At 41.1% G+C, this 235000-nt stretch overlaps 5 protein-coding genes and 1 long non-coding RNA gene across 13 annotated transcripts; 4 read left to right on the forward strand and 2 right to left on the reverse strand.

Moving 5' to 3' along the window:
• Nucleotides 1-6602: 6602 nt before the first annotated feature.
• On the forward strand, nucleotides 6603-8535 carry LOC117475820. Its single transcript, XR_004555209.1, has 3 exons — nucleotides 6603-6709; nucleotides 7134-7221; nucleotides 8336-8535. It is a non-coding gene; the product is annotated as an uncharacterized LOC117475820 (long non-coding RNA).
• A 9973-nt stretch (nucleotides 8536-18508) lies between these two features.
• Nucleotides 18509-22546, forward strand: gins3 (GINS complex subunit 3). Its single transcript, XM_034122178.1, has 3 exons — nucleotides 18509-18933; nucleotides 19748-19981; nucleotides 22034-22546. Exons 1-3 carry the CDS (start codon nucleotides 18763-18765, stop codon nucleotides 22262-22264), a joined length of 636 nt encoding a protein of 211 aa, XP_033978069.1. The 5' UTR covers nucleotides 18509-18762; the 3' UTR covers nucleotides 22265-22546.
• Nucleotides 22547-46738: 24192 nt separating this feature from the next.
• On the forward strand, nucleotides 46739-141802 carry ndrg4 (NDRG family member 4). 8 transcript variants are annotated; one of them, XM_034122180.1, is made up of 19 exons: nucleotides 46827-46933; nucleotides 50764-50837; nucleotides 80630-80720; nucleotides 84597-84749; nucleotides 90035-90073; nucleotides 103541-103646; nucleotides 107889-108009; nucleotides 108680-108742; nucleotides 109342-109402; nucleotides 109529-109615; nucleotides 109715-109771; nucleotides 112235-112338; nucleotides 112539-112595; nucleotides 113634-113685; nucleotides 131942-131989; nucleotides 132852-132887; nucleotides 133097-133148; nucleotides 134397-134435; nucleotides 138574-141802. In XM_034122180.1, the coding sequence occupies exons 2-19, from the start codon at nucleotides 50764-50766 to the stop codon at nucleotides 138726-138728; spliced, it is 1395 nt and encodes a 464-aa protein (XP_033978071.1). In that variant the 5' UTR covers nucleotides 46827-46933; the 3' UTR covers nucleotides 138729-141802. The 8 variants fall into 8 exon arrangements, with proteins under 8 accessions (XP_033978073.1, XP_033978074.1, XP_033978076.1 ...); XM_034122182.1 differs by lacking the exon at nucleotides 50764-50837 and having other exon boundaries at nucleotides 46739-46933; XM_034122183.1 differs by lacking the exon at nucleotides 50764-50837 and having other exon boundaries at nucleotides 46739-46933; nucleotides 84600-84749.
• A 238-nt stretch (nucleotides 141803-142040) lies between these two features.
• Nucleotides 142041-157420, reverse strand: LOC117475826 (olfactomedin-4-like). Its single transcript, XM_034122189.1, has 7 exons — nucleotides 157281-157420; nucleotides 157079-157201; nucleotides 156058-156276; nucleotides 151520-151667; nucleotides 146001-146228; nucleotides 142932-143100; nucleotides 142041-142807 (listed from the first exon to the last, which is right to left on the reverse strand). The coding sequence occupies exons 1-7, from the start codon at nucleotides 157332-157334 to the stop codon at nucleotides 142363-142365; spliced, it is 1386 nt and encodes a 461-aa protein (XP_033978080.1). The 5' UTR covers nucleotides 157335-157420; the 3' UTR covers nucleotides 142041-142362.
• LOC117475827 lies at nucleotides 152352-154755 on the reverse strand. Its single transcript, XM_034122190.1, has 4 exons — nucleotides 154119-154755; nucleotides 153797-154012; nucleotides 153493-153706; nucleotides 152352-153176 (listed from the first exon to the last, which is right to left on the reverse strand). Exons 1-4 carry the CDS (start codon nucleotides 154298-154300, stop codon nucleotides 153006-153008), a joined length of 783 nt encoding a protein of 260 aa, XP_033978081.1. The 5' UTR covers nucleotides 154301-154755; the 3' UTR covers nucleotides 152352-153005.
• Nucleotides 157421-162664: 5244 nt separating the features above from the next.
• On the forward strand, nucleotides 162665-166011 carry LOC117475834 (olfactomedin-like). The gene is made up of 5 exons (XM_034122207.1): nucleotides 162665-162780; nucleotides 162892-163053; nucleotides 163547-163759; nucleotides 164091-164223; nucleotides 164978-166011. Exons 1-5 carry the CDS (start codon nucleotides 162748-162750, stop codon nucleotides 165853-165855), a joined length of 1419 nt encoding a protein of 472 aa, XP_033978098.1. The 5' UTR covers nucleotides 162665-162747; the 3' UTR covers nucleotides 165856-166011.
• The last annotated feature ends 68989 nt before the right edge of the window (nucleotides 166012-235000 follow it).

Below are 235000 nucleotides of genomic sequence, written 5' to 3' on the forward strand. Positions count from 1 at the left end.
TCTATCTATCTATCTATCTATCTATCCATATATCTATCTATCAATCTATCTATCTATCTCTCTATCTATCTCTCTATCTATCTATCTATCTATCTATCTCTATCTATCATCTATCTCTATCTATCTATCTATCTATCTATCTATCTATCTATCTATCTATCTATCTATCTATCAATCTATCTATCTATCAATCTATCTATCAATCTATCAATCTATCTATCTATCTATCTATCTATCTATCTATCTATCTATCTATCAATCTATCTATCTATCTATCTATCTATCTATCTATCTATCAATCTATCTATCTATCTATATATCTATATATCTATCTATATATCTATCTATCTCTATCTATCTATCCATCTATCTCTCTATCTATCTATCTATCTCTATCTATCTATCTATCTATCCATCTCTATCTATCTATCTATCTATCTATCAATCTATCAATCTATCTATCAATCTATCAATCTATCAATCTATCAATCTATCTATCTATCTATATATCTATCTATCTATCTATCTATCTATCTATCCATCTATCTATCTATCTTTCTATCTATCTCTATCTATCTATCTATCCATCTATCTCTCTATATATCTATCTATCTATCTATCTATCTATCTATCTATCTATCTCTATCTATCTATCTATCTATCTATCTATCTATCTATCTATCTATCTATCTATCTATCTATCTATCTATCTCTATCTATCTATCTATCTATCTCATTTACAACTGGGTTTCTTTTAAGCAGTGGTGGAAAGTAACTGAGTATATTAACTCAAGTATTATACTTAAGTACATGTGCTTTACTTGAGTATTTCCATTTGATGCTACTTCATACTTACTTCACTACAATTTGGAAGAAACTCGTACTTTTTACACACTACATTTATTTCACAAGATTAGTTACTTTGTTGGTTGAGATTACAAGCAAATATAAAACATAAATCAAACTAATAGAGAAAAAACTATATCAATCTATCTATCTATCTATCTATCTATCTATCTATCTATCTATCTATCTATCTATCTATCTATCTATCTATCTATCTATCTATCTATCTATCTATCTATCTATCTATCTATCTATCTACCTATCTTAATATAGGTTAAGATATTCCGGAAGCAGTAAATACAGTTATTCAAATTAGCTCTACCTTTACCAGCTGTGATGAACATGTTAATGCATCCATATTTATTAAAATAAATGACTCCGAGATAGGCCATATATATATGTTCATCAAGTAAAGGTGTGTTCATTTATGCAGGTGCTGTACCCACATTCTCAAATTATTTTTCGTGAGACGTCATACGGTAACATATTTCAGTTAGGAAGCACTTTACAAACAACTCCTTACATATAATGATGATATAGTTGACGTAGCAATTTTAGCCAAAGCTGCAGGCCTGACAGTGTTGGCAGGTCTTGTCACGTCTTTTTATGGGTTAACATTTTTTTTAAACGATTGGATGGACGGTCATTCAGTGTCCCCAGAGGATGGATCCTGACTGAGTATCCATTGATCTCCCTCATCTTTAAAATGTGTTCAATACTTGCGTACTTAATTGTTAAACTAAACTGGGGAACAATAATGTGAACGTTGTCAGAGGAAATCATGATATAAATGATTAGATATTCCTGAAATGTAGCACATATCACTTTGGATTTGATATTCGTACTATATCATTGTAACAAATACTTTAAAGTAACTCATAATTGTCTCCTGACTTTCAGTACAAAAATGAGCTTTGGAAGGAGCATCTTGTGCAAGAGTATTTAAAAAAATATTAAATATTACTTGTTAGTGTGAAAATGAAATTCCAATATCTAATTTAGTGATATTGCATATTACTGCCTACCATAGCAAACGCCTCAATGCTGCGCATGAGACTGTCAAGGTTCAAGGTTCTTTATTTGTCAAACGAACATAGCTACAGTGTAGTTATGTCGATGAAAATCTTGTGTCACAGGCTTCTCCAACAGTGCAACACAATAACACAGATAAACAGAAAAATATAGTGCAAGTAAATAGTAAATAGTAAATACAAGAAGAAAAATAGTTTAAAAAAGTGAAATAGTGCAATAAGAGTCTATATGCAAGTAATTGAAATATGATATATTAGGTAAATAGATAAATCATTTTTAAGTAGCAGATTAATATTATGGATGTTGTTAAAGCAGTTCAGGTGTTTAACAGTCTTATCGCCTGTGGTATGAAACCGTCTCTGAATCTGGTGGTTTTAGTCCGGATGCTGCTGTAACACCTGCCAGACGGCAGCAGACTGAACAGTATGTGGCTGGGGTGATGGGGGTCTTTTATAATCCGGAGGGATTTCTTCCTGAGCCGCTGGGAGCAAAGATGGCCATGGATGGCAGCTCCGTCCTGGTGATGATCTGTGCAGTTTTCACCACCCTCTGTAAAGCCTTACGATTGAGGGCGTTGCAGCTGCCGTACCAGGCCGTGATGCAGCCAGTCAGGATGCTCTCTATGGTGCACCTGTAGAAGGTCAGGATGCTCTCCATGGTGCACCTGTAGAAGGTCAGGATACTCTCTATGGTGCACCTGTAGAAGGTCAGGATACTCTCTATGGTGCACCTGTAGAAGGTCAGGATGCTCTCCATGGTGCACCTGTAGAAGGTCAGGATACTCTCTATGGTGCACCTGTAGAAGGTCAGGATCCTCTCTATGGTGCACCTGTAGAAGGTCAGGATACTCTCTATGGTGCACCTGTAGAAGTTGCAGAGTATCCTGGAGTCCATGTTGAACCTCCTCAGCCTGCGGAGGAAGAAGAGCCGCTGTCAAGCTTTTTTGGTGATGGTGGTGGTGTGAAGAGTCCATGGGTGTTTCTCAATCTTGAGTACGCTTGCTTGGTAGCACATGTCTTCCGAGTCACTTGCTTCAGAAGCGAGGCAAGAATACTTCCTGCCATTCGGAAAACGAAGAGTGGAACAGGCTAGCAAGTGTGCAGGTGTGCGTCATATGAGAGGCCCCGCCTTACATTTTCCGCCACAGATTTGGGGAAATTGGTCCGTGCGCAAAGCATTGTGGGGATTTTAAGACCGCTGAGTCTACACATGTGCAGCCTCGAAATTTCTCGCTACGAAGTACACCGGGCACGGTAGAATTCCAAGTATGCTGGACATTGGAACAGTCCTTCGGCGGCACTCGATGACGTAGTATGCTTGAAATAGTGGCTCTGGAGCAGCTTTACTCGACATTGAGAAACAACCCATGTCAGGTCCTCAGTGATGTGGACACCGAGGAACCTGAAGTTGCTGACTGTCTCCACTGTAGTCCCGTTGATGGCGATGGGGGCGTGTCCCTCTCCCTGCTGCTTCCTGTGATCCACAATCAGCTCCTTTGTTTTGCTGACGTTGAGATGGAGGTTGTTATCCTGGCACCAAGATGTCAGGTTTGCGACCTCCTCTCTGTACGCCGTCTCGTCGCCGTCGGTGATCTGGCCGATGACGGTCGTGTCGTCAGCAAACTTCACGATGGTGTTGGAGCTGTGTGTGGCCACGCAGTCGTGTGTGAACAGGGAGTAGAGGAGAGGGCTGAGCACGCAGCCTTGAGGGGCTCCGGTGTTGAGGATCAGGGTGGAGGATGTGATGTTTCCCACCCGCACTGCCTGGGGTCTGCCCGTCAGGAAGTTCAGGATCCAGTCACAGAGGGCGCTGTTGAGCCCGAGGTCTCTGAGCTTGATGACCAGCTTGGAGGGCACAATGGTATTGAATGCTGAACTGTAGTCAATGAACAGCATTCTCACATATGTGTTCCTCTGGTCCAGGTGTGAGAGGGCAGTGTGGATGGTGTGGGCTATGGCGTCTTCTGTGGACCTGTTTGCTCTGTAGGCAAACTGCAGGGGGTCCAGAGAGTCAGGGAGGGAGGAGGTGATGAAGGTTTTGACTAACCGCTCAAAGCACTTCATTATGATGGAAGTGAGTGCGGACCTGTTGAAGATATCTGTGAACACCTCTGCCAGCTGAACTGCACACACCCTGAGAACACGGCCAGGGATGCCATCAGGTCCAGGAGCCTTGTGTGGGTTAACCCTTTTAAAGGATTTGCACACATCTGCCCTGTTTAAAACAAAAGGGCCGGGCTCCTGATCCTTCTGTGCCTCCACAGCCTGGCTGCTCTCAAAACGTGCAAAAAAGCTGTTCAGCTCATCTGGGAGAGATGCGCACGCAGACACTCCCGCAGCACCCCCCGCTGCTCCTTTGTAGTCTGTCATTGTTCTTAGTCCCGCCCACATGTTCCAGGTGTTACAGCCTTTGAAGTCAGACTCCACCTTGTCTTTGTACTGTCTCTTTGCATTGTTAATTGCTCTCCGGAGTTCATACCTAGATTTCCTGAACTCCTCCAAATCTCCAGCTCTGTGCGCGATATTGCGCGCTTTCAACTTGCCACACACCTCGCCGTTTATCCAGGGCTTTTGATTCGGGAATGTCCGTACTGAAACCTTCGGTACCACGTCATCGATGCATTTCCCAATGTAGCAGATGACAGTGTCCGTGTGTGTGTTGATGTTGTTGTCCTCAAACACACTCCACTCCGTAGATGCAAAGCAATCCTGCAGAGCTGAGTCTGACTCCTCACTCCATCGTTGTAGTGTCTTTGTTACCGGTCTGTCCCTTTTAAGTTTCTGCTTGTAAGCAGGCAGCAGCAGCAGTGAGATGTGGTCTGATTTGCCGAAGGGAGGGCGAGGGAGAGCCTTATATCCATGTCGAAAAGGGGAATAAACATGGTCCAGTATGTTTTCCCCGCGCGTCGGGCAGCTGATGTGTTGGTAGTACTTCGGCAGGACCTTCTTCATGTTAGCGGTGTTAAAATCCCCAGCCATAATGAACGCCGCCTCTGGCCGTGAAGTCTCCGTACTGTCGATTATCCCAAACAGCTGATCGAGTGCCGTGTTGTTGTCGGATAGCGGCGGAATATACACTGCTGTTATCACAACAGATGTGAATTCCCTCGGCAGATAAAAGGCCCGGCATGAGATCATGAGGTGCTCTAAATGAGCAGAACAGTCCGAAGAAATAATCCTCACATCTGTGCACCAGTCATTACACACACACCGCCTCCTTTACTTTTCCCCGAGTTAGCAGTCCGGTCCTGACGAAAAATAGTGAATCCGTCAGGAACAATGGCGGAGTCCGGGATTGCGGGGTTTAGCCAAGTCTCAGTGAGAATGAACACGTTACAGTTCTTAATGTCCCGTTGAAAAGCAATCCGACTTCTGAGTTCATCTAGCTTATTTTCAATGGATTGAACATTAGCCAGAAGAATACTCGGAAGAGGGGGTCGGTTTCCTCGTTTCCTCAGTCTGACCAGCAGCCCGGCGCGAGACCCCCGCTTGGTCTTCTTCTTGCGTCTCTCAGGTAGGACAGCAACAGGTAGCCATGGCGGATCTCCATTGTGTGTCGGTGGGTTATTGTCCACAAGGTTTCTGATGTGAAGAAGTTCCTCTTTGCTATATTGTATAGCAGAGTTGGTGCGGTCGGCTTGCATGTTGCGAACCATGTTAAAAGCAAAACGGCAAAAAGTAAATAAACACTGAAAAACTATGAAGAAGGGCAAAGTTGGAGAGGAGCCAAAAGACAATGCGGCCATCTTCACCGGCGCATTTATTATAGGTCTTATTTAAATAAGATTGTATTCATCTATATACTTAACTTGACATATTTCTTCATTTATTTATTTTCTTTCCTCCCAGGTAGCCTTGAATAAATCTGCCAGAATGTCAAATATCTCTTATGAATAAATAAACTTTATAAACCATATTTAAGGTCATATGAATCATATGAAACTCTTAAAATGCCTGCCTTTACAACATTAAGTATTTAACGTAATATTGCCTAACCCTGCGATTTATCCGTATATGCTTCAAAATTAGCACCATATCTGTATATAATTATACAAACTTGTCTGTAACTTTCCTCACATGTGCAACAACTTTAATAAGATAAGATTGACTTTATTGATCCCAATTTGGGATTTCTTTTCATCACAGCATTCTAAAACAAGGCATTGCACATAATGTGAAAACAAATAAACATCTGAAAATAGAAAATAAAATTATGTTGACAGAAATCTGTAGATTATCCGTCTGTACTGTCACCTAACATGTGAATATACTTTGACCTCAACTCTTTGCACTTCCTGGTTGGATGCTAACTGCATTTCATGTGCAATGACAATGAAGTTGAATCTAATCTAATCTAATGCAGCGACATAAACATATCCAGTAGTGAATTCCCATATGATGGATGTTTTCCTAAAGTGAAAATAGATACAAGGGACCTCATTTATCCTGAATCTCCTCCATGTGCATTCTCATTGGTACAAGCAGAAAGTAATCACCACTGTGTAATGCACCAACCCTACTGCTCTGTTAATATCACTGTCTTTGGTGCATACTGATACATGTTCTGCTCTGGTGAGTGTGTGTGTGATGAATGTGTGTGTGTGTTGTGCCTGGGGGTGTGTGTGTGTGTGTGTGTGTGTGTGTGTGTGTGTGTGTGTGTGTGTGTGTGTGTGTGTGTGTGTGTGTGTGTGTGTGTGTGTGTGTGTGTGTGTGTGTGTCTCTTTAGACGATGTGTTGGCCAGGGATGCCGGGGAGTGTGTGATCTGTCTAGAGGAACTGCAGCAAGGGGACACCATAGCCAGACTGCCTTGCCTCTGCATCTACCACAAAAGGTGACACACACACACGTACACACACACACAAATTTGAATTGCTGCCGAATATATAATTTTGCACTTCTTCTAATTAAATCCACTCACTGCACTCCAATAAAGACGTTCCTAAAAGATGACCAGTAGTGGTTGCATTTGATATAGAGGTTATTAATATTATACGGTTGGACAGTAGATTGGTGCAGTGATGACGTATTTTCGTAGGCCGAGCCGGAGGTTAGCAATACAAGGGCTCCGTCCACTAAAATAAATGACATTTCTCCATTGGAATTTTTACATATTGCAGAAAATAAGATCTGTGGAAAACACATTTTAAGGATTTGTTCACTTTTTGTTTAGCAGGATAATCTCCACATATTAACACATGTTGTTTGACATGTGTGTGTGGGTGTGTGTGTGTGTGTCTGTGTGTGTTTGTGTGCAGCTGTATAGACTCGTGGTTTGAGATCAATCGGTCCTGCCCTGAACATCCCTCTGACTGACCTGCAGGCCCATTATGAATACTGTTCAAGGTGAGACACACACACACACACACACACACACACACACACACACACACACACACACACACACACACACACACACACAATTCATATATAATTTCCTAAATTGGGATTATTAAAGTATATATCTATCTATCTATTTGGCTTTTGGCTTTGTATTCAAATTCCAGTGTGGCCCATCTACTGTCTTCTTCCATTGATATGATGTTAGCAATGGCTGTTTTTATGACACCTAAAAGCTTCAGACATAAAACGTAGTTCTTGAATTATTGTATTCCATTTATATTTGTCATTAAATACATTTCAAAAGAATTGTTCTCTGTGATGGTCCAAGACTTTATTTTCCATGAACCAGTCTTTAAACACTGCCAGATCCCATACCGTGTTCCCTTTACTGTTTACTTCCTGTCTGTCTTCCTCTGCTGTTCCCTTTAGTGTTTACTTCCTGTATGTCTTCCTCTGCTGTTCCCTTTACTGTTTACTTCCTGTATGTCTTCTTCTGCTGTTCCTGTTAGTATTTACTTCCTGTCTGTCTTCCTCTGCTGTTCCCTTTACTGTTTACTTCCTGTATGTCTTCTTCTGCTGTTCCTGTTAGTATTTACTTCCTGTCTGTCTTCCTCTGCTGTTCCCTTTACTGTTTACTTCCTGTATGTCTTCTTTTGCTGTTCCCTTTAGTGTTTACTTCCTGTCTGTCTTCTGCTGCTGTTCCCTTTAGTGTTTACTTCCTGTCTGTCTTCTTCTACTGTTCCTGTTAGTATTTACTTCCTGTCTGTCTTCCTCTGCTGTTCCCTTTACTGTTTACTTCCTGTATGTCTTCTTCTGCTGTTCCCTTTAGTGTTTACTTCCTGTCTGTCTTCTTCTGCTGTTCCCTTTAGTGTTTACTTCCTGTCAGTCTTCTTCTGCAATTCCCTTTAGCAGCGGTGGGTTATCGAGTATTATCAACCTCTAAAATGTCCAAATTGACCAATCAGAATCGAGTATTCAACTAGGCTGTGTAATATGTATTAATATGTTGCTTGAAGATAATATACTGTATATATAATATAAACCATATACTCTATAACTTCAACTACAGTATCATTTCATTTTCTAAATATCTGTGTGTCTCTGTCTCTGTCTCCAGGACATCTCGTGGTTGTGCCATGGATATCTGGACACAGACACAACCAAATCTGATGAACCAATCTTCACTTCCTTACCCTGACAGAATCCATCACCTTAACCAAGATACTTACTCCTTGTCAATGAACCCAACAAACGTGAACCATCGTACATGAAAGGGCCCTTCCTGTCGTCGGCTGAAGAGAATGCTCCCCCCCCCCCCCCCCCCCCCCTGTCCTCCTTTCACTCTTCTCCATACGAGCGCTCCCTCAAAGGGCTTCATCTGCCTCACCCCCCCTCCAGCTCCAGCCCCCTCCCTGACATGCTCAGGTCCTCGCAGGCCTCCAGCGGCCAGCCTTCCATCTTGTATCTGGATGCAGGCCTGTCAGTCACTAGTCAAGCCCCCCATGGCCTTAACTGGGGAGGAGAGGAAGCAGATCGGGGGGGAGGACGAGGAAGAAGAAAACCAACCAATGGAGGATTGTTGTGCTGCTTCCTTTGAGATCAAACTTTTACATGACTTGGTGGGCCTCATTTCAAAACAGACCAACCGTGCTTATAGTTCCTCTGCCCCCTCCTCGCCAATTCGAGTCATATTAAATCAAAAAGTCTCAAAAATGCTTCTTAGGTCTGGTCTGTGCACAACTGCACTGAAAAAACTGATCATTGACTTGAATTAAATGTTTTATGTTAACAGGCTTCACATAACTGTATTAGGTTAGCTAAAGCAATAATATCCAGCTTAAATAAAATATATTGGGTTCAACTTCATATGATTGCTTTAAACTAACCTAATACAGTTATGTGAAATCTGTTGACATAAGACATTTAATTAAAGTCAATGTTTCAGTTTTTGGAGGATGAGGGATAAGACCCAAACAAACTGGGATGTCAGAAAGCTGGATGAGGGGGGGTCTAAAGATGGACTGGGGGGTGAAGAGGAGCAATCTGAGCACTTCAGATCGGGGTGGAGGAAAGGGGCCAGCAGTGTAGATAAAGATCCTACTGTGTTACATGTGTGTTTGGGATGCTCCAGTGTCAGGCTTCACATGGTATGTGTATGTACACTATGTGTGTGTGTGTGTGTGTGTGTGTGTGTGTGTGTGTGTGTGTGTGTGTGTGTGTGTGTGTGTGTGTGTGTGTGTGTGTGTGTGTGTGTGTGTGTGTGTGTGTGTGTGTGTGTGTGTGTGTGTGTGTGTGTGTGTGTGTGTGTGTGTGCGCGCGCGTGCGTGCGTGTGTGAGAGTGAGAAAGCGTGACAGCTCAGTGTAGAGGGCTGACTGAGACACTGCTATGTGTGTGTATGTGTGTGTTGAAATGTTTACAGTCTAGATGTTCCCTGTGTGTGCGACTGGCAGTCCTCCCTTTACTTTGCTGATGTTTACAGCTACAGAGAAGCGACATGACATATTGTAAATTACGCGCCTAACCTCTCGGTTCTTTCTTTTTACATCTGCCAGGTTTTTCATGTGATCATGATTGGTCATTTTCTCATGAGAGTTTGAGAGTGTGTGTGTGTCTCTGTGCATAATGATTGTTGTGCATGTGTGTGTGTGTGTGTGTGTGTGTGTGTGTGTGTGTGTGTGTGTGTGTATGTGTGTGTGTGTGTGTGTGTGTGTGTGTGTGTGTGTGTGTGTGTGTGTGTGTGTGATTCTAAAGGCGCCTTTTGGTCTCTGCTACTGTCGGTTCCCCACGTTGTGTTTCTGCTAGAGTCGGTCTGGCTGACAGCGCCTGGAGACGCCTCTCAGACCCCCAAGAGGATTTTGTAGTCCCGCTGTGGATCCACTGGACTGGGCTTATTTATTCATTTGTTATTTAACAATATTTGTTTAATATTCCAATCATGTGAGGTGTTACCCACTCTTCAGAATGCCAAGAGCTGATGTATGAAGACTTCTACAAATGAACATACAAACAAACTGCATTTACAAAGCTACTGTAAACAAATGGTGGAATAAATTGTGCTAGATGAGAGACTCCATTTTTATTCATGTTCCCTCTGTGACCCAGATACACTTCATACAAAGTGAGCAGCAATGGGCTTTCCACCAAGCGCAGGGGTGGAAGAAGTATTCAGATGCTTTACTTGAATAAAAGTACCAATATGTTATTGTCAAAATACTTATTACAACTAAAAGTGCTGCACTCAAAATCTTACTTAAGTACAGTACTTGAGTAATTGTACTTAGTTACTTCCCACCTCTTCTCAAGCATAGTGTGGGCCTACAGTATAGAGACAATATTTGAGTATACCTGTAAATAATGGGACATAGTCTTGCCCCTGAATCATGTGCCACTCTTACACCACTCAGAAATGTCCAACACAATGCAGCAGTTATTCTGGGATTGAATGTGATGTCTCTTCTTTCTGTAACCAGGCTGTGTAATACAATCTCATTGGATTCTTTAACGACATTTCCCAGAATAGCTGTCCTCTTCAAACAGTATAGTGGTGCAGCAATAAGTTCTAAAATCCGTAAAAGAGTTAGAAATGTACAACTTCCAGGTTCCCTTTTCTCTACGTTTTTGAAAATGTTTGGTTAGATGCCTGAAACGTTCACTTTTCAAAAAGAAGATATTCAACATTCCAAAGAATACAATATTTTCAACTTGAATTGAATCAATTTATTTGAAATGTGGGCTTATTAACACATGAATACTGTGTAATATATTGTTACATATATATTTAAGAAGTACAATATAAGACAAGCACAAGTTTCATGTGTGGGCCATATTCCATTATACTTTTAAAATGTGCTGCAGGCCAATTAAAAATGGACCACAGGCTGCAGTTGGCCCCTGGGCCGTAGTTTGGACACCCCTGGCTTAGGTGCTGTTTACACGAGAACGCAAACGGGTGTATCCGCCACTTTTCTCTTTCGTATAGCCCGTTCGTTCACACGAGGCCGTAACGGAACCGCGGAAACGGACCCCGCAAACGAGTCCCAAGGTGGATAGATCTGCAAACGGAACGCTCTGGGGGGGCAAAGGGCTCCGTGTGTACGTCCTATACGATCATTTCCTGATAACGATGAAGCCATAGCCCCGCCTCTCCCCACTTCTGCTGCTCACTGCTGTAGCATGGTCAGTAGCTCCTGTCAGCAGCTACTGCTAGTGCTACTGCTACTGACCATGCTACAGATGTTAGTGCAAAATCTACAGCTCCTCTACCACAACCATCAGCAACAAGTGGACATGGAGAATTACATGAACTACATGAACTACATGTTGCTAAATCCACCGCGGGGCATAAACAGAAGGGCAACCATGCTCGGGGGTCTTCTTTGCAGCTTTTGGTGTATTTTGTGGCGCCACTTACAGGCCCGGCATATGTACTACAGCGTCTCCAGCGCTTTCGAGCGGTCTCGTGTGAACGGAATACTTTTTTCATATCGTATTCGGTTCGTTTGCGTTTCGTATGCGTTTGCGTTTCAGACCAATTCTTAAATGTTGACAGGAAATCACCGATCAGATCGGAGATCTCCCTCACAGCTCCATAGCAGTTAGGACTATTCCTCATTGATATCAACAGCCACATGACACATTTTATTGGCAGTACAATATGAGGAATCCAGACTTGGCTACCCTTGGAAGAGTGTGTATGTATGTACCCGTGTGGAAAAAGGTTTGTCTGGCAGCCATCTGCCTTATATTCCGTTTTTATAAATCCATCTATCATTGTGATTCATGAGGAATACCTTTGCACTTAAACGGTTATGTGTGCTGAAGGCATCACCCCGTACTTATATCCCTTTGTTTCATTACTCTATAGTGACTTTCATAGAGGTTATTAATACCAGGAAATGAAATGTAACACCATTGAATGCAGTCATTCCCCCAAGGGGCCTCTGTGCTGCTCTGAAGCTGACAGGAAAGCTGCCTTAGATGTGATAGGGTAACCATTACTCAAAACGGCTGCTCTGCATTCAAAATATACTACACTGAAAAATACAGAAACGTTGATTTAATTTGATGTATTATGTCAACAGATAAAATATTTAATATTCAATATTCAACTTAATAATATTGCTTTCAACTAACCTAATAGAGTTATGTGAAATGCATTGACATACTGTAATACATTTAATTAAAGTCAACGTTTCAGTTTTTTCATTGTAATAAGGATTTTAAATTCATGTAAAAGATGGATGACAAAGTTAAAGCAGTCCATTGTTGGGACCTCTACCACGAGAGCCTTCGTTGAGGAGTAATAGTGGTGCAGGATTGAGTCTTAAAACCAGGAAATGAGTCAGCATTTTACCACATCTGTTCCCTGGTCTCAAAGTCAATCTTTTTTTGTGTGTGCTTTTGGTTAGATGCCTGTATAGCTAACAAAAGCTTAAGACCTACAAAATTATGTTATCACTGCACTACTTTATTATGCGGCATTTTAGGGTCCGTTTTGCACCACTCCATACTAATTGTCTCACAGATAGCATCATGCAAATAAAGGGACATATATTTTAGTGGAGATATTCAAAACTGAGGGAGACTCCCATAAAGCACAGAGTGATGCTAACGATGCTCTTAGTCTGATGAATGTCTCATGAAACTGTTTGCTAACAAGTTAGTGATAAAAATGTCAATGAAATGTCAATGTGATGGTCTGTAGCTCATTCGGCCATTACAGTTGATGAATGCAGTTGAAATACTTTCATTCAGAAAACATTAGAAAGTATTATGAAGTACTTCAAAGCTGCATCATACACTGTTAATAAAGTTTTTGTGTCAGGGCATTGTCTTACACACAGTGTGGTGAATTGGTGTCATCTCCTATCAGTTCTTCATGGAGTATTTCTGGTTTAGTAAACATGGACCTCCTCTGTGATTTAACCGTATAGAAAATGTTAGGGAATTGAACCTCCTGTTTTGTTAAATAGCTGTCCCTTCTGCTATTTGAAGCTGCCATCATGTGATAGAGCTTTAGTGGCATTTCAATGTGCTGTGAAATAGTTTGAGGTGGAAAGTGTAATCCCTTATTACATCACATCTTATATTAAAACACTACAAGTCTGTTAGTGCTGAGACCATTTATGTTCAAAAGTGAAAATCAAGTCAAAGTGAAAATCAAGTCTTGCTAAGGCCAGAGAGAGGGTGGTGTTCATTTCAGCAAGGATTGCGATAAACCATTATATAATGGTGCATAACATTAGGCCGTAAGAAGCTAAATAATAATGGTAACTGCGCACCTCATTTCCTATTTGTGTAACTCACAGGTTGCTGTGCATCATGCCCCACAGCTAATGGAGGGGGATGATCTGTTTGAGAAATGATGTGTTCTTTAGTCTGTTTAGTTTGCGAAGTGAAAATATCGAATGAGTCTCTCAGTTTGCTGCTGCAGGCGACAGTCGGCTCACTGTGCTGTCTGCCAGCTCACTCAGCTCACATACAGCCAACAACACAGTACCTTCATTTATGATTTTACTTAATTAGACTTGTTTTACCTTCCAAGGTCGTAAATGGTCGCCTGCTTGGGGGCCCCGACTAATATGTCTGCTGACTATGATGTACAATCTGTGGGACTGAGTAATAATAATGACATAAATATTAATCGCAAATATTAAAAGTGACACGGAAAAGATGACTGGCCTGTTCTCGCTCTAGTCTAAACTTTTAAAGTTATAGTAGCTTAACAGATTGAGAAAATACAAAATGGTATTATGGGCTGGCTGTCATTTTTCATTCATCAACTGTAAAATATGACCGGGACAGAGAACTAGAGCACATTCCTTTTACATTGTAAATGAATGGACATAATGGTGGACTTTCTAGAGCTTTTTTGAAGTCCTCCTCATTTCTATCATATATCCTATGTGTGAAGGAAGAGGGCTTTAGATTTTAAGTGGTAATGATATGACCTCTTATGGCTGAATTCGTAATTGCACCTGACTTTTTTTACTTTTTTACTTTTTAAGATTATAAATTTGAATTCACAACCTAACCTAGCACTTTTTTTATTATAAGGACTATTTTTCCTTGTTTGATTTATTTCACTGTTGGAAACAATTGTAGGGGTGTCATTTGTATTTAATGCAATATATTTACAGTCAAAACCGCTATAATAAAATGTATATGAAAAGAAAACACTCTTAGAATAAGAAGCAAAAAATACTTAATATAGGAATTGACTAAATATATTTTAACTCAGTTCGAGTCAGATTGAATCGATTAGAAATAAAGCATTCAGGCAACTCAAACAAATCCATTCTCAGGAAGCTTTGAATCAGTATAAAAGGGCCCAGGCTATAGTAAGGAGAACAATAAGAACGCAAAAACACACTTTTTGGAGGCAATATTGCAATAGTATTGGAAGAGAAGTACAGCTTGCAGATGTTTGGGGCATGATTAGGAGAATGGGGGGAATTCAAAGGAATTATGAGTTGCCAGTTTTGAGCAGAGGGGACAAAATGGCTGTCACAAACTTAGGAAAGGCAGAACTCCTCGCTCAAACATTTAGGAAAGTTCATAGTTCAGATAACCTTACAGAGGAAGCCAGGCAGTGCAGAAATAATACACTAATGGAAAACCCGAGAATATTGGATAGAGTAGAAGTGTTAGGGGATCAGTTGGACCTGCATTTTAGTATGTTTGAGTTGAGAAGAGCAATTATTAGTGCTCGTCAAACCACTCCTGGGAAAGATGGTGTTTGTTACAAAATGTTGGAACACATGACAGATAACTCTCTAATCATTGTGTTAAGATTGTTTAACGGTGTGGGAACTTCCTTCAGTGTTCCTTCACTGCTGGACTTCGAATCAGGGGGTAGCAAGTTCGAGTCCCACTGCAGTCAATGTCGTTGTGTCCCTGGGCAAGACACTTCACCCCAAATTGCTCCTGTGGGGATTGTCCACAGTACTGAATGTATGTAAGTCGCTTTGGATAAAAGCATCTAACAAATGACATGTAATGTGTGGAAACAAGCGATAATAGTGCTCATCCTAAAGCCAGGGAAAGACCCTTCAGATCCATCCAGCTACAGACCTATTGCCCTGACATCTCATTTATGCAAAATCATGGAAAGAATGGTTACAGAAAGGTTAACGTATATCTTAGAAAGTAAAGCTTTGATATTGAAAAGGCTTATGACATGCTCAGGAAGGAAGGACTACTAATCAAGTTAAAATCATTGGGAATTGGTGGTAAAGCATATAATTGGGTTATGAATTTTTTACTGGACAGGAAAATACAAGTAAGAGTAGGTGCAGAATATTCAAGTGTTTATGCTGTGGAAAATGGTACTCCGCAAGGTAGTATATGTAGTCCGTTGCTATTCAATATAATGATACATGACATTTTTACTCAAGTTCATCCAAGTGTGGGAAAATCTTTGTATGCAGGTGATGGGGCTTTGTGGGCAAAAGGCCGCAATGTAGCACATGGTGGAAAGAAAATACAAGCTGCAATAGTTGAAGTGGAAAAATTGACAAATAAATGGGGATTCAAACTGTCAGTAGCTAAGACGCAAGTCATTTGTTTTACAAAACGGCATAACATTGCTCCTATATCGTTAAAATTGTATGAGCAACCTCTTGAACAGGCAAATACAATAAGATTTCTTGGTGTTTGGTTTGACGGAAAGCTAACATGGAGCAATCATATAGGAAAAGTTCAAAATAAATGTAAAAAGGTCAACAATGTACTTCGGTGTTTGGCGGGACAGGAGCGAGGAGCGAGTAGGTCATCACTACAGAACATATATTGGGCACTCATGAGGCCTGTATTAGATTATGGGCAGAGCCGGCCCGACCCATTAAGCGACATAAGCGGCCACTTAGGGCCCCGCAGCCACTAGGGGCCCCCTAGCAAAAATAAACAATTTGTCATACAATCTAAATGTAATGTTTTTTAGCGTTACCTGGTGATTTCAAAGAAAGCTCTCTGGGAAATGTTGACTTACTGTTCGACATGAAGCTAGAAGCTACCTTACAGTACACAGTTGATCCTGAGTCCTGTCAGTTAAAGTGTTTCATAGTTAGTTTAGCTAAGCATCAACCTAGCACTGAAATATATGGATGTTATGTGACAGTATTTCTGAGAAAAAGTCAGCTGAAATGGTGGCATAGTTGCCACTGCTTTACGTGTCGACAGCATGTTTGAACATATTTGCAGCAGTAAATGTGGCTGTTTGGCCACTGTTGTTGCCATAACAACACCTGAATGTAAATGTGCAACCTCTTTTTGTGACAGATTTTTGCATGAAATTATAATTCTTCTGAATGATATTCCTATTGACAGCTAGTTTCTATGTGAACATTATGAGATGGACAGCCAGAGAGAATAAATGAAAAACAGTTATGAAATACTATATGACAAAACAAGAATACAGTTTAAAAGGGGAGTGATTTGTAAAATATCCATAAAGAAACATCTGTTTACAGTTCTGTTTCATATGGGTGTTGAGAGATGTATCCATAGATCTCTTAATTTTGCTCTCAAAGTGCACCAGATTGATGCTTTTAACTTCAATATTTAAAAAAAAATCTTCCCGGGGGAGCATGCGGCCGGACCCCCCTAGAGGAGGTTAGGTCCCTCCTAGAGGAGGTTAGGTCCACGGTGTTTACACGCTTATTTATACAATATGTGTGCTTATGCTAACATCATAAGACAAAAGTTGGTTCCGTGTTGTGTGTAGTGAGAACGCGCTAGAGTGAGGGGGGCCCCCAAGCCAAAGCTTGCTTAGGGCCCCCAAAAGTCTAGGGCCGGCCCTGATTATGGGTGTATAGCGTTCATGGCAGAAGCAGAATCAAACCTTAAAAAGCTGGATGTCCTACAAGCTCAGGCCCTGAGAATATGTAGTGGAGCTTTTAAAACATCTCCAGTATCAGCAATACAGGTGGAAATGGGAGAAATGCCTTTAAGAATAAGAAGAGTGAAGTTAATGTTGGCATACTGCGTAACCCTTCAGGGGCATTGTGATAATCATCCTGCGAAAAGTATTTTGAAAGACTGCTGGGAGCACAATGAGTCACATTTAACAAGTTTTGGATGGATTGGTGATGTTAAAGCATGCAAGTATAGGTTTGAATCAAATACAGTATTGCCCCACAGTTCCAATCTCGTCCATTCCACCCTGGTTATTCCCATTGCCAAGGGTAGACCTCAATACACAAAAAGAGTTGAAGGAAAAGAAAGAACTACTACCAGTATGGCGTATAGTCCAGAATTATTTTTGCAAGATATCACTCAGACTCAACAATCATATTTACAGATGGCTCCAAAGATCCAGAGACAGGGCGTGCAGGGGCAGCAGTTTATATCCCAGTGAGTAATACACATATAAAGACAAGGGTAACAGACCATGTGTCAGTATACACCACAGAGTTGTTGGCATTGGTATTGTCATTGAAATGGATAGAGGAGAAAGAAATACGTAACAGTATAATTGCATCTGACAGCTTTTCAGCATTATCGAGTATATGATCAGGCAGATCTTCATTTAGAATGGATATAATAAATGAAATATTTCTTATGTTATATAAAATGCAAATCAAAGGCATAGCAACTCGTTTCATCTGGGTTCCTGCTCATGTAGGTGTGGAGGGTAATGAACAGGTGGATATTCTGGCCAAACAAACACTCAGAATTAGGAACACAGACATAGAAGTTCCACTAGGCAAATCGGAGGTTAAAACATTCATACAGAAATATGCACAAACAACATGGCAAGAACATTGGGACATTAATGATACAGGAAGACATCTTTATAAAATGCTAAGGTATGTGGGGGACTGAAGGAAGGTGGGGTTTAAAAGAAGGGAAGAAAATGTAATTTCTCTGATGAGAATGGGTCATACAGGTCTCAATCATACGTATAATAGGAAAGCATCCAACTGGAAAGTGTATACACTGTAGCCAGCCAGAAACTGTTGAACATGTTTTACTGCATTGCAGGAAATATAGTACTCAGAGAAATGGGCTTTTCCAGACACTCAAGAAAGCAAAATACCATGACTTTTCGCTATCAGGGCTGTTAGGGAAAACATCAGGCAATATGTATTGTGAGATTATTACGTTTCTAAGATAAATTGATACATTTAAAATAATTTAGACTAGAGTTTTGGTTCTTTTATTTTATTTAATTTTATTTATTTTGTTTATTGTTTTCTGCATAGTCTCTTGTCCACACTCCAGTCCAGTTGGTGGCGGTAATGCACCTGCAAGTTGGTTTGCCAACCGCCAATAAACACCGAAGAAGAAGAAGAAGAAGAAGAAGAAGAAGAAGAAGAAGAAGAAGAAGAAGAAGAAGAAGAAGAAGAAGAAGAAGAAGAAGAAGAAGATTGAATCGATTGCTCTCGTCTGGCTGTCACAGCGTCGTTCTCTGATTGGTCAACATTCCATGGCGCCAAAACAGCGAAGAGGAAGAGTTGAAAACACAACAGGAAAGACCTCTGCTCAATATTTTGATTATATCATTTGGCATAAAGATACTTTTGGCCTAATTTGAGCACAAAATGGACACGCAGTCATATTTACCAGTAAAACCTGGGGTGGGGATGGAGGAGAACTTTTTGTCTCTCGACGATATTTTGCTCTCACATGAGAGACTTCCTATCCGGACAGAGTGCAGCTTCCCCCGGCTGGGATTCCTGGAGAAGTCGAGTGACTCGCACGACATACCGGAGGTGAGTAAAGCTCTGAGGAAAATGTCGCCCTGATCGTTTTAATGTTCATTGTATTCAAGGTATAATACTTTTAATACTTTTTTAATACTACTTGTACTTAAGTACAAGATCTGAGTACTTCTTCCACCTCTGTAAATAATGTAATGCCTTTAAAGCAGGCATGACTGTCATTACACACGTCCCATGGTTACACTGACAATAAACAACAACAATCAATAGCGAGGACACAAATCAGGAAACTAAGATAGAAAAAGCTAAAACTTGAAATGAAAACTAATAACGCTTCACGTCATTGTCATTACAACTTTAGTGGTTACATCACAGTTCATCGAGGATACTGCAACTTCCTAATACTGAGCATCCAGCGGTGACATTACAAATAATTGAGCATAATGAAATGTGTTTGGTGGTCCTTATCTGTTGGCTGAACTGATTCAGAACACTTTACACTACAGAGGAGGCCCCCTTCATAAGGCTGGTCATTATATATATATTATATTGGTACCAGGATATGAGATTAGATATCGTTAAGTGTCTTTTCCTGGTTTTAAAGTCGGCATCACAACAAAGTGATGGTCTTTAATATTGCTTGCTTGCCACTCATTCTAATATTTACATTTCTTTATCGCCCAGCCCTTTTCACATATTATGGAAGTTTAATTCTACTAACTTTGAGTTAATGAGAAATACTTTATGTAATTATACAACCGTTAGCCTAACCTAATGAAACAAACGTAACCTATGCAGCTGGACCCCAGGGAGAAGGGGTCTTCACAATGACTCCCCCCTCTGAGGACTCTTTCTGATGTCTCAGGGTACAAAGATGGAGCTTCCTCTGTGGCTGTCGAAGGGTCTGTACGAGAAGAAGAGGAGGGTGCTGTCCGTGGAGCTGCCCAAGGTGTACAGAGAGGGCTGGAGGACCGTGTTCAACGCTGACCCCAACGTGGTGGATCTGCACAAGATGGGGCCCTACTACTACGGCCTGGGCTCCCAGATGCTGCACTTTGACAGCCCAGAGAATCCTGAGATCGCACAGACGCTGCTGCAGGTGAAACACACACACACACACGCACACGCACACACACACATTATGCACGCTTTAACAGCTCCCAACATCTCTTAGGCCCTTTGTCCACAGTGTGTTTTTTAGTTTCCCCCCAGTGTTTTACCAACACTATGGACTGTAGGTAGGTAGGTAGGTACTTACTTACTTACTTTTTTATTGTACTGCGTACCACATGACAACAACTTGAGCACTATTTGTAAATGTAAACAAATCCCCCCGTCCCTGAAACTGCAGAATGCACATTTAAAGACTTTTCTTGTTTTATTGACCTTCAAACAAAGGTTCACACAGAATAAAGAAAATAAAGTGCAACATAATATAAACCTTGCTTCAAGCCAAGGTACACAAAGTATTCATACTAATAAAAGTGTACAACTTGCATTATTACTAACCTTTGTTACCTAAACAGAAGTCAAACAAATATAAAAGGTGTGATACTTGCATTAAATGAACCCGTGCTTCAAGCCAAGGTACACTACACAGACGATATGCAAGTATCGAAACAAATAAAACAAGTGCAACTTGTAGCTAAAAGCTCGATTGCCCTTTGCCACGTCAACCATTTTCTCACCCGTTTTGTATATGTCAAATTCATATAATAGGGTAAAGAAAAACCCTGTATTCGGTATGAAGCGGTATACCGCCCAGCACTACTACTTAATATTATTTTGTTATGCTTTGTATGAATGAGCTTCATTGCTCAGTCTGACAGCCGTAGAGAAAGGAGGACAATGCGCTTACAGAGATAAGTCACTCACTCACCGGCAGAAACATCCAGGGTCCGTCCGGCCAATCCGCTTAAAGCAATTCACTTCTCTGTGTTTGTTATTATAGAAACGGCCAAAACAAGCTTCTTATCCAATTTCCACAGGAACTTCACCAGCTCTTTTCTGAAAAGTAAGTAAGTGAAACTTGAATGAAAGGCAGGGACATTATTTGGTAATGGTGGAACACTGGCCGATATCATGTTCATGCATCGATAAACAAACGATATGCTGTAGGCAGACGGACAGACCTACTGTTTAATTGTGTTTTATTACACATGAAGTCAATTGAAACAAGAAAGTGGTCACAGCTGCATCAACAGGAACAATGTGCTACATAGAAAGTGAGAGCACATTTGGTTAATCTTCCTTTCTTTTTTTTCCTGAGAGATAACATGCTTTACAAACTTGCAACACCCAACACCCTTTTTTCAGTTTCTCATTCACTTTATGATAACATGTCATATAAATAAATATTGCATTGTACAGCAGGGAAGATGTTTTGCAAAAGAATATCATATATTAAAAGACACAAGTCAGATTCCTAACTGAACAGCCAGTGTCATTTCAAACATCACAGCTAGAGGGAGCAATCGGATCAGAAACATGGCGGACTGCTGGGTGTCTGCTGCAGCTGTTACAGGCAGATGTTCTCTAATCTCACACACACTATAAGACTTCTCCCAACAAGGTTATTACACACTTAAAGTGGAAAAGGTGTCTGCCTGGTGTTAAAAAAACAACCATTAAAGTAACCAGCTGGATATCGGATCCCCATTTCCATGTGATTTATTATGAACAAGAACCAAATCAGTAGAAACTGCAGAAACTTCTAAAACATCCAAAAAGTAATCATTCCAATCATTTGCTGGTGCAAACTATGATTTCCATTTGAATGCAGGTTTATCGACTATATGCCAGCTGTACTTGTCAAATGTTAGAACTAGCTGAACACAACTTTGATGTTTTAATATGTGAAGGAATATTTTGAGAGATGGTTTTCCCTGAAGGCGAGTAACCTGAAGTTATACCTATCTGAAGTTTTACATATCAAAGGTTTTCCAAACTAGGTCAGTCAGAAAAGCGCCAGCAGGCCTCATGTACCTTCATTAACTCATCGCGATCACTTTCACTGGTACTGCAACTTGCATTGGAGACATTGATCATCTTTGCATCATTACTTTCATGAAATCTAATACTCCCTCAGTACCCTGTATGTGTGTGTGTGTTTCCTCCCTCTAACTTGTGTGTGTCCTTGCCTTTGGTCCAGACGTTCATCGGGCGCTTCAGGCGGAACATGGACTCGTCTCAGAACGCGTACAACGAGGACACGTCGGCGCTGGTGGAGCGTCTGGACTGCCTGGAGAAGGCTCTGTTCTCGTCGGGGCAGAGTGGCCTCAACAGCTTCCAGAGCTGGGAGAAGGGCCGGGCCTCGCAGCTCACCGCCTCCAGCCTGGTGCTCAACTACCGCAAGAGGAAGATCAACGACCTGCAGCCCTGACCCGTTTCAGTCCTCTCTGGCGGCTCCTGTCATTTCCTCTCCCACAGACAATCCCCCTCCCCCATCTGACCCCTGCTCTCCAGGGTGCGACGCCCCCCCCCTGTGTAGAGTATACATTTTATTTATTTTGTCACATTGTACACATCATCTTGACCATGGCTGCACCACTTGGAAAAACTGCGATTATGACTCATCGCAAATCCTGATTTAATTAACAATATTTTTAGAGATTTAACTATTTTGCATCGTTACTCTCAATGTTATTAAAACATATTAAAATGATCAAGGTGTGATTATTTTTGTGTAGAATACTTTTTATAGGGCAGGAAATCTCTGCAGCTCCTCAATACCTCATACTACTACTAATAATACTACTAAAAATAGAATTCTAGAACATCCTGAGCCAGTGTTTCCCCTACCATTGTCTGGGGGCGCATTATTGATCATACATGGATTTAAGTGGAAAAAGCCTAACAAACATGATGAAGGGGTGACGGGGGGGTAGCTGCCTGCTGAAGTGTTCAATGTGGGTCAGAGGGTAGACAGCGAGAATACAGAGGTCACTGCTGATGTAAATATTGACCACGTCTCTGGGCTGTGTATTGATCCTGATATGGGTTTTCATGACACACAGAGGCATACACGTGTTTACTTTTAGAAACAACAATGAATATTTACCCTTGTAAGTACTGGGGATAGGTTATTGGCTTTCTTGACAGTTGCTACATTTTCAATTGAAATGAATAAAAGGTAAACAAAAAAATACAAATACTTTCAAAAGCATTAGATGTTAAAGTAAAAATGTGCAGATTATGAGTATTAAGAGTTCAACCTTGAATCATTTTGACATACATTTATACCAAACATGTGTTAACAGTTGACCTCTGAGCGAGTGCAGAGCTCCCTGCTGCTTCTGGTGGCCGACAGGTGCAAACGCACTACAACAACCCAAAGCTTCAGAAAACGATGCAAATATAAAAACACATGCAATTACCGAACATCTAAACCAACTTGATAACACATTCGCAGTGTTTACAAACAAATTAAAAAGGGATTCAAACGGCTGGGGCCGAGACCGGAGCGCTGTCCCTGTTTCCTTTTCCTGGAGAATATTGGCTTGGAAATCACTCAAATTAGAAGCGTGGCTGCTTCTGGAACGTCCACTAGTATGAGAGCATGGAGGGAAACTTGAAGCCGACCTGCTGCAGTGTTTCCTCTTACAATGTGAACCATGAGAGCCTTGGGATCTTGATGCTGCCTTCTGCTGTGGTATTTCAAAACCATAGTAATTGGGGGGCCGTCTATGTCTTTTGGTTCCAGCCACTAAGTCAGGGGTACTCAAACTTTTTTATTAAAGGTCCATTTGTGAACTTTATACAAGGTCGGGCTCAATGCCAGTAAAGTCGTCGTTCCCCCCCCCCCCCCGGAGCGGAGCAACGAAACTGAAATTAAGAAGCAGTTTCTTACGGCGCGCTATGCATGGGGCCCCTTGAGGGGGTTTCCCGACATGTCGTTGCAGTAAATTAAAGGGTGTTTCACACACACATTCAATACATACATACAGTATGATGGCTTGAACTAGTGGGAGAAATGGCACTGTTTGTCTGTAGTCAATGCCTTGAACCTCGGCAAAAAAGGTATTAGAAGCATTAGAAAGTCAAGGTAAACTTGCGGTTAACTTGCGGTCTGCAATACGTGTCACGCTCGCGCACACAAGTAAATATATATGCACGTTCATTCTCACAACGCGTCAGACACAAGAAAATATACATTAATTTACATCAGAATCAGAATTTTTTAATTTTGTATAATTTACATTTTTTTATAATGGGACACAGGGTTCGGTCCGGATTGATTTGCAGTTCGGTCCAGATCCAGACCTTGGTCCGAAGTTTTAGAAGCCCTGTCCTAAGTCATAACTAATTGGCTTTGGGGGTTTGGCTAATACTTCCAGAGATAATAGGCGCGTTCACACCGGAGTACTTTTCCCACAATAGTTCATCAGAACTACGATATATTTGCGTTCACACCAAAAAGCCCCAGGAACTAAAGTAGTTCAAATTAGTTCATCTGACCCGCTTTTCAGTCCCTGCTAGAGAGCAGGGACTGTTGTGGGAGAAAATAGTTCATACGTCTGATTGGCTGTGCGGAATGCAAACAACGCCCGTTTGACTCTGAATTTTTTTTTGTAAGCGGCCATTGTATTTGCTCGCTTCAGCCAGCGCACCTGAAGAGATTACTTTTGTGAAAGCAGTTATTATAGCAACACTAAATAAATCATTGGAGCGGTGGAGTGATGAGGATGTGTCGGCGCTTCTGGCGATTTACTCGGAGGACGCGAAGCGCCACATTCAGAAGCTTTCTACTGAATGCAGTTTCCGTGGCTCAGCAAAGTTAGCAGACCTGGCAAAGTCATGTCGGGACGACTACGAAGGTAAAATAAAATACAGGCACTGCACTGTTTTAATCTGCACAATACTGGTCTTAGATGTACTTTTATTTGCTCAGTAGATTGAGCTAGCCATGCTAGAACTTGCTATCATAGCTCCAAGCTGGCTAACAACATCTAGCTAGCTAGCTATTCTCAGCCGTGCCCGCTATGAACATGTTTTGACTTGTGGAGAAGTGTGCAATGTTCTGTAATTTGCTTCACTAACTCATGGCACTAATCGTGTGTTTCAGGCGAGGTGTTTCTCTCTGGATTAGAAACTAGTTTTCCCCTCCGGGATAAAACGATAATATAACGTTAGCAATTAGCATGCTAGCTGGACATAATGCTACCTCTAACAATACATTGTAGTTGCTATAATTTCAAGTCATTTGCAACATTCATTCTACATGTTAATGGTAAAAGCTTAAACAGTTGATTACCTGCATGCCACAAAGACTGATGTTCTAATATTTTTGCACATTTAAGTAGAAATGTAATTGAAATTCTATTTATTTTTCCTTTTTTTTATTGATTGTTATAATTGTACTCAGCCATGTTATGTTAGATGTCAATCCACTTACACTGTAACTACTCTGGCCTTGAAAGAAGGTTACACATCTAACTGATGTCCACTAATCCCTATAAAACAAAGTTCAAGCATACATTAAGCACAAAACAATAAATAAGGGCACTTTGATATTTATTTTTTATTTGATATTATTTGATCCTATCTTATCTTCTACTTTACACCTGCATTTTGTACACTGTCCCTGCCTGCACCATGTCCAATGTTGGACAATGTTGTCTCGTCATTGCGATTAAACTGATCTTGTATCTTGCTTATATCACCTTAGGAAAGCAGGCACGGGATGACAGCTTCCTTGACACCATCATGGCGATGGACCGCCGTGCCATGGTCAGCAAGGAGAATGAGGACCTGCGTGCCAAGGAGATGCACGACGAACGGCTGCTACATTCACACAAGGCCCAGGAATCGGACGACCAGCTGCTCATGGTGATGCAGCGCCATGCTGACTCGGCGGCGCGCCAGGTGGAGGTGTCGGCGCGCCAGGTGGAGCAACAAAATACCTTTCAGGCTGGGCTTCTGGCAGTGCAAAGCGAGTTGATTAAATCCAACAGGCCTTCAATAAAAAAATATGTAGTGAGTTTCAGAGCAGTGTAATAATTATTTGACCTAAAACTAAATGTTTTTATGAACATGACATCGGGATTTGCTAACTTTTGATTTCCCCCATTTTACACGACACAAATGGAGGCCACTATGGGCCAAAACTAACACGTAGGTTTCTGTAGGGTTCATGGCAGACGGATGCAGTTGCTCTCAGGAGGATATATAATAAAGGTGTGTTAACTGCTGAGCCTATTTACTGTGCATACGACACACCTGGCACAGTTTATTAATTTCACACGTAGCATAGCGCGTGCATGTCGTCGTCCAATCCTTTTGTCAATCCTTCTTAACCGCCTTCGCTTCCGAATCAGCATTGCTATTGCATTTGACTGGTCGACGATCTGTATTTGTGTTTGCTTAAATAACTCAGACGAAGCTCATGTCTGAGGTCGGAAGGTAAACAGACGCCTCATTTACAGCAAGTGGGTGCGGGAGGTTTTTCTTCTTCTTTTTCTCTCGGTTTTTTGGCGGATTGCAACTTTAAGGTGCATACCGCCAGCTACTGTACTCGCCCTGAAGTTGTTTGCGGCCTGCCAGTAAACCCAAAGCAGAAGAAGAAGAAGTGACGTCAGCGGCTTCATTTGCCTAATCCACCCCCAGGAACTCATTTTGGTGTGAACGCGATCTGCTTTAGTTCATCAGAACTAAAAGAGCTCTCATGAACTTAAGTTCTCATGAACTATTGTGGGAAAAGTACTTGGTGTGAACGCGCCTAATGATGACAGAATGTAGTGCTCTCGATGAGAATTGGCAATATAGGTTCAGGTGAAATGCTAGGCTCTGTTTGAGGAGGTGTGGATGGCCTAGGGGATGTTGGAGACAATCCCTGGTTAGCCTCGTCTAAGTAGAGCTGGGTTTAGTCAGTAACTAAAAAAATAAAAATAAATAAACATTGATAACTCCTTGGGAGTCATCCAGGTTCTCAGTAAAAGGAACCTGACCTCCATTGTTGGGTCTGCACGCCATCAGTCGCTGAATCAGCCATAGTGTGGCTCAGTCTCCGGCTCGAAGGACCATTTTGTTGGGGATGAAGTGTTCAAACTGGAGCCACAGACCACCAGGAGACAAGAGTTGCAATTTTCCTTGCGTAATTTTTCCGGATAATTCAGTTGTCAAGATGGTTGCTTTTGCCAACGGTTCTAGTAAAAAGTTGAAAACAAACTAATTACAGCATTTGCACATTTAAATAATACTTATATTCAGGGTTCGAGTTATGTGGGAGCCAATGGGAGCTGAGCTCCCATAAGGAGGGGACTGAGCTCCCACGGACGCAGTGAAATCATACATCTGTGGGGGTCGCTAATACATTACCAACAACCATTATTTTAATCACAAATAATGCATGTGTCAATGTAATGAGTATTATTTACGTTAACGAGGTAAATAGGCTAAAAGAAAAACATGTTTTCCAAAAGAACAACGCATCTCTTGAATGACAATATGCCTGCACTGCAATACATTATTGCGCAATCTGTGCCTGTGAGCGTGCTGCGCGAGCCGAGATGATGTGTGTGTGCGTAGTCGAACCTTTTCATATTTAAGTTTGTAGCAAGTAGAGGCCTGCTTCTGCTTCTGCTGTGTGTGTGTGTGTGTGTGTGTGTGTGTGTGCGCGTTAGTTTTAAAGACCCCCATAGAGCTCAGTTTATAACTCGAACCCTGCTTATATTATATGCCATAACTGCAGCACGTTTCTCCCAATGGAAATGTTTTGGACCGTTGCAAGTTAGCACTTCTCAGCCACCGTACAACAGGATGAATGGGGCCAACTGCACTACTGGATCAGAATTGATTATTCTACGGCTTAACCTGGGTCATCACAGCAACACTCCTCAGGATTATATGAACATTTATAAAATAGAGTATGCATTCACAATGAATACATCCTCCTCATTGAAGTTCTACCTCAGTCTGCAGTCCCACCCACAGTTAGGGTTTTATGGTGAGACATCTAAACTGTGAATTACGTGGATGTAACCATTACTGTCTTGTTGCATGTCTCTGCAGGCAGATCTATGGCAGGCCTTTCATTATTTCTGTCTGTGTGTCCCGGTGGGCATTCTCAGCCAAAGCAAAGCAAAGGGCAGACTGAGGGCGAGCGGCCAGGAAGCTGACACACAGGACACTAATGCTGCCTCTGGCTTCTGTCCACTGTAAGAGCCTCTGACATTTGGTATTTGTTGGGAAACCATTTGATAAAATGCTTGAGAGGAGCCCAAGGCTGAGTTTTTTCCTTACTCTAACCCTCTCATTGTCTCTCATTTAAAATATATAGGTACCTGTAATGACATTTCTATTCATTTCATTCACATTCAAGCCCTGTATCTCTGTATCTAATTTCCTCCCTCTTCCTCACTGTAAATCTTTGTGCAGACAGCGTTTGTATTCTGAGCTAATATAATTACTGTATATTGAATTTATATACAAGGTCGACATACTTTTCATCACCTTATCCAATTAGTTTTAAATTCATAAGAACCAAGCTTATGTATTTAATATACATAAACCCTATGCATTGAAACTCTTAACAACCAGGTTTATGTTTTAAAATGAATAAAGCCCATTTGTTAGAATTGTATTTCCAAGGTTTGGGTGTTGAATATTAAAGGGACCCTAGTGATCATTTTTGGGTTATTTATTTTACCCTTCCCATTTGTAAATTTAAATGGTTTGCAAAGGCTGAAATCCCTGTGTTCCCTCCAGAGGGAGTTTCTCTCCCACACCATAGACTGTATATATAAATGGACGTAGGGTCCGTGACGTCACCCATAGGATTCTGCAGAGTTGCCGAGAAGCCCTTAGTAGGCGGAGTCGGCCACTAACGGCTCGACAGTGGCGTCAGAGTTCCACTCCCGCCTGCTCCAGCCTGCTCCAAATAAGGGCAAAGAGGCGGAGCCGAGGCGGGACCTCCTGCCTCCGGGCTGGAAGTTCCAGAGCTAGCTCAAGCTACCAAGCTAAGCTAACATGCTCCCCATCTGCACACTGCCGTCGCATTGTACGTTTCTAAGGTAAGCGGACATGAGACTATTCAGCAAAACTATAAATAATAATCTAAGTTGAGTTTTTAGCATAATACTTCAGAATCTTAAAATCCCTTAACGTTTTGTATGCAATGTGCTAAATGCAACACTGGAATCAAGCAAATATTTGCATGACATTAGTTATTTATATTTTGCCATCACTTAATTATACGTTTAATACATTTAAGTTAAGCTAAGGTGCATGTGATGATAGCTAGTTAGTGCTCTTACCTGTGAGGCCTCCTCCAAACAGCATTATAACCAGACTGTATCATTAAAACTATAAGTACCAGTTCTAGATCCTTGACTTTAGACAAACAATTCAAAAGACAAAATGTATTTAAAGACCAATCTTTATTTGAAGGTGCCTCTTAACCTGGGATATTAGTTATACAGTAATAGTATTGACAATCTAAAAAAACTGAGCAACTCAACGGTTCACTTTTATATTTCTTATTGTCTAAAGCATTTATTATTTTCATTTTTCCCCTCTCATATTCAGTGTGGACGGATTGAGACAGCGTGGTGTCCAGAGAGCTGCAGAGACTTCAGGGAGAAACCTCCGTGTGATGGACGTCCAGTCTGTTGGTTTGGAGAGGACTGAGGGTCTTTCCTCTGTGAGGAGGATCAGACCTGATGGAGCAGAGAGACAAGAAGCTAACAGCAGCAGTCACTTGACAGAGCTGTCACTCAATGTGACCACGCCCTAATTTATGCAAAAACTTTAAGACCTAATATAAATAAAAGTGTCATGTTAGAAAACAATTCACTCACAGATCCATAATCATGAAGGTGGAATCTAACTATATACATAATAAAATGTATTGCAGCCAGGGCTAGAAACGTTTTTTTTCTGCTGTGAAATTGGGCTTTTTAACATGGGGGTCTATGGAAATTGCTCCTTTCTGCAGTCATCGCCTATCGGCCAATATATGAACTGCAGTTTGTGGCACAGTATTGGCGTCCCGGCTCTTCCCCAGAGTTTGCCGCTTGTCCCACACACTCCTTTTGTTTACTTCTGTGACATACTGACATCACTATGTAACACATGCACTTCTATTGGCTAGCGCTCCGACACATTGTACGTGATAGGCTAATGGTGCGTTCACACCAGACGCTAATTGCTCGAGTTTCACTGCGGCTTTCAGCTGTGTTTACTCGCGTCATTCAAACAGGATGCGCTGGCGAGGGGGCGGGGCTTATATCCATGTCAATACTATGGTACATACCAACTACAACAAAATGAACATATTTTATCGTGATTTAATTGTTAATACACATTTCAAAATGATGCCAAAGTAACAACATACTGATATCGGTTTGTAAATACCATTAATTAATGTGTGTGTGCACAAGATGGCAGGAGAAACCGTTTTAAATGTGTGTTTCCTGTATGGAGATCGGATCGATCAGGCTAAACTAACCTGTATATGCTCCGTCCACACTTACAACGTCACAAAGACATAAATACAACAGCGACTGTATTCGCCATGACACAGACAGTCTGTGGTTTGTACTTGTTTAACTTTTGTCCAGTTTCTGAACAGATATGAGGAGCTGTGTGCTCTGTGTGCTAACAGCTAATGGCTGATGTATTGGTTATCAGATTCAACGTCAGTGGCGGCAGGCTGAGATCCTGAATGCTGATTGGCTACCGCGAGAACGCGTCACGCAAATTTGATGCTCGAGTTAAACAAATTGAACTTTCACGATTGACGCGGCCCCCTTCAATCGCCTCATTCACGCCGTGTCATTCGCTTCACTCGCGCCGCCTGAGCGAAATTCGTGTCTATTAGCGTCTTTGCATTGACTTTACATTTAATCGTGCCGCGCCCAGAAATCGATGTGTGAACGCACCATAAGAAATCTATAAGCGGTTGACCAATCACAACAGAGCTGGCCAGCTAACCAATCAGAGCAGACTGGGCTCTGGTTTCAGACAGAGGGTGAAAAGAGGTGCTGCAGCACAGGCAGTATGAGAAAAATAAAGAGCTTTTTGAACATTAAAGCATGGAGACATGTCACAGTAGAGGCATAACATCTTTTATTTCCCAGGTTTATATATGTATCTATAATCTTCCTTAATCCAATTTGTTCAACTGTCTGATCACCTGGTTTATTGCATTATTCCAAATAACTTAAAGGGGACCTATCATGCAAAATGCACTTTTGTACGTCTTTTATACATGAATATGTGTCCCCGGTGTTCCAGGGAACTCACCAAGTGTCAGAAAACACAACCCTCTCTATTTTCCTCCATACCCAAATCTCTAAAAAAGGGGCTGCAACGGATCTGATAAAAACTGATCCAGATTTGAACATTTCTATGACGTCAGGACGGAGGAGCTGACCTATCAGGGGAATGAGAGGTTGCCGTGGCATGGTAACAGCATGGTAACACGACGGCCCCCTCCTTTGCAGGGGGGCGTGGTCAGCTGCAGCGCATGCAAAGACAGGGTGGAGGAAAGCAAAATAGAGCGAAATGAGGCATGGCTAAAATGCATGATCTGTTTGGTATTTTGAAAAAGAAAACTTATAAATATACCTTATATAGGTATGGCCCTACAATATATTATTCAAATATAGCATGATAGGTCCACTTTAAAAGGCATCAATGTATTTGAAATGTTTTACCACATTTTTTCCCATTCTGTTGATTCATGTTTCCCGCTGTGAAGAGCTTCAAAGACTCCAAACACAGCTCAGTGAGATCCCATGTTTTATGTTCCTGGCTTGTTAAGGAGTGAGTTTGAGTGTGTCTGTTACTCAAATGAGTTTTTGCCAAAAATAAAGTGACAGCTCACTGCACTCGACTTAAAAACACCAAGCTGGTAGAATCTTGAGAAACAGTATCAACCATCATTTGTGACCGGTAGCGACCGTGTTTATGGGAGAAAGTGTTCAGACTGCAGCTGTACCAACCCAAATATATTACATTTACTATAATAGAAGGGACATCATGTTTTTATCTCGTGCTGTGCTTTATTCTCCTCTCCTCTTTTTAATCCACTTCCCTTATCTTATCTTTTAAATCCTCTATTATCTTCTCCTTTCTAAGAAGTGCCCCACCCTTTCGCCTGTTGCGCTCATGTTCCAAAAGAAAGGGGATAAGTGCAGGAGGAGAGGAGAAGAGGGCTTAGAGATGAGAGGGACTGAATGTCAAGAAAGAGCAGAAAGAACAGAAAGAGGAAGCACTGCAGCATCCAATCACATCTTGGCGATGAGGTGTTAGGATTAGCTGTATCTGAAGCAACACCCCCGCTATGCTATCCAAATGAGTATACCCCCCCCCCCCCCCCCCCCCCCCCCGCGCTGGCACAAGAACAACAGCTTGTACAATGCCATGTTGTCAGGGCAGGGGGAGGAGAGGGTCCGACACGCTGGGGGCCAGCTCCATTATCTGTGGCAGGTGGCAGGAAAAAATAGTCAGCTATTTGGTCGATGTGAGATCTGAGTCTGACTATGCAGCAGAGTTTGGACCGGGCTGTGTGACTGCTGCTGACTGACCATTACAATCTGTTTGTGTTCTGGTGATCATTCTTAAGGGCAATTAAAACATCCCTTGATTTCACATTTACCTGGAGAAGACTGACCAGACAGACAAGATCTCTGTGGCCAGGATACGTTTTGACTCTAGACTGCATTTAATAAATGGTCACATGCAGATAAAGGGTGCAGAGTTAGGTTTTCATTATTGTCAATATGTTTTCCTGATATGTGATGCATTTTCCCCATTCATAAGAGTGGGGACAGATCAGACCCTACTAACCACCGTGGCCCCTGTGTCAGCAGTGGTTCTAGTACCCCATTTCTATCAAGAAAATCATGCAATAAATCACGATTCAAAATGGTAAATGTTGCCCAGCACTATAAAAAAACATGTAATTGAACATGAGCTCTCTTTGTACAACGCCAACAACATCAGGACATTTCAAATGGCAGTATATGGGACTAAAAGAAAGATGTGTAGACATCAAGTGTGAGATAATCTCCATATTCCAATTCAATCTGTCATAACATATTTCATAAAGTCATCCAGCCCAAAGTATGGAGTCCCCTCAGTCATCAGATCATGGACATGGTCAGCTGGACAAACCTCCAGCAGAATCTCTACATGCAGAACTCTGCAGAAACATTTGACGCATTCCCAGATAAACACAAACAACTGCATGCAGAGCAGAATCAGGCACTACTGGTAATTAGCATTCATTAGAGCACTCACATCCTTTAACCGCTTTAAACTGCCCCCCCCCCCAGACTCACAACAACACTGCTGTACCAGCCACAGAAAAACTCATTATAACACAATGTAAAGAAAACTATTAATAAACAAAGGCTTAAGTAGGTTAGAATGTTTTCTGACCCTAGAGATCATGAATTTAGTGTTTAGTGCCTCAGTGGTTTAGTTTTAAAGCTCACAATTTTACTCTTTTGGTTTCAAGCTGCAGTTGGCAGATATTTTAATGAAAAGGATTTTCTAAGCGCTTAATGGCGCGTTTCCACTACAGCGCGGAGCACGGTTTAAGAGGGCTGTGACGTCAGCGGCCCGTTTTTGCTTGCGTTTCCACTTGGCCTAGTACCGGCCGGCGGGTCCTAATTCACAGTTTTTCTGGCCTCATAAAATCGTGGGTCTAGGGCCAGAGACAACGAGGCTGAGTCGGGCTGAGTATGCTAAACTAGAGAGAGAATCGCTGGCAAGGGGGCTACAACTACAACAAGATGGACATATTTGACCGTGATTTAATTGTAATACACGTTTCAAAATGATGCCGAAGTAACAACATACTGATACCGGTTAGTAAAAACCATGAATTAATGCTTTGTCAAGTCTGCAGACAGACGGCAGGCGAAAAACCTTTTAAAATGCGTGTTTTCTAAATGGAGATTGGCTAAGCTAACGCAGTATATGCTCCGACCGTCCACACTCACAACAACGGCCTATACAGACATAAATAAAGCAGCGACTGTATTCGCCATGACACAGGCAGTCTGTGGTTTGTACTTGTTTAACTTTTGTCTAGTTTCTGAACATATATGAGGAGCTGTGAGCTCTGAGTGCTAACAGCTAATGGCTGTGTTGTTTTTCTGGGGTTCTCATTGAAGATGACGTCACGGCTCCGCCTACACTGCGTTACTACAGATACTACCCCAGTTCCTAAACTGTAATGGAAATGCGCCATAAAGTGAGCCAGTCCTAACGAGGCCTAGCCATACCGAGCGAGGCCGAGCGAGGCCGTGTAGTGGAAATGCGCCATTAGTTACCTGCTTTACCAGACAGACAGGCCGTCGTTGCCCCTCGGTCTGGCCGTCATGCCCCGAAAATAATTGTACGTCCTACGGCCACCACGTTTCAAAATGATGCCGAAGTAACAACATACTGATAACGGTTAGTAAAAAACGTGAATTAATGCTTGGACAAGTGTGCGAAAAACCTTATAAAATGCGTGTTTTTCTGAATGGAGATCGGATCGATCAGGCTAAGCTAACGTTGTATCTGCTCCGTCCAAACTCACAACAACATGTTACAGACACAGATACAACAGCGACTGTATTCGCCATTATACAGACAGTCTGTGTTTTGTTCATGTATAACTTGTATCCAGTTTCTGAACAGATATGAGGAGCTGTGTGCTCTGTGTGCTAACAGCTAATGGCTGATGTTTTGGTTTTCTGATTCAACGTCAGTGACGGTAGGCTGAGATCCTGGTGGATGTCAACAATCCTCTGGCTGCCATCAAAGAAGTAGTAAAGTGAGCGTCAGGCAGAACCACAGCAACAGGGACAGCCACAACTCAAGATGCAGGCGACGCCTCAATGCTGACAACTGCCAAGTGACAGACAGAAAAAACATATTTATATTTAATATATTTGGGACATGAGAGTATACAGGTACAGAGAAAGAAAAGAAAGAAGTAAGATTACGAATACGATACCCTCTGTCCTTGCAACCTGACATCAGAGAAGAAAAAACTTCCAACAGAACCCCACAGTTGATGGGGGAAAACGGACAGTCCTCAGGGAGAGCCAGAGAGGAGGGATCCCTCTCCTAGGACGGACAGACACGCAATAGATGTTGTCTGTAAATGAAATAGATAATACATTTACAACATAGGTAGAAGATAGGAGAAGATGGTAGAAGGTAGAACATGAAGATCGATCCAGGTGGATGTCAACAATCCTCTAACTGCCATCAAAGAAGCAGTAACGTATCGTACGTCGCATTGAAGCTTGCCGGTGGGCGTGTCTGGCGGGCGACCAACCACCAATCACATTAATCTCCCGCCCCGGACACACAAGCACACGGTTTGATTAGCTAGCGCTTGTACTGGCATATGATTTGATTGGCTGGTGCTTCCGTCGACACTTGAAAAGTTGAACTTTTCTCAACTTTCAGCGGCAAAGAAGAAGAAGATGGACCATTATTCAGTTTCCGCTCTGTCATACACACACATGCGTTTTTATACAGGTACACACAGTACACACTTTATACAACATGCACATACATATACAAATACACACAGTTATATGCACACAGTGCCGATTCTAGAGTCTGTGGGGGCCCTAGGCAAACATTCACTGGGGGCCCCTCGAACCAGCTTTCCATCACCCTCCCCCCCCCGGAGCGGAGCAAGGCAACGAAACTTAAGATAAGAAGCAGCATTTTACGGCGCGCTATACATGGGGCCACCTTGAGGGGGTTTCCCGACATGTCGTTGCAGTTAATTAAAGGGTGCTTCATGTTGTCGTTGCTGTGGACCTTCTTAATTTACCTTCTTTGGGGGCCCCCTTCTGGTCCGGGGCCCCAAGCAGTTGCCTGCCTTGCCTGTCCGCAAGCGGCGGCCCTGAATGCACACATGCAGTTGAGAGGTCAGAGCGGAGGCAGCCAGTCTAGCCAGCGCCAGTGAGCAGTTGGGGGTTAGGTGCCTTGCTCAAGGGCACTTCGGCAGTGGCCCAGGAGGAGAACTGGCTCCTCTCCAGTACCAGTCCACCGTCCGTATTCTTTGGTCCGATCGGGACGTGAACCGGCGACCCTTCGGACCAAATTCCAATCCCCTACAGACTGAACCACTGCCGCACCAGTGCATTTGACCCATCCTATTATTAGGAGCAGTGGGTAGAGCACACAGTGAGTGCTTTTCAGACTGGATCGATGGAAATACACTTTGGAGACAGACAAGCCGGGAGGCTGGTTTTAATTCCCTGCCTCTGTGCTCATTGTTCATACTGTATTTCTGTGTCTGACGGGTTTTATTTAAAGATATTCATGCATAAAGTCATGATGTGTTGGTGGGCAGATTTTTAGTCCAGGGAGACTGTGGTGGATCTTTGGAAAACATAACAGTACACAAGCAAGAATCCAAATATACTATTATATATGCTTCGCCTGCTGAAGTGCTACACATTATAGTAAGAGATGGAATAGTACTGTCAATATGGAATGAGAAAAATTGAGGTGGGAGAGAAACTCCCTCTGGAGAGAACGCAGGGATTTCAGCCCTTGCAGACCACAAAAACCTATTTAAACCTGATGGTCTCAAACACATTAAGAGGGCAAGTAATTCCACAAATGGACTCTTGACAAGGCACACGTGTTAATTGAAAACCATTCCATGTGACAACCTCATGAAGCTGACTGAGAGAAGCCAAGAGTGTGCAAAGCTGTCATCAAGGCAAAAGGGGGCTACTTTGATGAAATAAAATATAAATCATATTCTGGTTTGTTCAACACTTTTTAGTTTACTACATAATTACATGTTTGTTCTTTCAACGTTTTGATGTCTTCAGTATTAATCTAAAATGTAGAAAAGAATTCAAATAAATAAAAACCTTCGAATGAGAAGGTGTGTCCAAACTTTTTTTTTTGACTGATACACACATACATGTTACAACACACAGATTACACTGTAAATAATCAGGTTCCTTTAACAACCTCTCAAAGAACATGATCAGTGCAGATCTCTACACATATGATATGAGCTTATCTCTTTGGATGAGTAATATCTCCTTCAGTATTGGGATGTAATATTTGTCAGTGTGTTATTGATGTTTTCATACACATTACATAACTGTCACATTATACAGTATCACTGTGGATGACTGTGACTACAGTAGTGGACTAGTCTCAGTTAGTTGTGGGGTTGAAGTTGTTTATGAGAAAAGGACCATGTCTTATTTACCAGGCAGTGAACAAGTGTGGGCTTTGATCTAAACACCTGTGACAAGTGTCAACAGATATCAAATGTCAGGAGAATCTGCTGCGCCTCTCGTCCTTTAGACCTCCACTTTTCTCACAGGAAAGTAGCGTATAACGTACATGTCGTTACCATTTCGTAGTCACCATAAATATGGAAGCCATACTTTTACAATTGTATTTCATAATGTATGCATTTTGCTGTAGTCTAGAGCAGTTTGCAGTAGTGGTGGTTCAGTGCTCTGCTGTACAGTGTGGAGGATCATGTCTGTTGACAGACACTTTGGGAGATGCAGAGATGGAGCCTGGGGCTGTAATAACAGAACAGTCCCAGTCTGCAGCCTCACTGACGGCCTGACTAATGGCTAAATATTGCTACAGTTTAATACGAAGAGGAGCAATGACCAAGTGGAGAAGAACTTTTCTGAATTCAGCTTTATAACATTTAAAAAGTGGATTAAGTACACATTTTATAGCCATACTAAATTAAAGTACAGCAAAACAATAAAAAGTATTCACACCAAACAGCTTCAAACAATACAAAACTACAAATTATAAAAAATGTTATTATAATAAAGTAAATAAGTCTAAACGAAATGACTAGGTTAGCTAGCTAGTTTACAGCAGATCTGCAGTAACATCAGAATGAGGTATGTGATCACATTGTTAAAATAAGACAATAAAACATTTTAGTTAAGTCACTGTCACTGGTAATGTAAGTAGCAAACAGCACTACAAAGTGGTTACCAGGTTGTTCTGGTCTTAACCTGAGAAAGTTGTAGATCACGTGACATGGACGCCAGCCATTGGAAATGAATGGTGAAAAAAAACGTAGGTATCCTACAATTTCAGAGGCGTTTTTGTAGAAATACTACGTCCCACGTTGTGGACCAACGTAGTGGACCAACGTAGTTATTACACATCCCTGTTTTTCAGGTCTCAGGCTCGAAAATGACATTTCCAGAACAAATGACCATAACTACACTTCTAAAAGAGGAAAATTAATAATATTTGTTCTCAAAAGCAATGATAAACCTTTGAGTTGGATGTAGAAAAGTCAGAATCAATATAGATGTTTTTTATTTTAAAGAAAATTCAGATTGAACATAGTAAAAAAACTGTAAATTATAGTGTCCGTCCAAAAATAATTTTTTACTTATAGTGAAAACCACCCTTGAATGATGGGATGGTAGACTAAAAGCTTTAGGAATCTAAAGTACAACATATAATAAGTACCCTGTATCAAGATTGATGCAAAACAAGTGACATTTGACCTTTTTAGAGAGGTTTAGCAAAAAAAAAACACTTCTGGGGTCATTTGGGTGGATTTTCCATATCTCTGGCCCCCCTTGGTCGATTTTGCTGATTGACATCTCTTTTTAACCGCTAGAGCCAATGGAATCGAGGGGAAGTTCCACATACACACACAGGTTACCAAATAAGGAGTGAGAGTGACGCGTAGCCAAAACCGGAGTTGTGACACACTCTGGTGGCTACCATTAGCAGCTAATTTTTATTCTCCGATTTTTGCATACAAATTGAATTATGGATTATCAATAATTGTTTCAAAGTGACAGACACATTGGATTAACCTATGGATTAACATTCAGCCGCATTTTTTCTCGTTTTAATTCCATTGAACACGACATTTGATCAGAATAACAGCTAAGGTGAGCATATCTCCGTGTTTTGCTACCTAAAGCTACGTCGTGTGTTGTCTGTATTTGCTTCCCCTGTCACGAGTTCTGATCGCTCAGTGATGATCCTTATATTTCTATAATCTGTGGACTCTCAGGATGTTATCTAAGCTTGTTTGTGCAGATCCAATAAGTATATTGATCGGTATAGCTAGAGTTCTGTGCTAACGGCCTTAAGATCTTTTCGCTCGTGGCTAATTCAGAGGCTCAGCGTTAGCTTTGTGGGGTTTTTTTGCAAAAAAAAAACAAACAAAAAAAAAGATCAGTTAGCTGTGTTAGATGTGTAGGCTATCTGCTGTCCTGATGTCAATGGGGAGCTCATTCCACCATTTTGGAGCCAGGATAGCAAACCGACGTGTTTTAGCTGATGGGAACTTGGGTACCCCTCGCAGTGCGGGTGCAGCGAGCCGTTTGGCTGATGCAGAGCGGAGTGCACGTGCTGGGGTGTATGGTTTAACCATGTCCTGGATGTAGGAAGGGCCAGATCCATTCGCAGCATGGTACGCAAGTACCATTGTCTTGAAGTGGATTCTAGCAGTTACTGGAAGCCAGTGAAGTGAGCAGAGGAGTGGCGTGGTGTGGGAAAATGTTGGAAGGTTGAAGACCAGACGAGCCGCTGCATTCTGGATGAGCTGCAGAGGTCGGATGGCACATGCAGGTAGACCAGCCAGGAGGGAGTTGCAGTAGTCTAGGCGTGAGATGACGAGAGCCTGGACCAGAAGTTGTGTCGCTTTCTGGGTCAGAAGGGGACGTATCCTCCTGATGTTGTAAAGAGTGTATCTGCAGCAGCGGGTTGTAGCAGCGATGTTTGCAGTGAAGGACAGGTTGTTATCTAGGGTCACACCCAGATTCCTTGCAGTCTGAGTCGGGGAAACAACAGAGGGGCCGATGTTGATTGTTAGGTTAAGAGTGGGACAATCTTTTCCCGGAAGGAAAAGCAGTTCAGTCTTGTCAAGGTTGAGCTTGAGGTGGTGAGCAGACATCCACTGAGAGATGTCTGCTAGAGAAGCAGAGATGCGTGCGACGACCTGGGTCTCTGAGCGGGGAAAAGACAGAATTAATTGGGTGTCGTCAGCGTAGCAATGGTATGAAAAACCATGCGGGCTAATGACCGATCCGAGCGAGTTTGTGTACAGAGAGAAGAGGAGGGGACCAAGAACAGAGCCCTGAGGGACCCCTGTAGTTAATTGACAAGGGTCGGACTCGGACCCTCTCCAAGTTACCCTGTAGGTGCGGTCTTTGAGGTATGAGGTGAGGAGGGAAAGTGCAGAGCCTGAAACTCCAAATTCTTGGAGAGTGCGAAGGAGGATCTGATGGTTCACCGTGTCGAATGCAGCAGACAGGTCCAACAGGATGATGACAGAGGAGAGGGAGGCTGCTTTAGCAGTGTGCAGTTCCTCAGAGACAGCGAGGAGGGCAGTTTCTGTGGAGTGACCTGCCTTGAAACCAGACTGGTGCGGATCCAGAAGGTTGTTCTGATGGAGATAACAGGAGAGTTGTTTAAAGACAGTGCGTTCAAGTGTTCTAGACAGGAACGGGAGGAGAGAGACAGGCCTGTAGTTTATAACATCAGACGGGTTGAGAGTGGGTTTCTTTAGGAGAGGGTTTACTCTTGCCTCCTTGAGACTGTTTGGAAAGTGACCAGAAGTTAGAAGTGTTGATGAAATGCGTGAGAAACGGTAGAATATCAGGAGCGATAGTCTGAAGGAGGTTTGAGGGGATAGAGTCCAGAGGACAAGTGGTAGGACGGGCAGAGGTAATGAGGGTAAGAACCTCACTTGGAGAGAGAGAGGGGAAAGGAGGTTAGTGTGTGGGTGAACGCTGGGTCTGGTGACCCAGCGGTGAGTAAAGGTGAGTCAGAAAAAGAAGAACGAATGTCATAAACCTTTTTTTCAAAGTAGTTAACAAAGTTGCTTGGCAGAAGGGAGGAGGGGGAAGGGGCTTTGGGGGCTTCGAGGAGGGTGGAGAAGATAGAAAATAGTTTTTTGGGATTGGAATAGGAAGAATGGATCTTATCTTGAAAGAAAGTGCTTTTTGCCTGAGAGATTGAAGCAGAGAAAGAGGAGAGGAGAGACTGATAGGTTAGGAGGTTATCAGAGTGTTTGGATTTCCACCATTTCCGCTCAGCTGCCCGAAGGATGCTTCTATTAGCACGCAGTGCATAATTTAGCCAGCGAGCAGGAGGGGACTGATGAGGCTGCCGAGATGTGAGAGGACAGAGAGAGTCCAGAGAGGATGAAAGAGTCCAGAGGAGAGTTTCTGCAGCAGAGTTTGAAGGCAGGAGTTGGAACGAGTCAGAGGAAGGGAGGGCTGAGAGCACCGATGAGGCAAAAGGGGGAGAGGGAACAAAGGTTACGGCGGACAGGTGCAGAATTAGAAGAGATTAGTTTGTTATGTTTGGAAAGGGGTAGAGAGAATGATATGAAAAAGTGATTGGATGTGTGAAGCGGGTTTACAGAGAGGTTAGAAGTAGTGCAGTTCCTTGAGAATATGAGATCAAGGACATTGCCAGCTTCATGAGTTGGTGGGGATGGAGACAGTGAGAAAGCAAAGGCGGTTAAAAGAGATGTTAGTTCCGATATCTTCCCTGTATGGAGGTAGAAGTCTCCGAGAAGTACAGTGGGAGGGCCAGTTTCAGGGATGTGTGAGAGGAAATTATCTAATTCCTCCAAGAAGTCTCCCAAGGCGCTTGGTGGACGGTAGAGAACAACAATGGTTAATTGTATAGGATGGGTTACTGTGACGGTATGGAATTCAAAGGTGGAAGGAGAGAAGTTTGGTAGCTTGAAGAGGGAAAAGCTCCATTTGGGAGAGAGCAGGAGACCAGTGCCACCTCCTCTGCCAGTGGGTCTGGGTGTATGGGTGAAGGAATATGCTGTGGAGAGAGCTGCTGGGGTGGATGTGTTGGATGGAGTAATCCAGGTCTCAGTGAGAGCAAGAAAATCTAGAGACTGCAGGGAAGCGTAGCCGGAGATGAAGTCAGCCTTAGGAACAGCTGACTGGCAGTTCCACAGGCCACCTGTAACTAGATGTTGGATCGCAGTGGAGCACGTGGGATAGACGAGAGCAGGCCGGTTATATCGATTAGGAGATACACGGGGCCAGTGATAATTGCGAGAAGACACATGAACAGGAATGGAGAAAATACACATGATTATAGCATGAGGGGCTAAAAAACACCAGCGATACTTAGCTCAATCAAAGTAGGATTTGCCTCCCGCAGGACTCTAATGTGTTTGTCTGTCTTTGTCAGTCTGACGCTCCAGGAAAGAGCTGCCTAAAATGGAAGCTTGTCCTGAATGCTGAGTTGTCACAGCTGTGGGCCTACTCCCCTTTAATTAGTTAACTCTCTGCAGCTGATGGGCGACAGCCGTGTCTTCCAGTCTATTGTAATGCACAATTTGAGACAAGTATCCCACTGAGCCCTGCGTAACAGGTTATTTTAGCTGATCTGAGATTTCAAAAGCACAATTTTAGCTAGAAAAACTACAGAACAATTATACAGAGTAGAATAAATGAAACAGAGAGGTCTATTTAAACAAAAATATAACTTACAGAGATTACTGAGTCAGCAGGAGCGTCCTTACCTGGTCAGAGTAGCACACAGTATATGATATATATCAGGATACAGCCGTTGTGTATTTTATTATGTGAAGCACTAAATGGTTTTAGAAAAATATCGACTCTTTCTTTGTAGATATACTAAACTAAAGCATACAAATAAAGAGAGTAATGTAGGCCTGTTATACTGAGTGATATATATTATACACACTGCTCTGCTTTCTGCACGGACCTCACAGCTGTTCTCACTGTAAACATCGCGTTGCGATGAAAGCAGTTAATAAAATAATATCCAGGGGATGCATGCAGAGCTGTCATTGGCTGAGATCAGTCCGGCCGTGCGTCACGACTCTTTTAAACGTCACTGTTGCCGGCAATGCATCCGTGGAGGACCGTGGAGGAACCATCAGTGTATCCTCGGTTATAGCTCCTCCAGAGAGCCTCCTCGATGCTCGATCCTCGGTCCTCAAAGTGCATTTAGAGAAATTAGATGTCCTTCAACATGGCGCGCTGAAATTCATTTCCGGGTCACTACCGGAGGACCGAGGATTCGAGGAGTCGAGGAGGGGAAATTAGTGAAATGAGAAAGGGCCCCGCCGGTGTATCACTCCACTCACGCATGCGCAGTGCGTACGTGCTACTTGGCCGTCGGCTGAAGTCTTTGCGGTGTGTTCCAGTGCGACGTGAGGCGACACAACAGTCGGGTCCATCGGGACGTGTTCTTTGGTGTCAGTTTGGTGTGTCTGGGCCTTTACAAAGCGTTAACTGCACGGTTTACTTACAACTCTAAACCTCAGGCCATAGCATGCATCATAGCTCTGATAAGCAACATGTATCTTGCGAAGGAGATTGGACATTTAATGGCTATTTTTTCTTGGAATTGTGATAAGCAAAGCAAAGCAAAAGTGTATGTGATCTTGGAGAGCTCCAGAGAAAATAATCTCATGCTAACACGAAGTTCTGAAATGCTAATGTGGGCACCAGTTTGCTAAAATGTTAAATACAACCACTTTATCAATATGTGACCAGCACTTTAAAAAAAATATATTGTTTCTTATTTATGCACACACAGCATAGAATATTAGTGTTGCACTGATTAACTCAAATGAACACTAGAATAGACATAGATCAGCGGGTGTGATGATTATTAAAAACTCTCTTACCCATAGTCTTATAGATCTTATCACTGGTTTCTGAAACAGCTGTGGCAATCACAGTTAAACGTTACAATAACGGCTCAGTGAACAGAAAGCTTGACTTCAAAAATATTCACAACATAAATTAACTTCACCCCAAAGACATATCAAGTATGATACAGATAGAAAAATATATACATTTTGTTAAACCACTAACAGTATATGATTATCAGACCAATTCTGTTTTATAAATAATAATGATGTATCTCAGCTCGTACATGGTCACATAGTAATAATAAAGAATAGTAGCAAACGTTACCCAACACATTCGCACTGCGACACCAGTGAGGCACACACAAGGACTCTGGAACTATCACAATGCATTTTTAATGTTAAAATGTGCATTTCCTTTTAAAATACCTGCATTGTTGTGCCGTCTCGACAGACCAGAGTGAGAGGAGAGGCTGTGAGCCAATGACTGCATCATTTAGAGCTGCGTCACACAGACACAGGCTGTGGTGCTGACATCCTCGTCCTCTCTTCAAAGTTACTCATGCCTCATAAACAGCAGAGTCTGATGTGCACGCTTGGGGAGTAACAGATTACATGTACAGTAATGGGATTACGTAATCAGGGTACAAAAACATGTAATACAGTTACATTACAGATTACTGTCACATGTCTACAAATTGGGGGTCACTAGCAGGATTACAGTGCAGTGTTTCCCCTAGGTTTACTGCTTTGGGGGGTGCTGCCTGAGCGGGGGGGGGGGGGGGGATCCTCTGGAGCAGAGAGAGGAGCTGTGGATTCTAGTTATTGATTAGTGCATCAGTGTTTCTTAGGGTCAAAAACACTAAACTCACAATTTAAAATGAAAGCGTTTAGTTTATTTAATAAAAGAGCACATGTTCAATGTGAAAAGTGACAGTATATATAGATTGGTTGCAATTTGGTGCTATATAAATATATATATATAAAAAAAAAAATGTATTTTTAAACACCTTGAATTTCAGGGGGGGCGCAGGGCTCCGTTGGCGGGGCGCAGCGCCCCTCCAAGACAATGGTAGGGGAAACACTGCAGTGTTACTAAAAACTAAAAGAGATATAGTGTTTGTTGTAAAGGATCAGATGTTATCTCTTCTCTTAGAGCTGTACTGTTCTGTAGGATAATACTTTGAGTGTGAATCTATACGCCTACTGCCCGAATCTGCTTTATGGTTTTCACTTTCTTTGGTTCATTTGTTCCTTTTTATTTCAGCAGGTGAACCTATATGTTCATAAAATAGTGTTTTACAGGTAACTATTCATTGTAACAGATTACATTTTTAAAGTAAACCTCCCAACCCTGCTTATTTGGCATTTTTCACAGTATGTGTCTTTGATGAAAAAGACTGTTTTTGATGAAAGATAATCTCTTATAGAACCAGCCGTGACTTATTGAATAGAGTGATTACTTATACTGTAGTAAAGTAGTTCATAAACCCTTGAATTAACTTGAGAGAGAAAGAAAAGATACACAATAAAAAAGACTATGTGATATGACTCGCCTTAAACAGTTCTATGTGGATCATATTTGTCTGATAACATTACAGCATATGTTTCTCCAATGACGGGTTACCTCCATTTAATCTAGTACATTTCAACTGGATTAGTGTGCAGAGGGGAGGGTACATGCTGTTTGATGAAGACGTGTTGGACAGCAGAGAGCTTTTTGGAAAGCTCTCCTTCAGTTTAAAGCCGCTGTCTGCTCCGTCAGACTGTGGTGGGATAAGTAGGTCACACTGTCCAAGAGAGAAAAGAAAACAAGTACGGGCCGAGGAAGAGAAGGAGGGGATGGTGGATGGATGGATGGATGGATGATGGAGGATGGATGGATGGATGATGGATGGATGGATGGAGGATGGATGGATGGATGGATGGATGGATGGATGGATGGATGATGGATGGATGGATGGATGGATGGATGGATGGATGGATGGATGGATGGATGGATGATGGAGGATGGATGGATGATGATGGATGGATGGATGGATGGATGATGGAGGATGGATGGATGGATGGATGGATGATGGATGGATGGATGGATGGATGGATGGATGGAGGATGGATGATGGATGGATGGATGATGGATGGATGGATGGATGGATGGATGGATAGATGGATGGTGGATGGATGGATGGTTTGATGGATTGATGGATGACGATTAATGGATGGATGGATGGCTGGATGAAGGATGATGGATGGATGGATGGATGATGGATGGATGGATGGATGATAGATGGATGGGTGGATGGATGATGGATGATGGATGATAGATGGATGGTTGGATGGATGGATGGATGGTGGATGATGGATGGATGGAGGATGACGGATGGATGGATGGATGATGGATGGTAGATGGATGGTTGATGGATGGATGATGGATGATGGTTGATGGATGGATGGATGATGGTTGATGGATGGATGATGGATGGATGGTGGATAATGGATGGATGATAGATGGATGGATGATGATGGATGATAGATGGATGGGTGGATGGATGGACACTGACATTAACAAAATGTAATATGCCAACAAATTAACTGCATTAGGTTAGTTGAAAGCAATAATATTAAGTTGAACCTATTTAAACCTAATAGTTTTGCTTTCAACTACTAACCTAATACAGTTATGTGAACATTTGTTGACATAATACATTTAATTAAAGTCAACGTTTCTGTGCAAATAATGATTAGTGATTTCAACCCTGCTGATCTCACATACTGCCAATTGATTGGTTGGTTGTGTTCCCATCACTGCATGCCCCAGTTGCCCAAATATGGTCATATCCTTTCCTTAACCAGACATCATAACTCTTCTGGTTTCCTGCAGGCTGTGTTGGTGTGTTGGTGTGTGTGTGTGTGTGTGTGTGTGTGTGTGTGTGTGTGTGTGTGTGTGTGTGTGTGTGAGGTTGTCTGCAAGCTGTGATTGAGTCATGCTTTGTCAGATTTGGATCCTTTGAGGATATTTTCTTTCCATTTTGAACACATTTGTTGCTATTTTGATTTAAAAAGCATGAGTTATTTCAACTGCTGTGCTGCTTTAAAAAAAACACGATAACAGGACACACACACACATCTTCTCAGCCAGACTCAACTTTTCTGTTCTTGTCTCCTCTCTTCCACCTCTTCCCTTCGTCTCCTCCCTTTGTCCCTGTTTCCTCACCTCTCCTCAGTGTGCTGCATCACTGGTGGAGCCACGTGCTCTCTGTTTATCATCAGCGAGGGGAGGGAGATAGAGAGATAGAGGGAGGCAAACTCTCCCCCTCTCTCTCATTTGGCTTAGTGCACCCACAGACACACACACACACACACTCAGAGACTCAGTACATTATTCCATCGTGAGCAGCCTGAGGGACGCAGGAAACAGCCGACTGTATCCACTGGACCTGAACTACACCACAGGTACTGCAGCTTTATCTGTCTCCAGCATGATTCACAAGCACTTTTTGTTTGTGTGTGTGTTTTGTACCCAATTCAAGGCTATTAAGTGATGTGCTAAATATAAAACTGACTAGTAAACAGAATTAATCTTCTTAAGCTGAAGCTGATGTTGTGTTTAAGGACAACAGGAGGGTGATGTTAAAATGAGGACAAGAGTTGCTGCTGCTGATCGAGGCTTTATACACACACTTCCAAACACACACATATACACACACACACACACACACACACACACACACACACACACACACACACACACACACACACACACACACACACACACACACACACACACACACACACACACACACACACACACACACACACACACACACACACACACACACACTGTCACCAGCCTCTGCATTGGTGTGATGTGGACAGGTGGATTTTATTGCCCCTGGCAGGAAATTAAATGTGCCATTGAGAACAGCCCAACTAAATACATGAGTATGTGTTGGAGCTGAAAGACAAGTGGAATTACAACGTTGCATTGATGTGTTTGAAGATGCTGCTTTAAGAAAAAAACGGTTGCACTTTGAACAAACACCATTGCCCTAAATCTAAAGGAGCCCTAAAGAAAATAATGTGTGATTATCTGCAGACCGTGTGCAGTGAACGATGAGCCTGCAGTAGGTTAAAGTCATAAAAGTTGATTGAGTTTGGTTCGGGCTTTTGTTAGCCGTGCCACAAATCTGCCTGCTGTTTCTGAACGCTACTGGCAACAGCTGAAAGACTAATGCATGATGGCATAAAGGTAAAAATAGTCGGACATTCTTTCTAAAAGTAAAGATAGTTATGCACTTAAATATGTTCAAAAGCCTGCATTCTACCTGGAATACCTCTGTTACAAGTTACAGTTGTGCTTTTAAAATCGTACTTAAGTGAAAGTACAAAAGTAAAAGTATCAAAAATAAAAGTAGTCGTTATGGCCTAATTTAGAATCATATAAATGAAATGACTGGATTATGATCAGACCCAGCGCCGTGGGAGGGCCAGGCCCTCCCATTTGACATTCCTGCCCTCCCCCAATAAACACGTTTTTTATTATTTATAAAAATAAAAAAAATTAAAAAGATATTTTTTTTAAATGATAAATAAACTGTGAACTTTAATGCTACGATGTATGTAAAAACAGGTATGAAATACTACATGACAGTAAAACATTTCATATGGGTGTTGAGAGATGTATCCATAGATCTCTTCATTTTGCCCTCAAAGTGCACCATGCTTTTAACTTCAATATTAAAAATAAATCTTCCCGGGGGAGCTTGCCCCCGGACCCCCCTATGTGAGGTCCACACACCACTTGTAAAAATAGCACTTTGCCCCTGCTTACACCTATATGCCGTGAGCTGATTATCGAGCCTTCATTGTAACAGTCGCGGGTGTACTGTGTATGTGCGTGGGGAGTGTTGCAGTAGAAAATTCAACTGTAGCGCCCGGTACCTTCATGGGAAACCCTACATGTTTGAGCACCCTCTATGAAACGTCAAGCTACCCCACAGCACCCCCAAAAGACAATCTTGGGCCGCGGCATATGACGGTTTTGTGTGCCCTCCCATGAAAATCATATGCCCTCTCTCTGTAGATTTGTTCTGGCGCTGGGTCTGATTATGATTATTGATGCATTAATGTTAATCATTCTGTATGAGCTAATAATCTGTAGCTTTAAAGTAAGTAACGCTGACGAATGAAAGTAAAAAGTAAATCTTTGGGTATGAAGTAGCATAAAAATTAAAGTACTCAAGTAGAATATGAGTAACTCAACACTGAAAAAACTGAAAGGATTACTTAAATGAAAGGTGTCAACAGATTTAAATATATAACAGTATCAGGTTAATTGAAATGCAATAATATTAAGTTGAACCTAATATTTTGTATTCAAACTTAATATTATCACTTTCAACTAACCTAATACAGTTGTGTGAAATCTGTTGACATAATACATTTAATTAAAGTCAACATTACAGTTTTCTTCAGTGAATATTGATTCTTTAGTAAATGTATTTAGTTACATTCTGCCTCTGATTTGAAATATGACCTCACAATTATTGTATTTATTTTAAAGGTTGTTGTTTGGCTCGGACTACAACCAGCTCTTTTTGGAATAGCGATACTGTCAATGCATCTTTAGTTTGGTCCTCTTCCATAAATTCTCTGAAGGAACCAGCACTCCTGATTGTTTCCTTACAGGAAGTGTTTTCACCTTCTTTTTAAAACTATAAAACATATTGCCTTTGTTTCCACTTCAGATCAAACAGCCAGAGAGCGAGCCTGTCTTCCCATTGGGAGCGGCTCTGATTCTCAGTCAGAGTTTATAAATAGATTTACAAAGAGCAATACTCGTTTTATTTCAACATGATTCATCACTGCTGCAGCAAGCCCATATTTAGAACTGTGATTTTGTTTTAGACAGCAATGGTTAACTATTTACTAGAATCTTTCATGAGTATGAGTGTGGAAGAAACTAGAATTACAGCGCTTCAGATGTACCTGCATCCTCACATCAGTTGATTATAATCAGCGGGTCACATCAGGAGCAGCGAGGTTAGTCTGGTTATTAACCATAACTGGACCTATGGAGGAGATAACTAGCTTGACCCGCTTCCTTTCTGTAGGGCAGGGTAAACACAGCAGGTGACTCAGCAGCTGTTAGAATGACATGACGAAATGAACATTAGCTCTCACTTTCAGAGTGGAATATAAGCTTAACACCTGTTTTTTCTTAAAGGTAAAAATAGATTTGTCACTAACAGTTGATAGCCAATAGTATTCAGGCTTGTTGAAAAGAAGATACATATGTTATTTGGATATTTCTGTTTCAGTTTGTATTGGGTATAGTAGCTGAAGAGGTGAAAGAAAGAGTTCCACAAAGTCAAAATACTCTGTTACAAGTGAAATTCCTGCATCGAAAATGTTACTTGAGTAAAAGTATGTCAGAATAATTATCAAAGAAAAAGTTGAAAAAGAGTTGATCCAATATCTCATTATGAAAAATCTAAAATGTTTCTGAAAATAACACCCAACAATCTCAAAACCATTTCAAACAAATTAGAAAATGACCTAAATGTTCATAAATGACAATTAAATTATATCAAACTCTAACTTCTGGCTAGTTAAAGTCATAACAAAACATAATTAAAATGTTCTTTAGATGAAAACGACCCTAATGTTTTTAATCGTTCATACAGCTGCTTGAGAGTTATTGATTCCGAGGTTTCTGTGATTCTGGCTGTTTCTTCTTCTCTCTGTTTTGAACAACACTTCTTGCTCATTGGAGTCCCCAAACCCTCCCTGCATACCGCCCCCGCCCCACCCCCACCCCTCCTCCCCCCACCCACCCACTGGCATTTTCAACAATAGAGTTTGGCAGTGCTTGGAGCCAGTGGAGAAGCAGTGTTGCTGTTACTGTGTTTTGCATGCTGATGTGTTTCCTCTGTTGTTTCTGTGAGAGCTGTCCTTTAATTAGCTTCTTTATGTCTGTTCGGAAACGGGACTGCGTTGTTATTTATGTAAATTACTGTGTGGTTGCACTCCTTTCTGTCTACCGGAGTAGTAACAGTTATACAGTCTTCTTCTATTCATTGTTAAACTTGTCTTTTATGGCCATTTCCACAGGACTCTATTAATCCCTGTTTCCTATATTGATACCTGCTTTCTGCTCTGTGGAGTTTTATGCATGTGGTCTCATCTATAATTCTGTGGATCTTATAACTGCCTTTGCACCTGCAATGCACCAGCAACAGTACAGTAGATCTTGTCTCTTGTATTTTTATACCCGCTGCTAGATGGGGCCTGGATTGTTTTGGAACTTCCCTCCCAAGGCTGGCTGCACGGTTCCACAGAGCCTCCTGCAGACCATGTACGTAGGATGGTGAAGTCACTGTGCCGACATAAATACCGCACCATACCGTGCCGCACATTCCCGTCCATCCGCTCCATTCTGTCAACCGTCAGTCCAGTGTCACATATTCATTCTGCAGCAGTGGGAAACACATACAATAATTCATTATCCAATTACAAACATGCACCAGGACAAGTATTCATCTGTCATACGAAAAGTATTTTTTTAGCAATCATCTAGGCTTGGATTTAGAATTAGGGAATTAGGCTTGGAGAAAACATTAAAATAATAATTCCCACATTCGGTGCCAGCATATTACAGGTGAACATTCTGTCAGCAGAATTCCAGCACGAGTGGTTTGCCTTTCAAATGTTATCTATAAACACTAGGGGTGTAACGGTATTCGTCCCGAACCGTCACGGTTTGGACGTCACGGTTTGTACGTCACGGTTTGTACGTCACGGTTTGTACGTCACGGTTTGGACGTCACGGTTCGGACGTCACGGTTCGGACGTCACGGTTCGGCACATGCAGTCACACGACGAATATGCCTTTTTTTATGAGAGGGAAAAAAGTCTGTCACTCAGGGCAGTATCCATTACACTATATATAATCCAGGGGGCGATATTGCGCCTAAAAGCTGTTTGCCAGCCGCCCTTAAACAACAAATGAAGAACAAGAAGAAAACACCACAAAACTAACAAAATACAAGAAGAAGAAAAGTTAGTATGGCGGTTCAGATAACACACAGGAGCAGGGCTGCTTCTCAGGTCGATTAAATGGAATCCTTGCGTCCCTCACTTGCGTTGTTTCCCTGCGTTTAGTCCCTCCCACCAGGGAAGCATGGAGAGACGCAAGGAAACCACGAGAAGCAGGGAAATGAGTTTTAAGAGCAATGGGACGTCCTTTCCTCCGGAGCGTCACGTGAAGCGACATCCGTTTGTGATGACACCGCACAGCTGATGTCTGACAGCAGCTCTGTCCCCGTTGTTTTCACACACACCCCCGCCTCTGTTAGTACACATTTACTGACATATACATTTGTATAATCTGTTGTAGACCCAAATAAATAAAATAAAATAAGAACTCATTCTCAAAAAATGTCATCGGAGGATGGTCTGGTAGTTCCTCGATTATCGCTCCTCCATTATCGCTCCTCGCTCCTCGCTCCTCGATCCTCGGTCCTCCGGCAGAAATAAGCGCCATGGGACGCTACTCAAGATGGCGCAGACAAATCAACTTCCGGTGAAACCGAGGACCGACGAGCGAGGAAATTAAAATAATCGACCTGAGAAGCAGCCCTAGAAGACCCACCTGCTTCTTTTAAATCAGCTGTGTGGGAAAATGTCGGGTTCCCTGTGGACTACAATAACGATGGAGTGCGAGTGGTGGATCGGACGAGGACGGTGTGTCGGCGTTGTTCGACAGCGGTGCGGTATGCTAATGGTAACACACGCCAAACATGCGAAATCATATCAGAAGGCATCAGCCAGATTTGCCAATCACCGGAGCCCGGCAAAAGACAACAGCAGTTCAACAGCTTATCCCCGCTGTTTTTAAGAAGCCAATAGACATGAAAGCCGAGAGACCAAAATAAATAACGGAAGCTATTATATATATTTCAATGGCTATGCGCCCTTGAAACACTTTGTTATTATTTATTTTGTAATATTTTCAAGACATTCTTTTTAGTTTTACAGCTTGATGAAACCTTTTTGTTTGACATCAGCCATTATAGATAATATGGCCATCTGAGTGTGTGTGGTACTGTTTGTGCTTTGTTTTTAACTGTGTAATACAGCTAATTATTCAAAATGTTAGAGTTCCTTATTTTTATACTGAAACTTGCACTACTGTTCAAAAATAAATAACAACAAACCTGGAATTATGCATTTCGGACTTTTTTTTGCTTTTTCTTGTCGTACCGAACCCGTACCGAACCGTGACCCCCAAACCGAGGTACGTACCGAACCGTGAATTCTGTGAACCGTTACAACCCTAATAAACACATCAGAACTATAACTTCGTCAAAGTTCTTGAAGTCATTGACTTTTTATTCCCACTTAATTTAAACCAGCACTTCTATTTGGTAGCTGCATCACAAACATTGCTCAAACACAGTTTCAATTTGTATAGCAGCTTGTCGTTATGGGTGGAATTTTTCTTTTTCCCTCCGAGATAAAACGTTTAACAGTGTCTGTGTTGTGTCTCGTCAAATGTGTTAGTTATGTTTATGTGTTATGTCTGTCTTTTCATGTTATTTCATGTCATGTCATGTCTGTCTATTTATGTCATTTCATCTCTAGTCAAGTCCCCGTGTTTCATGTCAAGTCCCCGTGTTTCATGTCATGTCTCGTTTTCCATTTCCTGTTTTATTGTGTACTTACCTCTTGTCTCTCATATCAGGCCCTGTTACTTCCTCCCTTTGTGTGTTTTCCCGCCCTCGTCAGTGTCTGCCCCGCCCCTGATTGTTTCCACCTGTTCCCACTCACCTCATGTTTAAATAGTCCTGTCTCCCCCTGTCCTGTGTCAGTTTTGTTGGAGCAGAACACCTCTGCTACGCGCCGTTCGTTGGATGAGGCTGGATCTCTATTAAATTAAGAAAGGAATTGAAAACACCGGAATCAAAGTTATAACAAATTATCTGAGTTTACTTCTAGTAGGAAACCAAACACATATACAAGTTATACAGAGTACTCGAGCACTCCGGGCTTCAGGTTTGTGACGCGGTTTTACAGGTAGACAGACCAGCTTTCAGAAAACGAGAAGTATGGACTCCAGGTTTGTGATGCGGTTTACAGTCTTCTAGCACCAGCTTTCAACAAACCAGAAGTCTGACCAGCACGTGAGATCCTAAGTTACACCAGGTCAAAAGTCAACGTTTATCTCCACCCTATCTACCTCACATTCCCTTCCCATGGGGCCTCCCCCTATTTAACGATGTCTTTAACGACTTAAAAACAGCATCTGGCTTTTAGAGGTGATAAGGAGCGATGTTGGTGTGTGACACACAGAATCTCTGGATCAGTGAGTTGTGATTACATAAAACAGTTCAAACAATACATGTTCACTAAAATACAATTCAAAATAATACATGTTTACTTCAATACAGTGTAGAATCATATCTTTTTACTTCAGTTTGTCTGGTTTGTTTCCATGGATGGTCGTGCCACTGCCAGGCTTCAACAAAGAGAGGATAATTTCCAGTCTAGTCAGGTTTTGTTATTTTGTTATTTTTGTAAACTTAAGTTAATCTTAAATTCTCTTTTTGTTACGCTTGTTTTTTCCTCCTTGTGAGCGCTTTTTGTTAAATCTAGTACCTACTCTGTTAAGAGGGATTTTCTGTTTTCATGAAATTAAAAATACATTTTTTGCAACATTCAAGACTGTCTCTGGGTCGTGCATTTGGGTTCTCCAGTTTGTGTTAAGGTCGTGACAGTCTGTCTCAATCAAAATGGAACTGTATGAAATAAAAAGGCACATTTGTCTTGTAGTAAATAAAAAGCGCGACCTGGAGCCAATCCTGCAATTTCCCCACAGGCATTATCAAAGATGTTTCATTGATAAGACGATTACTACGTGACAAAAGTTTTCAAAACCGTTTCTAGTCTTCAGCATTTCTAGACAAGTGGCTACTGAAATCAATCTTACTAACTGCTGTCTGTGCAATTTACGAGTTGGAGAACTTTTTTTTGCTTACCTTGTTTGTTTTAAACATCATAAATACACAAACAAAAATGAATACTTACAGGTTGTGTACCCGAATCTCCCGCTGGTCCAAACAAAGTAGGAACAGCATTGTTCTTCAGTGCCCTACGCTGTACATATCCGGCATGAATAGCTGAAAGGTTTGGGAAGCTTTGTTTCGCAAAAGGCTGGCAGAGGGTGCGGCCATAGCTCTGGGCGTGGCTACTGGATATCCCTACGTAGCGATACCCAGGAAGTAAATGAGAAATCTCCAACGAGGCGTTTTGGGGAGGTGTGTTAGAGTTTTACTCCCTACAGGGTGTACTTTGAGGGTTTTTTACTCTGCAGACCGTTTACATGCATAAAAACCTTCATAACACACAAGGGCACAGGTAATAACTGGAAAAGCATGACATGGGATCTTTAACATAATTTTTCATGGTGGGGCTAAGGTGGGGCTAAGCCATTTCTTGGTATGGCTGTAGCCTACCCCAGCCATACCCTGGAGCCGCCACTGCGTCATTGTGAGAACAGAATAACCAATAACAACCACAGTAAATATTGATGAAAGTTCAGTCCCATATTATCTGTATCCTAGTGCCAAAGCCAGTGTCCAAATACACCAGAGCATTGGAGAACATGTTGTGACTTACTAAGTTAAAGGTCACCTATTATGCAAAATCCACTTTTTCATGTCTTTTATACATAAACGTGTGTCCCCTCTGTGTAAAGAGATTCTGAAAGTTTCAGGAAGAAAGATTCTCTCACTTTTTGTCCTGATCCATTTATATAAAAACCTGTCTGAAAATGAGCGATTATGTAAACACAAAAAGTATGTCTGTCTTTTTTTTATATTTGGGAAATATTAAAAAAAGACAGACATACTTTTTGTGTTTACATAATCACTGCAGAAAAGAAAACTTGATGTTTAGAATATGTTCAGAGAAGAGGTCCAGAGAATGCTGCAGCCGACATGTTGGTTATAAAAAGTATTTGTGCTCACCAATGGAAGAAGTCTAATAGATGGTCAATGGGAAAACGTTTTTTTTGGTGGCAAGCTCCCACAAAGTGAGCCAGGCGCCAATGTACATTTTCCATTCCAACTTCCATGTCAGTCATGTGACTTAATTGGGCCCAAAAATACATTTTCCCTTTTTCTTTTATAGGAAATAAACGAAGCCCCGCCTCTAAGGCCTCGTACACACGATTCCGTCGCGTGCTTTAACGCTTCCCATTCACTTTGAATGGGGTGACGTCACGCTTTGCCGAACTGAATTGTGGTTCCGTTGCTTCACTTTGCCTCCGTTGCTCGCGGTGAAAGTTGAGAAAAGTTCAACTTCAAATGTCGACGGAAGCGCCAGCCAATCAAATAATATGCCAGTACAAGCGCTAGCCAATCAAACGCGCTATTTGTGTGTCTGGGGCGGGAGATTAATGCACCAGACACGCCCACCGGCAAGCTTCAGCGCGACGGAACCGTGTGTACATAACACTGTATTCAGTTCTCTTTATACATCCATGGGCACACCAGTGGAAACCATTTCACATAATGTGAGGAGACGTGACTTTGCCATTTGCCCTCACAAGGGTTGTCTGTGAGTTGAGTTGACTTACATTAGAAAAGAATATTAGCCTGGCAAGGATCTAAATTCAATCTAAAAATAAAACATGCTGTATCTCCGTATCACCTCCTGAAATTCCCCTCAGTGTCTGAGGCAGCAACAAACACAGGACATTTAATCTGATGATATAATGAGATGTAAATCACACTCGGGTAGCATACATGTAGTTTGCCAGTTTCCTCCATTTTGCATTGACATAGATAGACAACAACAACAGCATAGGTTCCTGTCGCATTTTCTACTAATAAAGCAAAACTACCACAAAAATGAAGAAAATAAACAAAACAAAGACAGTTATTCTCAAGACATAAAAGGAGAGGTACAGTAACTACTGTTGATACCTCTATGATGTGAAAATGAACAGTATGTCTCATAGCAATGTTGTAAACTGACCCTGTAAATTGTTTTATTCATCAGTTCATCAAGATCTTTTCTAAAATCCTCTCTCTTAAGAATAATAATCTTTATCCCTCTACATGATTTGGCTTTGCAATTCAGTCCCAGGCAGAGATTTAATAAAGACGCCTCTGTTGAGTTCTAGGTGAGGACCTGTTTTCAGTGGACACTGTAATAAAGCCATGTGTCTCTGAAGGAAGTGTGGAACCTTCATCCCCTCAGCAGGCTCCACTGGGCTTTGCTCCTCGACATCTGGTTCTCCGTTTGTTTCAGGAAGGAGTCCATCTCCGCTCAGTGTTCTGCTGGGGGCCACACACTGTCTGCCCATCTGCCCTGCTGGCCTCCACCCAGACTGTAGAAACACACTCTCTAGAATGGACATTAGAGTTCATTTTCCATTTGCGGCTGGTGGCGGTCCCACTCAGCTTGAGCCAAATAAATATAAGTCAGTGTGTGAATGCTGCTTGACAGGGAGAGATGAAGAGTTTGGCTGGTGGCTTAACCATGAAGGTATGAGAGGTTAATGTCTGAACACCTCAGCACAACACAAGTGATCAGGGATGCATGATCACGTTGGCGATGGGTGATGCTCAGAATAGGGAATGCTAGTCTTTGAACAACTATCATACTTGCTGTAAACACAGCAAAATACGTTATTATTTGAAAACCCCAATTCTATGCATCGATACGGCTGGGTGTTTAAAGCAGGTGCTTATTAATTTTGACGCAGCAAAAAATAAATATTACCTTTACCTGGCTACAGCAAAACAATTTAACGAAGCAGGGCTATTATGCTACCTTAACACAGTTCAAATGCAGTTCAAATTTAGAATGAAAATATGAAATGCATAAACAACATTTTGAACAACAATCGCCATCTAAATCATAGTCACCACAATAAGTGGATTTACTAAATACTTTTGCCGTAAGCTAACATGATGCTAATGCAGAGCCATCAAGCTTCTGCGGAAACATACATACAGTCTATGTGCATAACTCTTACTAGCTGTAGCTCGGAGCACACAGCACATGACAACTTCAGATGGAGCATGATTGGAGCTTTCAGAAATGCAGCTCCTCAGCCAACTTTGTAAAGTTACTGTTTACTGTACTGTGAGGTCCAACACTGATGTTCGCTGTTAGCCTCTAGTTAATCTCCAAGGTGTTGGATAGGGTCGCAATTTCAATTTGTGAAAATGCAAAAAATAAATATTATATAAATAATAATAAATAATCTTGAAATATCACAAAAAACCTTTCATGCATGGCAGAGGTGGACATTCTTGTGCAAAAGTACTATGGTAACAGATAACTCACATGACGACATACATGAAGCATTTGTCTTAAACATCTCTTAAATCTTCTGTTGCACAAAAATCATCGCTCCATGCACTTCCAACGCTTCCTAACATACATGAATTTAACCCACGTCTAATTTACGTCCTGCTTTTCAGATGTTTTTTTTTATAATTTGCTATGAATTTGAAAGGAAATCAGGTTGCTGTTGCTTCGAGAACAGTAATGTCTAAAATATAGAAATGTTTGACTAATTGGAACCATGCATTCCAATCCAAACAAAGGACTTGTTCTCCTGGAATTCACCCAATTAGATGTATCCATCTACATTTACCAGATAATCAAGCATGATCTACAACCACATGAATTGGGTAGTTCTCATGTGGTGACACAATGGTGTAACAGCTACATTAGAGGCAACTGTAAATGTACGTTTTTATTTTTGCCTTAAAACGTGATTACACAACTTTTTAGCATTATTAAAAGTTGTTTAATCTAACTTCATCCAACTGTCCACGAATGTTGATGAAAGTCCCATCTGCACACATCCTTGTGTGATGCTAGGTGATGATTAAAAAAGGTGAAAATGGCCATCTGAGTTCCACCGGTCTTTTGGTTTAGTTCCAATATGGTGGAATGAACAAGCTGAGTGGTGGGCTTCACTTTAATCACACCTACTAACTCACACCTGAGGCACTGCCAGCTCTGTGTCCAACTATCACACTGCTTTAGAGCTGGGAACATATTGGTTATACATGAAAGCACGATCAAGTTAAGCTATGCATTAAATCATTGTTGGCGTGCAGGTTGTTATCGCTGCTACGGACATATAGTCTACCACAGCACTGTGTGAGTGGACACTACCTGTGTCCTCATTATTTTCTGTTTACTTTTACGTCAATCAGCTAGCTTTGTGATATGAACACAAATGCAAAAATACACAGCCTCCATTAAAAAAATTAGGCGTATTTTCTGAATGTCTTTAAAGCTGACTTTGTGGATGCTGTGTGTAAGACTTTTTAGAGACACAAAGCTTTCATCTGACAGCGCTGACAAGGAAGCTTTTTATGCCAGTAGAGAGAGTGCAGCTCAGTCTGGAGCTGACAGCGGATGTTTAATATTTAATCCGCCACTCAGACATTGATATATATCTGTTCTGCGTAGCTTCTCAGCCTCAGAAGACTCCTCTAGTCATTAAGCAGCTATAAAGGATTCAAACTTTCACTTAAAAATGGTGGAGAAAGCTAAATTACTAACTGGTAGTTACATTTGGCTGTGTGATGAATACACCACCTCTGTATCGCGTAAAGGTGTTGCATGTCAGCAGGTGTACTGGTCAGTTTGAGTGTGTGTGTGCACACACAGCATCAGATGGATGATGGTGATGTGGAGAAGTGAATTTGGGGACACGTCAGTCAGCATTAACATCTCTACTCCGCTTGGAGGAAGCTCCACCAGGAATCACATCCACTTAGTTCAAAAACACCAACAGCTGCAAGACAGAAGGTCATGTGGAAGAAAAATAAGATGTTAGATGATGGGTTAGACTTCTGCTATCAATGTTAGCAAGCCAACATATTTGACAAGCTGAGAGTAAGGATGTGTTTACTTTGATTTTCCGAAAGAAGCTATCTGAAATCTGCTTTATTTTACAATTGTACCTCTCTGAACAGGGAACATTGCAATCAAAGGTAATGCAAATTCAAGAGGCACACAATCTCATTGAAGGTAACTACATTAGATTGATTTAGGGCTTGTAAAAAGATTGAAATGCTGTGTCTTGAATCGCTTATTTCTGTACTAACATGTGCCATTTGGGGTGCCTAAGTGTGTCCCAATGTGAAGTATGGCCAAACCCAGTGCACAACTTCAAAAAGTTGAGTGTGAAACGCTGGACACTTCTCACCTTCCAATCCAGTCTCACGGCATTTCGTGTTATTGTCACGAAATTAATTTAATCTATTGATTCGTGTTCACCAACACGATTTTCGCATTTTTTTCGTGTCACACAGAACGATTTTAAAAGCAATGTATTTCTATTGATAGTATGTTTCGTGCCTGCACCACGTCTTTTTGTCCAGTCGGGTCTTGGAATACCAGAAGCTGTGTGGTTCATAAAAGCATTTCCTTACTCAATAACGGGCCGTCTCCACGGCAGCGTTAAAAAATCTTGAAACGCTTCTGCCCATTCACTTTGAATGGGGTGACGTCACTTTTTTTCGCTTTCGCCGAAATGCATTGTGGGCAGGCGAGCGGAGATTCTCAGGATTTTCAAGATCCAAAGTTGAACAATGTTCAACTTTTGAAGCTGAGGAGGAAGCGTCAGCTAATCAAATCCCGTGTACGCAAATCTGACAGTTCAAGCTCTAGCCAATCAAACGGCGTGTATGCTGAGAGAGACATACCGCAGATCATTTCCTCATATTCCAAAAAATGGAGGAGAAATTAGCGGTAGCGAATCAATCACCCGGTGCTTTATGACCAGACCTACCGGGATATAAACCGGAGGAGCCAGGCATGGAGGGAGGTGGCAGAGACAGTGGTATGTTTTCGCCTGTTTTGGGGAGTTTATATCCAGTTTACTTCGGGCTTTTTGGCTTCGTATGTCGCGGGCGGGAGATTCATGTGATTGGTTGATCGCAAAAAAATCCCCAAGCTTCAGATACGCCCACCTCCAAGATTTTTTTAACGCTGCCGTGGAGACGGCCCGTAAGGCTGTTAAAGGCAATGTGAGCGTCCATTCCCATTGGATAACGGAGAATTGTACACCGCAATGCACGCTGGGATTTGGTGTTTATGCGATGTGAACTCCAAAAACATTTAAAAAAAATTAAATAATACATTATTCCGAGTGTGCTTGCTTTTCTCTTTGAAAGTCATCACATAACGGCATTGTAATACACGTTTCGGCTGCATTAAATATTACATATCTGCCGTAGTTAACTATTTATAGAGCCCTGATGAGAAGACTTCTAGACAAACAGGAACTGCCGCCAAAACTGAAAACTTGACGTGGATCTTAAATATATAAGCAATTAAACAACATCTTACATTTCTTTTCACACAATATGTCTCCTTGCAGTATCAACACTAATTCGGCTGACTTTTATATTTGATCCAATTGGTAGATAGACTGTATTTACGCCATAACGGTGCACAGCTGATAGAAAGGGACACCTACTGGTTAAAGCACGTTATTGCATTTTAATATTTGTATTATTAGATATTAATAGGAGGATGTGCAAAACAGACAAACTAATAAGGCTTTATTTAAACATTAAAGAATACTTTAGGTTAAGGTCTTCTTTTGAATAAGAAAAAAGCTTTGGGGGTATAGAAGATGAATATGGAGGGATGAAACCCTCTTTGATGGTCACACATGCAGAGCACACAGCACACACAGTGCAATTTGTATCTACAGATAAATATTAAGCCTGACAAAGTACTTAACGTCTAATATATTGCTTGTCCTGCAATGTTAACTATGTTTAAGCACTTATTTGAACTGATATTATACATATGTATTATACTCTTATAAGATGTATGTAGATAGTATAAGAAATGTGCAGAATATGACAATGTAATGGTGGAGGTACACACATATTGATAGATGTCTTGTAATGCACTGTTGAGGAACCTGCGACCCAAGGTTTTCATTCATTGCATAACTACACCGTAGTTGTGTATATGATATGTCAATAAACCTTAGAAAATCTTGAAATTTTGAAAGGGATGTGCAAAATAGTAATTATATACAGTCTTTAATTAACTATTAGTAGAGAATAACGACGAGTAAAGAATATACTTTATAGGGATCCTATTAATATCTAATAATAAAAATATTAAAATTCATTAACATGCTTTAACCAGTAGGTGTCCCTTTCTATCAGCTGTGCACCGTTATGGCGTAAATACAGCCTATCTACCAATTGGATCAAATATAAAAGTCAGCCGAATTAGTGTTGATACTGCAAGGAGACGTATTGTGTGAAAAGAAATGTAAGATGTTGTTTAATTGCTTATATATTTATGATCCACGTCAAGTTTTCAGTTTTGGCGGCAGTTCCTGTTTGTCTAGAAGTCTTCTCATCAGGGCTCTATAAATAGAGTTAACTACGGCAGATATGTAATATTTAATGCAGCCGAAACGTGTATTACAATGCCCTTATGTGATGACTTTCAAAGAGAAAAGCAAGCACTCTCGGAATAATGTATTATTTAATTTTTATGTTTTCGGATTTCACATCGCATAAACACCAAATCCCAGCGTGCATTGCGGCTAAACCATCCAATCATCGAGCTGAGGATCTTGCCTAGTCTGTTTCCGGTTTCGTTTATGAAGGATGTATTTTGTTATACACACATTCCTTCACATTTACATTTTAATTTACATTAAAGTATTTCGTGAGGCCTTCTAACATGTTTTTAAATATAACTACGGTTGTAGTTGAAGAGTTTGTAAATTAACATGAACCGAAGCTGTTACCTGTTGCAATATACAGTCTATGGTTGCTACAGAGGATTGTGGGTAATGTAATGTCTTCGGCCATCCAAAACTCATAGAAAACGACTTGTTTCTCAGAATTGAAGGGGAAAACGTGACAAAAGCATTGTACACACACTAAAACCTATCAATGTCGTTTAATTAACAAGGATAATCTGGTGTTTTTGAGTTGATGAGTTAGTGGAGATATCACTGTCAAATCAATCGACAGTAAGGGGAATACTTACTTCCGGGTGTACAATTCTCCGTTATCCAATGGGAATGGACGCTCACATTGCCTTTAACAGCCGCCGACACAAACGAATGCCGTGCTTCCCTGAGCGTCAAATCCCGCCGCAGATGGGAATACATTGCAATCAGTTGAAAGCTATTTGCGTCCGTTTATGAAGCTGAAGGAGCCTAGGAGCGTCCCAACTGCACGCCTCGGGACGTTGACCAAGCGTCGCTCCTGGACGTTTATGGAGTGAGAGTGTGTTGCTGAAACACATTAATAAACAATGAACCACGGCACTCTGGAGAAAAGTACAAGGGTTGAGAAGTAGTTATTTAATTTAATCTGGCTTTGTATGATTACCCGACGGTCGATGATCGTGTTGCTTGGGTAATCAGTTCAGTGGGTGTGTATCGCCTACGTCTGTTTCCGGTGACTTTATTTTGAAATTCAGTTCCTGACCGACGGCAAAAAGCCCGATATTATAGAATTAAACAAATAAATAAAAACAAGGATAATTGTGTGTTATTGTTGAGTAAATAACAGTGTGTTATTTAGAAAAGAATAACAAATTAGAAGGAAAAAAGATTTAAAAAATACAGATTTCAGTATTCTGAGGCTCTGAGCCCCATTTATTTTCCTCACGGACGGCAAAAAAAGTCCAAAATTATACGATTTAAAATAAAAACAATAATCGTGGCTTGATATTGAGTAAGAAAATGTTTTTAGGAACCACACAGCTTCCGGTCTTCCAAGACCCGACCGGACAAAAAGACGTGTTGCAGGCACAAAACATACTACCAATAGAAATACATTGCTTTTAAAATCGTTGTGTGACACGGAAAAAAAGGGGAACATCGTGTTGGTGAACACGTTTCAATAGATTAAATGTTGTGACTATAACACGAAATGCCGTGAGCCTGGGTTGTGCTCACACAGACTGCTAACATGCTGATGTAATGATGCAAGTACCTTTACCATGTTCAACATTTGAGTTTTGCTTGTTAGCAAATGTTTAATTTGCTTATAAGCACTAAACACAAAGAGAAGAAGCTGATTGGAATGTCAGTAACCATGGTATTAGATTGCCTTAGAAACACCTAAATGATTAAAATTCCTCTTGAGTAAAACATGTCAACCACATAGTGCCAGACAAAAAGTCAGTGTATCTGAATGAGTGAACATTTTGACCTACTTGTCGAGAATCAACAAAGTCATTAGCATAGTCATTAGCATATACATGCTCTGGACTACATGATTTTATAATTATTCAGCCATCCGTGCAACTCCTGAGAGAACAACACTACTGCTGCTAGCATCACTAGCAAGGTAATTCAAGCACTGTTAAAATACCCATAGTGCTTTTACAGCTTAATACAATTTTTTTAAGTCATTCTTCAAAACTCGACTTCACAGCATTCTCTTATTTAATAATTGTCTTCATCTTCTTGCTGAAGTTTTATATCTGTAGCAATCTCTGATATTTGTCCTTGTTGCTAGACTGTTAGAGAGAAAAAAAAGCGATAGCATTTGTATCCTTCAGAGGGCTCTTTTCCTCTTTGAAATTTGCCAGCCATATGTCTTATTAATACACTTAAGCAGAGTTAGTGAACAGTTGGCCAGACAGAGCTGATGGAGAGAAGGGAGGGAGTCTCAGCAGCTTTTTCTTATGTTGGAGTTGTTGACTGAGCAGATTCTCTAATAGGTTGAGCAAACCTGAAAAATCAAAAGAAAGAAATATTAAATGTGACAATTGTGTTCCAGAAAAATGTTTAAAGTTTATTGCTTTTATTAAGGGCCGTTTTACAATTTTCCTTTATGGAGGACACACCATTTAGAACTATGTAGCTGGAGAAAATTGGTCTCATATCTCTTGTTGGCTGTCACAGGTTTCTCTCTGCCCTGTTTCTTTGTGCGGTGCCAGTTTCCAGATATCGATTCTGTGATTGTTCATTACATCAGATGCTCTCCTTCCACGTGGCTGTGTAATTGATTTCCTGTCTGACAGGAAGCTTGTCTCTCAGCCTCTTTACTGTCCCTGCATCCTCTTAATATGCTCATCTGTCATTAGATCCTTGGAGTAAATTCACTGGTTGCCTCTTTCCGTAAGTCTTACGTAACACAAAAACGGTGTCTCCATGTAAACAGTAAAGACATACCTTGATACTGGGCCTTGTACCCTAACTACATTTTAGTGCTGCTTTACATGTATGTTCAAATTGAAGCTGCAATGTCCAATATTTCTATATCTTCGTTTGACAGTCAAACATGCTCTCTATTGGTCTGACAAAGATAAGACTCTGGAGGCAACAACCAATATGTGCAAATAAAAACCATTAACGGAGTTAGAATTGATAGCCCATGTCTACAACGGGATGTATAACAGGAATATGTAGTTAGAGATAAAATAAAAAAATTAAATCGTCAAAATACCAAAGCAAATGGGTTTCGAGATTACATTTCGGCCACAACAAGCTTCACCTCTTTTACTCTCCTTACGGACTGTTTACCTTTATGAAACAAATGCCCACTCAAATGTAATTGGTCAATATCACTGGCAATACAAGCGGAAACCAGAACACATCTAATGCCAAAACAACACAACACAGGTCAAATCAAATCAAAGGACTGCAGGCTGCACGACGCAGCAGCTCTGGGGAGATTTAGGCATAAGCCATGTGCCAATTCCAGCACCATTACAAAATATATTTCCTCTTTACAACCATGACAAAAGTTAGCTAATTTTCAAATCTCTGAGACCACCAGATCACTGGAGATATATTTATCTTTGCATAAAACAGGCACATTTTCTGGATGTTCTTCGTACATTTTAAACTAAGTAATTTGAGTTGTCATTAGTTATATTTCATTCATCGTCGTACAGTAATGCATACATTTTACCAGAACTATGTGTCACACTTTGCACAGTTTTATTGTATTCTCTTGACCTACAGCAATATTTTTAGTTTAGTAAATGTATCTGTGTCATTCTGACAGCTTGATGAGACAACCAGAAAATGGTTGGTGTGAAAGGTGTTGTTTGATCTGAAAATCTTTCATTTTATGCAGAAATGAAGAATAACACGTCATGTACCATTAGATTTAAACTTATGTTTTTGCCATAGCTTGGGACAGCTAACAGACAGCAACGATTGTAAATATGGAAATATACATTTAGTTGTGAAAATAAGCACAAATGCTTTGAAAATCAATTATAACTTATTAAAAATGATTCCTCACAGCCAGAAGAAGAAAAAGCATTTGGTTTCATTGACAATAAATCGATCAAAAGTAGAGAATAAGGAGAGTAAAAAGGTTGCGTTGGGTGGGGATCTGTCAAAATGTGCATCTGAATCTGTGTGTATGTTCAATCTGTACTGCCTTCGACTCAGGGCCAAATTCACCATATACATTGGGGGGGACACATCCCCTAGCTAGTGTCAGCTATGTGGAAAATGACGGTGTCGTTTTGGATGTAATCCAATACATATTTATTCATGTGGATTATTTCTATTTTATTTTGTCATTTGTAGAGTGTGGAAAGATTTTAAACTGTGATGTGCGACACCTATGGAATACCAAAGGTGCCAGAATTAATTAAATAAATACAATTATTATGAAATAGTATTTCAACAAAACAAAAGGGCAATAAAGTGTTCCTGTTTCTACTGAAATTGCGTGGCACAGACCTTTCTATGGATTGAAATGCTTTAACATGATTATGGTTATATTTGTACTTTATTCATCCCTAATCTCTGCCATTACAAACAACAAAACAAGAAAAGCTAAACTAGATAAAATAGGGTGATGTAATACAATGCACAATTAGACATTATGGTAAAACATTTTAACCAGTTAAGCCCCAAGCCTGTTTTTCAGGTCTCAGGCTCGAAAATGACATTCCCAGAACAATTGACTATATCTTCACTTCTAAAATGGGTAAATGAATAATCTTTTTTCTCAAAGCAATGATAAACCTGTGAGTTGGATGTAGAAAAAGTCAGAATCAATATAGATGTTTTTAAAGTAAATTGAGATTGAACATAGTAAAAAAGTGTAAATTATAGTGTCCGTCCAAAAAAGAAACATTACTTATAGTGAAAACCACCCTTGAATGATGGGATAGTAGACTAAAAGCTTTAGGAATCCAAACTATAACATATAATAAGTACCGTCTATCAAGATTGATGCAAAACAAGTATTTCCAAGGCACACCTTTATATGATCATTATAGTTATACAAAATATGAGAATAACAGGTATGAAATAATTCCAACTCATACTACAGTTTAAAAGGGGAGTGATTTGTAAAATATGCATAAAGAAAAAGTAAATCTGTTCAGTTCTGTTTCATATGGTGTTGAGAGATGTATCCATAGATTTAGTCCCTAATGTTGCTCTCAAAGTGCACCAGATTGATGCATTTAACTTCAACATTTAAAAAAAATCTTCCCGGGGGAGCATGCCCCCGGACCCCCGTAGAGGAGGTTAGGTCCACCACCTGCCCACACCTTCGTCAAATTGTCCCACCCACATTGAGGGTGCTTCCTACGCCCATGCCTGAGACACAGTTTCGTGAATATTGTTGTTTTTTGCCCCCACGGGCAGGGGCATGGGGTTTAACAGGTTTCAAAGTATCCCATGTGTTAGTGAATTTTTATATATTTTCCTTTAGAATGGCAGGAAATTTGTATTCAAATTTTGATTGAATTTTTGGTCCCCCTCAATGTTGACTCCATGAATACGGCCTTGCTTCGACTACTGAAAAGAACTAAAGATAGTAATAATCAAAGATATGTGAATGGATTCTCATAACCCTACAGTGCATTAACTGGAGCAGGAGGAAGAACAAACTAAGAAAGAAGAAGCTGAAAAGAAAAGGTTACTATGGTGCGACTGAGGTGTATTTAGGTGTGTGAATGGAGAACAAAGGAGGACATTATGTGTAATTTAAAGCAGTGGCGCAGGGAGGGGGAAGCAAAAATTCAAATTCTATGAAATAAAAGATAACAATTTAAGGGTCATATTTAAACTGTCTTGCAGTCTATATTGCTGCGAAGAAGAAGATGGGAGCACACAGAGAAAAACATAGAAAATGTGTCATTTTGAGATGTTGTTCTCATAAGACGGTGGGAAATAATGTCAAATGAAAAGAAAAAAAAGCAATGAGGCGAAGGTGAGCCAGAATCACACTCAATAGGGCTTAGCTTGGTTGTTATAGCAACCCTGTCTGGGCAGAAGTGGAAAAAAAGAGAGATAGAAAAAAAAAAAGGTCTATTTTGTTCTCCTCGACAAACTGCTGTTGAAGCAGACTGTTTTCTACCCTGTCTAAAGAAAAAGCCCTCTTGTTGTGAAAGGAAAAGCTGTTTTTTGGCAGGGTTCCTTCAGGAGAGAGAGGACGCAGAAAACAGGTCTGTCAATAACTTCTCACCCACTGACACGCTGCTGCCTGGCCACAGTGGGTCGGGGGATGTGAAGAGGCTTAAAGGTGGACCCTCCACTGTGGAGAGTGGACTGTGAAGGCCACATGCTGCTCTGTTCAACTCAAAAGAGTGGTGCATTGCGGACGTTTATGATACTAATATATGAGACTATCCAGCAGTAAGAATCTCCACATATTCACAAGACTTTTATAACAGTTGAAGCTTTAATGCAAGGTTGCATGACTTTGCGTCATCACTGCAAAGCTAAACGCGGCTAATGTTCGGCGTGATGACGTTTAGTACTCTCATTAAGATCCAGATATTCACCAGTTGGGTATTTACTGACGTTTTTTTGTTGTAGGTCAAAACTTAAATATCTCTTCAGCTTGTGTTAACCACAGACCTTATTTCAGGCATCAAACCAAAAACTTTTTTTTTGACTTCGAGACGAAAGTAAGTGAGGATGGGAATGAAGCTTATTGCAAAAAAAACTAAAACGTAACTCAATATTTCACAACATCTTTCATACTCATAGAACATTACATAACATCACATTATATCTCTGGCATGGTTTTATGACCTATTGCTGATGTTTTTCCTTCCATATGTCAGACGCCTGTTGATTGGACGGGTTGAAGGCCACACAGTAGACTGTCATGCAGGCTGAGATCTGTGTGATTAACTCTGGACTATCAGATATACATGCGATTGTAACAAGTAACCTATATCCCCTGTCATAACATCGGACGATAGAACGGCTTCTTTAGGAAATAATGTAGAGAATTTGGGACTATGACTGGATTTTGTTGAACAACCCAGTCGTACAATGACAATTATGGATTGTTGTATCCTTACAGTCAACTTACCAGTCACATGGATCAAATTATGATCCATGTTCCTGAACATCTGTCCAAAGACTGTGCTCAGTGAACTTCTTAGCAATCCATTAACCTTTAGATATTTCTTGCGAGAGATTTTGGCCTGATGGTGGTACTTCTGAAAAGGTCAGTGCTCGCAAATAGCTTTAGCTATCGTTTTATAGAATAAAGGATTTTGAAAGAGTTTCTCATACTCGTATATAGCAACAAGTCAAGTTTGTCAAGTGGAACATTTTATTTGACAAAATGTCACAATGGTTTCCCCTAATTTCATTCCAATCTGACAGTAATTGTTGAGACATCTCTCTACAGAAGTGTTCCACAGAACAAATGAATGTAAAACCTGCACACACCACTTTGTACGTACACTAGGGCTGTGCAATTATGGCAACAATCATAATCACGATTATTTTGGTCAATAATTGATATCACGATTATTAAAAACGATTATCCATTTACTTTGAAAACATCCATTTATTGAAAAAATAAACAGTATGTTTTTAACAGTTGATTACCCTGAACTTTAAGTATAATTCAACTGAAAAACCAATAAAAAAAATAAATAATGAAAAAATATAATAAAAAATAACAATAGTTTTATTTCGATTACGTTGTTTTCGTAATCGTTGCAAGCCAAAATCGAGATTAAAATACGATTAATTGCACAGCCCTAACGTACACTAACATAAATACTAAACATGTTCATGTCTCTTAGTAAGGAAAATACAATAATTTCTCCATGCATAGATTCAAAGTCAGGCACCAGACGAAGCATTAAATCAGAAGAGGACAGCATACGTATCGTTCCACCAGCAGCAGTGGTGTCATGAAGCCAAATATAGCGGTGTAATGCAATGGTAATTGATTTCACAAGCGGCTGTCTTACATAAGCATGCCAGAGTGAAAGTGGATGGCGAGAACAGGGATCAAACGAGGAATGCCAGAAATGGGAGGATAGGATGACAAGAAATAATAAGAATGATAGTGACAGAGAGGGTTAGAACAGAGACAGATGCTGCAGTGGAGAGAAGAAAGAGAGTTGAGATGCTGAGAGAAGGAGAGGCGTAGGTAGAAGAGTTTGGAAAAAACATCAAAAGAAGCAGAGACAGAGAGACGAGCAGAGATTTAACAGATGAAAATGAAAAGACAAGAGCCGCAGACCCGGTGGAAATAATCCATTCTCTTACACTGACTTGCTTTAAATGAGTCATACTCATTTGTAAAGCCAGAAATGTTTCAAATCCTAACTAAACTAGTCTAACTAATAATGGTATGCTAACAATGTATCAGTCTCTCTACAGTAAGCCTTTAGAATCCTTCAGCTCATTGTTTTAAATTCACAAATTGTAATTTCAGCCACTGATGAATACTGTGAATCTCTGATAAAAGTACTTTAAAGGTCCCCTATTATGCTGTTTTTCATCCATATATTATAGGTCTCAGATAATATTAAAAACATGTCTCTGAAGTGTTTGGCTCGAAACACCAAACAGATGATTGCAGCATCCCATAATCCCCTCTGTTTCAGCCCTGTTCCAAAAGTGCTGATTCTCTGCCTGTTACTTTAGATGAAAATAAGGAGCCACTCCCCACGCCCCTCTGAGAGATATTTGGTTAAAAAGAACACAATAGCCGCGTTCACACCGCAGTACTTTTCCCACTTTAGTTCCGATATAGTTCCGAAATGTCGCGTTTACACCCTTTTGCTAGAGAGCAGGTACTTTCGTGGGAGAAAAAGGTTCCTATGTCTGATTGGCTGGGCTTTTGTGAAGCCGCCATTTTATTATCCTCGCATTAGCATTATTAGCATTAACATTAGCCCAGCGCACAAACGCAGAGAGACTAATGGCGCATTTCCACTACAGCGCGGAGCTCGCTTTAAGCGTGCCGTGCCGTGCCCGGCCCGTTTTTGGTTGTGTTTCCACTTAGCGTAGTACCGGCTAGCGGGTACTATTTCACAGTTTTTCTGGCCCCATAAAATCGAGGTTCTTTCCGGGCCAACAACCAGGCTGAGTCGGGCTGAGTATGCTAAACTAGAGAGAGCATCGCTGGCAAGGGGGCTACAACTACAACAAGATGAACATATTTGACTGTGATTTAATTGTAATACACGTTAATACAATTATTTTACAAGCACCGTAATATAAAAGAAATCAGTTTCTCAGTTTATCTACCTCATATGACCTGGAAACCAAGAAGAAAACAAAAAACAAAAATGTATTTGGTTAATGATCCTACACCATAATGATAAATGACCTTAACTGCTGTAAACACAGTTTGTGATGAGTGGTACCTGACACATGTGCATACATTTTCATTCATCTTGTACAACAGCGAGGAAACTATGCTCATAGGATCGTTCATAGCAATTAATGCACAGAGTATTATAACACCCCCCGCAGTTTCACTCAGCTCTACAAAGCATTTTAGAATCTTACAGTTCATTGTTTTGGTTTAATGACCCACAGCTTTACTGTTTTGGTTCAGCCTCACATCTGCCTTGTTTGTCATTTTCACAACAGACAGCTATTTAAATAAAAACTGTAAACAGCTAGCGATAAGTTACTTAACACGGAGTTTAGCAGCTGGAGAGCCATTTAGCATCCAAAAATCCATCCATGTTTAAATCGAAATCTTAATGTTGGATATTTAAGAAGGCATTGGATGCATTAGCAAAGCTCTCAGTTTGATTTGAGTCTTATCTTCTTTAAAGCTATGTGCACCATTGTGATTTGCAGCTCATTTTAATTTGGCCAACTCTATATCTGCTCACAAAGACGTCATATATTAGTTCTGACAAGAGGAGTTTTACTTTTAATATCTGTACTGTAATGTGCAGTGGCGAGCCGTGAGCTTTATACCTAGGCCCTCTGACCCCCACCCTTCCTTCGAAAAAAAAAAAAAAAAAGAGTTATTACGTCACAGCGTATACTTCAGCGGAATATCAAAACAACGGCCCAGGGTGCAAAACGCATCAATGACAGCGACCCTCTACCACACAAAACAACACCTGTGAACCCAATTTGCGTTCTTTGACATTGAAAATGATATTGCATTGTGTTTGTTACTTTCGTTGCCGTTGTATGTCTTAAGTGTAATTTGGCATGCTTTTATTTTGAAGGCGAGTTCACGCTGTTGACAGGAAGTTGTTGTTGCTATGGAAACAAGAAAAGTTTCACAGCGGGCGGAACTTGTCATAATGTCCGCGATAATAAAACCCACCCATTTAGAGGGAAGATATGATTGGTCAATTGTACTGTCATTTGACATTACTCTCTCGTTCAGTTACTATAGCGGGCCCTCTGTGAATCGCAGAGAGGGCCAGACAGACGAGCTTCTTTCATGTAACCCATAGATGTAACCCCTACATTCAAACAGAGAATGAACAGGCAGATTCGAAGGATTTATTTCTTTGGAAATGTTATTTTAAATACAATTAAATCAAGTTTTTTTTCGGTAAAACTAATGAAAAATATAACAAAAATAATATTAAAAATATATATATTTAAAAAAAATATATTTTTTTTTAATGTTTTTAAATATTTTTTTTTGGAATATCTTAGGCCCTCACAGAGGGCCTAGAGGGCCCTGACGGCTCGCCACTGGTAATGTGGATAATGTCCTTTGGTGGATTTTCTCTTAGTGAGTGGTGGCTTTGACACTCTGGCGTCACACACACAAACACACTTCATCAGTTGCTGGGAGTGATTGTTAGTGGTCTCTGGGCTTTGTCTCTTCAAGGGTGTCAGATAAAAACACAGAATGTGCTGCCAGAGAGAGGAGAGACAACAGAGGGGGCAAATGAGGTGAGACAGATGCGGCTTTCACACCAGCGCTTTTCCCTTTCTAGCTCCTAGCGAGAGCTTTTCTGGTTCAGCTCCGGTTTCCCTTTTCAGCTCCCGCTCTGTTCACACCGCCCAGAGCTGCCGAGAGATTTTCTCCCACAACAACAACGGCCCGGGGACTGCGTCGGGTCGACGATCGTGTTGCTTTTAATCATACGAAGCCAGATTAAATTAAATAACGACTTCTCCAACCTTATACTTTTCTCCAGAGTGCCGTGGTTCATTGTTTATTAATGTGTTTCAGCGGCATTTACCGACCGCTGCTCTTCCACAGGAGTTTATTCTCCCGTTAGCTCACACGGCTCTAAAGTATTCACTGTCTGACTGTCACACAAGCAGCTGATACATATCCCCAGTTCCCCTTCAGTGAATGTGTGTCAGTCTGAATTGACGCTGTTTGGCATCACAACGCTGTTATGAAAGTTTCTCTGGTATAACCAACCCGGTATCACGGCAAGACGTGAACATGTGACGATCTACCATGCTAGGAGACGTGAATATGTCACGGTTTCGTCCCTTCAAACGTGACAGTTACACGGTATTGTTAACATGGCCCAACCAGTGGAGAAATACCCGGAAGTGCCAAGCAAATGGTCTACCGCGCCTATTGGTCGGTTTTTATTGTCAAAATGAGATGTTTTTAATTTATTTTTTAATCTTCACACTTGATTTCGCCGATTTTCTTGTTGCCCTAGCTGGTCGACACCTCTTTTAGCAGAAACAAAGGCTACATTAATGTATTAAATCGATGTTAATCCATGTGTGTGGATCATAGACTGGTGTGGATGTGGAATTAACGGACGTGACGTTGTGCGATTGCGTTGCCAGGCAACGCAATTTACAAACTCTTCAACTACAACCCTAATTTTTTTTAAAAACATTTTAGAAGGCCTCACGAAATACTTTAATGTAAATTATAATGTAAATGTGAAGGGGTGTATGTAATGTGGTGATTGACATTATTCACCCACGGATCTATGGGTTGGGGGTGTTGTTCCGCACGGACATTTTAGTTAACCGGACTTACTGTTGATGTGAAATCCGAAAGAAAATACGTTCTACACCATAACGGTGCACAGCTGATATAAAAGGACTTGTCGTTTTTAAAGATATTTGTGATTTTCTTTGAATATAAGAATGTAAATACTGAGTTGAGAGAATAGTCAGGGGTTTTGGGTGATGGGAGACACATCTATGGATTCAGAATTTCAATAGCTTACTGTTAAATGACGGATATACCTTTCTGTCTGTGATGTTTTACAAATCAGATATTATAAGTAAAACATGTGAAATAATATAGCAATATCCTGTACAATTATGTGAAAACATGAATAAAACTACACATCTTCAGATGTTATACATACACAAGTGTCCTACACTAATAATACAAAGTTATTATGGCTGTGTGTACCTTGTGTGCACCGCCTAGTGGTTAAAGCACGTTATTGAATTAGTTGTGTATATGATATGTCAATGATCCTTAGAAAATCTTGAAATCTTGAAAGGGATAGCAAAATAGCCATTATATACAGTCTTTAATTAACTATTAGTAGAGAATAACGAGTAATGTATATACTTTATAGGGATCTGCAGATAAATGTTTAGTCTTCTCAAGCAGCAACTATCAAATATCTCTCCTGATTGTTGGCACTTGACAATCACCTTTCCCTGAATTTTACTCAGGTGTAACTAAAGCCTGATTTAAGGGTTGTTTATATTTCACATCATTAATCAGAATCTGCAAAGTAACTAAAATAAATGTAGTTGAGTAAAAATACCAGGTTAACCTCTGAATTGTAGTGGAGTAGAATTGCTGTTTTGTTTAGTAATGGATATTGAATATGGAATAAAGGTTTTGACAAGACATGGTGTAACAATAATCAAAAAGGACATTAAAAGAGCTCCAGATGTTAATGATCTAAACAAAACAGCACACCTGAAATGTATATTTAAATACTTTATTAAGGGCAGTGAATTAGTTTTTTCTGTATGTTTTTCAAATCAGTGTTATACAGTAAGTGTCATAGACAGTGTTACATTGCTATTATTATCCTTAAAATATATATAAAACAAAACCATTTATGATCTTTTTTTTTGGGTGGTTTACTAATGACAGTTAATTCTGTTACTGCTATTGATGGTTTCATTTTTGTGAAAAATAATAAAATTCAATAATGTGCTTTAACCACTAGATGTGCCTTTCTATCAGCTGTGCACCGTTATGGTGTAAATACAGCCTATCTACCAATTGGATCAAATATAAAAGTCAGCCGAATTAGTATTGATACTGCAAGGAGACGTATTGTGTGAAAATAAATGTAAGATGTTGTTTAATTGCTGATATATTTATGATCCACGTCACGTTTTCAGTTTTGGCGGCAGTGCTTCCTGTTTGTCCAGAAGTCTTCTCATCAGGGCTCTATAAATACAGAACTACGGCAGATATGTAATATTTAATGCAGCCGAACCGTGTATTACAATGCCGTTATGTGATGACCTCCAAAGAGAAAAGCAAGCAAACTCGGAATAAAGTATTATTTTATTTTTAAAAAATGTTTTCGGATTTCACATCAACAGGAGTCCGGTTAACTAAAATGTCCGTGCGGAACAATACCCCCAACCCATAGATCCGTGGGTGAATAATGTCAAACACCACATTACACCATAGACTGTATATATAAGCATTACACACACCCCTTCACATTTACATTTTAATTTACATTAAAGTATTTCGTGAGGCCTTCTAAAATGTTTTTAAATATAATTAGGGTTGTAGTTGAAGAGTTTGTAAATTGCGTTGCCTGGCAACGCAATCGCACAACGTCACGTCCGTTAATTCCACATCCACACCAGTCTATGATCCACACACATGGATTAACATCGATTTAATACATTAATGTAGCCTTTGTTTCTGCTAAAAGAGGTGTCGACCAGCTAGGGCAACAAGAAAATCGGCGAAATCAAGTGTGAAGATTAAAAAATAAATTAAAAACATCTCATTTTGACAATAAAAACCGACCAATAGGCGCGGTAGACCATTTGCTTGGCACTTCCGGGTATTTCTCCACTGGTTGGGCCATGTTAACAATACCGTGTAACTGTCACGTTTGAAGGGACGAAACCGTGACATATTCACGTCTCCCAGCATGGTAGATCGTCACATGTTCACGTCTTGCCGTGATACCGGGTTGGGTATAACATGGGTGATGTTAGCATAGCAACCGAAGCTAAACTGACTACTTGCTAAGCCGTTTTCTCCAGGCACATTTTACCGGCGTATTTTTCATTATGATTCTACTTGTGATAGTCGGACATGACAACCTGTACAGCCCATGTATTGATTCCATCCGATAGCTGCTATAATAACAAACAAAACGTCTGCCTGCTCTCCACAATGATCAATAACAGCGAACGGATGGTCAAAGTAAGGTTTCCTGCACGCCTTGACGTAAGCGACGCCGCGTCATAGCTCCAAAGCTCTTGCCTCTGGACCGACAACCTTTTGGAGCTGGAAGTGAACCGCATTCCGGAGCTATGACGCGCCGCCGCTGCGGTGTGAACAGGAAAAAACTGCGCTTTTCAGGCTCTAGCTCCCAGCAGGAGCTGGAAAAGCGCCGGTGTGAAAGGGGCAAGAGAGGAAAGGGAGGAGATACTCTATAGAGCCAGGTGTGTGTGTTGATGCACTGTGGAGGTGTTGCAAGCCCTGACAATATGTGGGTCAGTTAAATTATCACCTCCATCCATCTCAAACTTTACATTAATTAGGAAATTAATGTTAAAGGGGACCTATCATGCAAAATGCCCTTTTTAATGTCTTTTATACATAAATATGTGTCCCCGGTGTGTCAGGGAACTCACGCACTGCCAGAAAATAAAACCCTCTGAAGAGAAAAACGGGGGTACAACGGAGCTGATCCAGATTTGCGTCCGATATGACGTAATATCGGCAATGCGGACCCACGGCACTATGAGAAAGTTGCTATCAGAAACAATGCCCGACTGTTTTGGACGTAATATGGTCTTTGTTTACATTAGCAAGCGTCGCTAACACTCAGAGCTAACTTGTACTGGAGAGAATATGTGTAAAAAAGCCAGATATAAAAAGGAACTCACCTTGAGAAAAACCTGCGAGAGAAAAAAAAAAAGTATAAATATGCCTTATATAGGTATGGTCCTACACTATATTATTCAAATATAGCATGATAGGTCCACTTTAAACAACATCTTCAATTTCTCTTCACACAATACGTCTCCTTGCAGTATCAACACTAATTCGGCTGACTTTTATATTTGATCCAATTGGTAGATAGGTAGCAGTGCACAGCTGATAGACAGGGACTTGTAGTTTTTAAAGATATTACTGATTTTCTTTGAATATAAGAATGTAAATACTGAGTTGAGAGAATAGTCAGGGGTTTTGGGTGATGGGAGACACATCTATGGATTCAGAATTCCAATAGCTTACCATTAAATGACAGATATACCTTTCTGTCTGTGATGTTTTACAAATCAGATATTAATGTGTAGAAGTAAAACATGTCAAATAATATAGCAATATCCTGTAAAATTATGTGAAAACATGAATAAAACTATACATCTTCAGATGTTATACATACATAAGTGTCCTACACTAATAATAAAAAGTATAATTTGTTGTGTTAACACTTTAAACTTGACAGTTTTTTAACCCGCACCGCCTAGTGGTTAAAGCACGTTATTGAATTATTTTTTGTTGAATATGTTATATTTGATGAAAAAAATATTAAGAGTACATACATAGGGGGAAGTAGAAGGTCAATGATAGAAATATAGAATATAAAAAAGTCAAGAAGATACTGTAAGTGATCTCTACAATAAAACAGTTTAGTGCAGGATGTACAAAGATATTAATAGGAGGATGTACAAAACAGAAAAACTAATTAACCTTTATTTGAACATTAAAGAATACTTTAGGTTAAGGTCTTCTTTTAAATAAGAAAAAAGCTTTGGGGGTATCTACAGATAAATATTAAGCCTGACAAAGTACTTAACGTCTAATATATTGCTTTCCTGCAATGTTAACTATGTTGAAGCACTTACTGTATTTTAACTGATATTATACATATTTATTATACTCTTATAAGATGTATGTAGATAGTATAAGAAATGTGCAGAATATGACAATGTAATGATGGAGGTATACACACATATTGATAGATGTCTTGTAATGCACTGTTGAGGAACCTGTGACCCAAGTTTTTCATTCATTGCATAACTACACCATAGTTGTGTATATGATATGTCAATAAGCCTTTGAAAATCTTGAAATCTTGAAAGGGATGTGCAAAATAGCCATTATATACAGTCTTTAATTAACTATTAATAGAGAATAACGAGTAATGAATATACTTCATAGGGATCTGCAGATAAATGTTTAGTCTTCTCAAGCAGCAACTATCAAATATCTCTCCTGATTGTTGGCACTTGACAATCACCTTCCCTGCATTTTATTCAGGTGTAACTAAAGTCTGATTTAAGGGTTGTTTATATTTCACATCATTAATCACAATCTGCAAAGTAACTAAAATGAATGTAGTGGAGTACAAATACCAGTTTAACCTCTGAATTGTAGTGGAGTAGAATTACAAAGTAACAATGAACTGTCATGTGGGTATATTAATGCTGCCCATTATGGACACAAGCAATTTTCACCCATGTATTAATTATATGTTTTAAATTTGCACCAATGTGTTTCTTATCCCCTAAACCTCCAGGGGTGTACACAGTTTAATACCGGCGACTTCTAATTGTGGGAAAAACGGAAACGTCTTTTAAAACTGCAATTCCCAGTAGAGACGTGCCCAGTGCTTGAATTGGAATAAAAAAGGTGCCAGTACTCTAAATCAGCAACTGTTTCAAGTCAATTTTATTTATACAGCCCAAAAACAAGAATTTGGCTCAAAGGTCTTTACAATCTGTACAGTATACGACTCCCTCTATCCTTATCCTCATATCTATGATTCAAAACTTTAACAGACAAGGAAAAGTTTTTTTTTTAAAACAGAATATTTACTGTAACGTTCAGAAATTGCATGTTTTTCCACGACTAATCAGGGAGGTGTCTGGGGCTCTCATAGAGAACATGACGTAGCCTATACATGTGCCTGCATCAGGTCATATAGTATATCCTGTAATACTGGTGGGTTTGTCTCTTTACTGTATATTTTAGAAAGGCTCACTGTACTCAAAAAAAGTATGAAAGGCAGCGGATATGGCTAAAGCCTGACTCCTACTGGCGGCTGGTTAAATGACTCCTCGTCCCTGAGTACACTCATGCATCTTTCAGCAGGTAAGGAGAGAGGGAATCAATGAAGCTGTCAGGGAGGACACATGCGTCATGAGGTGCCGGTACGCAGTAAGAAGTAACGGTATATTCAGATGGGTAAAAATCAGAAGTCCCGGTACTGCGTACCGATGAGTACCGGCCCAATTCAAGCACTGGACGTGCCATAGAACATGTTGCAAAACACAATAGCCAGCATGTGTATGAAATTCCATTTCATAGAGCTGTTTGACGCTCGGCGTAACCTTGGCACACTGCCACTCCAACATCCAATCACAGAGCTTGAAGATTAATCACAGGGTTTGTCAAGCAAAGGGACTGTAGTCCCAAACGATAGCTGAGGATTATGGGTAGTGTAGTGTCTTCGGCCATAAACTCCGAAAAACTATTTGTTTCTCTGAATCGAAGGGGGAAAACACAAAAGCATTGCACACAATTTAAACCAATCAATGTTGTGTAACAAGGATAAACTGATGTTTTTAGTTGATGAGTACTGCAGATTACTATGCAAACTTCGAGACCGGAAATACTGTTTTCACCCCAAGCTGTTGCCTGGCAACGCAATTCTGTTGATAGTTATTTAATATCGCATTAACACCATATCCCAACGTGCATTGCGGCTAAAACATCCAATCACCGAGCTTCAACCATAGCTGAGGATCTTGGGTAATCAGTTCAGTGGGTGTGTATCGCCCATAGATATATATAAACACGTGTTTATATATATCTATGGTATCGCCTACGTCTGTTTCCGGTGACTTTATTTTTAAATTCAGTTCCTGACGGACGGCAAAAAAGCCCGATATTATAGAATTAAACAAATAAATAAAAACAAGGATAATTGTGTGTTATTGTTGAGTAAATAAGAGTGTGTTATTTAGAAAAGAATAACAAATTAGAAGGAAAAAAAGATTGAAAAAATACAGATTTCAGTATTCTGAGGCTCTGAGCCCCATTTATTTTCCTCACGGACATTATATGATTTAAAATAAAAACAATAATCGTGGCTTGATATTGAGTAAGAAAATGTTTTTATGAACCACACAGCTTCTGGTCTTCCAAGACCCGACCGGACAAAGAGACGTGGTGCAGGCACGAAACACACTACCAATAGAAATACATTGCTTTTAAAATCGTTCTGTGTGACACGAAAAAAATGCGAAAATCGTGTTGGTGAACACGAATCAATAGATTAAATGTCGTGACTATAACACGAAATGCCGTGAGACTGGGTTGTACATTCTGATATGTTCTGTGGCTTTGGATGTTTTTGTCCTCTTTCACGATACATCTTCCAATAAATCCGGGTAGGTTGCAGGGAAATATAAATGCCATCTCGATTCCATCTTTGTTTTCAATCAGTTCCTCATCTATCAGCTGCTCAGATTGTTTCAGTTCAGAACAACATCAAATCTGAGTCCTTCCATTATTTCACAATGTGGATTTGTGGAATTGTTCCATAATGAACTGGTTCATTCCATTCAATTGGAGCTGAACGGCCGTCGTCATGTAACACTCTGGTAGCAATGCAAAGTCATTTTGTTTTGTGTGTGTGTGTGTGTGTGTGTGTGTGTGTGTGTGTGTGTGTGTGTGTGTGTGTGTGTGTGTGTGTGTGTGTTGATTGTAGGTTGCTGTCCAGAATGGCGGGGTTGAAGGAGCAGCAGTTCACGGAGGAGAAGCCCCTGCTGCCGGAGCAGCGAGGGGCCGACTCAGACATGGTCAGTGCATCTGCTTTATTTATGTGTGTCCCCCGTCGTTAACCCTCCCTGAATAGTGTGTTCAGGAGGAATGACGTTTGGTTTATTGAGACAGATATCTTTGTGCATACTTGCTATATGGCTTATAATAAGACTATATGCTTGTTTACAAGCAGAAAAATATATTAATTCATTCAACCATGACGCTGTGACTATGAACAGATAAAAGCTCATTTAAGATAATTGGAGAACAAACAGAGAAGCGAAACAGAACAGAGAGCAGGCATTGTGTGGTTTCATAAAGGCCACTTGTTCCAGTCCACTTATCCATTACCTGAGCAACAGGTCGTGTCTCTATCAGGAGCCCTTGAATGTTTGAGAGCCACTTGTTGCAGAAAATATATAAATGGTGGAGAGAACTTCACATAAAAGCAACAAAAGGAGTAGGATTAGTGCTTGAAATGACTTATTTCCTCCTAAACTTTCAAATCAATATCTATGTGAGGTGAGTTGCTTAAAACTCTTAAATGAAAATGTAAATTGGGAAGTTCAGAGGGGGATTGTTAAATAAGAAAATAATGGATTATTTACTCAACATCAGCATTGCCGAATTCAGACGGAAGATGGAAGCATGGCAAAGCAGTGATTATGTTTTTTAAATTATGTGAATATTCCAAGAAGTCAGTTTGGTAAGAGAGATGGCAGAAACACAGAGACAGAGAGAAAAGAGGTGAGAGTAGATAGAGCAAAAAGCTTTGTCTTTATCAGATCTTGGAAAGGACAGAGCCATTAAAACAATTATGGCTCCCATCAAGGAACCATATTTCTCATAGAATACTGGTCTCTTGCGTGTTAGTCCTTTGTTTTTTTTCAAACCCATCAACTCTGACATCTTTACGGAGTTTTTCACTCTTTATATGTCCCCTGACTTCTGCCTTTTCTCTTGCCATAACTGCTACAGTTGCTAGGTCAGTGTTGTCTTGTCTTATTTCTTCTTTTAAGAGGACATATTCTGCTTATTTTCAGGTTCATATTTGTATTGTGTGCCTTTACTGTGACATGTTTAGATACTTTAATGTTCAAAAAGTACTATTTTTCTCATAATGTCTGTGCTGCAGCAGCTATGTTATGAAATGTAATGGACAGTCTATAAGTACAACAGTTTTAACATAATAGCGCTAGCTAGCGACTTAGCCGACGCTAGCACTGTGTCGCAACTCAACTTCTACAACAGGTCCACACTTAAACCCCCATTAGTCGCTACATTTCTGTTTCAAACATAACAAAGCCACAAGGAACAAAGTCTACTCATAGGTTGTGACTGAATCACCAGATTGGCCAAACAAAGGAGGAACTGCCCGTCTTTCATCATGAACTGTGTAGTACTGAGGAAACAGAAAACAAAGGAGTCCAATGCAGGGGGTTCATGTGGGAGAGGATCTCCCTCTGAAGGGAACTTTGAGATTTTAGCCTTTGCAGACCATTATCACATGTGTCAAACTCATGGCCCGGGGGCCAAATCAGGCCCTTGGTAGATTTAATTTCGGCCCGCAGGATAATTTCGAATTACTATTAGATCTGAGCCTGAGCCCAAACATTGAGGAACTTGCACCCAAGATGAGATGCCAAGTATCTGGCTTGAACTAGCATCACAGAGCAGCAAGCTGAGTTTCAATGGATGTTTCCTTCTAGACTTTTTTTCTTGTGACAACAGGGCATGTTTGTTTTTCTCTTTGAGGGAAATAGTTTTTTGGAAGCTGTTGTTGGCCTGTGGACAAATGTAATCATAAGAAATGACTCCGGAAAAGCTGCAGATAGAGCCATAAGAAATGAATGCAACTGATTATTTAATGTTGTTTTTATAGGCAATAATTTAAGCTTTGTTAGTTCCAGGTTTAATATGTGCAATAAGTTCATTTCAATAAGTTCTGCAAGAAACATTGCACCAGTCCAGCCCTCGACTAGTACCCATTTTTTTATTTTGGCCCACTGTGTATTTGTGTACACCCCTGCTCTTCAGTACATGCATAAAGAGCTATACACTGTATAACACATTACTAAAGAGAAAAAAGGGACTGCCTCCACCCCCAAAAAGGGCATCTTTAAGTTATTAAACATCGGAATGATACATTTACTGGTTGAATGAGCAGGCCCCTTCTCACCCATATTAGGCTGATAACCTCCGAAAACCATTTTATTGGCTGATAACAATCAGTAGATTTGTATTATTGTGGAAAGCAAACCGGTAGCTAAATGATATCTACTCAGAAGAATAGCATGGAAACATATTCTTCTGCTCCAGATAAGCCTCTTACTTCTGCTGGAAGAACTTTTGTTGTTAGTCATGACTCAGTCGGCCAGTGTGTCAGAAATGAAACATTGCACCCAGGAGAGACAGTCATACTGAGGGCTTCACAAGAAGTGTGAGTGTGCATCAACATGGATTATTCTTCTATTGGTCAGCTGGTCCAGCATAAGGTCATTAGATCTGCTCAATGCGGCTCGCAGCTGCTGCCGTATCGATCAGCTTACATGTTAGCATGACTCAGCAGGTCACTTAGTTTGTTGTTCTGTTGAAAATAACTTCAACAAAGAATAACTTGCAGTTTCACTCCTTTATCTCGCCTTAGTTTTTTTAAATATATGAATTGGGCCACCAGTTCAAGATTCAGGTCCTCCACATGGGGACTTATCCTCAGTACATAGGCCACCGGCACTATGTGAGCTAAACGGCTATTTTATATTCACTCGTATTTTAATAATAAAGTTAATTTAAGTGAAACAAATACTATTTTTCACAACTAGCACTATAGAGCACTGGATTTACAAAAACGTTTTATCTGTATCTTGGCACACATTCAGATTGAATTTTTTTTCATTTTGTTATCGACACTGGGTGGTGTTAGTACACCAAAAATATATAGTAGCGCACTAACCAAGGCAGTGAAGATACATTTGTAAATCTAATTATGTTTCAAAGTAACTAAGGCCGTAGCTATTGAGGACACCGAGGTGACTTTTTAACATTTGTTTATATTGGACCAAACATAAATCAATCAATTGATTGGCATTCCTCCACAAGGATTTTATTTATTGAATAGTGTAGAGTTCTAAGAAGTTGTGAAACATAACTTAATATTGAAAACTTTAGATAAAAAATCTCTAAAAACGAAGTCCTTGTTTTAGGGTTCGGGGAAAGCTTGGACTTCTGACCTCAGTGGATGTCAACGGCCAAGAGAGCTTACATTTAAAGTGTTTCCTGTGTTAAATGAATTCAGTGTATTCCTGATTTTGAGGTGCACCGTTCAATTCAGCAGGTCTCTGTGTAAACATGTTCCTCTATCAAAGGGCTGCAGCTTGACCTTTCTGGTGATGCAAAACAGAAATGAAGCAGAAGGAGGCCAGAGCGATCTTCTTTGGAGTTTTTAACGTTGAGTGTGTAAGATTTAGTGGCATCTAGTGGTGAGGCAGCAGAATGCAGCCAACCGAATACCCCTCCCACCTCCCTTTCCAAGTGTGTAGAGATTCTACAGTGGCCTTTAGGCCACGTAAAACACAAGACACCCTTTCTACAGCCAGAGTTGGTTTGTCCATCCTAGACAACTGTAGAGTCATGGCGGTGCAACATGGAGCTACGTATGCCGATATGACGAAAACATAGCATTTCTTTAGGTGAATTTAAACTAATAAAAAACGTAGTTATGAATATTTTATTCCATGTCTGCTAATAGATCCAGCTGAATCCTACACACTGGACCTTCACAGGCCTGAGTAAAACTCCATGAACTTTGCATGAGAAGATGAATGTTGAATCAAAATGTTACTTTGTTGAATGTTGCTGCTCTTCTCCCCGGCTGTTTCCCAATAATCACCTTGTCTTTGTTGTTTACAACACAGCAGGACAAAGGAGGGGAGGCATCGGGGGGGTTACCGTGCCCCGCTGCGCCCCCCACCAACCCCCCTCCCCCCAGCCGCTCAGCTCACCGCTGGCATGTGATCGCACGCCACTGGCTCCGCACGACCCGCAGTCGGGCCGGCGGGGTCATCCCGGTAATACCAGAACTTCCAGGAGCAGCAGAAACACAGACACACTGAGACAACACACACACACTGAGACAACACACACACACACACTGAGACAACACACACACACACACACACACACACACACACACACACACACACACACACACACACACACACACACATACACACACACACACACACACACACACACACACACACACACACACACACACACACACACACACACACACACACACACACACACACACACACACACACACACAGCTGTGTTTATTAAAGAACTTAACCATGGAGGAAAAGTCATAAGAACGTATTTATCAGTTGATAAAATGAAGTCCTTATGTTTTCATTTCTGTCAGTCCCTTTGTATGACCACAGGACTTTTTCCTTTAGTTGCTTCCACCTACTGGTAACCACTACTGAAAAGCCCCCATGCTGCATAGTAGTAACACTTACCCAGTACAATACAGTGTAAGTAGGATAACTGCGACTTCTTTAAGTCAATACAAATACTTTACTAAAATAAAAATACCAATAGACTGTAAAAAAAAACACACAGGTAGAGTAAAAGAGTTATACAGTAGAATGATATACTTTGAATTGCTTATTATTACAGCAATATATGATGTGGCTGGTCAAAGCTATTTTCCACTACTTCATAAACTGTTGGGTTGTTTATTTGTTAATAATACACTTTTTTAGATGACCATGTATTTGTTTGAACAATTTTATTGTGAATAGTTATTATGGTTGACAAATAAATGTAGTGGAGTAATAGAAAACTAAATAGACTAATATTTCCCTCTGAAATGTAGTTCGCTTTAAGTAAAGAACAAATGTAGCATTTACAGTTAAGGAAGTAGTAGTTAGTCGCTAAAGTAAAAAATAGCAATAAATTGTAAGATCAAATTGAAAAAACAGAAAAAAGAGTAAAGACAGCCACATATTATCAATGAAGTTACATTACAGTCCCAGTAGAACAATATCATTTGTATTGAAATGTAGCAGACTATAAGTAAAGCACAAATGTAACATTAAATGTAAATTCTTAAATGAAGTACATCATTACCAAATAGCTTTAAAGTAGAATACATCCGTACAGTTATTGAGTGATGGTGTCTCTTTCTTTCTACATCATTTATAAATAAGTCACCAATTTATAACGTTTGTTTATATATCCCTAATCCTAACACCATTTTGCTGTTGAACACATTCTCTAACAACAGAAGCCTGCATAATTCATCCTACTAACCAAATAATACGATTATCTTTCCTCCACCAGAAATAGAACAGACAATAGGAGGATTTACATGTATGGATCTTTTCAGTTTCTGAAAACGGAATGACATTAGGATCAAAAACAAATCAAATAATGAAGTCCTATCCTCGTAGACCTGCTAAATTTAGCTCTGCAGTAATTCTGTTTTTCAACCGAGACATCCTCTTGAAAAGCCCAAAATCTAGGGCAAAATCTGCATTCACAAAACCAGCCTGCAGTCACTGAGATCCGAGAGGGAAGCAACAGCAGCAGTGAAGGATCTGTCTCTGCACAGCGTTACACAACACACCTGAGGACACACACTCTCACACATCCATGGAGAATGTCTCTCTCAGGAACTATGACATATTAGTTCACATCTTTCCAAAAACAACCAAGCCACACATTCCCTCCCCACCGTGCACAGTGGCTGCACATCCTCAAACATGGGGTTATAAGAAAGAGAAGAGTGCCACCTGCTGGTCCGACCACTGTACTGTCCTCACTAATATCTCCCCTTTAAAAGATCATTTGCATGAGATCCACAGAGCCTGAAGCTGCCCTCTCTGTGGAGTTGATTGGAGTTCTTCATCTTCATGCTGCAGTGTTGATACACTTGCATATCTGAGAAGCTCATACATAGAATTTGACACGTCATGTTGTTCATGAAGGGCAGCTTCAGGCTTTCCCTTTCTCTCTCTTTAGGTGTGTCCCTGATCTGACTGTGTGACTCCTGTCCTTTCTTTTTCCACTCATCACTGCTAATAACTTCACATGTGACTTTATTTACTCCCTGATCTTTACCCATCACTTTTCCTTTTGTATGTGTGCTGTGTCTATTTGGAATCCTGTCATATTTTCTTTCAGATGTAACACAAAAATGATAATATCCTCTACTTTTGCATGTTTAATAAGGCAGCAGTGTGCAACCCATCCATGACAGTTGTGATGGTGACTAACCCTACGGCGGCCGACAGGTGTAAATGCGATACAAAGGCCCAAAACATTTCCAATATGAGAAACTTGTTGCAGCTGCAGAAACGATGCAAATATAAAAACAAATCAAATGAAGAAAAATCTTGACTAACTTGACAACACATGCAGCATTTAGAAAACATTCCCCAACTAGACGAAACATGTGCAGCATTTACTAAAGCACTGCATAAACCAGGGGTGTCAAACTCAATTTAATGGCGGGCCACATCAGCATTATGGCTGCACTCAAAGGGCCGGTTGTAACTTATATATAAATATATATATAAAATGATGTATTATATTACATTATTGCCTCTGCATTGGATTATTATCTGATAGGGTAACTTCATAATTAACTACGTCTGAAAGCAGAAGTCTGGGGCAAATAATTGCAAGTCTCTTCAGTGAGAATGTCACAAAATGATTTAAAAAGAAAAGCTGGAAAAAAAGTCAAAAACAGAAGTGACATTTAAAAAAAAAGGAAGTGACATTTAAAAAAAAAGGAAGTGACATTTAAAAAAAAAAGGAAGTGACATTTAAAAAAAAGGAAGTGACATTTAAAAAAAAGGAAGTCAAATTCTGAGAAAAAAAGTCTAATTTGAGATGCATTACGGGACGTGTAGTTTATGGGCAACGTGCTTCTGTAAATCATCATGTAACCGGATAATAAACATATTATATTCTTTGCAAGCTCTTGTGGGGCCACAGAAAATGAAGTCACAGGCCGGATTTGGCCCCCGGGCCTTGAGTTTGACACCCCTGGCATAAACAGATACAAAACGCTGCAAGAAGCTCAAAACCCAACGGAGACCAGGGGACACTAAAAAGTGACGCACACAGCTGGGACCGGAGCTCTGCCGGTCAACAGAGTTAGTCTGTCTCATAACTGTAAGTGTTTGTCAGTATATCTGAAATGACTAGGTTAGCTACATTAGCTAGCTAGCGTACAACAGATCTGCTATAATATCAGAAGGAGTCATGTGATCACATTGTTAAAATAAGACAATAAAAGTTACATTTTGGGTCAGTTTCCAGTGACAGTTGGCCAAGCAGGTGTGTTCGTCACTTTTTAGTGTCCCTTGGTTTCCGTTGTGTGTTGAGCTTCATGCAGCGTTTCCTTTATGCAGAGCTTTTTAGTAAACGCATGTTTTGTGAAGTTGGTGAATTTTTTCTAAAAGCTGCATGTGCTGACAGCTGTCAAGTTGGTGAACAAGGTCCTTCATTTGCAAGTTTTGTACAGATTGTTTTAGGAGTGTTTCTCCTAATGAAAGTGTTTTGGGCTGTTGAGGCCGCTGCATCTGTCAGCCACCATTCTTACCTCATATCCATGTCCTGCATTTTCTCACCAGATGATGTTCCTGCTCTGCTCTAAACTTTCATTAAAGCAGAGCAGGAATGTTCTCTAACTGTAAATGACATGTGCTGATATAATACAGGTTAAGATCAGTAAAACCTTCACTATTGTGTTAAAAATGACAAAAAGAACACAACAGAAATTAGTTTAAGTGTCATTTTTAAGCACATCAGTATGAACCTGTTTTATGTCAATAGCCTACGTATCTTAAAAAATGAATGTCAAGACCAGATTCCTTAAAAACAGAGCACTGCAAGATAAAACATATTTGCTTCAAGATTTGTTTCTCAAAAATATTTTGCCTGATGTAAATGTCAAACATAGCTGTCGCTTCTTCTGACGCCAGCTTGTCATCAATTGGTGTTTCTAAAAAATGTTTAATCTATTTTGGCAGTCGAGGAGTTACAATGCCTCACAGGGATATTGACTTCCCTTGCCACTGTGTTAGATGACACAAATATTGAATACCCAGATGCCCCGGCGCATCTGTGTTTGCAGGAGCTGAATGCTGAGCTGCTTGCTGTGGAGGAATCTGTTGTCTCTCTCATCCTGTATCTTCTCTCACTGTTTACTGCTGATGCAGTCTCCCACACGCACTACAGCAGATGATCTGTACTGCTCTTTACACTGAGATACACTGTAATAATAAATACATTTGGCAATATCCAAAGGCATATAAGTGTGTCCAAAGGATGCTTTAAAGGGGCACTCTGCAATATGAGTTAGCGGGCCAGGAAAAGTGCTAGTACTCCTTTGAAAATATATGAATCATGTCTTCTGACTCTGGAGGGAGCATTTCAAAGTCACACAACATAACCCTGAGGATGTCAGAATGATGTCATCCAGACAAACACAAACATACAGACTGTTGCTGTGTTATTTGTACCAGATCCAGATCACAGCAAATAGCTGGCTGCACTATGGAAACTCATCTTGTTTGTAAGAACACATTGTGTAATCAGTCATTGACCAACATGAATTAATTGCGTTATAAATATATCTAATACAATTCATGCAGGATATCAGAAGATGATCTTTCCTTGGAAAATATGTCATCATGTTGTTAAACTGTATACTTAAACATGTATTATATCATTATGATTTAATAGTATAAAGCTATACATTTCATAGTGAACAAATTGCAACCCTTGCATTTTGTAATAACTGCTGCAATATGCTATAATTTATAACAAAATGTGAACTTGTGTCCATGCTGGTTATGAAAACATTCAGCAGCTTATAAACAAAATGATTATTTGTACATAATGAAGTGGAAATACATCATCCTATGTCCATAATTCGTTTTTTCAATATAATTATTATAGCTTGACTTCTGGTGCATCACTCGACCATTCAATTTGAAAACAGTAGGAATGTTGGCACCACAAGTTCAAACACACATAGTACAGTTTTATTATGAAAGACTTGGCTTTTTGTGCCTGAAAGGAAGCCAATAATGCCAAATGTTATTTACAATGTACAATGTGTTCAGAGACAGTTGAACCTGTAGCACTGTACTGCTGAGGTGCTTCTGGGAAACTGTGTTTTTCTGTGGTTTGGACCTACTGTGTATCTCCTCTCTGTGTAGCAGCCTCCAGTGGAAGCACACGTTACAGCGAGAGGAATATGTGTGTGTGAGTTCACACTAATTATCTCCCTCTATTAACAGTGTCTCTCTGTCTTCTGTCTCTGCGTCTGCAGGAGAGCTGTGAACAGCTGATGCCTCCGGGGGATTGGAAGGTAAGATCTGATGTGTGTGCGCTGTTAGCATGATGCTCGCTTTGTTCTCTCCGGCAGTGGCTCAGTCAGTAGGGACTTGGACTGTGCGCCGTAGGGTCGCCGGTTCAAGTCCCCGACCAGAATTAAAATATGAAATGTGGACTGCTACTTGGAGAGGTCCCAGTTCACCTCCTGGGCCCTGTCGTGCGGGCCTTGAGCAAGGCACCGGACAACCCCCCAGTCCACAATCATAAAGTGGTGTTAATATGGGAGATTATCCTGCTGAACAACAAGTGTAAATCTCAGCATAAACAACGATTTTAAAGTTTGACTGCAGAACGAGATTGTGGTGAAAATTGGTAAAGAGAGAACACCCATGATGAGCTGGTTAATGCAGCTCGGAGTGAATGAATGTAGACCAGTCCTCCTGCTGGAACTTGCACTGAGCTATCATATGGAGCAAAGAAAGAAAGTGGCATGGATGTTTCAGGCCTTAGTGCAGCAGGATGGCACTGGGTGGTCGAGGCCTGGAGAGCATCCAGGTTGGAGCAGAGGCCTGTACGACGAAGCTGGTTCAACATAACCTAGATATGTTTGGGTTAGCCAGTTGGCCTAATCCAAAACATACGCGCTCTCGCTAAGCGGTCCTACGACGCGGGTTATCAAGTGGATCGCTCAAGCCAGCCGTGTCCTATCTAGTTAGGTGCGCGTTCACATGAAAGGGGTGGTATTTGGAGCATTCGACCAATCACAAACATGGACAAGCGTACTGACAGCGCAGCGTCATACTTCCTGAATGAAAAGTCTACTATAATATTAGAACATCCATGACTTAAACACTTTATCCAGGATAAAAGCCACATAGCTGCACCTGCAAGGTGAATACAGCTGGTAAAAGAAAAAGCGTTTGAATGCGTACATTGACAGGTTTATGATATCACTGCCCCGTCTAAGACACGATCTGACTTTAATTACATTTGACTCGAGTGTTTCGTCAACTTAATGTGTTGCTTAAAATAATACTTCTGCATACAGTATGTGACACTGTGAGTGTTGCACGGCCAGATACGGCTCAAGAAGCTGATTCAGATAAGGAAATATATGATACATTATGATGTGATATGATATGAATGATAATGGGACACATCGACGTCTGCACCTGCAACGGCAGTTTTTCTGTATTTCCTCTATCCTGTAATATGACTTGATAGCTTTAAACTCCGCACACGGAGCTCTGATTGGTCAGCAGGCGGTGCTTTCACTGAGTTGATCTCTTAGCCTGCAACCTAACCTCCTCCCGAGGAGGTTAGCCGCTCAGCATAAGTTACCATGGAGATCTAGCCCGCTAAAAAGAGAACCAGCGTCGTAGGACCGGAAACCCCGAGTTTTCCCTGAAGTTAGCTCGCTAAGCGAAAATCCGGCTTCGTAGTACAGCCTCTGGTCTCTCTTTCTGAGAATCAGATCAAAATCAGAATACCTTTATTAGTCCTTCAGAGGGGAAATGTACATTGTTACAGCAGAAAAGAGCCAAAGACAGCTTAATGTTAACTAAGAAGCATGCATAAAAAAATATTAAAGATTTAAAAAAATAAATAAATTACACAATTTACAAAATACACATCCTGTAACAGTTCTGAGGAGAGTTTTATAAATTGTTGATTGAGTCAGTATCCACCTTTTTTAAATGTATTAACTGCTATAAGTCTGTCAACCTCCAACTGAAAAAACACTAACAAGGGTGACGAAAGTAGTAGTGACTGTGAGCTGTAAAACAAGTGACTCATTTCCATACTGTATGTGTCAGTACTAAACCCCTGCAATTAGAATTGATGTTCTGGCCGTGCTGGAGCCCCGCCTCAAGCAACCGTTAGCCAAAGCTAACAGATATAAATGATCTATTATACCCTCTGCCATTTCACTGCTTAACACCTGGAAGTATGGGGAGCACATCTGCACTGGCTAATGTGACAGAAGACCTTATCATAAAACGCACCAACTGCACTGGTGGCAAATCTTACTCCAAACTAAATGAGAAGGTTGCTGCCATGATTGGATCCTCACTGAAACCAGCTTTTCATTCCCTTGTTAATACAGATGTGGAGAGCAGACATGGTTTAGAGATAAAAGACTCAGGGTGTCCACTGCAGAGACATAATGATGGCTTTTAGCTCCCCCATAATTCAGTTTAATATCTATTTATATCAATTACGCCATCACTTTAAAAAGATCTCTGTTTTATTTTTCTTCTTTAATGAAGTTTACATTCACGCATGTAACAGCTCCGTTGGTTTATTTTAGTCTGACGTGCTGAGGGAGAGATCACACGTCATGAAACACCTCTCTTTCACACTTAAGTCTTAAGGTCTCTATAAATATTTCTGCGTTTGAATAATACAGTTATTCTGCTTGTTGGCTGCATTTGAGATAAAGGAGTCTGTGTTAGGCTAAACTGTGTTTAATCAAAAACTTTGGAATAAAACTGTTATAGTATTTGAATGAAATGGTTCATTTTAATGCCAATGCTTGTACAAAATAATTATGGAAGGATTTAAAATGTGCTTAATGCTGCAATGCATAGTTTGATTCTGCTCCTCATACATGGAAACACATAGGCTGGTTAGTTATCTTATTGTAAGACAAACACACTGACTTGCCTCAGCCTTCCTCAGCACACACTGCAGACACACTGCCAACACGTGTGCATGCACCAAAGGAAGTTGTTCAAACACATAGATCACAGTAAAACCACAAGTTTCCATCTTTGCAAATCCTACGGAAGCCCTGAGAAAAAAATGATTTATTGACCTATTTTTCTCTCCTGTGTAAATAACTTCATTACTTTGGGGGACAGTAGCTCAGTCTGTAGGGACTTGGCTTTGGACAACACTGCTTGGGAAGCATAGGGTCGGACCAGAAATACAGAGTGTATTAACTGTCACTGCTGCCAGGCGCCATAACAATGACTTAATCAATTTAGATTAAGATATGTTTTTCCAGGATCATTATTATTAGTCCAATTTAAAACATGTGGTTGTTGTGTATTTCAGCCTCTTATGGCAACAATGTTTATTATACTGTAACAACACATATTTCATCCTGAAAAAAGAAAGAAATGTGCCTATTTTCACAGATGTTAACATATTACAGGATCATTTTGGACAAACCATTTTTCTACAAAAAACGAGTCTAGATGTTCATATTTTGATCTTGAGACAGAGTCAAACTATTTGATTAACATTGCTTCTGGTCTTTTTGTATTATTATTATTATATTACTCTAGGACAGAGACATTTCAAACAGATTGGAATGTGGGTATACTGTATGTTACACAATAGTAGAATATTACAATAGAAAGACTGACTGTAGATGTTCATGTAGAAGAAGATCTGTAGTGATTTTCCGCTGTAGGGACGCAGCCTTGTCGAGTCAGTTAGAGCATGAAGGCGTCTGAGTCATCACTGATATTTATGGCAGTGGGTATAATGGAAAAACCAAACAGAAGGGCGGTTGGCAGGGAAAATAATGAATGAGTAAATAAATAAAAGGATACAAACAAGACGAGAAAAACTACAATCCAATTCTCCTGATAACGATCTACTCATAATCTTCTCAACAGTGGAGTGATGTCAGTGAAGTCAGTTTTTCAGCACTGTGTCTCTGAATGGTATGTGTTTGAGTTTATTGTTGCATTAGCTCTCTGTTAAATCAAGAGACACTCGTCTCAAATTCTTTTCACTAATTGTTCATCTTGTTTGTTTTTTTCTGGGTTGAGTGTTACCTGTTTTGTTCAAATGCGTTTTCAGTTTTTCCATTAAACAGTTGTCTTAGCAATAGTTAGGGCAGCGGTTCCCAACCTGTGGGCCGCAGCCCCTAGTGGTCCACGAAGGCATTGCATTATTATTATTATTATTATTTTTTTTTTTGTACAGGCTAAAGACACAAATGTGGACATAACAATAACATATAGGAGATGACATTCCTATCTCAGACGAAAACAAAACAAAAACAGAAGAAATAAAGATACAGTCAGTAGGATCACAAAAATAGGTTGACAACCAAATACCACCAAAAACACAACATGGCAAGCATATTTATTGTTCCTTTAATCCCACTCTTCGTTCGAGCTCATTATTTCCCATTTCATGGCGTGTTGAGTCACCCTTTGATTTTTAGTGGCAATACATTTTCCAAAATAAATGTAATCTACTCTTCAAACACCTTAATATTACATTAAGGTGTTAAGATTACTTCTTGATTGACTTTTAAAAATATGTATTTTAGCCAGAAGAATAGTTGTATTTATTAACTGTGTGCGGTGCTCATCTAAAAGCCCAAATAAAATATTAAGGGGGGTAAATGTAAATTCAATATTTGCCGCCAAATAATTTGCAAAACATTATGATTTGTGTGGAAACATTTTAATTATTAAGATTTCTTTTTATTTGAACCTCTTTTCCTTTCTCTTTCTTGATCCTCCTGAGCAACGGTCCTTACAGTCCTTGACAGCGGTCTGTTCCACTGGATTAACAACGTGTCACATGTTCTGAATCGACCAATCAGAACTTTATTTAAAGGGCCCATGTCATGGCCATTTCCACTGATCATAATTACATTGTTGAGGTATACTAAAATAGATTTATACTGTGCAATTTTCCAAACTCACATTGGTTTCGCATACAGCATCTCTGTCAAGCATGTGTATTCAGCAGTATTCACTTTCTCCACTAAACGACTCGTTGGAGCTCTTGCCCCCCCCCCTCCCTGTGAGCCTAGTGTGCTCCGATTGGTCAGCTCGGCCACTCGTTCTGATTAGTCAACCACCAGAGAGGCTGCGCCCATGTCAGTGCTTTTCCCGGCTGCTCTCAGCGTAACATCAGTCTTATCATGGCGTCGGTACAGCGGTATATTTTATATACATATATATTTTTAACTGTTGTTATAGAAGAGTGTGACGGCCTCAGGGCCTTTGTCTTACGGTGGGGTGGAGCTGAAGAGGGTAATCAGCGCGATCACGGACACCTCCGTAGCCGGTGCTATTAATCCCAGCGGCCCGGAGTCTCTCTCCAAAGCGGCTGCAGAAGGACGAACTGAGCGACCCTCTCCCCTCGACCACCTGTCTCTGCATTTACCACAATAAATGTGCCGTGGTTTTGTAAACTCGTGTATGTCTCCTTGTCTTTCCGTTGTGGCCTACGAGCTACTCTCATAACAAAGAGTAAGTTATTTTTACCCGTTATAAACTACTACTGTTTGATGAGAAATCAAATCATGGTTTGCTATATATGAATTCAGGGAAGAAAGGATAGGCCTACTAAGTATTTCCATTCAACTTTATTTTTAGAAATGTACAAAATGAACATAAATATACATATATACACGGTATATCATCCATTCCTCCTCCTCGCATCTTGCCTGCGCACAGTCGGTGCGGTGCCTTTTAGCACCCTCAGTAGTAGTAGAATCCCTTCCCCGTCATGGATTGTCCGCCAGGATCTGGCTGGACGAAATCAAATGCAAATCACAAAATATTAGAGAAACTTAGTTGTTTTAGATTCGTTAGTAGTAGTTGTGTAATGAACAGCTTGCCTGCTAATATGCTAACCTAGCTTTGTTTACCTTGGTAGCTAACACGATATGAACGTTAGCTTGGAGGAAAGGCAACTATAATGCAGTGTAATAAAACTACTATGAACAAAAGCTAGTGGTTCATATTAGGCTAGCAATAACGTGTTTATAATTGCAATCGTATACGGGTATTCTGCTACGTTCGGTCATACAATGTAACTTGCATGAATACATTGTTTTGCGCTAGCATACAGCTAGCCTCGTTAGCTACATGCAGTATATGTACGGTCACAATGTACGGTAAATCACAGTACAGTATACTGTATGAGTATTCCGTGTGTGTGACTGCAGACATTCTCCTGCCATGACAAACATGTAAGGCCATCTGCTGACATTGTAGTTGATATATTTAAACGCTAGCAACGTAGCATCACAAAAATGTTTTTCTGACCAAAACTAGCTCTAGCTCCGTGTGTTAGATCGCTACGCCAGCTATAATGTAATTACGTTTCGCGACTGACCGGCAAATCACCCGGAGTATACTGTCAATAGGTATTTTGTGTGTGAATGCAGACATTCTCCTGCTATGAGATACATGTATGCAAGGCCATCTGCTGATATTAGAGTTGATATATGGAAACTCTAGCAACTTAGTTAGCACAGTTAGCACTGTGTCAATGGCTTAGCAGTCCAACACAGTTTACACATTTAAACAGTCTTGTTTGATAAATACACAAATAACAATGCAAACTTACAGGTTGTATACCCAGATCTTCCCCTGCTCCAAACGGTCCAAACAAGCTGTGCATATCCGGCCTCAAACTGGGCAATGTTTTGGAAGCTTTCGTCTGTGAAATGCCGGTTCTTCGAACCTCTGGAGGAGGAACACGACGCTGCTGGTGTGGCCATAGCTCTTCGGGATTGGTCCATTTCGTTCCGGGTACCGCATGACATCAGGCGGTACCCGGAACTAAATGGAAGACTCAAATGGGCAGTGACGTATCTCCAACGAGGCGTTTTGGGGAGGTATTTTCTGTGTTAGAGTTTTACTCGCTACAGGGTGTACTTTGAGGGTTTTGACTCTGCACACCGTTTACATGCATAAAAACCTTCATAACACACAAGGGGACGGGTAATAACCGGAAAAGCATGACATGGGAGCTTTAACCTCCGTATTGTTTATGTTTTTTTTTTTTTATTCTTAAGGACGACGGTCCCGGTCGATTGGACCCCTCCCACAGTTTTTTTTTCGAGACAATGTCTCAGGGCTTCTTAACATTTATGAAACTATTAATGTGTAGCACCAGATTAACGGGAAGAATCTCAGCTAACTGAAGATATGAACCATTTTTACCAAAACAAAACACAAGGGTAATACCAAGCCTCTGAATTAGCACTAAGCGAAAAAATGCTAACGCACTTTAGCACACAACTCAAGATAAAGATACCCTTATTACTTATCGTAGCTGCACATACAATATAGCCGATTAAAGCTGAGACTCCACAGATTATATAGGTATAGTATCATCACTGAGCGATCCGAAGTCGCGACAGGGGAAGCAAACACAGACATCACAACACGTACCTTTACGGAGCTTTTACGGCAGATCGTCTCACCGTAGCTGTCAATCTGATCAAAAGACGTGTTCAATGGCATTAAAACGAAAGAAAAAAAATGCTACAACTGTTGATCCATAGGTTAATAATGTATCTGTGCCTTTGAAAAATTTATTTATAATCCATAATTCCATTTTTATGTAAAAATCGGAGCGAAAAAGTTAGCTGCTAATGGTAGCCACCAGCTTCCGGTTTTGGTAACGCGTCACTCTCACTCCTTATTTGTTAACGTGTTGGTGTGTATAGAACTTTCCCTCGATTCCATTGGCTCTAGCGGTTATAAAGAGATTTCATTCATCAAAATCGAGCAAGGGGGGCCAGAGATAGGTCAAATCCACCCAAATGACCCCAGAAGTGTTTTTTTTTTTGCTAAATCTCTCTAAAAAGGTCAAATTTCACTTGTTTTGCATCAATCTTGATACAGGGTACTTATTATATGTTGTACTTTGGATTCCTAAAGCTTTTAGTCTACTAACCCATCGTCCAAGGGTAGTTCTCACTATAAGTAAAAAAGAATTTTTGGACGGACACTATAATTTACAGTTTTTTATGTAAAATCTGAATTTTCTTTAAAATAAAAAACATCTATATTGATTCTGACTTTTCTACATCCAACTCACAGGTTTATCATTACTTTGAGAATAAAGATTATTAATTTAACCCTTTTAGAAGGGAAGATATGGTCATTTGTTCTGGGAATGTCATTTTCGAGCCTGAGACCTGAAAAACAGGCTCAGGGCTTAACAGGTTAAGAGGTTAAAAATCAAAGCACATCGTATCACATTTACATTATGATCTAATGAAATGGCTGTAAAGTAGATAGAGAAGTTCAAAGTCTGCAGAGAGAGAGTTCATCTCTGTGTGAGGAGAGGGGGACAAATAGAGAGAGAGAGAGAGAGAGAGAGAGAGAGAGAGAGAGAGAGAGAGAGAGAGAGAGAGAGAGAGAGAGAGAGAGAGAGAGAGAGAGAAGCAAAGATGGTACAAGTTGAGTCAGCACACTGAGTGTTCTCCCAACAGGAAAGGAGGGATAGAGAAGGAGAGAGAAGGGGGAGAGGGAGAGGGAGGGGAAGGGGGAGAGGGAGGGGTGGAGCTGAAGAGGCAGGACAATTGGCCGAGCCCCGGGATGACCCGAAGGAGAGGGAGATGGTGTTTGTGTGTGTGTGTGCGTGTGTGTGTGTGTGTGTGTGTGGGTGTGTGTGTGTGTGTGTGTGTGTGTGTGTGTGTGTGTGTGTGTGTGTGTGTGTGTGTGTGCTGCAGTCTGCATGAAACCATCGCAGTCCTGTAAATATGCACGTACGCTTCGTAGCCTTCTGAAAACTTCAATATTATAATCTATTTGAAATGGAGATGCAGCGTGTTGCTTTAGCAGAGCTCATATCAAACGTCACAACAAAAACAAGTCTCGGGTTAGCTCTGCTGGATGATCACAAAGTCAAAGTATATTGATCTTTAAATTCCCTCTGAGATGTAGTGGAGTAAAGTTTAAATTGCCTAAAAATAAATATATATAATTAAGTCATTACTTGAGTAAATGTACTTGGTTACATCCCACCTCTGATTACATGTCATTGAGCTGACACATTTTTGTTTTTGTGAAGTTACTTAGTTTAAGATTGAGATTGAGATTAAAATGAACCTTTATTGATCCCCCTAGGGGAAATACAGTTTCAGTCATACACTTCAATATCATGGGCTTTCCTCCGGGGGTTATTTGGGGTTAGGTATCTTGCCAAAGGACACTTGACTACAAGGACTGAGGATCGAATCACTGACCCTCCGATTGGTCGACGCCCATTCACCCCCTGAGCCACAGCCACATCAGTTTAAAATTCTTTAATCTAACCACTTGGAACCAAATAATGAACCTTCTACGCAGACAGAGCCAAATGCCATGGGTTGGCCTTGAGAACAAATTCAAAATCCAAGTTATTTTCCTATTCTTGCCTGTCATGCATCACTGTGGAAACATCCAATTCATTTTTGTTTTAATGTGTTTTAACTGTTTAATTATAGTTCTTTGAGGCAAAACTTTAAAAAATGCAAGTAACACATCCATTTTGTTTGGAACTGTGTTATAATAAGAAGGAAAACATCAATATATCAGCTGACACCAAAATGTTTGTTTTATCTTCACTGATCTCACATTTTAACAATCAATTTCAATTCAAGGATTGTAATCCCCCTTCTAACTAAACCCTGGCTACATTGTCTTTATAAACCCCAAGGAAGTGCGTCAGACATTGAAGACAATTCTTTTAGTTTCCGTATCTGTCTGTGTCGTTATTGGACCCTAATAGACTTTTTCCCATTGACTTACATTGGGTAAGAGACGTCTCTATATCAGCCACATTTCTTTTAGCTAAATATACCCAGTATGATCCCCCTTTTCTAAAGAATCTTCACTCAATTGTTTTTGAACTGAAAAGGTCTGGAGGCTTTGTGACGAAGTGAACATTTGCAGGGCTGGTTCACAAACAACTGTAGCTAGCAAGCTAAATGCTAACAGGCTAGCTTTGCAAATAAAGGACCATGCTAGCTCTTGTGAGTTAAAATAGCTGTTTATTCTCATCTTACATTTGACCAGGTAGGTCCAATTGAGTTTGGAAATGAAAGCTAGCAAAGAAAACATAAACGTTCCAGAGAGAAGGTAACAAAAAGGTGCTAAAAACAGACAACATGTCTAAAATAAGGCTTGAAGTAGGATAACATACTAGGTATAGTACATAGTCACCCAAATGCAATTTCAATAGAGGTTCAATAAAGTGGATTGTATACAGCTATGTTTTTGCAGTTCAATGTATGATCAAAGCTAAAGAAAACGTAGAAAATGGTGCGACAAGGATGTGTGTTGATTTACTACGTCACAGATTTACAAATCGCTGTGATTCCATTTAAATGAATGGATTTTGCAACAAGATTTCACGGTGACTTAAGGATGCATTAGCTAGTGTAATGTGCATGCATGTAAGTTCTGATGAGCTGCTTGAAAAACACAGTGTGACGCAGTCAAGGCGAGATGATTCTCCTCTTCTTACTGCATCACATTCTGTATCCAGGCCAACTTGCAGTCTAACATTGAGTTCTCAAAAAAATAGTTTACAAAAAAGATTTGACCTCATTCTGAATAACTCATGATCAGAAGCTGTTTTTGCCAAAAGGCTGAAACAAAGCACTGAGAAAAACAGAGACAGTGAAGCAGAAAACAATCTAAAATAGAGCAGTGGTGCTGAGGAGAGTGAGAGAGTGGCTCCTGACTGACACGGCAGCCGACCAATCGTGTGCAAGGGAGGCAGCACTCTGAGCCAATCATCTCCAGCCTGCCCCGCACCCTCTCTCTGTGCCTATAGTGAGAGGAGAAGGGGGTGGGCAGTGGGGGGGAGCAGCTTAAGAGTGTGGGTGGGAGCAGTGTGGAGCAGACAAAGACTCTGCAGCACCACATCCACCCTCCACCTACAGCCCAGGACCTAGTCCCTTAAACAGGAGAGGCCTGGCTGCTCGTCTGCTCCCTGCTCCCTCCTCTTCTTCTTCGTCAGCACACTCACTGTGGAGCCATGCCTGAGTGCTGGGACGGGGTGAGTGTAAGGGCGGAGTGTGTGTGGGATTCCTTCATTTAGTGTGTGTGTGAGTCACACTGTCAGAATACATTTTGCATTCATTTCTTGTAATGCATTTGCCTTCAAATGGTACATTTGTTGTATTTCTTGGCAAAAATAAATAAATAACAAATCATTTTTAGCTGGCAGTCAAAAAAAGATGTTTCAATGATACATGGGATGTGTTCTATCTCATATTCTGCTATGGGAAGAAGAAAGTGCAGCATCAGCATCAAATGATAGGTCATTCTGTGAGTCTGGCCCACTGACACACATAAGCTCGCAGACACACATGCTGAGCAATGCAATGGTTAAACACATCAACATGAGTGTGTGTTTGTGTCTGTGTGTGTTGGTGTGTAGAGGAAATGTTAAACCTTCTGCAGTATCATGCATTTGGGCAACCTTGGAATGAATGAGTAAAATGTGTGTGTTAATATGTGTGTGAGTGTGTGGAAAGAAGGAAAAGAGCACGGGGCTTTGTGCTCGAAGATCACCATTAAATAAATCAATCACGTTGCTGTGGAGCATCACAAATGCTTTGTCATATTTTGGACGGCTGAGATCCTTTCCCCTGAGAGATATGGTAGATTCCTCTCAGTGTTTCCTGCTGGATGTCTGAAGGTCACCATGCCTCAGTGGAACATCTCCTCATGAGGAGCAGAGTCCAGACACACTGTGAACAAAGCCCCTGGTGCAGTAACTGCCTCAAATTAAAAGCGGATTGCAGATAACTCTGATGTTTAATCTGAAATGGAGAGATAATCTGTCTGGATTAACTCATAACTGCTGGCTGCGTGACTTTATGCTGCCGCGGAGATTAAACAGTTTTTTGGCAGTTGGCACACTTTGTTTCTGTACTGTGAATCACTGGGAGTCATTTCATTTGTGAATGCTTTTTGTTATAAATAGCAGAGGCTGTTGCAAGATGCTGCAGGTTGACAGAGGATTATCAGACGACTGTTGCTGTGTCTGAAGGGTGGAAGGTGTGGAAATGTGCTGAGAGGAGGACATAATGATCCATCTGATCTCTGGTTATCTGGTTCATTTGAGTATTGACAGCAGTGGCATAATGTTACCGTCAAAACCAGGCATAACAATACCAAAACAACATTGTGTGTGTGTGTGTGTGTGTGTGTGTGTGTGTGTGTGTGTGTGTGTGTGTGCCTATGTTGCGCAGCTCATTTTAACACATGTCTCGTACCACCATTTTGAGTTTTCTGGCTCTGACCATCTCGTGCTGACAAAATGTGGGTCATGAGAGGTTTGGAAACGCTACAAGCCAAATATTTGGAGCCTCTATAACCCTTTAGAGATCTTTACTTTCATGTTTTTTGCAAACATGTATTGCAAAAAAAAAAATGACTGCATCACTTGCAATAGGTTGTTTATCACGTGGATGTTGTAGCTTTAAGCAGGATGTTGTTATCATTGCTATAAAAGGCAAAATCCTTAACCTGTTAAGCCCCGAGCCTGTTTTTCAGGTTTCAGGCTCGAAAATGACATGCCCAAAACAAATGACTACAACTTCACTTCTAAAAGGGTTATATGAATAATTTCTTTTATCAAAGCAAGGTTACATCTGTGAGTTGGATGTAGAAGTGTCAGAATCAATATAGATCTTTCTCAGTCAGAGTAAATTCAGATGGAACATAGTAAAAAAAGGTAAATTCTTACCTCCGCCTAAAGAAAAAACATTACTTATAGTGAAAACCACCCTTGAATGATGGGATGGTAGACTAAAAGCTTTAGGAATCCAAACTATAACATATCATAAGTACCCTGTATCAAGATTGAGGCAAAACAAGTTAAATGTGACCTTTTTAGAGAGGTTTAGCAAAAAAAGGTTCCAGGCGGAATAAGCTTTCGGCACATTTGGGTACATCTGGTTCCATCAGTGCCATTTGACCTTTTTTAGGTACCAGACTATAAAAATGATGTATTACATTGAATTATCCCCATAGGTATTCATTCCATCCAAAGAAAAAAAAATTAAATAAAAAAAATTAAATAAAAAAAATTAATAAAAAATTAAAAGATTAAAATGTTATTTGTGAAAAAAAAAAGACCCGCCAACGGGGGCTTTGGGGCTTAACAGGTTAATGAATAAGTATATTCTCAGGGAGGATCAAACATCCATACTATATGAATATAATTATACAAACTATACAAACACCTCAAACAGAATAATAATTCTGTTTTAAGAAGATAAGGTCTTCATTAAAATCAATCTCCCATAAAGCTGTTTGTTAGTGCATGTCCAGTTTTGAATGTTTCCTCCCACATTTTATCTTAAACCTCGATTTTGAATCCAATATTTTAAATTCCTCCAAACTGTCAGGGTCTCTATGTTATTTTCTATTTACATTGTTATATTGTTCCCTTCGCTTTTTGGCACCAACACTGCTTTATCTAATATTTGCTTTATTTTCTGCAATATACCTTTATAGTTTACAGTCTTTTTAATCAACTATTGCGAAGTATAGCTATTGCTAGTCAATCCACGTCCAATCATTTACTCCAATTTGCACTTAATTGTAAAGGAGCGTTTGAGAAAAGTCTAAAACTTTCTTACAATGCAGACAGACTGATGCGTCTGGATGTGAAACACCAGAGACTGAGGATCAGGATTCAGGTGCAAATGTTCTCACTTACAGCTGACAGTGTGTGAACACCAGGTGAGTGACAGTGTGTGTGTGTGTGTGTTTCACAGGAACATGATGTTGAGACTCCTTATGGGATGCTGCACGTGGTGATCCGCGGCGCGCCCAAAGGAAACAAGCCTGCCATCCTCACCTACCACGATGTGGGGCTGAACCGTGAGTATCAATGCAGAGTGTGTGTGTGTGTGTGTGTGTGAGGTTAGGTGTTTCTGCACTTATCAGAAGTGATAATTGGACTCCATTCCTGCCTGCGCTCTGCTTGCGTACACACACTTTAAGTTTCTGCAAACTATCTGGAAATTATGGAAAACATTTAGCCTATGGGAAGTATTTAATACGCTTATACAAAAGGTATTTCCTGCAATGATATCCGTATGTTTTTCATCATAAAAACAGGATATGGTCCATAACCTTTCAAGCTATGTTGAAGTCTAAAATCTGACTGTCATGATATTCATGTTATTCTACCACCTCGCAGCATGCTCTATATGCCAGATCTTAACAGGGTTATTGGTCAATAACTGAAGGGAAGGATAATATATGAGCATCTGTAGGACAGATAGCGATGTAGAAGCAATGAGAGAAAGCCTATCAGGGGTTTTTTCATGAAGTACACTGAAAAAAACTTTCTTTTCACTATCTCTGTAAAATGACTTTGAGCACCTGTAAAAGCGCTTACAAAATAAATCTATTATTATTATTAAACTTTGACTTTGATTAAATGTATTATGTCAACATATTTCACATAACTATAAGGTTAGTTGAAAGCAATAATATTACGTTTAAAGGGGACCTATCATGCAAAATGCACTTTTGTACGTCTTTTATACATGAATATGTGTCCCCGGTGTGTCAGGGAACTCCCCAAGTGTCAGAAAACACAACCCTCTCTATTTTCCTCCATACCCAAATCTCTAAAAATGGGGCTGCAACGGAGCTGATACAGATTTGAATTTTTCTGACGTCAGAAACAGGGAGCTCCGCCTATATGGGCAACTCTCCACCTATCAGGGGAATGGGGGGTTGGGCCACGGCCACGGCCATTGCCGCTCGAAAGCGCTGGAGACGCTGTAGTACATATGCCAGGCCTGTAAGTGGCGCTTTAGTCTGCCACAAAAGCAGCGAAGAAGACTTCTCACAGAATCAGCCCTTGCAAAAACAGGGCTGGAAAAGAGCAAATAGAGCGAAATGAGGCATGGCTAAAATGCATGATCTGTTTGGTATTTGGAAAAAAAACTTCACAGACATGTTTTATATAGGTATGGTTCTACAATATATGTTTCAAATATAGCATGATAGGTCCACTTTAAATTTAAAAAATGAGGTTCGACTTAACATTTTTGCTTTCAACTAACCTAATACAGTTATGTGAAATCTGTTGACATAATACATTTAATTAAAGTCAGTGTTTCAGTTTATCAGTGTGTGTGCGCCGACAGAAACGTAAAAAGAGGAAGGGATGATGAGGCAAATGAAAGGGTGTGCGAGAGGCAGCAACAAAATGAAGGTAAAAAAAACATCCCCGTGCTGCGGAGGGAGGCTGGCAGGGTGGAGGTGAAACAGGGACGGGGGGTCTGGAGGAGAGCGTGTCATGTGTGTGTATTTGTGCATTATTGATTAGCTATCGCATTAAAACAATTATCAAACAACACAGGGTAATACAAAATAAAAGTACAGCTCACAAACAGCGGAACCAGGCTATTCACTGCCTGAAGGAAGCAGGAGAGCAGGGGGTGAAAAGGGTATTACTCAGATCCTTTATTGAGGTAAAAGTACAATTAATATGGTCTTAAAATACTCCATGACAAGCAAAAGTCCTGATTTCAATGTTTTACTGAAGTAAAAGTATAAAAGTATTAGCATCAATAAGTAAAAGTACTCATTACACTGAAACAACTGAAACGTTGACTTGAATGAAATGTATTATGTCAACACATTTCACATAACTGTATTAGGTTAGTTAAAAGCAATAATATTAAGTTGAACCTAATATTTGTGAATCTGTTTTTGAAAATCAAACATTAAGAAGAATTGGTCGATTCTGCCTTTTAAAACGACTCCTACTCAACAGATGGCACAGCGTCCTGCCAGATTAAAACACACAAGTAAAGAAAGCAAGAGCAAAGATATAGAAAAAAGAAAAAGAGATGAAAAGAGCTATAAATAAAGGCAGGCAGCATGATATGAAGACAAGAGGTCAAAGAGCAGAACAGATGAGAGAGAGAAGAGGTGGGAGAAGAACTCAGATCTTGTACTTCAGTAAAAGCCCTGCATTCAAAATGCTACTCAAGTAAAAGTACAAAAGTATAAGCATCAAAATATACTTCAAGTACCAAAAGAAGAAGTAGTCATTGTGCAAATTGCCCATTTCAATATAATATATATGATATGTTTTGATTATAATTATTGTATGTGTTTATCAATGCTGTTGGAACTCATTTTAATTACTCCATTTTCTGCAGCATGTGAATTTGATCCAGGTATAACTAAAGTATTGTTTAAGTGTTGATCATATTGTTTATCATTAGTCTATATCTGCAAAGTGACTAAAGATATTAAATAAATGTAGTCGAGTAAAAGTACACAATTTACCTCTGAATTGTAGTGGAGTAGAAAAACTCAATGTACTTAACACCACTGGAGAGTGCAGAGGCAGAAAGCAGGTGATGGAGTGCAGACAGAGTGCTGACCGTCTGATGCCCGTACAGGGGGGGGAACGGGGGACTCCTCGATACAAGCTCACAAACACTCACCTTCTCCACCTCCTTTACTCCTCCTCTCTGACCAAGCTGTCATCATAATTGATTGATTGAATTAGCAGTCAGAGCCTGAGGAGGAAACAATGTTTCTGCGAGGCTTCTGTCGGTCTGACACACGTGAGCTGAAGTGGGCCGAATCCAGAGTGAGGCATGAACAGAGCTGACGGACACACATTTTGAGTGCACTGTTTCTACACTGGATCGGAAAATAGAGGTCATTTTTATTTTTGAAAAACAGGATAAGATAAAACAGGAGGAAAGGTCTGTACATTGACAAAGTCAGAAATAATACATTTTATTATTATTGATATTTCTGTGCAGAACCAAAAGCTTTTTAAGGGGGTTAAAGTTGCATGGTGAACATTTACTGAAAACATAGGTGTTGCGCTTGGTTGTGGCCAAATGGCTCCACAGCACTACCATGAAACAGGAAGTTGATTAAACTTGAGATTACATTTTCACCAATGCTCCAAACTTCATAACTTCATTTCAAACATTTCCCAAATTGGGATCAATAAAGTACCATCTTATCTTATCTTATACTTGATGAGAGTCCCAACCTGAAGGCTTTTACTGGTCAATATTAAGTCATAGTCATAACACCACCTACTGACAACAGGAAATCAATCCAATGTGAAAAATGATACCCGATTTACATACAAATCCCAATGTGTGGTCTACACATGAGCAACACAGGAAGTGATGCAAGATGTTCAAAATGTGCTTTCCATGGTCACAGCAATGCACTCCAGCCTCTACCTGCCCGTTCATCGCTGCAGCTTCAACATTTAAAGTGTAATTACAGCCCCTCATATCCCCCTTCTTTTAAAAATACGCTACAATGAGGAGTCATACAAAATAACTTAACTGTAACACAACATATACCATTTTATGACCAAAACACTGTAATACAAGTGGTGCTGCTCTGTAAATCTATGCTATCATCTCTGCTATTGGCTAACATTAGCGGTTATTATCCCAGTTTGAATTGTTGGGTCCAATCAAAATTACAAATGTTACCGTATCAGTAAAGCATTTGAGCTTTACTGATTTGGCCTGGGTCAGAGCCATCACAATGCTAACTGTTGACTCTTTGTCTTATGTAGCTTACTAGCAAACACGATACCACATTTAAATAAAAAAACATTTGTAGATAGAATGTAGATTTAATTCACATTTGACTGAGGTTAGCAGTTCCCCCTGCTTCCAGTCTTTTAGCTAAGCTATAGGCAAAAGGACCAGAACCTCCTCATGTACTGGAACAACAGGTATTAAATGATAGTTTGTTAGATAAGTAATGTTTGATTAACCAGAATATTTCTTCCCTTAAAACAGACAGACTGTCCAAAATGGCAGTAGTTCATTCATAGACATAAACATTTGCTACAATAACATAGAACCTGAACGTCATTAAGGACAGATCTTAAATATGTTATATAGTTACATTCTGCAGGTCTCCCTTGAAAAAGAGATCGTTGATCTCAATGGGATTTTCACCTGGTTAAATAAAGGCTACAAACAAACAATTCTTCATAAGCAGTTCCAAAAAAGGCAGGTATTTTACCAATAGTGGCTTTAAATCTTCCACTATGTGTCTTTAGTTCATGCTTACTTCCTCTCCTCCTCCGCACTCCCACAGACAAGCTGTGCTTCAACTCCTTCTTCAACAATGAGGACATGCAGGAGATCACCAAACACTTTGTGGTGTGCCACGTGGACGCACCAGGGCAGCAGATAGGAGCCTCACAGCTGCCCCCAGGGTACACACACACACACACACACACACACACACACACACACACACACACACACACACACACACACACACACCATGTATACATCACTTCAGGGGACATTACATTGACTTAAATGCATTTCCTGGATACTTATCCTAACCTTAACCATAACCAACACATGCCTAACCCTAACCCTTACCCTTAACCTTAACTTTACCCTAACCAAGTCTTCACCCTAAAATTAATGATTCAAGTATAGTAATGCTAGGCCACACACACACACACACACACACACACACACACACACACACACACACACACACACACACACACACACACACACACACACACACATACACACACACACACACACACACTGGGTCAATATCTGCCTGAAACTGATACATGTAGTCTTTGTTTGTAGAGTTAGAAACACACACACACCATTTTCACTGAAACATTGACTTTAGGACGATGGGAACCGGAAGTGGTAAAATGCTAACATATTTCCAGGTTATAGGACTCATTCCTGCACCACTCTTTGCTGTAGTTAAAAAATGTTTTTAATGATTTGCTCAAACTCAGTTTTAAGTATTCATACTCATTATAGGAAAAACAGATGATCACACACATAAATAGCATGTGAACCGATGATGATGATGATGATGATGAAGGTGTGTCCTTCTCTCCACAGGTACCAGTACCCCACCATGGACCAGTTGGCCGGGATGCTGCCCACTGTGGTGCAGCACTTTGGGTGTGTGCTTAAATCTAACATGTTCCACATTTATCAGACAGCACACAAAGCCAATGTTTTATAAGAGCCACCTGCAGGGACATCATGTCCTCTTCATGCTGTGAAGACGAGGCATTATTGTGTTGTTGCAAAAACAACATAAATTAACAGATTTATCGCTTCAATTTTTGCCTTTACTCCAACACTTTTAGATATTGTTAGTACATACAGAAAGATCATGAGAATGCAATTGTATTCAAGTTCATGAGGAATTACAGAAATTAGACCACAGTTCATGTAGAAACAAAACCAGTCAACACTTTTTATTATATTCTGAAGGATTTAACACTGTTGTTGCATTGTTGATTTGCTAGCCAGCCTTTTTGATTCCTGAGCAGTTTCTTCGGCTGCCAACAGGATGTAATTTTAGCCGGGACATTCAGTACCAGCCACAGATCAACACTTGGCTGCAAACAATCATATGATGCAACAACATATAGGCACAGCAGAGTGTCATCACACTGTCAGAATAACTATATCCATGTTGCCTCGATATATATCCACTATTAACAATTGTTATCATTCATTAAACTATTGCCTCTAATGGATTTTCTTTCTAGATTTAAGAGCATTGTTGGGATCGGAGTTGGAGCTGGAGCTTACATTCTGGCCAAGTTTGCTGTAAGTCACATCCTGATTACCTAAACTGTACTTTACTGATCAGAATGAGTTTAGTACTGGATTCACACACTCAGGGTTGTGAGCAGCCTCAGGTCTCACAGATGTGTCCATGTCTTCTGCTCACAGCTGATCTTCCCTGACATGGTGGAGGGTTTGGTCCTGCTCAACATCGACCCCAACGGCAAAGGCTGGATTGACTGGGCTGCCGGCAAGGTGCCTTCTCTTACTGTGTATTCCTTGTTTCAGTGGGTGCTTAAACATTGGAATCCCAGGGCTGCTTTTTATTTTCTGACAATGTCCTCTCCCCCCCAGCTGACAGGTCTGACCAGCGCTCTGCCAGATACTGTGCTGCCTCACCTCTTCAGCCAGGTACGCTCTGGGTCTGGGAACTAAGATACACAGTAAATGTTTTTAGGTGCAATTACAGTTTTCTTTATGTTCAGATAGATACATACAGTACTTTATTCATCCCGAATTGGGAAATTATTTTGTCAAGCATTACACAAGTTAAAACGTAGTAAAAGATAGAATAAGATACAAATGTGATACAAATTAACATTAGCAGCAAGTATATACAAATTCACAATAGAAAAGACCTATCACTATTTGATGTTTCTCACTGTAATGAGGCCACACCTCAGGCCATTATGATTATAATTTATTATTCTTATTCATTTTCTCTCTGTGCTTTTATTTAACCTCTTAAGCACGGCGGTCCCCCCATTGGACCCCTCCCACATTTTTTTTTCGAGATAATGTCTCAGGGCTTCTTAACATTTATGAAACTATTAATGTGTAGCACCAGATTAACGGGAAGAATCTCAGCTAACTGAAGATATGAACCATTTTTACCAAAACAAAACACAAGTCTCATAAGAAGCGTCTAAATGACCCCTGAGCGAATAAATTCGGCACACAATTCAAGATAAAAATACCCTTATTACTTATCGTAGCTGCACATACAATATAGCCGATTAAAGCTGAGACTCCACTGATTATTTAGGTATAGTATCATCACTGAGCGATCCGAACTTGCGACAGGGGAAGCAAACACAGACATCACAACACGTACCTTTACGGAGCTTTTACGGCAGATCGTCTCACCGTAGCTGTCAATTAGGTCAAAAGACGTGTTCAATGGCATTAAAACGAAAAAAAAAATGCTACAACTGTTGATCCATAGGTTGATAATGTACCTGTGCCTTTTAAAAAAGTATTTATAATCCATAATTCCATTTTTTATGTAAAAATCGGAGCGGAAAAATTAGCTGCTAATGGTAGCCACCAGAGTGTATGCAGCTTCCGGTTTTGGTAACGCGTCACTCTCACTCCTTATTTGTTAACGTTTTGGTGTGTATATAACTTTCCCTCGATTCCATTGGCTCTAGCGGTTATAAAGAGCTTTCATTCATCAAAATCGAGCAAGGGGGGCCAGAGATAGGTCAAATCCACCCAAATGACCCCAGAAGTGGGGTTTTTTGGCTAAATCTCTCTAAAAAGGTCAAATTTCACTTGTTTTGCATCAATCTTGATACAGGGTACTTATTATATGTTGTACTTTGGATTCCTAAAGCTTTTAGTCGACCTTACCATCATCCAAGGGTAGTTTTCACTATAAGTAAAAAAGAATTTTTGGACGGACACTATAATTTACAGTTTTTTACTATGTAAAATCTGAATTTTCTTTAAAATAAAAAACATCTATATTGATTCTGACTTTTCTACATCCAACTCACAGGTTTATCATTACTTTGAGAAAAAAGATGATTAATTTAACCCTTTTAGAAGGGAAGATATGGTCATTTGTTCTGGGAATGTCATTTTCGAGCCTGAGACCTGAAAAACAGGCTCAGGGCTTAACAGGTTAAGTAATTGGTATGTAAGCTGAGATATACATAGATACCTTGCTACATGATAAAGGTGAGATTATTGTCACCCATGGAGAGATGTATGTTATATGCGCAGTAACTATTCTGCACACATTTGAGTATGTATGTGGGTGTATGTTGTATGTATGTATGTTATGTCTGAATGTTTACAAAAGTGACAATAAAAAGAGTATTACAAAAAAAAGAAGAAGAAAGGACCCATCAATCAGTCCAATTTTAATTATATACAACACCTTAGAACCTTGCAGCGCACAAGGAAAAACTCCAAAGTAAAAATGTTGTACACTGCTGGAAGAGCATCAGAGGAGGTAGAACAGAACGATGTGAGGTGTGGTGTATAGAATAAAAAGATAAAAACATTTAAGATAGACAATCAAAATGACCAAAATCATATTGTGAATGTATTTTAAAAGAAAGTTGTATCCAAAAGGATGTAAACAATCTGGCAGGTGTAGCAAAAAATATATATAAAGCGGGCCTCAATAGCAACCTTTAGACGTAACCTTTGACCCTGGCAACCTGCCACGTGATGATTCCCGGGTGGCTGAGTTAGCAAAATGTATTCATGGGAAATGAGTGGCAACAGAGAAAGAGAAATAGAAGAAGAGAGATGAAAGGTGAATGCCCCCCGACAGTCTAACCCTGCAGCAGCATAACACTGGGCTGCCACGGCAACCCTGAGCCAGCCCTAACCATACGCTTTATCAAAAAAGGTATTTTCTGGTACTTAAAATATGAAAAACAAGGAATGGAAAAAGGCATTTCTAACTCTACAAATAAAGACTATATGTATCAGTTTCAGGCAGATATTGACCCTGTGTGTGTGTGTGTGTGTGTGTGTGTGTGTGTGTGTGTGTGTGTGTGTGTGTGTGTGTGTGTGTGTGTGTGTGTGTGTGTGTGTGTGTGTGTGTGTGTGTGTGTGTGTGTGTGTGTGTGTGTGCAGGAGGAGCTGATGAACAACACAGAGCTGGTGCAGAGCTGCAGGCAGCAGATCAACAACACCGTCAATCAGTTCAACCTGCAGCTCTTCTGGAACATGTACAACAGGTGAAGAAACACACACAGCTACACTCACAGACACACACGGACACCCACACACACACACACACACACACACACACACACACACACACACACACACACACACACACACACACACACACACACACACACACACACACACACACACACACACACACACACAAAAGCACCTTACCCTTCTCTAACGTTCATGACGTCTTTTCCAGTCGGAGGGACCTGGAGATGAATCGCAGCGGAGTGGTGCTCAACGCCAAGACCCTGAAGTGAGTCCAGACACACTTTCAAAAATACCACCATGTTCTCAATCCAGTTGATTTGGATATTCTCTCTATGAGCTTGCAGGGTTAGAAGGTGAACAATTGTCAGAGGTGGGAGAAGTACTCAGATCTTGTACTTAAGCAAAAGTAGAAGTACGGAGTAAAAGTAAAAAAATGTTGGCATCTAAATATATTTAAAATGTACTCATTCTGCAAATTAATTTATATTTGGCTAACGTTATTTAATTTATTTGACTAAACCAGGTGTAACTAAAGTCTTATTTTAGTGTTGGTCATATTGTTTATGTAGAAAAGTAAAGTACAAGTTCCTCAAAATTGTACACAAGTATAGTACTTAAAGGTGGGGTAGGTAATTTTGGAGAAACCAGCTCGAGTGCGCTAGAATTTGAAAATACGCAGCCGAAAAAAATCTGCCACTTCCTTACAGAGCCCCTCCTCCAACACACACGAACGCGCACATGACCAATGAGGGCACGAGATAAGTTTGTGCACAGATGGAAGGCTGACAGGCAGGTAGGCCATCCAGTTATTTTAGCCGGGCCGGCTAAAATGATTGGTCGTGCTTTTTACAGTACTACGGCTTCCACAGATGAATTTTTTTATGGATTTTTTGTCAAAGCACTTAAGATATTCATTGCTATCGGGATGTTAAGAGCATTCCATGGAATATAACAAAAAGTGTATCTCGAGCCGGTTTCTCAAACTTACCTACCCCACCTTTAAGTAAATAAGGTTAGGGTTAGTTACTTTACACCACTGACAATTGTGATAATCTCTTTGTCAGTGAGTTCATTTAAGAAGAATAAAACACCATCTGTGAAATGTGCAGTTTATCATAACCCTAAATATAATATCTGGGTTTTTTGGAATGTTGGACAAAACAAACTACTTGAAGATGTGACTTTTCCCTATTTTAAAGGACAGTAGTAATTGATTACTCAAAATAATAAATAGCAGAATCACTCTGATAGTGAAAGAGTGAGGCAGAAAAGAAGATGTTGAGAGTAATTGATATTTCTGTAGGTGTCCTGCGATGCTGGTGGTGGGAGACAACGCTCCGGCGGAGGAGGGCGTGGTGAGTCCTCCCTTTCTGCATGATGTTACCCCATGCTCTGAAACATCTCTTTCTGTCAGCATGCAGTCCCTCGAGCTATCTTCCTCCATTAGCTCTTTCACACTTTTCCTGGTTCTAATGGACCGTACACACGGTTCCGTTGCGTGCTTCAACGGAGACGCTTCCCATTCAATTTGAATGGGGTGACGTCACGCTTTGCCGAACTGCATTGTGGTTGCGTTGCTTCGCTTTGCCTCCGTTGCTCGCGCTGAAAGTTGTGAAAAGTTCAACTTCAAACGTTGACGGAAGCGCCAGCCAATCAAATCATATGCCAGTACAAGCGCTAGCCAATCAAACCGCGTGCTTTGTGTGTCCGGGGCGGGAGATTAATGTGATTGGTTGTTGGTCGTTAACCCCAAGCGCCAGATACACCCACCGGCAAGCGTCAACGCGACGGAACCGTGTGTACTATACGTAAGGGAAGTCTAAAGCAAGCCCTCAGGAAGTAAGTGGACCATTGGAGCAAATGTTTGTAGTGGCCAGACCGTGGGACTACAACACCTGTGTCAGTTTGTGATGCCATTGGGCCCAAAAAGCTTTTTTCCTATTGACTTACATTTGTTAGAGACTGGCTAACTCAAATAGCCCTTATTTTAATCATCAGGTGCTTAACCTGTTACGCACGGCCCCCCCGGAACCGGGCGGATAAACGCGTCATTTGCAGGAAACAACGTCTAAGGAATCTTAATATTTAATAAACTACAGATGGAGCCTCTTATTTTGGACCCCAGCATACAGCTTCCTGCCGACTGCCAGCCAGTTGCCAGCCAGTTGCATGCCAAAGACCAGTATTCAGGAATGTTAGGCCCTCCCACTATTCTCCAATTTCAGGGTTTAACCAGGAGATGGCGCTATATATTAAATAACTAAGACTTAGTTTTTCACAATAGAAAATGCAGATATTATATAAAAAACTAAAGTTAAAATCTTGTTTTTAATGCCCCAAGAGCAATAACATCTTGTCACAAGCTTTTTGGAAGAAAAAGACTGACTCAAGAGACCTGTAGTTGACTAATTACAGGCCTCAATAAAGTTCTGCCATTGGTTGTGAAAAACAACGGTGGACATAGTGGAAAGTGAAATTGACATTGTCGAATTTAATAAAAATACAAAATAATGTATCTGTGTACGTGTTTTACTATGTGATCTGCACTTATCAAACATCTAATTAAGGCGAGACACCCCAGGTGAATAGGGTATTTTTAACTTAAAGATATCAGCTAAATATTTCTCCAGTTAATTACTTACAATAAGGCAATTGTTTTTTGTATTACAAGTTTTCTGAAATAGCATGTTTAAATATCCAAATGAACCATTACCTCATGAAATATGCGCATATTTTAACACATTTCAGGAACCGAAATCTGAACTTTGGATAAAGCCAGGATCAAAATTATTGTTTCATTTTGTAGTCATATTAGTATCTAAGGCTTTTACAGAAGGGATTTTGGATATCTCTTTGTATCACTCCATAAATCAGAAAATACTGTCAACAGCCCTAAAATATCAATTTTCACCATGTTTTTAGGTATAAAATGTTATATAATTCAGGCTATGAATTATATATGACCAAACCCTTCTGTAAAAGCCTTCATAATATTGATAGGAATATAACTGGAAGGTTTGGTGTATGTAACTGCTGAGTGATTCTACAATTTAGGGTACATTCCATGTCCATTGATGTCCATTGATGATAATTATAATTATTCTAACTATTTTCTTCAAAAATATCATATTTTGCCTATTATTGGAAAGCATGTTATAATATCACACAAACATTATGTGCATCCTATGCTTTATTTAGCTTGAAATGTGTCATGATGTTCTTAAATTGTCAGTTTTTGCTATGTCCGTTTTTCAGTTGAGGGTGTCTTGGATTCAAAATAATGAATAAAAAACCATTAAAGTAAATTTAAAAAATGATTCATTTATTTCAAAAGTCTAAATACTAAAGAATAATAACATATTTTTAATTGATTTCCCCCTTTAAATAATTTAAATATCTTAATATATGAATGTCCGCAAAAGTTCTGTCAACTATGTTACTAACAGAACTTCCCCCTTTAACTCAAAAATTGTTTGTCCCAATACCATGTCACCAGCATCACATGATGCCATGTTCCTCTTTGGCAGACATTTTGAACACACTGTGGTGATTGTCCTCTACATTTTTACAATATTTTATGTATAATAGCACATGGTCAATTAATATACTCATTGACAATCAACAATGTTACGTACATTGTTATGGTTTACAATTGTTTAATGATTTTAATTCAATTATATGTGCAAATGTGATGTTAACCTGTTCAAGAAAATGACATGTGGTCATCCAGGCAAGGCCTACCATTGAAATGATGGGTCAAAATAGGGAAATTGTCAACTAGGTTACCTGTCAACTGAGTTACCCAGTACTGTAATAACTGTAGTAACTTAGTTGACAGGTAACCTAGTTGACAATTTGTACGACATGTAGACGTCATTACACATCATTATCAATGGAATTTTGCACTTCTGCCTTGAAATTAACATAGTGCTGATGGTTAATAATGTGTCCAGTCAACTATGTTATTTGCGTCAAATGTTTGACTTTCATTGTCAACTATGTTGCACCTCATTTTTTCAAATTTAAAATATCTAAAATAGTGCTTCTGATATCCTTTATAGTATAATGTATATCTACACAGGTTGGAGTTTTACATGACATCTCTTAAAACTATCAAAATGACCTGTATGGTAGTTTTATAATACAAAATATCCCTAAACTTAATGACAGTGCTGAACATATCACATGAAAAAACAAAACTTTAATACAATTATTTTTTAAACTTTAAAAAATCTTTGGATATATGGTAGAATAGACTCAAGAGCCTTTCAAATTTGATTTTACTTGAAGTGCAGGACTTAATCAAATGATTGTAATGACATCAAGTTTGTCCGTAACATAGTTGACAAACTGAGTAGTGAAAACATCCTTTCCCTTAAAATAAAAAAATATATAAAAATGTTTAAGCTTTGCAACTAGTGGATATGTTACACTGAGGAATATACTAACTTGAACCACTGATTGTTCTATCTATACATTTTATTTGGCATTAGTAAATAATTATGCACATTTACAGATATTTTACATGATATGAGTGATAACACGTGTTATAAGGGCTATTTCGCACAATAGGTGTGCCTTGAGATTTTTACTTGTCCTTTGGTGTGCCTTGGGCACAAAAAGTTTGGGAACCACTGCTGTAGAGAAATGTAAACGTTCACCATCCCCCACCCGCCTACTGTATGTTGCTTTTTGACATGTAAATGGGTAACTACCCCCCTCTGAGTGAATACCTGTTGTACCTGTCCGGGGCTAAGCCCATAGGACGATGCTCTGATGTCATCACCCTCGCACATTGGTCATATGTTTACAAAAAACGATGTTAACACTTTCTCGTTCTTAATATATGCTATATTTAGGGTCGATATGTGTTGAATTTACTTTAAAATAGCAGATCACTGTGATTCACTTCTCCGCGGCTCCTCCGTGCAGAGAGGCCCCCCCCCCGTTGACAATTCACGAGCGTCTAACTCTCTCCCCCCTGTGAAGAGATATCACAGGGGGGGTTGGGACACACACATTCCGATGGCCAATTCGTTTTAAACAAAGAGTGGGGTGGGGACTGGTGAACGGTATGGTCAATGTTTGTAAACACTGTGACATTTTGACTTTATTTGATCATTTCAGTTAAAAACTAACGTTCATATTTCATATTACTGTTTTGCCTGGCTGGACCTGTAATTTACAGGAAAGGAGTGCACGCTACTAAAGAGACACGCTACCATGGAAACCAAACAATGGTGTTGCTGTATTGAAGTCCGAGTGGAAACAGTCATATTTGGAGCGTTATGTTAGAATGAAACAGCGAGGTCGTGACTCACAAAAAAAAAGTGTTACTTCACTAACTGTAAGCTTGTCACTCAGAGTAACCTACAGTTAACTTAACTGTTGGAAAAGAAAGATCAGAGTTAGGAGTGTGAACACACAGCTGAGAGCTGCCGTTTCATTCTGACTGTTTAAAAAACGGTAACAACGGACTATTTTTCTTAGCGGATGCATGTAAATTTAAATCAATACATAGAACTATGTTTTAAATCAATAAAAATATTTTCTAAATCCATAAAAGCATTTTAATTAATATTGGGAGTCATGTCGTTACTTTGTTGAGAATGTGGCCATGTAATAAGCGGGATAATTTGCAGCGACTTGGTCATTATGGGGGAAAATAACACCCAGGGATCAAGGGACCCAGGGATCCCTCCGCATCGCGGAGGGATCAGTAATTTTTAGTGAATTACTGAGTTTAGGCACGTTAATAACATTTTAATGAAGTTGAATACAGTATATTCATATTTGTCAGTGATTTCATGTCAATTCGGCGAACATAAACGATTAAATTAGGATTAAAAATCGAGAGCCGGCTGCTGTTCGTTACGGTAACCCAACTAGGACACTTGACACAGTGGCTTTTGGCAAAGCACACAAAGAAAACAAAAAAAAACCGAGAGAGATGAATTATTGTTATTACAACGTGACTTCACTATTATTTAACAACTATTTTTATTGGGTTCTTTTATTTGGGGTTAAGTACATTGTCAGAATAAGTGAGAAATGGATTTAACTTCTGTTAGACAGCTATCATACTGAATAAATATTTATGCAAAAATGTATGGCATTAATAATGTATATCTAATTACATTTAAAAATGTATGGCATTAATAATGTATATCTAATTAGATTAACTGTGAATGTCTTTCATTTTATTTAAAATGAAATAAAATTACATAAAACATTTTCCATAAAAAAGTTGATTCAAGAACAAATCAGTACTTTTCTTATATGACTATTATTGCTAAATTTGAAAGGTCTTTACCAGCTTTGGAATTATATATATATATATATATATATAGCACCTTCTGCCATCCCATCTCTACTGACATATGGATCTTAACAAAGATCCGCTATACATTAGTACCAGATATACTGTACACGGACATTTTAGTGAACCAGACCAGCTGTTTCCGCCGGGTCTTCGCTTCCCGGGCATCACGTTGTTTACAAGTGTGTTCAGATGCTAAATGACAAGTGCAAGTGACAATTGTTGTCGTCTTCTCTGTGAACGTTTTTTTCTCCGTTATTTTGCCATTTTCAGATTTAAATTTCGAGCGGAAAGCTAACCAGGAAGTAATAATTACTTAAGCGGAGAACGGAGAAAGTAAACGTTACAGCAGGCATAACAACAGCCGGTGTTTATTTTATTATAATATTCAAGAACAAATCAGTACTTTTCTTATATGACTATTATTGCTAAATTTGAAAGGTCTTTACCAGCTTTGGAATTATATATATATATATAGCACCTTCTGCCATCCCATCTCTATATATAATATCTATCCGTGACATATGGATCTTAACAAAGATCCGCTATACATTAGTACCAGATATACTGTACACGGACATTTTAGTGAACCAGACCAGCTGTTTCCGCCGGGTCTTCGCTTCCCGGGCATCACGTTGTTTACAAGTGTGTTCAGATCGTTCAGATGCTAAATAAAAGTTTAGCTTGTACTTTTGATACCCCGCCTCTCGGCACCACAACATCCAGTTTACTGTATTTCACATGAGCGATGTCGAACATTGAAAAGTCCTTATAAAATCTCTGTTATTAGATCAGTACTTTTCTTATATGACTATTATTGACTTGAACACTGAGAATGTATTTATTAACTTCAGACATTTGAAATATTTGAAATCAGATGAAAACAAACTGTAACGGACCCTGCCGTGTTATCTATGATTACTATGCCTTACTGTACATTCATAATTTCAGCCGGAGGTAGGTGGTAGGCGTTGCGGAGGAGCAGATTGCGAGTGAGGTGCCTGTTCTAAACGAACTATTCCAGCTGTTATAAAGCATTAAATAAAAAGTAAGCAAGGAATACAGAATGTTTCGTTACGTAACTTTGTTGAGAATGTGGCCATGTACATGTAATACATGGGATCATTTGCAGCGACTTGGTCATTGTGGGGAAAAATAACACCCATCCTGATCGTTTCAATGAAGTTGAATACAGAATATTCATATTTGTCAGTGATTTCATGTCAATTCGGTGAACATAAACATCAATGATGATGATTAAATTAGGATTAAAAATCGGGAGAGCCGGCTCGTTCGTTTTTTCCGACTAAACAACATCTATTATTTAGAAGTTGATTTCACATGACTCCAGTGTGGAACCCCACTGCACCCCCTGGTGGATCAATGATCCATTGCAGCTGGCTTCACAATAATTAAATGTATTTATCATGGGGGCGGTATCAAGTCTGACTGGGGGCCGGCCGGCCATCACGGAACGTGCATGAACCGATCACGACCCTCGCACTTTAAACTGTCCAAAATAAGACGCTTCATCTGTATGAATGTTTTATATCCATGTAACGGGAAGAAACTCAGCTAACTGATCTTTTTAATTTTTTTTTCCAAAAAAAACCCACAATGCTAACACTCAGCCTCTGAATTAGCCACGAGCGAAAAAAATTAACCTAAAACGGCACTTAAACTCACAATAACTCCCTTATTACTTATCCTAGATGCACAGCCAACCACTCGTTTTGGGTCTCCTGGAGACACAGAATCGTTTGGTGCCCACCTCAACACTCAGTGATAAACATTTGCGACGCTATAAACGAAAGCGTACATCATAACATGTGGAGCTAGGTAGCTAGAAACGCTAACATGGCTTACCTTGGTCAAAACTGGTCTTCAATGGCATTAAAACGATAAAAAAACGATGCTGCAGTTAATCCATAGGTTAATCCAATGTGTCTGTGTCCTCTTTGAAATTATTTCTGATAATCCATAAGCAATAAAACTGCTTTTTCGTTTCCAAATGCCAGAGCTAGAGATAGGTCCACTCTGCTGTACATTTACATGCGCGCAGCCCCCACCTTTTCTCTTCACAACGTGTGTGTGTGGGGGCCTCCCCCTTCGATTCTATTGGCTCTAACGGTCAGAAAGAGGTGTCAACCATCCAAATCGACCAAGGGGGGCCAGAGATATGGAAAAAAAAAACATTTTCACCCAAATCACCTCAGAGTTGGGGTGGTTTTGGCTAAACCTCTCTAAAAAGGTCAAATGTCACTTGTTTTGCATCAATCTTGATACAGGGTACTTATTATATGTTGTACTTTGGATTCCTAAAGCTTTTAGACTACTAACCCATCATCCAAGGGTAGTTTTCACTATCTGTAAAAAATAATGTTTGGACGGACACTATAATTTACAGTTTTTTACTATGTAAAATCTGAATTTTCTTTAAAATAAAAAACATCTATATTGATTCTGACAGTTCTACATCCAACTCACAGATGTAACCTTGCTTTGATAAAAGAAAAATTATTCATATAATCCTTTTAGAAGTTAACTTGTAGTCATTTGTTTTGGGCATGTCATTTTTAAGCCTGAAACATGAAAAACAGGCTTGGTGCTTAACAGGTTAAAGTTGTAAATGCGCTAAAAGCTGAATTCAGAGTTATTCTCTAAGTTAATTTGACTGAGCCAGGGCCGGCAGATATGTGGTGATTGGAGGCGGGGCTTAAGGTAAAAACAAGTGTGAATGATCAATGGCACTGTTTTTTAACCTTTTTGAGTAAAACACATCACAACCAAAAAGTTAAACAAACACACTGATACAGCGTAAGGACATTTAATGATATGTCTCTCATTGAGGATTTAAGTTCAGCTCTGAGAGCGCTCTCAGACACCTATAGGCGCGTTCACACCAAGTACTTTTCCCACAATAGTTCATGAGAACTCAGTTCATGAGAGCTCTTTTAGTTCTGATGAACTAAAGCAGATCGCGTTCACACCAAAATGAGTTCCTGGGGGTGGATTAGGCAAATGAAGCCGCTGACGTCACTTCTTCTTCTTCTGCTTTGGGTTTACTGGCAGGCCGCAAACAACTTCACGGCGAGTACAGTAGGTGGCGGTATGCACCTTAAAGTTGCAATCCGCCAAAAAACCGAGAGAAGAAGAAGAAGAAAAACCTCCCGCGTATACTGCCACGCCCACCTGCTGTATATGAGGCGTCTGTTTACCTTCCGACCTCAGACATGAGCTTCGTCTGAGTTATTTAAGCAAACACAAATACAGATCGTCGACCAGTCAAATGCAATAGCAATGCTGATTCGGAGGCGACGGCGGTTAAGAAGGATTGACAAAAGGATTGGACGACGACATGCACGCGCGATGGATTGCGTAACCTGTGTGAAATGAATAAACTGTGCCAGGTGTGTCGTATGCACACTATATAGGCTCAGCAGTTAACACACCTTTATTATATATCCTCCTGAGAGCAACTGCATCCGTCTGCCATGAACCCTACAGAAACCTACGTGTTAGTTGTGGCCCATAGTAGCCTCCATTTGTGTTGTGTAAAATGGGGGAAATCAAAAGTTAGCAAATCCCCATGTCATGTTCATAAAAACATTTAGTTTTAGGTCAAATAATTATTACACTGCTCTGAAACTCACTACACTAACTCCTAAGATGTTCCCTTACTATAATTAATAAAAAATATTGAACTCACAACACTGGTAATAACAAACTTAACCATTTCTCTTTCTATAAATAGATGGACGCCATTTTGAAATACAATGAAATTATCTTTTTGAAAGCCACAATAAATAAAGCTTCGCCAGTTTATAACCGATGAAACATGATGGTATCAGAATAATCACTTACATGTGATGTATAGGATGCTACACAGGTCACTGTAAAGATAAAGTGTCAGAGGAGAAATAAGCAAGCTTAGTTACATGAAATGTAATGAAAAATGTAAGATACAGGCTCTGTTTAATCGCCATGTAGGTTCTCTTTTATTGCACACTCAAGACAATATCAATAACAGCATCACGCTGTCCCAGGTGTGTTGTATGCATGTAAATAGAAGTTAACATTTTCAATATAAAATAAAGTGTCAGTAGTATCAAAACATATATATATATATAATAACAATAGGTAGGCTCAGCAGCAGACACACCTTAGTGCAAAGTGAAGTGTCAGTATTAATAACAGTGGCATATATATAATCGCAATAATACAAAATTAACTGTCCCAGGTGTAGGCAATTTGGGGTGATGTGTCTTGCCCAGGGACACAACGACATGCTGACTGCAGTGGGGTTTGAACCTGTGCTCCCCTGATCCGAACACCAACGCACCAGACCACTGCACCACACGCCTCCCAACAAGTCATTGTACAGTTTATCAACGACGACAAGTTTTTCTTTTTTTTTTGTTCCTCCATCTGGCGCGCCGCCGAGTCAGCATGGCGCGGCATCAGCATGAGCAGCTGGTCGTCCGATTCCTGGGCCTTGTGCGAATGCAGTAGCCGTTCGTCGTGCATCTCCTTGGCACGCAGGTCCTCATTGTCCTTGCTGACCATGACACTGCAGTCCTCCATCGCCATGATGGTGTCAAGGAAGCTGCCATCCCGTGCCCGCTTTCCTAAGGAGAAATAAGCAAGATACAAGATCAGTTTAATCACCTAGTTGGTTGTCAACAGAGACAACATTGGACATGGTGCAGGCAGGGACAGTGTACAAAATGCAGCTGTAAAGTAGAAGATAAGATAGGATCAAATAATATCAAATAAAAAATAAATAAATATAATAAGTGCCCTTATTTATTGTTTTGTGCTTAATGTATGCTTGAACTTTGTTTTATAGGGATTAGTGGACATCAGTTAGATGCGTAACCTTCTTTCAAGGCCAGAGTAGTTACAGTGTAAGTGGATTGACATCTAACATAACATGGCTGAGTACAATTATAACAATCAATAAAAAAAAGGAATAATAAATTGAATTTCAATTACATTTTTACTTAAATGTGCAAAATATTAGAACATCAGTCTTTGTGGCATGCAGGTAATCAACTGTTTAAGCTTTTACCATTAACATGTAGAATGAATGTTGCAAATGACACATGAAATTATAGCAACTACAATGTATTGTTAGAGATAGCATTATGTCCAGCTAGCATGCTAATTGCTAACGTTATATTATCGTTTTATCCCGGAGGGAAAAGCGAACTAGTTTCCAATCCAGAGAGAAACACCTCGCCTGAAACACACGATTAGTGCCATGAGTTAGTGAAGCAAATTACAGAACATTGCACACTTATTCACAAGTCAAAACGTGTTCATAGCGGGCACGGCTAAGAATAGCTAGCTAGCTAGATGTTGTTAGCCAGCTTGGACCTATGATAGCCAGTTCTAGCATGGCTAGCTCGATCTACTGAGCAAATACAAGTACATCTAAGACCAGTATTGTGCAGATTAAAACAGTGCAGTGCATGTATTTTATTTTACCTTTGTCGTCGTCCCGACATGACTTTGCCAGGTCTGCTAACTTTGCTGAGCCACTGAAACTGCATTCAGTAGAAGCTTCTGAATGCGGCGCTTCGCGTCCTCCGAGTAAATCGCCAGAAGCGCCGACACATCCTCATCACTCCACCGCTCCAATGATTTATTTAGTGTTGCCATAATAACTGCTTTCACAAAAGTAATCTACTCGTTGGTGCGCTGTGCTGAGCTTAATGCGAGCAAATACAATGGCGGCCTTCAAAAAAAATTCTAGAGATTCACGGGCCGTGGTTTGCATTCCGCACAGCCAATCAGACGTATGAACTTTTTTGAAAACGGGGTAAAAACGGTTCTGATGAACTAATTTAGTTCCTGTGGCTTTTTGGTGTGAACACAAATATATCGTAGTTCTGATGAACTATTGTGGGAAAAGTACTCCGGTGTCAACGCGCTATATGTCTCCCTGTTTCTCCGTTTGTTCACCCAAAATAGTCAGTGTTCTTGTTTTGAAGTGACGGCTGTTTAGTTTGGAAAGTAAATCCAAACCAAATTATAACTTTTCAAATATTTATAGCTGTTCATCAGTTCACCACAACCTCTCCCGTGCATCACTGAATTCTACCATCTTAAAGTGGACCTATCATGCTATATTTTAATAATATAGTGTAGGACCATACCTATATAAGGCATATTTATACTTTTTTTTGTTCAAAATACCAAACAGATCATGCATTTTAGCCATGCCTCATTTTGCTCAATTTGCACTTTTGTAGCACTGGGCTGATTCTGTGAGAACAGCACCATCTACAGGCCTGGCATATGTACTACAGCGTCTCCAGCGCTTTCGAACGGCAATGGCCGTGGCTGTCTCCTCCTGATTGGTGGAGTTGGCCCAATAGCCATAGCGCCACTTCTGTGACGTCATAGAAGTGTTCAAATCTGGATCAGTCTGTATCAGATCCGTTGCAGCCCCTTTTTTAGAGATTTGGGTATGGAGGAAAATAGAGAGGGTTGTGTTTTCTGACACTTGGTGAGTTCCCTGGAACACCGGGGACACATATTCATGTATAAAAGACGTACAAAAGTGCATTTTGCATGATAGGTCCCCTTTAAATTAAAAGATCATTATCAACTGCAACTGCTTGGGGCCCCGGACCAGAAGGGGTGCTGTCGGCTGTGCGTGGTGATGAAAAGCTGGTTTGAGGGGCCCCCAGTGAATGTTTGCCTAGGGCCCCCACATACTCTAGAATTGGCACTGGCTCTATGGGTTCAGATCTACTGATGGTCAGAGTATTTTGTTCTCGAGTCAGGTCAATTTCGCTTCAGGGTCACTGAGCAACGTTCAAAATGAACAGGGCCCCATGTACAAAGCTGTATACAGATACCTTTATACATTCATGGTCTAAAGATTAAGCAGTACCCCCCCCCCCCCTTTCTGTTCTTGCCATGTTTACAGTGTTACACTTGGCATTTGATACAGTAAATGAAACAGTCAAACACAGACAGGTCAGCCAGCAGAGATCAGTGTGTGTGTGTGTGTGTGTGTGTGTGTGTGTGTGTGTGTGTGTGTGTGTGTGTGTGTGTGTGTGTGTGTGTGTGTGTGTGTGTGTGTGTGTGTGTGTGTGTGTGTGTGTGTGTGTGTGTGTGTGTGTGTGTGTGGGGGTTCTCCAGGGCCCAGTCTGCCTGGCCCTGTCTCTGGAGATTCTAGTCTGGATTGGCCTACATACAGTACATGTCTGCTTCTGCACCAGTTAGTCTGCCTCATGTTCAAATTCAAATCAGGTCAGTCCAGAGGAATGGGATGGAGGTGTATGAGGGGAGGGGGGAGGGAGGAGGGATGGATGATGTTATAAAACGTCTTGGAAAGAGAGAAAAATGGAGCGATCAGAATCTGGGTGAAGGAGTTAGGGATGAACAGAGAGTGCTTTATTGGATTTGACAGATGGAGGTTATGTTAATATTTTATATAGGCTGATGTGACCTACTGAGGCGGCTGTGTTCGCTCTTACTTATATTACACTTTTTCACAGTGTTATAAATGTGCAAGTCTGCATTGATTTGTAATTTGTTATCTGCTGGTGAAATGTAAAATGTAAAAAAAAACAATCTGTGAGGAGCTGGCTCTTTTTTTCAGAGACCAATGCTTACTATTTATTTGATACCAATTTGGTAATACAATTAATAAAAAGAACACGGTTTGGGTTCGTTCTTCAGATATGACTGTGACGTTAACGTGTAAGCTCAATAATGAACTCCAGCTCAACCAACCATATTGTAATATCTAAGAAATCATCTTGAAATATGACATTAATAATTGTAATATACACACATCTTATAGTGAGGTTAATTTCACATACACTACGCTGCTCTTCAACACTACTTTGACGTTAGCTTGTCTACATACTCGAGCATAGCACATTTAAATTAACCTTAGCGATGCATACAGTGACCTACCTAATAAAATATCTCTCTAAGTTACAAAGATTACCTTATTTTACCAACCTCAAACAGAAGCTGTTTGTTCTACAGTATTATCCCACTTAATACTTAACACTTCTCTATTAAGTTTTAACTTGGAGGCTACGATTAGCATTAACCCAAGCCTTAACATTCATTACGTAGCTGATTAAAATCATAAACACATAAATAAAGTACTCGAATTTCACTTCCCGCAAAACCGCATTCATGCACCATCTGTTTTAACCTCAGAGCGAGTCACAATAGTCCGATATAAGCATGAAGAACAAACAAACACGGCCAAGTTCAAGTTATGTTCCCCGGATGAGCTGAGCAGGCAGAGTCCCTGTAGCATCACGGAGCTGCTAGCAGAGAGACAGGAAGCTAACAGCAGCAGTCACTGGACAGAGCTGTAATTTATGCATAACGTTAAGGCTTAATATTAATTAAACAGATGAGTTGAGAAAAGATTCACCCCCCCCTCCCCCCCCCCCCCTACAGTTGTCATGAAGGGGGAATCTTACGGAGCCCCCTAGGGGACATGGAGAAGAAAAGAAAAAATTGGTAGAAAAAAATAATAGGTTTGGTTGCACTACATTGTAAAATGTCAAAGTAATTTAAAATAGTTTGAAATAAAAAAGCGTGAAAAATATTTTAAAGCATATTTATTCAAAATAAGTGTTATACTGTAACAACAACATAACCATTGATGTGTTAAGAGATTTTGGTAGCACTACATCTTAAAGGTCCCATGTCATGGCCATTTCCACTGATCATAATTCCATTGTTGAGGTATACTAAAATAGATTTATACTGTGCAATTTTCCAAACTCACATTGGTTTCTCATACAGCATCTCTGTAAAGTATGTGTATTCAGCAGTATTCACTCTCTCCACTAAACGACTCGTTGCAGCTCTTGCCCCCCCCCTCCCTGTGAGCCCAGTGTGCTCCGATTGGTCAGCTCGGCCACTCTGTTCTGATTAGTCAACCACCAGAGTCTAAGGCCCCGGCTCCACGAGGACAAATACGGCAAAACGCATCGGAGAAACGCAAATGCAACCGCAAAAAACCTTCCGTCCCCACGCAATATACACCGGATTGTGTCAAGCTCCACGAGACGGCTCCGTTTACATCCAAACGCTGGAAAAGCTACAGTACATATGCCGAACCTGTACGTGGCGCTGTAACTTCCTCCACAAAAGCAGCAACTTCCTCCACAAAATCAGCGAAGAAGAATGGTTGTCATGGCTGCACTTCTGTGTATTCTCCGCGGTGGGGGCCGACAGAACCGGGCAGAGTTTTTCGCCGGTCAGCGTGTGTTAAAGTTTAAATCTTCCGGACAAAATTATAAAAGTGCCGGTCAAAGGTCTTCATTGTTATTTATTGAGCTTTAAAACAAATGAATAACGACGATATAATGATATATAATCATCAAATACACAGAGCCTGTCTCTTTTTCCTCTCTTCTCACAGCGTCAGTGTCTGTCTCATGCAGCAGCTGATCCTGTAATGAGTGACCCGACAGTAAAAATGAACATATTTATAACTAGTTTAGGTAGTTTGAGAGGTAATTAAAATAGCTAAGGGTGATGATCTGACTTGAACTGTGTGTTTTGCTCCCGCTGCATCACAGCGGCAGGAGCTGCGTGTCTCCGTCCTGTCAGATTAGACTTCACTCGCGTTTATGTCCATATCGAGATAAAGATAAATAATCTGAATTCAAGGAGGAGCTCCTGTAGATGTTGCACAAAGAACTGTAGCATGGTCAGTAGCGACTGGAACACGATAGCAACCCTGCGGGGGAGAGGCGGGGAGAGGCGGGGCTATAAAAACGAATGACCGTATAGGCGACTCCACGGCCCCGTTGGACCCCCCAGAGCGCTCTGTTCCCAGATCTATCCACCTTTGGACCCGTTGTCGTTTGCGGGGTCTGTTTCTACGTTTCCCTTACGGCGTCGTGGAGCTTAGAGGGCTATACGCATGAGAAATATGCGGATTCAACCAGTTTTCGTCCTCGTGGAGCCGGGGCCTTACAGTGCTTTTTTCGGCTCGCTATGAGCGGAAAATCATTCTTATAATGGCGTCGGTACAGCCGTATATTTTATACGCTAACTAACCGAACTGTACCTACAACTGTTGTTATAGAAGAGTAAGTTATTTTGACCTGTAATAAACTACTACTGTTTGATGAGAAATCAAATCATGGTTTGCTATATATGACTGATATGTTATAGGAGCAAATAACTCAGGGAAGAAAGGATACTAAGTATTTCCATCAAACTTTATTTTTAGAAATGTACAAAATGAACATGTGTAAATATACATATATACACTGTATATCATCCATTCCTCCCCTTATAGGCATTTTCGGCATATTGCCTATCGCAGCTTTGTAAGCGGCTGCTGGGGCTTTTTAGGACGAGGCATCAGAGTGGGTCATCCCGTGTGTGTGTTGTCCGCCAGATACGCCAGGAGTTTCCTGATCTGGCTGGACGAAATCAAATGCAAATCACAAAATATTAGAGAAACTTAGTTGTTTTAGATTCGTTAGTAGTAGTTGTGGTTGGAGTGTGTATCTCTAATCTATCTAATCAACACAGTTAGCTAGCCAGCTAATATGCTAAACTACGTTTGCTAGTTGTTCAGTGTAATATGCCAATCTACTATGAACAACAGCTAGTCTAGGCTAGCAAGAACATGTTTACAATTGCAATCTTATACGGGTAGTCTGCTACGTTCGGTCATTCATTGTAGCTGGCATGAAAACAATGTTTTCCCTACCATGTCTAGCTCTAGGTAGCCTTGTTGTTTAGCTATGTAGCATACACGCTATGAACGGTAGCTCGGTAGCATACACGCCAGGAACGCCAACTATAATGTACTGACCGTATGATAAATCACCCGGAGTATACTGTCTATGAGTATTTTGTGTGTGATTGCAGACATTCTCCAGCTATGAGATACATGTAAGGCCATCTGCTAACATTGGAGTTGATATATCGAAACGCTAGCAACTTAGTTAGCCCAGTTAGCATTGCTCGCACACACTGCTGGAGGAGCAGACAGGCTTGGCGATAAAGCTAGAACAAGCAAAACTCATCCTGAGCACACACAAACACTCACAGCCGAAGTAAAAACAATAAGTGTGGCTTGATATTGAGTAAGAAAAAGGTTTATAACGCTGTGAGCATGGGTCTGCGGAGAGCATTTCAACGTAGAAAAACGTTTACCCATTTAAACAGTCGTGGTAGATACCTTGTTTGTTTTAAACATCATAAATACACAAACAACAATGAATACTTACAGGTTGTGTACCCTAACTCCCGCTGGTCCAAACAAAGTAGGAACAGCATCGTTCTTCAGTGCCCTACGCTGTACATATCCGGCATGAATCCTGAAAGGTTTTGGGAAGCTTTGTTACGTGAAAGGCTGGCAGAGGGTGCGGCCATAGCTCTGGGCGTGGCTACTGGCCATCCCTACGTCACGATACCCAGGAAGTAAACAATGGAAAATGAGAAATCTCCAACGAGGCATTTTGGGGAGGTATTTTCTGTGTTAGAGTTTTACTCGCTACAGGGTGTATTTTGAGGGTTTTTGACTCTGCAGACCATTTACATGCATAAAAACCTTCATAACACACAAGGGGACGGGTAATAACCGGAAAAGCATGACATGGGACCTTTAAAAAAAATGAAGTTATTGCATTTTTCTATGACTATATATTTTCGGCGTTGCAGTTTGTAGACGGTCCCTAAGCACTCGTCTCCTCCAGCTGCAGATTGTGACCAATTCTTGATGATTAGCTCGGATGACGGCGCGTATCGAACTGTTCTGATAAAAACGACCCTGTAGCTCGTTGTCTACCTTACTATGATTGTAAAGTCATGTTGTTTGTATTTTTACAACGTTATGTTCATGAGTTATTGATCCTTGAAATTCGAATCTGTCAATAACTCAGCTCAGAGTATGCTTTGCGACGTGCATGTCCCCTTCCTCTGAGTGTTCTCTTGAGGTGTCTTTCACTTATGTGAAACCCGTGCCTATTGCCAAGCACTGATGTTATATCTTTATATTTTAGGCCAAGCTCAAAGTAAAAATCGATGAACCGCTCCATTGTTGTGGTTTCTGTGCAGGGACGCGGGAAGGGGGGGTGCTGAGGGGGCTGCAGCACCCCCATCTGTTGGCGGAGAGTTGTAACTGCGACGCCAAAAAGTTCACTAAACAAATCAATACAAAAGTTTTATTTTGAGTTACTATTTTTGAGTTAGCATTTTAGTGTAAGCAGTCTATAAAAAGCTTCACTATATAAGAGAAAGTGATAATGCGGTGTGCTTCTTCTGTTGCTCTGCTATAGAAAAGAAGCTTGTCAGTGCAGACAAGATCAGGGATGGGAGTTTTGTGAAAGCAGGGTTTAACAACTGGCGAAAGGCAGGGGAAACATTTAGGGAGCATGAGAAATCCCATCAACACACAGGCCGTCAACAAACTGGCAGCATTACAACGAACACCGATGAATGCACTGCTCTCACAAGCTGTTGCTAAAGACCAAATGACTGCATTTAATATGACGTTATTATACAGGGCCGCCCCTCCCTACACGCAGCTCACGCAGACCCCTCGCGGATGGGGCCTCATTTTGCGGAGGGAACCTCCTCTGAAGCGCAAACGCGGCTCCACTAGCACCCCTCCCCCCCCCCCCCCCCCCCCCCCCACCGCACCCGCATGCCGCACCCCGCACCCGCACCCCCACCAACTCTGACTGACTTCCCGCGTCCCTGTTTCTGTGTTGCCGAACTGACCCGGAAATACATTGAGCTAAATGAAAAGTTTAGCTCAAAGGTTTTGCAATATCTCGCAAAGATAGATTTTTTTTTTCGACCAATTTTTTTTTCCATCTCCATGTCCCCTAGGGGGCTCCGTAGAATCTAACTATACAAAGAATAAGGGTTTTCGAACCACGATGTAAACATGTTTATTTCTGCTGTGAAGTTGGGCATTTTAACATGGGGGTCTATGGAAATTGCTCCCTTCTGCAGACTGATCCTACTAGATGAACTGCAGTTTGAGGCACTTCCTTATAGGCTTCCCGGCTCTGCCCCAGAGTTTGCCGCTTGGTGTGTGCATATGTGTGCACATCTGTCTCGGTGTGTGCATGTGTGTTCACACTGCGACGGCTGGAGTGACTCATCTCTGCAGCACACTGCAGTATCTGGGTCACACACTGAACGTAGCAAAAATGCATCCACAAAAACATCCACACTCTCATGTGGAGCTCCATTAAGCTAAGAAGTGTTTTGATGCTGCAGCTTTTTGGCTCATGTTGTTCAACATGCTGTTTTTTGTCTTCCAGGTGGAGTGCAATTCCAAACTGGACCCGACCAACACCACCTTCCTGAAGGTAACAGTCTGTTAGTCAGTCTCAGCTCACCTTCAGCGGCTCCATCCTGACACACGTCTGATTTATAGTGCAAGCACAACTTCACCTTTTTACACCCAAAAATAAATTAAATATCAATCAATCAAACTTTACCCATTACACAGGTTGCAGATCAAAGTGCTTTACAGACTTATATGCCGGAATTAAGACAGAAAATAAATAAATAAAATAAGACACAATATGATGCTATATAAGTGCTGAATTTGAAAATGGTAACATTTTACGCTGACATGTTAATGGTATGGTTTGGTGTATATTCTTCTATTTAGTTTTATGCTAACTAGTCTTATTGAAGGAAACTCTTTTGTCACACAGCACTTTGACCATACAGCTGATCAAATAAAAGACGTCCAATGAAAGCACCACGTGTACTTCTGCAACAAGCTCATACAGTGGCCTTTCCCTTATTTAAGAGACAAGAAACTCAATTAACTCATTAAACGGACTCTGAAATTAGTTAGCAGCTAGCCCGTTCCTCGTCTAGAAAACATGCCTGAAAGAATACACAGGTTAAAGAGATTTTAAAAGTGTGTTTAGTGGCATAAAATACTGTATGTCAGTAAATACCAAAAATCTTAGCAAAAATCAAAATTCCACTTGGTTTTGTCAAAAAAAATGCCTGTGTGCCTACAAAACAATGACAATGATGTTATTCATACTGTGATAAAACTTCAAAGATTTACAAAAAATGTAATGATTTAAGTATTGACACGAGATAATGTTGTTTAGTTAAGAGGCAAGCAGAGAAAACATGTGTTCATTTTCTGTCTAGTTTGGAGCTATTAGCGGTTAGCTTCATGCTGCGCTCTCTCCTCTCTTGTAGATGGCTGACTCTGGAGGACTTCCCCAGCTCACACAGGTAACACACGCACACACACACGCACACGCGCACACGCACACACACGCACACACGCACGCACACGCACATGCACACACACACACACACAGCCATGCATATTTTACAGGCTGCCATAAAATCAAATGAAATTGAGAAAGAGCATGAATGCATCATCCATATTTGACATGTTTATCTCCATATTCAGTGAAATTAAATGTTTTGTTTTCCAGCCTGGGAAGCTGACTGAAGCCTTCAAGTACTTCCTGCAGGGAATGGGCTACAGTGAGTATCCACATTGAGACACTGATGTTAGCGAGTGACAGAGTGATTTTATATCAATATTTGCCCTCGAAAGAAATTCTCATAAAAAGCCATTTCAGCAGAAAATATTATTGTTGTCATGTGTGCAGGCTTGGGAGGTATAACGGATACGTATTCGATTACAATTACATACAAAAAAAAGAAGTAATCAGATAACTGTAACATTTAGAAGAATCCGGATACCTGTATTCGTCCCACAGAGGGGAAATGTACATTGTTAAAGAAAAAGTGGAGAGCCAAAGACAGCAAAATATGAATTAAGAAGCATGCATAAAATATTAAAGATAAAAGTAGAAATTACACAATTTACATTTTGGAATAAAGATCAATATATAATAGGTAGTCGTACTGAACACATTTTATTCATGGTTTATATTTAGGCTACTTTAATTCTTCTTTATTTTAAATAAAAAAAAATGATAATGCGGATACCTGATTTAATAAACAAAAACACAGTCTTAAAGGTGGGGTAGGTAATTTTGGAGAAACCAGCTCGAGTGCGCAAGAATTTGAAAATACACAGCCGGAAAAAATCTGCCACTTCCTTACAGAGCCCCTCCTCCAACACACACGTACGCGCACATGACCAATGAGGGCACGAGATAAGTTTGTGCACAGATGAAAGGCTGACAGGCAGGTAGGCCATCCAGTTATTTTAGCCGGGCCGGCTAAAATGATTGGTCGTACTTTTTACAGTACTACGGCTTCCACAGATTAATTTTTTTATGGATTTTTTGTCAAAGCACTTAAGATATTCATTGCTATCGGGATGTTAAGAGCATTCCATGGAATATAACAAAAAGTGTATCTCGAGCCGGTTTCTCAAACTTACCTACCCCACCTTTAATGTACAAAGCTTAAACACATTTATAAACTTTTACTGTTACTACTTTTTTTACATGAAATATCTTGGTTTTAACAAATGTTCTACATACACTTTATGTAATTTATTTTTTCTTGTTTTTATTGCATTAAATATTGAGGTAATCCAAAAGTAACAAAGGTAATCAGGTAACATTCCCTATATATTTTGATACTCTGATTAGGTTACTGATTACATTTTTTCAGATGTAACTAGTTATATTAACGGATTCCATTTTTGAAGTCACCCTCCCAAGCCTGCTTGTGTGTGAGTGTGTGTGATGTGATGTGTTTGAGGGTCATGAGCTGTGTTAATCTTCCCTCTGTCTTCCTGCCCCGTTCTCTCAGTCGCTTATGTGAAGGATCGGAGGTTGAGTGGAGGGCCAGGTACTCCCCCCCCTCACGTCTGACCTCTTATTGCTGCCCTCTTATTGACTTTGGCATCTTGAACATTTATTTTGATTTCCGTTGGTTATGACTATATTTTGGGCTGTTATGAAATCCTGCTGGCATTACTAATATATATTTTTTAATCTCAAGTACATTAAACCCCATCATTGTTTTATCAAAAATATTTTTTCCAACAATGGAAAAATATAATCCCCTGACCTCCCCCTCCCCCATTCCTTTGCTACTGCATCTCCAATGCTGCTCTTTGCATGGCCTTCAGCTTCGAGCACAGCCTTTTGGTCTGAGTTTGTAACTAATGATCATGTCTTTAAGTTACTAGCAACAAATAAGACAAGTTGAGGTTTTAAAGACATCTGAACACTAAATCTAGTTCTGTAATAAAACTGCTGACTGAACACTATTTAAAAATGTATTTTGCCCTCAGGGTTATGCAGATTACTCGCTAAACTGCTGTCCCTAATGCACTCAAAACAGCACACAGTATGAAACACTCTAAGTGTATTTCTAATGGTGCGTTCAGACCGGACGCAAAGCGAATGACTAAAATTAAATGTAAAGTCAATGCAAAGGCCGGAGATAAAAGTAAATTGATGCTTGGCGGCGCGAATGGCGCAGCGTGACTGAAGCTAGCTTCATACGCGAGAATTTGGTGTGGCGCGGTCTCATGGAGAATCTCCACCTGTTGGCACTGACTGAATCAGAAAACAAAATATCAGCCGCTGGCTGCGGGCAACGACACACAGAGCTTACAGTTCCTTATATCTGAATAGAAACTGGAGAAAGTTATATGTATACAAACCACAGACTGTCTGTAGCACTGCAAATGATTTCAATTATATTTCTGTCTGTATGACGTTGTGAGTGTGGACGCAGCAGCTACAACGGTAGCCTAGCCGGATTGATCCAATCTCCATTCAGAAAACAGACATTTAAAACAAAATATTCTGCTATTCACGTTCACACTTGCCAAAGCATTGATTCATGGTTTTTAGTGATTGGTATATATGTAGTTATTTCTGCATCATTGATGACGTGTTAAGTAGTGCGATCAACCCTGAGAGAATCTTTACTTCACGTCCGGTGTTAACAGACCATTGAGATAAAGAATGGAAAAAATACATATAATATCACAGGATTCTAATTAATGATCAATTCAAGGAAAACTATTTTAATTGTGAAGCTGGTAATGGTGGAGATAACTTAAAGTGGACCTATCATGCTATATTTGAATAATATATTGTAGGGCCATACCTATATAAAACATGTCTGTGAAGTTTTTTTTTCAAAATACCAAACAGATCATGCATTTTAGCCATGCATTTGCTCTTTTCCAGCCCTGTTTTTGCAAGGGCTGATTCTGTGAGAAGTCTTCTTCGCTGCTTTTGTGGCAGACTAAAACGCCACTTACAGGCCTGGCATATGTACTACAGCGTCTCTAGCGCTTCCAAGCGGCAATGGCCGGCCGTGGCCCAACCCCCCATCCCCCTGATAGGTGGAGAGTTGCCCATATAGGCGGAGCACCCTTTTTCTGACGTCAGAACAATTTCAAATATGTATCAGCTCCGTTGCAGCCCCATTTTTAGAGATTTGGGTATGGATCTGACCTCAAATCGGCAGCGGACCCACAGAAAATTGCTATCAGAAACAATGCCTGACGTGTTTTGGACGTAATCTCGTCTTTGTTTACATTAGCAAGCCTCGCTAACACTAAGAGCTAACCTGTACTGTAGAGCAGGGGTTCCCAACCTTTATTGTGCCAAGGACCGGCAGATACATAAAAACAAAATCGCGGACCGGTTGTCAATTTTAATTGATTTTAATATTTACTCACAAGCAGGTAGCAACAGAGACTAATTGTATGTAACAGCCTGAACAGTGTGTGTCACTGGCATTTGTTTTCAGAAGATATTATGATAGTGTCGTTCGTTCCGCTGCACACACACATCATGCGCCTTGGTGACCGGACATCTCCTTCAAAAAACGACTAATAGGGGGAATAATCGGGCAGTTCGATATGTGTAGAGGTGTGTGTGTGTAGAGGTGTGTGTGGTTAACACGTAGCAGCCTGCAGTCACTCTTAAGCTGTTCTGAAGAAGGTAAACACAGTGAAGGCGGTGCGTAAAAAGGCACAGCTCTCTGCGCACTGGTGCTGCACTTCTCAGAGGCGGAGTTACACGTCCCGCTGCCTCCTGATGCTGCAGCCATTTCATGAAGTGAAGGAGGTTTTACTTCTATAAAACAGCTGTGAGCAGCAGATACTGTGAGAGTCCCGGACATGAATTCATAGATCAAGGCAGACTGGTTTACAGACTCTCCTGTTTTGCCAATCCGGTGCTTAAACAAATAGCTCTACACCCGTGGCCAACATGTCCTTAAAATAAAGTCTGAGTTTGAAATATATCTCAAATAATGTATGCACCACCATTTCCCCACATAAACACAACAGTCTGCAATGAAACGGTTGTCTCCTGTGTGCTCCTCTTCCTACTTGGCGCACCGCCACCGCGCACCGCGCATTCTCGTGCGTACGAGAGGCTGAGACCTTAGGCTGAGCCGCCGAGTCCCTCGGAACATCATAAAAGCCATTTTCAACAGTTTTCCGGTGAAAGTTTAACTAGGCTACTGGATGACATAATATGACTGGTATAGGTGCGAAAATTATTACGATAAACTCACAGCTATTTCGTGGCCCGGCAGTAACACCTCCGCGGCCCGGTACCGGTCCGCGGCCCGGGGGTTGGGAACCCCTGCTGGAGAGCACATGTGTTTAAAAAGCAGGAAATAAAAAAAGGAACTCACCTTGTGATAAACCTGCAAGAGAAAAAGCATTTGAGCTCCATACTATTTCAGAAATAATCTTTGATGTGGTTTAGAACAGGATGGCGTTTTATCACAGCAGAATTTAACTTATCTCCGGTAGAATTCTGATCAGGCATTAGCTCCGCCTCCTCTTTCTTTTTTTTAAAGCTAAGGACCCAAAATCCGCGTTTCTCTATAAGGGCTGCAAAAGAGGGGTATGAGCAGTATGAGGCATGGCTACAATGGGTGAACTGTTTGGTATTTTAAGCAAAAAACTTCACAGACATGTTTTGTATAGATATGGCCCGACAATATATTTGTCCAATATAGCATAATAGGTCCACTTTAAGTATAGTACCTGGGTTAATGTACTTAGTTACTTTCCATCACTAGTTCAAGTTCTATAAATGAGTGTAAGGCCACGTTTACACGGAGACGAAACAGGTTGTATCCGCTGCAGTTCTCTATCGTATGGACGGTTCGTTCACACGAGGCCGTAACGGAACCGCGGAAAAGGAGCCCTCAAACGGTAACGGGTCCCAAGGTGGGTAGATCTGCGGACGAAACGCTCTGGGGGGCCTAACGGCTCCGTGTGTACGTCCTATACGATCATTTCCTGATAACGACGACGCCATAGCCCCGCCTCTCCCAACCTCTCCTGCTCACCCCTGCGTCACCCGTGTCATTGCTGATGTGTTTTCGCCAACAACCTCTGCTGCTCACTGCTGTAGCATGGTCAGTAGCTACTCTCTGCTACTGACCATGCTACAGATGTTAGTGCAAAATCTACAGCTCCTCTACCACAACCATCAGCAACAAGTGGGCATGGAGAACTACATGAACTACATGTTGCTAAATCCACCGCGGAGAATAAACAGAAGGGCAACCAGGCAACCATGGCAAGCATGCTCGGGAGGTCTTCTTCGCTGCTTTTGGTGTATTTTGTGGTGGAAGTACAGCGCCACTTACAGGCCCGGCATATGTACTACAGCGTCTCCAGCGGGTCGAGCGGTCTCGTGTGGACGGACACGTTTCTTGAGCCGATACCGTGTGGACGGAATACTTTTTTGAAATCGACTAAGGTTCGTTTTCGTTATCGTATCCGTGTAAACGTGGCCTAATTCATTGTATAATAAAGTCCCAGCAGTAACAGAGTGCATGGTGCTGTCACTGACAGCTTCATCCATCAGCCGTTTGTCACCAGCTACTCAAAGGGATATTCTTCACATTAGCATGTTCTCCCAGCATCTCAAAGTATCAACTAATAACACCTTTTCCCCCACAATGCAATGCTGAATTATTTTCTCTCCCACAGTGCCCTCGGCCAGTATGACCCGCCTGGCCCGCTCCAGGACCACCTCCCTGACCAGCGCCAGCTCGATCGACGGGTCCCGCCCCCGCGCCTGCACCCACTCCGACAGCACCGAGGGGGTGGGCCCCGTCACCCACACCATGGAGGTCTCCTGCTGAGGAGTCACAGAGAGAGAGGGTGGGAGGGTAGAGGGGGGGAGAGAGAAGAAGCAAGATGGAGATGAAGACACGACGGTGGGGTTTGAGAATCATGAGGGATGAAGGTGTCTCTGTAGTCAAACATGGTAGATGGTAGAAGCAGCAACAGGAAGCCCTCTCTGCATCTTCATCCAACCATATGTGTTGCTACTAAAACCCCAACCACAACTTTTAATGTCACTTAAAGATTTAGGCAACTGTTTTCGTTGTTCTTTGTGTTTTCTAATGGATTATTTGCCTGCACCACCCCCCCCCCCCCCAACCTCCACAAACAAAGGGATGTAAACGAGTCAATCCACACAGCAATATGTGTTATAAGCTATTGTTTATAATGTGAAATGGGGAGTTGTCAGAGAAAGTGAAAGTGCAGGACAAAGAAAGGAAAACAGTGTTAAGCATCAGTGTTTTACAAGCAGGGTATTCTTCTGTTGTCGTATGGATAAAAAGTAATCTCTCTCTGTGTTGTTTGTAACAAATAGTTATTTTCTTTATGAATGCGTGTCAGAGTGTGTGTCCAGAATTAGACAGACAACAGAACACAGCCTAGCGTAGCCGAGTGCACCTGTAGTGCTTAGAGAGGATTCTCTTTTAGTCTAAGATCATAGCTAGAGTTCACAATGCAGATATTAAAGCTGCACTTGGTAAAAGTTTATATCCAATTTACGCTGAAGAAAAAAAGTGCTTTCATCAGCATACTGTACATGCGATTCAGGCCACCAGTCATGAGTTCCCTGAGACCACTTGAGGTGGATTGGGTTTGTGTTTTCAGATTTGACTACACATGCTAATCTGGGCTCTACAGATTCTTACAATTCAATCATGTTTTGTTTGATGAAGAGATAAATCTGTCTCCTAAGAAGAATTTAAAAGTGGTATTTTCAGAAAACGCTCTGTTCCATTTGGTCTGATACTGAACATAGTATCACATATTTGAAGTTTAAATATTTCCTTCGTTTCGGCCCTTTGGAGCCATATTATTGCTGAGTGCAGCTTTAAACTGTGTTTCACATTTCTAATCCAATCCACTATGTGAGTATAGGCTAGAACAAATACTAATTAGTGTATGTATGTCAACGTGAAGGTTTATCTTAACGCATTCTAGTTTTTGAGCAGTGTCTAGTGTTAGGGCATCATTCATTAGCAGCGTACAGTATTAGTTAAATAGAGCCATCATCAGTATCTAACTCCATTGCAGCGGTCCTGGCCGTAGTCGGCTCTTTGTGGTCTCTAACGTGACAATCACACACTGACCCACACCAAACCAGACCAGGGGGGCCGAGGCCGGACCGGGCCCACCCACCCAGCTCGGGTCGCCACCAAAGAACTCGCAGCGCCCAGCCCTCTTAGTGGATATACCAAAGCTACCCCGACCCCACCACACACACACTATCCAACCAGAAACATATTCCCATGCACACACACTCATATGACACCTATGTGGGCTTTGCTTTGTAAGGAACTACGTTAAAGAGTCAAACATAATGTCCATCGCTATATGGTTAGATTGTACTTTGATGTGATGTGTAATCTCCCTCGTAAAGCACATACATATTAGTATAGTTTTAGATTAGTCGAGCTGTGCACTGTTATCTGCTGTAACACTGGACCCCCCTGTCGATCAGTTTTTTCTGATCTATTTTTATTGTGCTTAGTAATGTACAGTATGCATCCACCACAGTCACAGTCTCCTGTTTCAACTTTTACAAAAGAAACCTTTGGTCCCCTGTCAGGAGGGGCGTAGGTAGCCTGTAAGGGGCGGGGCTATCTGGAGCCATTTAGGCACCAAGCTCAGAATGTAGGGCAACCACCAGCCACCTTCAAAAGAAGAAACCCTTTCCCCTCAAAAACGCGGTGCCCCGGCTCTTACAGGCAGACCCAGTCGCACCCTAAAGGGCTATCAGCTGAAGTCACTTTTTAAAATGCTCGGAGTGTTTGTTGTGTGTCGTCTTTTGTTACCTAAACACAGAGAGAGATTCTGACCTGAAAAATGGGGAATGAATGTGAGAAGAATGTGATGTTGATTAAGCTGAAGAGATTATTGTTGAATCGTTTGAAATATCCATGAATTTAATAGTTAAACTATCCTGACATTAAAGAAAAAATTACGAGAAGATAAACAGTAAGAAAGTCAGATCAAGCGCCTCACACTGAAAAAACTGAAATGTTGACTTTAATTAAATGTATTGTGTCAACAGATTTCATATGTCTGTATTAAGTTAGTTGAACGTATTATATTAAGTTGAACTTAATTGTTTTATTTCAACTTAATATTATTGCCTTCAACTAACCTTTCAATTTTTTCAGCGCAGTTACTAGACGTATCCAGTCATGTTTTCTCTCTTTACTAAGCTTTTCTCTGCCATATACACTTTGGTTTCCTCCTACACAACCTTTACCCGTACTGCCTGGGGGGCTCCTGAATGTATTTTGTCCTTTTTCAAAGTGCTGTACAGTATTGCCAACCTACGCCTCTCAGAACCGCTCACCATGTTTTGCATTCTATCCCTGCTTTTTTGACATTTAAACCTGTTTATGAAAACCCTGGTCTATGAATAGTGTGGAAGCTCCTGTCAGCTGGCCGTTTGATCAGACCTTAGTTCTCCTGGCACTTGTAGATACTTTTATTTATAGAGCAGGTTACCCGAACACTTTAACACTTCTGTAATGTGAAGAAAACGTTTGTCTGTTCTTCTTTCCTTGGAGTTCCTTCTTTTTTATAGGCAACCATAGGATGTTACTTCATCTTGGTATTATGATATTGTGTTCTTCTAATATACTTCTTCATTATACTGCCATTATGGTTGATTTATATTAAGCAATACATTTTATTTTGTTGGTTGTTTCATATTGTGGGAGTCTTCCCTCTCGGTTATTCTATTCATACCAGTACATTGACTCTTACCTACTTTGCTGTCATTCAGATGTGTAATGTAAGGTTTAAAATATGTTATATACAAATAAATATAAAAAGTAAGCTGTCTCTGTCCATGTACTGATAAAGTAACAAGTAAGAAATAAAGACTTTACGTCTAGAATTTGAGTCAGCTGATCATTTGACATCATCATGTTGACATTTGTTTTTGAAGATCACATATTCTGCTCATTTTCAGCTTCATATCAGTATTTAGTGTCTCTACTGGCTCTGTTGTAATTGGTCAACCGCTAAGAGATGTATCACATACAAAGTTTTAAAGCGCTAGCCAATAGAAGCACAGGTGTTACATAGTGATGTCACTATGTGACAGAAGTAAACAAAGGAGTCCACTCCTGCAGTGAACCTCAAACGTTTTAAAATCATTTTTATTATATTTTCACATCATATTTTTAACATTTCTTCCTCACCTAATGTAGATAGATTGATTACGGAGAATCCTAATGTTATGTTTCCAAACTCTCTCAAAAATCAGCTTTGAAGTTTGGCAATTCAAATATACATAATGCGGAATTAACCATGTATATTTACCATGTATAGTACAGGTCATTTCCCAATTGCTCAATGGTTTTTGCTGACCTTTTTCAAGGAATTATCCTTAATTGTACTTGCTGGTAACTAGCATGGCAGCCATTGTTCATAAATAGGCTTTCATTGAAATGTTCAGTACATTTCTTCAAACAAAACCTTATAGGAGACCATGAAGGCGTCGCAGTAGGCATGTAGCATCTGATCCACAGGGCTGTAGTTCAGGGCCTGGATGTTGGGAGACATCTTTTTGATGAAGATACCGAGGTTAAACTTCTGCTCGCCTGTGGTCGTGTCAAACGAAAAGAAGATCTCCTCGGTGAGTTTGTCAACGTACCGCGTGGCATACAGCACGCCACAGGCCATGAAGGTGTTGGTCACCCCCTGCTTGTAGACCGAAGTGTGCCAGGTCTGGCCGAGCCTCAGCGGCTCACCCTCCTCCACCTTTGACAGCACCAGGTTTCCAAAGTCCTGGTTGGTGGTGTAGATCACCCAAACGCCTGACTCATCCGTCGCCAGGTCCAGGTCCGTGAAAAGGTAGCATTCATCGAGGTGGCAGAAGTTACCCTTTGAGTTAAACCTGAAGAAAGGACAACACTTCAGAATTCAACATTTTCAAGCAAACATGGAAGACTTTGGTTTGTAGTAACAACATTTATTCTGGCAGCAGCAACACTTATTAATGATCTTAAGACAAAGCGAACCTGGTGCCTTTGGGTAGTTGCACGGTGGTGACAGTTTTGCTGGTGAGGTTGAATCGACAAACAGCATCTTGGTTGTAACAGTTGTAGTACAAGGCCTCTCCATATATCACAACATTTGGACCCTGGATAGTGTTGGTGGTCGGGTTAGAGGGGCTGATCTGGACATTACCTGGAAGAAGAAGAAAAAGAAGAAGAAGAAGAACAACAACAACAACAACAACAAAATGTTACAACACTTGAGTATTTGTTTTAAATCAGGGTGGGGAAGGTTATTTAAAAAAATGTATTCAATGACAATTAAAGCTGCAAGCAGCGTTGAGCGGGTCTTCGACGCTCCGCAGGCTGTTGTCCGCACGTCGACGTGTCACGCAGGAGTTTTCTGGACTCGGCCGTTGGCAAACATGGGAAGTTTCAGGCCGATCAGACAACGTACATGGGAGTTACAGCAGTATCATAAACATTGTGTTTGATGGCGAGTGATCTATCGCCATGGCAACGGCATTTGATGACACAACATAATACACTTAGATGTGTTGAGGGCTGCATCGTTATCAAACCTGTGAAGTTGTGTGCCGTTTGGAGCATGTTAACTGGAGTTATGAGAAAACCGTGTTTCACGGCGACCATTTTGTTACCTTAGCAACGACATTTGACGAAATCTCAAAACTGAAACATATATGTCTCGAGGGCTTGACGGTTAGCACACATGTGAAATTTGAACCCTTTTTTACCATTTTCAGAGGAGTTATAGCAATATCGTGCTTAACGGCGAGGGATGCGTTGCCATGGCAACAGCTTTTGAGGAAAACTCACTATTGTCAGATTGAGGTGTTGAGGGCCGGACCATTAACTGTCATCTGAAGTCTGGTGCAGTTTGGACCATTTTCCATCGAGTTATGACAACACTGTGTTTCATGGCGAGGGATCTGTCGCCATGGCAACGGCATATGATGACATCCCATAATTGGCGTAGAGCTGTTCAGGGCCAGACCATTAGCCATCATCTGAAGTCTGGTGCCGTTTGGACCATTTTCATAGGAGTAACGGAAACATCAGGTTTTTTGGTGAGGGATGTGTTGCCATGGAAACGGCATATGGTGAGATCTCAGATTTCACGTAGAGCTGTTGAAGCATGGATCGGTGATATAAAAGTGAAGATTGGGGGACGATGGGACCGTGTCCATTGGAGTTACAGCGACACCGTGTTTTATGGCGAGGGATGCGTTGCCATGTTAACGCCATATTAAGTAACATCAAATTTGACGTAGAGCTGTTCAGGGCCGCAGTGTTAACCATCATGTGAAGTTTGGTGGCGTTCTGAGTATGTCAGTTGGCGTTATGACATCATCGTGTTCCATGGCGAGGGATCGCCTAGCATCGAGCGAACGCGAACTTTGGCGCCAAATCACGGCTACGCCGTGCGAAAGAAAAAAACTTCCGTGATAACTTTGAATTGCCCATGTCTCGAGACGCTACCCGACGAATTTCGAGTCGTACGGATAAAGTCCCTGGGAGAAGATAGATTTCGTGCGGAGGACGAAAAACGCGATAAATCGCGTTTTTCCGACGCCAAATTCAAAATGGCCGGCTTCCTGTACGTTATTTTATACCCCTCCAAGAGGCTTTTTGGTTTGTCTCCGCACCTTAGATATGCATAGCAAGTTTCGTTCGTTTACGTGAAAGTTAAAGTGGGGGGAGTTTACGTTAAAAACGGAAGTGGGCGTGGCCTACGCAATTTTTTACTTTTCAGCTAGCAAATGAGAAGCGAAACGGGAGTGAGGGACGTAAACAAACGATTTAAGAAGGCACAGGACAGCAGCTAAACCCCAGCAGGTGATACTTAAAGACATCAAACATAGCCCTTAAATGTCCTCTCTTACCTCCCACACATAGCAGGGACATCTCTGATATCGGCGGGAGCGTCCCCGGCTGTCCTCTGCTGAGAGCTCCGTGATTTGTTTGGTCAAGTCCGGTTTTTCATCTCATCGGTTTATTTGTCAGTATGAAGTTGCAGGATTAGTCTCAAGTACCTCAACATTGTCCTTAAGTACAGTGTCTAAGTAAATGAGATACTGTCTACTGCTGTTCATTTACCTATTGTGAGTCGCCTCGGATAAAAGCATCACATGGAAATGTAAATTTAGCAAGTAGTGGCCATTATTACATTACTACATTGCTGACTCAATAAACTACACAACCGCCAGAACACTGCGATCATCAGATGCAGGTCTATTAACTGTGATTTTATAGTATGTCTGCACTTTATGTGCTCATTTCATCATTCATGTATTTTTATATTCTAAAACATGTTTTTGATGGACGAGAGTGAAAATGGAACGCACACACTATTTGTTGTTTGTTTATATCAGTCTGTTCTTCTTCTCTGTCTTCCGGTTGTTGCCTATTTTGAATGACGAATACACACTACCGCCGCCTGCTCGTAAGGAGAGTTATTGCCACTCACGCATGCGCAGTTCGTACGTGCTCGGCTTAAGTCTTTGCGGTGTGTTCCAGTGCGACACATGGCCAAGACGCAGGAGAACTCGCCGATGCAACAGTGGATGTCGGTGTAGGTGTCGGTGTCGTAGTCTGTGTCGGTGTCGGTGAGGGTGAGTTATCTGGTGACGGCCTGGTGTGTCTGGGCCTTAACACAATAAAAAAGTAATGTAACCTGATTACTTTCTGACAGCAATACAACAAATATTGCTGTCAATAAATACAACACTCAAATGCATTATGTCAACAGATTTCAAATAACTGTATTAGGTCAGTTGAAAGCAATAATATTAATTTAAAATACAAAATATTAGGTTCAACTTGATATTATTGCTTTCAACTAACCTAATGTGAAATCTGTTGACATAATACATTTAAGTCAACGTTTCAGTTATTTCAGTGCACAAAAGGATCCATATCAAGTAAATTGATCTCCTTATTATAGAGCTCCATTGTTGTGTTAATACTATTAAAAAAACACATTGTTGCCCTGGGTGACAGTTCTCACACACACTCAAAGTGTTACAATCGAAGGCAATACATTTGTAACATTACCACTTAGGAGTTGTTTACCTGGTATGCTAACCCCAACAATGAGAGAACTCAGGCTGGAGTAGAGACGCACGTAGTTGGAGAATTTGTTGCCGACAGTCAACATCACCAGCCAATGCCAGCTCTCCTTCCCCGCCTCTGGTTTGGGGTCCCGCCCCCAGGCTCCGTACTTGTAGGCGCCTGGGAACTCTCCCGCTGTGTGCACTCTGGGCCCCGTGATGTTCACAAACTGACCGTGGGGGCAGTTACCTTAGGGGAAAATATTATATGAAAGAGGGGAAATAAATAGTACTAAATTAGTACAGCTGACTAGGCGAGGTGTCCATGGGTTGATAAATGCTTGCGAATTGTGGTAATTGGTGCTGAGAGCTTCTTACGGTTCATTTATACCCTGCATTAGCTCTCAGTGAGGAGGGCCCTTCACAGCTCTGAGTGACCTTAAACTGTATGAAGTGCCACTCTCTAGTGCAGACACTGTAGACAGAGAACCATAAGAGCCTCTGATGCGGCTTTCACACCAGCGCTTTTCCCTTTCTAGCTCCGAGCTAGAGCTTTTCTGGTTCAGCTCCGGTTTCCCTTTTCTGCTCCCGCTTTGTTCACACCACTGAGAGCCGGGATGGTGCTGCCGCTGCTGCGTCATGACGTCACCGTTTACATCGCTGATTTGCTCCCCAACGGCGCTCACAACAACAACAACGGGGGACTGCGTCGGGTCGATGATCGTGTTGCTTTTAATCATACGAAGCCAGATTCAATTAAATAACGACTTCTCCAACCTTATACTTTTCTCCAGAGTGCCGTGGTTCATTGTTTATTAATGTGTTTCAGCGGCATTTACCGACCGCTGCAGTGCTGGCTACTCTTCCACAGGAGTTTATTCTCCCGTTAGCTCCGGGTTAGCTCACACGGCTCTAAAGTATTCACTGTCTGACTGTCACACAAGCAGCTGATACATATCCCCAGTTCCCCTTAAGTGAATGTGTGTCAGTCTGAATTGACGCTGTTTGGCATCACAACGCTGTTATGAAAGTTTCTCTGGTATAACATGGGTGATGTTAGCATAGCAACCGAAGCTAAACTGACTACTTGCTAAGCCGTTTTCTACAGGCACATTTTACCGGCGTATTTTTCATTATGATTCTACTTGTGATAGTCGGACATGACAACCTGTGCAGCCCATGTATTGATTCCATCCGATAGCTGCTATAATAACAAACAAAACGTCTGCCTGCTCTCCACAATGATCAATAACAGCGAACGGATGGTCAAAGTAAGGTACAAATAAACAGAATCACACGAAGCCTGGTTAGTGTTGCCTGACTTTATAAAGTGTTTTTTTTTTTTATAAGTGTGTGGTTGCCTTCTAGTCACTTTGCTCAGCGCTACTGCTTGTAGGCAGGCATGACGAGACTCTTCAGTCGACCCATGTTCAGGGGAGGTGGGTTTAGTTTCCTGCACGCCTCGATGTAAGAGAGACGTAAGCGACGCCGCCTCTTAGCTCCGGAGTCGTGCTTCTAGACCGACAATTTTTTGGAGCTGGAAACAAACTGGATTCCGGAGCTAAGAGGCGGCGCCGCTGCGGTGTGAACAGGAAAAAACGGTACTTTTCAGGCTCTAGCTCCGAGCCGGCGCTGAAAGGGGCATGAGTGTATTTGAGACCCACTCTATCAAAATCAGTCGGATGTTGAAATGGCACATGCCAGAATAGACATGGATTTATGGAGGCGTGTGGCGCAGTGGATAGAGCTTTGGTATGGGGATCAGATGGTCACAGGTTCAAACCCCACTGCAGTCAGCATGTCGTTGTGTCCCTGGGCAAGACACTTCACCCCAAATTGCTCCTGTGGGGATTGCCCCCAGTATTGAGTATGTAAGTCACTTTGGATAAAAGCGTCTAACAAGTAACATGTAACGTAATGTCAGAATCTTGTGTGTTGGTCATTTGGGGTTTTGGATTATTTGAAACAAACAAAGTCTTGGCTTTCAGAACATGAAACTTTTATCGCCACCATCAGATGATAAATACATGTATTGAAGCTTGGTGACTCTGATCTGCAATCCCTGAAGTAATAATAATACATGGTATTTTTATAGCACTTTTCCAGGTGCTCACATTTTAAATTACACTTTTATCCAAAGCGACTAAAAAATGATGGCTTATTCCAGAACACAAAGCTGACATGTGTTCCATATATATACCAGCGACGTGCAGTCAGTGGAGGCAGGGGAGGCACAGCCTCACCTGTCATACTCCAATGTAACGGAAAAACAACTAAAGAAAAACGAAATAGTAATAATAATAAAATGTCTCCACTGATCTGTGTTGTAAGTGTGATTTATGTATGATTCTAATCGCTTTTTATAGTCAAAATCAGCAAATTTGCCGAACTCCGCTACGGGAGCGATGACAAGTGAGGCAGGCACGTGCTCTGCCTCTCGTAAGCCCACAGTAACTTGCTGGAGCACGGGCACTAATTTAGCGCGGGCACTTATTTTGTGAGCGCGCTCAAGCCAGTTACTGTGGGGTGAGGTGAGGCACAGATGAGATCTGCCTCACCTCAGAATGCGTCACCCCACAGAAACTGGCTGGAAAGCGGGCCCTAAGCGCATGCCTGTTACCATCTCACTGTAGGTCACCAATGTAATGTATGTAGATCCCTTTATTACATTTATCCTCGCCATCCATAGTCTCTAAATAACTTATTTCACGTATATATGATATTTAGGCTCGCTGGTCTCAACGGCAATGAAAATGCACCAGGGGAGGCAGCCATAACCTCTGCCGCACTGAAGGGGGCGCACGTGAGCCCACAGGTTCTTGTTGCTACTGTAATTCTACGCAGAGACGGTAGACGTAACAACAAACTAGACTTTTGAAACTACAGGAAGATAAGGAGGACTTTTACAAAAAAGTAATAGAGATTGTTGTCCAGAAGGATAGCATGGACTTCATCTTCAAGTCAAGGTAAGACCACATTTGTAATGAAAATGGGATCTTACTAAGAAAGAACAATCCAATATTTAGATTTTGTGTATCCTTTTGTTGTACGGTCTGTTTAAAATGAATCGAAGCATCAGACTAAAAAAGCTTTTGAAAATAACCGAATATTTCGATTAAGGTCAAAATATAATATTTGTAAATCTGACTCAGTGAGTCAGTGCCTCACCAGCCATGAACCTCACCGCACGTCACTGATATATACAGTATACTCCTGCCAATAGGTGGCGCAGCGTACTGTAACCATACTTACATACTTATGAAGAGAATAAGTGTATGCCCGGGAGTTGTAGCTGTTTTGCCAAATTATGAGTTTCAGTGGCATTATAAAGCTTGTAAAGATATGAGTGTCGAAAACAACAGGCAAAATACGCACACAAACGCACTCACACATACTCATCAGCTTTCTTACACCCTACTTTTCATCATCCAAGTAAATAAAACATCTTTGTCCTCAATGCTACTAGCTTAAAATGAGTTAGCCTAATCAATACGCTGGATGGATCACTGTGATCCCTCTGCTGACTGTTGAACTCTATGAGAGGGACAGCCTGCTAACAAGCTTTGTTAAAGACAAACAAACATTTCAGAATCATAGCTCCAAATATTAAGTCCCTTTTAACCTGTTAAGCCCTGAGCCTGTTTTTCAGGTCTCAGGCTCGAAAATGACACTTCCAGAACTAGGGATGCTCTGATTGCCAATTTTGGGGCCGATCGCCGATCCGATCGAGTGGGCGGGGCCTATGGGGATCTTCCATTTAAAGTGATGTTTACAACTCAGTTAATGGGGCTCATTCACTGGCGCTTCCACAAACAACAACCAACATAATTATTACATTGAAATGAAGTACATTATTCAAGTTTACATTAACTTTGGATAATAACACGGGAGAAATGAGCGGAAGCGCTCTCTTTTCCTCTCTCCCCCTCTCTCTCTCTCTCCTGACAGCCCGTCAGTATCTCCTGCAGCTCACTGATCCAGTAATGAGTGACCCGACAGTGAAGAATAAATATATTTATAACTAGTTTAGCTTGTTCCAGAGGTAGATAAAATAGCTAAGTGTGTTAGGTCTAACTCTTCGTGTGTGTTGCTCCGCTCACCGGTCCGTCACAGCGGGTGGAGCTGCAGGATTTCTGCTTCACACACGTTGCACCGCTATTTTATTGTCACTTTCGGACACTTAAAATACTGCCAGACTAATGAAGCCATTTTGGCGAGCTTGTTTTGCCGCGCACAGAGAAAAGTGTCATGTATTTTACATCATAATTTTACGTCATAATTTTACGTCATGCAATCGGCTCTCGCGATCGGCATTTTTAGAGAGCACCGATCGATCGGCAGAGAGTGAGTATCGGCCGATATCGATCGGCGGCCGATCGATTGGAGCATCCCTACCCAGAACAAATGACTATAACTTCACTTCTAAAAGGGGGAAATTAATAATCGTTTTTCTCAAAGCGATGATAACCTGTGAGTTGGATGTAGAAAAGTCAGAATCAATATAGAATTTTTTTATTTTAAAGTAAATTCAGATTGAACATAGTAGCTCTCATAGCAACTATATATGAAAACGTGATCAGAATAACAGCACAGGTAAGACAATGTCCCGTTTTTGCTCCGTAAAGCTCCGTGTTGTGATGTCTGTGTTAGTTTCCTCTGTCGCAAGTTCTGATCGCTCAGTGATGATACGTATACCCCTAGAATCTGTGGAATCTCATCTTGCTAATCGATATCTTGTTTGTGCAGATCCGATATGTAATAAGGGTATTTATGCCTAGAGTTCTGTGCTAAGTGTGTTAGCATTTTTTCGCTCAGGGCTCATTTAGACGCTTCATGTGAGACTTGTGTTTTGTTTCGGTAAAAATGGTTCGTATCGTCAGTTAGCTGAGTTTCTTCCCGTTAATCGGGTATGACACATTAATAGGTTTTTAAATGTTAAGAAGCCCTGAGACACAGTTTCGTGAAAAAAAACCGGAGGGTGGGGGCCTCCGGGTTGAACAGGTTAAAATAACTTTGTAAAAAAAAATGGTTTGCTAACTTTGAGGCCTTTCTTACATAACTGTGTCTTGATAACAGTCGTTACATTATGTGAGATGTTTAGCTGAATATTTGGAGAACAAAATGTATTATAACCAAGGATATCATTGTAAAGCTAAGAATCTCCTGTTTCCAACAGTGTATCTAATTCAAAATGTGTTACGTTGTCTAGGTGACTAATTTTGATAGAACAGGTCACCTTTTTGTTAAGGTTACGGTAAGATTTGACCCTAACCCTAACCCTAGGTTTGACCTCAACCCTAACCTTGGGTTAAACAATGGCACCATCTGATTTAGCCTGTAAAAATATCAAGTAACTCATTGTGAACACAAATAAGATCAGAAGACAATGCATTTCTGTGGGGGCTAAATGACAAAATGTTTAAGTGAACTTTCAAACAAAGGGCAATTCCTACAGTTATATTTGATCTATCTCCAGTGGAAAGAGAAGTAAAAAATAAAGGTTTCCCACACTTTGACGCTCACTGTAGTTTCGGCACATACCGGGTGGGTGAGTGGGAGGGGGGGCGGGCTGTCCGTTCTGGCACTGGTCCAGGTCTCTCTTCAGACGCTGGTTGGCTTGTTGTGTCTTCATCACTTGCGAGGTGTCGTACGTCTCCAGATCCTGCATCTCTGCACTCAGGTCCTCCAGCTTAGGACACAACACACATGGCAATATTTGTTTTGACTTTATTGTATTACCAAGTTGAATGATTTACCCTCATATAAACTGGACAGGCTTATACATGGATGTACATTTTATCTATGAATTACAAACCTGAAACCCAAACTCACCACAAATTATATATTCCTTATCCTGATAGTTCAGCTACCATTTGAAGTATTTCCAGATTGAAATATATCTTGACTGCATATATACTGCTAACATTTTTTTATTTGGAAACAACCACACAAAAGTACCTTTTTAAAACCGAGCAAGGTTCCCATTCCTACATTCCTATAAGTGTTGCATTCAAAGTCAACAGGAGTCATATGTCACTGGAGCCGGTTTTGTGATTGTTAAAAATGTATTTGCTAAGGAGTGCAATGCCAGAAATAAAGTGATATAGTAAATATCAAAAGTTGTTTCTTTCATACTTTTTCACAAGTAAACAGAGATGGATAGAAAGATGGAGAGTTTTCAATAAAAATCTATATGAATTCCTTGAAAGAAATCTAGAGAAATCATGGTTATATATATATATACGCTTTTATCCAAAGCGACTTACATACTCAATACTGTGGGCAATCCCCACAGGAGCAATTTGGGGTGAAGTGTCTCAGGGACACAACGGCATGCTGACTGCAGTGGGGTTTGAACCTGTGACCCCCTGATCCCAACACCAAGTGTGTACCTGTCCCTCAGAGTGTACCTGTTCAGCAGTGTGTACCTGTCCCTCAGAGTGTACCTGTTCAGCAGTGTGTACCTGTCCCTCAGTGTGTACCTGTCCCTCAGAGTGTACCTGTCCCTCAGAGTGTACCTGTTCAGCAGTGTGTACCTGTCCCTCAGAGTGTACCTGTTCAGCAGTGTGTACCTGTCCCTCAGAGTGTACCTGTTCAGTAGAGGGTACCTGTCCCTCAGAGTGTACCTGTTCAGCAGTGTGTACCTGTCCCTCAGTGTGTACCTGTCCCTCAGAGTGTACCTGTCCCTCAGAGTGTACCTGTTCAGCAGTGTGTACCTGTCCCTCAGAGTGTACCTGTTCAGTAGAGTGTACCTGTCCCTCAGTGTGTACCTGTCCCTCAGTGTGTACCTGTCCCTCAGTGTACCTGTCCCTCAGAGTGTGCCTGTCCCTCAGTGTGTACCTGTACCTCAGAGTGTACCTGTCCCTCAGAGTGTACCTGTCCCTCAGAGTGTACCTGTTCAGCAGTGTGTACATGTCCCTCAGAGTGTACCTGTCCCTCAGAGTGTACCTGTCCCTCAGAGTGTACCTGTTCAGCAGTGTGTACATGTCCCTCAGAGTGTACCTGTCCCTCAGTGTGTACCTGTCCCTCAGTGTACCTGTCCCTCAGAGTGTGCCTGTCCCTCAGTGTGTACCTGTCCCTCAGAGTGTACCTGTTCAGCAGTGTATACCTGTCCCTCAGTGTGTACCTGTCCCTCAGAGTGTACCTGTCCCTCAGAGTGTACCTGTTCAGCAGTGTGTACCTGTCCCTCAGTGTGTACCTGTCCCTCAGAGTGTACCTGTCCCTCAGAGTGTACCTGTTCAGCAGTGTATACCTGTCCCTCAGTGTACCTGTCCCTCAGAGTGTGCCTGTCCCTCAGTGTGTACCTGTACCTCAGTGTGTACCTGTCCCTCAGAGTGTACCTGTCCCTCAGTGTATACCTGTCCCTCAGTGTACCTGTCCCTCAGAGTGTGCCTGTCCCTCAGTGTGTACCTGTCCCTCAGTGTACCTGTCCCTCAGTGTACCTGTCCCTCAGAGTGTGCCTGTCCCTCAGTGTGTACCTGTCCCTCAGTGTGTACCTGTACCTCAGAGTGTACCTGTCCCTCAGAGTGTACCTGTCCCTCAGAGTGTACCTGTTCAGCAGTGTGTACCTGTCCCTCAGAGTGTACCTGTCCCTCAGTGTGTACCTGTCCCTCAGTGTACCTGTCCCTCAGAGTGTGCCTGTCCCTCAGTGTGTACCTGTACCTCAGAGTGTACCTGTCCCTCAGAGTGTACCTGTCCCACAGAGTGTACCTGTTCAGCAGTGTGTACCTGTCCCTCAGAGTGTACCTGTCCCTCAGTGTGTACCTGTCCCTCAGTGTGTACCTGTCCCTCAGTGTGTACCTGTCCCTCAGAGTGTACCTGTCCCTCAGAGTGTGCCTGTCCCTCAGTGTGTACCTGTCCCTCAGAGTGTACCTGTTCAGCAGTGTGTACCTGTCCCTCAGAGTGTACCTGTTCAGTAGAGTGTACCTGTCCCTCAGAGTGTACCTGTTCAGCAGTGTGTACCTGTCCCTCAGTGTGTACCTGTCCCTCAGAGTGTACCTGTCCCTCAGAGTGTACCTGTTCAGCAGTGTGTACCTGTTCAGTAGAGTGTACCTGTCCCTCAGAGTGTACCTGTTCAGTAGAGTGTACCTGTCCCTCAGTGTGTACCTGTCCCTCAGTGTGTACCTGTCCCTCAGTGTACCTGTCCCTCAGAGTGTGCCTGTCCCTCAGTGTGTACCTGTACCTCAGAGTGTACCTGTCCCTCAGAGTGTACCTGTCCCTCAGAGTGTACCTGTTCAGCAGTGTGTACATGTCCCTCAGAGTGTACCTGTCCCTCAGAGTGTACCTGTCCCTCAGAGTGTATCTGTTCAGCAGTGTGTACATGTCCCTCAGAGTGTACCTGTCCCTCAGTGTGTACCTGTCCCTCAGTGTACCTGTCCCTCAGAGTGTGCCTGTCCCTCAGTGTGTACCTGTCCCTCAGAGTGTACCTGTCCCTCAGAGTGTACCTGTCCCTCAGAGTGTGCCTGTCCCTCAGTGTGTACCTGTCCCTCAGAGTGTACCTGTTCAGCAGTGTGTACCTGTCCCTCAGTGTGTACCTGTCCCTCAGAGTGTACCTGTCCCTCAGAGTGTACCTGTTCAGCAGTGTATACCTGTCCCTCAGTGTACCTGTCCCTCAGAGTGTGCCTGTCCCTCAGTGTGTACCTGTACCTCAGTGTGTACCTGTCCCTCAGAGTGTACCTGTCCCTCAGTGTATACCTGTCCCTCAGAGTGTACCTGTTCAGCAGTGTGTACCTGTCCCTCAGAGTGTACCTGTCCCTCAGTGTGTACCTGTCCCTCAGTGTACCTGTCCCTCAGAGTGTGCCTGTCCCTCAGTGTGTACCTGTCCCTCAGTGTACCTGTCCCTCAGAGTGTGCCTGTCCCTCAGTGTGTACCTGTCCCTCAGTGTGTACCTGTCCCTCAGTGTACCTGTCCCTCAGAGTGTACCTGTCCCTCAGTGTGTACCTGTACCTCAGAGTGTACCTGTCCCTCAGAGTGTACCTGTCCCACAGAGTGTACCTGTTCAGCAGTGTGTACCTGTCCCTCAGAGTGTACCTGTCCCTCAGTGTGTACCTGTCCCTCAGTGTGTACCTGTCCCTCAGAGTGTACCTGTCCCTCAGAGTGTGCCTGTCCCTCAGTGTGTACCTGTCCCTCAGAGTGTACCTGTTCAGCAGTGTGTACCTGTCCCTCAGAGTGTACCTGTTCAGTAGTGTGTACCTGTCCCTCAGAGTGTACCTGTCCCTCAGAGTGTGCCTGTCCCTCAGAGTGTGCCTGTCCCTCAGTGTGTACCTGTCCCTCAGAGTGTACCTGTTCAGCAGTGTGTACCTGTCCCTCAGAGTGTACCTGTTCAGCAGTGTGTACCTGTCCCTCAGAGTGTACCTGTCCCTCACCCCTAATTTCCATTAGGGTCCGTCTGCGTCGCGTTACGGCCGCGTTACGGCCGCGTTACGGCTACGCCGCTGCGTTCGCAAAGATCGCGGCCACTCTAGTCAATGGGTGCTATTCCACCACACGCGGCGCGTTACGGCTCAGAAGCGGCTCAGAAGCGGCTCAGAAGCGGCTCAGAAGCGTCTCGGCGCAGGACTCCTCTCAAATTAGAATGAATCCTATTTTTGACGCGACGCAGCCGTAAGGTAATGTCGGGCAGGCAGGAAGTGGAACGTTCAGAGCATATATAGCATATATATATATATATACACACACAAACTAATTTTGCAGACCCTATCCCTCCGTAGTCTTTCAAGTAGGAGGAGAAATGCCAGCGTTCTCCTCCGGTTTACAGGCACTGTGTAAATTATATATATAGAATAATTATGATGATGAATGCATTTTTACCACTAAAATACAGCAACACATCTTTGATTGATGTCGTTTATAACTGGAATATTACAGTTATTATTAACTTTGTCTGTACAAAGTAGCCTGTCCAGGAAATATGCCCAAATCAACAAAAACTGCGAGCCTGCATGCACGACGCTCCGCTTCTGAAACGCTTCTGGAACGCGCCCGGTGGGTTATGAGGCTAGAGGAGGTCGGACCAAAACCGCGGCGCAGCCGTAAAGCGACGCAGACGGACCCGGTGGAATCTAGGGGTCAGAGTGTACCTGTTCAGCAGTAGCAGCAGTGAGGCGCTGGTGTTGCAGGGTGGTGCTGTTGAGCCGCTCCATCATCTGTTGGATCTCCCTCATCTCGTTCTCTATCACCTGCAGGCTGATCACTCCGTACAGCTCTCCATCATCCTCGCTCTCCAGCAGGGACACATCCTCCAGCAGCTGGGGCAGACGGCGATCCAGACCCAGCAGCAGACTCTCCAGCTCCATGGTCTGAACAGAACAGGTGGTGTTGGTACGGAGCCGGGCTGAACCAGCTCTGTCCCTTCCCCTCAATCAGCCATTCCCCTTACTAACTAATCTTTACCAGCATCCCTTCAACCAGTCATCCCTCCCTTCCTACATCCCCTTTATCCTTCATTCCTCCCTTCCTTCATCTCTACATCCCTTCATCCCTTCCTCCCTACATCCTTTCTTCTATTCGTCCCTTCTTCCCCACATCCTTAGTCAGTTCATCCCTTCGCCCCTACATCCCTATCTCCCTCTACTGTATATCTTCCACCCCTAATCCCTTCCTCGCTACATTCATTTGTCCCATCTTCCCTTCCTAACTACATCCCTTTGTCCATTCATCCTTCCCTCCCTGCATTTCTTAATCTATCCCTCATGAAGCCCTTCACAAGTTAAATCAAAGAGTGTATCGTGTACAGCGGAGATGAAAAAAGTAGATCTACTAGAGTATCGTACTCAAGTACAAGTTAGCATACTTAAAATACATTTTCAAGCAAAATAAAAATTACTTGTTACATAAATGTAGATAGAGAAAAGTAAACAAATATATAAAATACTTCAATTTAAATGCACATCACGGGCTGTGATGAGGTTCTGATCTGAGACAGAACCCCCAAAGAAAACCCCCCTTTCTTTGGCATGCAATATCTCCTGTTATTACATCTTTAATCTACATATTGTTTTGGTGCGGTCCTTGCTAGTAAACAGGAGTTTATAAAAAATCTAGTATTATTCATATATTCTATTAACTAGAAGTAGAGAGTATCACAACTACTCACTGTACCTTCTGGGGGGTGACGTTGCTGTTGCATTTTGATACATTTTCCTTCACTCCACTGAGTTTGTCATGGGGAAAGGCCTTCTCTGAGTTTTTCAACTCACACGCACACTTATCATCTGAAGGTGCCTGCAATGAAGAATATTAAACGTGGCATGTTCAAATAAATCCCAAATGAAGTAATCAATATATTCCAAGTGTTTCCTACCTGTTGGGTGAGGGCGAGCAGGGCCCACAGGGGGACGATCACATAGAGCTTCATAGCGGATCAGAGAGCAAAGCTAAATGAAACAGCTCTTTGAAACAGTTTGATTATGACGGTGTGTCCGCCTGTAGCTGCACATCTAACTGAACACTCCCACTAACCTCTGTGTGTGTTCAGTGTGTGTGCCATGTGTCATGTTCCTTCCTGAATGTGATCACTTCCTCCTTGTGGTTGGGATTGCAGCAAGACAAAAATGTGTATATGGTGAAGTGAAAACTCCATATGTTACTGTGTTTACCTGCGAATGTCTCTTTTGCGAGTACCGTGTCCACCATATTCAATTATGAAAGAAGAGCAAAGAAAAAGCTGAAATAAAGTGGAGTTGAAAAATGATATGAATATCAGGAAATGTTTGATCCCCTGCACATGTGATCAACATGTTATAGTGTATTTTGCGAAGATAATTAATCAATAAATGAATAATCCCAGGGTAAATAATGTTTGTGACAGTTGCACCATATTAGAAAGAACAAAATAGGAAATGTATATAAAAAGTTTAAGTAGCCACATGGAGACAGCATCTGAGGCTCAGGAATGAGGCAGGACGTCCTCCACAGCACAGAGACATGATGAAGACTCAGGCTCATGGTGAAGACTCAGGCTCATGATGAAGACATGATGAAGACTCATGCTCATGGTGAAGACATGATGAAGACTCAGGCTCATGGTGAAGACATGATGAAGACTCAGGCTCATGATGAAGACATGATGAAGACTCAGGCTCATGGTGAAGACATGATGAAGCTCTTAGTGCCATCCTTGTCAGCCCGAACAGTCTAGAATCCATCAAATTAAGCGTTGGAAACATAGGATCTTTGTTGAGGGAAACATTGCCCAATCAGTCCGGAATTGTTCGATTGAAACTTTGTCGTCAGATATGTGCTGGTGCAGCCATGTTTTTGTAAAGCACATTAACCCTTTATCGGGCGAGGAACCATATTTGGGTTAAGGTTAGGGTTACCCAAACATGGCGTCCCCCCGCGACTCAGTTGCCCCTTTCACACCAACGCGGTTCCCATTCTAGCTCCGTGCTTGCGCTCTTCTGGTTCGGAACCGGTTTTTCTTTTCAGCCCCCGTTTTGTTCACACCGCCCAGAGCCCGACTGGTGCTGCCACGGCTGCGTCATGACGTCACCGTTTATGTCGCTGATTTTCTCCCCAACGGCACTCACAACAACAACAATGGGGGACTGCGTCGGGTCGATGATCGTGTTGCTTTTAATCAACTACTTCACTTTGCTCAGCGCTACTGCTTGTTACAACTTTTATTTGCCGTACTCGCCATAAACTGTTGCTCAGGTTGATCCCGCCCCTGCCCCCGTCTCCGACGTAAGCGTGACGTATGCGGTTCTTGCTTCTAGACCGACTATTTTTTGGAGCTTGGTAAGAACCGGTTTTCGGGGAAAAGAGCCGGCTCCTCTGCGGTGTGAACAGGAAACACCGGTGCTTATCAGGCTCTAGCTCCGAACCGGCCCTGGAACCGCGTTGGTGTGAAAGGGGCAAGTGAGGTCGAGAACAGGGGCGGACTGGGACAACAATTCAGCCCTGGAAACTGACCCAGTCCGGGGGGGGGGGGGGGGGGGGGGGGGCATCAGAAAAAAAAATACAGTACTATTAGTTATTAGAAATCAGCTGTTTATTAGGCTGCAGTCTATGCAGTTCAAGGAATAATTTTCACCTAAAGAGGGGGGACACTCCTCAGATGTCTTAGGCCCAGGCCCCACGGGAAGGAAAACGGGTTGTGTCCGCATATTTCTCTTGCGTATAGCCCTTTTTGCCACACGACGCCGTAACGAAACGATAGAAACGGACCCTGCAAACGACAACGGGTCCAAAGGTGGATAGATCTGGGAACGGAGCGCTCTGGGGGGTCCAACGGCTCCGTGTGGTAGCCTCTATACGGTCATTTCTGATAATGACGACGCAATAGCCCCGCCTCTCCCCACCTCTGCTGCTCACCCCCGCAAAAGTACACTGCACACTGAATTCAGATTATTTATATTTCTCTCGATATGGACATAAACGCGAGTGAAGTCTAATCTGACAGGACGGAGACACGCAGCTCCTCCCGCTGTGATGCAGCGGGAGCAAAACACACACTTCCAGTCAGATCATCACCCTTAGCTATTTTAATTAGCCTATCTCTCAAACTACCTAAACTAGTTATAAATATGTTTATTTTTACTGTCGGGTCACTCATTACTGGATCAGCTGCTGCATGAGGCAGACACTGACGCCAGAAGAGAGGAAAAAGAGAGGCTCCGTGTATTTTATTATTATATATCATTATATAGAGTCGTTATTCATTTGTTTTAAAGCTCAATAAATAACAAAGAAGACCTTTGACCGGCACTTTTCTAATTTTGTCCGGAAGATTTCAACTTTAACACACGTTGACTGGCGAAAAACTCTGCCCGGTTCCCTCTGCCCGGTTCCCTCGGCCCCCACGCGGAGAATAAACAGAAGTGCAGCCATGACAACCCAGCTTCTTCGCTGCTTTTGTGGAGGAAGTTACAGCGCCACGTACAGGCTCGGCATATGTACTGCAGCTTTTCCAGCGGTTGGATCTAAACGGAGCTGTCTCGTGTGGGCAGACACTATCCGGTGTATATTGCGTGTGGACGGAAGCTTTTTGGCGATTGCGTTTGCGTTAATCCTATGCGTTTTGCCGTATGCGTTCCCGTGGGGCCGGGGCCTCAGACTGTTTAAAAAAAAATACGGTCTGATTTTAACAACTCAATGTGTGATTGTAATAGCAGTAATATTAGACACTAATAATACAGTAAACCACTGTACATATTATTGTTTGCCCGTGGGATTAGGATTATCGGTAGTGAGAGCCGTGAGCACTGCATTTTCCTCCGGTCAGATGTGATATAAAAACAAACCGATTATTTTTGTAGTTGTAAACTCACGTGGATTAAACCACATTTATTAGTGCTTTCATGTCAATTCGGCGAACATTATGATACATTAAATGATCGTGAGGATGATGATTAAAAATCGTTTGTATGAGCCGGTCTGCATTTCCTGATGAAAAAACATAGCGATGGTTTTGTACTTACACCAACGTGGATTAAACAACATTATTTTGTTAAATAAAAACATGGTGATGTTTTGTAAATGATTACATGTCTCTTATTTAGCACAGAATATGATCCTATCCGTGACATATGGATCTTAACAAAGATCGGCTATATCAGATACCTCTACTGTAGATCTATCAGCTGTTTCTTTTTTATTTCACATGAGTTCCACTGTGGCAGCTTTTTAATCACTGCTCCCCCTGGTGGATCCATGATCCATTGCAGCTGGTTTCATTATAATTCAATTTATTTATCAAGGGGGCGTATCAAGTCCTGCGGGGGGTTTACCTTTTCAGCAGGGGCCCACCCCGTGCAGATCACGGACCCGCACGGGTAGGCGTCTGAAATGAAGTGCTACATCTGTACATCTCAGCAACAGTGTGGTTCTTGCCTTGCAGCTACAGGTTAAGGTGATTTAGATGAGACATGATGTCACACAAAAAATTAACATCTGCTATCACCTTGGTGCAGTTAAAAAGCTCAAAAACTCATGGGCTTTTTGGCTCTGCCGCCTTGATAAGAACGACACCAGTTTGTCACGCAGGTCGTACACACCCTCTCCAACACACGGCCCTTGCTCAGCCAGCGAACATCGTTGTGTAGTAAGAGATCCTTGTGTTCAGATGACATTTCCTAGCAACGATCTAAAAAGGCAATGCTGCAGACTAGAGCTCTCACGCACAAAGTTAACCAGTCTCGTCACAGTATCCATCGTTTCTTTCATTTTTCCACACAGTTTTGCGCACAACACTGATTTGTGAATGATGCAGTGAAATGTCAGGAGCGCCGGGTTAACGGCGGAAAGCCTGCTTACCAAGCCTTTGTGCTTTCCAACCATCGACGGAGCCCCGTCGTTTACAACAGAGACGATTTGACTCACATTCAAACCATTCTTTTCGAAGAACTCTGTCAGCTCGTGGAAGATTATTTTCCCGGTCGTACGCCCGGGCAGAGTAAGCAAACACAGCAGCTCTTCCCGGAATATCTTCCCATCAAAAAATCGTACGAACACAGACAGCTGTTCCATGTCGGTTCGGTCACAGGACGAGTCTATGGCTAGGGATATAGCCTCTGTTTTCTTCAAATCCGTGAGTAGACTGGAAAAACACTCCTCCGCTAAAACCTTTACTCTTCTGGTTGCCGTGTTAGCCGACAGCGGCACCTGCTTTAATAGCTCTACAACCTTTTTTTGTTGTTTTTCATCAGGATTTAAAGCTTCACGAGCCATGTCTATCGCACACCGTTTAATTAACTCGGCATCAGCAAACGGCTTCTTGGCTCTAGCGAGCGTCCAAGAGACGTGCAATGAGGCAGCTGTTGCGCTCTCTTGTGCCGATGTTGTTTTCGACATTGTGGAAACAGAGTGCTTGTATGATGCAAGCAAACCTGCTATCTTTTGTGTGCGCTGGTCGGGTTTCTCTGGATAGTTAGCATTAAAACTGGCAGCATGAATAGAGGTGAAGTGCCGCTTCAGGTTGTCTGATTTGATTACAGCTACATTCTGCATGCAAATCAAACAAGTCGGTTTAGCATTGGCGTGGTCCGGTAAAAAAAAAAAATACTTCTCAGTCCAGTCAGTTTTGAACTGACAGTTCTCCTGGTCTACCTTCCTCTTCTCAGCGAATTCCATCCTGGGTTTGAGTTATCCACGGTCCGTTAGTGTCATGTTGGTCAATCGCTGGGCTGGGATGACAGGCGGCTAGCTGGCGAGATATTGTTTATATGTGTTTGCCGCTATTCCAGGTGGTGACGAGTAAGACAAGCGCGCGAAGCACGTCTTGCATATGCACGCGATAAGGTCAAGGGTCAGGTTTACGAGTGTCGACGGAGGTCAAAATACAAGACATTTCATTAATATGTTATAACAAGTGAATGCCAGTAGATCAGCGCGGGCCATGCATTTGCCTCTCGCGGGCCGCTAATTGGGGTTGGCTGGTATAAAGAGTAAAACACAATAAGTAGTGAACTGTATGGTACATGATGAAAGAGTAATATAAGCGTGTCATCAGAAACAAATTGGATTTGGGAACAGAATTAAGGAACAGAAAGTGACCACTTGGTCAAGTGAAGACACCGCACACACGAAACAACACGCAGGAGGATTTTGCAAGAGGGAGAAATGACACTGAGTGGAAATATGGGAAACTTTGTTCGCTGTGAAACTCACGTTTTGGAGTTTCACATCCATGACTCATCAGTGACATGAAGCAAGTCAGTAAAACGTGTGAGTTTGTGTGAGAAAAGGGAGGAGGGGGGGGGAGCTTATTTCCAATACTAACAGCTTCTGTCCTTGTTAGTCCACTATTCATCTCTCCGTCTGTAAACATGCTGATGCTGCTCCTTCTGCTGCTGTCATCAGTGAGTATACTTCCAATTAAAACATATAGCACTTTATTATGACTTTATGTCATTGCAGTCTCTTTTCTTGTAAACCTCCTGTGTATAACATCAGTGTTTGTTGTGTGACAGCCGGGTGAGTCCCAGGCTCAGCATGTGTCTGGCCAGAAGAAAGACGGCGCGTGTGTTTGCGAGGTGAACTCCAACATGTGGTCATTCCCTGCTGAGGAATACAAAGCCGCGCTGCAGCAGGTTACATCCTGTGAAGAGTCTCTGAACAGCCTGCAGGATCAGGTGAGAAACAGCATCTTTTCACAGTACTCAAGAATAATGAAGGGGGGTAACTTGGATAGTTGGGTTCCAAGATCAAAGTCAATGCAATCAATCAATCAATGTTTATTTATATAGCCCAATATCACAAATGTTACATTTGTCTCAGTGGACAGTGCACTATTCACAGTTTGTACAGAATATCAGTATGACAATACTGATATTCTGTACAAACTGTGAATAATGCAATGGGTTTACAGATGAGAACAGGCAGTTCAAGATTAATTGTATTTATTTAAATAGCAATTTCTTAATTAAGACACTTTATACAAGGATACAACAAACACGGATAAATGATAAAAAGCAACAATATGTTATGTAATCAATTCAGTAAAATGCAAAGAAACTTTAGAACAGAAAGCAGTTATCTGTACAGTAGGAGTACCCAAATGGTGATAAAGAACACTTCAGAATAAACCTTTAACCTGAAGAGTCTCTGCCTGTGTCTCTCCTTCAGGTGGAGCTGTCCAACGAGCGCCTCCCTCAGATCGTGGCTGTGATACAGAACGTGACAGAGCGCCTGGAGCCCCACCGGTACCTGCAGGACCAGGGCCTGTACACAGACCTGGCTGTGCACCAGCTGGGCCAGGAGCTCAGCCGGCTGGAGGGGGACATCGGGGACATCCACAGCCAGCTGAACAACGCCCAGACACAGAAACTCTCCAAAGAGGTACAGCATGGAGGGACACGGAAAATACTGCTGAAGTTACAGTGCAACAATGACCTAAATGACTAACATACTATATTGCATCACCATATTACAATACAATGCAGCAGAGACAAATATCAAATAATATGAATGCTGTAGTATGTTAGCTCTATTTGTCATTTCATGGCATAAAGAAACCTCATCCAGTTTTTTTTAAATTGTATAAATATTAAATATATGTGTGTGTGTGTGTGTGTGTGTGTGTGTGTGTGTGTGTGTGTGTATGTGTATGTGTGTGTGTGTGTGTGTGTGTGTGTGTGTGTGTGTGTGTGTGTGTGTGTGTGTGTGTTAGGTGGGTAAACTGCTTAAAGATGTTGGCAGGATGCAGATTTCGAAAACAGTAAACATGAAGACAGTGAAAGAGAAGCTGCGCTACCTGAAGAACAGTGCTCAGTCCTGCAGGACCATCCCCAAAGACTTCAGAGGTATGTGTGTGTGTGTGTGTGTGTGTGTGTGTGTGTGTGTGTGTGTGTGTGTGTGTGTGTGTGTGTGTGTGTGTGTGTGTGTGTGTGAGTGTGTGTCTGTGTGTAGGTGTGTGTCAAGTCTCTGTGGGGACTTGCTTTCCTTTTGGGAGGTCCCAATCTAGGACTCCTTTGATGTGAAGACTTGGTGCAGTGTAAAGTTAGCGCAGGGTAGAGTGGCTAAACGGCGGTACTACAACTTCTTTGTCGTCATTGGGCCCAAAAATACCTTTTTCCATTGACTTCCTTTAGGAAAGAAACATTTTAAAATAAAAAATAAATGTTAAGTGAGTCAACTGTACAGTACAAACACTTGTATAGCCCTTATTTACATCTTTAGGGTGTAAAAGTTGTCAAATGCGCAAAAAGTCGAATCTAGAGTTATTTTCCCTCTGCAATCGTTTGACTTAGCTGAGACTGGTTAATAAGGGGCTTAAGGAATATGCAAGTGCTAATGTTCTATGGGTCCAAGACCCCCGATGATCAGGGTACTTGATGTACCTCCAGTCAGTCCATATTTGGCCTCATGCACCACTGACTCATATGGAAATTAACTGGGCCCCACCTCCAAAACTGTATCCACTTCTCTTTATATATCCATTGGCACCACTCTCTTCATAAAAACACAACGGCAACCTCAGCCCAGGACTTTTTAAGAATTAAAAGTGATAGGCTGCATGTTGTGTACATTCACCTTCTCATCTCTTTCTGTTTACAGGCCAGGACAGGTACTGCCTGAAGGGCATGATGTCCAACATCAGTGATCCTGTCACGACTAAGATCAGTCCCTATGGTAAGACCATTATCTCCGGCTCGTGGGGCAAACAGGCCCAGAGGGACAGCGAGGGCCAGAAGAACAGCTTCTGGGTTCAGCCTCTGCTCAACAGCCACATCTGGGGCAACACTGTGCGCGTATACCAAACCTACGAAGACTTCATGGCCTCAACCGAGCACAAGGACTTTACCGTCGCTCCGTCTTTCACTCACGCCAACACCATTGACGGTCCCAGTGCGATTCTATACGGCGAGGCGCTGTACTATCACTGCTACCGCTCTGCAGACGTCTGCCGCTACGACCTGAACAGCAACTCCGTCAAGAGGGTGACACTTCCTGGAACAGGCGTGGGTTTCAACAACAAGTTCCCGTACTGTTACTACGACTGCCGTGCCAATAGTGATATTGAGGTGGAGGCAGATGAGACGGGACTCTGGGCTCTGTATGCCACTGTTGGTAACCACGGTAATCTGGTCGTGAGCCGGCTGCTCTGGGACAGCGAGGCTGAGACCCTGAATGTCTCGCAGACGTGGGAGACGAGGATTTTCAAGAAGGCGGTGAGCAACGCCTTCATGGTGTGCGGTGTTCTGTATGCCACTCGCTATGTGGACGATTACCGCGAGGAGGTGTTCTACGCCTTCGACACGGCCACAGGCAGAGAAGACAACTCCCTCTCTCTGCCGCTGGAGAAGGTAGTCAAGGGAGTGGCCAGCCTGAGCTACAACCCCACCAACAAGCAGATCTACATGTACAACGATGGATATCTGCTCGCCTACCAGGCCAGCTTCTCCACTCCATTTGACACGTATAACAGGAAGTAACAGAGCCAGATATTGTCCAAAAATATATATTATATAGGGTTTCTGGTACTCCTTATTGTTGTGATTTGTAGGGCATACAACTTACTTTTTCACTAAATGTTTGTATTATAAAACAGATTGTTGTCGAGCTGTAAAATAAAAAAAACATACAATAATAAAAAATTCTTTCTGTGCGTTGTTTTTAGCAACATTTTGAGTGTGTTCACTCTCAGTTTTACCTGTGGTGAAAATGTTATCTTCTTTAAAACGTTTCCTATTGTCTGAACACTTCTGTTTCTTGCCCTGTTGGAACTAATTTGACTAATGCATCTACATTGTAGGAGTCGGCAGGCCTGTATTAATTATTCGGGCAATTCATCAGACCTACAAATTGACCTAACAGAAGCTATTGAGTCTATGTAAGTGTACTGCCGGGCTCCGATCCATCTGGGTCAGCAAGATCTCACCTCTACTAACTCCTGAAGAACCAGGTTCAATTAACTGCGGTTTCAATTCAGACGACGCACTAAATCCGTTTAAGCGATCCCGTAGGATTCTGGTATCAGTAATGAGGTGTGGCCCTACCTAAGGGTGAGTGTGGCAGTTGTGCAATCTTACCGTGACCTGCTCCATCGAAATCAGTCGCATTGACCCGAAGACACATTTTGAGTTGTATACACTGTTGGAAAGAGGGGATTCCTAGCTTTCTAATGGTATCAGGATTGTTTTTGTTGTACTCCAAATATTAAGCAAAATATGTCACATTATATAATGACTGTCACCGAGTCATCATTTTGAGAAAAAGGCCTTCAAAGTTTCCTCTTCTCTGGAATCCATCGATCTGATTGATTATTAGCGGAGCAAATTATCAAAGTAGTACGGAGGGAAAATATTTTCGTTTGGATTACTGAGGCCTGTACTACGAAGCTTAGCGAGCTAACTTCAGGGAAAACTTTGGGTTTCCGGTCCTACAGTACGACGCTGGTTCTCTTCTTAGCGGGCTAGATCTCCATGCTAACTTATGCTGAACGGCAAACCTGCTCCGGAGCAGGTTAGGTTCCAGGATAAGAGATCAACTCAGTGAAAGCACCGCCTGCTGACCAATCAGAGCTCAGTGTGCGGAGTTTAAAGCTATCAAGTCATATTACAGGATAGAGGAAATACAGAAAAACTGCCATTGCAGGAAAGACGGCCGGCAAAAATCACCGACTGTGTGAACGTGAAAATGAATAGAATATCCCCTCCCATCTTCAGAGCAATCTGACTATTATAACATTAGCGTTAAGAAAGCTTACTTAAATATCTGCCACAACATAAGTAACCGGATCAGAGTAACATTACGTACAGTCCACGGCACTGTGAGTGCAGACGTCGATGTGTCCCATTATCATTCATATCATATCACATCATAATGTATCATATATTTCCTTATCTGAGTCAGCTTCTTGAGCCGTATCTGGCCGTGCAACACTCAGTGTCACATACTGTATGCAGAAGTATTATTTTAAGCAACACATTAAGTTGACGAAACACTCGAGTCAAATGTAATTAAAGTCAGACTTTAGCGCCACCTAACCATTCGCCAAAATGTTTTTAATACCACGGTAACCGGCCAAGCGCAGGGCAAAAAACAATCTTCAAATAAAAGAATGTCACCGGAGGAGTTAAAGGAGAGTGACAGGGAGTATGTATGAGAAGAAGAGGGAGAGAAAGTTTCAGCCACACTGGCTTGATCGATGGAGTTGGCTTCAATATGATGCCAATATAAACAAGGTCTTTTGTCGGCTCTGTACATCAATGCCGACCTATGCTGACAAGTAAGTGAAGAGTAGAACACATATAAAGGTATATTCGCTGTAGGGAAATGTCCCAGCAGTTTAGGATAATGAAGGTTCTAATCTAGGCTATTACATAGCCATTACATGTCTAACTCCTAATGACAGGAAGGCAGAAAGCGCATTATACAAATAATAATACTCATAATAATGATAATAGCAGACATTTTTTAACAATGACCACAATATAATTATTTTAATAAACCAAATATGAACAATTGAGGAAAATGAGGAAGAACTGATGATTAAAATGTTGTAGTACAAGTAGTAATGTAGTTTGTGCATAAATTACTATTGCAACAAATGTGTTCATTTTCTTCATTATTAGTCGATTTTTTGGACGAATGCTCTTGGGCCAGTGGAATTTTACCCTTAATGTCTACCCCTGCAATGACAAAAACAAATAGAGCTAGTGTACACGGTGCAGCTGTATTATCTGGGAAATAGAAGATCAGGATTCGGCAGACAATCAATATCAAATGAATCGGATCATTATTAGCATCAGCACTTGATCACCTTTGTCGACTTGCAGCCTAAATACAAAGATAACTCCACTCCTCTCCTACCACTCTTACCTCAAAGTCAAAGTCAGCTTTATTGTCAATAATTCTACATGTTGTACATCCAGAAATATCGAAATATCGTTTCCCGCAGTCCTACAGTGTGACATATATACATCAAACAAAAAACAAAAAGGGCCTAGATAAACATGGTATACATTAAACAAAACAAAGGGCCTAGATAACCGGGGTATACAGTTTAAAATGTTAATAATATAATTTAAGTGTTCAAAGTACAGTTTCAGTGCAGTAGCAGCGGAGATGGGCAGAAAAGTGAGTTAGGGGGTTTGAGTCCAGGACCATTTGGGGCAGGGGAGAAAGGTCGGAGGCAGGGTGGAGAGTTCAGGGGAGAGATGTCAGAGGGCGGAAGAAATGGAGGGAGGGGAGAGAGTTCAGCATCCTGACCGCCTGGTGGAGGAAACTGTTGCCCAGCCTGGAGGTGCGCGAGCTGAGGCTGAGGAACCTTCTTCCTGAAGGCAGGAGGCTGAAGAGGCTGTTGGAGAGGTGGGTGGAGTCACCCGCAATGCTGAGTGCTTTGCGGGTGAGGCGGGTGTTGTATAAGTCCTGTAGTGAGGGGAGTGAGGCACCGATGATCCTCTGGGCAGAGTTCACAATGCGCTGCAGGCTCTTGCGGTCGGCGGAGGTGCAGCTTCCGAACCACAGCGTGATGCAGCTGCTGAGGATGCTCTCGGTGGCGCCTCGGTAGAAGGACAGCATGATGGGGGGTGATGCTCCGGCTCGCTTGAGCTTCCGGATGAAGTACAGGCGCTGCTGGGCTTTCCTTGCTAGTGCGGTGGTGTTGTTTTTCCAGGTGAGGTCATCAGTGACGGTCACCCCAAGGAATTTGGTGCTGGTCACCTGCGTCACAGCAGCGCCGTTGATGGTCAGGGGGAGAGGGGGTCGACGGTGGGTTCTCCTGAAGTCAACAACTATCTCCTTTGTTTTCTCCAGGTTGAGGAAGAGGTTGTTGTTTTGGCACCACAGGGCCAGCTGGTTCACTTCCTTCCTGTAGTTAGTCTCATCGTTGTTGCTGATGAGACCCACCACAGTAGTGTCGTCTGCAAACTTCACGATGTGGTTGGTGCTGAAGGTGGGTTTGCAGTCGTGGGTCAGCAGAGTGAAGAGAAGGGGGCTGAGCACACATCCTTGGGGGGCCCCCGTGCTCAGTATGAGGGTGTCTGAGGTGTTATTGTTGACCTGTACAGCTTGTGGTCTCTCTGTGAGGAAGTCCAGCAACCAGTTGCAGAGAGAGGGGCTGAGGCCCAGGTCTGTAAGTTTTTGTACAAGCTGCTGGGGGATGATGGTGTTGAATGCTGAGCTGAAGTCTATGAATAGCATTCTGACATAAGGGTCCTTAGCCTTAGTGTTAGTGTCCAGGTGTGTGAGGGCTGGGTGGAGAGCAGAGGAGATTGCATCCTCTGTGGACCGTTTAGCTCGGTAGGCAAACTGAAACGGGTCCAGTGATGGGGGGAGGGTGGATTTGATGTGCTTCATGACCAGCCTTTCGAAGCACTTCATGATGGTGGAAGTTAGTGCGACGGGGCGGTAGTCGTTGAAGCCGGATGGAGATGACTTCTTTGGCACTGGAATGATGGTGGTTTCCTCTAATGAGCCTTGGTAGAACTAGTGTCCGAGTCATATGGTCCAGAACTGACTTAAGACATGGTTCCATGTACAGGAAACTGGAACTTTGAACAGGTGTTTTCATCTTTTCTGCCTGAAGATTCACAAGTTCTTGATCAGGTGTTTGATGTGGGCTGGCATGATCCTTTCTGCAGCGATGAATAAAGAAAACAAAGAAAACATTTTTAATAATAGTAATGATGGTAACAACAATAATATTAGTATAACTATTTATATAGCACTTACACAATTGCAAAGTGATTCTCACAACAAAAATAAAGAACAAAACAATACCAACAATAAAAAAACAAATGATTATAGGAATGTTAAGAGACAAAGAAATGATAAACATTCTGATAGGCCGACTACAAAAGCTAGACTCAATGGCTCTTGATGACATCAATGAGCAGTCCCAATAGATGCTGTTATATAAAAAGAAATATAATAGGTCCAGATTTCTTCTATTTTGTGTTGGATGATTTGTTTTATTGATTGCTGATGGATGTTAAGATGTGTTTTGCAATTATAACAAAAATATGATTATAATTGGAATCAAAAAGATTGCAAATCATAGTTTTAATAAAATCCCTAGCAATATAGGGTTTATTCAACAGCAGTAAAGCATTAAGTTGCTAACATACACTGAACTGTAAAACTTACCACTATTTAGGAAAGGCTCTGATCAGAAGGGTTGACTAGTAGGACAGCGAAGAGGTGGAGGTGGTCTATGTCATGTACAACCATTGGTAGATGTTACACCTGAAAGAAAGATAAGGAAATAAGACAACACAGGATGACTTAAGTAAAAGACCAAATCATGTCAAGCTTTAACCTGAGCCTGTTTTTTCAGTCTTTACAATGCACTGTTGGAAATTACATTGCAAAGGCTAAATTCAAACTCAATATCATAAATAACTGGGTACCTAAGTGCTTTACCTGATCGAACACGTTCCACACGGAGCAGCAACCATCCGGCTCGGCCTTTTGCTGCATATCATCTCCTCCCTCTCCACTGTTTCCAGTAGATTTCTACTATCCAATAAAACTGAAATTCCCCAAAAAATCATATTAAAAAAGTAACATGCAATAACATGCTTTTGGCATTGAAATGGATTAGAATCTCACCTTTTTCCTGGATGTCAGGAAGGCCAGGAAGTCGTTCCCTTCAAGTCCGCAACCAGTCATAGGAGTTCAAATGCAAAGCCTGACTGATGACAAGAGTGGGAGACTTACATTTTACAATTATATTTTGTATTAATACCAGAGCAGTGTGTACATAGGCCCTGTACGACATGCAAAGAACAGATCAAATCCCCTGACAGACTCACACACTTTGGTGTTTCATTTCTTAGCAGCAAAGTAACATTACTCAAAGTCAGTGGCGTTTTTATATGTACAAAAGTGGTGGGGCACAAAAAACTTAGATGTCTATATATAAGCTTCTGCAGTGACATGCAGTGAGGTTCATGGCTGGTGAGGCACTGGCACTGACTCTTCAGGTTTACAAATATTATATTTTGACCGAAACCAAAATATAATATTATTTTCAAAAGCTTTTTTTGTCTGATGCTTCGATTAATTTTAAACAGACAGTTCAACAAAAGGATACCCAAAAAATGTAATTTTATCATTTAAATATTGAATTGTTCTCTCTTAGTAAGATCCCATTTTCAATAAAATTGCGGTCTTACCTTGACTTGAAGATGAAGTCCATTTCTAAAATCCTATGGAGAAACCTCATTGCTTTTTTGCAGCTTACTTCCTGGTTTTAGGACGCGTCCCTGCAGCTCTCTCGTCTCCTCTTCACACAGCACACTTTTCGCGGTACACGTACTTACAGCCAATCAGCTCTGAATGATGTGAGATGACGTATGGTGGGGATGGCAGCTCTGTGCCCCTAAGGACTTCTTTTTTTTGCCACACACATTACATTGAAAAATACTCTGAGCATGCGCAGTGTAGTTTTTACAGTCACCGTTCACTTTGACAGTGACAGTTTGGGCATGGTCAGGTTTTGTCCCACATGGCTCAAAACGGCACTGTAGACACTAATTAGAAGAACACAGACTAATACAGCAATGTACAGACGAATCAGATGATTAAACATGACCTTAAAATATATTTTATATCTTTTTTTATTTCTTTTTTTGCATCTCTTTGCATTTTTTGTAATCATTATGTGTAATACTTTCTGCTGACACTAGGTGGGGCTGTGCCCCACCTGCCCCTAATGACCAGTCGCCACTGCTCAAAGTATATGTCGGACCCAACTCATTTACAGTATGTTTTGCATCTCCTCAACAATGGTCTGTATCATTGAGTAGAAAAAAACTGTCCTTACAATTTCAGGTAGATTAACACACATTTGTAAGAAAAGTTTACAATGAAGCACCCTCTTTGTATTAAGCGAGCTGCCACAGAAAGTACAGCTTAACATGCTAACCTTTGGTAGAGTGAGCTACAGTTAGCTAACTTCATGTTCAACACAAAACCTCTAATGGCATTACATTGACGATTTTAAACAAAACTTAACTCTCTCAACTTGTAAGATAACGTTAAGTTGACTTACCCTTAAATAACTACGTCACGTTTTTCAGGGGAAACACAAACTGCAAAAAACGTTAGCTGCTAACTGTTGTTAGCTAAGAAAGCTAGCTCTTGTTAAGGGAAGTAACAATAGCCTCCTAGCAAATGTAAGGTTAAGTTAACATTAACGTAACGTTGTAAGAAAGCAAAACGAACCTTCGAGAAAGCTTTTACTCTCAGACTTGGTGAAATTGTGTAGTGTTGCTTACCTCCAGAAGGACTTTTATGGCGCATTTCCACTGCAGGGCCTCGCACGGCTTAGTACGGTATAGTTAGGCCTTGGTAGGCCAGGCTCACTTTATGCTGCGTTTCCATTACAGTTTAGGAACTGGGGTAGTAACTATAGTAACGCAGTGACGTCATCTTCGATGCGAAACACAAAACCAACATCAGCCGTTAGCTGTTAGCCCTCAGAGCTCACAGCTCCTCATATCTGTTCAGAAACTAGACAAAGGTTAAACAAGTACAAACCACAGACTGTCTGTGTCATGGTGAATACAGTCGCTGGTTTATTTATGTCTGTATAGGCCGTTGTTGTGAGTGTGGACGGTCGGAGCATATACAACGTTAGCTTAGCCGATCTCCATTTAGAAAACACGCATTTTAAAAGGTTTTCCGCCTGCCGTCTGTCTGCAGACTTGTCAAAGCATTAATTCATGGTTTTTACTAACCGGTATCAGTATGTTGTTACTTCGGCATCATTTCGAAACGTGTATTACAATTAAATCACGGTCAAATATGTTCACTTTGTTGGAGTTGCCAGCGATTCTCTCACTAGTTTAGCATACTCAGCCCGGTTGTTGGCCCGGAAAGAACCTCAATTTTGGAGAGCCAGAAAACTATGAAAAAGTACCCGTCACAGAAAAGCTCAACTGATCTTCACTCCCCGACCGTTAGTGCCAGTCAAAACCATGTTTTATACCGCTTTGTTTCAACCACTGCCGTCTCGCCGTTCCCCCGTGTCCCGCCCTCTCTGTCTGTCTGTGTCTGTTTCAGTTTCGCCAGCAAGACTGCTGGTAGACCAGCATAAATACCCAACCCAGTCTCACGGCATTTCGTGTTATAGTCACGACATTTAATCTATTGATTCGTGTTCACCAACACGATTTTCCCCTTTTTTTCGTGTCACACAGAACGATTTTAAAAGCAATGTATTTCTATTGGTAGTGTGTTTCGTGCCTGCAACACCTCTTTGTGTCCGGTCGGGTCTTGGAAGACCTGCTGTGGGGTTCATAAAAACATCTTCTTACTCAATATCAAGCCACGATTATTGTTTTTATTTTAAATTGTATAATGTCTGACTTTCTTTGTCGTCTGTGAGGAAAATAAATGGGGCTCAGAGCCTCAGGATAATGAAATCTAATTACGTTTCGCTAGAAACCTATTTTCTCCCACATTACGTTTGTTTTGCATGTAACTCAAATACGTTTATGTTCTATATATTTGCCATTTCTTTTCTAGCTTATAATAATGATAATAGTAATTTATTAATATAATTTTAGAGCAAACTTATTTTCGCGCTGGCGGCTCACTGTTCAGTTGACCAAATCCGTTATTATGCTGGTTAATGGGTAAATAATCACAATATTGTTTGTAGTCGTTTCATGTGTTAACTACACACTTTTAAATTGTTATCATCCAAAAAGCCTCTTTCGCTGGTACATGAAGGCACTGTGGGTTATTCAAAACCATTCTATTTATTCTAACGTAAATTACATGCCAGTGTTTTATCTTTTTATTTAGCGATTGTTATTGCATGTTTAACTGGGAATGTTTTCATGTGGAACCGGAAGTACGTCACTTGACTTTGTCTTCTTCGTCCCTTTTACGTTCCAGACAATGCATGGCTCAGCGTAACAGACAGAACAGCGACCCCAGGTGTGTCTACATTGGAATTACATCTTCATTACTGAAGGAAAAATACTTTACCTAGTGTTTGTTAACTGGGTTTTTAATGCAGTTGGCTTTTCTTAATGGTTAAAATATTGCTATGAGTTATATCTGAAGCAAATTATGTTTCTGAAGATGTGTAGTCGATTCCACCCTTCAATGTAGCATAAATGTGAACTCTCATTACAGGAACAGCCTTCTCTTAAACAAACCTTCACCATTTTCTAGAAATAATTCTGGCTGTTAAAGGATATACTATGTAAAACAACAGCAATACTTGTTCTGACAGAAGATAAAACAAATACATAATTAAACAGTGTGCTTTTATTCAGTCATAATGTTTACATCAACAACAAACAAACCATTACACTTTACAATGCACATTTTTGCCTGGAACATCAACCTTTAACCTGTCAAGATAGGAAAAGTCGGCTGAGGATGCCGGCATCCTAGTGTAGTGGAAGAGGCTAATCTTCAATCAATCAATCAATCAATGTTTATTTATATAGCCCAATATCACAAATGTTACATTTGTCTCAGTGGACTTCACAGTTTGTACAGAATATCAGTATGACAATACGACACCCTCTGTCCTTAGACCCTCACATCGTACAAGGAAAAACTTCTAGAGAAAACCCACAGTAATCTTGCTTCTCATCATCAGAGGAGTCAGTGTCATCAAGGGTGAGACAGATCTCCCCATCCCACACTTCCTCCTCTCCTTCATTGTCTTCCTGCTGTAGGGCAGTGGGGTCCATCAAAACATTCCTGCATATAAAAGCATTATTTATTGTCATGGTTAGTATCCAGGTTCTTAGTCTTTATGTACTGACAGCATTGGAAAGTTTCACATTAGACAAATCTAAATTGTTTAAATACCTTCAAGGTAATATTAACCTCTTAAGGACGACGGTCCCCCCATTGGACCCCTCCCACCGTTTTTTTTTTCGAGACAATGTCTCGGGCTTCTTAACATTTATGAAACTATTAATGTGTAGCACCAGATTAACGGGAAGAATCTCAACTAACTGAAGATATGAACCATTTTTACCAAAAGAAAACACAAGGGTAATACCCAACCTGGTCTCACCAGAATGCGTGACTCCACCATGACTCCTTAACACCGCAGTGGTGGTGGAGTCACAAACTTTGCTACATTTACGTGTCTGCACCACGCAAACAACCCCAATGTAAAGTGAATGAGGCTCCTTTGTCGTGGTGCACACACTAGGGATGTGCATCTCCATCACTGAGGCCGATGCGATGCGCATCTCGATACGTTGCCAACGATACGATACATTAACGATACATTTGAAACACCAGGCGTTGCGATACAGTTCGATACGATTTGATTCAACATTATGCGATACGGGGCGATACGATGCGATTCAACACGATGCAAAATAATGATACTTCAATATGGTACGACAGAGGATTTAGTTTTATTCCTTATATGCAGCAAATCATACATTAACAAAAAGGTGCTTTACATATTTGGTTCTCTCTACTAGTACTGCACATCCCATTATGCTGTTTCTTTTTTACCTTTTTTACCTTAAAAAACTCTCCCGAGTACAGTACAATTGTATAACACCTCACAGTTAAACAATTTAAGGATGCATTGCCCATGATTAACAATGTGCAAATAACAACTACCATAGTGCAATGCCCATACAACTGCCAGCCTGATGTGCTTAACACTCATTCATAGGTGAGCTCACCAGTGAGCAGAAAGCAGTGGTTTCTATATGAACAATAACAAATACAAATAACCTTTCACAAACAGGTATTTCATAACTGCTTACAATTGTAAGGAAGACATTTAAACTATTATTGGCAGTCACAGGCTGCTGTAAACTAAACACCACTCTCTCTGACATTACACCTCACTGAGTGATTGAACTCATATGTCTTACTTTCAGGTTTCTCTTTTCAGCCGCAGACCCCATGTCGCCTCTTTATGTGCCTCGCTAAGTTCCTCGTACTACTTGTGTACTTTAAAGCGGCACGGCATCGTTTACAATTTGCGAGCGATTTTTCAAGTTGTCCGTCTTTCTTGAAAAATCTGAATTGTTGCCAAACGTTTGATTTGTAGGTATTTTTCGGTGCGCTGTGTATCTCTTTCTCCTCGACTTCCATGTTTGTTGTAGAGATGGGCGAGTCCTGATTCATCCGGATCATTAACCCGGATCCTAGAAATGAGCTGGTCGTGACGAGTCTCCCTTCTCCATTAACCCGAGTCCTTGAGTCCCACACTTGGTGTGACGTACAAATTAAAACTATAAATTGCGTCACTCGCTACTCTCTTTATAACATGTAAAATCACATTACAACGTACCCCAGTCCATCTGCCTACCCTTTAGCAAGTATACAGGATAGCTGCCAGAAGTTATCGTTTGGCTCAGGGGAGGGGACGCGGATCAGTGAAACTTCCTGCAGACTCGTGGGGACTCAGAGGAGCCGACGGCTCCTAACCGTAATAGCATAGCAGATCCAGATATCCATACTCGTCATGTGCACGAGCATAGCCCCTCCTCCAGCACCCGGCTCCCGCGCTATCAACAGCAGACTCGCAGACTCGCAGACTCGCAGACTCGCAGATTCGCAGATTCGCAAATCCTGACTCGCTGCAACACACAGCGGATCAGACTCGTGCGGACTCGGAGCCGTAACCATATAGCAGCAGATCCAGAGATCCAGCAGACTCGTCGTCATGCACGAGTCCACAGCAGACTCAGATTCGCCAAATCGCAAAATAACCCTTTTTTTTTGTGATCAACATTTTTTATTAAAGCAAAATACACTGTGTAGCGGAGGTTAATATAACGTCAGTTTAATAGATAGATAGATAGATAGTACTTTATTGATCCCAAATTGGGAAATTGTTGTTACAGCAGCATAAAAGGCATTTTACAATAAAACAAAACTACAAAATATACAAGAATAGAAAGGAAAAATAAAATAAAATATAAAATATAAAATATACATGTCGAAATAGAAAATATACATGCAGATATTATATATATATATATATATATATATACAAATATATATATATATATTCAAAATATATGGAATAATAATATGCTCGTGAAATGCATCAACTTTTCGGTTTCACCGATAGGATTTCTACGGTCTTGGTGATGCTGACTCATATGACTCAAATGACTCGTATGATCCGGATCTCTTCAATGACTGACTCAGAAGACCCTGAGTCCGTAAAAGGATCCGGATTTGCCATCTCTAGTTTGTTGATAACTGAGACTCTCGGCCTCCGTAGTGCGGAGCAAAGATGGTCTCTGCTGAGTGCTGACAGGATGAGAGGATATTATATTAATGAATCGTTTTTTTACCGATGCAAAGACGCTACAATCGATGCATCGCGAGTTCAACCCAAACTGTAGCCGATGTGCACTCTTTCAACCGGTGCACTCGCATCTTGAACGTTTATGCCGGTGCACCGATGCGAATCGGTGAATCTTAACATCCCTAGCACACACGCATTTCTACAATGTCCAACATTGAGCTTTTATTCTATAAAACGTTTTTAAAATCTACTTTATAGCTTGTAGTAACTCACGGGAGGCTTCTTTTATTTTATTTGTATTCATAATAATTTTTATTTTTCGTCAGAATGTATTATGGTGCATTATTCACCAATTTTTGTTCTCAAGAAACAGTGCATTGTGTGTAATACAACTGTGATTTTTATTAAATGAGTTAGTTTTTAAGGAAGGCCAGAGCTTCAGCTGTGTCAAATAGATTGTTCCCTTTAGTTAACGTTATTTAAAAGATAATTATATTCCTATTTGATCAAGTCCCCTTTATTGTATTACGGACGCAAAGAGCAATGTGAGCGTCCATTCCCATTGGATAACGGAGGATTTTACACCCGGAAGTAAGTATTCTCCTTACTGTCGATTGATTTTATTTACAGTGATATCTGCACTACTCAACTCAAAAACACCAGATTATCCTTGTTAATTACACAACATTGATTGGTTTAAATTGTGTAGAATGCTTTTGTATTTACCCCTTTCGATTCGGAGAAACAAATATTTTTTCGTAGCGTGTGGATGGCAGAAGACACTACACTACCCAGAATCCTCAGCTATGGGACTACAACATGTGCTTAGAACGTGTCCTACCCCCCCCCCCCCCCCCCATTAGGTCACAGGCTCCTCCAACAGTGCAACACAATAAAGCAGATACACAGACAAAATAGTGCAAGTAAATACAAAAAGAAGAATAGTAAAATAGTAAAAAGTGAAATAGTGCAATAAGAGTCTATATACAAGTGATTGGAATATGATATATTAGATAAATAATTTCTAAGTAGCAGCCAGATGAATGTTATGGATGTTCTTTCAAAGTTCAGGTGTTTAATAGTCTTATGGCCTGTGGGATGAAACTGTCCCTGAGTCTGGTGGTTTTAGTCCGGATGCTGCGGTACCGCCTGCCAGACGGCAGCAGACAGAACAGTTTGTGGCTGGAGTGTGGGGGTCTTTTATAATCCTGAGGGCTTTCTTTAAGGTTAACCTGGTATTTTTACTCCACTACATTTATTTTAGTTACTTTACAGATTTGGATTAATGATGTGAAATATAAACAACCCTTAAATCAGACTTTAGTTACACCTGAGTAAAATTCAGTGAATTCAGCCAACAATCAGGCGAGATATTTGGTAGTGGGTGCTTGAGAAGACTAAATATTTATCTGCAGATCCCTATAAAGCATATTCATTACTCGTTATTCTCTACTAATAGTTAATTAAAAACTGTATATAATGGCTATTTTGCACATCCCTTTCAAGATTTCAAGATTTTCTAAGGTTTATTGACATATCATATACACAACTACGGTGTAGTTATGCAATGAATGAAACACTTGGGTCACAGGTTCCTCAACAGTGCATTACAAGACATCTATCGATATCTGTGTACCTCCACCATTAAACATATTCTGCACATTTCTTATACTATCTACATACATCTTATAAGAGTATAATTAATATGTATAATATCAGTTAAAATAAGTGCTTCAACATAGTTAACATTGCAGGAAAGTTGATTGTCAAGTTCCAAAACAAACCATGCAATATATTAGACATTAAGTACTTTGTCAGGCTTAATATCTGTAGATACCCCCAAAGCTTTTTTCTTATTTAAAAGAAGACCTTAACCTAAAGTATTCTTTAATGTTTAAATAAAGCCTTATTAGTTTGTCTGTTTTGCACATGCTCCTATCAGGCACTAAACTGTTTTATTGTAGAGATCACTTACAGTATCTTCTTGATATTTTCTATTCTATATTATTTATATCATTGACCTTCCACTTTCCCACTATATTAAGAGTATGTACTCTTAATATTTAAATGTTTTCATCAAATATAACACATTCAAAAGTGCTTTACAAAAATGAAAGACATTAAGAAAAAGGCATTTTAAAACAGTCATTAAAAAGCAACACAATCTACCTGCATTGCAATTACTCTAAACGTGTAATAACGTGCTTTAACCAGTAGGAGGTGCGGGTTAAAAAGCTGTCAAGTTTACAGTGTTAACAAAATCAAATATACTGCTGTTTCTGGTTTAGTTTACGACGGATATATTCTGTTATTGTTTTGATATTTGTAACACAAAAGCGATGTAAAAAACCCACAGCAACACAGAAAAGATGGTCTTAACATGACCCAGCGGTCTAGTAGTTAATAAAAAACAATAATATCAAAACAAATTATTACTACTAACTTTATTGTGAAATTAAAACAGAACGGTAAAAGAATAGTTTCCGGTCTATTCTGAGGCCCGATCTCTGTAGATAAATAAAGAACTACGACAGATGTGTAATGTTTAATGCAGCCAAACCATTCATTACAATGCATTCATGTGATGACTTTCAAAGAGTAAAGCAAGCACTGCTGAATAAAGTATGATTTTATCTTTTACGAAACGTTTTTTTCATATGGAATGCAGTTGAAGGTCAACCAATCACAGAGCTTGAGGCAAAGCGGAATAATAGCTGAGGATTCTGGGTAGTGTAGTGTCTTCGGCCATCCTAAACTCTGAACAAATATTTGTTTCTCCGAATAGAAGGGGAAAATTACAAAAGCATTGTACACAATTTAAACCAATCAATGTTGTGTAATTAACAAGGATAATCTGGTGTTTTTGAGTCGATGAATAGTGCAGATATCACTGTAAAATCAATCGACAGTAAGGAGAATACTTACTTCCGGGTGTAAAATCCTCCGTTATCCAATGGGAATGGACGCTCACATTGCTCTCTGCGTCCGTAATACAATAAAGGGGAAATGATCAAATAGGAATATAATTATCTTTTAAATAACGTTAACTAAAGGGAACACTCTATTTGACACAGCTGAAGCTCTGGCCTTCCTTAAAAACTAACTAATTTAATAAAAATCACAGTTGTATTACACACAATGCACTGTTTTTTGAGAACAAAAATTCGTAACTAATGCGCCATAATACATTCTGACGAAAAATAAAAATGATTATGAATACAAATAAAATAAAAGAAGCCTCCCGTGAGTTACTACAAGCTATAAAGTAGATTTTACAAACGTTTTATAGAATAAAAGCTCACTGCTGGACGTTGTAGAAATGCGTGTGTGCACCACGACAAAGGAGCCTCATTCACTTTACATTGGGGTTGTTTGCGTGGTGCAGACACATAAATGTAGCAAAGTTCGTGACTCCACCACGCACTGCGGTGTTAAGGAGTTGTAGTGGAGTCACGCATTCTGGTGAGACCAGGTTGGTAATACCAAGCCTCTGAATTAGCACTAAGCGAAAAAATGCTAACGCACCCCTAACCCTAGCACACAACTCAAGATAAAGATACCCTTATTACTTATCGTAGCTGCACATACAATATATCCGATTAAAGCTGAGACTCCACAGATTATTTAGTTATAGTATCATCACTGAGCGATCCGAACTTGCGACAGGGGAAGCAAACACAGACATCACAACACATACCTTTACGGAGCTTTTACGGGAGATCGTCTCACCGTAGCTGTCAATCTGATCAAAAGACGTGTTCAATGGTATTAAAACGGAAGAAAAAGGCTACAACTGTTGATCCATAGGTTAATAATATCTGTGCCTTTGAAACAATTATTTATAATCCATAATAACGAAAAAGTTAGCTGCTAATGGTAGCCACCAGAGTGTATGCAGCTTCCGGTTTTGGTCACGCGTCACTCTCACTCCTTATTTGTTAACGTGTTGGTGTGTATAGAACTTTCCCTCGATTCCATTGGCTCTAGCGGTTATAAAGAGATTTAATTCATCAAAATCGACCAAGGGGGGCCAGAGATAGGTCAAATCCACCCCAGAAGTGGTTTATTTTGGCTAAATCTCTCTAAAAAGGTCAAATTTAACTTGTTTTGCATCAATCTTGATAAAGGGTACTTATTATGTTGTACTTTGGATTCCTAAAGCTTCTAGTCTACTAACCCATCATCCAAGGGTAGTTTTCTCTATAAGTAAAAAAGAATTTTTGGACGGACACTATAATTTACAGTTTTTTACTATGTAAAATCTGAATTTTCTTTAAAATAAAAAACATCTACAGTATATTGATTCTGACTTTTCTACATCCAACTCACAGGTTTATCATTACTTTGAGAATAAAGATTAATTTAACCCTTTTAGAAGGGAAGATATGGTCATTTGTTCTGGGAATGTCATTTTCGAGCCTGAGACCTGAAAAACAGGCTCAGTGCTTAACAGGTTAAGGAATGTTGAAGTAAACATTACATTAACTTGCATAAATGTAAAAAACAAAAACATATCAAGAGTACTAAAATCTTCATTTAACACCATATATAATGTGTATAATAAGTGTCTGTTTTTGTTGTTCCACAGATACATCCATGATGAGCCCTTTTGAGCACCACTCCTCGTCCAAGACCTTTTAGGTTCTGCTCGGTTATTCTGTATGAATGTTTTTATATTTTCCATTTATTTGAATAAATGACTGAATAAAAGTACACTGTTTAATTATGTATTTGTTTTTATCTTGTCAGAACAAGTATTGCTGTTGTTTTACATAGTATATCCTTTTAACAGCCAGAATTATTTCTAGAAAATGGTGAAGGTTTGTTTAAGAGAAGGCTGTTCCTGTAATGAGAGTTCACATTTATGCTACATTCAACCCGGTATCACGGCAAGACATAACTTGCAAGGCATAACTAGGGCCAAAAGGGTGGGTGGAGGGTCTGGGCTGAGAGCCCGGGGGCACGGCAGAGAACCAGGAAGGGGTCTCGGGCGGACGGCCCGGGGCAAGGCAGAGTTCGAAGAAGGGGTCTCGGGCGGACGGCCCGGGGGCAAGGCAGAGTTCGAAGAAGGGGTCTAAAATTAATATATTGATTCGTGTTCACCAACACGATTTCGCCATTTTTTTCGTGTCACACAGAACGATTTTAAAAGCAATGTAAATAATAACAAATTAGAAGGAAAAAGACATTTAAAAAAAATACAGATTTAAGTATTCTGACACAGAACGATTTTAGAAGCAATGTATTTATATTGGTAGTATGTTTCGTGCCTGCACCAAATAATAACAAATTAGAAGGAAAAAAAGATGACATAAAATACAGATTTTAGTATTCTGAGGCTCTGAGCTACATTTCTTTTCCTCACTGACGGCAAAAAAACTCAGACATTATACAATTTAAAATAAAAGGGATAGGGTTAGGCTTAGGATAAGATATTGAGTAAGAACATGTTTTTATGAACCACACAGCTTCTGGTCTTCCAAGACCCGACCGGACAAAAAGACGTGTTGCAGGCACGAAACATACTACCAATCGAAATACATTGCATTTAAAATCGTTCTGTCTATTTCACAAAACTTGTAATACAAAAATCAATTGCCTTATTGTAAGTAATTAACTGGAGACATTTCTAGCTGATATCTTTAAGTTAAAAAAATGACCCTATTCACCTGGGGTGTCTCGCCTTAAAGAGTCTCGAATCAACTTTGTATACTTTATTTTTGCAAAAACAGATAATTAACATCTGGAGCTCTTTTAATGTCCTTTTTGATTATTGTTACACCAGGTCTTGTCAAAACCTTTAATATAGCAACGTCGTTAGCCCAGTAAGCACTGTGTCAATGGCTTGTTTAGTGTAAATAAAACCACTATGAACAAAAGCTAGTGATTCATATTAGGCTAGCAAGAACGTGTTTACAATTGCAATCTTATACGGGTAGTCTGCTACATTCATTGTAGCTGGCATAACAAAAATGTTTTCCCGAGCAAACCCATGTCTAGCTCCGTTGGTTAGCTCGGTAGCATACACGCTACGCCAGCTATAATGTAATTACGTTTCGCTGACCGTAAGGTAAATCACCCGGAGTATACTGTCTATGAGTATTTCGTGTGTGAATGCAGGCATTCTCCTGCTATGAGATACATGTATGTAAGGCCATCTGCTGATATTAGAGTTGATATATGGAAACGCTAGCAACTTAGTTAGCACAGTTTACACATTTAAACAGTCTTGTTTGATAAATACACAAATAACAATGCAAACTTACAGGTTGTGTACCCGAATCTTCCCCTGCTCCAAACGGTCCAAACAAACTGGGAATAGCATCGTCCTTCAGTTTCAAATGCTGTGCATATCCGGCCTCAAACTGGGCAATGTTTTGGAAGCTTTCGTCTGTGAAATGCCGCGCACACAGTAACGTTCTTCGAACCTCTGAAGGAACAGTGTTAAAAAGAAATTTCAACCACTATCGTGGTTCTTCAGTCGGTAGGACAAACAGCTCAGATTTCTCCTCACATTTCAGGAAACAGGTCCTTGGCATTGGCATGACTGGATCGATTGTGAACTGAACCAGAGCTTCCAACAGTAAATGTTAGGCTGGCAGAGGGTGCGGCCAGCGCCGCTGGGTGTGGCCATAGCTCTTCCGGATTGGCCCATTTTGTTCCGGGTACCGCATGACATCATGTGGTAACCGGAAGAATCAAATGGACAGTGACGTATCTCCAACGAGGCGTTTTGGGGAGGTATTTTCTGTGTTAGAGTTGTACTCGCTACAGGGTGTACTTTGAGGGTTTTGACTCTGCACACCGTTTACATGCATAAAAACCTTCATAATACACAAGGGGACGGGTAATAACCGGAAAAGCATGACATGGGCCCTTTAAAAATAAAATAATACTTTATTCCGAGTGTGCTTGCTTTTCTCTTTGAAAGTCATCACATAACGGCATTGTAATACACGGTTCGGCTGCATTAAATATTACATATCTGCCGTAGTTCTCTATTTATAGAGCCCTGATGAGAAGACTTCTAGACAAACAGGAAGAACTGCCGCCAAAACTGAAAACGTGACGTGGATCATAAATATATCAGCAATTAAACAACATCTTACATTTCTTTTCACACAATACGTCTCCTTGCAGTATCAACACTAATTCGGCTGACTTTTATATTTGATCCAATTGGTAGATAGACTGTATTTCCACCATAACGGTGCACAGCTGATAGAAAGGGACACCTAGTGGTTAAAGCACGTTAATGAATTTTATTATTATTATTAACTAAATAAAAAGTGGTTTTGTTTTACATATATTTTAAGGATAATAATAGCAATGTAACACTGTCTATGACACTTATAACACTGATTTGAAAAACATACAGAAAAAATGTATTCACTTCCCTTAATACATTACATTACATGTTACTTGTTAGACGCTTTTATCCAAAGCGACTTATGGCGCGTTTCCACTACAGCGCGGAGCACGGTTTAAGAGGGCTGTGACGTCAGCGGCCCGTCTTTGGTTGCGTTTCCACTTGGCCTAGTACCGGCCGGCGGGTCCTAATTCACAGTTTTTCTGGCCTCATAAAATCGTGGGTCTAGGGCCAGAGACAACGAGGCTGAGTCGGGCTGAGTATATGCTAAACTAGAGAGAGAATCGCTGGCAAGGGGGCTACAACTACAACAAGATGGACATATTTGACCGTGATTTAATTGTAATACACGTTTCAAAATGATGCCGAAGTAACAACATACTGATACTGTTGGAGTAGAATACCTCTGCTACGCGCCGTTCGTTGGATGAGGCTGGATCTCTATTAAATTAAGAAAGGAATTGAAAACACCGGAATCAAAGTTATAACAAATTATCTGAGTTTACTTCTAGTAGGAAACCAAACACATATACAAGTTATACAGAGTACTCGAGTACCCCGGACTTTTAGATTTGTGATGCGATGCGGATAAATGCATCGGGACCAGACAAACTCATCAAACGAGAAGAAATTGGACTTCAAGTTTGTGATTCGATGCGGACACAGATATCAGGACCAACAAACTCACCAAACCCAAAAGCAATTTTACACACACAAACGTCAGTATTTCTATCTGTCTTTGGGGCGGAGATTTGTCGATTCTTCCTTCCCACTTTTCTCCCAAGCGAATCAGAGAAGCCCTGGGGAGGAGCTGTTTAAACTGACCACCTCCTCCAAGTGTCCTGATTGGCTGGATTCGCTTCTGGCCGGGTTCAATAGTTCTCTCCAGGACTTGAAATTCCAAAGTCCCCTAAGGTCAAAAGTCAATTCTTATCTCCGTCCCGATCTCCCCTCCCTACCTTTTCCAGGGGATCTTTTCCTATTTTACGATGTCTTTAACGACTTAGAAACAGCATCTGGCTCTTAGTGGTGATAAGGATCAATGTTGGTGTGTGAAACACAGAATCTCTGAGTCAGTGAGTTTGAAAGTGAGAATAACATTCCTATTCTATATATAATTACCCAAACCGTTGTGATTACATAAAACAGTTCAAACAATACATGTTTACTTCAATACAGTGTAGAATCATATCTTCTTACTTCAATACCGGTTAGTAAAAACCATAAATTAATGCTTTGACAAGTCTGCAGACAGACGGCAGGCGAAAAACCTTTTAAAATGCGTGTTTTCTAAATGGAGATTGGCTAAGCTAACGCAGTATATGCTCCGACCGTCCACACTCACAACAACGGCCTATACAGACATAAATAAAGCAGCGACTGTATTCGCCATGACACTGGCAGTCTGTGGTTTGTACTTATTTAACTTTTGTCTAGTTTCTGAACATATATGAGAAGCTGTGAGCTCTGAGTGCTAACAGCTAACGGCTGTGTTGTTTTTCTGGGGTTCTCATTGAAGATGACGTCACGGCTCCGCCTACACTGCGTTACTATAGATACTACCCCAGTCCCTAAACTGTAATGGAAATGCGCCATAAAGTGAGCCAGTCCTAACGAGGCCTAGCCATACCGAGCGAGGCCGAGCGAGGCCGTGTAGTGGAAACGCGCCATTACATACTCAATACTGTGGGCAATCCCCACAGGGGCAATTTGGGGTGAAGTGTCTTGCCCAGGGACACAACGACATGCTGACTGCAGTGGAGTTTGAACCTGTGACCATCTGATCCTCATACCAAGGCTCTATCGACTGCGCCACACGCCTCCTAATAAAGTATTTAAATATACATTTCAGGTGTGTTGTTTTGTTTAGTAATGGATATTGAATATGGAATAAAGGTTTTGACAAGACCTGGTGTAACAATAATCAAAAAGGACATTAAAAGAGCTCCAGATGTTAATTATCTGTTTTTGCAAAAATAAAGTATACAAAGTTGATTCGAGACATTCATTTTTTTAACTTAAAGATATCAGCTAGAAATGTCTCCAGTTAATTACTTACAATAAGGCAATTGATTTTTGTATTACAAGTTTTCTGAAATAGCATGTTTAAATATGCAAATTAACCATTATCTCATGAAATATGCGCATATTTTAACACATTTCAGGAACCGAAATCTGAACTTTGGATAAAGCCAGGTTCAAAATTCTTGTTTCATTTTGTAGTCATATTAGTATCTAAGGCTTTTACAGAAGGGATTTTGGATATCTCTTTGTATCACTCCATAAAACAGAAAATACTGTCAACAGCCCTAAAATATCAAAAGAAAAAAAAATGTGGTCATGTTTTTTGGTATGCAATGTTATATAATTCAGGCTATGAATGATATATGAACAAATCCTTCTGTAAAAGCCTTCATAATATTGATAGGAATATAACTGGAAGGTTTGGTGTATGTAAGTGCTACTGAAGTGGACATTTCAAACTCAGAGTAGGAGAAAAAACTCATTTTGAGAAAACGACCTTTAACCTGTTTAGCCCTGAGCCTTTTTTTCAGGTCTCAGGCTCGAAAATGACATTCCCAGAACAAATGACCTATCTTCCCTTCTAAAAGGGTTAAATTAATAATCTTTTTTCTCAAAGTAATGATAAACCTGTGAGTTGGATGTAGAAAAGTCAGAATCAATATAGATGTTTTTTATTTTAAAGACAATTCAGATTGAACATAGTAAAGAACTGTAAATTATAGTGTCCGTCCAAAAAGTTTTTTTTACTTATAGTGAAAACTACCCTTGGATGATGGTAAGGTAGACTAAAAGCTTTAGGAATCCAAAGTACAACATATAATAAGTACCCTGTATCAAGATTGATGCAAAACAAGTGACATTTGACCTTTTTAGAGCGGTTTAGCAAAAAAACTCCACCTCTGAGGTGATTTGGGTGGAAATGGGGGTTTTACCGTTTCTCTGGAACCCATTGGTCGATTTTGGTGATTGACATCTCTTTCTGACCGTTAGAGCCAATAGAATCGAAGGGGAATTTCCCCACTCACACACATGGTAAAAAAAAAAGGTGAGGGCTTCGCGCATGCAGTTTTGCATCAGAGCGAACCTATCTCTCGCTCTGACATCTGGAAACGGAAAAGCAGGGTTTATTGCTTATGGATTATCAGAAATCATTTCAAAGGGACACAGACACATTGGATTAACCTATGGATTAACTTCAGCAGCGTTTTTATCGTTTTAATGCCATTGAAGACCACTTTTGACCAGACTACGACACAGGTAAACCATGTTAGCATTTTTAGCTACCTAGCGCCACATGTTTTGATGTCTGTTTTTGTTTATAAAGTCGCAAGTTCGTATCATAGAGTGATAATGTATGTACCCATCGGTTCTGTGTCATCTCACGATGTGAATCGATGTGTTGGATGTGCAGAAAAGATAAATAATAAGGTTTTATGAGTGAATTTCGGTGCAGTAATCTGTTAGCATTTTTTTTTAGTAATTCGTTGCTAATTCAGAGGCTCAGCGTTAGCATTGTGGGGTTTCTTTTGAAAAAAAATAAAAATGATCAGTTAGATGAGTTTCTTCCCGTTACATGGATATAAAACATTCATAGTTTATTAAATGAACATGCCCTCAGACACTGTTTCCTGCAAGATGTTGCGGGAGGGCCCCGCTACCGGGGTCTCTCGGGCTTAACAGGTTAAAGATTGCAGTGTGGCGCTAGCTAAACCCTCCTGTTCTTTGGATGACAGCTTGCGCATCGATGCACTCCGTGAAGGTATTTCATGTTCGGGGTCATTTGTTTTTTGTATAACCTTGCTTCGTGCAAGTGACAATTGTTGTCGTCTACTCTGTGAATGTTTTTTTCGCCGTTCCTTTGCCATTTTGAGATTTAAATTTCTAGCGGAAAGCTAACCAGGAAGTGTTTTAGCACACCACGTGACGCATCTGAACGAATCACGTTGTCAGAAATTGACACCAGCCAATGAGATTTTGTTTCTTGGTTTAAGACCCCTTTGTACTTTCACGATTGGTTGCTGATACAAAGGAAATGACCATATTTGGATCCGATGAGATTGTGCAGGAGAGACGGAGCTTTCCAACGATACCTCTGATGACATGGTGCAAACAGCGGTCGCGGTCAAGGGCGCCGGAAGCGGGGGGGCCAGGGGGCCATTGGCTCCCCCACTTTTCAGCCCTGCCCCACATTTTCGCAGCGGCGGATGCTGTGGAACACTGTACAAATCCCGTTTCAATAATTCCCCTCTACTCTAAAGTCGCATCTAAAACGCGATCTGATATAGCTGTGTATATTTTGTTATGTTTGATTGTTATATTCAATCTCATTAGCTACAGGCATTTTTTAAGCTTGTAAAGCTCTCACTCGCCACTCTGCTGTTCCACAGCGCCGCTTCCCCTCCCTCTGCTGAAATTATGAATGTAAGGCGTATAGTAATCATAGATAACACGGCAGGGTCCGTTACAGTTTGTTTTTATCTGATTTCAAATAAACAAAGTCTTGGCTTTCAGAATATTAAACTTGTTTTGGCAAATTCAGATCATAAATACAACTTTGAAGCTTGTAACGGCATAATTACAAGCAACGGAGTAACTTTACGTCACAGCAGGCATAACAACAGCCGGTGTTTCTCGTGAGTGTTTTCCCCGGGAAACAAACACAATACACACAAACGCAAAAATACACAAACACACACGTATACACACACACACTCGCGGGCTTCCCCTATCTTCCCTTCGTACTATTTTGATCATTTGCTCCGCTAATAATCAATCAGATCGATCCAGAGAAGAGGAAACTTTAAAGGCCTTTTTCTCAAAATGATGACTCTGTAACAGTCATTATATAATGTGACATATTTTGCTTAATATTTGGAGTAGCCTACAACAACAATCCTGATATCATTAGAAAGTTATGAATCTCCTCTTTCCAACAGTGTATACAACTCAAAATGTGTCTTCGGGTCAATGCGACTGATTTCGATGGAGGTCACTTTGCATTAGGTAAAATAAAGCAGGCAGACATAACAGGAAGAATATGTACATTTTAACCCAATCAAATAGGACATTGTCACACCATTCAAATGTATCCATGTAAATTACAACCAATAAAAAAGCTTAGATTTGTTTATTCGTTACGTTGTTTACTTTATTTGTTACGTTGTTCTGTGTGTGTCAGCCGTTAACCTAGATAGAAAAAATATACACTTGCAAACATGTCAGAAGAACCAGCGCAGAAGAAAACTATACAGTCAATCTAAACTTAAATTAACAACTGGAAGGTCACATCCCTGACATCCACGTCTCCGGAGCTTGGACCTTCATCAATCATAGAAACAGCGAAGCCAGATGAACCCAAAAGCAACAGCTCTGCGGCCGCAGAGACTGTCAAAACCGCCGCCACCGCCGTCGTTGAACCGAAACAGGCTGGTTCTGACTGCATGGAGGTTTGTTGTCGGGACATTGAGACGGGTAAAGCTGCAGCTAACTGACCGCTAGATTATTTGGGCAAAGAGAAAGGTACTTCAACGCAGAATGGTACAAAAACAGAGAGTGGTTAATTCTTTGCAAAACCACTAAACGGGCCTTCTGTGAAATATGCAGATTTGCTGCTGTCAAACGGCTTGTCACTTTCTCAAAATGTGGAGATGATAGCTTTGTTAATATCGGAGTTAATAACTGGAAAAAGTGCCCAAGCCTCCTGGACAGCCACGAAAAGTCTAATTTCCACAGAGTGTATTAAAAAAAAGTGCGCTTTCTTCAGTCAAACACCAGTCAACATACAGCTTGTCAAACAACAGCGTATTGAGCAGGAAAAAAGAAGAGATGGAATGATGGAGCAACTGCGCTGTCTGCAGTTTCTAACCCGACAGGGCCTAGCAATCAGGGGGCATGCGGATAAGGAGAGCAATTTCCAAAATAACTCGTAGCTGAGAAAAACCCCACTCTGAAAAGCTTCATGCTCACTGGGAAATATGCATCATGAGACAATTAATGAACTTATAAATCTAATGTATCGGGAGTCTCTCACCACTATATTAACTGAAATTTAAAAGCAATGCAAAACATGCAGTTATTGTGCTTCCAGCAAACATCCACTGATAAACTGCGATGTTAACAACCTCATGATAACCTCATATGTTTTTAACTTAGGATCTACCATGTGTTTAGTCTAGAAAAGGTAAATGTGTGCATTTTATTATAAAGTTGTGTATATTTACAGACTGTTGCAAAAACTAAGAAACTTATAAACATCAGGTTTAAAACTAAAAGAGCTTTACAAAAAAGTAACACAATTAGAGATGTTTGGAGTTTTATTTTAGTTATTAATTTACATTTTTTGTCAAAGAGATGCTGATTTGATACCGTTGATACAGTTACGGCATTTCCTGTTTCTGCCGGAGAGAGGGGAGTTTGTCCCAAAGCTTGCCGCTGTATTTACTCCCTCCATCTGACAGGAGGGAGCCTCATGTGTCACTCCACGGAGTTCACTCCGTCACGGAGGGGGAGTGGGTAGGGTGTAGGGCGTGGTTTGGGATTGGGCCATACACACGCACTTTTTTGGCCTCCCCACTTCTAAAATGAATCCGGCGCGCCTGGTCGCGGTACTTTATGTTACGTTAGAATGCTAACTTTTGGTGAATTTAGGAGAAATCTACAGACGCAAATAGACAAACTATAGTAAAATAAACACTTAAATGTGTATTTTGTACGTTTTCCTTCCAAAAGCCTGAAAGAAAACATGTTATGGAATCAAAATAGCACAAAATCTCAAAAGTGACCAGTGCATGAAAAACGATGTTTTTGCCTGCCGTGTCTCGCCTTAAACACTGAGGTGATTGTATTCTTGTAATAGTAACAATAACAAGCTCCATTCTATCTATCTCCAGTCCGACTCATATTCATATGCAATGTGTTTGGTTCTATGCAAACTCAGTAATCTCCATTGTGCTACAGGCCTTCACATGAGACTGTCAGTGGAGATTAAAGGGGATCAGGAGCTCACGTCTTCTCAGAGTCACCATCATCATCATCATCATCATCATCATCATCATCATCATCATCATCATCATCATCATCATCATCATCATCATCATCATCATGTTCTCTGTAGCTCTGCTGCTGCTGCTGGCAGCTGGAAGTGAGTCTCTCTCTGCACGAGTCAACACTTATTATACTGCTGTTTAACAGGATAATCTGTCATATAAATTATTTTTTATTTGTACAGGTGTGAAGTGTGAACAGTTGACACAGCCAGCCTCTGTGACTGTGCAGCCAGGTCAACGTCTGACCATCACCTGTCAGGTCTCTTATTCTGTTAGTTAATAATAATAATACAATTCAATAACGTGCTTTAACCACTAGGTGTCCCTTTCTATCAGCTGTGCACCGTTATGGTGTAAATACAGCCTATCTACCAATTGGATCAAATATAAAAGTCAGCCGAATTAGTATTGATACTGCAAGGAGACGTATTGTGTGAAAAGAAATGTAAGATGTTGTTTAATTGCTGATATATTTATGATCCACGTCACGTTTTCAGTTTTGGCGGCAGTTCTTCCTGTTTGTCTAGAAGTCTTCTCATCAGGGCTCTATAAATAGAGAACTACGGCAGATATGTAATATTTAATGCAGCCGAACCGTGTATTACAATGCCGTTATGTGATGACTTTCAGCGAAAGAGAAAAGCAAGCACACTCGGAATAAAGTATTATTTTATTTTTAAAAAATGTTTTCGGATTTCACATTGCATAAACACCATTTCCCAACGTGCATTGCGGCTAAACCATCGAATCACCGAGCTGAGGATCTTGCCTACGTCTGTTTTCAGTATTGTTTATGACGGATGTATTTTGTTATACACACATTCCTTCACATTTAAATTTAAATTTACATTAAAGTATTTCGTGAGGCCTTCTAAAATGTTTTTAAATATAACTACGGTTTGAGTTGAAGAGTTTGTAAATTAACATGAACCGAAGCTGTTGCCTGGCAACGCAATCGCACAACGTCACGTCCGTTAATTCCACATCCACACACATGGATTAACATCGATTTAATACATTAATGTAGCCTTTGTTTTTGCTAAAAGAGGTGTCGACCAGCTGGGGCAACAAGAAAATTGGCGAAATCGAGTGTGACTATTAAAAAATAAATCATTATTATATTAATATTGACAATAACAACCGACCGTCGGGGTAGCATTTGCTTGGCATTTCCGTGTATATCTCCACTGGTATAAATCCATGTTAACAATACTGTGTAACTGTCACGTTTGAAGGGACGAAATCGTGACATCTTCACGTCTCCCAGCATGGTAAATCATCACATGTTCACGTCTTGCCGTGATACCGGGTTGAATGTAGCATAAATGTGAACTCTCATTACAGGAACAGCCTTCTCTTAAACAAACCTTCACCATTTTCTAGAAATAATTCTGGCTGTTAAAGGATATACTATGTAAAACAACAGCAATACTTGTTCTGACAGAAGATAAAAACAAATACATAATTAAACAGTGTGCTTTTATTCAGTCATTTATTCAAATAAATGGAAAATATAAAACATTAATACAGAATAACCGAGCAGAACCGAAAAGGTCTTGGACGAGGAGTGGTGCTCAAAAGGGCTCATCATGGATGTATGTGTGGAACAACAAAAACAGACACTTAAGCATTATATATGGTGTTAAATGAAGATTTTAGTACTCTTGATATGTTTTTGTTTTTTACATGTATGCAAGTTAATGTAATGTTTACCTCAACATTCCTTAATATTACCTTGAAGGTATTTAAACAATTTAGATTTGACTAATGTGAAACTTTCCAATGCTGTCAGTACATAAAGACTAAGAACCTGGATACTAACCATGACAATAAATAATGCTTTTATATGCAGGAATGTTTTGATGGACCCCACTGCCCTACAGGAGGAAGACAATGAAGGAGAGGAGGAAGTGTGGGATGGAGAGATCTGTCTCACCCTTGATGACACTGACTCCTCTCATGATGAGAAGCAAGATTAGCCTCTTCCACTACACTAGGATGCCGGCGTCCTCGGCCGACTTTCCTATCTTGACAGGTTAAAAGGTTAAAGGTTGATGTTCCAGGCAAAAATGTGCATTGTAAAGTGTAATGGTTTGTTTGTTGTTGATGTAAACATTATGACTGAATAAAAGCACACTGTTTAATTATGTATTTGTTTTATCTTCTGTCAGAACAAGTATTGCTGTTGTTTTACATAGTATATCCTTTAACAGCCAGAATTATTTCTAGAAAATGGTGAAGGTTTGTTTAAGAGAAGGCTGTTCCTGTAATGAGAGTTCACATTTATGCTACATTGAAGGGTGGAATCGACTACACATCTTCAGAAACATAATTTGCTTCAGATATAACTCATAGCAATATTTTAACCATTAAGAAAAGCCAACTGCATTAAAAACCCAGTTAACAAACACTAGGTAAAGTATTTTCCTTCAGTAATGAAGATGTAATTCCAATGTAGACACACCTGGGGTCGCTGTTCTGTCTGTTACGCTGAGCCATGCATTGTCTGGAACGTAAAAGGGACGAAGAAGACAAAGTCAAGTGACGTACTTCCGGTTCCACATGAAAACATTCCCAGTTAAACATGCAATAACAAATCGCTAAATAAAAGATAAAACACTGGCATGTAATTTACGTTAGAATAAATAGAATGGTTTTGAATAACCCACAGTGCCTTCATGTACCAGCGAAAGAGGCTTTTTGGATGATAACAATTTAAAAGTGTGTAGTTAACACATGAAACGACTACAAACAATATTGTGATTATTTACCCATTAACCAGCATAATAACGGATTTGGTCAACTGAACAGTGAGCCGCCAGCCCGAAAATAAGTTTGCTCTAAAATGATATTAATAAATTACTATTATCATTATTATAAGCAAGACAATAAATGGCAAATATATAGAACATAAACGTATTTGAGATACGTTCATAACAAACGTAACAGAGAAAATAGGTTTCTAGAAGATATGTAGAACTTAAATGTTTTAGAGATATGTTCATAACAAACGTAACGTCGGAGAAAATACGTTTCTTGCTAAACGTAATTGAGAATGCAGTATGAAACGACTACAAACAATATTGTGATTATTTACCCATTAACCAGCATAATAACGGATTTGGTAAGCTGAACAGTGAGCCGCCAGCGCGAAAATAAGTTTGCTCTAAAATTATATTAATAAATGACTATTATCATTATTATAAGCTAGAAAAGAAATGGCAAATATATAGAACATAAACGTATTTGAGTTACATGCAAAACAAACGTAATGTGGGAGAAAATAGGTTTCTAGAAGATATGTAGAAAATAAACGTATTTGAGATACGTTCATAACAAACGTAACGTGGGAGAAAATAAGTTTCTAGCGAAACGTAATTAGATTTCAGTATCCTGAGGCTCTGAGCCCCATTTCTTTTCCTCACAGACGACAAAAAAAGTCCGACATTATACGATTTAAAATAAAAACAATAATCGTGGCTTGATATTGAGTAAGAAGATGTTTTTATGAACCCCACAGCTTCCGGATTTCCAAGACCCGACCGGACAAAAAGACGTGTTGCAGACACGAAACACACTACCAATAGAAATACATTGCTTTTAAAATCGTTCTGTGTGACACGAAAAAAAGGGGAAAATCGTGTTGGTGAACACGAATCAATAGATTAAATGTCGTGACTATAACACGAAATGCCGTGAGACTGGGTTGAAATACCAGCTTCACCAGCATAGACCAGCTTAACTACCAGTTAAAACCAGCATAGCCCAGCATGACATCCATGCTGGGCTATGCTGGTTTAGCTGGCCAGGCTGGTAAACCAATTAAACCAGCCTAACACCAGCCTAACACCAGCCTAACATCAGCTATAACCAGCTAAAACCAGCAACCATCTTAAGCTGGTCTTTGATGGTTTTTTCAGCAGGCCTCGGTCGATTTTGATGATTGACACCTCTTTTGAACCGTTAGAGCCAATAGAATCGAGGGGAAGCTCCTAAAATCCATCTAAACATTACCATTGGTGAATGCATGCCAGCACGCCCAAAACCGGAAGCTGGGTTGTATTCCTCACCAACCCAGTCTCACGGCATTTCGTGTTATAGTCACAAAATTAATTTAATCTATTGATTCGTGTTCACCAACACGAGTTTCACATTTTTTTCATGTCACACAGAACGATTTTCAAAGCAATGTATTTCTATTGCGTGGTATCTTACCTTGTGTTATTATTACATGTTATTGCATTTGTCCAGCAGGGGGCAAACTCACTCTTGGTATTAAAAGAGCCTGTTGTACATGTTCCCACGAGGAAGTCCCGGAAGCATGTTACCAAAGTAAAACCAGTTAAATCTACTCCTATGTTGTGGACATACAATTATTGATCACAAGATACAACATATTGGTAGTATGTTTCGTGCCTGCAACACGTCTTTTGTCCTGTCGGGTCTTGGAAGACCGGAAGCTGTGTGGTTCATAAAAACATTTTCTTACTCAATATCTTACCCTAAGCCTAACCCTATCCCTTTTATTTTAAATTGTATAATGTCTGAGTTTTTTTGCCGTCAGTGAGGAAAAGAAATGGCTCAGAGCCTCAGAATACTGAAATCTGTATTTTATGTCATCTTTTTTTCCTTCTAATTTGTTATTATTTGGTGCAGGCACGAAACATACAGATGAAGCGTCTTATTTTGGACAGTTTAAAGTGCGAGGGTCGTGATCGGTTCATGCACGTTCCGTGATGGCCGGCCGGCCCCCAGTCAGACTTGATACCGCCCCCATGATAAATACATTTAATTATTGTGAAGCCAGCTGCAATGGATCATTGATCCACCAGGGGGTGCAGTGGGGTTCCACACTGGAGTCATGTGAAATCAACTTCTAAATAATAGATGTTGTTTAGTCGGAAAAAACGAACGAGCCGGCTCTCCCGATTTTTAATCCTAATTTAATCATCATCATTGATGTTTATGTTCACCGAATTGACATGAAATCACTGACAAATATGAATATTCTGTATTCAACTTCATTGAAACGATCAGGATGGGTGTTATTTTTCCCCACAATGACCAAGTCGCTGCAAATGATCCCATGTATTACATGTACATGGCCACATTCTCAACAAAGTTACGTAACGAAACATTCTGTATTCCTTGCTTACTTTTTATTTAATGCTTTATAACAGCTGGAATAGTTCGTTTAGAACAGGCACCTCACTCGCAATCTGCTCCTCCGCAACGCCTACCACCTACCTCCGGCTGAAATTATGAATGTACAGTAAGGCATAGTAATCATAGATAACACGGCAGGGTCCGTTACAGTTTGTTTTCATCTGATTTCAAATATTTCAAATGTCTGAAGTTAATAAATACATTCTCAGTGTTCAAGTCAATAATAGTCATATAAGAAAAGTACTGATCTAATAACAGAGATTTTATAAGGACTTTTCAATGTTCGACATCGCTCATGTGAAATACAGTAAACTGGATGTTGTGGTGCCGAGAGGCGGGGTATCAAAAGTACAAGCTAAACTTTTATTTAGCATCTGAACGATCTGAACACACTTGTAAACAACGTGATGCCCGGGAAGCGAAGACCCGGCGGAAACAGCTGGTCTGGTTCACTAAAATGTCCGTGTACAGTATATCTGGTACTAATGTATAGCGGATCTTTGTTAAGATCCATATGTCACGGATAGATATTATATATAGAGATGGGATGGCAGAAGGTGCTATATATATATATATAATTCCAAAGCTGGTAAAGACCTTTCAAATTTAGCAATAATAGTCATATAAGAAAAGTACTGATTTGTTCTTGAATATTATAATAAAATAAACACCGGCTGTTGTTATGCCTGCTGTAACGTTTACTTTCTCCGTTCTCCGCTTAAGTAATTATTACTTCCTGGTTAGCTTTCCGCTCGAAATTTAAATCTGAAAATGGCAAAATAACGGAGAAAAAAACGTTCACAGAGAAGACGACAACAATTGTCACTTGCACTTGTCATTTAGCATCTGAACACACTTGTAAACAACGTGATGCCCGGGAAGCGAAGACCCGGCGGAAACAGCTGGTCTGGTTCACTAAAATGTCCGTGTACAGTATATCTGGTACTAATGTATAGCGGATCTTTGTTAAGATCCATATGTCAGTAGAGATGGGATGGCAGAAGGTGCTATATATATATATATATATATAATTCCAAAGCTGGTAAAGACCTTTCAAATTTAGCAATAATAGTCATATAAGAAAAGTACTGATTTGTTCTTGAATCAACTTTTTTATGGAAAATGTTTTATGTAATTTTATTTCATTTTAAATAAAATGAAAGACATTCACAGTTAATGTAATTAGATATACATTATTAATGCCATACATTTTTAAATGTAATTAGATATACATTATTAATGCCATACATTTTTGCATAAATATTTATTCAGTATGATAGCTGTCTAACAGAAGTTAAATCCATTTCTCACTTATTCTGACAATGTACTTAACCCCAAATAAAAGAACCCAATAAAAATAGTTGTTAAATAATAGTGAAGTCACGTTGTAATAACAATAATTCATCTCTCTCGGTTTTTTTTGTTTTCTTTGTGTGCTTTGCCAAAAGCCACTGTGTCAAGTGTCCTAGTTGGGTTACCGTAACGAACAGCAGCCGGCTCTCGATTTTTAATCCTAATTTAATCGTTTATGTTCGCCGAATTGACATGAAATCACTGACAAATATGAATATACTGTATTCAACTTCATTAAAATGTTATTAACGTGCCTAAACTCAGTAATTCACTAAAAATTACTGATCCCTCCGCGACGCGGAGGGATCCCTGGGTCCCTTGATCCCTGGGTGTTATTTTCCCCCATAATGACCAAGTCGCTGCAAATTATCCCGCTTATTACATGGCCACATTCTCAACAAAGTAACGACATGACTCCCAATATTAATTAAAATGCTTTTATGGATTTAGAAAATATTTTTATTGATTTAAAACATAGTTCTATGTATTGATTTAAATTTACATGCATCCGCTAAGAAAAATAGTCCGTTGTTACCGTTTTTTAAACAGTCAGAATGAAACGGCAGCTCTCAGCTGTGTGTTCACACTCCTAACTCTGATCTTTCTTTTCCAACAGTTAAGTTAACTGTAGGTTACTCTGAGTGACAAGCTTACAGTTAGTGAAGTAACACTTTTTTTTTGTGAGTCACGACCTCGCTGTTTCATTCTAACATAACGCTCCAAATATGACTGTTTCCACTCGGACTTCAATACAGCAACACCATTGTTTGGTTTCCATGGTAGCGTGTCTCTTTAGTAGCGTGCACTCCTTTCCTGTAAATTACAGGTCCAGCCAGGCAAAACAGTAATATGAAATATGAACGTTAGTTTTTAACTGAAATGATCAAATAAAGTCAAAATGTCACAGTGTTTACAAACATTGACCATACCGTTCACCAGTCCCCACCCCACTCTTTGTTTAAAACGAATTGGCCATCGGAATGTGTGTGTCCCAACCCCCCCTGTGATATCTCTTCACAGGGGGGAGAGAGTTAGACGCTCGTGAATTGTCAACGGGGGGGGGGCCTCTCTGCACGGAGGAGCCGCGGAGAAGTGAATCACAGTGATCTGCTATTTTAAAGTAAATTCAACACATATCGACCCTAAATATAGCATATATTAAGAACGAGAAAGTGTTAACATCGTTTTTTGTAAACATATGACCAATGTGCGAGGGTGATGACATCAGAGCATCGTCCTATGGGCTTAGCCCCGGACAGGTACAACAGGTATTCACTCAGAGGGGGGGTAGTTACCCATTTACATGTCAAAAAGCAACATACAGTAGGCGGGTGGGGGATGGTGAACGTTTACATTTCTCTACAGCAGTGGTTCCCAAACTTTTTGTGCCCAAGGCACACCAAAGGACAAGTAAAAATCTCAAGGCACACCTATTGTGCGAAATAGCCCTTATAACACGTGTTATCACTCATATCATGTAAAATATCTGTAAATGTGCATAATTATTTACTAATGCCAAATAAAATGTATAGATAGAACAATCAGTGGTTCAAGTTAGTATATTCCTCAGTGTAACATATCCACTAGTTGCAAAGCTTAAACATTTTTATATATTTTTTTATTTTAAGGGAAAGGATGTTTTCACTACTCAGTTTGTCAACTATGTTACGGACAAACTTGATGTCATTACAATCATTTGATTAAGTCCTGCACTTCAAGTAAAATCAAATTTGAAAGGCTCTTGAGTCTATTCTACCATATATCCAAAGATTTTTTAAAGTTTAAAAAATAATTGTATTAAAGTTTTGTTTTTTCATGTGATATGTTCAGCACTGTCATTAAGTTTAGGGATATTTTGTATTATAAAACTACCATACAGGTCATTTTGATAGTTTTAAGAGATGTCATGTAAAACTCCAACCTGTGTAGATATACATTATACTATAAAGGATATCAGAAGCACTATTTTAGATATTTTAAATTTGAAAAAATGAGGTGCAACATAGTTGACAATGAAAGTCAAACATTTGACGCAAATAACATAGTTGACTGGACACATTATTAACCATCAGCACTATGTTAATTTCAAGGCAGAAGTGCAAAATTCCATTGATAATGATGTGTAATGACGTCTACATGTCGTACAAATTGTCAACTAGGTTACCTGTCAACTAAGTTACTACAGTTATTACAGTACTGGGTAACTCAGTTGACAGGTAACCTAGTTGACAATTTCCCTATTTTGACCCATCATTTCAATGGTAGGCCTTGCCTGGATGACCACATGTCATTTTCTTGAACAGGTTAACATCACATTTGCACATATAATTGAATTAAAATCATTAAACAATTGTAAACCATAACAATGTACGTAACATTGTTGATTGTCAATGAGTATATTAATTGACCATGTGCTATTATACATAAAATATTGTAAAAATGTAGAGGACAATCACCACAGTGTGTTCAAAATGTCTGCCAAAGAGGAACATGGCATCATGTGATGCTGGTGACATGGTATTGGGACAAACAATTTTTGAGTTAAAGGGGGAAGTTCTGTTAGTAACATAGTTGACAGAACTTTTGCGGACATTCATATATTAAGATATTTAAATTATTTAAAGGGGGAAATCAATTAAAAATATGTTATTATTCTTTAGTATTTAGACTTTTGAAATAAATGAATCATTTTTTAAATTTACTTTAATGGTTTTTATTCATTATTTTGAATCCAAGACACCCTCAACTGAAAAACGGACATAGCAAAAACTGACAATTTAAGAACATCATGACACATTTCAAGCTAAATAAAGCATAGGATGCACATAATGTTTGTGTGATATTATAACATGCTTTCCAATAATAGGCAAAATATGATATTTTTGAAGAAAATAGTTAGAATAATTATAATTATCATCAATGGACATCAATGGACATGGAATGTACCCTAAATTGTAGAATCACTCAGCAGTTACATACACCAAACCTTCCAGTTATATTCCTATCAATATTATGAAGGCTTTTACAGAAGGGTTTGGTCATATATAATTCATAGCCTGAATTATATAACATTTTATACCTAAAAACATGGTGAAAATTGATATTTTAGGGCTGTTGACAGTATTTTCTGATTTATGGAGTGATACAAAGAGATATCCAAAATCCCTTCTGTAAAAGCCTTAGATACTAATATGACTACAAAATGAAACAATAATTTTGATCCTGGCTTTATCCAAAGTTCAGATTTCGGTTCCTGAAATGTGTTAAAATATGCGCATATTTCATGAGGTAATGGTTCATTTGGATATTTAAACATGCTATTTCAGAAAACTTGTAATACAAAAAACAATTGCCTTATTGTAAGTAATTAACTGGAGAAATATTTAGCTGATATCTTTAAGTTAAAAATACCCTATTCACCTGGGGTGTCTCGCCTTAATTAGATATTTGATAAGTGCAGATCACATAGTAAAACACGTACACAGATACATTATTTTGTATTTTTATTAAATTCGACAATGTCAATTTCACTTTCCACTATGTCCACCGTTGTTTTTCACAACCAATGGCAGAACTTTATTGAGGCCTGTAATTAGTCAACTACAGGTCTCTTGAGTCAGTCTTTTTCTTCCAAAAAGCTTGTGACAAGATGTTATTGCTCTTGGGGCATTAAAAACAAGATTTTAACTTTAGTTTTTTATATAATATCTGCATTTTCTATTGTGAAAAACTAAGTCTTAGTTATTTAATATATAGCGCCATCTCCTGGTTAAACCCTGAAATTGGAGAATAGTGGGAGGGCCTAACATTCCTGAATACTGGTCTTTGGCAGGCAACTGGCTGGCAACTGGCTGGCAGTCGGCAGGAAGCTGTATGCTGGGGTCCAAAATAAGAGGCTCCATCTGTACTACCAATATAAATACATTGCTTCTAAAATCGTTCTGTGTCAGAATACTTAAATCTGTATTTTTTTTAATCTGTTTTTCCTTCTAATTTGTTGTTATTTACATTGCTTTTAAAATCCTTCTGTGTGACACGGAAAAAATGGCGAAATCGTGTTGGTGAACACAAATCAATAGATTAATTTCGTGACTATAACACGAAATGCCGTGAGACTGTGTTGTCCTCACACACTATATGAAAACAACAACAAATCTCAGTTTTTGAGGGGTTTTGACAAAAATGGAATGATGGATTATCAGTAATCATTTAAAAGTGACACAGACACATTGGATTAACCTTCAGCAGCGTTGTTATCGTTTTAATGCCATTGAACACAACTTTTGATCAGAAAAACAGCAAAGGTACAGTAAGACATATTTGCCGTTTTGGCTCAGTAAAGCTACGTTGTGTCTTGTCTGGGTTCACGGTACCGGGGGCATGGGGCTTAACTGGTTAATAATACACCTTTTTGTTTAATTCTAATTTATTTTGTTACCCATCTTAAAACTGTACATATATTGGGTAAATAAAATCCTTATTTTTTCCACCTCAACCTGCATTCCTGATTTTTGCGTACCCTGGTCCTTCACACACAATTTTATTTATACTTCAACTGTCCCTCTTCAGTTGTATTAAAAACCTAATCCGGCAGAATTCAGAGGAAGTGCCTCATAGGTGGCCGGTGATATCAAACACATTGCTCTTAACCTTTTTTTTTATTCAATATGCTCCTTAGATATCTTTTTATTTTATTTGTTTTATTATTTTCTCCTTATAGCTTTGTGAAGCACCTTGAGATGAAGTTGTTTTTAAAGTGTGCTATATAAATCAAAAGTATTATTATTATTATTATTATTATTATTATTATTATTATTATTATTATTATTATTATTATTATTATTCAACACCTTTTAAACACATTCAAAACCAAAACCAATTTGAGAGAACTTACCAATTTGAGAGAATTTACCAAGGAAAAACCCCGCTCTGAAGCTTTCCCTCTCTCAGCTACTGCTTTTATGCTCCACACAGGGACAGAAAACCAAAGACCAAAAACCAGAGTTCGCGTTAACCAAATATTGTCTATGACGATTTTTTTTTAACAATGACGGAAAAATCTGCAAGCCGTCCGTCATTTTGACAGATTAGAACAAACTCAGAACAGCGCAGCGGGGCTCCTGTGTTATGCCGTGTTATGCATGCCTGCCCAAAAGGAAATTATACCGTTTCAAAACCTAACTTTGCCGAACAAATCATTGAAATGTCTGTGAGTATTTGCTTTACGCTGTGCGCGCTCCCGCGAGGTGCAGTGGGCATGCGCAACACGGCGCTAACAGTTCACGAGGCGTCCCCCCGCCCCCCAGTTGACAGTTGGCAGAGTTGTGTACAGGCCGACGGGTAATAATGGCGGACAGCGAAAAAGTCTAGCGCAACCTCTGCAAAAGACACACCTTCATACCCATATATGTGGGAAAAGGTCATGACCTCTGGTGTGCAGGACTGGACATGTCCACACATATTCTCCTATGGTATGGCCTAAACACATTTTGGGGCTCCAGTACTTTTCCATTTAGTCAGGGGCAGTAGCGTGGCGTGGGGAAAAATTTAGGGGAAGCCCATTTTTTTGGGTTGGGGGGGGGTCAATAACGTAACCAGATGAGTGACTACAGCGCCCGGTATCATTTTACACACATTTGTATCACACAGATGCAGGACTTGCACACGCCTGTTATCCACTTGCACTCTCCAGCCGAAACTCTCTCGTCTTATTAATTTAAGCATTTTTTTGCAATACCAGCCGCTCAATGCGCAGTGCAGATTCGGTAATGAATAAAAAAGAAGCATTCATTCACAAAGTAAATCAGGAGACCTTTAAAGTTTTACGTTCACATCAAAGTATCAGTAGGCGTGTATGAAACACATGAATTCAAAAACAATTATGTACAGAAACATTTGCATGCGATAGTCCACCTTCTCTTCCCTTCCCTTTCTAACACACGGCAAGTGCAGCAACAGTCCTCGGCGGCGGTGATGACAGTTACAGTAGGCTACTACATAAAACTGATGTTGATGTGATTTGATTGGATGGCAGTGTCCAATCAAATCGCCAGCCGCCAGCCGCCTCTGAAGGGAAGCCAGAGGCGGCTGGCTTCCCTTGGCATGGCCCTGACCAATCACAGGTTGGCAGGGGCATCACGTGGGCCTCATCTGATTGGTCAATCCCTCCATTTTTTTTCACCAAGGGAAGCCCGATTCAGCTGGCCTCCTCTCGCAACAGTGAATGCAATCTACTGTTTCACCATAACATCTAGAGGGGCGCTGTTTGTTTCACTCTTTGTAAAACACTCAATGAGAGTGGGGGAGAGACGGGCCGGCAGCAACACACCGCAAAGGAGAATTATCGAAACAAAACAAAGTGTTTTTATTTATTTATTTAAATTATAACTACAATCTGAAAAAACAGGGGAAGCCTGGCTTCCCTTGGCCTCCGGGAGAAAACGCCACTGGTCAGGGGCCTCCTGTGCACAGCCTACTGTGAGTGAAGACAACTGTCTCCCCTCTGCTTAACAACTGTCTCCCCTCCGCCTAGTGAGTGAACAGGTAAAGGAGTTTTTATGTAACAATGACATTCTGTCTAAACATCAGTCAGGCTTCAGAAAGCAACATAGCACCATCACTGCCACAATGAAAGTGGTGAATGACGTAGTATTTTGGATAAAAAGCAGAGCTGTGCAGCTCTATTTATTGACCTTTCCAAAGCGTTTGACACAGTCGATCATCACATCTTAAAGCAGAGGCTACTCAGTATTGGCTTATCCAGCCATGCAGTGGGGTGGTTTGTGAACTACCTCTCTGAAAGGTCCCAATGTGTTCACTTTGATGGGCTGTCTTCTGAGTGGTTGAACATTGCTAATGGTGTTCCTCAAGGTTCTGTTTTAGGTCCACTTTTATTCTCCATCTACATCAATAGTTTAGGTGAAAATGTGGATGAAGCTACTTTGCATTTTTATGTGGATGACACCGTGATGTACTGTGCAGGTCCCTCCATTAAGGAGGCGGTTGTTAAATTACAGGCTGTTTTTTAACATTATTCAGACTCAGCTCTCTGAACTAAAGCTTCTTTTAAATGTTGAGAAAACCAAAGTAATGCTCTTTTCTAAAGCTAAAAAGACTCCAGAGACTGCTTTGGATATTGTGACTATGCAAGGACAAGTACTCCAAGTGGTTAGCTATTATAAATACCTTGGTATCTGGCTTGATGATTGTCTTACTTTTAAACTTCAGGTCACTAATTTGCTTAAAAAGCTGAGGGTTAGGCTAGGTTTCTTTTTCAGAAACAAGTCCTGTTTCTCTTTTGAAGCCAGGAAAAGGCTAGTCACTGTGACCTTTTTACCTGTGCTAGACTATGGTGATTTGTTGTATATGAATGCACCTGCCCATTGCCTGGAAAGGTTAGATGCCGCCTATCACAGTGCTCTGAGATTTGTTACTAACTGTAAAGTACTTACTCATCACTGTACCCTGTATGCCAAGGCAGGTCTGCCTTCACTTACTGGTCGGAGGCTCAGTCATTGGTACATGTTCATCTACAAAGCCATGCTGGGTAAACTACCTTCTTATATCTGCTCTTTGATCTCACGGACAGTGGCAAGTAGCTATTGCCTGAGATCACAGGATGTGTTTTTATTACATGTGCCAAGTGCTAGGACTGTTTTAGGTGCTAAAGCTTTTATGTGCGCTGCTCCTCTGGCTTGGAACACCATGCAAAAAATATTGAAACTGAGCATTTTGATTCCCTTGCATCGTTTTAAAGCACGGCTGGATGAAATATTATTGGATACCTGTAAATGTAAATAGATGCTAATGTATACCCCTGTAATTATGTTGTGATGTCCTTTTGTTTTCTGTTTGTTTTTATATGTGTAACTAAATGTGCCGCAGGTCTCCCTTGTAAAAGAAATCGTTGATCTCAATGGGATTTTTTAACCTGGATAAATAAAGGCTACAAACAAACAAACAAACAAACAGTGACACCCATAGTGATAAACTATAATAGGCCTTAAACTCTTTTTTCCAAACCACTTACATTTTGTATATACTGTGATAATAGAATAACATGGAATATAATGCATTTTCATTGTGGGTTATACAAGATTATATTTGATTATATTAACTTTCGTTTTAATTATTCAACTCAATATGGAAACCTCAACAACATTCGGAGATCTTAGTAATTATTATGTGAATCAAATACCCTTTCTTGGTGAAAAGAAATGAGCAAACTCATTTAAAAAAAAAAAAAATACTTTGCCACTTTGCAATCTGTGCAAAAAAATTTAAAAAAAGAAAATGCTGATATTTGGCAAAAAAGTGTGTCTTATCACAGCATTAGAGCCTGTTTTGCACTGCACATTTCTTCAAAACGGGGTTGCAGGCTCAGTGGGGAGTGGACCTAACATAGGGGGGTCCGGGGGCATGTTTCCCCGGGAAGATTTCTTTTTAAATATTGAAGTTAAAAGCATCAATCTGGTGCACTTTGAGAGCAAAATGAAGAGATCTATGGATACCTCTCTCAACACCCATATGAAACAGAACTTTAAGCAGATGTTTTTTTTCTTTATGGATATTTTACAAATCCCTCCCCTTTTAAACTTTATTCTTTTTTTACTGTCATACAGTATCTCATACCTGTTTTTCATTTATTCTCTTATTTTTTTATAACTATAATGATCATATAAACGTGTGCCTCGGAAATAATTGTTTACATTAATCGTGACCAAAACGTTTGAGACCCGGCCACTAGCTCGCTAGCACCAGAAGCTAACAACAACGATCTCCGGTGCCGGTGCGCTCTCTCTCTCTCTCTCTCTCTCTCTCTCTCTCTCTCTCTCTCTCTCTCTCTCTCTCTCTCTCGCTCGCGCACGCACACAAAATGGCTGGTTCCACACACACACAGAGCCGAGCTTGAATGAAACACAGAGACCCAGACATACTTGTACTGTACTGTATCATATTATTTTCAAATCAATAATTTTTCAAATTGTGATTTATTTATTTTTTTAAACATTTTTCCTCCTGGTCTCTCGTCATGTCATGCCTCTGCACCCCCCGGGGGGGGCGCACCACCCACTTTGAGAAACACTGGACTATACTAAGTTTCTCTCATATATTTTGTGTAAATATTGTTTTTAATTTTAATTTCTGAGAATAGTCTTAAAATTGTTTTTTAAATAGCAAGTCATTCACCCGTTCACACCTCACTCATACTCAGGGTTCAGTAGCTTGTCCAAGGACACATCGACATGTTGACTGTACGGGCTGGGATCGAACCCTCAACCTTCTGGTTGAAAGATGGCCTCATCCCCCCTCGCAGCCACAGTTACCCTGTTTGTCTACTATGGGTTTGTCTAAATACGGTGCTTTTCTACAGATTACCTTACCACTGCACTGGTCAGGTCAAACTAGGCCGATTAATTAATCAAATGTGAAGTGCTTTGTAACTTTGACCCGCTTGAATGAATACACACAAAATATGAAGAAGGAGTTATCTCTGGGGCTGCTTCGCTGCCAGCTGTAGCCCCCCGGGACCCGAAAGTGGCGTAGCCTAAGTACTTTAACATCAATGCATACGAATGTGCTCGATATATGCTGTATTGGACAAATAAACTAACACAAACTAACTATATCACTATAACATGATGGTGATAAAGAATGCACCTAAGTACCGCTGTTCATTAAAGTAATACAAAAACGGCACATTAAACAAACCGTCATGCTCTTACTTTGAAACCTTGAAATCTGGAAATGTCGTCATCAGCAGGCCATCACGTGGTTTCCGAAAATAACCGAGTGACACGAGCAGATTTCGGTCGAGACCGGCGGAAAGTTTATCTCAAAACTCTGTGTGTGTAAAAAGACGATCCACAAGCAGAGATTTGAGATCCACAAGCGCATTTTTGGTTGACAAATACAAAATGGATTCACAAATGCCTGATCAAAAGTTGTCAATGTTAAAGAGATATTCACAAATTCCTTTTGTTTATTTGTAAATGAATTATAGTATTCACAGATCTTTTTTTTATCTGTGAAAATATTTTACATATTTGCAGATCCGTTTTATATTTGCACATTTATTTGTGAGTTTGCAAATCTTTTAAATGCATTTGTGGATGGTGTTTTACATTTACAAATCACATATTTACACACAAATTATTTTTATGTTCACACAAATATTTATGAGACAAATCTAAGCCCATAGTCTACCTACTGGTTGACCTACTTGTTAATAAAACCGATTTTGATTGCGGCAGCTGCAGCTCCTCCTGCTGGCCAGAGAGAAAATATCATTTTATCCTTTCTAATCATTTCTAATAAAATACTTTTGCTTTCAGATATTTTTGGATTCACAAATTCCTGTACACAATACAAACTGACACTAACAGGACCTTCCGGCGTTCATTTGTTTAAAGTAAACTCCTTTATTTTGTTATATACAACACACTTTATATTTAACTGGCAAACCTCAGATATAAATCTCATATCTGCATTTCTGACCTTCTGTTATCCTTATGCATTCATAACATGTGTGTCAATACCTTTATACACCTTTTTACCGCACAGAAACACAAACACTGCGGGTGGACTAGCTCAAATTATTGTAGCTCTAAGGATTGTACATAATTAAATATATACTCAAATGTTATAGTTGTTATAGCCCACAACAAGAAAACAATACAGTTTCCATGTTAAAATAAGGATTAAAGAAATAAAGAAATACAGAAGTAAATGAATAAATACAGGAATGAGTTAACAAAATAATAAATTAATATTGAAATTAATTGAGAAATACATAATTGCTTAAAGAATTGTGAAATAAATCAATATGGAAACAAATGAATGAAAGCATAGATAAATAAAAGTTGCACATTTAAAAAAAAATTATACTTGTAATACCGTCATTTGCCGTACTCCATATATCCCACATATGAAATGGAAATGACTCAAATACGATCATGTCAGCAGGGATGACCTGATCCGTGCATGTGTTCAGTTTTTATATATATAAAAACTGAACACATTATGACAGCACACATGCTTCTTTATTTTTGCCATTTCACTTTTATCAATTTATATTTAAAATAAGGCATCAATACCATCAAGGCAGAGTATATTTATTGATTCGTGATGGGAATAGAGAGCTTGTTCCATCTTGAAATGCATTTGTATTAAAGCATTGCTGCTATTACACATTGTCTGTCTCTGACTCAGTAACAGTATTGTACTTTATACAGAAATGTGTGAAGTGTTTTGCCCAAGGACACAACGGCATGCTGACTGCAGTGGTGTGTCAAGGTGGGATCGAACACTGCTCCACTGGTCCGCTGGATGGAAGATGAGTGCACTAACCCACTGCGCCACGGCAGAACCTCAGACTACATCCAGTATTAGTGATAGATACAGAGTGAAAGAATGCAAAGAGAACATTGTTGGCTTGGAAACCCAGGTGTCTAATCGATGGAAATAAGTTAACGAGCTCACTGCACCCTTTAACGTTAAGCACATAAATTAACCATGTTGACCTAATTGTTTAAACTTTTTGGCTTATATGCTAATTAGCACATAACACAAAGTATAGCTGAAGATAATGTCGGCATCATTACTTTTTATTGTTGTAAATGTGTCAAATCCTCCGAAAGATGTACCTTACAGCAGAGGTGTGGACTCGAGTCACATGACTTGGACTCGAGTCAGACTCGAGTTACCAATTTGATGACTTTGGACTCGACTTGACAAAATCACAAAACACTTGCGACTCGACTTGGACTTGAACACCAATGACTCGGGACTTGACTTGGACTTGAGCCCTCTGACTTGAGGTGACTTAATAATTTAATTCAGGGGTCTCCAACACGCCGATCGCGAGCTGCCGTTAGAAGAGCAGACTCCCGTCGGGGAGAGCAGAATCTTCAGCCGCTGCAACTCTTGCTGAGAATCCATGCAGGCAGGGGCGGGACTTTATTTTGCTGAGCCACCATGCGGCCAATCATATGCGAGGACACACTAGGATCATACCATTATGTGAAAGAAGGGTGGGGGGCAGACGCTCCAAAGACAGCAAGTGTAGTGGTACAGGCCAGCTACACAGACCGACGGGGAGACGGGGAGCCGGAGAGCCGGATTTAAATGCAAGCGCGTCGGAAGAAGTCAAGACATTTGCGAAAACCGAAAAAAGGAGCAGCTTCTGGCTGCATTTCAATGATATTGGAGAAAGCAAAGCTGAGTGCAGGATTTGTAAAATGAAAATAACCTTCAGAGCAGGGTTTTGTTTTGGTAACCACTCAGGATTTATTGCCAGAGGTGGGAGAAGTTCAGATCTTGTACTTGAGTAACAGTACCAGAGTGTAGGAATACTCGGTTACAATAAAAAGTCCTGCATTCAAAATGTTACAAGTAAAAGTACAAAAGTATTAGCATCAAAATATACTTAAAGTACAACCTGCAGAGGGATCTAGATGCAGGTGTTCTTTTCCCCATAGAGACGCCTCGCTGCACATTATCCCTTGCATAAAGATAGATTGTGGGTCCCTTATAACATGCTGTACACAGTGGAAATAAACATTCTGGTCACCTCAACATCAGGGATCTTATACATTAAACTCCTTCTGAATCAAACCGTCACGGTAGCCTTACCTTACTGATCCCTCTTACAATAGAAGAAAAACACGTTACTTTACCAGCAGAGAGAAAATGGATTATTAAATTATTAATGTGACTAATAAAGAGCAGTTTGATTATTAAGTATTATTCTGTTGATCGATGTCATTACATTTGTTGAAAAGCACATAAGGACTTGTTTAAGACTCGTTTTGTCAAAGTTAAGGACTTGGACTTGACTTGAACTTTCCCATCCTGACTTGAGACTTGACTTGGACTTGAGTGCAAAGACTTGAGACTTGACTCGGACTTGCAAAACAATGACTTGGTCCCACCTCTGCCTTACAGTAAGCCCCAAAACAACCCGAAAAAGCATAATAGAAGTACCCCAAACTTAACTTTAACGTTAAGTTTGAGGTACTTGTACTTTAATCAAGTATTTCCATATTATACTTCTTTATATTTCTATCCTGCTTGATTTTGGATGCCAATATTGTAGATTTTAGTCCACTTATGCCACTTAGTTGGCTTTTGAATGACTGATAAATGTATTTAAAATGTACAATAACTTAAATTGGAAGCTGTTTAGAAAGAAATTCCACTGTATGTGCTGCTGTACATGCTGAGCAGTGTGTAGTAGTCCCGGTTGCCCCCAGCAGAGGGCAGTGTTATCCGACAGTGCAGTCATGAGGGACAGATGTTCCTGCTGTGGCCTGGTTTCCACAGTCTGGCTGGCTGCCTCTCAGACACACCCAGAGCTCACATAATGACAGAGCTCCGATTGGAAGCAGCCGAAACAGAGCTCCATGTTCTCTGCACCGTGTGGTCAGACTGATTCCATGTTTCTGTGCAGGGAAAATAGCCTGGGCAGGACCTGCATGTTCTCTAATGATACACTGTGACACGCTAACATTTGGGTAACCTTCAGAGTCATCATCATGTTCCATCTTCAGAGCCTCTCTTTCATCAAGCTGCTCAGTCGCCTTCTCATGAGAGGAAGTCTGTTGAAAATATAAAAAGTAACATGGTTTACAATGATGTACAAATGTAGTAATGGGTGTTGAAATTCAACAATCGATCTGATACCTGAGCTCAATTTGTAGGTGATTTAGAGCTGATTTAGAGCAGACTGGCCATCGGGAGCGCTTGAACAATTCCCGGTGGCTTGAGTATCGGTCTGACCTAGCCTTCCTTCAAGTAAATTGTTTTTGTTGCCACAACTTGGTTTAAAAAAGGTACTGGATCATATTGTCTCTTTTAACAGAGGAAGACTACAGATAGACTCAGGTTGTGGTCGAATAGTCTTTTATGCTCAGGGAGGTTCATAGGGAGTGAAATTACCTTGAATTACCTCAGTGGCAGCCATGATGGAAGCTGTTTAAATTCTCCCGAGATTATTGGAAAGGAGCTTCAATGCTTCCTTTGTTATCTCCTATGACATACCATCCCAAACAACGTGTAATAGCTGTTGATCCACAGGGCAAAATGTAGTTTGTTTACAAAAACCCTCTCAAATTGTGACATGGCTACATTATTTTTTTCTATAGATTTCTAATGGCCATTGCCCATGTCACGTGATCGTCAACTTTCCTGGTGTGACATTTTTTCTTTTAGTATAGTTTGGCCATTAAAATGCTTTTTAATTACATTTCTAGCGAGAAGTGTATATTGTACTTTTAAAATCTACGTCCAGTGGATGTGTAGGATCTATAGTTTAATAGATATCACAAAGATAATGTCAGGTCTCGCCAGAAAAAAATGTGTATATACTACGTATGTTAACTAGAGGTTGCTCTGTGCGCACCCCCTAAAATTGTGAGATTGCTACGTCTATCCCTCTATTAATTTCAATTGACCAGCGTCCATGTTCAATTATCATCAACTGTGTAGCCGCCCCCTCATGGTGCTAATCAATACGCTATGTTTGCTACAAGTAAATGGAACATGGATTCTCTAAACAGAATTAGAAACATTCTTTTTTTTTCTTTCTTTTTTTAAACTTTATTTAATCAACGATCTCTTTTTCAAGGGAGACCTGCAGCAACATAACATGAATACACAGTCATAACAATAACCATACACTTTATTGGTTATGGGACCTTGGTACCAAAGTGTTTCAGAGCAGACATGTAATAACATCTGAATAAAGTTAAATGATAGAAAATGCCTTTATGTAAATGTAAAATCGTGAGAAAGATGATTTTCAGTCATTTAACTGTATAGGCCTAACAACATCAAATCAAATCAAGTTTTATTTATATAGCACATTTTAAAAACGAATTTTGGTCGAGCCAAAGTGCAGTACATGCAATAAAAACACTTTACTGCGATAGCAAACAGAAGACAATAATTTACAACAGCAAATACAAAAATCAAACACTGGGAAATGTCAGGAGTCGTGCTCCGCTCTGACTAGAAGGCCAGGGAGAAGAAGTGAGTTTTTAGTGTCGATTTAAAAACCCCTAGGGTCTGGGCCGACCTCACATGGAGGGGCAGACTGTTCCAGAGCCTAGGGCCAGCTGCTGCGAAGGCTCGGTGCCCTCGGGTTTTTAGCCTGGTCTTGGGCACTATCAGCAGCAGCTGGTCAGCAGACCTTAAAGCTCTGGCTGGGGTGTAGTGATGGAGGAGTTCTGCTATATAGGCCGGAGCCAGCCCATTTAGGGCTTTGAAAACAAATAGAAGGAGTTTAAAATCAATTCGGAACCGAACTGGAAGCCAGTGCAGTGAGGCCAGAATTGGGGTGATGTGGTCACGCTTTTTATGGCCAGTGAGAAGACGTGCAGCTGCGTTCTAGACTAGCTGCAGGCGTCTAATTGACGCCTGGTCCATACCCACGTATAGAGCGTTGCAATAATCCAGCCTCGTGGTTACAAAGGCATTAATAACCCTTTCTAGGTCTTTAAAAGATAAAAACAACTTGGTCTTGGCCAATAGTGGTATTTAAAAAAAGCAGATTTTGACTACGGTGCTGACCTGCTTATCAAATTTAAAAGCGCTATTGAAGGTCATTCCAAGGTTCATGACAGAGGGGAGGATGTTTTTATTGAGGGAGCCCAGAATATCAACCGGAGAGGCTAGAGGTTGGGGTCCAAAAAAGATGACCTCGGTCTTGCTCTCGTTGAGGTTGAGGAAATGTTGGCTCAGCCAGGGTTTGATCTCTCTCAAGCAGTCCATTAATAGCTGTAATGAGTTGACATTTGAATTGAGAGGCAGATATATCTGTACATCATCGGCGTAACAATGGAAGGGGATGTTGTGTTTTGTGAGAATTGAACCTAGGGGCAGTATGTACAGTAGAAAAAGGATGGGGCCCAGAATAGAGCCTTGGGGAACCCCACAGGTAAGAGGGGCTTTGGCACATAATGCATAAAGTATTATTTATTAAAATAGTTTCATACAATCATACTACTTGGGATTCATTTTGATTTATATACAGTGGACAGGAGGGTGAGTAACCATTTTCTTCACTTTCCTTTTTATCATTTTATTTAAAACCTTGATGGTAAAGAAAAACCCCTTTTTACTTTTGTCCAAGTTTGTAAATCCACATGAAACTACATGATGAGAACCCATGGGCAAAGTATCTATATGAGCTTGTAGAAGTGAATCTACAGAAAATGCTAGTCTTCCCACAGGAGACACACATAAATAACATCCGTTGGTGCATCTTAATGACGTCTCCCAGTGCCAGTGCAGTCTCTTACCCCAAGTCCTGGTGAGTTCTCGTAAAAGAAAAATGATACAAGGAAAATATGGACCTGATCTTGGACCGATTTTAAAAAAATATTTTTCCTGCAGCCACATACTGATAATGCTGGCTCCAGTAGGAACTCTTCAATTTATTTCAAGACTTTTCTCTGTTTAACCTTATGATCACTGGTGATGCAGGCTAATGCTTTTCTGTCCACTTACAGCACATTCTCATACTAATTGCCAGGAAGTCCATCCTGTTCTGTCTCTGGCAGAATAAGAGCACGATGATGGCCTTACAGCCTTGCCTTAACACATCATCACACCATCATCACCCATCAATATGTAATGGTCACATTAAAGAGTCCATCTGATACACTCAGCCATTGTTACTCGCTGCCGGTATCAAGTACAGATGATTACCAGCAATGACTGCAGCGAGCCATCAGCCGATCTTCCTCTGAACCGCACCAGGCCGGGTTTCATGTGGAAAGAAGCCCGTCGGATAAGAGCTCTGTCCACACAGGGATTCAAGTATAGACGGTAAATATAATTCAGATCGAAGGATGTTCACTGGATGGCTATCTTTTTTCAAACAGAAGGTGATGTCTCATAATGTTTATGTGATCTGAGTTATTTTGGTTTTCTTTAGTCTTACTTTGGAATAAAAGGATCTGGCAGGACTTTTCTGTATTGAGTGAAAACACTGGCCATGGTTGTATTTCGCCGATGATTGCAAATTGCTGCAACATCTGTTTCAAGTGATATAAACAAAATTAGCATGTCACACCAAATCTTCGATCCATCCTAAACCACATTTGTTGGCTATCCATTAAATAGTTGTTAAGATATATCTAAATATGTGTACCTGTATTTGGAACAGTAGGTAATGTCAGTGCATCGGCACCTCAGGATCATGGGGAAGACATGATGAACACTCAGGCTCATGGTGAAGACTCAGGCTCATTGTGAAGACATGATGAAGACTCAGACATGATGAAGACTCAGGCTCATGGTGAAGACCTCAATGGAAAGTCACTGTAAAACAACTTTAGTTATGATTGTAAATTCAGTTCACATTATAATTGTGGAATTGGGAAATGGTACCTAGAATGTACATGAAAGCACATACATGTTGCCCAGGAGAAAAGTACTTTCCTTGTGCAACAGGCTGCAGGCTTCAAGAGTGGAATCCTCACAATATAAATCCTAATTCTGCAGCTCCTCAAATACAGACATTACCCATCTCTTCTTTTTGGGTTTCACACTGGGCGTCAAATGTTTTTTAGTTAATTACAAGTTGAGGTTCTTGGGCGCAGTTAAAGTTTAATTAACCAATAAGAATAAATCTCTTCTGCCTCCCAAGAGGCTCTGCCTTCAAGACATATTTGTGTAGCAAAAATGTCCAGTCTGGCAGAATGCAGGCAACCACACTGTACCAAAAGAGGAGAGTCAAAATTAGTTTCCCCTATATTGACTCAACACTGGTCGCCTGCCATGCAGCTGTGTTGTCCCAGTGTTAACATATTCTGAGAGATTTTAATTTCCCTTCAGGGAACAACAAGTCCTAATATTTTCTATGAGAGGCATCTATGTGTGTATCAGGTCCAAAGCTGGAAGGACCAGGCCATGCTAAGCCATGCTACTGTGCTGTTGTTCCTTTACAGCCCAACATTAGCCTCTTACTTCTGGTGATTGCATTAATGCTTCAAAAATGACATGGTGGTGTTAGTATGTGGAGATTATCCTGATGAACAAAACGTGTAAGTATCATAAACATATGTTTGCCACAGAGATTATTTTTCCTGCAATATACCGGAATCATATGGAAAAATCCCATTGCTTTTTGTCGAGGGAGCCTTTGCGATGCCAACTTCCAATACGTTAATACTGCACAACTCTATTACACATTTGCTGAAATTGTCATAATTATTTTAGAAGACTCAGGCTCAATGAGTCCCTGATGTCCTGGGCCCAAAAACGTTGTATATCACACAGGCTCCGCCCTCTACTGGACTCTATGGGTACTACTCTCTATCATGCTATGCGGGCATTCACCTACTGAGTTGCATAAACGTAGCCGGCCAATCGGGGCGAGCCTACCTGAATGCGCGCGCAGGCCCACAGTATATAAGGCGGCTACGCCTCCCGACTGTCATCCTTTTTCTCTTCAGCGAGCAGCAACAACTGAAAAGAAAGCTAAACGTAAAGAAGATAAATAGGAAAATAATATGCACTCACCACTCCTTGAAACTCGGCCTTGCCCTGGCTTAATTGCGGGCGCTGATCCCCACCGCCTGTGCTTCGAGTGTTTGGGGCCCGACCACGCTGGGGAAGGCATCAAACATTCTCCGTCCTGCAGTGCCTGTCGTGCGCTCCCGCGGCTCAGACGCCAACATTGCCTGGAACACTTCCAGGCGCAGTACGTCTCGCAGGACGAGGCACAGGACCAGGAGGAGCTCGAGGTGGTGGAAATGGAGGACCAGGAGGGGGCCGAGGAGGTGCCATTCGTGTTCGCCATTCCGGCGGGCCGTTGGCCCCGTTTGTCGAGGAGGAGGAAGACGAGGACTTCTCGATGTCGGGCGCTTCTGGGTCCGGCGTCCACGAGGGTCCACCGCGCAGGTCTGCCCGTCAGGATTTCCCACTGGTGATGGCCATGGCGGCGGAGTGTGTGGGTCTACCGCTCCCCCCTCCGCTACCGCCCAAACCGGTGAGCCGCCTCCGTCAGGGGTTTTATGGCCCGGTTCAGCCAACCCAGCCGGCCTTTATTTCGCCCCCGTTGCCGGATATCTGGCAGTGTGTGGAGGCGACGTGGCGGCACCCTCTGAGAACGAGGGCTCCGGTGGCTGGCATGGCGGGATTGCTCAGGGTGCAGGGCCACACGGACACGGCGTGTCCAGGTTCCCCCCCCCTCGATGAGAGCCTGGCGGCCCATCTGCTCCCACAGGCAGCTGGTTGGAAAAAAAACCCTGCCCCCGCTGCCTCGTGACCGTGAATCGCTGGAGAATCTTGATAAGATATTCTGGCTTGGGGCACAGCTGGCGGCGGCGGCCAATAATCTGGGCGTGTTAGGGGTCTCGCTGATCACACCTCAGCAGGAAGCCCCCGCCTCCCCGTCTCAAGAAGACCGGAGTGATTATTTGGGCCGCTGCATCGGACAGATGAATAATCTGGTCCATGGTGTAGTCACCACAGTTGGCCGTGTGATGTCCCTGGCCATAGTGGGATCACGCCACGTGTGGTTGGGACTCAAGGCGCTCTCCAAGAAGGACCGTGATGATCTCCTTGGAGCCCCCGTATCCACGGAAGGGCTCTTCGGATCGATCACCTTGGTCACGCAGCGCTTCAGCCGGTTGGATGAAGAAAGAGTGCAGCTCAGCCGTATGCTGCCGCTGGCTCTTCCTCAGCGGGGTGAGCATGAAGCCATGGTAAGAAGGAGAGAGAGGCGCAGGTACAGAGCACCCACGGCTACCGCTGCCTCTCCTGCTCCCTCGGCTGGTTCTGCAGGGCGGAACTCAATTCCAGCACCCGCAGGGTCAGGCCGGGCGATCCCGACGGGCCTCTGTCCCGGCTCCGCGTCAGCAGAGGGCTTCGGGATGGGGTGCACCATCCTCCCGGAGATGACGGGCGGTGGGAGGAAGTGTCCCGGCGGAGATGGCTTTCTCCACCCAGGACGCGAGGGCGAATCCCGCCTCCTCCCTCTATGATGTTTCAGTGAAAAATGCCTTTAATAAAGATGATTGCATCTTTATTATCTTTATGCATTCCTCTCCACAAATCCACTCTTCACCATAATGTTGTCTGAGTGTGATAAACCGCAGGAAGTGCTATCAAAGCACTATGTGAGTGCAGGGGCATTATGACCGGCGTATTGTTGTTAGGAGACCTAGCATGAAAACTCAGATTAATGCTTTTTTCTCTCTGGGTGGAAACTGCATATGGCGGAGCGCTCGCTCCCACAAGAGCGTGCCGCGGTGCGTTCAAGGACCTCAGTGGAAAATCGGCCCTTTCTGTCTCAGCCCCCCATGGGCCAAACTTCCTTTTATGGAGGGTTTGGCGGCGGTGTGGGCCACCAGAGAATACCACAGCTTCTTAGCCGCGGCTCCACAGCTGATTGCATGTCCCCTAATGCAGTGTTACGGGGAATGGAAGCTCAGCTGTATACTGACAGAGTGGATGGACAGGACACTGAGACTGGGTTATTCACTCCAGTTTTGCAGCGTCCCTCCTCCATTCAGGGGCATAAGAGAGGCACATCTATCATCCCAAGAGGCAGAGATTCAGGCCCTGTTGCAAAAACAGGCGGTGTCTGTTGTGCGCACAGGACAGGGAGAAGGGGCATTATTCCATGTACTTCCTGGTTCCCAAGAAGACAGGAGAATTCAGGCCCATTCTGGATCTCCGCAGCCTGAATCGGCACATTGCCTGCAGAAAGGTCCTATATATAACTATAAAACAGTTACTGGGGCTAGTGCAGCCGGGCGATTGGTTCACAACCATCGACCTGAAGGACGCTTACTTTCATGTCGAAATTGCTCCAAAGCTCAAGAAGTATTTGCGTTTCGCCTTCCAGGGGGTAGCCTACGAGTACAACAGACTACCGTTTGGCTACTCCCTATCCCCACGCACGTTCAGCAAATGTGTGGCCACAGCGCTTCAGCCGCTGCGCGACCATGGCATGAGGGTCTTCTTTTATCTAGACGACCTCATAGTCATGGCCAGGTCCAGGGAATGGGCAATGTTTCACACAGCCCAATTGATCCTACACCTGCACCATCATGCAGACTTTGGGTCTCATAGCGGCTGCTCACTTTGTGGTGCCACTCGGATTATTGCATACACATCGCCTGCAGAGGTGGTTTATCGGCCTTCGTTTAGATCCCAAGAGGCACAAACGACGTCTGGTGACCATCCCCCCCTCAGTGGAGGGAAACCTCTGATTCTGGGGGTCCCCAGAGCATCTGCGGAGGGGGTCTCCACTGGGGCGAGTGACCTCCTACATCACGGTCTTCACAGATGCATCCGTGACAGGATGGGGGGGAACCAGCCTAGAGAAAGCTGTAGGTGGTGGCTGGCCTCTGACAGAGGCTCGGCACAGCAACCTCCTGGAGCTGCAAGCAGTGATGTTGGTCCTACAGCACTTCAAACCCTTAATACAGGGCAAACAGGTGCTAGTGAGGAGCGAAAACCGCACCACAGTGGCGTACATCAACAGGCAGGGCGGAGTCCGCTCCGTAGCCTTGTTGACCGCAGCAGAGAACCTGTGGTTGTGGGCTTCACAGAATGTGTTGTCTCTAAGGGCCCTGCACATCCCGGGACGGGAGAACGGGGGGGCCGACCTCATGTCAAGAGGCGGGCCCCTTCCAGAAGAGTGGAGGCTTCACCCGGAGATGGTGAAGCAGGTCTGGACTCAGTTCGGGGGAGCGGCAATCCGCCCTTGGGCGTGGATGCATTTGCACACGAGCCATGGCCAAGAAAGCTGCTTTACGCCTTTCCACCACTGCATCTAATTCCCCCCCTCCTGGAGAGAGTGAGACGGGAGCGTCTGTCAGTCATCCTAGTTGCCCCAGGTCGCCGCTTGGCGCTGTGGTACGAGGAGGTGACACAGATGATGGTGGGCCAGCCCTGGATGGTTCCTCAGGTCTGGGGGGCGCTGTCTCAGGAAGCAGGTGCGATAGGGGTGTTACCCACTCTGGGCCAACCTCTCCAGGCTTGGCTCCTGAGAGGGACAGGCTGAGACAGGTGGGGCTATCTGACAACGTTATTCAGACTATCCAGGCAGCAAGAGCGGGATCCACCACAGCCTGTTGCAGGCCGAAGTAGGCGGGATTCCAGCGATGGTGTGAAGAAAGGAGTCTAGAGCCTCTATCGTGTACGTTGGGCTCTATTCTGTCCTACTTACAGATATTGGTGGACAGGGGGCTGGCTCATTCCACAATTAAGCTGTATGCAGGAGTTCGTTCAGGTCAAGGGCTATTCAGTTAGGTGGCTTTAATTTTCCACCCCATATTGGGGCCAGGGAGGCTAAATTGCACCTCCTCTGCCCGGTGCGTGCGCTGGCATGTTATGTAGAGTGCACGGCTGCCATTAGGCGCACTGATCAGCTGTTTGTGTGCTTTGGGGATGGTGTGGCTGGAAAAGCTCTCTCAAAGTGGCGCCTGACAGGATGGCTCTGAGAGTGCATTACACATGCCTATGGACGGGCGGGGAGAGCCCTCCCCACTGGGGTCAGTGCACACTCTACGCGGGCGATGGCTGTGTCAACTAGTGTTAATTTCGTCAGCTATTTTTTTATTTAGTTTAGTTAATCTTGTGTTAAATTTCCTTTTTAGTTTTAGTCATATTTAGTCACCTTCATCCTGTTTTTATTTATTCAAGTTTTAGTCGACTAAAAGTCTGAGCATTTTAGTCTTATTTTAGTCAAAGAAAACAGTAACTATTTTAGTCAAGATTTAGTCGACTAAAAGTCTGAGCATTTTAGTCTTATTTTAGTTAAAGAAAACTAATTATTTTAGTCTACTTTTTGTCAATGAAAACTGTTGAGTCTTTTTTAGTCATCAGATTAGAACATTTCAGTCAAACTAGTCTAGCCAAAACCAATAATTTGTCATTATAGTCAAACTTATTTCACAATAAGATTATATCTTGTCCTTATTTGATGAAAAACACAGGTTGAATGATTAAGAAAGCAGCTTTGCAGAGAGTATATGGTCAGGTTTGGGGTGTTTTTCCTTATGGCCACATTGCATTACATTCGCTTTTTTTCTGTTGTAGCGAAAATGGGCCCAAATATCACATCGTTTCTTTCTCCCAAACAGTGGTGGCGTTAGACTTTTTCGTTGTCAGTCATTTTGACGGACAGGATCGTAACATTTCCGTCATAATCCATTATTACCCGTCGAGTCTGTACACAACTCGTCACTCACTCGCGCTGACGGGAGGGGGTATTCGGTTAACGCGACCACTGCTCCCAAGCCCTGTTGTTGCCATTTTGTTTTCTGTTAAATAAGGTTAGTTAGACCATGAGTTAGACCCGAGTCTTCCTGACAGTTCACAGTGTGCCGCTGGCCCGGTGTAAATGTACCGCCGCGCGCAGCACAGACACACAGCCGCAGCACCGGAAATGGAACTGCTGGGAGAAAAACTGACTATCAGAGATGTAACGTTATCTTTGATAATATTTCGTCTCCTAATTTTTCGTCAAGTAAAGAGAGATTTTGGCATAGTTTTTATTTAGTCATTTACATTTTCGTCTCCTCACTTTTCGTCAACGATATTGTATGTTGATTTCATTACAGTTATTGTTTACTGCCGTCGGTGCCGTCTCATCATCGTCTCGTTTTAGTCATGGAAAAAAAGGTTGTTGACGAACATATTTCGTCATAGTTTTAGCCAACAAAATGAACACTTGTGTCAACAGCCTTATTCAACGGCGTGAGTGTGGAGGATATATGCACGGCGGCGTCTTGGTCTACGCCAGGCCCCTTCATAAAGTTTTATCTCTTGGACATGTCTGGCTCCTTCTCGTCGTCTGTGCTGGCCGGGGCAACACATGACTGGTGAGAGGGGGGGGGGGGGGCTGTGGGTCAGTAGGTGGCTGACTCCCCCTGGGATAGAGTGCACTTATGTTTTTCCCATGCTCCTTAGGGACCTGGGGAACATGATGCACAGTAAGCTCCATACAGAGTCTTCCGCACTATTTTTTCCATGCACAATCTACACAAGGTAAGCGTGAGTGTGCCTTATCCAAGCTGCGGCCCCGACTTCTCCAGGGTCACAACCGGATGGGAGGAAGTGGGGGTGCGGTGGCTGTTAACCAAAGGCCGGTCGGTGGCAGTGTGATGGGTCGATGTTGTTGGACGACAGGGCGTTTATCCATCGGGGCTCCACCCACTTTACCCATAGAGTCCAGTAGAGGGCCTGTGTGATATATAACGGGGGGTTACGTATTGTAACCCTAGTTATATAAGCACAGGCGGAGCCCTCTACTTGGGGGCCCTGTCTTTCCTATGCCGCTCGCTGAAGAGGGTGTAGGATGACAGTCGGGAGGCGTAGCCGCCTTATATACTGTGGGCCTGCGCGCGCATTCAGGTAGGCTCGCCCCGATTGGCCGGCTACGTTTATGCAACTCAGTAGGAGAATGCCCGCATAGCATGATAGAGAGTAGTACCCATAGAGTCCAGTCGAGGGCTCTGCCTGTGCTTATATAACTAGGGTTACAATACGTAACCCTCCGTTTTCCCATTCCGCAAATCGGCGTATCTTTTTTAATAAATAAACTACCCAGTAAAACATTTTTATATCCCTTATTTAAATCATTGAGGTCTGAATTCTTTTTTTATGCGGCCGGCAAAAGCTGAATCGCAAGTTATTCTCCCTCTTCATTAATTTGACTAACTAAAGTCCCCGCATGATCAGAATCAGAAACAGGTTTAGTGCCAACTAGGTTAACACATGCAAGGATTACAAAAAGTAAGAGAAACCACAAAGTAAAATAAAAACAATTAAAACTATTATATGTTAAGATATAGAACATTATTTAAATTAAATCTGTATATACTAAAAAACTTTGTGCAGTATATTATTGCAAAGTACTTGTTATGTGCAGTATTGTTATGGAAGTGGATGAGAGGTAGCTTGTGTGCACATTTGCAAAATATTGGAGGGTTGAGCAGAACTGGCAGCACTTAGATTAAATATATAAAAATAAGATATTCTTTGCGTAGTGTGCATTAATGTAATGCCTATACATCAGAGCTGATGATCACTGCAGCCCTTATCCTTGGCTTTGGCTGTGGCTGCAGCGTACCAGATGGTGATGGAGGAGGTGAGGATGGACTCCATGATGGAGGTGTAGAAGTTCACCATCATCATCTTTGGCAGGTTGAGCTTCAACTGCCTCAGGAAGAATATCCTCTGCTGGGCTTTTTTGATGAGGGAGCTGATGTTCTGCTCCCATTTGAGGTCCTGGGCGATGATGGTGCCCAGGAAGCGGAAAGACTCCACAGCAGTTACTGAGGAGTCACACAGAGGGATGGGGGCGGGTGGGGCTGCGTTCTTCCTAAAGTCCACAACCATCTCCACTGTCTTGAGAGTGTTGAGCTCCAGATGGTCAATCTGGTACTTTTTTAATCTACAGTCGCTCCATGACTTCATGCGCCGCTGATCAACGCTGTATCCAGTTCTCTATATATACATCATGACTCCATCCAACACAGTCATCAGCCGTAGTAACTGTGGATCTTATGATGTGGGACTGTAGTGTGAAGGGGTGTGAAGAGGACTGGGGGGGAGAAAGAGAAATGTAGTGCTGTAGTACACCAAAAAAAGTATGTATCACTCCAGGTTAGTGCTTTTGTTTTTTACTTGTACTCTACGCAGACACTGGTATTCTGGGAAAAACAAAGCCCCTCACTATGACTCTGACAAAAGCTTTCTCCTTAAGCACCATCGCCCCGGTACCGGGGGAAAAAAAACGCATCATCTGCAGGACACAGCGTCTGAGGGCTTCTTAATATTTAATAAACTATGAATGTTTTATATCCATCAACTTCCTCAACCTCAACGAGAGCAAGACCGAGGTCATCTTTTTTGGACCGCAACCTCCAGCCTCTCCGGTTGATATTCTGGGCTCTATCAAAAAAAACATCCTCCCCTCGGTCATGAACCTTGGAGTGACCTTCACTAGCACTTTTAAATTCGACAAGCAGGTCAGCACCGTAGTAAAATCCTGCTTTTTTTAAATAAGACTATTGGCCAAAACCAAGTCGTATTTATCTTTTAATGACTTAGAAAGGGTTATTAACGCCTTTGTAACCTCGAGACTGGACTATTGTAACGCTCTGTATGTGGGTATGGACCAGGCCTCAATTAAACGCTTACAGCTAGTCCAAAACGCTGCTGCACGTTTGCTGACTGGCCACAAAAAGCGCGACCACATCACCCCTATTCTGGCCTCACTACACTGGCTTCCAGTTCGGTTCAGAATTGATTTTAAAATCCTTTTATTTGTTTTTAAAGCACTAAATGGGCTGGCTCCGGCCTATATAGCTGAACTGCTCCAGCGCTACACCCCAGCCAGAGCTTTAAGGTCTGCTGACCAGCTGCTGCTGATAGTGCCCAAGACCAGGCTAAAAACCCGAGGGCACCGAGCCTTTGCAGCAGCTGGCCCTAGGCTCTGGAACACTCTGCCCCTCCATGTGAGGTCGGCCCAGACCCTAGGGGTTTTTAAATCTAAACTAAAAACACACTTCTTCTCTCTGGCTTTCTAGTTAGAGCGGAGCACGACTCCTGACTTTTCCGTGTGTTTTATTTTTATTTTGTTTTTAAGATATATCTGTTGTAATTTATTGTCGTTTATTGTGATTTGTAGTAATGTGTTTTTATTACATGTACAGCACTTTGGCTCGACCAAAAATCGCTTTTAAATGTGCTATATAAATAAAACCTGATTTGATTTGATTTGATGTAACGGGAAGAAACTCAGCTAACTGATCTTTTTTTTATATTTATTTTTAACAAACCACAAAGCTAGCGCTGAGCCTCTAAATTAGCCACGAGCGAAAAAATGCTAACGCATTACTGCACAGAAACTCACTCATAACACCTGTGTTACTTATCGTAGCTGCACGTCCAACCCATCGATTAGCATCGTGAGAAGACACAGAATCGATCGGTACCTACATTATCACTCCATGAACTCGCGACTTTATAAACAAAAACAGACATCAAAACATGTGGCGCTAGGTAGCTAAAACGGCAAAATGGCTTACCTTTGTCGTTGTCTGGTCAAAAGTGGTCTTCAATGGCATTAAAACGATAAAAACGCTGCTGAAGGTTAATCCATAGGTTAATCCAATGTGTCTGTGTCACTTTGAAATGATTTCTGATAATCCATAAGCAATAAACCGACTTTCCCGTTTTCAGATGTCAGAGCGAGAGATAGGTTCGCTCTGGCCAAAACTGCATGCGCGAAGCCCCCACTTTTTTTTGTTAATGTTGGTGTGTATGTGAAAATCCCCCTTCGATTCTATTGGCTAACGGTTAAAAAGAGATGTCAATCACCAAAATCGACCAATGGGTTCCAGAGAAACGGCAAAAACGCCCATTTTCACCCAAATCACCCCAGAGGTGGAGTTTTCTTTGCTAAACCTCTCTAAAAAGGTCAAATGTCACTTGTTTTGCATCAATCTTGATACAGGGTACTTATTATATGTTGTACTTTGGATTCCTAAAACGTTTAGTCTACCTTACCATCATCCAAGGGTGGTTTTCACTATAAGTAAAAAAGAATGTTTGGACGGACACTATAATTTACAGTTTTTTACTATGTTGACTATGTTAAAATAAAAAACATCTATATTGATTCTGACTCTTCTACATCCAACTCACAGGTTTATCATTACTTTGAGAATAAAGATGATTCATTTTCCCCTTTTAGAAGTGTAGTTATGGTCATTTGTTCTGGAAATGTCATTTTCGAGCCTGAGACCTGAAAAACAGGCTTGGGGCTTAACAGGTTAACTACCTACTCAGCTACTGTACTCGTAATTCTTATTTTTCTTAGCAGTTGTATTTATAAAAATACCAAAATATCTCCCAATCTTGCAGTTTCCCTCGACTACACTATTTTGTTGTTGTTTGTTTTTCAGTTTTTGGCCGCAACTTTATTGTTTTTAGATCATTCTCAGCGTCCATATCAACCATGCTTCTCTGCCAGAGCAACACTTTTCAAGGTTAATTAGTAGTGCTAGAACTCTAGCTGTACTTTTCCTTAAAGCAAATAGACAAAGTTAGCGTCCAGCTGGTTAGCATAGCCTGTCATTTAGCAGCTAGAAATTGTCTTTTAATCAACAGTGGGTGGACACCAGTGGTGTAGTGCAGTGGTTCCCAACCTGGGGGACGCGCCAGGCCTCAGATGATTTGAGGCCAAATATCATATTTAGACTTTTTTCTTTTCTTTTTTTTTACATTTTCTTTTTTTTACATATAATTGTAACGCAATACATGATTGTCACTAAAAGCCTTGTCTCTACATTACAATAAAATATAAGAAATAATTGATTATTTAATTTGAATAAAGATTCAAGATAGTAGCTATTATAGGCATAAAAAGACAGAAATGTATAATTCTTTCTTTAATAGAAATGTTTCTTCTGCCCGTGAAGTGTCCAAACCAGGCTTGTCTGGATAAGCGCATTTTTAAAACATAGTCATTGCCCATGTCGGTTTCAGATTATTTGTCACAGTTGCTCCGATCAGATCGGTCTCCTCCATTTTGTAGATTATTTACGACTTTTGAATCCACATAAACACATCGGCAAAATCCGGTTTACTTTGAGCATGTGTTTTAAACAGTTTAATCCCTTTGTGAATTGTTTCCACTTGCGCCGTCCTTTAATTTCTTCATACAGCGGGAATCCACATGAATTCATCCTGAGTCCAATAACCATCAAAGTCACTCCAATAGTGCTCCTTAATTACGCTTTCATCCTCCTTTAACAAGGAGTACAAAGTACAAAATACTTCACATTCATCCAGTTTGTGACAGCAGTTGTAGCATTTTTGAGACTTTTAAACTTTAATTACCGCTGTTGCGATGATTGATCATGAAAGTGTTCTCAAAGCTGGTAAAGGTGCAGCTAGTTTGAATGACTTTGTATACTGCAGGGTAGCTTGTGAATTTACTCCAGGTGGAACTAAAGTCTGATTTAACACTTGATTATATTTCACATCATTCATCCACATCTGTAAAGTAACTAAAGGTATTAAATACATGTAGTGGAGGAAAAGTACACCCTTTACATCTGAATTGTAGTGGAGTAGAAGTACAAAGTAGCAACACATTGAAATACTTAAAGGTGGGGTAGGTAAGTTTGAGAAACCGGCTCGAGATACACTTGTTGTTATATTCCTTGGAATGCTCTTAACATCCCGATAGCAATGAATATATTAAATGCTTTGACAAAAAATCCATAAAAAAATGTCATCTGTGGAAGCCGTAGTACTGTAAAAAGCACGACCAATCATTTTAGCCGGCCCGGCTAAAATAACTGGATGGCCTACCTGCCTGTCAGCCTTCCATCGGGGCACAAACTTATCTGGTGCCCTCATTGGTCATGTGCGCGTTCGTGTGTGTTGGAGGAGGGGCTCTGTAAGGAAGTGGCAGATTTTCTCCGGTTGTGTATTTTCAAATTCTAGCGATCTCGAGCCGGTTTCTCAAACTTACCTACCCCACCTTTAAATAAAGTACAAGTATCTCAAAATTGTACCCAAGTATAGTACTTGAGTTTATGAACTTAGTTACTTTACACCACTGGCTATAAAGATAGAAAGACTAAGCTTTGCACAGAGGCATGAAAATACATTTTCAAAATGCTCAACAGTCCTGCCAAAATTATAAACTGACTGCTACACAATTAAAATAAATGCTTTTATATATTTCTATTAGATGTGACTCTTTGGCGTTTCTGTTATTATTAACACTGCTGCTTTAGTTGTTCTGACTGCTAAAATCCTGTTATTCCTCATTTTAAAGCCGATATTCCGTGGGGTCGGGGGCTCGGATCCTTGTCACCTTTTTCATACCTGATGAGTTTGCATCCCTGACTACAGTTGCTTTAGCGTGTAGAAGCTGGTAAGCCTACTATTTGACTTGTTTTAGATAAGCACAACATGTTTCATATGCTTGCAGACCTTATTTTCCTGTTCCATGTTAAAATTAACAATTTTCAGTGGTACCGCTGAGAAAGAGTAATTTGTTTTGGTCATGGAAAATTAGGTAAAGGTCATGGAGAAGTCATGGAAAAGTCATTGAAAATCATTGGTGAAAAAGTGTATGAACCCTGACTTTGGCACATGGCCAGTTGGAGCAGCATGCCTGACCCAAAAGCTACTGTGGCAGTGAAAATGATTGTCAAATTCCAATAGCATCGTATTTGGCTCAGAGGATCGTTTCTCCAGAGAGAGGGGAGGAAGAAAAGGGAGGAAGAAAAGGGAGAGTAGGAGGAGGGCTGCTAGTGCAGACTTCAGGCTCCAGCAGGAGGCTGACAGCACTCTCCACCCCTCTAATTTAAGAGAGTAAAAGAGTAATTACACAATAATTTTACCTCCACCTCCTCCCTTGAGTACTGCGACTCCTCCCAGCCCCCCCCTCCCCTCAACCCCGCCCTGGCCTCCATGGAGGGCCTCCTTATCCACAATGCATCTAAATCTGGCTGCATTTCCACTCATGGTGGTTTAGTCAAGAAGTGTTTCTGCCTTTATATGTAACATGAGAGACTGAGAATTTCACTCATAACTAAAAATCCAGCACTTAAAAAGTATTTCATTGTGTGGATGCAAATTTGTCTGAGAATTTGGAACCCTGGGAACCTTTTTTTAGAAAGACTGATGAAAGAAATGTAGAGGGATGGATTTAACTGAGTTTTAGAAGATGGTAAATCATAGGCTGAACAGCATGCAACAATGTTCTGTGTTAAAGCTCAGAATCAATTTCCTTCCAGCAATACCCTCGCAACGATGGGATTTCAGTAAAGATGTTTTGCTGTTATAAACGGCCTGACCAGTTTCTCAATTTGTATTTCTGAGCAGGGTTTACTAGTCAATACCATATATGCTAAACTGTAATGAAGCAACACTTGATCTACTGCGACGCTTATGGCCCAGTACGCTGGAGTACTACCCAACTGCAATCTACTTATGACACGAATAAGGTACTTATGTCTGTTTTCTAATTACATAAAACTGAACAATTAATGCTGTCAGATAGCTCAGTGGTTAGAGCTGCGGACAATATACAATGTCCACTGCCCAGTATGAATGTTCGAATCTGGCTCGACAAACTTCTGGCCAATGTATTTTGGCTCCCTGTAGATGTGCAATCTAATGAAGTTTTTTCACGTAATAAAGCTTCAACCAGTTATATTATAAAAATACAAATAAACAGAGGAATTGAATGAAACCCTCTTTATCTGTCACACACATGTATGTACATGACCACAGCACAGACAGTTCAATTTGACCTTGAATTTTACCCATCCAGTACCAGGACCAGTGGACAATGCACAACCTGTGGAGCAGTGGGAGGGTCTGGTGCCTTGCTCAAGGGCACCACGGCCTGGGAGGTGAACTAGGACCTCTCCAAGTACCGGTCCACACTCCTTACTTTTGGTCGGTTCTGGGACTTGAATTGGCAACACACCGGTTCCCAAGCCAATCCCTGCAGACTGAGCTCCTGCCTGAGGATTTAATGGAATTGTACAGCCATGAAAAAGTATTCAGAAACTCATAATAAATGTTTGTACAAGGAGTACAGCATTTGTATGAAGGTAAATGGAGTTTATTTGGGTTTCAGTTGGAACTACATGGTGAATGTGGCTGCAGCACTTTATAATTATGATGGCAGAGCCAGATGTTTGCTACTGTACATTGTGGCTGACAAGAAATCATAGGCAAATCATTAAAAATAGAACATCAGTTGTGTTTGGAAACATTTTTTAAATATAACACTATGCTAGCACTGGTTAGTCCGAACCACAAAGATGTTGGCCCTGATGACAGAGGGGGCTGCGTAGAGAGGGGGGGTGTGGGAGAGGAGCTGTGACGGGCGGGGCTGCTATGTTTCTATATGAAGCTTTCTAATGACAAGGCGTCTTGGAGTTTGATGATATAAATAATTCTTCAAGCTGTTCCAAGCAAAACCCTGGAAAGACTCCACCATATCTGCCTAAAATGACAGGGTGGCTGGAAAGTGGGTTGGTGGGTGTGTCTCTGTCTGTGTGTTTGCGCGTCAGTTAATTCACACACTGGGGACAGATTTACTGTTTAACTTGTTCTTTCTTGTGCTTCTGTGTCACAGATGTTTCTCATGTTGAATAACCCATCAAACATGCATCATCCTCTACTGTACAACTGTGACAGATTTACAATCAGAAAGAGTTGTCTCACATTCTCTGTAACCAGCGACTGTGCTCCAAAAACACTGAGTTTACCCCATAATTCAAAATCCTGTTTCTGCTAAAGAAAATACTGACACAGATGTTTGCCTCGTGGTGACACAAGGAGACTCGGCTGTGAATACATCAAATAACAAGAACCACATTTTTACAGAGGATCCATTTCAGTGACACAAACCTTCTATTTGATTCCTTTTTGTTGTGTGTAACCAAACTAGCTGTGGCATTCAAATGTTTTCTTATATTACCATGTTTGACTGTGACTCTGACCATCCACTCATACGTCCACCTGAACCAGCTGTAATATGGTGCTCAAAATAAAGTACACATTAAGAAGGAAATGCTGCTGAAACAGAAACGCTTCTGTACTCGCTGTTTAAATGTGTGTGTGTGTGTGTGTGTGTGTGTGTGTGTGTGTGTGTGTGTGTGTGTTTACTTCTTTGACAGAATCAGAATTTTCCTCTGCAGTAGTGAAAGTGACATCGCAGGCAATGATCCTGTATTTTTCAGACTTAGACATGTTGACACCATATAAGATTTGTTAAATGTGTTTGTTTCCATATAAGGCTTAGTGTACGGTGTCCAAGAGGTGCAAACACGTCACAACTGCCTCAAACACTTCCGTTAGGAGAACCGCCCGGCAGATTTAAAAAACAATGCACACAAATGTTCCAAAACATGCAAATGCAGAATCCTCTTCACCGACTTCACAAAACATTCACAGTGTATACAAAAAGTGCTGCAAAAACAAACTCTGCAAATACAAAACTCGGCAAGAAGCTGAAAAAAATCCAACGGAAACCAGGGGACACTAAAAAGCTGGGACCGGAGCGCTTGGACACGTTCAGGATTATAAAGCTGGACAACTCTCTGTTGGCAGAGTTAGTCTGTCTCATAAGTGTTTGTGTGTATATTTGAAATGACTAGCTTAGCTACGTTAGCTAGTTAGCTTACAGCAGATACCCCACTGGTGGAGTAACTCTGATGTTTGTAGGCAACGTATAAAAGCATGGCCTGAGGTGTGTCGACATCTTACTGCAGCTTTATGAAGGAGCTAGCTGATCCAATTGCCCAATACAAACCCCGCCCACCCGAAGAGAATAGAATAGTGTGTGTTTCCAACGTTAAGCTACAGTGTGTGACAGCCCGAGTTCTGCCTCAGTGTTTTATGGATAGGAGGCTGGAGCAGAACAAATATAATCCCTGAGCCTCCTGTTGATGTCAGAGAGCAGGGAGCTTTGTTCCTCTGCTGCCACAACACCATGACGCACATTCTGTGTGCATATAACATGATTTATACATGAAAATTGTATATAAATGATGCTTGTAAGCAACATTGTGTTCGAGTGTAACAGATTCCAGAAGCTCATTTTAACAAAGTCTCATTGCTTCCAACCAAATAAAAAAAATTATTCACAGAAGAATGATCACAATAAAGTATATTTAGTTTGTATTCCCACACGGCGGGAACATTTCATGCACTAAAGCTTAAAACAAGTGTAGCTAATCAGCCATGTAAATACAATCTATTTTTATTCTCCATTGTTTCTTGAAACACATTTGCAATCAGCAAAGGTATTTTATTATTGGAATATTTTAAACGTGCATGACTCCCATCAACATGGCTAAGCTAAATGTGGCTAATGTTCAGAAAGATTACGTTTACATCTCATTTAGACACTCGTTAGCAGCCGCAGTTTTTATGACACATTAAAGTTTAAGACGTTCACCAGTGGGGTATTTACTGACATATTTTATGTTGTGGAAAACATTCTTTATTTGCCTCAGCTAATGTTAACCACAGATCTTATTCCAGGTTTCTAACTTAAAACACATTAAAAAACCATTGATTTTGAGACGTTGGAACTCGAAGTGGTAAAATGCTGACTCATTTCCAAGTTGTATGACTTATTCCTGCACAGTTGTTGTGTATTACATTACATTACACAGTGTCATATCATATTTAGGGCTGTCACAGTATCATATTTTCAATACATGATTATCATGGCCAAAAGAGTTCACAAAAACAATTTATTGTTTCAATTTATATATATATATAAATATATTGAAATCAATACAATTCCTGTTACTAATCTTTGTGTGTAAACATAACTAACCCATAATGTTCAATATTCTGCATACAGTGTGCAGTCAACCTCGATAATCAACCACACATCCTTACAAAGGGTCAGGTGTGTTTGATCAGCTGAAGGGTGTGGGGCAGTGAGAGCACTTGGGGAGTGGATCCGCTCAAAGCCTCTTCATCTCATAGTAGCTCTTGTCTGAGGGTTTTGGCCCGAGAGGCAGACTTCACAGTGCCCTGCCTCTCTGCTGCTCTCTATTAGCTTAACATCAGCATGCAGGCTACTGACAGCAACATAACACTTCACCCACACTGATGCCAGGCTGATAACAGGAGAACCCTTCATATACCTCGCGCTGCACACTCCAAAAGGACCTTTTTCATTCTGTTCATGTTTATCGATGGCTCAGCTTTGTAGTACAAAACATAGTCAAGACATCCCATCCCTCCATCTTTCCTCATCTGCCCATCCAATCACAGTTATCCTTCAGTCCCGTTTAATGTCTGCACCCCCCCCGGGGTCAGTGCTGAATTCATCTCTCTGACGAGGACTTCCATCAGCCAATAGCTGGAGGCTGCTCCACTCATTACTACACTTTATTCATTCATAGACTTCTCCCAAGGAGGTGGAGAGCTAAGAATATGCAGAACATTATTAACTTGTTGATTACATGGCTTAGTTGAATACTCAATTCTGATTGGTCAATTCGGACATTTCGGAAGTTATTAATTTCAAAGAGAACACTGAGTCTGCCTCCTTCCTTTCATTTTCTTGGAGGAGCAACACATCTATGCTACAGAGCACAATAAGATTACACCTAATAATATAATCTTCTGCAATAGCCAAATGAAATCAGGTCATTCAGTGACACGTCTGATCAGAAGGGAAGTGCCACCTGTCGTCATGTGTGCATTTGCTCAGTATGAACACAGTTTTTTACCCATGACATTGTTGGATATTTCAAAGATGTTTCTGAAACTGAAGGAAGTGCTGTTCATTCATCCTGAAGCTGCTTCAGTCACATACCAATACTAAACCATTAACAGTGCTACTGAGGGTTCTTTCACCTTTCTTCTTAAATGATTTCAGCAGTTTTTTCCTCAGCTTTTTGTCCCTGGGTTTCTCTCCCCTTATTTTGCTTGAGTGTTGTTTTAAAGATGTTATTTCCAGCAAGTTACCATTGGGACTTCCCCCTCAGCATGAGTGCAGGTAGGGCATTTAGAGAAAGGAGCTATGATGAGAATTGGATATCACAGTCCATGATAGTGCCCGCTCACGTAGTATAGGCTACTGGCTAGAGACCTCAAATAATCTTCGTAATATCTATCAAACTATAGATCATGCACTGGACGTAGATTTTAAAAGTACAATATACACTTCTCGCTAGAAATGTAATCAAAAAGCATTTTAATGGCCAAACTATCCTACAATTTATGATTTTCCTCTAAAAATAAACCGGGTGTCCGACATGTTTTTTTTTTCTCACGCTGGGAAAGTTTGCGATCACGTGACATGGACACTGCTCATTAGAAATTAATAGGGAACCATTTTGTTTTGCCTTGTGGACCAACGTAGCTATTTCACGTTTTTTGTGAGACTGGGTTGGTCATACACACTTTCTGTTGTTTTTAATGATTACTTTTTGTTTTTTGTTAATTTTGTCTATAAATAGTTTTATGTATTGACGAAATAAACACTATAATAAGTGTTTAGCTTTATCCAGTGCAATACATCTATTATTCATTTACCTGCATTCAAATGAAATAAAGGGTCAGTGCGAGGGGTAAGGCTTTTCTAACTGAAACTGCAGTCACACAGATCAGGGCCAGAGGGAATGGGAGTGACTTTGTAAAGGAGAGATTAGACATGATGAGACAAAAGTGAGAAAGGCTCCAGAGTTAGCATAATGAAAAGTGAAGTGAGATAAACAGGACAGTGAGTGTGGGCTCCGGGCAGATGAGAGGAGACCATGAGAGAGTGTGTGTATTTGTGTGTGTCATTCACGAGCCTGTCTTTGTGTTTGTCTTGCAGGAATGTCATGGAGGTGAAGTTAGTCACATAATGAGCACAAAGGCTTAAT

This window comes from Trematomus bernacchii, unplaced genomic scaffold (assembly GCF_902827165.1).
Source record: "Trematomus bernacchii unplaced genomic scaffold, fTreBer1.1, whole genome shotgun sequence".
NCBI lineage: Eukaryota > Metazoa > Chordata > Actinopteri > Perciformes > Nototheniidae > Trematomus > Trematomus bernacchii.

Bases quoted from the DNA above. Each gene is read 5' to 3' on its own strand.
- gins3 (XM_034122178.1), top strand. From the start codon at position 18,763: ATGGACACGCAGTCATATTTACCAGTAAAACCTGGGGTGGGGATGGAG. The intron at 18,934-19,747 runs GTGAGTAAAGCT...CTGATGTCTCAG, and splicing joins ACTCGCACGACATACCGGAG to GGTACAAAGATGGAGCTTCC. The intron at 19,982-22,033 runs GTGAAACACACA...CCTTTGGTCCAG, and splicing joins TCGCACAGACGCTGCTGCAG to ACGTTCATCGGGCGCTTCAG.
- LOC117475834 (XM_034122207.1), top strand. From the start codon at position 162,748: ATGCTGATGCTGCTCCTTCTGCTGCTGTCATCA. The intron at 162,781-162,891 runs GTGAGTATACTT...GTTGTGTGACAG, and splicing joins TCCTTCTGCTGCTGTCATCA to CCGGGTGAGTCCCAGGCTCA. The intron at 163,760-164,090 runs GTACAGCATGGA...TGTGTGTGTTAG, and splicing joins CACAGAAACTCTCCAAAGAG to GTGGGTAAACTGCTTAAAGA.
- ndrg4 (XM_034122180.1), top strand. From the start codon at position 50,764: ATGGGGCCTGGATTGTTTTGGAACTTCCCTCCCAAGGCTGGCTGCACG. The intron at 90,074-103,540 runs GTAAGATCTGAT...TGTGTTTCACAG, and splicing joins TGCCTCCGGGGGATTGGAAG to GAACATGATGTTGAGACTCC. The intron at 112,596-113,633 runs GTGAGTCCAGAC...ATATTTCTGTAG, and splicing joins CTCAACGCCAAGACCCTGAA to GTGTCCTGCGATGCTGGTGG.
- LOC117475826 (XM_034122189.1), bottom strand. From the start codon at position 157,334: ATGAAGCTCTATGTGATCGTCCCCCTGTGGGCCCTGCTCGCCCTCACC. The intron at 156,277-157,078 runs GTACAGTGAGTA...TGTTCTGTTCAG, and splicing joins GCAACGTCACCCCCCAGAAG to ACCATGGAGCTGGAGAGTCT. The intron at 143,101-146,000 runs GTAAACAACTCC...TTCTTCTTCCAG, and splicing joins TGTTGGGGTTAGCATACCAG to GTAATGTCCAGATCAGCCCC.
- LOC117475827 (XM_034122190.1), bottom strand. From the start codon at position 154,300: ATGTACACACTGCTGAACAGATACACTCTGAGGGACAGGTACACTCTG. The intron at 154,013-154,118 runs GTACACTGAGGG...TCTACTGAACAG, and splicing joins AGGCACACTCTGAGGGACAG to GTACACACTGCTGAACAGGT. The intron at 153,707-153,796 runs GTACACTCTGAG...TCTGAGGGACAG, and splicing joins AGGCACACTCTGAGGGACAG to GTACACACTGCTGAACAGGT.